The 288,358-nt window shown below is 48.4% G+C and overlaps 1 protein-coding gene across 1 annotated transcript; it reads right to left on the bottom strand.

Moving 5' to 3' along the window:
* Positions 1-77,447: 77,447 nt before the first annotated feature.
* LOC148146519 (putative G protein-coupled receptor 139) lies at positions 77,448-191,180 on the bottom strand. Its single transcript, XM_087998670.1, has 2 exons — positions 191,048-191,180; positions 77,448-78,358 (listed from the first exon to the last, which is right to left on the bottom strand). Exons 1-2 carry the CDS (start codon positions 191,178-191,180, stop codon positions 77,448-77,450), a joined length of 1,044 nt encoding a protein of 347 aa, XP_087854796.1.
* Positions 191,181-288,358: the final 97,178 nt, after the last annotated feature.

The following is a 288,358-nucleotide window of genomic DNA, read 5'->3' as shown; positions in this document are numbered from 1 at the left end:
CTCTGTCCCACTCTCTCTGTCCCACACTCTCTGCCCACCCGACCGCTCTCTCTGTCCCCTCTCTCTCTGTTCCCCTCTCTCTATCCCACTTTCTCTGTCCCCTCTCTCTCTCCCCTGCTCTTTGACCCCCCTCTGTCTCCCTCTCTCTCTCTGTCCCCCCCTCTCTGTCCCCCTCTCTCTGTCCCCTCTCTCTGTCCCCCTCTCTCTATCCCCATCTCACTGTCCCCTCTCTCTCTCCCGCTCTCTGACCCCCTCTCTGTCATCCTCTCTTTCTGCCCCCTCTCTCTGCCCCCTCTCTCTCTGCCCCCCCTCTCTCTCTGCCCCCCTCTCTCTGACCCCCGTCCCCCTCTCTTTGTGTCCTCTCTCTCTCCCCGCTCTCTGACCCCCTCTCTGTCGCCCGCTCTCTCTATCCCCCTCTCTCTCTGTTGTCCCCCTCTCTGTTGTCCCCCCTCTCTGTTGTCCCCCTCTCTGTTGTCCCCCTCTCTGTTGTCCCCCTCTCTCTCTGTGTCCTCTCTCTCTCTGTGTCCTCTCTCTCTCTCTGTCCTCTCTCTCTCTCTGTCCCCCTCTCTCTCTGTCCCCCTCTCTCTCTGTGTCCTCTCTCTCTGTGTCCTCTCTCTCTGTGTCCTCTCTCTCTGTGTCCTCTCTCTCTCCCCGCTCTCTGACCCCCTCTATGTCGCCCGCTCTCTCTGTCCCCCCTCTCTCTCTCTCTGTCCCCCACTCTTTCAGTCCCGCTCTCTCTGTTCCCCCATCTCTGTCTCCCCCTCTCTCTGTCTCCCCCTCTCTCTGTCTCCCCCTCTCTATGTCTCCCCCTCTCTATGTCTCCCCCTCTCTCTGTCTCCCCCTCTCTCTGTCTCCCCTCTCTCTCTGTCTCCCCTCTCTCTCTGTCCCCCTCTCTCTCTGTCCCCCTCTCTCTCTGTCCCCCTCTCTCTCTGTCCCCCTCTCTCTCTGTTCCCCTCTCTCTCTGTTCCCCTCTCTCTCTGTCCCCCTCTCTCTCTGTCCTCTCTCTCTGTGTCCTCTCTCTCTCCCCGCTCTCTGACCCCCTCTCTGTCGCCCGCTCTCTCTGTCCCCCCTCTCTCTCTCTCTGTCCCCCACTCTCTCAGTCCCGCTCTCTCTGTTCCCCCATCTCTGTCTCCCTCTCTCTCTGTCTCCCTCTCTCTCTGTCTCCCCCCTCTCTCTGTCTCCCCCCTCTCTCTGTCTCCCCCCTCTCTCTGTCTCCCCCCTCTCTCTGTCTCCCCCCTCTCTCTGTCTCCCCCCTCTCTCTGTCTCCCCTCTCTCTCTGTCTCCCCTCTCTCTCTATCCCCCTTCTCTCTGTCCCACATTTCTCTGTTCTCCCTCTCTTTGTCCCGCCCTCTCTCTGCCCCCCTCTCTCTCTGTCCCCCTCTCTCTGTTGCCTCTTTCAGACCCCTCTCTCTCTTTCCCCCCTCTCTCTCTGACCCCCTCTATCTCCGCCGCTCTCTGTCACCCTCTCTCTGTTCCCCTCTCTCCCTGTCGCCCCTCTCTCTGTCCCACTCTCTCTGTCCCACACTCTCTGCCCACCCGGCCGCTCTCTCTGTCCCCTCTCTCTCTGTTCCCCTCTCTCTATCCCCCTTTCTCTGTCCCCTCTCTCTCTCCCCTGCTCTTTGACACCCCTCTGTCTCCCTCTCTCTCACTGTCCCCTCTCTCTCTCTCCCGCTCTCTGACCCCCTCTCTGTCATCCTCTCTTTCTGCCCCCTCTCTCTGCCCCCTCTCTCTCTGCACCCCCCCTCTCTCTGCCCCCCTCTCTCTGACCCCCGTCCCCCTCTCTTTCTGTCCTCTCTCTCTCCCCGCTCTCTGACCCCCTCTCTCTCGCCCGCTCTCTCTATCCCCCTCTCTCTCTATACCCCCCTCTCTGTTGTCCCCCTCTCTGTTGTCCCCCTCTCTGTTGTCCCCCTCTCTGTTGTCCCACTCTCTGTTGTCCCCCTCTCTGTTGTCCCCCTCTCTCTCTGTCCCCCTCTCTCTCTGTCCCCCTCTCTCTCTGTCCCCTCTCTCTGTCCCCCTCTCTCTATCCCCATCTCACTGTCCCCTCTCTCTCTCCCGCTCGCTGACCCCCTCTCTGTCATCCTCTCTTTCTGCCCCCTCTCTCTGCCCCCTGTCTCTCTGCCCCCCCTCTCTCTCTGCCACCCTCTCTCTGACCCCCGTCCCCCTCTCTTTGTGTCCTCTCTCTCTCCCCGCTCTCTGACCCCCTCTCTGTCGCCCGCTCTCTCTATCCCCCTCTCTCTCTGTTGTCCCCCTCTCTGTTGTCCCCCTCTCTGTTGTCCCCCTCTCTGTTGTCCCCCTCTCTCTGTCCCCCTCTCTCTGTCCCCCTCTCTCTGACCCCCTCTCTCTCTGTCCCCCTCTCTCTCTGTCCCCCTCTCTCTCTGTCCCCCTCTCTCTCTGTCCCCCTCTCTCTCTGTGTCCTCTCTCTCTGTCCCCCTCTCTCTCTGTGTCCTCTCTCTCTCTGTCCTCTCTCTCTGTGTCCTCACTCTCTGTGTGCTCTCCTTCTCCCCGCTCTCTGACCCCCTCTATGTCGCCCGCTCTCTCTGTCCCCCCTCTCTCTCTCTCTGTCCCCCACTCTTTCAGTCCCGCTCTCTCTGTTCCCCCATCTCTGTCTCCCCCTCTCTCTGTCTCCCCCTCTCTCTGTCTCCCCCTCTCTCTGTCTCCCCCTCTCTCTGTCTCCCCTCTCTCTCTGTCCCCCTCTCTCTCTGTCCCCCTCTCTCTCTCTGTCCCCCTCTCTCTCTGTTCCCCTCTCTCTCTGTTCCCCTCTCTCTCTGTCCCCCTCTCTCTCTGTCCTCTCTCTCTGTGTCCTCTCTCTCTCCCCGCTCTCTGACCCCCTCTCTGTCGCCCGCTCTCTCTGTCCCCCCTCTCTCTCTCTGTCCCCCACTCTCTCAGTCCCGCTCTCTCTGTTCCCCCATCTCTGTCTCCCTCTCTCTCTGTCTCCCCCCTCTCTCTGTCTCCCCCCTCTCTCTGTCTCCCCCTCTCTCTGTCTCCCCCCTCTCTCTGTCTCCCCCCTCTCTCTGTCTCCCCCCTCTCTCTGTCTCCCCCCTCTCTCTGTCTCCCCCCTCTCTCTGTCTCCCCTCTCTCTCTGTCTCCCCTCTCTCTCTATCCCCCTTCTCTCTGTCCCACATTTCTCTGTTCTCCCTCTCTTTGTCCCGCCCTCTCTCAGCCCCCCTCTCTCTCTGTCCCCCTCTCTCTGTTGCCTCTTTCAGACCCCTCTCTGTCTTTCCCCCCTCTCTCTCTGACCCCCTCTATCTCCGCCGCTCTCTGTCACCCTCTCTCTGTTCCCCTCTCTCCCTGTCGCCCCTCTCTCTGTCCCACTCTCTCTGTCCCACACTCTCTGCCCACCCGGCCGCTCTCTCTGTCCCCTCTCTCTCTGTTCCCCTCTCTCTATCCCCCTTTCTCTGTCCCCTCTCTCTCTCCCCTGCTCTTTGACACCCCTCTGTCTCCCTCTCTCTCACTGTCCCCTCTCTCTCTCTCCCGCTCTCTGACCCCCTCTCTGTCATCCTCTCTTTCTGCCCCTCTCTCTGCCCCCTCTCTCTCTGCACCCCCCCTCTCTCTGCCCCCCTCTCTCTGACCCCCGTCCCCCTCTCTTTCTGTCCTCTCTCTCTCCCCGCTCTCTGACCCCCTCTCTCTCGCCCGCTCTCTCTATCCCCCTCTCTCTCTATACCCCCCTCTCTGTTGTCCCCCTCTCTGTTGTCCCCCTCTCTGTTGTCCCCCTCTCTGTTGTCCCCCTCTCTCTCTGTCCCCCTCTCTCTCTGTCCCCTCTCTCTGTCCCCCTCTCTCTATCCCCATCTCACTGTCCCCTCTCTCTCTCCCGCTCGCTGACCCCCTCTCTGTCATCCTCTCTTTCTGCCCCCTCTCTCTGCCCCCTCTCTCTCTGCCCCCCCTCTCTCTCTGCCACCCTCTCTCTGACCCCCGTCCCCCTCTCTTTGTGTCCTCTCTCTCTCCCCGCTCTCTGACCCCCTCTCTGTCGCCCGCTCTCTCTATCCCCCTCTCTCTCTGTTGTCCCCCTCTCTGTTGTCCCCCTCTCTGTTGTCCCCCTCTCTGTTGTCCCGCTCTCTCTGTCCCCCTCTCTCTGTCCCCCTCTCTCTGACCCCCTCTCTCTGTCCCCCTCTCTCTCTGTCCCCCTCTCTCTCTGTCCCCCTCTCTCTCTGTCCCCCTCTCTCTCTGTGTCCTCTCTCTCTGTCCCCCTCTCTCTATCCCCCCTCTCTCTGTGCCCCCCTCTCTCTGTCCCCCCCTCTCTCTGTCCCCCCCTCCCACTGTCCCCCTCTCTCTCTGTCCCCCTCTCTCTCTGTCCCCCTCTCTCTTTGTCCCCCTCTCTCTTTGTCCCCCTCTCTCTCTGTCCCCCTCTCTCTCTGTCCCCCTCTCTCTCTGTGTCCTCTCTCTCTGTGTCCTCTCTCTCTCCCCGCTCTCTGACCCCCTCTATGTCGCCCGCTCTCTCTGTCCCCCCTCTCTCTCTCTCTGTCCCCCACTCTTTCAGTCCCGCTCTCTCTGTTCACCCATCTCTGTCTCCCTCTCTCTCTGTCTCCCTCTCTCTCTGTCTCCCCCTCTCTCTGTCTCCCCCTCTCTCTGTCTCCCCCTCTCTCTGTCTCCCCCCTCTCTCTGTCCCCCTCTCTCTGTCCCCCTCTCTCTCTGTCCCCCTCTCTCTCTGTCCCCCTCTCTCTCTGTCCCCCTCTCTCTCTGTCCCCCTCTCTCTGTCCCCCTCTCTCTCTGTCCCCCTCTCTCTCTGTCCCCCTCTCTCTCTGTCCTCTCTCTCTCTGTCCTCTCTCTCTGTGTCCTCTCTCTCTGTGTCCTCTCTCTCTCCCCGCTCTCTGACCCCCTCTCTGTCGCCCGCTCTCTCTGTCCCCCCTCTCTCTCTCTCTGTCCACCACTCTCTCAGTCCCGCTCTCTCTGTTCCCCCATCTCTGTCTCCCTCTCTCTCTGTCTCCCCCCCTCTCTGTCTCCCCCCTCTCTCTGTCTCCCCCCTCTCTCTGTCTCCCCCCTCTCTCTGTCTCCCCCCTCTCTCTGTCTCCCCCCCCTCTCTGTCTCCCCCCTCTCTCTGTCTCCCCCCTCTCTCTGTCTCCCCCCTCTCTCTGTCTCCCCCCTCTCTCTGTCTCCCCTCTCTCTCTATCCCCCTTCTCTCTGTCCTACATTTCTCTGTTCTCCCTCTCTTTGTCCCGCCCTCTCTCTGCCCCCCTCTCTCTCTGTCCCCCTCTCTCTGTTGCCTCTTTCAGACCCCTCTCTCTCTTTCCCCCCTCTCTCTCTGACCCCCTCTATCTCCGCCACTCTCTGTCACCCTCTCTCTGTTCCCCTCTCTCCCTGTCGCCCCTCTCTCTGTCCCACACTCTCTGCCCACCCGGCCGCTCTCTCTGTCCCCTCTCTCTCTGTTCCCCTCTCTCTATCCCCCTTTCTCTGTCCCCTCTCTCTCTCCCCTGCTCTTTGACACCCCTCTGTCTCCCTCTCTCTCACTGTCCCCTCTCTCTCTCTCCCGCTCTCTGACCCCCTCTCTGTCATCCTCTCTTTCTGCCCCCTCTCTCTGCCCCCTCTCTCTCTGCCCCCCCCTCTCTGCCCCCCTCACTCTGACCCCCGTCCCCCTCTCTTTGTGTCCTCTCTCTCTCCCCGCTCTCTGACCCCCTCTCTGTCGCCCGCTCTCTCTATCCCCCTCTCTCTCTGTACCCCCCTCTCTGTTGTCCCCCTCTCTGTTGTCCCCCTCTCTCTGTCCCCCTCTCTCTGTCCCCCTCTCTCTCTGTCCCCCTCTCTCTCTGTCCCCCTCTCTCTCTGTCCCCCCTCTCTGTGTCCCCCCTCTCTGTGTCCCCCCTCTCTGTGTCCCCCCTCTCTGTGTCCCCTCTTTCTGTGTCCCCCCTCTCTCTCTGTGTCCCCTCTCTCTCTGTGTCCCCTCTCTCTCTGTGTCCCCTCTCTCTCTGTGTCATCTCTCTCTCTGTGTCCTCTCTCTCTCTCTGTCCCCCTCTCGCTGTCCCCCTCTCGCTGTCCCCCTCTCGCTGTCCCCCTCTCTCTGTCCCCCTCTCTCTCTGTCCCCCTCTCTCTCTGTCCCCCTCTCTCTCTGTCCCCCTCTCTCTGTGTCCTCTCTCTCTGTGTTCTCTCTATCTGTGTCCTCTCTATCTGTGTCCTCTCTCTCTCCCCGCTCTCTGACCCCCTCTCTCTCTGTCCCCTCTCTCTCACTCTCTGTCCCCCACTCTCTCAGTCCCGCTCTCTCTGTTCCCCCATCTCTGTCCCCCCCTCTCTCTGTCCCACCCTCTCTCTGTCCCCCCCTCTCTATGTCTCCCCCTCTCTCTGTCTCCCCCTCTCTCTGTCTCCCCCCCTCTCTCTGTCTCCCCCCTCACTCTGTCTCCCCCCCTCTCTCTGTCTCCCCCCCTCTCTCTGTCTCCCCCCTCTCTCTGTCTCCCCCCTCTCTCTGTCTCCCCCCTCTCTCTGTCTCCCCCTCTCTCTGTCTCCCCCTCTCTCTGTCTCCCCTCTCTCTCTGTCTCCCCACTCTCTCTGTCTCCCCACTCTCTCTGTCTCCCTCTCTCTCTTTCTCCCTCTCTCTCTGTCTCCCCTCTCTCTCTGTCTCCCCTCTCTCTCTGTCTCCCCTCTCTCTCTGTCCCCCTCTCTCTGCCCCCCCTCACTCTCTCCCATTCTGTGCCCCTCTCTCTGTCCCCCTCTCTCTGTCCCCCTCTCTCTGTCCCCCTCTCTCTGTCCCCCTCTCTGTCCCCCTCTCTCTCTGTCCCCCTCTCTCTCTGTCCCCCTCTCTCTCTGTCCCCCGCTCTCTCTGTCCCCCGCTCTCTCTGTCCCCCTCTCTCTCTGTCCCCCTCTCTCTCTGTCCCCCCCTCTCTCTGTCCCCCCTCTCTCTGTCCCCCCCTCTCTCTGTCCTCCTCTCTCTGTCCCTCTCTCTCTGCCCCCCTCACTCTGTCCCCCTCTATCTGCGCCCCTCTGTCTACCCCCATCGCTCTCTACCCCTCTCTCTCTATCTCCCCCACTCTCTGTTCCCCTCTCTCTCTGCCCCCCTGTCTCTGTCGCCTCTTTCTGCCCCCTCTCTTTCTGTCCCCCTTCTCTCTGACCCCCCTCTCTCTATCCCCCCTCTCTCTGTCCCCCTCTCTCTGTCCCCCTCTCTCTGCCCCCTCTCTCTGTCCCCCTCTCTCTGTCTCCTCTATCTCTCCCTCTCTCGCTCTGCCCCCTCTCTGTTCCCCTCTCTCTCTGTCCCCCACTCTCTCCATCCACCCACTCTCTGTCCCCCTCTCTCTGACACCCCGTCTCTCACCCCCCTGTCTCCCTCACTTTGTACCCCTCTCTATGTTCTCATTCTCTGACCAACTCTCTGTCCCCCTCTCTCTGTCCCCCTCTCTCTGTCCCCCTCTCTCTGTCCCCCTCTCTCTGTCCCCCTCTCCCTGCCCCCTCACTCTGTCCACCTCTGTCTGCCCCTATCCCTCTCTGCCCCTCTCTCTCTGTCCCCCTCTCTCTGTCCCCCTCTCTCTGTCCCCCTCTCTCTGTCCCCCTCTCTCTGTCCCCCTCTCTCTGTCCCCCTCTCTCGGTCCCCCTCTCTCTGTCCCTCTCTCCCTGCCCCCTCACTCTGTCCACCTCTGTCTGCCCCTATCCCTCTCTGTCCCCCTCTCTCTGTCCCCCTCTCTCTGTCCCCCTCTCTCTGTCCCCCTCTCTCTGTCCCCCTCTCTCTCTAATCCCTCTCTCTCTAATCCCTCTCTCTCTCTGCCCCCCTTTCTCTCTGTCCCCCTTTCTGTCTGTCCCCCTTTCTCTCTGTCCTCCTTTCTCTCTGTCCCCCTTTCTCTCTGTCCCCCTCTCTCTCTGTCCCCCTCTCTCTCTCTGTCCCCCTCTCTCTCTGTCCCCCCCCCTCTCTCTGTCCCCCTCTCTCTCTGTCCCCCCCCTCTCTCTGACCCCCTCTCTCTCTGACCCCCTCTCTCTCTGACCCCCTCTCTCTCTGTCCCCCTCTCTCTCTGTCCCCCTCTCTCTCTGTCCCCTCTCTCTCCCACCCTCTCTGACCCCCTCTCTCCCCCGCTCTCTGACCCCCTCTCTGTTGCCCTCTCTCTGCCCCCGCGTTCTCTGCCCCCCCGACTCCTCTCTCTGTCTCCCTCTCTCTGTCCCCCTCTCTCTGTCCCCCTCTCTCTGTCCCCGCTCTCTCTGTCCCCGCTCTCTCTGTCCCCGCTCTCTCTGTCCCCGCTCTCTGACCCCCTCTCTGTCGCCCGCGCTCTCTGTCCCCCCCCTCTCTCTGACCCCCTCTCTGTTGCCCTCTCTCTGCCCCCGCGTTCTCTGCCCCCCCGACTCCTCTCTCTGTCCCCGCTCTCTCTGTCCCCGCTCTCTCTGTCCCCGCTCTCTCTGTCCCCGCTCTCTGACCCCCTCTCTGTCGCCCGCGCTCTCTGTCCCCCCCCTCTCTCTCTGTCCCCCCCTCTCTCTGTCCCCCCCTCTCTCTCTGTCCCCCCCTCTCTCTCTGTCCCCCTCTCTCTCTGCCCCCTGTCTCTGTCGCCTCTGTCTGCCCCCTCTCTCTCTGTCCCCCCTCTCTCTGACCCCCTGTCTCTGTCCCCCTCTCTCTGTCTCCTCTATCTCTCCCTCTCTCGCTCTGCCCCCTCTCTGTACCCCCCTCTCTGTCCCCCTCTCTCTGTCCCCCTCTCTCTGTCCCCCTCTCTCTGTCCCCCTCTCTCTGTCCCCCTCTCTCTGTCCCTCTCTCCCTGCCCCCTCACTCTGTCCACCTCTGTCTGCTCCTATCCCTCTCTGCCCCTCTCTCTCTGCCCCTCTCTCTCTGTCCCCCTCTCTCTGTCCCCCTCTCTCTGTCCCCCTCTCTCTGTCCTCCTCTCTCTGTCCCCCTCTCTCGGTCCCCCTCTCTCTGTCCCTCTCTCCCTGCCCCCTCACTCTGTCCACCTCTGTCTGCCCCTATCCCTCTCTGCCCCCCTCTCTCTGTCCCCCTCTCTCTGTCCCCCTCTCTCTGTCCCCCTCTCTCTCTAATCCCTCTCTCTCTAATCCCTCTCTCTCTAATCCCTCTCTCTCTCTGTCCCCCTTTCTCTCTGTCCCCCTCTCTCTCTGTCCCCCTCTCTCTCTGTCCCCCTCTCTCTCTGTCCCCCTCTCTCTCTGTCCCCCTCTCTCTGTGACCCCTCTCTCTCTGTCCCCCTCTCTCTCTGTCTCCCTCTCTCTCTAATCCCTCTCTCTCTAATCCCTCTCTCTCTAATCCCTCTCTCTCTCTGTCCCCCTTTCTCTCTGTCCCCCTCTCTCTCTGTCCCCCTTTCTCTCTGTCCCCCTCTCTCTCTGTCCCCCTCTCTCTCTGTCCCCCTCTCTCTCTGTCCCCCTCTCTCTCTGTCCCCCTCTCTCTCTGACCCCTCTCTCTCTGACCCCTCTCTCTCTGTCCCCCTCTCTCTCTGTCCCCCTCTCTCTCTGTCCCCCTCTCTCCCTGACCCCTCTCTCTCTGACCCCTCTCTCTCTGACCCCTCTCTCTCTGACCCCTCTCTCTCTGTCCCCCTCTCTCTCTGTCCCCCTCTCTCTTTGTCCCCCTCTCTCTCTGTCCCCTCTCTCTCCCACCCTCTCTGACCCCCTCTCTCCCCCGCTCTCTGACCCCCTCTCTGTTGCCCTCTCTCTGCCCTCGCGTTTTCTGCCCCCCCGACTCCTCTCTCTGTCCCCCTCTCTCTGTCCCCCTCTCTCTGTCCCCGCTCTCTCTGTCCCCGCTCTCTCTGTCCCCGCTCTCTCTGTCCCCGCTCTCTGACCCCCTCTCTGTCGCCCGCGCTCTCTGTCCCCCCCCCTCTCTCTGTCCCCCCCTCTCTCTCTGTCCCCCCCCTCTCTGTCCCCCCCTCTCTCGCTGTCCCCCCTCTCTCTCTGTCCCCCTCTCTCTCTCTGTCCCCCTCTCTCTCTCTCTGTCCCCCTCTCTCTCTCTGTCCCCTGTATCTCTCTGTCCCCTGTATCTCTCCCTGTCTCTCTGCCCTCTCTCTGTCCCCCACTCTCTCCATCCCCCCACTCTCTGTACCCCTCTCTCTGTTCCCACTCTCTGACCACCTCTATCTCCCCAAATCCCTGTCACCCTCTCTCTGTCCCTCTCTGTTTTCCCTCTCTCTCTGCCCCTCTCTCTGTCCTCCTCTCTCTGTCCCTCTCTCTCTGCCCCCCTCACTCTGTCCCCCTCTTTCTGCGCCCCTCTGTCTACCCCCATCGCTCTCTGCCCTCTCTCTCTATCTCCCCCACTCTCTGTTCCCCCCCTCTCTCTGCCCCTCTCTCTCTGCCCCCCTGTCTCTGTCGCCTCTGTCTGCCCCCTCTCTCTCTGTCCCCCCTCTCTCTGACCCCCCCTCTCTCTATCCCCCTCTCTCTCTGTCCCACTCTCTCTGCCGTCTCTCTCTGTCCCCCTCTCTCTGTCTCCTCTATCTCTCCCTCTCTCGCTCTGCCCCCTCTCTGTACCCCTCTCTCTCTGTCCCCCACTCTCTCCATCCACTCACTCTCTGTCCCCCTCTCTCTGACGCCCCGTCTCTGATCCCCCCCCCGTCTCCCTCTCTCTGTACCCCTCTCTCTGTTCTCACTCTCTGACCAACTCTATCTCCCCAACTCTCTGTCACCCTCTCTCTGCCCCTCTCTCTTTCCCCTCTCTATCTGCCCCCCTCTCTCTGTCCCCCTTTCTCTGTCCCCCTCTCTCTGTGTCCCCCTCTCTCTGTGTCCCCCTCTCTCTGTGTCCCCCTCTCTCTGTGTCCCTCTCTCTCTGTGTCCCTCTCTCTCTGTCCCCCCTCTCTCTGTCCCCCTCTCTCTGCCCCCTTCTCTCTCTGTCCCCGTCTCTTTCACTGAACCCCTCTCTCTCTGAACCCCCTGTCCCCCTTTCTCTGTTGCCGTCTCTCTGCTCCCCTCTCTCTGTTTCCCTCTCTCTCTGTCCCCCTCTCTCTCTGTCCCCCTCTCTCTGTCCCCCTCTCTCTCTGTCCCCCTCTCTCTCTGTCCCCCTCTCTCTCTGTCCCCCTCTCTCTCTGCCCCCCTCTCTCTCTGTCCCCCCTCTCTCTGTCCCCCTCTCTCTGTGACCCCTCTCTCTCTGTCCCCCTCTCTCTCTGTCTCCCTCTCTCTCTAATCCCTCTCTCTCTAATCCCTCTCTCTCTAATCCCTCTCTCTCTCTGTCCCCCTTTCTCTCTGTCCCCCTCTCTCTCTGTCCCCCTTTCTCTCTGTCCCCCTCTCTCTCTGTCCCCCTCTCTCTCTGTCCCCCTCTCTCTCTGACCCCTCTCTCTCTGACCCCTCTCTCTCTGTCCCCCTCTCTCTCTGTCCCCCTCTCTCTCTGTCCCCCTCTCTCCCTGACCCCTCTCTCTCTGACCCCTCTCTCTCTGACCCCTCTCTCTCTGACCCCTCTCTCTCTGTCCCCCTCTCTCTCTGTCCCCCTCTCTCTTTGTCCCCCTCTCTCTCTGTCCCCTCTCTCTCCCACCCTCTCTGACCCCCTCTCTCCCCCGCTCTCTGACCCCCTCTCTGTTGCCCTCTCTCTGCCCTCGCGTTTTCTGCCCCCCCGACTCCTCTCTCTGTCCCCCTCTCTCTGTCCCCCTCTCTCTGTCCCCGCTCTCTCTGTCCCCGCTCTCTCTGTCCCCGCTCTCTCTGTCCCCGCTCTCTGACCCCCTCTCTGTCGCCCGCGCTCTCTGTCCCCCCCCCTCTCTCTGTCCCCCCCTCTCTCTCTGTCCCCCCCCCCTCTGTCCCCCCCTCTCTCGCTGTCCCCCCTCTCTCTCTGTCCCCCTCTCTCTCTCTGTCCCCCTCTCTCTCTCTCTGTCCCCCTCTCTCTCTCTGTCCCCTGTATCTCTCTGTCCCCTGTATCTCTCCCTGTCTCTCTGCCCTCTCTCTGTCCCCCACTCTCTCCATCCCCCCACTCTCTGTACCCCTCTCTCTGTTCCCACTCTCTGACCACCTCTATCTCCCCAAATCCCTGTCACCCTCTCTCTGTCCCTCTCTGTTTTCCCTCTCTCTCTGCCCCTCTCTCTGTCCTCCTCTCTCTGTCCCTCTCTCTCTGCCCCCCTCACTCTGTCCCCCTCTATCTGCGCCCCTCTGTCTACCCCCATCGCTCTCTGCCCTCTCTCTCTATCTCCCCCACTCTCTGTTCCCCCCCTCTCTCTGCCCCTCTCTCTCTGCCCCCCTGTCTCTGTCGCCTCTGTCTGCCCCCTCTCTCTCTGTCCCCCCTCTCTCTGACCCCCCCTCTCTCTATCCCCCTCTCTCTCTGTCCCACTCTCTCTGCCGTCTCTCTCTGTCCCCCTCTCTCTGTCTCCTCTATCTCTCCCTCTCTCGCTCTGCCCCCTCTCTGTACCCCTCTCTCTCTGTCCCCCACTCTCTCCATCCACTCACTCTCTGTCCCCCTCTCTCTGACGCCCCGTCTCTGATCCCCCCCCCCCCCCGTCTCCCTCTCTCTGTACCCCTCTCTCTGTTCTCACTCTCTGACCAACTCTATCTCCCCAACTCTCTGTCACCCTCTCTCTGCCCCTCTCTCTTTCCCCTCTCTATCTGCCCCCCTCTCTCTGTCCCCCTTTCTCTGTCCCCCTCTCTCTGTGTCCCCCTCTCTCTGTGTCCCCCTCTCTCTGTGTCCCCCTCTCTCTGTGTCCCTCTCTCTCTGTGTCCCTCTCTCTCTGTCCCCCCTCTCTCTGTCCCCCTCTCTCTGCCCCCTTCTCTTTCTGTCCCCGTCTCTTTCACTGAACCCCTCTCTCTCTGAACCCCCTGTCCCCCTTTCTCTGTTGCCGTCTCTCTGCTCCCCTCTCTCTGTTTCCCTCTCTCTCTGTCCCCCTCTCTCTCTGTCCCCCTCTCTCTGTCCCCCTCTCTCTCTGTCCCCCTCTCTCTCTGTCCCCCTCTCTCTCTGTCCCCCTCTCTCTCTGCCCCCCTCTCTCTCTGTCCCCCCTCTCTCTGTCCCCACTCTCTATCCCCCTCTCTCTCTATCCCCCTCTCTCTCTGTCCCCCTCTCTCTCTGTCCCCCGCTCTCTCTGTCCCCCTCTCTCTCTGTCCCCCTCTCTCTCTGTCCCCCTCTCTCTCTGTCCCCCCCTCTCTCTGTCCCCCCCTCTCTCTGTCCCCCCCTCTCTCTGTCCCCCTCTCTCTCTGTCCCGTCTATCTCTCCCTGTCTCTCTGCCCTCTCTCTGTCCCCCACTCTCTCCATCCCCCCACTCTCTCCATCCCCCCACTCTCTGTACCCCTCTCTCTGTTCCCACTCTCTGACCACCTCTACCTCCCCAAATCCCTGTCACCCTCTCTCTGTCCCTCTCTGTTTCCCCTCTCTCTCTGCCCCTCTCTCTGTCCTCCTCTCTCTGTCCCTCACTCTCTGCCCCCCTCACTCTGTCCCCCTCTATCTGCGCCCTTCTGTCTCCCCCCATCGCTCTCTGCCCTCTCTCTCTATCTCCCCCACTCTCTGTTCCCCCCCTCTCTGCCCCTCTCTCTCTGCCCCCCTGTCTCTGTCGCCTCTCTCTGTCCCCCCTCTCTCTGTCCCCCCTCTCTCTGTCCCCCCTCTCTCTGCCCCCCCTCTCTCTGTCCCCCCTCTCTCTGTCCCCCCTCTCTCTGTCCCCTCTCTCTCTATCCCCCTCTCTCTCTGTCCCCCTCTCTCTGCCCCCTCTCTCTGTACCCCTCTCTCTGCCCCCTCTCTCTGTCCCCCTCTCTCAGTCTCCTCTATCTCTCCCTCTCTCGCTCTGCCCCCTCTCTGTACCCCTCTCTCTCTGTCCCCCACTCTCTCCATCCACCCTCTCTCTGTCCCCCTCTCTCTCTGTCCCCCTCTCTCTCTGTCCCCCCTCTCTCTGACCCCTCTTTCTCTGACCCCTCTCTCTCTGACCCCTCTCTCTCTGACCCCCTCTCTCTCTGACCCCCTCTCTCTCTGTCCCCCTCTCTCTCTGTCCCCCTCTCTCTCTGTCCCCCTCTCTCTCTGTCCCCCTCTCTCTGTCCCCCTCTCTCTGTGTCCTCACTCTTTCCCCGCTCTCTGACCCGCTCTCTGTCGCCCGCACTCTCTGTCCCCCCTCTCTCTCTCTCTGACCCCCACTCTCTCAGTCCCGCTCTCTCTGTTCCCCCATCTCTGTCTCCCTCTCTCTCTGTCCCCCCCTCTCTCTCTGTCCCCCTCTCTCTCTCTGTCCCCCTCTCTCTCTCTCTGTCCCCCTCTCTCTCTCTGTCCCCTGTATCTCTCTGTCCCCTGTATCTCTCCCTGTCTCTCTGCCCTCTCTCTGTCCCCCACTCTCTCCATCCCCCCACTCTCTGTACCCCTCTTTCTGTTCCCACTCTCTGACCACCTCTATCTCCCCAAATCCCTGTCACTCTCTCTCTGTCCCTCTCTGTTTTCCCTCTCTCTCTGCCCCTCTCTCTGTCCTCCTCTCTCTGTCCCTCTCTCTCTGCCCCCCTCACTCTGTCCCCCTCTATCTGCGCCCCTCTGTCTACCCCCATCGCTCTCTGCCCTCTCTCTCTATCTCCCCCACTCTCTGTTCCCCCCCTCTCTCTGCCCCTCTCTCTCTGCCCCCCTGTCTCTGTCGCCTCTGTCTGCCCCCTCTCTCTCTCCCCCCTCACTCTGACCCCCCCTCTCTCTATCCCCCTCTCTCTCTGTCCCACTCTCTCTGCCGTCTCTCTCTGTCCCCCTCTCTCCGTCTCCTCTATCTCTCCCTCTCTCGCTCTGCCCCCTCTCTGTACCCCTCTCTCTCTGTCCCCCACTCTCTCCATCCACTCACTCTCACTCACTCTCTGTCCCCCTCTCTCTGACGCCCCGTCTCTGACCCCCCCCCCCGTCTCCCGCTCTCTGTACCCCTCTCTCTGTTCTCACTCTCTGACCAACTCTATCTCCCCAACTCTCTGTCACCCTCTCTCTGCCCCTCTCTCTTTCCCCTCTCTATCTGCCCCCCTCTCTCTGTCCCCCTTTCTCTGTCCCCCTCTCTCTGTGTCCCCCTCTCTCTGTGTCCCCCTCTCTCTGTGTCCCCCTCTCTCTGTGTCCCCCACTCTCTGTGTCCCTCTCTCTCTGTGTCCCTCTCTCTCTGTCCCCCCTCTCTCTGTCCCCCTCTCTCTGCCCCCTTCTCTCTCTGTCCCCGTCTCTTTCACTGAACCCCTCTCTCTCTGAACCCCCTGTCCCCCTTTCTCTGTTGCCGTCTCTCTGCTCCCCTCTCTCTGTTTCCCTCTCTCTCTGTCCCCCTCTCTCTCTGTCCCCCTCTCTCTGTCCCCCTCTCTCTCTGTCCCCCTCTCTCTGTGTCCCCCTCTCTCTCTGCCCCCCTCTCTCTCTGTCCCCCCTCTCTCTGTCCCCACTCTCTATCCCCCTCTCTCTCTATCCCCCTCTCTCTCTGTCCCCCTCTCTCTCTGTCCCCCGCTCTCTCTGTCCCCCTCTCTCTCTGTCCCCCTCTCTCTCTGTCCCCCTCTCTCTCTGTCCCCCCCTCTCTCTGTCCCCCCCTCTCTCTGTCCCCCCCCTCTCTCTGTCCCCCTCTCTCTCTGTCCCGTCTATCTCTCCCTGTCTCTCTGCCCTCTCTCTGTCCCCCACTCTCTCCATCCCCCCACTCTCTCCATCCCCCCACTCTCTGTACCCCTCTCTCTGTTCCCACTCTCTGACCACCTCTACCTCCCCAAATCCCTGTCACCCTCTCTCTGTCCCTCTCTGTTTCCCCTCTCTCTCTGCCCCTCTCTCTGTCCTCCTCTCTCTGTCCCTCACTCTCTGCCCCCCTCACTCTGTCCCCCTCTATCTGCGCCCTTCTGTCTCCCCCCATCGCTCTCTGCCCTCTCTCTCTATCTCCGCCACTCTCTGTTCCCCCCCTCTCTGCCCCTCTCTCTCTCTGCCCCCCTGTCTCTGTCGCCTCTCTCTGTCCCCCCTCTCTCTGTCCCCCTCTCTCTGTCCCCCCTCTCTCTGTCCCCCCTCTCTCTGTCCCCCCTCTCTCTGTCCCCCCTCTCTCTGTCCCCCCTCTCTCTGTCCCCTCTCTCTCTATCCCCCTCTCTCTCTGTCCCCCTCTCTCTGTCCCCCTCTCTCTGCCCCCTCTCTCTGTCCCCCTCTCTCTGCCCCCTCTCTCTGTCCCCCTCTCTCAGTCTCCTCTATCTCTCCCTCTCTCGCTCTGCCCCCTCTCTGTACCCCTCACTCTCTGTCCCCCACTCTCTCCATCCACCCTCTCTCTGTCCCCCTCTCTCTCTGTCCCCCTCTCTCTCTGTCCCCCCTCTCTCTGACCCCTCTTTCTCTGACCCCTCTCTCTCTGACCCCTCTCTCTCTGACCCCCTCTCTCTCTGACCCCCTCTCTCTCTGTCCCCCTCTCTCTCTGTCCCCTCTCTCTCTGTCCCCCTCTCTCTGTCCCCCTCTCTCTGTGTCCTCACTCTTTCCCCGCTCTCTGACCCGCTCTCTGTCGCCCGCACTCTCTGTCCCCCCTCTCTCTCTCTCTGACCCCCACTCTCTCAGTCCCGCTCTCTCTGTTCCCCCATCTCTGTCTCCCTCTCTCTCTGTCCCCCCCTCTCTGTCCCCCCCTCTGTCCCCCCCACTCTCTGTACACACCCTCTCTGTCCCCCCCCTCTCTGTGCCCCCCCTCTGTGCCCCCCCTCTCTGTCCCCCCCCTCTCTGCCCCCCCCCTCTCTGTCCCCCCCTCTCTGTCCCCCACTCTCTGTCCCCCACTCTCTGTCCCCCTCTCTCTGTCCCCCCCTCTCTGTCCCCCCCTCTCTGTCCCCCCCTCTCTCTGTCCCCCCCCTCTCTGTCCCCCCCCTCTCTGTCCCCCCCTCTCTCTGTCCCCCCCTCTCTCTGTCCCCCTCTCTCTCTGTCCCCCCCTCTCTCTGTCCCCCTCTCTCTCTGTCCCCCCTATCTCTCCCTGTCTCTCTGCCCTCTCTCTGTCCCCCAATCTCTCCATCCCCCCACTCTCTGTACCCCTCTCTCTGTTCCCACTCTCTAACCACCTCTATCTCCCCAAATCCCTGTCACCCTATCTCTGTCCCTCTCTGTTTCCCCTCTCTCTCTGCCCCTCTCTCTGTCCTCCTCTCTCTGTCCCTCTCTCTCTGCCCCCCTCACTCTGTCCCCCTCTATCTGCGCCCCTCTGTCTACCCCCATCGCTCTCTGCCCTCTCTCTCTATCTCCCGCACTCTCTGTTCCCCCCCTCTCTCTGCCCCTCTCTCTCTGCCCCCCTGTCTCTGTCGCCTCTTTCTGCCCCTCTCTCTCTGTCACCCTCTCTCTGTCTCCTCTATCTCTCCCTCTCTCGCTCTGCCCCCTCTCTGTACCCCTCTCTCTCTGTCCCCCACTCTCTCCATCCACCCTCTCTCTGTCCCCCTCTCTCTCTCTGACCGCTCTCTGTCTGTCCCCCTCTCTCTGACCCCTTCTCTCTCTGTCCTCCTCTCTCTCTGTCCCCCCCCCCGTCCCCCTCCTCTCTCTGTCCCCCCTCTGTCCCCCTCCTCTTTCTGCCCCCTTCTCTCTCTGTCCCCCTCTCTCTCACTGACCCCCTCTCTCTCTGACCCCCTCTATCTCCCCCACTCTCTGTCCCCCTCTCTCTCTCGCCGTCTCTCTCTCCCCCTCTCTCTCTGTCCACTCTCTCACTGTCCCCCTCTATCTGTCCCCTCTCTCTCCCACCCTCTCTGACCACCTCTCTCCCCCTCTCTCTGACCCCCTCTCTGTTGCCCTCTCTCTGCCCCCGCTCTCTCTGCCCCCCCCGACCCCTCTCTCTGTCCCCCTCTCTCTGTCCCCCTCTCTCTGTTTCCCTCTCTCTGTTCCCCTCTCTCTAACCCCTCTCTCTGTTCCCCTCTCTCTCTGTTCCCCTCTCTCTGACCCCTCTCTCTTTTCCCCTCACTCCTGTCCCCCTCACTCTGTCCCCTCTCTCTCCCCGCTCTTTGACCCCATCTCTGTCGCCCTCTCTCTCTGCCCCTCTCTCTCTGCCCCCCTCTCTCTGTCCCCCTCTCTCTATTCCCCTCTCACTGCCCCCTCTCTCTCTATCCTGCTCACTGACCCCCTCTCTGTCTCCCTTTCTCTCTGCCCCCTCTCTTTCTGCTCCCACTCTCTCTGCCCCCCTCTCTGTCCCCTCCACTCTCTGACCCCCTCTCTCTCCCCCACTCTGTACCCCTCTCTCTGTCTCCCTCTCTCTGCCCCCCCTCTCTGTCACCGTCTTTCTATCCCCCTTCTCTCTGTTCCCCCTCTCTCTGTCCCCCCTCTCTGTCCCCCCCCTCTCTGTCCCCCCTCTCTCTGTCCCCCCTCTCTCTGTCCCCCCTCTCTCTGTCCCCCATCTCTCTGTCCCCCATCTCTCTGTCCCCCATCTCTCTGTCCCCCATCTCTCTGTCCCCCCTCTCTCTGTCCCCCCTCTCTCTCTGACCCCCTCTCTCTCCCCCCCTCTCTCTCCCCCTCTCTCTCTCCCCCCTCTCTCTGTCCCCCCTCTCTCTGTCCCCCCTCTCTCTGTCCCCCCTCTCTCTGTCCCCCCTCTCTCTGTCCCCCCTCTCTCTGTCCCCCATCTCTCTGTCCCCCCTCTCTCTGTCCCCCCTCTCTCTCTGACCCCCTCTATCTCCCCCACTCTCTGTCCCCTGCTCTCCGTCGCCCTCTCTCTGACCCCCACTCTCACTGTCCCTCCTCTCTCTCTGACCACCTATCTCTTTGACCCCCTCTATCTCCCCCGCTCTCTTTCCATCTCTCGCTGTCGCCCTCTCTCGCTGTCGCCCTCTCTCGCTGTCGCCCTCTCTCTGTCGCCCTCTCTCTGTCGCCCTCTCTCTGACCCCCTCTCTCTTTGTCCCCCTCTCTCTGTACCCTCTATCTCTCCCTTTCTCTCTGCCCTCTCTCTGTCCCCCACTCTCTCCATCTCCCCACTCACTGTACGCCTCTCTCTGTTCCCACTCTCTGACCACCTCTAACTCCCCAAATCCCTGTCACCCTCTCTCTGCCCCTCTCTCTTTCCCCTCTCTCTCTGCCCCTCTCTCTGTCCTCCTCTCTCTGTCCCTCTCTCTCTGCACCCCTCACTCTGTCCCCCTCTGTCTGCGCCCCTCTTTCAACCCCCATCGCTCTGTGCCCTCTCTCTCTATCTCCCCCACTCTCTGTTGCCCCCTCTCTCTGCCCCTCTCTCTCTGCCCCCCTGTCTCTGTCGCCTCTTTCTGCCCCCTCTCTCTCTGTCCCCCCTCTCTCTGACCCCCTCTATCTGTCCCCTCTCTCTCCCACCCTCTCTGACCACCTCTCTCCCCCTCGCACTGACCCCCTCTCTGTTGCCCTCTCTCTGCCCCCGCTCTCTCTGCCCCCCCGACACCTCTCTCTGTCCCCCTCTCTCTGTCCCCCTCTCTCTGTCCCCCTCTCTCTGTCCCCCACACTCTGTCCCCCTCTCTCTGTCCCCCTCTCTCTGTCCCCCTCTCTCTGTCCCCCTCTCTCTGTCCCCCACACTCTGTCCCCTTCTCTCTGACCCCCTCTCTCTCCCCCTCTCTCTGACCCCCTCTCTCTCCCCCACTCTGTACCCCTCTCTCTGTCTCCCTCTCTCTGCCCCCCCTCTCTGTCACCGTCTTTCTATCCCCCCTTCTCTCTGTTCCCCCTCTCTCTGTCCCCCTTCTCTCTGTCCCCCTTCTCTCTGTCCCCCTTCTCTCTGTCCCCCCTCTCTCTGTCCCCCCTCTCTCTCTGACCCCCTCTATCTCCCCCACTCTCTGTCCCCTGCTCTCCGTCGCCCTCTCTCTGACCCCCACTCTCTCTGTCCCCCCTCTCTCTCTGACCACCTCTCTCTTTGACCCCCTCTATCTCCCCCGCTCTCTGTCCCCACCTCTCTGTTGCCCTCTCTCGCTGTCGCCCTCTCTCTGTCACCCTCTCTCTGACCCCCTCTCTCTTTGTCCCCCTCTCTCTGTACCCTCTATCTCTCCCTGTCTCTCTGCCCTCTCTCTGTCCCCCCCTCTCTGTTGCCCTCTCTCGCTGTCGCCCTCTCTCTGTCACCCTCTCTCTGACCCCCTCTCTCTTTGTCCCCCTCTCTCTGTACCCTCTATCTCTCCCTGTCTCTCTGCCCTCTCTCTGTCCCGCACTCTCTCCATCACCCCACTCACTGTACACCTCTCTCTGTTCCCACTCTCTGACCACCTCTAACTCCCCAAATCTCTGTCAGCCTCTCTCTGCCTCTCTCTCTTTCCCCTCTCTCTCGGCCCCTCTCTCTGTCCTCCTCTCTCTGTCCCTCTCTCTCTGCCCCCCTCACTCTGTCCCCCTGTGTCTGCGCCCCTCTGTCAACCCCATCGCTCTCTGCCCTCTCTCTCTATCTCCCCCACTCTCTGTTCCCCCCTCTCTCTGCCCCTCTCTCTCTGCCCCCCGATCTCTGTCGCCTCTTTCTGCCCCCTCTCTCTCTGTCCCCCCTCTCTCTGACCCCCTCTCTCTGTCCCCCTCTCTCTGTCTCCTCTATCTCTCCCTCTCTCGCTCTGCCCCCTCTCTGAACCCCTCTCTCTCTGTCCCCCACTCTCTCCATCCACCCACTCTCTGTCCCCCTCTCTCTGACGCCCCGTCTCTGACCCCCGCTGTCTCCCTCACTCTGTACCCCTCTCTCTGTTCTCACTCTCTGACCAACTCTATCTCCCCAACTCTCTGTCACCCTCTCTCTGCCCCTCTCTCTTTCCCCTCTCTATCTGCCCCCCTCTCTATGTCCCCATCTCCCTCTCCCTCTCTCTCCCTGTCCCTCTCTCTCCCTGTCCCCCTCTCTCCCTGTCCCCCTCTCTCCCTGTCCCATTCTCTCCCTGTCCCCCTCTCTCTCTGTCCCCCTCTCTCTCTGTCCCCCTCTCTCTCTGTCCCCCTCTCTCTGCACCCCTCTCTCTGTCCCCCTCCTCTCTCTGTCCCCCTCCTCTCTCTGTCCCCCCCTCTCTCTGTCCCCTTCTCTCTCTGTCCCCCTCTCTCTCACTGACCCCCTCTCTCTCTCTGACGCCCTCTATCTCCCTCACTCTCTGTCCCCCTCTCTCTGTCGCCGTCTCTCTGTCCCCCTCTCTCTCTGTCCCCTCTCTCTCCGTCCCACTCTATCTGTCCCTTCTCTCTCCCACCCTCTCTGACCCCCTCTGTCGCCCGCTCTCTGACGCCCTCTCTGTTCTCACTCTCTGCCCCCGCTCTCTCTGCACCCCCGACCCCTCTCTCTGTCCCCCTCTCTCTGTCCCCGTCTCTCTGTCCCCCTCTCTCTGTCCCCCTCTCTCTGTCCCCCTCTCTCTGTTCCCCTCTCTCTGTTCCCCTCTCTCTGTTTCCATCTCTCTGTTCCCCTCTCTCTGTCCCCCTCTCTCTGTCCCCCTCTCTCTCTGTCCCCCTCTCTCTGTCCCCCTCTCTCTGTGTCCTCACTCTTTCCCCGCTCTCTGACCCGCTCTCTGTCGCCCGCACTCTCTATCCCCCCTCTCTCTCTCTCTGACCCCCACTCTCTCAGTCCCGCTCTCTCTGTTCCCCCATCTCTGTCTCCCTCTCTCTCTGTCCCCCCCTCTCTCTCTGTCCCCCTCTCTCTCTCTGTCCCCCTCTCTCTCTCTCTGTCCCCCCCTCTCTCTCTGTCCCCTGTATCTCTCTGTCCCCTGTATCTCTCCCTGTCTCTCTGCCCTCTCTCTGTCCCCCACTCTCTCCATCCCCCCACTCTCTGTACCCCTCTCTCTGTTCCCACTCTCTGACCACCTCTATCTCCCCAAATCCCTGTCACCCTCTCTCTGTCCCTCTCTGTTTTCCCTCTCTCTCTGCCCCTCTCTCTGTCCTCCTCTCTCTGTCCCTCTCTCTCTGCCCCCCTCACTCTGTCCCCCTCTATCTGCGCCCCTCTGTCTACCCCCATCGCTCTCTGCCCTCTCTCTCTATCTCCCCCACTCTCTGTTCCCCCCCTCTCTCTGCCCCTCTCTCTCTGCCCCCCTGTCTCTGTCGCCTCTGTCTGCCCCCTCTCTCTCTGTCCCCCCTCTCTCTGACCCCCCCTCTCTCTATCCCCCTCTCTCTCTGTCCCACTCTCTCTGCCGTATCTCTCTGTCCCCCTCTCTCCGTCTCCTCTATCTCTCTGACCCCCTCTATCTCCCCCACTCTCTGTCCCCTGCTCTCCGTCGCCCTCTCTCTGACCCCCACTCTCTCTGTCCCCCCTCTCTCTCTGACCACCTCTCTCTTTGACCCCCTCTATCTCCCCCGCTCTCTGTCCCCACCTGTCTGTTGCCCTCTCTCGCTGTCGCCCTCTCTCGCTGTCGCCCTCTCTCTGTCACCCTCTCTCTGACCCCCTCTCTCTTTGTCCCCCTCTCTCTGTACCCTCTATCTCTCCCTGTCTCTCTGCCCTCTCTCTGTCCCCCCCTCTCTGTTGCCCTCTCTCGCTGTCGCCCTCTCTCTGTCACCCTCTCTCTGACCCCCTCTCTCTTTGTCCCCCTCTCTCTGTACCCTCTATCTCTCCCTGTCTCTCTGCCCTCTCTCTGTCCCGCACTCTCTCCATCACCCCACTCACTGTACACCTCTCTCTGTTCCCACTCTCTGACCACCTCTAACTCCCCAAATCTCTGTCAGCCTCTCTCTGCCTCTCTCTCTTTCCCCTCTCTCTCGGCCCCTCTCTCTGTCCTCCTCTCTCTGTCCCTCTCTCTCTGCCCCCCTCACTCTGTCCCCCTGTGTCTGCGCCCCTCTGTCAACCCCATCGCTCTCTGCCCTCTCTCTCTATCTCCCTCACTCTCTGTTCCCCCCTCTCTCTGCCCCCCGATCTCTGTCGCCTCTTTCTGCCCCCTCTCTCTCTGTCCCCCCTCTCTCTGACCCCCTCTCTCTGTCCCCCTCTCTCTGTCTCCTCTATCTCTCCCTCTCTCGCTCTGCCCCCTCTCTGTACCCCTCTCTCTCTGTCCCCCACTCTCTCCATCCACTCACTCTCTGTCCCCCTCTCTCTGACGCCCCGTCTCTGACCCCCCCCGTCTCCCTCTCTCTGTACCCCTCTCTCTGTTCTCACTCTCTGACCAACTCTATCTCCCCAACTCTCTGTCACCCTCTCTCTGCCCCTCTCTCTTTCCCCTCTCTATCTGCCCCCCTCTCTCTGTCCCCCTTTCTCTGTCCCCCTCTCTCTGTGTCCCCCTCTCTCTGTGTCCCCCTCTCTCTGTGTCCCCCTCTCTCTGTGTCCCTCTCTCTCTGTGTCCCTCTCTCTCTGTCCCCCCTCTCTCTGTCCCCCTCTCTCTGCCCCCTTCTCTCTCTGTCCCCGTCTCTTTCACTGAACCCCTCTCTCTCTGAACCCCCTGTCCCCCTTTCTCTGTTGCCGTCTCTCTGCTCCCCTCTCTCTGTTTCCCTCTCTCTCTGTCCCCCTCTCTCTCTGTCCCCCTCTCTCTGTCCCCCTCTCTCTCTGTCCCTCTCTCTCTCTGTCCCCCTCTCTCTCTGTCCCTCTCTCTCTCTGTCCCCCACTCTCTCCATCCACCCACTCTCTGTCCCCCTCTCTCTGACGCCCCGTCTCTGACCCCCGCTGTCTCCCTCACTCTGTACCCCTCTCTCTGTTCTCACTCTCTGACCAACTCTATCTCCCCAACTCTCTGTCACCCTCTCTCTGCCCCTCTCTCTTTCCCCTCTCTATCTGCCCCCCTCTCTATGTCCCCATCTCCCTGTCGCTCTCTCTCCCTGTCCCCCTCTCTCCCTGTCCCCCTCTCTCCCTGTCCCATTCTCTCCCTGTCCCCCTCTCTCTCTCTGTCCCCCTCTCTCTCTGTCCCCCTCTCTCTCTGTCCCCCTCTCTCTCTGTCCCCCTCTCTCTGCACCCCTCTCTCTGTCCCCCTCCTCTCTCTGTCCCCCTCCTCTCTCTGTCCCCCCCCTCTCTCTGCCCCCTTCTCTCTCTGTCCCCCTCTCTCTCACTGACCCCCTCTCTCTCTCTGACGCCCTCTATCTCCCTCACTCTCTGTCCCCCTCTCTCTGTCGCCGTCTCTCTGTCCCCCTCTCTCTCTGTCCCCTCTCTCTCCGTCCCCCTCTATCTGTCCCTTCTCTCTCCCACCCTCTCTGACCCCCTCTGTCGCCCGCTCTCTGACGCCCTCTCTGTTCTCACTCTCTGCCCCCGCTCTCTCTGCACCACCGACCCCTCTCTCTGTCCCCCTCTCTCTGTCCCCCTCTCTCTGTCCCCCTCTCTCTGTCCCCCTCTCTCTGTCCCCCTCTCTCTGTTCCCCTCTCTCTGTTCCCCTCTCTCTGTTTCCCTCTCTCTGTTCCCCTCTCTCTTTTCCCCTCACTCCTGTCCCCCTCATTCTGTCCACACTCTCTCCCCCGCTCTTTGACCCACTCTCTGTCGCCCTCTCTCTCTGCCCCCCTCTCTCTGCCCCCCTCTCTCTGTCCCCCTCTCTCTATCCCCCTCTCTCTGACCCCCTCTCTCTCCCCCACTCTGTACCCCTCTCTCTCTGCCACCTCTCTCTGCCCGCCCTCTCTGTCACCGTCTTTCTATCCCCCCTTCTCTCTGTTCCCCCTCTCTCTGTCCCCCTCTCTCTGTCCCCCCCTCTCTCTGTCCCCCCCTCTCTCTGTCCCCCCTCTCTCTGTCCCCCTCTCTCTGTCCCCCTCTCTCTGTCCCCCTCTCTCTGTCCCCCTCTCTCTGTTCCCCTCTCTCTGTTTCCCTCTCTCTTTTCCCCTCACTCCTGTCCCCCTCATTCTGCCCACACTCTCTCCCCCGCTCTTTGACCCCCTCTCTGTCGCATCTCTCTCTGCCCCTCTCTCTCTCTGCCCCCGTCTCTCTGTCCCCCTCTCTCTATCCCCCTCTCACTGCCCCCTCTCTCTCTCTCCCCCTCTCTGTCCCCCTCTCTCTCACCCTTTCTCTCTGCCCCCTCTCTCTCTGCTCGCACTCTCTCTGCCCCCCTCTCTGTCCCCCCCTCTCTCTGTCCCCCTCTCTCTGACCCCCTCTCTCTCCCCCACTCTGTACCCCTCTCTCTCTGCCACCTCTCTCTGCCCGCCCTCTCTGTCACCGTCTTTCTATCCCCCCTTCTCTCTGTTCCCCCTCTCTCAGTCCCCCTCTCTCTGTCCCCCCCCCTCTCTGTCCCCCCCTCTCTCTGTCCCCCCTCTCTCTGTCCCCCTCTCTCTGTCCCCCTCTCTCTGTCCCCCTCTCTCTGTCCCCCCTCTCTGTCCCCCTCTCTCTGTTCCCCTCTCTCTGTTTCCCTCTCTCTGTTCCCCTCTCTCTTTTCCCCTCACTCCTGTCCCCCTCATTCTGTCCACACTCTCTCCCCCGCTCTTTGACCCCCTCTCTGTCGCCCTCTCTCTCTGCCCCTCTCTCTCTCTGCCCCCGTCTCTCTGTCCCCCTCTCTCTATCCCCCTCTCACTGCCCCCTCTCTCTCTCTCCCGCTCTCTGTCCCCCTCTCTCTCACCCTTTCTCTCTGCCCCCTCTCTCTCTGCTCGCACTCTCTCTGCCCCCCTCTCTGTCCCCCCCTCTCTCTGTCCCCCTCTCTCTGACCCCCTCTCTCTCCCCCACTCTGTACCCCTCTCTCTCTGCCACCTCTCTCTGCCCGCCCTCTCTGTCACCGTCTTTCTATCCCCCCTTCTCTCTGTTCTCCCTCTCTCTGTCCCCCTCTCTCTGTCCCCCCCTCTCTCTGTCCCCCCTCTCTCTGTCCCCCCCTCTCTCTGTCCCCCCCTCTCTCTGTCCCCCTCTCTCTCCCCCACTCTCTGTCCCCTGCTCAACGTCGCCCTCTCTCTGACCCCCACTCTCTCTGTCCCCCCTCTCTCTCTGACCCCCTCTCTCTCTGACCCCCTCTCTCTCTGACCCCCTCTCTCTCCCCCACTCTGTACCCCTCTCTCTGTCTCCCTCTCTCTGCCCCCCCTCTGTCACCGTCTTTCTACCCCCCTCTCTCTGTTCCCCCTCTCTCTGTCCCCCTCTCTCTGTCCCCCTCTCTCTGTCCCCCTCTCTCTGTCCCCCCTCTCTCTGTCCCCCCTCTCTCTCTGACCCCCTCTATCTCCCCCACTCTCTGTCCCCTGCTCTCCGTCGCCCTCTCTCGCTGTCGCCCTCTCTCTGTCGCCCTCTCTCTGTCGCCCTCTCTCTGTCGCCCTCTCTCTGACCCCCTCTCTCTGACCCCCTCTCTCTTTGTCCCCCTCTCTCTGTACCCTCTATCTCTCCCTGTCTCTCTGCCCTTTCTCTGTCCCCCACTCTCTCCATCCTCCCCACTCACTGTACCCCTCTCTCTGTTCCCACTCTCTGACCACCTCTAACTCCCCAAATCCCTGTCACCCTCTCTCTGCCTCTCTCTCTTTCCCCTATCTCTCTGCCCCTCTCTCTGTCCTCCTCTCTCTGTCCCTCTCTCTCTGCCCCCTCACTCTGTCCCCCTCTGTCTGCGCCCCTCTGTCAACCACCATCGCTCTCTGCCCTCTCTCTCTATCTCCCCCACTCTCTGATCCCCCCCTCTCTCTGCCCCTCTCTCTCTGCCCCCCTGTCTCTGTCGCCTCTTTCTGCCCCCTCTCTGTCTGTCCCCCCTCTCTCTGACCCCCTCTCTCTCTATCCCCCTCTCTCTCTGTCCCCCTCTCTCTCTGTCCCCCTCTCTCTGCCCCCTCTCTCTGTCCCCCTCTCTCTGTCTCCTCTATCTCTCCCTCTCTCTCTCTGCCCCCTCTCTGTACCCCTCTCTCTCTATCCCCCTCTCTCTCTGTCCCCCTCTCTCTCTGTCCCCCGCTCTCTCTGTCCCCCTCTCTCTCTGTCCCCCTCTCTCTCTGTCCCCCTCTCTCTCTGTCCCCCCCTCTCTCTGTCCCCCCCTCTCTCTGTCCCCCCCCTCTCTCTGTCCCCCTCTCTCTCTGTCCCGTCTATCTCTCCCTGTCTCTCTGCCCTCTCTCTGTCCCCCACTCTCTCCATCCCCCCACTCTCTCCATCCCCCCACTCTCTGTACCCCTCTCTCTGTTCCCACTCTCTGACCACCTCTACCTCCCCAAATCCCTGTCATCCTCTCTCTGTCCCTCTCTGTTTCCCCTCTCTCTCTGCCCCTCTCTCTGTCCTCCTCTCTCTGTCCCTCACTCTCTGCCCCCCTCACTCTGTCCCCCTCTATCTGCGCCCTTCTGTCTCCCCCCATCGCTCTCTGCCCTCTCTCTCTATCTCCCCCACTCTCTGTTCCCCCCCCTCTCTGTCCCCCCTCTCTCTGTCCCCCCTCTCTCTGTCCCCCCTCTCTCTGTCCCCTCTCTCTCTATCCCCCTCTCTCTCTGTCCCCCTCTCTCTGCCCTCTCTCTCTGTCCCCCTCTCTCTGCCCCCTCTCTCTGTCCCCCTCTCTCAGTCTCCTCTATCTCTCCCTCTCTCGCTCTGCCCCCTCTCTGTACCCCTCTCTCTCTGTCCCCCACTCTCTCCATCCACCCTCTCTCTGTCCCCCTCTCTCTCTGTCCCCCCTCTCTCTCTGTCCCCCCTCTCTCTGACCCCTCTTTCTCTGACCCCTCTCTCTCTGACCCCTCTCTCTCTGACCCCCTCTCTCTCTGACCCCCTCTCTCTCTGTCCCCCTCTCTCTCTGTCCCCCTCTCTCTCTGTCCCCCTCTCTCTCTGTCCCCCTCTCTCTGTCCCCCTCTCTCTGTGTCCTCACTCTTTCCCCGCTCTCTGACCCGCTCTCTGTCGCCCGCACTCTCTGTCCCCCCTCTCTCTCTCTCTGACCCCCACTCTCTCAGTCCCGCTCTCTCTGTTCCCCCATCTCTGTCTCCCTCTCTCTCTGCCCCCTCCTCTCTGTCCCCCCCCCTCTGTCCCCCCCACTCTCTGTACCCCCCCTCTCTGTCCCCCCCCTCTGTCCCCCCCCTCTCTGTGCCCCCCCTCTCTGTCCCCCCCCTCTCTGTCCCCCCCCTCTCTGTCCCCCTCTCTCTGTCCCCCACCCCCTTCCCCCTCTCTCTGTCCCCCCCTCTCTGTCCCCCCCTCTCTGTCCCCCCCTCTCTCTGTCCCCCCCCTCTCTGTCCCCCCCTCTCTCTGTCCCCCCCTCTCTCTGTCCCCCCCTCTCTCTGTCCCCCCCTCTCTCTGTCCCCCTCTCTCTCTGTCCCCCCTATCTCTCCCTGTCTCTCTGCCCTCTCTCTGTCCCCCAATCTCTCCATCCCCCCACTCTCTGTACCCCTCTCTCTGTTCCCACTCTCTAACCATCTCTATCTACCCAAATCCCTGTCACCCTCTCTCTGTCCCTCTCTGTTTCCCCTCTCTCTCTGCCCCTCTCTCTGTCCTCCTCTCTCTGTCCCTCTCTCTCTGCCCCCCTCACTCTGTCCCCCTCTATCTGCGCCCCTCTGTCTACCCCCATCGCTCTCTGCCCTCTCTCTCTATCTCCCGCACTCTCTGTTCCCCCCCTCTCTCTGCCCCTCTCTCTCTATCCCCCTCTCTCTGTCCCCCTCTCTCTGCCCCCTCTCTCTGTCCCCCTCTCTCTGTCTCCTCTATCTCTCCCTCTCTCGCTCTGCCCCCTCTCTGTACCCCTCTCTCTCTGTCCCCCACTCTCTCCATCCACCCTCTCTCTGTCCCCCTCTCTCTCTCTGACCGCTCTCTCTCTGTCCCCCTCTCTCTGACCCCTTCTCTCTCTGTCCTCCTCTCTCTCTGTCCCCCCCCCGTCCCCCTCCTCTCTCTGTCCCCCCTCTGTCCCCCTCCTCTTTCTGCCCCCTTCTCTCTCTGTCCCCCTCTCTCTCACTGACCCCCTCTCTCTCTGACCCCCTCTATCTCCCCCACTCTCTGTCCCCCTCTCTCTCTCGCCGTCTCTCTCTCCCCCTCTCTCTCTGTCCACTCTCTCACTGTCCCCCTCTATCTGTCCCCTCTCTCTCCCACCCTCTCTGACCACCTCTCTCCCCCTCTCTCTGTTGCCCTCTCTCTGTCCCCGCTCTCTCTGCCCCCCCCCCGACCCCTCTCTCTGTCCCCCTCTCTCTGTCCCCCTCTCTCTGTCCCCCTCTCTCTGTCCCCCTCTCTCTGTTTCCCTCTCTCTGTTCCCCTCTCTCTGTTCCCCTCTCTCTAACCCCTCTCTCTGTTCCCTTCTCTCTCTGTTCCCCTCTCTCTGACCCCTCTCTCTTTTCCCCTCACTCCTGTCCCCCTCACTCTGTCCCCTCTCTCTCCCCGCTCTTTGACCCCCTCTCTGTCGCCCTCTCTCTCTGCCCCTCTCTCTCTGCCCCCCTCTCTCTGTCCCCCTCTCTCTATTCCCCTCTCACTGCCCCCTCTCTCTCTATCCTGCTCACTGACCCCCTCTCTGTCTCCCTTTCTCTCTGCCCCCTCTCTTTCTGCTCCCACTCTCTCTGCCCCCCTCTCTGTCCCCCCCACTCTCTGACCCCCTCTCTCTGACCCCCTCTCTCTCCCCCACTCTGTCCCCCTCTCTCTGTCTCCCTCTCTCTGCCCCCCCTCTCTGTCACCGTCTCTCTGTTCCCCTTCTCTCTGTTCCCCCTCTCTCTGTTCCCCCGCTCTCTGTCCCCCCTCTCTCTGTCCCCCCTCTCTCTGTCCCCCATCTCTCTGTCCCCCATCTCTCTGTCCACCATCTCTCTGTCCCCCCTCTCTCTGTCCCCCCTCTCTCTCTGACCCCCTCTCTCTCCGCCTCTCTCTGTCCCCCCTCTCTCTGTCCCCCCTCTCTCTGTCCCCCCTCTCTCTGTCCCCCATCTCTCTGTCCCCCATCTCTCTGTCCCCCCTCTCTCTGTCCCCCCTCTCTCTCTGACCCCCTCTCTCTCCGCCTCTCTCTGTCCCCCCTCTCTCTGTCCCCCCTCTCTCTGTCCCCCCTCTCTCTGTCCCCCCTCTCTCTGTCCCCCATCTCTCTGTCCCCCATCTCTCTGTCCCCCCTCTCTCTGTCCCCCCTCTCTCTCTGACCCCCTCTATCTCCCCCACTCTCTGTCCCCTGCTCTCCGTCGCCCTCTCTCTGAACCCCACTCTCTCTGTCCCTCCTCTCTCTCTGACCACCTATCTCTTTGACCCCCTCTATCTCCCCCGCTCTCTTTCCCTCTCTCGCTGTCGCCCTCTCTCGCTGTCGCCCTCTCTCTCTGTCGCCCTCTCTCTGACCCCCTCTCTCTTTGTCCCCGTCTCTCTGTACCCTCTATCTCTCCCTGTCTCTCTGCCCTCTCTCTGTCCCCCACTCTCTCCATCTCCCCACTCACTGTACCCCTCTCTCTGTTCCCACTCTCTGACCACCTCTAACTCCCCAAATCCCTGTCACCCTCTCTCTGCCTCTCTCTCTTTCCCCTCTCTCTCTGCCCCTCTCTCTGTCCTCCTCTCTCTGTCCCTCTCTCTCTGCCCCCCTCACTCTGTCCCCCTCTGTCTGCGCCCCTCTGTCAACCCCCATCGCTCTCTGCCCTCTCTCTCTATCTCCCCCACTCTCTGTTCCCCCCCCTCTCTGCCCCTCTCTCTCTGCCCCCCTGTCTCTGTCGCCTCTTTCTGCCCCCTCTCTCTCTGTCCCCCCTCTCTCTGACCCCCTCTATCTGTCCCCTCTCTCTCCCACCCTCTCTGACCACCTCTCTCCCCCTCGCACTGAGCCCCTCTCTGTTGCCCTCCCTCTGCCCCCGCTCTCTCTGCCCCCCCGACACCTCTCTCTGTCCCCCTCTCTCTGTCCCCCTCTCTCTGTCCCCCTCTCTCTGTCCCCCACACTCTGTCCCCCTCTCTCTGTCCCCCTCTCTCTGTCCCCCTCTCTCTGTCCCCCTCTCTCTGTCCCCCACACTCTGTCCCCCTCTCTCTGACCCCCTCTCTCTCCCCCTCTCTCTGACCCCCTCTCTCTCCCCCACTCTGTACCCCTCTCTCTGTCTCCCTCTCTCTGCCCCCCCTCTCTGTCACCGTCTTTCTATCCCCCCTTCTCTCTGTTCCCCCTCTCTCTGTCCCCCTCTCTCTGTCCCCCTCTCTCTGTCCCCCTCTCTCTGTCCCCCCTCTCTCTGTCCCCCCTCTCTCTGTCCCCCTTCTCTCTGTCCCCCTTCTCTCTGTCCCCCTTCTCTCTGTCCCCCCTCTCTCTGTCCCCCCTCTCTCTCTGACCCCCTCTATATCCCCCACTCTCTGTCCCCTGCTCTCCGTCGCCCTCTCTCTGACCCCCACTCTCTCTGTCCCCCCTCTCTCTCTGACCACCTCTCTCTTTGACCCCCTCTATCTCCCCCGCTCTCTGTCCCCACCTCTCTGTTGCCCTCTCTCGCTGTCGCCCACTCTCTGTCACCCTCTCTCTGACCCCCTCTCTCTTTGTCCCCCTCTCTCTGTACCCTCTATCTCTCCCTGTCTCTCTGCCCTCTCTCTGTCCCCCCCTCTCTGTCGCCCTCTCTCTGTCGCCCTCTCTCTGTCGCCCTCTCTCTGACCCCCTCTCTCTTTGTCCCCCTCTCTCTGTACCCTCTATCTCTCCCTGTCTCTCTGCCCTCTCTCTGTCCCCCACTCTCTCCATCACCCCACTCACTGTACACCTCTCTCTGTTCCCACTCTCTGACCACCTCTAACTCCCCAAATCTCTGTCAGCCTCTCTCTGCCTCTCTCTCTTTCCCCTCTCTCTCTGCCCCTCTCTCTGTCCTCCTCTCTCTGTCCCTCTCTCTCTGCCCCCCTCACTCTGTCCCCCTGTGTCTGCGCCCCTCTGTCAACCCCCATCGCTCTGTGCCCTCTCTCTCTATCTCCCCCAATCTCTGTTCCCCCCTCTCTCTGCCCCTCTCTCTGCCCCCCGATCTCTGTCGCCTCTCTCTGTCCCCTCTCTCTCTGTCCCCCCTCTCTCTGACCCCCTCTCTCTGTCCCCCTCTCTCTGTCTCCTCTATCTCTCCCTCTCTCGCTCTGCCCCCTCTCTGAACCCCTCTCTCTGTCCCCCACTCTCTCCATCCACCCACTCTCTGTCCCCCTCTCTCTGACGCCCCGTCTCTGACCCCCGCTGTCTCCCTCACTCTGTACCCCTCTCTCTGTTCTCACTCTCTGACCAACTCTATCTCCCCAACTCTCTGTCACCCTCTCTCTGCCCCTCTCTCTTTCCCCTCTCTATCTGCCCCCCTCTCTATGTCCCCATCTCCCTGTCCCTCTCTCTCCCTGTTCCCCTCTCTCCCTGTCCCCCTCTCTCCCTGTCCCCCTCTCTCCCTGTCCCCCTCTCTCTCTGTCCCCCTCTCTCTCTGTCCCCCTCTCTCTCTGTCCCCCTCTCTCTCTGTCCCCCTCCTCTCTCTGCACCCCTCTCTCTGCCCCCCTCTTCTCTCTGTCCCCCTCCTCTCTCTGTCCCCCCCCTCTCTCTGTCCCCCTCTCCCTGCCCCCTTCTCTCTCTGTCCCCCTCTCTCTCACTGACCCCCTCTCTCTCTCTGACGCCCTCTATCTCCCTCACTCTCTGTCCCCCTCTCTCTGTCGCAGTCTCTCTGTCCCCCTCTCTCTCTGTCCCCTCTCTCTCCGTCCCCCTCTATCTGTCCCTTCTCTCTCCCACCCTCTCTGACCCCCTCTGTCGCCCGCTCTCTGACGCCCTCTCTGTTCTCACTCTCTGCCCCCGCTCTCTCTGCACCCCCGACCCCTCTCTCTGTCCCCCTCTCTCTGTCCCCCTCTCTCTGTCCCCCTCTCTCTGTCCCCCACTCTCTGTCCCCCTCTCTCTGTTCCCCTCTCTCTGTTCCCCTCTCTCTGTTTCCCTCTCTCTGTTCCCCTCTCTCTTTTCCCCTCACTCCTGTCCCCCTCATTCTGTCCACACTCTCTCCCCCGCTCTTTGACCCCCTCTCTGTCGCCCTCTCTCTCTGCCCCCCTCTCTCTGCCCCCCTCTCTCTGTCCCCCTCTCTCTATCCCCCTCTCACTGCCCCCTCTCTCTCTCTCCCGCTCTCTGTCCCCCTCTCTCTCACCCTTTCTCTCTGCCCCCTCTCTCTCTGCTCGCACTCTCTCTGCCCCCCTCTCTGTCCCCCCCTCTCTCTGTCCCCCTCTCTCTGACCCCCTCTCTCTCCCCCACTCTGTACCCCTCTCTCTCTGCCACCTCTCTCTGCCCGCCCTCTCTGTCACCGTCTTTCTATCCCCCCTTCTCTCTGTTCCCCCTCTCTCTGTCCCCCTCTCTCTGTCCCCCCCCTCTCTCTGTCCCCCCCTCTCTCTGTCCCCCCTCTCTCTGTCCCCCTCTCTCTGTCCCCCTCTCTCTGTCCCCCTCTCTCTGTCCCCCTCTCTCTGTCCCCCTCTCTCTGTTCCCCTCTCTCTGTTCCCCTCTCTCTTTTCCCCTCACTCCTGTCCCCCTCATTCTGTCCACACTCTCTCCCCCGCTCTTTGACCCCCTCTCTGTCGCCCTCTCTCTCTGCCCCTCTCTCTCTCTGCCCCCGTCTCTCTGTCCCCCTCTCTCTATCCCCCTCTCACTGCCCCCTCTCTCTCTCTCCCGCTCTCTGTCCCCCTCTCTCTCACCCTTTCTCTCTGCCCCCTCTCTCTCTGCTCGCACTCTCTCTGCCCCCTCTCTGTCCCCCCCTCTCTCTGTCCCCCTCTCTCTGACCCCCTCTCTCTCCCCCACTCTGTACCCCTCTCTCTCTGCCACCTCTCTCTGCCCGCCCTCTCTGTCACCGTCTTTCTATCCCCCCTTCTCTCTGTTCTCCCTCTCTCTGTCCCCCTCTCTCTGTCCCCCCCTCTCTCTGTCCCCCCTCTCTCTGTCCCCCCCTCTCTCTGTCCCCCCCTCTCTCTGTCCCCCTCTCTCTCCCCCACTCTCTGTCCCCTGCTCAACGTCGCCCTCTCTCTGACCCCCACTCTCTCTGTCCCACCTCTCTCTCTGACCCCCTCTCTCTCTGACCCCCTCTCTCTCTGACCCCCTCTCTCTCCCCCACTCTGTACCCCTCTCTCTGTCTCCCTCTCTCTGCCCCCCTCTGTCACCGTCTTTCTATCCCCCTCTCTCTGTTCCCCCTCTCTCTGTCCCCCTCTCTCTGTCCCCCTCTCTCTGTCCCCCTCTCTCTGTCCCCCTCTCTCTGTCCTCCATCTCTCTGTCCCCCCTCTCTCTGTCCCCCCTCTCTCTCTGACCCCCTCTATCTCCCCCACTCTCTCTCCCCTGCTCTCCGTCGCCCTCTCTCGCTGTCGCCCTCTCTCTGTCGCCCTCTCTCTGTCGCCCTCTCTCTGTCGCCCTCTCTCTGACCCCCTCTCTCTGACCCCCTCTCTCTTTGTCCCCCTCTCTCTGTACCCTCTATCTCTCCCTGTCTCTCTGCCCTCTCTCTGTCCCCCACTCTCTCCATCCTCCCCACTCACTGTACCCCTCTCTCTGTTCCCACTCTCTGACCACCTCTAACTCCCCAAATCCCTGTCACCCTCTCTCTGCCTCTCTCTCTTTCCCCTATCTCTCTGCCCCTCTCTCTGTCCTCCTCTCTCTGTCCCTCTCTCTCTGCCCCCTCACTCTGTCCCCCTCTGTCTGCGCCCCTCTGTCAACCACCATCGCTCTCTGCCCTCTCTCTCTATCTCCCCCACTCTCTGATCCCCCCCTCTCTCTGCCCCTCTCTCTCTGCCCCCCTGTCTCTGTCGCCTCTTTCTGCCCCCTCTCTGTCTGTCCCCCCTCTCTCTGACCCCCTCTCTCTCTATCCCCCTCTCTCTCTGTCCCCCTCTCTCTCTGTCCCCCTCTCTCTGCCCCCTCTCTCTGTCCCCCTCTCTCTGTCTCCTCTATCTCTCCCTCTCTCGCTCTGCCCCCTCTCTGTACCCCTCTCTCTCTGTCCCCCACTCTCTCCATCCACCCTCTCGCTGTCCCCCTCTCTCTCTGACCGCTCTCTCTCTGTCCCCCTCTCTCTGTCCCCCTCTCTCTGTCCCCCTCTCTCTGTCTCCCTCTCTCTGTCCCCCTCTCTCTGTTCCCCCCTCTCTGTCCCCCTCTCTCTGTCCCCTTCTCTCTCTGTCCTCCTCTCTCTCTGTCCCCCCCCTCTGTCCCCCTCCTCACTCTGTCCCCCCTCTCTCTGTTTCTCTCTGTCTGCCCCCTTCTCTCTCTGTCCCCCTCTCTCTCACTGACCCCCTATCTCTCTGACCCCCTCTATCTCCCCCACTCTCTGTCCCCCTCTCTCTCTCTCGCCGTCTCTCTCTCCCCCTCTCTCTCTGTCCACTCTCTCACTGTCCCCCTCTATCTGTCCCCTCTCTCTCCCACCCTCTCTGACCACCTCTCTCTCCCTCGCTCTGACCCCCTCTCTGTTGCCCTCTCTCTGCCCCCCGACACCTCTCTCTGTCCCCCTCTCTCTGTCCCCCTCTCTCTGTCCCCCTCTCTCTGTCCCCCACACTCTGTCCCCCTCTCTCTGACCCCCTCTCTCTCCCCCACACTACCCCTCTCTCTGTCTCCCTCTCTCTGCCCCCCCCTCTCTGTCACCGTCTTTCTATCCCCCCTTCTCTCTGTTCCCCCTCTCTCTGTCCCCCTCTCTCTGTCCCCCTCTCTCTGTCCCCCTCTCTCTGTCCCCCCTCTCTCTGTCCCCCTCTCTCTGTCCCCCCTCTCTCTGTCCCCCCTCTCTCTGTCCCCCCTCTCTCTCTGACCCCCTCTATCTCCCCCACTCTCTGTCCCCTGCTCTCCGTCGCCCTCTCTCTGACCCCCACTCTCTCTGTCCCCCCTCTCTCTCTGACCACCTCTCTCTTTGACCCCCTCTATCTCCCCCGCTCTCTGTCCCCCCCTCTCTGTTGCCCTCTCTCGCTGTCGCCCTCTCTTTGTCCCCCTCTCTCTGTACCCTCTATCTCTCCCTGTCTCTCTGCCCTCTCTCTGTCCCCCACTCTCTCCATCTCCCCACTCACTGTACACCTCTCTCTGTTCCCACTCTCTGACCACCTCTAACTCCCCAAATCCCTGTCACCCTCTCTCTGCCTCTCTCTCTTTCCCCTCTCTCTCTGCCCCTGTCTCTGTCCTCCTCTCTCTGTCCCTCTCTCTCTGCCCCCCTCACTCTGTCCCCCTGTGTCTGCGCCCCTCTGTCAACCCCCATCGCTCTGTGCCCTCTCTCTCTATCTCCCCCAATCTCTGTTCCCCCCTCTCTCTGCCCCTCTCTCTGCCCCCCGATCTCTGTCGCCTCTCTCTGTCCCCTCTCTCTCTGTCCCCCCTCTCTCTGACCCCCTCTCTCTGTCCCCCTCTCTCTGTCTCCTCTATCTCTCCCTCTCTCGCTCTGCCCCCTCTCTGAACCCCTCTCTCTCTGTCCCCCACTCTCTCCATCCACCCACTCTCTGTCCCCCTCTCTCTGACGCCCCGTCTCTGACCCCTCCTGTCTCCCTCACTCTGTACCCCTCTCTCTGTTCTCACTCTCTGACCAACTCTATCTCCCCAACTCTCTGTCACCCTCTCTCTGCCCCTCTCTCTGTCCCCCACTCTCTGTCCCCCTCTCTCTGTCCCTCTCTCTGTCCCCCCCTCTCTCTGTCCCCCTCTCTCTCTCTGTCCCCCTCTCTCTCTGTCCCCCTCTCTCTCTGTCCCCCTCTCTCTGTGTCCCCCTCTCTCTCTGTCCCCCACTCTCTGCACCCCTCTCTCTATCCCCCTCCTCTCTCTGTCCCCCCCTCACTGTCCCCCTCTCTCTGCCCCCTTCTCTCTCTGTCCCCCTCTCTCTCACTTAACCCCCCTCTCTCTCTGACGCCCTCTATCTCCCCCACTCTCTGTCCCCCTCTCTCTGTCGCCGTCTCTCTGTCCCCCTCTCTCTCTGTCCCCTCTCTCTCTGTCCCTTCTCTCTCCCACCTTCTCTGACCCCTTCTGTCGCCCGCTGTCTGAGCCCCTCACTGTTGCCCTCTCTCTGCCCTCGCTCTCTCTGCACCCCCGACCCCTCTCTCTGTCCCCCTCTCTCTGTCCCCCTCTCTCTGTCCCCCTCTCTCTGTCCCCCTCTCTCTGTACCCCTCTCTCTTTTCCCCTCTCTCTTTTCCCCTCACTCCTGTCGCCCTCATTCTGTCCACACTCTCTCTCCCGCTCTTTGACCCCCTCTCTGTCGCCCTCTCTCTCTGCCACTCTCTCTCTGCCCCCTCTCTCTGTCCCCCTCTCTCTATCCCCCTCTCACTGCCCCCCTCTCTCTCTCCCGCTCTCTGTCCCCCTCTCTCTCACCCTTTCTCTCTGCCCCCTCTCTCTCTGCTCGCACTCTCTCTGCCCCCCTCTCTGTCCCCCCCTCTCTCTGTCCCCCTCTCTCTGACCCCCTCTCTCTCCCCCACTCTGTACCCCTCTCTCTCTGCCACCTCTCTCTGCCCGCCCTCTCTGTCACCGTCTTTCTATCCCCCCTTCTCTCTGTTCCCCCTCTCTCTGTCCCCCCCTCTCTCTGTCCCCCCCTCTCTCTGTCCCCCCTCTCTCTGTCCCCACCTCTCTCTGTCCCCCCCTCTCTCTGTCCCCCCCTCTCTCTGTCCCCCCCTCTCTCTGCCCCCCTTCTCTCTGTCCCCCCTCTCTCTCCCCCACTCTCTGTCCCCTGCTCTCCGTCGCCCTCTCTCTGACCCCCACTCTCTCTGTCCCCCTCTCTCTCTGACCCCCTCTCTCTCTGACCCCCTCTCTCTCTGACCCCCTCTATCTCCCCCTCTCTCTGTCCCCCCTCTCTCTGTCCCCGCTCTCTCTGTTGCCCTCTCTCGCTGTCGCCCTCTCTCTGTCGCCCTCTCTCTGTCGCCCTCTCTCTGACCCCCTCTCTCACGCCCGCCTCTCCCTTTACCACCTCACTGTCCCCCTCTCTCGCTGTCGCCCTCTCTCTGTCCCACTCTCTCTTCCCCCCCGACACCTCTCTCTGTCCCCTCTCTCTCTGCCCCGCTCTTTGACCCCCTCTCTGTCATCCTCTTTCCCTGCCCCCTCTCTCTCTGTCCCGCTCTCTCTGCCCCATTCTCTCTCTGTCCCCTCTCTCTCACTGACCCCCCCTCTCTCTCTGACGCCCTCTATCTCCCCCACTCTCTGTCCCCCTCTCTCTGTCGCCGTCTCTCTGTCCCCCTCTCTCTCTGTCCCCCCCTCTCTCTGTCCCCCTCTCTCTCTGTCCCCCTCTCTCTGTGTCCCCCTCTCTCTCTGTCCCCCTCTCTCTCTGTCTCCCACTCTCTGCACCCCTCTCTCTATCCCCCTCCTCTCTCTGTCCCCCCCTCACTGTCCCCCTCTCTCTGCCCCCTTCTCTCTCTGTCCCCCTCTCTCTCACTTAACCCCCTCTCTCTCTCTGACGCCCTCTATCTCCCCCACTCTCTGTCCCCCTCTCTCTGTCGCCGTCTCTCTGTCCCCCTCTCTCTCTGTCCCCTCTCTCTCTGTCCCTTCTCTCTCCCACCTTCTCTGACCCCTTCTGTCGCCCGCTCTCTGACCCCCTCACTGTTGCCCTCTCTCTGCCCTCGCTCTCTCTGCACCCCCGACCCCTCTCTCTGTCCCCCTCTCTCTGTCCCCCTCTCTCTGTCCCCCTCTCTCTGTCCCCCTCTCTCTGTCCCCCTCTCTCTGTACCCCTCTCTCTTTTCCCCTCTCTCTTTTCCCCTCACTCCTGTCCCCCTCATTCTGTCCACACTCTCTCCCCCGCTCTTTGACCCCCTCTCTGTCGCCCTCTCTCTCTGCCCCTCTCTCTCTGCCCCCTCTCTCTGTCCCCCTCTCTCTATCCCCCTCTCACTGCCCCCCTCTCTCTCTCCCTCTCTCTGTCCCCCTCTCTCTCACCCTTTCTCTCTGCCCCCTCTCTCTCTGCTCGCACTCTCTCTGCCCCCCTCTCTGTCCCCCCCTCTCTCTGTCCCCCTCTCTCTGACCCCCTCTCTCTCCCCCACTCTGTACCCCTCTCTCTCTGCCACCTCTCTCTGCCCGCCCTCTCTGTCACCGTCTTTCTATCCCCCCTTCTCTCTGTTCCCCCTCTCTCTGTCCCCCTCTCTCTGTCCCCCCATCTCTCTGTCCCCCCTCTCTCTGTCCCCACCTCTCTCTGTCCCCCCTCTCTCTGTCCCCCCCTCTCTCTGTCCCCCCCTCTCTCTGCCCCCCTTCTCTCTGTCCCCCCTCTCTCTCCCCCACTCTCTGTCCCCTGCTCTCCGTCGCCCTCTCTCTGACCCCCACTCTCTCTGTCCCCCCTCTCTCTCTGACCCCCTGTCTCTCTGACCCCCTCTCTCTCTGACCCCCTCTATCTCCCCCTCTCTCTGTCCCCCCTCTCTCTGTACCCGCTCTCTCTGTTGCCCTCTCTCGCTGTCGCCCTCTCTCTGTCGCCCTCTCTCTGACCCCCTCTCTCACGCCCGCCTCTCCCTGTACCACCTCACTGTCCCCCTCTCTCGCTGTCGCCCTCTCTCTGTCCCACTCTCTCTTCCCCCCCGACCCCTCTCTCTGTCCCCTCTCTCTCTGCCCCGCTCTTTGACCCCCTCTCTGTCATCCTCTTTCCCTGCCCCCTCTCTCTCTGTCCCCCTCTCTCTGCCCCATTCTCTCTCTGTCCCCCTCTCTCTCACTGACCCCCCCTCTCTCTCTGACGCCCTCTATCTCCCCCACTCTCTGTCCCCCTCTCTCTGTCGCCGTCTCTCTGTCCCCCTCTCTCTCTGTCCCCTCTCTCTCTGTCCCCCTCTATCTGTCCCTTCTCTCTCCCACCCTCTCTGACCCCCTCTGTCGCCCGCTCTCTGACCCCCTCTCTGTTGCCCTCTCTCTGCCCCCGCTCTCTCTGCACCCCCGGCCCCTCTCTCTGTCCCCCTCTCTCTGTCCCCCTCTCTCTGTCCCCCTCTCTCTGTCCCCCTCTCTCTGTCCCCCTCTCTCTCTTTCCCTCTCTCTGTTTCCCTCTCTCTGTTCCCCTCTCTCTGTCCCCTCTCTCTTTTCCCCTCACTCCTGTCCCCCTCATTCTGTCCACACTCTCTCCCCCGCTCTTTGACCCCCTCTCTGTCGCCCTCTCTCTCTGCCCCTCTCTCTCTGCCCCCCTCTCTCTGTCCCCCTCTCTCTATCCCCCTCTCACTGCCCCCTCTCTCTCTCTCCCGCTCTCTGTCCCCCTCTCTCTCACCCTTTCTCTCTGCCCCCTCTCTCTCTGCTCGCACTCTCTCTGCCCCCCTCTCTGTCCCCCCCTCTCTCTGTCCCCCTCTCTGTCCCCCCCTCTCTCTGTCCCCCTCTCTCTGACCCCCTCTCTCTCCCCCACTCTGTACCACTCTCTCTCTGCCCCCTCTCTCTGCCCGCCCTCTCTGTCACCGTCTTTCTATCCCCCCTTCCCTGTGTTCCCCCTCTCTCTGTCCCCCTCTCTCTGTCCCCCCCTCTCTCTGTCCCCCCCTCTCTCTGTCCCCACCTCTCTCCCCACCTCTCTCTCTGCACCCCTCTGTCTGAACCCCGTCCCCGTCTCTGTCCCCCTCTCTCTCTGTCCCCCTCTCTCTGTCCCCCTCTCTCTGTTCCCCTCTCTCTGACCCCTCTCTCTCTCCCATGCTCTTTGACCCCCCTCTGTATCCCTCTCTGTCTGTCACCTCTCTCTGTCCCCCCCCTCTCTGTCCCCCCCTCTCTCTGCCCCCCTTCTCTCTGCTCCCCTTCTCTCTGCCCCCCTTCTCTCTGCCCCCCTTCTCTCTGCCCCCCTTCTCTCTGTCCCCCCTCTCTCTGTCCCCCCTCTCTCTGTCCCCCCTCTCTCTCCCCCACTCTCTGTCCCCTGCTCTCCGTCGCCCTCTCTCTGACCCCCACTCTCTCTGTCCCCCCTCTCTCTCTGACCCCCTCTCTCTCTGACCCCCTCTCTCTCTGACCCCCTCTATCTCCCCCGCTCTCTGTCCCCCCGCTCTCTGTCCCCCCGCTCTCTGTCCCGCCGCTCTCTGTCCCCCCGCTCTCTGTCCCCCCTCTCTCTGTCGCCCTCTCTCTGTCGCCCTCTCTCTGTCGCCCTCTCTCTGACCCCCTCTCTCACACCCGCCTCTCCCTGTACCACCTCACTGTCCCCCTCTCTCGCTTTCGCCCCTCTCTCTATCCCACTCTCTCTTCCCCCCGACCCCTCTCTCTGTCCCCTCTCTCTCTGCCCCGCTCTTTGACCCCCTCTCTGTCACCCTCTTTCCCTGCCCCCTCTCTCGCTGTCCCCCTCTCTCTGTCCCCATCTCACTGCCCCCTCTCTCTCTGCCCCCTCTCTCTCTGCACCCCTCTGTCTGAACCCCGTCCCCGTCTCTGTCCCCCTCTCTCTCTGTCCCCCTCTCTCTGTCCCCCTCTCTCTGTTCCCCTCTCTCTGACCCCTCTCTCTCTCCCATGCTCTTTGACCCCCCTCTGTATCCCTCTCTGTCTGTCACCTCTCTCTGTCCCCCTCTCTCTATCCCGATCTCACTGTGCCCTCTCTCTCTCTCCCGCTCTCTGACCCCCTCTCTGTCATCCTCTCTTTCTGCCCCCTCTCTCTGCCCCCTCTCTCTCTGCCCCCTCTCTCTCTGCCCCCCTCTCTCTGACCCCCGTCCCCCTCTCTCTGTCCCCCTCTCTCTGTCCCCCCTCTCTCTGTCCCCCCTCTCTCTGTCCCCCCTCTCTCTGCCCCCCCTCTCTCTGTCCCCCCTCTCTCTGTCCCCCCTCTCTCTGTCCGCCCTCTCTCTGTGTCCTCTCTCTCTCCCCGCTCTCTGACCCCCTCTCTGTCGCCCGCTCTCTCTGTCCCCCCCTCTCTCTCTCTGTCCCCCACTCTCTCCATCTCCCCACTCTCTGTCCCCCTCTGTCCCCTCTCTCTCCCACCCGCATCTCTCTATCCCTCCTTTTTGTTCCCCCCTCTCTATCCCCCACTCTCTCAGTCCCGCTCTCTCTGTCCCCCGCTCTCTCTGTCCCCCTCTCTCTCTGTCCCCCTCTCTCTCTTTCCCCCTCTCTCTCTCTCTGTCCCCCTCTCTGTACCCCTCTCTCTGTTCCCACTCTCTGACCCCCTCTATCTCCCCAACTCCCTGTCACCCTCTCTCTGCCCCTCTCTCTTTCCCCTCTTTCTCTGAACCCCTCTCTCTGTCCTCCTCTCTCTGTCCCTCTCTCTCTGCCCCCCTCACTCTGTCCCCCTCTGTCTGCGCCCCACTGTCTACCCCATCGCTCTCTACCCCTCTCTCTCTATCTCCCCCACTCTCTGTTCCCCCCCTCTCTCTGCCCCTCTCTCTCTGCCCCCTGTTTCTGTCGCCTCTTTCTGCCCTCTCTCTCTCTGTCCCCCTCTCTCTGACCCCCACTCTCTCTGTCCCCCTCTCTCTGTCCCCCTCTCTCTGTCTCCTCTATCTCTCCCTCTCTCGCTCTGCCCCTTCTCTGTCCCCCTCTCTCTCTGTCCCCCACTCTCTCCATCCACCCACTCTCTGTCCCCCTCTCTCTGACACCCCGTCTCTGACCCCCCTCTGTCTCCCTCACTCTGTACCCCTCTCTCTGTTCTCACTCTCTGACCAACTCTATCTCCCCAACTCTCTGTCACCCTCTCTCTGCCCCTCTCTCTGTCCCCCTCTCTGTCCCCCACTCTCTCTCTGTCCCCTTCTCTCTCTGTCCCCCTCTCTCTCTGCCCCTCTCTCTATTTCCCCCCTCTCTCTGTCCCCAGCTGTCTGTCTCCCCCACTCTCTGTCCCCTCTCTGTCTCTCTTTCCCGCCCTCTCTCTGTCCACCCTCTCTTTCTACCTCTCTCTCTGTCCCGCTCTCTCTCTGATCCCCTCTCTCTGTCCCCCTCGCTCTCTGTCCCCCTCTCTCTGTCCCATCTCTCTCTGTCCCCCTCTCTCTCTGCCCCTTCTCTCTGCACCGGTCTCTGTCACCCTCTCTCTGTTGCCCTCTCTCTGTCCACTCTCTGTCCTCCTCTCTCTGCCCCCCCATCACTCTCTCCCACTCTGTGCCCCTCTCTCTGTCCCCCACTCTCTGTCGCCCTCTCTCTGTACCCCTCTCTCTCTGTACCCCCTCTCTCTGTCCCCCCTCTCTCTGTCCCCCCTCTCTCTGTCCCCCATCTCTCTGTCCCCATCTCGCTCTGTCCCCCTCTCTCTGTCCCCCTCTCTCTGTCCCCCTCTCTCTGTCCCCCTCTCTCTGTCCTCCTCTCTCTGTCCCCCTCTCTCTCTGTCCCCAGTCTCTCTGCACCCCCCTCTTCCCCCCCTCTCTCTGTCCCCTCTCTCTCTCTCCCCCCTCTCTCTGTCCCCCCTCTCTCTGTCCCCCCTCTCTCTGTCCCCCCGCTCTCTGCCCCCTCTCTCTGTTCCCCTCTCACTCTGTTCCCCTCTCTCTCTGTCCCTCTGTCCCTCCTCTCTCTGTCCCTCCTCTCTCTGTCCCCCTCTTTCTGTCCCCCTCTCTCTGTTCCCCCATCTCTGTCCCCCTCTCTCAGTCCCTCCTCTCTCTGACCCCCTCTCTCTGTCCCCTATCTCTCTGTCCCCTATCTCTCTGTCCCCTCTCTCTGTCCCCCCCTCTCTCTGTCCCCCCCTCTCTCTGTCCCCCTCTCTCTCTGTCCCCCTCTCTCTGTCCCCCCTCTCTCCCTGTCCCCCCTCTCTCTCTGTCCCCCCTCTCTCTCTGTCCCCCCTCTCTCTCTGTCCCCCCTCTCTCTCTGTTCTCCCTCTCTCTGTCCCTCCTCTCTCTGCCCCCACTCTGTCACCATCTCCCTGTCCCCTCTCTCTCTGTCCCCCTCTCTCTGTCCCCTTCGCTCTCTGTCCCCCATGTCTGTCCCCCCTCTCTCTCTCTGTCCCCCTCTCTCTATCCCCCTCTCTCTTTGCCCCCTCTCTCTATTTCCCCCCTCTCTCTGTCCCCCAGCAGTCTGTCTCCCCCGCTCTCTGTCCCCTCTCTCTCTTTCCCGCCCTCTCTCTGTCCCCCCTCACTTTCCCCCTCTCTCTCTGTCCCCCTCTCTCTGTTGCCCTCTCTTTGCCCACTCTCTGTCCCCCTCTCTCTGCCCCCCCTCACTCTCTCCCATTCTGTGCCCCTCTCTCTGTCCCCCTCTCTCTATCCCCCTCTCTCTGTCCCTCTCTCTCTGTCCCCCTCTCTGTCCCCCTCTCTCTCTGTACCCCCTCTCTCTGTCCGCCTCTCTCTCTGTCGCCCTCTCTCTGTCCGCCTCTCTCTCTGTCGCCCTCTCTCTGTCCCCCTCTCTCTCTGTCCCCCTCTCTCTCTGTCCCCCTCTCTCTCTGTCCCCCTCTCTCTCTGTTCCCCTCTCTCTCTGTCCCACTCTCTCTCTGTCCCCCTCTCTCTCTGTCCCCTCTCTCTGTCCCCCCCTCTTTCTGTCCCCCTCTCTCTCTGTCCTCCCTCTCTCTGTCCCCCACTCTCTCTGTCCCCCACTCTCTCTGTCCCCCACTCTCTCTGTCCCCCTCTCTCTCTGTCCCCCTCTCTCTCTGTCCCCCTCTCTCTCTGTCCCCTCTCTCTGTCCCCCCCTCTCTCTGTCCCCCTCTCTCTCTGTCCACCTCTCTCTCTGTCCCCCTCTCTCTCTGTCGCCCTCTCTCTGTCCCCCTCTCTCTCTGTCCCCCTCTCTCTCTGTCCCCCTCTCTCTCTGTTCTCCCTCTCTCTGTCCCTCCTCTCTCTGTCCCTCCTCTCTCTGTCCCCTCTCTCTCTCCCCCTCTCTCTCTCCCCCTCTCTCTCTCCCCCTCTCTCTCTCCCCCTCTCTCTGTCCCCCTCTCTCTGTCCCCCTCTCTCTGTCCCCCTCTCTCTGTCCGCCTCTCTCTCTGTCGCCCTCTCTCTGTCCCTCCTCTCTCTGTCCCCCTCTCTCTCTGCCCCCTCTCTCTGTCCCCCTCTCTCTGTCCCCCTCTCTCCCTGTTCTCCCTCTCTCTGTCCCTCCTCTCTCTGTCCCCCTCTCTCTGTCCCCCTCTCTCTGTTCCCCCATCTCTGTCCCCCTCTCTCAGTCCCACCTCTCTCTGTCCCCCTCTCTCTGTCCCCTATCTCTCTGTCCGCCTCTCTCTCTGTCCCCCACTCTCTCTGTCCCCCTCTCTCTCTGTCCCCCTCTCTCTCTGTCCCCCCTCTCTCTGTCCCCCCTCTCTCCCTGTCCCCCCTCTCTCTCTGTCCCCCCTCTCTCTCTGTCCCCCCTCTCTCTCTGTCCCCCCTCTCTCTCTGTTCTCCCTCTCTCTGTCCCTCCTCTCTCTGCCCCCACTCTGTCACCATCTCCCTGTCCCCTCTCTCTCTGTCCCCCTCTCTCTGTCCCCTTCGCTCTCTGTCCCCCATGTCTGTCCCCCCTCTCTCTCTCTGTCCCCCTCTCTCTATCCCCCTCTCTCTCTGCCCCCTCTCTCTATTTCCCCCCTCTCTCTGTCCCCCAGCAGTCTGTCTACCCCGCTCTCTGTCCCCTCTCTCTCTTTCCCGCCCTCTCTCTGTCCCCCCTCACTTTCCCCCTCTCTCTCTGTCCCCCTCTCTCTCTGTCCCCCTCTCTCTCTGTCCCCCTCTCTCTCTGTTCCCCTCTCTCTCTGTCCCCCTCTCTCTCTCTGTCCCCCTCTCTCTCTGTTCCCCTCTCTCTCTGTCCCCCTCTCTCTCTGTCCACTCTCTCTGTCCCCCCCTCTCTCTGTCCCCCTCTCTCTCTGTCCTCCCTCTCTCTGTCCCCCACTCTCTCTGTCCCCCACTCTCTCTGTCCCCCACTCTCTCTGTCCCCCTCTCTCTCTGTCCCCCTCTCTCTCTGTCCCCTTCTCTCTCTGTCGCCCTCTCTCTGTCCCCCTCTCTCTCTGTCCCCCTCTCTCTCTGTCCCCTCTCTCTCTGTTCTCCCTCTCTCTGTCCCTCCTCTCTCTGTCCCTCCTCTCTCTGTCCCCTCTCTCTCTCCCCCTCTCTCTCTCCCCCTCTCTCTCTCCCCCTCTCTCTGTCCCCCTCTCTCTGTCCCCCTCTCTCTCTGTTCTCCCTCTCTCTGTCCCTCCTCTCTCTGCCCCCACTCTGTTACCATCTCCCTGTCCCCTCTCTCTCTGTCCCCCTCTCTCTGTCCCCTTCGCTCTCTGTCCCCCATGTCTGTTCCCCCTCTCTCTCTCTCTCTGTCCCCCTCTCTCTATCCCCCTCTCTCTCTGCCCCCTCTCTCTATTTCCCCCCTCTCTCTGTCCCCCAGCAGTCTGTCTCCCCCGCTCTCTGTCCCCTCTCTCTCTTTCCCGCCCTCTCTCTGTCCCCCCTCTCTTTCCCCCTCTCTCTCTGTCCCCCTCTCTCTGTTGCCCTCTCTTTGCCCACTCTCTGTCCCCCTCTCTCTGCCCCCCCTCACTCTCTCCCATTCTGTGCCCCTCTCTCTGTCCCCCTCTCTCTGTCCCCATCTCTCTGTCCCCCTCTCTCTGTCCCCCTCTCTCTGTCCCCCCCTCTCTCTGTCCCCCCCTCTCTCTGTCCCCCCCTCTCTCTGTCCCCCCCTCTCTCTGTCCGCCCCTCTCTCTGTCCCCCTCTCTCTCTGTCCCCCTCTCTCTCTGTCCCCCCCTCTCTCTGTCCCCAGTCTCTCTGCCCCCCTCTCTCTGCCCCCCTCTCTCTGACCCCCTCTCTCTGCCCCCTCTCTCTGTCCCCCTCTCTCTCTGTCCCCCTCTCTGTCCCTCTTCTCTCTGTCCCCCCCTCTCTCTGTCCCCCTTTCTCTGTCCCCCTCTCTCTGTCCCCCCCTCTCTCTGTCCCCCCTCTCTCTGTCCCCCTCTCTCTCTGTCCCCAGTCTCTCTGTCCCCAGTCTCTCTGTCCCCAGTCTCTCTGACCCCCCCCCCCTCTCTGCCCCCCCCCTCTGCCCACCCTCTCTGCCCCCCCCTCTCTGCCCCCCTCTCTCTGCCCCCCTCTCTCTGCCCCCCTCTCTCTGCCCCCCCTCTCTGTCCCCCTGTCGCTCTGTCCCCCTCTCTCTCTGTCCCCCTCTCTCTCTGTCCCCCTCTCTCTCTGTCCCCCTCTCTGTCCCTCTTCTCTCTGTCCCTCTTCTCTCTGTCCCCCCCTCTCTCTGTCCCCCTCTCTCTGTCCCCCTCTCTCTGTCCCCCTCTCTCTGTTCCCCTCTCTCTGTCCCCCTCTCCCTGCCCCCCCTGTCCCCCTCTCTCTGACCCCCTCTCTCTCTGTCCCCCTCTCTCTGTGTCCCCCTCTCTATGTCCCTTCTCTCGTCCCCTCTCTCTCTGTCCCCTCTCTCTCTGTACCCCCTCTCTCTGTACCCCCTCTCTCTTTCCCCCTCTCTCTGTCCCCCTCTCTCTGTCCCCCTCTCTCTGTCCCCCTCTCTCTGTCCCCCTCTCTCTGTCCCTCCTCTCTCTGTCCCTCCTCTCTCTGTCCCCTCCTCTCTGTCCCCCCCCTCTGTCCCCCCACCTCTCTGCCCCCCCCTCTCTGTCCCCCTCTCTCTGTCCCCCTCTCTCTGTCCCCCTCTCTCTGTCCCCCTCTCTCTGTCCCCCTCTCTCTGTCCGCCTCTATCTCTGTCGCCCTCTCTCTGTCCCTCCTCTCTCTGTCCCCCTCTCTCTCTGCCCCCCTCTCTCTGTCCCCCTCTCTCTGTCCCCCCTCTCTCCCTGTTCTCCCTCTCTCTGTCCCTCCTCTCTCTGTCCCCCTCTCTCTGTCCCCCTCTCTCTGTTCCCCCATCTCTGTCCCCCTCTCTCAGTCCCTCCTCTCTCTGTCCCCCTCTCTCTGTCCCCTATCTCTCTGTCCGCCTCTCTCTCTCTGTCCCCCACTCTCTCTGTCCCCCTCTCTCTCTGTCCCCCACTCTCTCTGTCCCCCACTCTCTCTGTCCCCCTCTCTCTGTCCCCCCTCTCTCTCTGTCCCCCCTCTCTCTCTGTCCCCACTCTCTCTCTGTTCCCCCTCTCTCTCTGTCCCCCCTCTCTCTCTGTTCTCCCTCTCTCTGTCCCTCCTCTCTCTGCCCCCACTCTGTCACCATCTCCCTGTCCCCTCTCTCTCTGTCCCCCTCTCTCTGTCCCCTTCGCTCTCTGTCCCCCATGTCTGTCCCCCCTCTCTCTCTCTGTCCCCCTCTCTCTCTGCCCCTTCTCTCTGCACCGGTCTCTGTCACCCTGTCTCTGTTGCCCTCTCTCTGTCCACTCTCTGTCCTCCTCTCTCTGCCCCCCCATCACTCTCTCCCACTCTGTGCCCCTCTCTCTGTCCCCCACTCTCTGTCCCCCTCTCTCTCTGTACCCCTCTCTCTCTGTACCCCCTCTCTCTGTCCCCCCTCTCTCTGTCCCCCCTCTCTCTGTCCCCCATCTCTCTGTCCCCATCTCGCTCTGTCCCCCTCTCTCTGTCCCCCTCTCTCTGTCCCCCTCTCTCTGTCCCCCTCTCTCTGTCCCCCTCTCTCTGTCCTCCTCTCTCTGTCCCCCTCTCTCTCTGTCCCCAGTCTCTCTGCACCCCCCTCTTCCCCCCCTCTCTCTGTCCCCTCTCTCTCTGTCCCCCCTCTCTCTGTCCCCCCTCTCTCTGTCCCCCCTCTCTCTGTCCCCCCGCTCTCTGCCCCCTCTCTCTGTTCCCCTCTCACTCTGTTCCCCTCTCTCTCTGTCCCTCTGTCCCTCCTCTCTCTGTCCCTCCTCTCTCTGTCCCCCTCTCTCTGTCCCCCCGCTCTCTGCCCCCTCTCTCTGTTCCCCTCTCTCTCTGTCCCACTCTCTCTCTGTCCCCCTCTCTCTCTGTCCCCTCTCTCTGTCCCCCCCTCTTTCTGTCCCCCTCTCTCTCTGTCCTCCCTCTCTCTGTCCCCCACTCTCTCTGTCCCCCACTCTCTCTGTCCCCCACTCTCTCTGTCCCCCTCTCTCTCTGTCCCCCTCTCTCTCTGTCCCCCTCTCTCTCTGTCCCCTCTCTCTGTCCCCCCCTCTCTCTGTCCCCCTCTCTCTCTGTCCACCTCTCTCTCTGTCCCCCTCTCTCTCTGTCGCCCTCTCTCTGTCCCCCTCTCTCTCTGTCCCCCTCTCTCTCTGTCCCCCTCTCTCTCTGTTCTCCCTCTCTCTGTCCCTCCTCTCTCTGTCCCTCCTCTCTCTGTCCCCTCTCTCTCTCCCCCTCTCTCTCTCCCCCTCTCTCTCTCCCCCTCTCTCTCTCCCCCTCTCTCTGTCCCCCTCTCTCTGTCCCCCTCTCTCTGTCCCCCTCTCTCTGTCCGCCTCTCTCTCTGTCGCCCTCTCTCTGTCCCTCCTCTCTCTGTCCCCCTCTCTCTCTGCCCCCTCTCTCTGTCCCCCTCTCTCTGTCCCCCTCTCTCCCTGTTCTCCCTCTCTCTGTCCCTCCTCTCTCTGTCCCCCTCTCTCTGTCCCCCTCTCTCTGTTCCCCCATCTCTGTCCCCCTCTCTCAGTCCCACCTCTCTCTGTCCCCCTCTCTCTGTCCCCTATCTCTCTGTCCGCCTCTCTCTCTGTCCCCCACTCTCTCTGTCCCCCTCTCTCTCTGTCCCCCTCTCTCTCTGTCCCCCCTCTCTCTGTCCCCCCTCTCTCCCTGTCCCCCCTCTCTCTCTGTCCCCCCTCTCTCTCTGTCCCCCCTCTCTCTCTGTCCCCCCTCTCTCTCTGTTCTCCCTCTCTCTGTCCCTCCTCTCTCTGCCCCCACTCTGTCACCATCTCCCTGTCCCCTCTCTCTCTGTCCCCCTCTCTCTGTCCCCTTCGCTCTCTGTCCCCCATGTCTGTCCCCCCTCTCTCTCTCTGTCCCCCTCTCTCTATCCCCCTCTCTCTCTGCCCCCTCTCTCTATTTCCCCCCTCTCTCTGTCCCCCAGCAGTCCGTCTACCCCGCTCTCTGTCCCCTCTCTCTCTTTCCCGCCCTCTCTCTGTCCCCCCTCACTTTCCCCCTCTCTCTCTGTCCCCCTCTCTCTCTGTCCCCCTCTCTCTCTGTCCCCCTCTCTCTCTGTTCCCCTCTCTCTCTGTCCCCCTCTCTCTCTCTGTCCCCCTCTCTCTCTGTTCCCCTCTCTCTCTGTCCCCCTCTCTCTCTGTCCACTCTCTCTGTCCCCCCCTCTCTCTGTCCCCCTCTCTCTCTGTCCTCCCTCTCTCTGTCCCCCACTCTCTCTGTCCCCCACTCTCTCTGTCCCCCACTCTCTCTGTCCCCCTCTCTCTCTGTCCCCCTCTCTCTCTGTCCCCTTCTCTCTCTGTCGCCCTCTCTCTGTCCCCCTCTCTCTCTGTCCCCCTCTCTCTCTGTCCCCCTCTTTCTCTGTTCTCCCTCTCTCTGTCCCTCCTCTCTCTGTCCCTCCTCTCTCTGTCCCCTCTCTCTCTCCCCCTCTCTCTCTCCCCCTCTCTCTCTCCCCCTCTCTCTGTCCCCCTCTCTCTGTCCCCCTCTCTCTCTGTTCTCCCTCTCTCTGTCCCTCCTCTCTCTGCCCCCACTCTGTTACCATCTCCCTGTCCCCTCTCTCTCTGTCCCCCTCTCTCTGTCCCCTTCGCTCTCTGTCCCCCATGTCTGTTCCCCCTCTCTCTCTCTCTCTGTCCCCCTCTCTCTATCCCCCTCTCTCTCTGCCCCCTCTCTCTATTTCCCCCCTCTCTCTGTCCCCCAGCAGTCTGTCTCCCCCGCTCTCTGTCCCCTCTCTCTCTTTCCCGCCCTCTCTCTGTCCCCCCTCTCTTTCCCCCTCTCTCTCTGTCCCCCTCTCTCTGTTGCCCTCTCTTTGCCCACTCTCTGTCCCCCTCTCTCTGCCCCCCCTCACTCTCTCCCATTCTGTGCCCCTCTCTCTGTCCCCCTCTCTCTGTCCCCATCTCTCTGTCCCCCTCTCTCTGTCCCCCTCTCTCTGTCCCCCCCTCTCTCTGTCCCCCCCTCTCTCTGTCCCCCCCTCTCTCTGTCCCCCCCTCTCTCTGTCCGCCCCTCTCTCTGTCCCCCTCTCTCTCTGTCCCCCTCTCTCTCTGTCCCCCTCTCTCTCTGTCCCCAGTCTCTCTGCCCCCCTCTCTCTGCCCCCCTCTCTCTGACCCCCTCTCTCTGCCCCCTCTCTCTGTCCCCCTCTCTCTCTGTCCCCCTCTCTGTCCCTCTTCTCTCTGTCCCCCCCTCTCTCTGTCCCCCTTTCTCTGTCCCCCTCTCTCTGTCCCCCCCTCTCTCTGTCCCCCCTCTCTCTGTCCCCCTCTCTCTCTGTCCCCAGTCTCTCTGTCCCCAGTCTCTCTGTCCCCAGTCTCTCTGACCCCCCCCCCCTCTCTGCCCCCCCCTCTGCCCACCCTCTCTGCCCCCCCCTCTCTGCCCCCCTCTCTCTGCCCCCCTCTCTCTGCCCCCCTCTCTCTGCCCCCCCTCTCTGTCCCCCTGTCGCTCTGTCCCCCTCTCTCTCTGTCCCCCTCTCTCTCTGTCCCCCTCTCTCTCTGTCCCCCTCTCTGTCCCTCTTCTCTCTGTCCCTCTTCTCTCTGTCCCCCCCTCTCTCTGTCCCCCTCTCTCTGTCCCCCTCTCTCTGTCCCCCTCTCTCTGTTCCCCTCTCTCTGTCCCCCTCTCCCTGCCCCCCCTGTCCCCCTCTCTCTGACCCCCTCTCTCTCTGTCCCCCTCTCTCTGTGTCCCCCTCTCTATGTCCCTTCTCTCGTCCCCTCTCTCTCTGTCCCCTCTCTCTCTGTACCCCCTCTCTCTGTACCCCCTCTCTCTGTACCCCCTCTCTCTTTCCCCCTCTCTCTGTCCCCCTCTCTCTGTCCCCCTCTCTCTGTCCCCCTCTCTCTGTCCCCCTCTCTCTGTCCCTCCTCTCTCTGTCCCTCCTCTCTCTGTCCCCTCCTCTCTGTCCCCCCCCTCTGTCCCCCCACCTCTCTGCCCCCCCCTCTCTGTCCCCCTCTCTCTGTCCCCCTCTCTCTGTCCCCCTCTCTCTGTCCCCCTCTCTCTGTCCGCCTCTATCTCTGTCGCCCTCTCTCTGTCCCTCCTCTCTCTGTCCCCCTCTCTCTCTGCCCCCCTCTCTCTGTCCCCCTCTCTCTGTCCCCCCTCTCTCCCTGTTCTCCCTCTCTCTGTCCCTCCTCTCTCTGTCCCCCTCTCTCTGTCCCCCTCTCTCTGTTCCCCCATCTCTGTCCCCCTCTCTCAGTCCCTCCTCTCTCTGTCCCCCTCTCTCTGTCCCCTATCTCTCTGTCCGCCTCTCTCTCTCTGTCCCCCACTCTCTCTGTCCCCCTCTCTCTCTGTCCCCCACTCTCTCTGTCCCCCACTCTCTCTGTCCCCCTCTCTCTGTCCCCCCTCTCTCTCTGTCCCCCCTCTCTCTCTGTCCCCACTCTCTCTCTGTTCCCCCTCTCTCTCTGTCCCCCCTCTCTCTCTGTTCTCCCTCTCTCTGTCCCTCCTCTCTCTGCCCCCACTCTGTCACCATCTCCCTGTCCCCTCTCTCTCTGTCCCCCTCTCTCTGTCCCCTTCGCTCTCTGTCCCCCATGTCTGTCCCCCCTCTCTCTCTCTGTCCCCCTCTCTCTCTGCCCCTTCTCTCTGCACCGGTCTCTGTCACCCTGTCTCTGTTGCCCTCTCTCTGTCCACTCTCTGTCCTCCTCTCTCTGCCCCCCCATCACTCTCTCCCACTCTGTGCCCCTCTCTCTGTCCCCCACTCTCTGTCCCCCTCTCTCTCTGTACCCCTCTCTCTCTGTACCCCCTCTCTCTGTCCCCCCTCTCTCTGTCCCCCCTCTCTCTGTCCCCCATCTCTCTGTCCCCATCTCGCTCTGTCCCCCTCTCTCTGTCCCCCTCTCTCTGTCCCCCTCTCTCTGTCCCCCTCTCTCTGTCCCCCTCTCTCTGTCCTCCTCTCTCTGTCCCCCTCTCTCTCTGTCCCCAGTCTCTCTGCACCCCCCTCTTCCCCCCCTCTCTCTGTCCCCTCTCTCTCTGTCCCCCCTCTCTCTGTCCCCCCTCTCTCTGTCCCCCCTCTCTCTGTCCCCCCGCTCTCTGCCCCCTCTCTCTGTTCCCCTCTCACTCTGTTCCCCTCTCTCTCTGTCCCTCTGTCCCTCCTCTCTCTGTCCCTCCTCTCTCTGTCCCCCTCTCTCTGTCCCCCTCTCTCTGTTCCCCCATCTCTGTCCCCCTCTCTCAGTCCCTCCTCTCTCTGACCCCCTCTCTCAGTCCCCTATCTCTCTGTCCCCTATCTCTCTGTCCCCTCTCTCTGTCCCCCCCTCTCTCTGTCCCCCCCTCTCTCTGTCCCCCTCTCTCTCTGTCCCCCTCTCTCTGTCCCACCTCTCTCCCTGTCCCCCCTCTCTCTCTGTCCCCCCTCTCTCTCTGTCCCCCTCTCTCTGTCCGCCTCTATCTCTGTCGCCCTCTCTCTGTCCCTCCTCTCTCTGTCCCCCTCTCTCTCTGCCCCCCTCTCTCTGTCCCCCTCTCTCTGTCCCCCCTCTCTCCCTGTTCTCCCTCTCTCTGTCCCTCCTCTCTCTGTCCCCCTCTCTCTGTCCCCCTCTCTCTGTTCCCCCATCTCTGTCCCCCTCTCTCAGTCCCTCCTCTCTCTGTCCCCCTCTCTCTGTCCCCTATCTCTCTGTCCGCCTCTCTCTCTCTGTCCCCCACTCTCTCTGTCCCCCTCTCTCTCTGTCCCCCACTCTCTCTGTCCCCCACTCTCTCTGTCCCCCTCTCTCTGTCCCCCCTCTCTCTCTGTCCCCCCTCTCTCTCTGTCCCCACTCTCTCTCTGTCCCCCCTCTCTCTCTGTCCCCCCTCTCTCTCTGTTCTCCCTCTCTCTGTCCCTCCTCTCTCTGCCCCCACCCTGTCACCATCTCCCTGTCCCCTCTCTCTCTGTCCCCCTCTCTCTGTCCCCTTCGCTCTCTGTCCCCCATGTCTGTCCCCCCTCTCTCTCTCTGTCCCCCTCTCTCTCTGCCCCTTCTCTCTGCACCGGTCTCTGTCACCCTGTCTCTGTTGCCCTCTCTCTGTCCACTCTCTGTCCTCCTCTCTCTGCCCCCCCATCACTCTCTCCCACTCTGTGCCCCTCTCTCTGTCCCCCACTCTCTGTCCCCCTCTCTCTCTGTACCCCTCTCTCTCTGTACCCCCTCTCTCTGTCCCCCCTCTCTCTGTCCCCCCTCTCTCTGTCCCCCATCTCTCTGTCCCCATCTCGCTCTGTCCCCCTCTCTCTGTCCCCCTCTCTCTGTCCCCCTCTCTCTGTCCCCCTCTCTCTGTCCCCCTCTCTCTGTCCTCCTCTCTCTGTCCCCCTCTCTCTCTGTCCCCAGTCTCTCTGCACCCCCCTCTTCCCCCCCTCTCTCTGTCCCCTCTCTCTCTGTCCCCCCTCTCTCTGTCCCCCCTCTCTCTGTCCCCCCTCTCTCTGTCCCCCCGCTCTCTGCCCCCTCTCTCTGTTCCCCTCTCACTCTGTTCCCCTCTCTCTCTGTCCCTCTGTCCCTCCTCTCTCTGTCCCTCCTCTCTCTGTCCCCCTCTCTCTGTCCCCCTCTCTCTGTTCCCCCATCTCTGTCCCCCTCTCTCAGTCCCTCCTCTCTCTGACCCCCTCTCTCTGTCCCCTATCTCTCTGTCCCCTATCTCTCTGTCCCCTCTCTCTGTCCCCCCCTCTCTCTGTCCCCCCCTCTCTCTGTCCCCCTCTCTCTCTGTCCCCCTCTCTCTGTCCCACCTCTCTCCCTGTCCCCCCTCTCTCTCTGTCCCCCCTCTCTCTCTGTCCCCCCTCTCTCTCTGTCCCCCCTCTCTCTCTGTTCTCCCTCTCTCTGTCCCTCCTCTCTCTGCCCCCACTCTGTCACCATCTCCCTGTCCCCTCTCTCTCTGTCCCCCTCTCTCTGTCCCCTTCGCTATCTGTCCCCCATGTCTGTCCCCCCTCTCTCTCTCTGTCCCCCTCTCTCTATCCCCCTCTCTCTTTGCCCCCTCTCTCTATTTCCCCCCTCTCTCTGTCCCCCAGCAGTCTGTCTCCCCCGCTCTCTGTCCCCTCTCTCTCTTTCCCGCCCTCTCTCTGTCCCCCCTCACTTTCCCCCTCTCTCTCTGTCCCCCTCTCTCTGTTGCCCTCTCTTTGCCCACTCTCTGTCCCCCTCTCTCTGCCACCCCTCACTCTCTCCAATTCTGTGCCCCTCTCTCTGTCCCCCTCTCTCTATCCCCCTCTCTCTGTCCCTCTCTCTCTGTCCCCCTCTCTGTCCCCCTCTCTGTCCCCCTCTCTCTCTGTACCCCCTCTCTCTGTCCGCCTCTCTCTCTGTCGCCCTCTCTCTGTCCGCCTCTCTCTCTGTCGCCCTCTCTCTGTCCCCCTCTCTCTCTGTCCCCCTCTCTCTCTGTCCCCCTCTCTCTCTGTCCCCCTCTCTCTCTGTTCCCCTCTCTCTCTGTTCCCCTCTCTCTCTGTCCCACTCTCTCTCTGTCCCCCTCTCTCTCTGTACCCTCTCTCTGTCCCCCCCTCTTTCTGTCCCCCTCTCTCTCTGTCCTCCCTCTCTCTGTCCCCCACTCTCTCTGTCCCCCACTCTCTCTGTCCCCCACTCTCTCTGTCCCCCTCTCTCTCTGTCCCCCTCTCTCTCTGTCCCCTCTCTCTGTCCCCCCCTCTCTCTGTCCCCCTCTCTCTCTGTCCACCTCTCTCTCTGTCCCCCTCTCTCACTGTCCCCCTCTCTCTCTGTTCTCCCTCTCTCTGTCCCTCCTCTCTCTGTCCCTCCTCTCTCTGTCCCCTCTCTCTCTCCCCCTCTCTCTCTCCCCCTCTCTCTCTCCCCCTCTCTCTCTCCCCCTCTCTCTGTCCCCCTCTCTCTGTCCGCCTCTCTCTCTGTCGCCCTCTCTCTGTCCCTCCTCTCTCTGTCCCCCTCTCTCTCTGCCCCCCTCTCTCTGTCCCCCTCTCTCTGTCCCCCTCTCTCCCTGTTCTCCCTCTCTCTGTCCCTCCTCTCTCTGTCCCCCTCTCTCTGTCCCCCTCTCTCTGTTCCCCCATCTCTGTCCCCCTCTCTCAGTCCCTCCTCTCTCTGTCCCCCTCTCTCTGTCCCCTATCTCTCTGTCCGCCTCTCTCTCTGTCCCCCACTCTCTCTGTCCCCCTCTCTCTCTGTCCCCCTCTCTCTCTGTCCCCCCTCTCTCTGTCCCCCCTCTCTCCCTGTCCCCCCTCTCTCTCTGTCCCCCCTCTCTCTCTGTCCCCCCTCTCTCTCTGTCCCCCCTCTCTCTCTGTTCTCCCTCTCTCTGTCCCTCCTCTCTCTGCCCCCACTCTGTCACCATCTCCCTGTCCCCTCTCTCTCTGTCCCCCTCTCTCTGTCGCCTTCGCTCTCTGTCCCCCATGTCTGTCCCCCCTCTCTCTCTCTGTCCCCCTCTCTCTATCCCCCTCTCTCTCTGCCCCCTCTCTCTATTTCCCCCCTCTCTCTGTCCCCCAGCAGTCTGTCTACCCCGCTCTCTGTCCCCTCTCTCTCTTTCCCGCCCTCTCTCTGTCCCCCCTCACTTTCCCCCTCTCTCTCTGTCCCCCTCTCTCTCTGTCCCCCTCTCTCTCTGTCCCCCTCTCTCTCTGTTCCCCTCTCTCTCTGTCCCCCTCTCTCTCTGTCCCCCTCTCTCTCTGTCCCCCTCTCTCTCTGTTCCCCTCTCTCTCTGTCCCCCTCTCTCTCTGTCCCCTCTCTCTGTCCCCCCCTCTCTCTGTCCCCCTCTCTCTCTGTCCTCCCTCTCTCTGTCCCCCACTCTCTCTGTCCCCCACTCTCTCTGTCCCCCACTCTCTCTGTCCCCCTCTCTCTCTGTCCCCCTCTCTCTCTGTCCCCCTCTCTCTCTGTCGCCCTCTCTCTGTCCCCCTCTCTCTCTGTCCCCCTCTCTCTCTGTCCCCCTCTCTCTCTGTTCTCCCTCTCTCTGTCCCTCCTCTCTCTGTCCCTCCTCTCTCTGTCCCCTCTCTCTCTCCCCCTCTCTCTCTCCCCCTCTCTCTCTCCCCCTCTCTCTCTCCCCCTCTCTCTGTCCCCCTCTCTCTGTCCCCCTCTCTCTCTGTTCTCCCTCTCTCTGTCCCCCCCCTCTCTGCCCCCCCCCTCTCTGTCCCCCTCTCTCTGTCCCCCTCTCTCTGTCCCCCTCTCTCTGTCCCCCTCTCTCTGTCCCCCTCTCTCTGTCCGCCTCTATCTCTGTCGCCCTCTCTCTGTCCCTCCTCTCTCTGTCCCCCTCTCTCTCTGCCCCCCTCTCTCTGTCCCCCTCTCTCTGTCCCCCCTCTCTCCCTGTTCTCCCTCTCTCTGTCCCTCCTCTCTCTGTCCCCCTCTCTCTGTCCCCCTCTCTCTGTTCCCCCATCTCTGTCCCCCTCTCTCAGTCCCTCCTCTCTCTGTCCCCCTCTCTCTGTCCCCTATCTCTCTGTCCGCCTCTCTCTCTCTGTCCCCCACTCTCTCTGTCCCCCTCTCTCTCTGTCCCCCACTCTCTCTGTCCCCCACTCTCTCTGTCCCCCTCTCTCTCTGTCCCCCTCTCTCTGTCCCCCCTCTCTCTCTGTCCCCCCTCTCTCTCTGTCCCCACTCTCTCTCTGTCCCCCCTCTCTCTCTGTCCCCCCTCTCTCTCTGTTCTCCCTCTCTCTGTCCCTCCTCTCTCTGCCCCCACTCTGTCACCATCTCCCTGTCCCCTCTCTCTCTGTCCCCCTCTCTCTGTCCCCTTCGCTCTCTGTCCCCCATGTCTGTCCCCCCTCTCTCTCTCTGTCCCCCTCTCTCTCTGCCCCTTCTCTCTGCACCGGTCTCTGTCACCCTGTCTCTGTTGCCCTCTCTCTGTCCACTCTCTGTCCTCCTCTCTCTGCCCCCCCATCACTCTCTCCCACTCTGTGCCCCTCTCTCTGTCCCCCACTCTCTGTCGCCCTCTCTCTGTACCCCTCTCTCTCTGTACCCCCTCTCTCTGTCCCCCTCTCTCTGTCCCCCCTCTCTCTGTCCCCCCTCTCTCTGTCCCCCATCTCTCTGTCCCCATCTCGCTCTGTCCCCCTCTCTCTGTCCCCCTCTCTCTGTCCCCCTCTCTCTGTCCCCCTCTCTCTGTCCCCCTCTCTCTGTCCTCCTCTCTCTGTCCCCCTCTCTCTCTGTCCCCAGTCTCTCTGCACCCCCCTCTTCCCCCCCTCTCTCTGTCCCCTCTCTCTCTGTCCCCCCTCTCTCTGTCCCCCCTCTCTCTGTCCCCCCTCTCTCTGTCCCCCCGCTCTCTGCCCCCTCTCTCTGTTCCCCTCTCACTCTGTTCCCCTCTCTCTCTGTCCCTCTGTCCCTCCTCTCTCTGTCCCTCCTCTCTCTGTCCCCCTTTCTCTGTCCCCCTCTCTCTGTTCCCCCATCTCTGTCCCCCTCTCTCAGTCCCTCCTCTCTCTGACCCCCTCTCTCTGTCCCCTATCTCTCTGTCCCCTATCTCTCTGTCCCCTCTCTCTGTCCCCCCCTCTCTCTGTCCCCCCCTCTCTCTGTCCCCCTCTCTCTCTGTCCCCCTCTCTCTGTCCCCCCTCTCTCCCTGTCCCCCCTCTCTCTCTGTCCCCCCTCTCTCTCTGTCCCCCCTCTCTCTCTGTCCCCCCTCTCTCTCTGTTCTCCCTCTCTCTGTCCCTCCTCTCTCTGCCCCCACTCTGTCACCATCTTCCTGTCCCCTCTCTCTCTGTCCCCCTCTCTCTGTCCCCTTCGCTCTCTGTCCCCCATGTCTGTCCCCCCTCTCTCTCTCTGTCCCCCTCTCTCTATCCCCCTCTCTCTTTGCCCCCTCTCTCTATTTCCCCCCTCTCTCTGTCCCCCAGCAGTCTGTCTCCCCCGCTCTCTGTCCCCTCTCTCTCTTTCCCGCCCTCTCTCTGTCCCCCTCACTTTCCCCCTCTCTCTCTGTCCCCCTCTCTCTGTTGCCCTCTCTTTGCCCACTCTCTGTCCCCCTCTCTCTGCCCCCCCTCACTCTCTCCCATTCTGTGCCCCTCTCTCTGTCCCCCTCTCTCTATCCCCCTCTCTCTGTCCCTCTCTCTCTGTCCCCCTCTCTGTCCCCCTCTCTCTCTGTACCCCCTCTCTCTGTCCGCCTCTCTCTCTGTCGCCCTCTCTCTGTCCGCCTCTCTCTCTGTCGCCCTCTCTCTGTCCCCCTCTCTCTCTGTCCCCCTCTCTCTCTGTCCCCCTCTCTCTCTGTCCCCCTCTCTCTCTGTTCCCCTCTCTCTCTGTTCCCCTCTCTCTCTGTCCCACTCTCTCTCTGTCCCCCTCTCTCTCTGTCCCCTCTCTCTGTCCCCCCCTCTTTCTGTCCCCCTCTCTCTCTGTCCTCCCTCTCTCTGTCCCCCACTCTCTCTGTCCCCCACTCTCTCTGTCCCCCACTCTCTCTGTCCCCCTCTCTCTCTGTCCCCCTCTCTCTCTGTCCCCCTCTCTCTCTGTCCCCTCTCTCTGTCCCCCCCTCTCTCTGTCCCCCTCTCTCTCTGTCCACCTCTCTCTCTGTCCCCCTCTCTCTCTGTCGCCCTCCCTCTGTCCCCCTCTCTCTCTGTCCCCCTCTCTCTCTGTCCCCCTCTCTCTCTGTTCTCCCTCTCTCTGTCCCTCCTCTCTCTGTCCCTCCTCTCTCTGTCCCCTCTCTCTCTCCCCCTCTCTCTCTCCCCCTCTCTCTCTCCCCCTCTCTCTCTCCCCCTCTCTCTGTCCCCCTCTCTCTGTCCCCCTCTCTCTGTCCGCCTCTCTCTCTGTCGCCCTCTCTCTGTCCCTCCTCTCTCTGTCCTCCTCTCTCTCTGCCCCCCTCTCTCTGTCCCCCTCTCTCTGTCCCCCTCTCTCCCTGTTCTCCCTCTCTCTGTCCCTCCTCTCTCTGTCCCCCTCTCTCTGTCCCCCTCTCTCTGTTCCCCCATCTCTGTCCCCCTCTCTCAGTCCCTCCTCTCTCTGTCCCCCTCTCTCTGTCCCCTATCTCTCTGTCCGCCTCTCTCTCTGTCCCCCACTCTCTCTGTCCCCCTCTCTCTCTGTCCCCCTCTCTCTCTGTCCCCCCTCTCTCTGTCCCCCCTCTCTCCCTGTCCCCCCTCTCTCTCTCTGTCCCCCCTCTCTCTCTGTCCCCCCTCTCTCTCTGTCCCCCCTCTCTCTCTGTTCTCCCTCTCTCTGTCCCTCCTCTCTCTGCCCCCACTCTGTCACCATCTCCCTGTCCCCTCTCTCTCTGTCCCCCTCTCTCTGTCCCCTTCGCTCTCTGTCCCCCATGTCTGTCCCCCCTCTCTCTCTCTGTCCCCCTCTCTCTATCCCCCTCTCTCTCTGCCCCCTCTCTCTATTTCTCCCCTCTCTCTGTCCCCCAGCAGTCTGTCTACCCCGCTCTCTGTCCCCTCTCTCTCTTTCCCGCCCTCTCTCTGTCCCCCCTCACTTTCCCCCTCTCTCTCTGTCCCCCTCTCTCTCTGTCCCGCTCTCTCTCTGTCCCCCTCTCTCTCTGTTCCCCTCTCTCTCTGTCCCCCTCTCTCTCTGTCCCCCTCTCTCTCTGTTCCCCTCTCTCTCTGTCCCCCTCTCTCTCTGTCCCCTCTCTCTGTCCCCCCCTCTCTCTGTCCCCCTCTCTCTCTGTCCTCCCTCTCTCTGTCCCCCACTCTCTCTGTCCCCCACTCTCTCTGTCCCCCACTCTCTCTGTCCCCCTCTCTCTCTGTCCCCCTCTCTCTCTGTCCCCCTCTCTCTCTGTCGCCCTCTCTCTGTCCACCCCTCTCTCTCTGTCCCCCTCTCTCTCTGTCCCCCTCTCTCTCTGTTCTCCCTCTCTCTGTCCCTCCTCTCTCTGTCCCTCCTCTCTCTGTCCCCCTCTCTCTGTCCCCCTCTCTCTCTGTTCTCCCTCTCTCTGTCCCTCCTCTCTCTGCCCCCACTCTGTTACCATCTCCCTGTCCCCTCTCTCTCTCCCCCTCTCTCTCTCCCCCTCTCTCTCTCCCCCTCTCTCTGTCCCCCTCTCTCTGTCCCCCTCTCTCTCTGTTCTCCCTCTCTCTGTCCCTCCTCTCTCTGCCCCCACTCTGTTACCATCTCCCTGTCCCCTCTCTCTCTGTCCCCCTCTCTCTGTCCCCTTCGCTCTCTGTCCCCCATGTCTGTCCCCCCTCTCTCTCTCTGTCCCCCTCTCTCTATCCCCCTCTCTCTCTGCCCCCTCTCTCTATTTCCCCCCTCTCTCTGTCCCCCAGCAGTCTGTCTCCCCCGCTCTCTGTCCCCTCTCTCTCTTTCCCGCCCTCTCTCTGTCCCCCCTCTCTTTCCACCTCTTTCTCTGTCCCCCTCTCTCTGTTGCCCTCTCTTTGCCCACTCTCTGTCCCCCTCTCTCTGCCCCCCCTCACTCTCTCCCATTCTGTGCCCCTCTCTCTGTCCCCATCTCTCTGTCCCCCTCTCTCTGTCCCCCTCTCTCTGTCCCCCCCTCTCTCTGTCCACCCCTCTCTCTGTCCGCTCCTCTCTCTGTCCGCCCCTCTCTCTGTCCGCCCCTCTCTCTGTCCCCCTCTCTCTCTGTCCCCCTCTCTCTCTGTCCCCCTCTCTCTCTGTCCCCCTCTCTCTCTGCCCCCCTCTCTCTGCCCCCCTCTCTCTGCCCCCTCTCTCTGTCCCCCTGTCGCTCTGTCCCCCTCTCTCTCTGTCCCCCTCTCTGTCCCTCTTCTCTCTGTCCCCCCTCTCTCTGCCCCCCTCTCTCTGCCCCCCTCTCTCTGCCCCCTCTCTCTGTCCCCCTGTCGCTCTGTCCCCCTCTCTCTCTGTCCCCCCTCTCTCTGTCCCCCCCTCTCTCTGTCCCCCCCTCTCTCTGTCCCCCCCTCTCTCTGTCCCCCCTCTCTCTGTCCCCCTCTCTCTCTGTCCCCAGTCTCTCTGTCCCCAGTCTCTCTGTCCCCAGTCTCTCTGCCCCCCCCCCCTCTCTGCCCCCCCCTCTGCCCCCCCTCTCTGCCCCCCCCTCTCTGCCCCCCTCTCTCTGCCCCCTTCTCTCTGCCCCCCTCTCTCTGCCCCCCCTCTCTGTCCCCCTGTCGCTCTGTCCCCCTCTCTCTCTGTCCCCCTCTCTCTCTGTCCCCCTCTCTCTCTGTCCCCCTCTCTGTCCCTCTTCTCTCTGTCCCTCTTCTCTCTGTCCCCCCCTCTCTCTGTCCCCCTCTCTCTGTCCCCCTCTCTCTGTCCCCCTCTCTCTGTTCCCCTCTCTCTGTCCCCCTCTCCCTGCCCCCCCTCCTGTCCCCCTCTCTCTGACCCCCTCTCTCTCTGTCCCCCTCTCTCTGTGTCCCCCTCTCTATGTCCCTTCTCTCGTCCCCTCTCTCTCTGTCCCCTCTCTCTCTGTACCCCCTCTCTCTATACCCCCTCTCTCTGTACCCCCTCTCTCTTTCCCCCTCTCTCTGTCCCCCTCTCTCTGTCCCCCTCTCTCTGTCCCCCTCTCTCTGTCCCTCCTCTCTCTGTCCCTCCTCTCTCTGTCCCCTCCTCTCTGTCCCCCCCCTCTGTCCCCCCCTCTCTGCCCCCCCCCTCTCTGTCCCCCCCTCTCTGTCCCCCTCTCTCTGTCCCCCTCTCTCTGTCCCCCTCTCTCTGTCCCCCTCTCTCTGTCCGCCTCTATCTCTGTCGCCCTCTCTCTGTCCCTCCTCTCTCTGTCCCCCTCTCTCTCTGCCCCCCTCTCTCTGTCCCCCTCTCTCTGTCCCCCCTCTCTCCCTGTTCTCCCTCTCTCTGTCCCTCCTCTCTCTGTCCCCCTCTCTCTGTCCCCCTCTCTCTGTTCCCCCATCTCTGTCCCCCTCTCTCAGTCCCTCCTCTCTCTGTCCCCCTCTCTCTGTCCCCTATCTCTCTGTCCGCCTCTCTCTCTCTGTCCCCCACTCTCTCTGTCCCCCTCTCTCTCTGTCCCCCACTCTCTCTGTCCCCCACTCTCTCTGTCCCCCTCTCTCTCTGTCCCCCTCTCTCTGTCCCCCCTCTCTCTCTGTCCCCCCTCTCTCTCTGTCCCCACTCTCTCTCTGTCCCCCCTCTCTCTCTGTCCCCCCTCTCTCTCTGTTCTCCCTCTCTCTGTCCCTCCTCTCTCTGCCCCCACTCTGTCACCATCTCCCTGTCCCCTCTCTCTCTGTCCCCCTCTCTCTGTCCCCTTCGCTCTCTGTCCCCCATGTCTATCCCCCCTCTCTCTCTCTGTCCCACTCTCTCTATCCCCCTCTCTCTCTGCCCCCTCTCTCTATTTCCCCCCTCTCTCTGTCCCCCAGCAGTCTGTCTCCCCCGCTCTCTGTCCCCTCTCTCTCTTTCCCGCCATCTCTCTGTCCCCCCTCACTTTCCCCCTCTCTCTCTGTCCCCCTCTCTCTGTTGCCCTCTCTTTGCCCACTCTCTGTCCCCCTCTCTCTGCCCCCCCTCACTCTCTCCCATTCTGTGCCCCTCTCTCTGTCCCCCTCTCTCTGTCCCCCTCTCTCTGTCCCCCTCTCTCTGTCCCCCTCTCTGTCCCCCTCTCTCTCTGTACCCCCTCTCTCTGTCCGCCTCTCTCTCTGTCGCCCGCTCTCTCTGTCCCCCTCTCTCTCTGTTCCCCTCTCTCTCTGTCCCCCTCTCTCTCTGTCCCCCTCTCTCTCTGTCCCCCTCTCTCTCTGTCCCCCTCTCTCTGTCCCCCTCTCTCTGTCCCCTCTCTCTCTGTCCCCCCTCTCTCTGTCCCCCCTCTCTCTCTGTCCCCCTCTCTCTCTGTCCCCCTCTCTCTCTGTCCCCCCCTCTCTCTGTCCCCTCTCTCTCTGTCCCCCCTCTCTCTCTGTCACCCCTCTCTCTCTGTCCCCCTCTCTCTCTGTCCCCCTCTCTCTCTGTCCCCCTCTCTCTCTGTCCCCCTCTCTCTCTGTCCCCCTCTCTCTGTCCACCTCTCTCTGTCCCCTCTCTCTCTGTCCCCCCTCTCTCTGTCCCCCCTCTCTCTCTGTCCCCCCTCTCTCTCTGTCCCCCCTCTCTCTCTGTTCTCCCTCTCTCTGTCCCCCCTCTCTCTCTGTCTCCCCTCTCTCTCTGTCCTCCCTCTCTCTCTGTTCTCCCTCTCTCTCTGTCCCCCCTCTCTCTCTGTTCTCCCTCTCTCTGTTCTCCCTCTCTCTGTCCCTCCTCTCTCTGTCCCCTCTCTCTCTCCCCCTCTCTCTCTCCCCCTCTCTCTCTCCCCCTCTCTCTCTCCCCCTCTCTCTGTCCCCCTCTCTCTGTCCCCCTCTCTCTCTGTTCTCCCTCTCTCTGTCCCTCCTCTCTCTGCCCCCACTCTGTCACCATCTCCCTGTCCCCTCTCTCTCTGTCCCCCTCTCTCTGTCCCCTTCGCTCTCTGTCCCCCACGTCTGTTCCCCCTCTCTCTCTCTGTCCCCCTCTCTCTATCCCCCTCTCTCTGTCCCCCAGCAGTCTGTCTCCCCCGCTCTCTGTCCCCTCTCTCTCTTTCCCGCCCTCTCTCTGTCCCCCCTCTCTTTCCCCCTCTCTCTCTGTCCCCCTCTCTCTGTTGCCCTCTCTTTGCCCACTCTCTGTCCCCCTCTCTCTGTCCCCCTCACTCTCTCCCATTCTGTGCCCCTCTCTCTGTCCCCCTCTCTCTGTCCCCCTCTCTCTGTCCCCCTCTCTCTGTCCCCCCTCTCTCTGTCCCCCCCTCTCTCTGTCCCACCTCTCTCTGTCCGCCCCTCTCTCTGTCCGCCCCTCTCTCTGTCCCCCTCTCTCTCTGCCCCCTCTCTCTGCCCCCCTCTCTCTGCCCCCTCTCTCTGTCCCCCTGTCGCTCTGTCCCCCTCTCTCTCTGTCCCCCTCTCTCTCTGTCCCCCTCTCTCTCTGTCCCCCTCTCTGTCCCTCTTCTCTCTGTCCCCCCCTCTCTCTGTCCCCCTTTCTCTGTCCCCCTCTCTCTGTCCCCCCCTCTCTCTGTCCCCCCTCTCTCTGTCCCCCTCTCTCTCTGTCCCCCTCTCTCTCTGTCCCCCTCTCTCTCTGTCCCCCTCTCTCTCTGTCCCCAGTCTCTCTGTCCCCAGTCTCTCTGCCCCCCCCTCTCTGCCCCCCCCCCTCTGCCCCCCCCTCTGCCCCCCCCTCTCTGCCCCCCTCTCTCTGCCCCCCTCTCTCTGCCCCCTCTCTCTGTCCCCCTGTCGCTCTGTCCCCCTCTCTCTCTGTCCCCCTCTCTCTCTGTCCCCCTCTCTGTCCCTCTTCTCTCTGTTTCCCCCTCTCTCTGTCCCCCTCTCTCTGTCCCCCTCTCTCTGTTCCCCCTCTCTCTGTCCCCCTCTCTCAGTCCGTCCTCTCTCTGTCCCCCTCTCTCTGTCCCCCTCTCTCTGCCCCCCCCGTCCCCCTCTCTCTGACCCCCTCTCTCTCTGTCCCCCTCTCTCTGTGTCCCCCTCTCTATGTCCCTTCTCTCTGTCCCCTCTCTCTCTGTCCCCTCTCTCTCTGTACCCCCTCTCTCTGTCCCCCTCTCTCTGTGTCCCCCTCTCTATGTCCCTTCTCTCTGTCCCCTCTCTCTCTGTCCCCCTCTCTCTGTCCCTCCTCTCTCTGTCCCTCCTCTCTCTCTCCCCCCTCTCTGTCCCCCCCCTCTGCCCCCCCCTCTCTGTCCCCCCCCTCTCTGTCCCCCCCCTCTCTGTCCCCCCCCTCTCTGTCCCCCCCTCTCTGTCCCCCTCTCTCTGTCCCCCTCTCTCTGTCCCCCTCTCTCTGTCCGCCTCTCTCTCTGTCGCCCTCTCTCTGTCCCTCTTCTCTCTGTCCCCCTCTCTCTCTGCCCCCCTCTCTCTGTCCCCCTCTCTCTGTCCCCCCTCTCTCCCTATTCTCCCTCTCTCTGTCCCTCCTCTCTCTGTCCCCCTCTCTCTGTCCCCCTCTCTCTGTCCCCCTCTCTCTCTGTCCCCCTCTCTCTCTGTCCCCCTCTCTCTCTGTCCCCCTCTCTCTCTGTCCCCCTCTCTCTGTCCCCCCTCTGTCCCCCTCTCTCTCTGTACCCCCTCTCTCTCTGTACCCCCTCTCTCTCTGTACCCCCTCTCTCTCTGTCCCTCCTCTCTCTGTCCCTCCTCTCTCTGTCCCTCCTCTATCTGTCCCTCCTCTCTCTGTCCCTCCTCTCTCTGTCCCTCCTCTCTCTGTCCCCCTCTCTCTCTGTTCCCCCTCTCTCTCTCCCTCCTCTCTCTGCCCTCACTCTGTGACCATCTCCCTGTTCCCTCTCCCTCTGTTCCCTCTCGCTCTGTCCCCCTCTCTCTGCACCCCCATTCTGGTCCCCCCCTCCCCCCTCTGTCCCCTCTCTCTCTGTCCCCTCTCTCTCTGTCCCCCTCTCTCTCTATCCCTCTCTCTCTCTGACCTCATCTCTCTGCCCCCTCGCTCTGTTCCCCACTCTCGTTCCCCCATCTCTATCGCCCTCTCTCTGATCCCCCCTCTGTCACCGTCTCTCTGTTCCCCCCCGTCCACCCCTCTCTGTCGCCCGCTCTCTGCCCCCTCTCTGTCACAGTTTCTTTGTCCCCCCTCTCTCTGACCCCCTCATCCCCCCCTCTGTCTGTCCCCCCATCAGTGTCCCCTCTCAGTCACCGTCTCTCTGTTCGCCCCCCCGTCCCCCCTCTCTCTGTCCCCCTCCTCACTGTCCCCTCTCTTTGTTGGCCTCTCTCTGCCCCGTCTCTGTCACCGTCTCTCTGCCCCTTCTCTCTCTGGCCCCTCTCTCTCTGTTTCCTCTGTGTTCCCCCCCCTGCCCCCCTCTCTGTTCCCCTCTCTCTCTGTACCCCCTCTCTATCTCTGACCCCTCTCTCTCTGACCCCCTCTCTCTCTGACCCCCTCTCTCTCTGTACCCCCTCTCTCTGACCCCCTCCCCCTCTTTCCCCCCCGTCCCCCCCCTCTCTCTGACCCCTTCTCTCTCTGTCCTCCTCTCTCTCTGTCCCCCTCTCTCTGTCTCCTCTTTCTGCCCCCTTCTCTCTCTGTCCCCCTCTCTCTCACTACCCCCTCTCTCTCTCACCCCCTCTATCTCCCCCAATCTCTGTCCCCCTCTCTCTGTCGCCGTCTCTCTGTCCCCCCTCTCTGTCCCCTCTCTCTCTGTCCCCCTTTATCTGTCCCCCCTCTCTCCCACGCTCTCTGACCCCCTCTCTGTTGCCGTCTCTCTGTCCCCCCCTCTCTGCCCCCTCTCACTCTCTGCCCCCTCTCACTCTCTGCCCCCTCTCTCTCTGCCCCCTCTCTCTCTGCCCCCTCTCTCTCTGCCCCCCATCACTCTGCCCCCTCTCTCTCTGTCGCCCTCTCTCTGTCCCAATCTCTCTGTCCCCTCTCTCTCCCCCGCTCTCTGATTCCCTCTCTGTCGCCCTCTCTCTGACTTCTCTCTGCCCCCTCTCTCTCTGCCCCCTCTCTCTCTGCCCCCCTCTCTGTCCCCCCCTCTCTGTCCCCCCTCTCTGTCCCCCCCTCTCTGTCCCCCCTCTCTGTCCCCCTCTCTCTGTCGTCGTCTCTCTGCCCCCTCTCTCTCTGCCCCCTCTCTCTCTGCCCCCTCTCTCTCTGCCCCCTCTCTCTCTGTCCCCCTCACTCTGACACCCCCTCTCTCCCCCACACTGTACCCCTCTCTCTCTCTCCCTCTGCCCCCTCTCTCTGTCACCGTCTCTCTATTCCCCCTTCTCTCTGTCCCACCTTTCTCTGTTCCCCCTTTCTTTCCCCCCCTCTCTCTGTCCTCCTCTCTCTCTGTCCCCCTCTCTCTGTCTCCTCTTTCTGCCCCCTTCTCTCTCTGTCCCCCTCTCTCTCACTGACCCCCCCTCTCTGCCCCCCTCTATCTCCCCCACTCTCTGTCCCCCACTCTCTGTCCCCCACTCTCTGTCCCCCTCTCTCTGTCGCCGTCTCTCTGTCCCCCCTCTCTCTGCCCCCTCTCTCTCTGTCCCCCTCTATCTGCCCCCTCTCTCCCACGCTCTCTGACCCCCTCTCTCGCCCGCTCTCTGACCCCCTCTCTGTTGCCCTCTCTCTGCCCCCGCTCTCTCTGCCCCCGGACCCCTCTCTCTGTTCCCCTCTCTCTGTTTCCCTCTTTCTGTTTCCCTCTCTCTGTTTCCCTCTCTCTGTTCTCCTCTCTCTGTCCCCCCACTCTGTCCCCCCCTCTCTGCACCCCCTCTCTGCCCCCCTCCCTGTCCCCTTTTCTCTGTACTCCTCTCTCTGTCCCCCTCTCTATGCCCCCTCCCAGTCACCATCCCTCTGTCCCCCTCCCTCTGTCCCCCTCCCTCTGTTCCCCTCCCTCTGTCCCCCTTTCTCTCTGTCCCCCCCTCTCTGTCCCCCCCTCTCTGTCCCCCCCTCTCTGTCCCCCCCCCTCTCTGTCCCCCCTCTCTGCCCCCCCCTCTCAGTCCCCCCCTCACCGTCCCCCTTTCTCTCTGTCCCCCTTTCTCTCTGTCCCCCCTCTCTCTGTCCCCCCCTCTCTCTGTCCCCCCCTCTCTCTGTCCCCCCCTCTCTCTGTCCCCCCTCTCTCTGTCCCCCCCTCTCTGTCCCCCCCTCTCTGTCCCCCCCTCTCTGTCCCCCTCTCTCTCTGTCCCCCCCCTCCCCCTCTCTATGTCCCTCCTCTCTATGTCCCTCCTCTCTATGTCCCTCCTCTCTCTGTCCCCCTTTCTCTCTGTCCCCCTTTCTCTCTGTCCCACTCTCTCTGTACCCCTCTCTCTCCCCCCCTCTCTGTAGCCCTCTCTCTGCCCCCTCTCTGTCACAGTCTCTCTTCCCCCCCTCTCTCTGTCCCCCTCTCTCTGTCCCCCTCTCCATGTCCCCCTCTCTCTGTCCCCCTCTCTCTGTCCCCCCCTCTCTCTGTCCCCCCCTCTCTCTGTCCCCACTCTCTGTAGCCCTCTCTCTGCCCCCTCTCAGTCACCATCTCTTTGTTCCCCCCAGTCCATCCCTCTCTGTCCTCCCTCCGTCTGTCCACCTCCCTCTGACCCCCTCTCTCTATCCTCCCTCGGTCTGTCCCCCTCCCTCTGTCCCCCTCCCTCTGTCCCCCTCCCTCTGTCCCCCTCCCTCTGTCCCCCTCTCTCTGTCCCCCTCTCTCTGTCCCCCTCTCTCTGTCCCCCTCTCTCTGTTTCCCTCTCTCTGTTCTCCTCTCTCTGTTCCCCTCTCTCTGTCCCTCTCTTTCTTTTCCCCTCACTCCTGTCCCACTCACTCTGTCCCCTTTCTCTCCCCCGCTCTTTGACCCCCGCTCTGTCGCCCTCTCTCTCTGCCCCCTCTCTCTCTGCCCCCCTCTCTCTGCCCCCCTCTCTCTGCCCCCCTCTCTCTGCCCCCTTCTCTCTGTCCCCCTCTCTCTCTCTCCCCTCTCTGTCTCCCTCTCTCTGCCCCCTCCCAGTCACCATCTCACTGTCCCCCCCCCGTCCCCCCCTCTTTTTGCCCCCATCTCTGTTCCCCCCTCTCTCTGTAGCCCCTCTCTCTGCCCCCCCTCTCTGTCCCCCACTCTCTCTGTTCCCCCTCTCTCTGTCCCCATCTCTCTCTGCCCCTCTCTCTATCTCCCCCACTCTCTGTTCCCCCTCTCTCTCTGCCCCCCCCCCTGTCTCTGGCCTCCTCTCTCTCTGGCCCCCACTCTCTGCCCCCCTCTCTCTGTCCTCCTATCTGCCCCCCTCTCTCTGTCGCCTCTTTCTGCCCACCTCTCTCTCTGTCCCCCCCTCTCTCTGACCCCCTCTCTCTCCCCCACTCTCTGTCCCCTCTCTCTGTCGCCCTCTCTCTGATCCCCACTCTCTCACACCCGCCTCTCCCTGTACCACCTCACTGCCCCCCCTCTCTCTGCCGCCCCTCTCTCTGTCACCGTCTCTCTGCCCCCCCTCTCTCTGCCCCCTCTCTCTCTGCCCCTCTCTCTCTTTGCCCCCTCTCTCTCTGCCCCCTCTCTCCCTGTCGTCCTCTGTCTGTCCCCATCTCTCTGTCCACTCTCTCTCCCCCGCTCTTTGACCCCCTCTCTGTCTCCCTCTCTCTGTCCCCCTCTCTCTCTGTCCCCTCCCTCTCTGTCCCCCTCTATCTGTCCCCTCTCTCTCCCACTCTCTCTGACCCCCCTCCCCCCCGCTCTCTGACTCCCTCTCTGTTTCCCTCTCTCTGCCCCCGCGCTCTCTGCCCCGCCGACCCCTCTCTCTGTCCCCCTCTCTCTGTCCCCCTCTCTCTGTCCCCCTCTCTCTCTGTCCCCCTCTCTCTCTGTCCCCCTCTCTCTCTCTGTCCCCCTCTCTCTCTGACCCCTCTCTCTCTGACCCCTCTCTCTCTGTCCCCCTCTCTCTCTGTCCCCCTCTCTCTCTGTCCCCCTCTCTCTCTGACCCCTCTCTCTCTGACCCCTCTCTCTCTGACCCCTCTCTCTCTGTCCCCCTCTCTCTCTGACCCCTCTCTCTCTTTGTCACCCTCTCTCTCTGTCCCCTCTCTCTCCCACCCTCTCTGACCCCCTCTCTCCCCCGCTCTCTGACCCCCTCTCTGTTGCCCTCTCTCTGCCCTCGCGTTCTCTGCCCCCCCGACTCCTCTCTCTGTCCCCCTCTCTCTCTGACCCCCTCTCTCTCCCCCACTCTCTGTCCCCTCTCTCTGTCGCCCTCTCTCTGATCCCCACTCTCTCACACCCGCCTCTCCCTGTACCACCTCACTGCCCCCCCTCTCTCTGTCGCCCCTCTCTCTGTCACCGTCTCTCTGCCCCCCCTCTCTCTGCCCCCTCTCTCTCTGCCCCTCTCTCTCTTTGCCCCCTCTCTCTCTGCCCCCTCTCTACCTGTCGCCCTCTGTCTGTCCCCATCTCTCTGTCCACTCTCTCTCGCCCCCCACTCTGTCGACATCTCTCTGTCCCCTTCTCTCTGTCTCCCTCTCTCTATCCCCCTCTCTCTCTCCCCTCTCTTTCTCCCCCGCTCTTGGACCCCCTCTCTGTCGCCCTCTCTCTCCGCCCCCTCTCTCACTGCCCCCTCTCTCTCTGTCCCCCTCTCGCAGTCCTCTCTCTCTCCCGCTCTCTGACCACCTCTCTGTCACCCCTCTCTCTGTCCCCTCTCTCTCTGCCCCCCTCTCTCTGACCCCTCTCTCTGTCCCCTCTCTCTCCCCCGCTCTCTGACCCCCTCTCTGTCACCTCCTCTCTCTGTCACCTCCTCTCTCTGTCCCCTCTCTCTCTGCCCCCTCTCTCTGTCCCCCTTCTCACTGTCCCCTCTCTCTCTCCCGCTCTCTGTCCCCCTCTCTCTGTCATCCTCTCTCTGTACCCCCTCTCTCTGTCCCCATCTCTCTGTTCCCCCCCTCTCTGTTCCCCCTCTCTTTGCCCCTCCTCTCTGACCGACCCTCTCTCTGCCCCCCCTCTGTCCCCCTCTCTCTGTGTACTCTGTCTCTCCCCACTCTCTGTCCCTCTCTGTCTGTCGCCCGCTGTCTCTGTCGCCCTCTTTCTGTTGCCGTCTCTCTGTCCCCCTCTCTCTGCCCTCTCTCTCTCTCTGCCCCCTCTCTCTCTGCCCCCTCTCTCTCTGTCCCCATCTCTCTGTCCCCATCTCTCTGTCCCCTCTCTCTCCCCCGCTCTCTGACCCCCTCTCTGTCGCCCTCTCTCTGCCCCCTCTCTCTCTGCCCCCTTCTCTGTCCCCCTCTCTCTGTCCCCCTCTCTCTGTCCCCCTCTCTCTGTCCCCCACTCTCTCCAACCGCCCACTCTCTGTCCCCCTCTCTCACACCCCCCTCTCCCTGTACCACCTCACTGTCCCCCTCTCTCGCTGTCGACCCTCTCTCTGTCCCACTCTCTCTGTCCCACTCTCTCTGCCTCCCCGACCCCTCTCTCTGTCCCTTCTCTCTCTCTGTTCCCCTCTCTCTATCCCCCTCTCTCTGTCCCCTCTCTCTCTCCCCCGCTCTTTGACCCCCTCTCTGTCACCCTCTCTCCCTGCCCCCTGTCTCTCTGTCCCCCTCTCTCTATCCCCATCTCACTGCCCCCTCTCTCTATCTTCCGCTCTCTAACCCCTTCTCTGTCATCCTATCTTTCTGCCCCCTCTTTCTACCCCCTCTCTCTGCCCCCTCTCTCTGCCCCCTCTCTCTGCCCCCCTCTGTCTGAACCCCATCCCCGTCTCTGTTCCCCTCTCTCTGTTCCCCTCACTCTGCCCCCCTCACTCTGTCGACATCTCTCTGTCCCCTTCTCTCTGTCTCCCTCTCTCTATCCCCCTCTCTCTCTCCCCTCTCTTTCTCCCCCGCTCTTTGACCCCCTCTCTGTCGCCCTCTCTCTCTGCCCCCTCTCTCACTGCCCCCTCTCTCTCTGTCCCCCTCTCGCAGTCCTCTCTCTCTCCCGCTCTCTGACCACCTCTCTGTCACCCCCTCTCTCTGTCCCCTCTCTCTCTGCCCCCCTCTCTCTGACCCCTCTCTCTGTCCCCTCTCTCTCCCCCGCTCTCTGACCCCCTCTCTGTCACCTCCTCTCTCTGTCCCCTCTCTCTCTCTGCCCCCTCTCTCTGTCCCCCTTCTCACTGTCCCCTCTCTCTCTCCCGCTCTCTGTCCCCCTCTCTCTGTCATCCTCTCTCTGTCCCTCTCTCTGTCCCCATCTCTCTGTTCCCCCCCTCTCTGTTCCCCCTCTCTTTGCCCCTCCTCTCTGACCGACCCTCTCTCTGCCCCCCCCCTCTGTCCCCCTCTCTCTGTGTACTCTGTCTCTCCCCACTCTCTGTCCCTCTCTGTCTGTCGCCCGCTGTCTCTGTCGCCCTCTTTCTGTTGCCGTCTCTCTGTCCCCCTCTCTCTGCCCTCTCTCTCTCTGCCCCCTCTCTCTCTGCCCCCACTCTCTCTGCCCCACATCTCTCTGCCCCACATCTCTCTGCCCCCTCTCTCTGTCCCCATCTCTCTGTCCCCCTCTCTCTGCCCTCTCTCTCTCTCTGCCCCCTCTCTCTCTGCCCCCTCTCTCTCTGCCCCCACTCTCTCTGCCCCACATCTCTCTGCCCCCTCTCTCTGTCCCCATCTCTCTGTCCCCATCTCTCTGTCCCCTCTCTCTCTCCCCCGCTCTCTGACCCCCTCTCTGTCGCCCTCTCTCTGCCCCCTCTCTCTCTGCCCCCCTCTCTGTCCCCCTCTCTCTGTCCCCCTCTCTCTGTCCCCCACTCTCTCCAACCGCCCACTCTCTGTCCCCTCTCTCTGACCCCCCCTCTCTCCCGCACACTGTACCCCTCTCTCTCTCTCTCCCTCTGCCCCCTCTCTCTGTCACCGTCTCTCTATCCCCCCTTCTCTCTGTCCCACCTTTCTCTGTTCCTCCTCTCTTTTCCCCCCTCTCTCTGTCCCCCGCTCTCTCTGTCCCCCGCTCTCTGACCCATTCTCTCTCTGTCCTCCTCTCTCTCTGTCCCCCTCTCTGACTCCTCTTTCTGCCGCCTTCTCTCTCTGTCCCCCTCTCTCTCACTGACCGCGCTCTCTCTGACCCCCTCTATCTCCCCCACTCTCTGTCCCCCACTCTCTGTCCCCCACTCTCTGTCCCCCTCTCTCTGTCGCCTTCTCTCTGTCCCCCCTCTCTCTCTGTCCCCCCTCTCTCTCTGTCCCCCCTCTCTCTCTGTCCCCTCTCTCTCTGTCCCCTCTCTCTCTGTCCCCCTCTATCGGTCCCCTCTCTCTCCCACGCTCTCTGACCCCCTCTCTCCCCCGCTCTCTGACCCCCTCTCTGTTGCCCTCTCTCTGCCCCCACTCTCTCTGCCCCCCGACCCCTCTCTCTGTCCCCCTCTCTCTGTTCTCCTCTCTCTCTCCCACTCTTTCTTTCCCCCTTACTCCTGTCCCCCTCACTCTGTCCCCTCTCTCTGCCCCTCCCACTCTCTATCCCCCTCTCTCTGCCCCCTCTCTCTCTCTCCCGCTCTCTGACCCCCTCTCTGTCACCCTTTCTCTCTGCCCCCTCTCTCCCTGCCCCCACTTTCTCTGCCCCCTCTCTGCCCCCCACTCACTGTCCCCCTCTCTCTGACCCCCTCTCTCTCCCCCACTCTGTACCCCTCTCTCTGTCTCCCTCTCTCTGCCCCCCCCCCTCTGTCACCGTCTTTCTATCCCTCCTTCTCTCTGCCCTCCCTCTCTCTGTCCCCCCCTCTCTTTCCCCCCTCTCTCTCTGACCCCCTCTATCTCCCCCACTCTCTGTCCCCCGCTCTCTGTTGCCCTCTCTCTGATCCTCACTCTCCCTGTCCCCTCTCTCTCTCTGTCCCTCTCTCTCTGACCCCCTCCATCTCCCCCGCTCCCTGTCCCCCCTCTCTCTGTTACCCCCTCTCTCTGTCGCCCTCTCTCTGTCGCCCTCTCTCTGTCGCTCTCTCTCTGTCGCCCTCTCTCTGACCCCCTCTCTCACACCCGCCTCTCCCTGTACCACCTCACTGTCCCCCTCTCTCGCTGTCGTCCCTCTCTCTGTCGCCGTCTCTCTGTCCCCCCTCTCTCTGTCCCCCCCTCTCTCTGTCCCCCCCTCATTCTGTCCCCCCCTCTCTCTGTCCCCCCCTCTCTCTGTCCCCCTCTCTCTCTGTCCCCCTCTCTCTCTCCTCTCTCTCTCTGTCCCCCTCTCTCTGTCCCCCCTCTCTCTCTCCCCCGCTCTCTGACACCCTCTCTGTTGCCCTCTCTCTGCCCCCACTCTCTCTGCCCCCCGACCCCTCTCTCTGTCCCCCTCTCTCTCTCTGTCCCCATCTCTCTGTCTCCCTCTCTCTGCCCCCCTCTCTGTCACCGTCTCTCTATTCCCCCTTCTCTCTGTTCCCCCTTTCTCTGTTCCCCCTCTCTCTGTCCCCGTCTCTCTGTCCCCCCTCTGCCCCCTCTCTCTCTCTCTGCCCCTCTCTCTCTGACCCCCTCTGTCTCTGACCCCCTCTCTCTCTGCCCCTCGCTTTCTGTACCCTCTCTTTCTGTCCCCCTCTCTCTGTACCCTCTCTCTGTCCCCCTCTCTCTCTGTACCCTCTCTCTCTATCCATCTCTCTCTTTGTCCCGCTCTCTCTGTTCCACACCTCTCTGTCCCACGCTCTCTGTCCCCCTCTCTCTCTCTGTCTCCCCCCCTCTCTCTCTGTCCCCTCTCTCTCTGTCCCCCCTCCCTCTGTCTCCCCTCCCTCTGTCTCCCTCGCTCTCTGTCTCCCCCACTCTGTCCCCCTCTCTCTGTCATCCTCGTTCTGCCCCCTCTCTCTCTGTCCCACTCACTCTCTGTCCCACTCTCTCTATCCTCCTCTGACAGTCCCCTCTCTCTCCCGTTCCCTGACCACCTCTCTGTTGCCCTCTTTCTGCTCCCTCTCTCTCTGCCCCCTCTCTGTCCCCCTCTCTCTGTCCCCTCTCTCTCTCTCTGCCCCCCCTCTCTCTGTCCTCGTCTCTCTGTTCCCCCCTCTCTCTGTTGCCCCTCTCTCTGTCCCCCCTCTCTCTGTCCCCCCTCTATCTGCCCCCCCTCTCTGTTCCCTCTCTCTCTGCCCCCCCTCTCTCTGTCCCCCTTTCTCTGTGTACTCTCTCTCTCCCCGCTCTCTGACCCCCTCTCCGTCGCCCGCTCTCTCTGTCGCCCCTCTCTCTGTCGCCGTCTCTCTGTCCCCCTCTCTCTGCCCCCTTTCTCTCTCTGCTCCCTCTCTCTCTACCCCCTCTCTCTCTGTCCCCATCTCTCTGTCCCCATCTCTCTGTCCCCATCTCTCTGTCCCCATCTCTCTGTCCCCCTCTCTCTGTCGCCCTCTCTCTGTCCCCATCTCTCTGTCCCCTCTCTATCCCCACTCTCTGACCCCCTCTCTGTCGCCCTCTCTCTGCCCCCTCTCTCTCTGCCCCCCTCTCTGTCCCCCTCTCTCTCTGTCCCCCTCTCTCTCTCTATCCCCCACTCTCTCCATCCGCCCACTCTCTGTCCCCCTCTCTCTGACACCGTCTCTCTATCCCCCCTTCTCTCTGTCCCACCTTTCTCTGTTCCCCCTCTCTTTGCCCCCATCTCTCTGTCCCCCCTCTCTGTCCCCCCTCTCTCTGACCCCTTCTCACTCTGTCTCCCCTCTCTCTGTCTCCCTCGATCTCTGTCTCCCCCACTCTTCCCCCCCCCTCTCTGTCACCCTCTTTCTGCCCCCTCTCTCTCTGTCCCCCTCACTCTCTGTCCCCCTCTCTCTGCCCCCCTCTATCTATTCCACTCTCTGTCCCTCTCTGTCTGTCGCCCTCTCTCTGACCCCCTCTCTCTCCCATCCGCCTCTTCCTCTGCCCCGCTCTCTGCTCCCTCTCTCTGTCGCCCTCTCTCTGTCCCCCTCTGTCTCCTACCCGCCTCTCTCTATCCCCCCTCTTTTTCCCACTCTCTCTCTGTATCCCTCTCTCTGTTCCCTCTCTCTCTGTCCGCCTCTCTCTGATCCCCTCTCTCTCCCACCCGCCTCTCTCTCTGTCCCCCTCTTTCTCTTCGCCTCTCTCTCTGTACCCCTCTCTCTGTACCCCTCTCTCTGCACCCCTCTCTCTGTTCCCCTTTCTCTCTGGCCCCCTCTCTGTCACCCTCTCTCTGCCCCCCCTCTCTGCCCCCCTCTCTCTCTGTCCCCCTCTCTCTCTGTCCCCCTCTCTCTCTGTCCCCCTCTCTCTCTGTCCCCCACTCTCTCTGTCCCCCACTCTCTCCATCCCCCCACTTTCTGTCCCCCTCTCTCCCCCCACTCTGTACCCCTCTCTGTACCCCACTCTCTGTCCCCCTCTCTCTGCCCCCTCTATCTCCCCCTCTCTCTGTCCTCCTCTCTCTGTCCCCTATCTCTCTCCCCCGCTCTCTGACCCCCTCTCTGTTACCCTCTCTCTGCTCCCTTCTCTCTGTCCCCCTCTCTCTCTGTCCCCCTCTCTCTCTGTCCCCTTCTCTCTCTGTCCCCCACTCTTTCCATCCCCACACTCTCTGTCCCCCTCTCTCTGACCCCCTCTCTCCCCCCCACTCTGTACCCTCTCTGTCCCCCACTCTCTGTACCCCTCTCTCTGTCCCCTCTCTCTCTCCCCCCCGCTGTCTGACACCCACTCTGTCGCCCTCTCTCTGCCGCCTCTCTATGTCCCCCACTCTCTCCATCCCCCCACTCTCTGTCCCCCTCTCTCTGACCCCCTCTCTCTCTCCCACTCTATACCCCTCTCTCTGTCCCCTTCTCTCGTCACCATCTCTCTGTCACCATCTCTCTGTCCTCATCTCTGTCAATCCCCCTCTCTCTGTCACCGTCTCTCTGTCCCCTCCTCTCTCTGTCCCCCTCTCTCTGTCCCGTCGATCTCTCCCTCGCTCTCTGCCCCCCTCTGTGGCCCTCTCTCTGCTCCCTCTCTCTACCCCCCTCTCTCTGACCCCCTCTCTCTCTCCCACTCTGTACCCCTCTCTCTGTCCCCTTCTCTCGTCACCATCTCTCTGTCACCATCTCTCTGTCCCCCCTTCTCTGTGTCCTCATCTCTGTCAATCCCCCTCACTCTGTCCCCCTCTCTCTGTCCCCTCTCGCTCTATCCCCCACTCTCTCTGTCCCCCTCTCTCTGTCCCGTCGATCTCTCCCTCGCTTTCTGCCCCCCTCTGTCGCCCTCTCCCTGCTCCCTCTCTCTCTGCCCCCTCTCTATGTCCCCCTCTCTCTCTGTCCCCCACTCTCTCCATCCCCCACACTCTGTCCCTCTCTCTCTGACCCCCCTCTCTCCCCCCCACTCTGTACCCCTCTCTCTGACCCCCTCTCTCTGTCTCCCTCTATAATCCCCCTCTCTATGTGCCCCTCTCTCTGTCACCCTCTCTCTGCCCCTTCACATTCCCACCCGCCTCTCTCTTTCCCCCATCTCACTGTCCCCCTCTCTCTCTGTCCCTCTCTATCTTCCCCACACTCTGCCCCCCCCCCTCTGCCCTCCTCTGTCTCTGTCCCCCTTTCTCTCTGTCACCCTCTCTCTGTCGCCATCTCTCTGTCCCCCTCTCTCCCTGACCCCCCTCTATCTCCCCCACTCTCGGTGTCCCTCTCTCTGTCCCCCTCTCTCTGACACCCTCTATCTCCCCCACTCTCTGTGCCCCACTCTCTGTGCCCCACTCTCTGTGCCCCACTCTCTGTCCCCCTCTCTCTGTCCCCCTCTCTCTGTCCCCCTCTCTCTGACCCCTCTCTCATTGTCCTCCCCTATTTCTCTCTCTCCCTCCCTCACCTTATCTCTCCCTTTCCTCTCTCTCTCCCTCTGTCTCTCCCTGCTCCTTTGCTCTCTCCATCTTCTCCCACTCTCGATCCCCCTACCTTGGTCTCTCTCTCTCCCCACCTCCCTCCGTTTCTCTCTGACTCAATCTCTCTCCCTCCTATCCTGCCTTTCCTCTCTCTCTGACACACTCTGTCTCCCTAGTCCTTCCCTCTCCCTCTGACCCAGAGACTGGGGGTTGGTGGTGAGGTTGCGTGTGGGGGGGTGGGGGTGAGATGATCGAGAGATGTCGGAAGTGGGAGGTGGGGAAAATGGGGTAGAGACGACATTGCGGGAGGGAGAGAGAGACGGCAGGAGAGAGAGAGAGTGAGGGTGAGGGGGAGAGAGAAGAATGGAGGCAGGTGGAGAAACTCATGTTGGGGTGTGAGAGAGAGAGGGGGAGAGTGCGGCAGAAAGAATAGTGGAAGCAGGTGGAGAATCCGGGGTTGGGGGCGGTGTCTGAGAGGGGACCAGAGAGAGTGAAAGGGAGAGGTGGTGAGAAAGACTGAGTGTGCAGAAAGAGAAAGAGAGGGAGAGAATTGAGGAGGAAGAGTGGGGGAGAGGAAATGGGGAGGCCAGGTTGGAGTGGCGGGGGGTACAGAGGGAGTTAAACCCAGCTCCTGAGCTCAGGGCCCAGTGCCCTCCACTTCCATGAGGACCAGGACTTGGGGCTGAGTCTGTCTCTCTCCAGCTCAGCTTCTCCAACACAAAGACACACAACAACATCGGTCACTCTGCTGCTCGGCACGCTTTAATCAACATTTTTATTGTTTACAAATGGAAGTGATGGATACAGTCAGTGGGATGGTGCCTTTTCTCACTGGCCCCTGAGTTGTGAGAAACATTGAAATGTTTCCCTGTAACCCCGCTGTGGGATAAGGATGGACAACCCAGCGCTACCCTCAGTCTGTTACCATAGCGACAGTCTGCTCCATCGCTGAAACGCTGAACTGAAATGAGAAAATCCCGGATGGATTGATTAATGAGGGAATTTGAGTGATGGATGGATCTGGGTGAAGGGATATTTCAGCACATTCTTCAGCTGCTGCCTGAACTTAGTCTGGGTCACGGCATAAATCGCGGTGTTTGTGCAGCAACTGAGGAGCTGCAGCATGAAGCCCAATTCCTGCACAAACCAATCGAGATGCACAGAGGTATCCACAATCTGACACATCCGGTACCATATAGAATACAGCATGAACGTTGACCATAACAAGATGAAATTGGCCGAGATCACACACAGTAAAATGATGGATTTTTTTCGGTTTCTCATTTCAGTGTCAGACTGAGCGTCCCCATTGGTGTGAGCGCGGAGTCTCCTGCGGGCTCTGCTGGTCACTACAATATGTCTGACGGTGAGAACATTGAGCAGCAGAATCAGGAGAAATGGGACACCCGGGGTTAGAATGTAATGGAGGAACTCAATTGTGACCCAGACACTGGAGTAATAAACAGCGAGTGTTACCTGACAAACCCAGGGGCGGTTCCCCAGGAAATACTGAGCCGAGAGCATAAAATACCAGAAAATGTTCTTTAAACAGCTCAGCACAGTCACTGCTCCCAGAACCACAGCCGCCGTCTTCTCACTGCAATATTTACTTTTCAGCTTCTGGCAACAAATGGCCACAAACCGATCAAAGGTGAAAGTGACGGTGAACCAGACAGAGCAGTCAGTGGCTGCATAAAGCAGGACGGCGTGGATATTACACACGGGGACGGAGACCCTCAGGAAATCAAACTGTTCCCGATAAACAACGGGAATGTGTCTCAGGATCAGGTCAAGGATAATGACCAGGAGATCCGCCGCTGCCATGGCCCCCAGGTAACGTCTGACACATGGAGACAATCCACAATCTTTATAAAGCAGGACGTAGATGGTCACTACGTTAACTGTGAGGAAGGAAAACAAATCCATTATCCATCAGCCTGGAGGCAAAGGGACCCATTTGATCGGGGACCCAGTGAGATTTTCAAATGTGTCCCGGTATTCAGGGACTTATTAAAATAATTGAAGCTGGAATAACAAATGGTAAGATCGGAATAATTGACGAAAATGTGACATAAACCACAAGAAACCCTCCCTCCCCAAACACACAGAGACATCCATAAGGACAGATGGTTTCTAGAACATTCCCACGCACTCGCTCACTCGAGAGCAGACACAGGTCACTCCTTCCCAGTTCCGAATACGCAGGGTGACACGTTGCTGTCCTGAAGGATTCTCTCCCAGTTTCCTTTAGACAAATGGAGTTTGGGAATTCCTGTATTTTGGTCTAAATTGTGGTCGATCCTGTGACGTGGAGAAATGTAAATGCAGGGAAAACGTATTCACCCCTTTAACTGCCTGAGGGGCCTTCGGAACAGTGTCTCCTTCTCCCTGGAACGGGATCTCTTCCCTCGGGATCTTACCGTTTTTTCAATTCACTGACGTCCGGCCGTTCACAAACAATGTCAGGGACAGAACGTTCCGGGGAATGTCAGTTATAGAATGTCAGGGACAGAACGTTCCGGGGAATGTCAGTTATAGAATGTCAGGGACAGAACGTTCCCGGGAATGTCAGTTATAGAATGTCAGGGACAGAACGTTCCGGGGAATGTCAGTTATGGAATGTCAGGGACAAAACGTTCCGGGGAATGTCGGTATAGAATGTTGGGGACAGAACGTTCCGGGGAATGTCAGTTATGGAATGTCAGGGACAGAACGTTCCGGGGAATGTCAGTTATAGAATGTCAGGGACAGAATGTTCCGGGGAATGGCAGTTATAGAATGTCAGGGACAGAATGTTCCGGGGAATGGCAGTTATAGAATGTCAGGGACAGAATGTTCCGGGGAATGGCAGTTATAGAATGTCGGGGACAGAATGTTCCGGGGAATGGCAGTTATAGAATGTCGGGGACAGAACGTTCCGGGGAATGGCAGTTATAGAATGTCGGGGACAGAACGTTCCGGGGAATGGCAGTTATAGAATGTTGGGGACAGAATGTTCCGGGGAATGGCAGTTATAGAATGTCGGGGACAGAACGTTCCGGGGAATGGCAGTTATAGAATGTCGGGGACAGAACGTTCCGGGAAATGTCAGTTATAGAATGTTGGAGACAGAACATTCCGGGGAATGTCAGTTATAGAATGTCGGGGACAGAACGTTCCGGGGAATGGCAGTTATAGAATGTCGGGGACAGAACGTTCCGGGGAATGGCAGTTATAGAATGTCGGGGACAGAATGTTCCGGGGAATGGCAGTTATAGAATGTCGAAAACAGAACGTTCCGGGGAATGGCAGTTATAGAATGTCGGGGACAGAACGTTCCGGGAAATGTCAGTTATAGAATGTTGGAGACAGAACGTTCCGGGGAATGTCAGTTATAGAATGTCAGGGACAGAACGTTCTGGGGAATGTCAGTTATAGAATATCAGGGACAGAATGTTCCGGGGAACTCCTTGACCTGTCCATCACCTTTCCCCCCTACCCACCCCACCAACATGATGTCCTGTGCCTGGACACACTGTAACATTAATGGGGTGAGAGACGGAGGGTCCAATCACAGGAATGGGAACTAAAGGCATTGCCAGATTAGCTGAAATGGTTAGATATACCACATTATCAATCCACCGCACAGAACCAGCCGAGACACCATACACCCAGAGGAGATATCTGTTCACCGTGGACCACAGTGTAGACCAGGCCAGTGTACTGCTCAGTACAACCCAGCAATCTGACCAGATTCATCCATTCCACTGGTCAATGCAATCCAGCGATCTGTCCAGAGTGGAGTACTGTGCAGACTACAGCAGTGCATTGATCTATTAACACAGACCATATATCTGTCCAGCACTGGGAGCTGTGCAGACCACATCAGTGCATTGATCTATAATCCCGGACTAGATATCTGGTCAGCACTGTGAGCTGTGCAGAACACATAAGTGCATTGATCTATAAACCCGACCTCGATATCTGTCCAGCACTGGGAGGTGTGCAGACCACAGCAGGGCACTAATGTGTGAACCTGAAACAAATATCCATCCAGCATGGGGAGCTGCACAGACCACATCATTGCAGTATCTATAAACCTCAACCAGAATGACTGACCAGCACAGCGATCTGAGCAGTGATCACCCGTGAATTAATCTGCAAACCTGGAGCAGTTACCCTCCAAGTGAGTAGGACTGTATATACCACCCCAGTGCACTGATCTGTAAACCAGGAGCTGTTACCCTCCCAACATGTAGGACTGTGTACACCAAACCAGGGCATTGATCTGTAACCCAGGAGCAGTTACCCTCCCAGCATGTAGGACTGTGTACACCAAACCAGGGCATTCATCTGTAAACCAGGAACAGTTACCCTCCCAGCATGTAGGGCTGTGTACACCAAACCAGGGCATTCATCTGTAACCCAGGAGCAGTTACCCTCCCAGCATGTAGGACTGTGTACACCAAACCAGGGCATTCATCTGTAACCCAGGAGCAGTTACCCTTCCAGCATGTAGGGCTGTGTACACCAAACCAGGGCATTGATGTGTAACCCAGGAGCAGTTACCCTCCCAGCTTGTAGGACTGTGTACACCCACCCCAGTGCATTGATGTGTAACCCAGGAGCAGTTACCCTCCCAGCATGTAGGGCTGTGTACACCAAACCAGGGTATTCATCTTTAACCCAGGAGCAGTTACCCTCCCAGTATGTAGGACTGTATACAGCACCCCAGTGCATTGATCTGTAACCCAGGAGCAGCTACCCTCCCAACATGTAGGACTGTGTAAACCACCCCAGTGCATTGATGTGTAACCCAGGAGCAGTTACCCTCCCAGCATGTAGGACTGTGTACCCCACCCCAGTGCATTGATCTGTAAACCAGGAGCTGTTACCCTCCCAGCATGTAGGACTGTGTACACCAAACCAGGGCATTGATCTGTAACCCAGGAGCAGTTACCCTCCCAGCATGTAGGGCTGTGTACACCACCCCAGTGCATTGATCTGTAACCCAGGAGCAGTTACGCTCCCAGCATGTAGGGCTGTGTGCACCACCCCAGTGCATTGATCTGTAACCCAGGAGCAGTTACCCTCCCAGCATGTAGGACTGTGTACACCAAACCAGGGCATTGATGTGTAACCCAGGAGCAGTTACCCTCCCAGCATGTAGGGCTGTGTACACCAAACCAGGGTATTCATCTTTAACCCAGGAGCAGTTACCCTCCCAGCATGTAGGACTGTATACAGCACCCCAGTGCATTGATCTGTAACCCAGGAGCAGCTACCCTCCCAGCATGTAGGACTGTGTAAACCACCCCAGTGCATTGATGTGTAACCCAGGAGCAGTTACCCTCCCAGCTTGTAGGACTGTGTACCCCACCCCAGTGCATTGATGTGTAACCCAGGAGCAGTTACCCTCCCAGCTTGTAGGACTGTGTACCCCACCCCAGTGCATTGATCTGTAAACCAGGAGCTGTTACCCTCCCAGCATGTAGGACTGTGTACACCAAACCAGGGCATTGATGTGTAACCCAGGAGCAGTTACCCTCCCAGCTTGTAGGACTGTGTACACCCACCCCAGTGCATTGATGTGTAACCCAGGAGCAGTTACCCTCCCAGCATGAAGGGCTGTGTACACCAAACCAGGGTATTCATCTTTAACCCAGGAGCAGTTACCCTCCCAGCATGTAGGACTGTATACAGCACCCCAGTGCATTGATCTGTAACCCAGGAGCAGCTACCCTCCCAGCATGTAGGACTGTGTAAACCACCCCAGTGCATTGATGTGTAACCCAGGAGCAGTTACCCTCCCAGCATGTAGGACTGTGTACCCCACCCCAGTGCATTGATCTGTAAACCAGGAGCTGTTACCCTCCCAGCATGTAGGACTGTGTACACCAAACCAGGGCATTGATCTGTAACCCAGGAGCAGTTACCCTCCAAGTGAGTAGGACTGTGTCCACCACCACAGTGCACTGATCTGTAAACCAGGAGCAGTTACCCTCCCAGCATGTAGGACTGTGTACACCAAACCAGGGCATTGATCTGTAACCCAGGAGCAGTTACCCTCCCAGCATGTAGGGCTGTGTACACCACCCCAGTGCATTGATCTGTAACCCAGGAGCAGTTACGCTCCCAGCATGTAGGGCTGTGTGCACCACCCCAGTGCATTGATCTGTAACCCAGGAGCAGTTACCCTCCCAGCATGTAGGACTGTGTACACCAAACCAGGGCATTGATGTGTAACCCAGGAGCAGTTACCCTCCCAGCTTGTAGGACTGTGTACACCCACCCCAGTGCATTGATGTGTAACCCAGGAGCAGTTACCCTCCCAGCATGTAGGGCTGTGTACACCAAACCAGGGTATTCATCTTTAACCCAGGAGCAGTTACCCTCCCAGCATGTAGGACTGTATACAGCACCCCAGTGCATTGATCTGTAACCCAGGAGCAGCTACCCTCCCAGCATGTAGGACTGTGTAAACCACCCCAGTGCATTGATGTGTAACCCAGGAGCAGTTACCCTCCCAGCTTGTAGGACTGTGTACCCCACCCCAGTGCATTGATGTGTAACCCAGGAGCAGTTACCCTCCCAGCTTGTAGGACTGTGTACCCCACCCCAGTGCATTGATCTGTAAACCAGGAGCTGTTACCCTCCCAGCATGTAGGACTGTGTACACCAAACCAGGGCATTGATGTGTAACCCAGGAGCAGTTAGCCTCCCAGCTTGTAGGACTGTGTACACCCACCCCAGTGCATTGATGTGTAACCCAGGAGCAGTTACCCTCCCAGCATGTAGGGCTGTGTACACCAAACCAGGGTATTCATCTTTAACCCAGGAGCAGTTACCCTCCCAGCATGTAGGACTGTATACAGCACCCCAGTGCATTGATCTGTAACCCAGGAGCAGCTACCCTCCCAGCATGTAGGACTGTGTAAACCACCCCAGTGCATTGATGTGTAACCCAGGAGCAGTTACCCTCCCAGCTTGTAGGACTGTGTACCCCACCCCAGTGCATTGATGTGTAACCCAGGAGCAGTTACCCTCCCAGCATGTAGGACTGTGTACCCCACCCCAGTGCATTGATCTGTAAACCAGGAGCTGTTACCCTCCCAGCATGTAGGGCTGTGTACCCCAAAACAGTGCATTGATCTGTAACCCAGGAGCAGTTACCCTCCCAGCATGTAGGGCTGTGTACACCCACCCCAGTGCATTGATCTGTAAACCAGGAGCAGTTACCCTCCCAACATGTAAGGCTGTGTACACCCACCCCAGTGCATTGATCTGTAACCCAGGAGCAGTTACCCTCCCAGCATGTAGGGCTGTGTACACCAACCCAGGGCATTGATCTGTAACCCAGGAGCAGTTACCCTCCCAGCATGTGGGACTGTGTGCACCAACCCAGGGCATTGATCTGTAACCCAGGAGCAGTTACCCTCCCAGCATGTAGGGCTGTGTACACCCACCCCAGTGCATTGATCTGTAAACCAGGAGCAGTTACCCTCCCAACATGTAAGGCTGTGTACACCCACCCCAGTGCATTGATCTGTAACCCAGGAGCAGTTACCCTCCCAGCATGTAGGGCTGTGTACACCAACCCAGGGCATTGATCTGTAACCCAGGAGCAGTTACCCTCCCAGCATGTGGGACTGTGTGCACCAACCCAGGGCATTGATCTGTAACCCAGGAGCAGTTACCCTCCCAGCATGTAGGGCTGTATACACCAAACCAGTGCATTGATCTGTAACCCAGGAGCAGTTACCCTCCCAGCATGTAGGACTGTGTACACCACCCCAGTGCATTCATCTGTAACCCAGGAGCAGTTACCCTTCCAGCATGTAGGACTGTGTACCCCACCACAGGGCATTGATCTGTAACCCAGGAGCAGTTACCCTCCCAGCATGTAGGGCTGTGTATCCCAAACCAGGGCATTGATCTGTAACCCAGGAGCAGTTACCCTCCCAGCATGTAGGGCTGTTTACACCAAACCAGTGCATTGCTCAGAAACACTATGTTAGATCACTGCCCAGCGTGGGGAAACTTGCAGCCCGGGCTGGAAGTGACAGGATGTGCAGTTCGCATCCATTTACAGCTCCATCTCTCCATTGTTGCCCTGACAAGGGGGTGCTGTGGATGTGAACATCACTGCCAGAGAGAGATGGCGGGGGAATCAGTTTAAATATCACCACGTGGGAGGGGTTTGGGAAATAGACAGAGACCGGGAGACTGAGAGACAGTGTCCTGGAAGGATGTGTTCCCAGGTTTCAGAATGCTGAAAAGTAGACACTTCGATAGCATCCTGTAACATGAGCAAGTCTTCCCAGGAAAGATGGGAAAAAGTGATATTGGTGTGAGGTCAGATGATGGAGAGATTTGGATGAGCATTTGTTCTACAACTTTGTAAATGGAATCCTTCATGGCTGTAGGTACACACCATCACCCAGATACCCCTGGATATTCCGTGATCCCTGACACTGATGTCATCTTTAAAAGCCCAATGGGCACACGATTGAGCTTTCTCAGCTTGGAGATGCCCTGCACAGTTTACCCCGAGCATGGCAGATAAGGGACAATTACACCACGGTTTGTCAACAGGGGCACGGAGGTCGTGGTGGATGGGCGAGTACAGAGGGGGACCATTCTCTTCCCAGAGGGGGCGACACCACCAGACCCACCGAGCATGGTCTGAGCTCACCACCCAGCTCAGTGCAGTATCTCAGTCTGAAGAAATGTCCAGCAATACAGGACAAGCTTCAATAACCTTCCCCGCTCTGTGAGGATAAGGGTCACTGTATTCTCTCTGCTCCCTCTCAGTCACTGTATATCTGTTCCAGCACCAACCCCCGAACAAGGCTCATGGTCCACCACTCTCACTGCCGCATGCTGCACCTTCTCTCTCTGTCTCTGTCTCTGTCTCTCTCTCTCTCTGTCTCTCCCTCTCTCTGCCCCCTCCCTCCACTTCACCCCCACACTAATAACACTGCATGGATACAACACTGTGGACTGACTCCCTCCGAACACCTCACCATGACCCCCTCCCCACCTACACTAACACTAACAGCAGGACCACCCACTCCCACCATCATTCCCTCCCCCCACTTCTCCCATTTCAGGAGAAACAGCCTGGAATAGGACAGGAAGGGCCTATCCGGGTAGTGGGGTGCCCGATATCCATTACCTCCCCCCCCTCCCCCCGCCATGTGGGGAGGACCCTGGTACGAGCCGGAGACGACCAGGACGCCTCGTGTGGAGATTCTGAAACATCCACGTCCCACCGACCGAGTAAGGAGCAATGTTCAGTGAAGGGCAATTCTCACTTTAAACCCACTGGCAACTCCGTTTCCCTCCGGCACAACTTAGAAGCCGTGTCCCTGATGCCATCTCCCTTTTGTGTCGAGCTGGTACAAATGGAATCCCCACGGTCTCGGTGGGCAGGAGGGTGGGCTCACAACATATCATCAGCACCACCTCCCAGGTAGGGAGCATGGAGACTCCCTCCTACACCTCCCCCTGTAAACAGCTCAGATACTGAAACTAATCTGTGATAGTAACTGCTCTCCCCACTTGTCCTGATATCTTCAACAATCTGTGCTCATATACACGCAGCGCTCTCTGCTCCTGCAGCCCCTTTATAATGTCACAGCCTGCTTTAAACTGCCGTTCATTGTCGTTCCTACCAAAGTGTATCATCTCACACTGCTCTGCACTGATCCCCATCTGCCTTACCCCTGAACACTACACCAACATGTCACTGTCCTGTTAGAGTTCCACACTGTCCTCCATAGACTTTACAATTCTTCCAGGTTCAGTGCCATCTACAAACATTCAGATTGTTATAGCGTCACAGTCCCCATGTAACAACTGAAATTCTGCCCCACACACACGAGTGTGAGCACGTGAAATACTGATATATTCCTGTGGACAAAGTCGAATAATGATCAATGGAGCAACAAAAGTCCTGACACACACCAGACGGAGTAAATGAAATATTGACAAACCACAGAGCAAAAGAAATCCGGATAGGATCCACTTATCGATATTCATCAGGGTATAATGTGATGAAGTTGAAAGTGTGTACTCTACCTTCAAGAGAGAGGGAACGCTGTTCTGAACTCAGAGCTGACAAGTATCTGTGCATATGAGAGGATGGCAGACCCAGACACAGTATATTGCTATAGAGCTGGAGTCAGGAAATAAGCAATTAAGAGAAAGAGGGTCTCAGTGTTGTGAATAGTTGATGTAAAATGTTCACTTTCAGAGTGAAAAAAATAAATTGATGTTTTTATTTAGCAGATCTGTCCCTCATATTTTTACAGTTTACGAGGCAAATTAAGCATTTCTTTATTTTACATTTAAGTTACCAGATGAGCTTCATGCCGTGCCCTCACCATCCTCCTGTGTGTATCTGTGTGTCTCTGTGTGGGGCAGGTCTGGCAGGCGCTGTGGTGCTTAAGGTGATGCAATGCCACCCTCTGCTGGCCTCCACACGCCACTGCACAGGCATTGGCAGAGGGTGAAAACCAACAGGGATTCATTCCGAGAGGGGGAGAGGGCAGCTGCTCTCAGCACCATCCAAACTGATGTCTAATCCATGTACTGATCTAAATGTCCTTTAAACTTTGTAACTGTCCCTGCTTTCACCACTTCCTCTGGAAGTTCATTCCAAACACAAGCCAGCTTCTATCTAACATAAGTACCTCTCATGACTTTCGTAAATCTTTTTTCCTCGCACCTTCAAAATCCCTCAGTTTTGAATCCCCAACTCTAGAGAAAAGACATCAGCCCTTCAGCTTCTCTGTAACCCTCATTATTTTATAAACCTCTGTAAAGTTACTGCTTAATCTCATATTCTTCAGTGGAAAAAGTCCCAGCCTATCCAGCCTCTCCTTGTAGCTCACTCCCTCCTTTCCCAGCAACATCCACTTTCATCTCTTCTGAACCCTCTCCAGCTTAATAATATCAACGTCAGTAATATCAAAGTGAATAGTCAAGTTATTTTCTAAGGGTACGGGGAGTCCAAAACGAGAGGACATAGGCTTAAGGTGAGAGGGGAAGCATTTAAAAGTGACCTAAGGGGCAGCTTTTTCACCCAGAGGGTGGTGTGCCTCTGGAATGAGCAGGCAGGGTGACCAGACTGGATACAGTATTCCAGAAGAGGTCGCACCAATGTCCTGTACAACCACAACATGACGTCCCAATTCTGATACTCAAAGGTCTGTCCTATGAAGACATGTGTGTCAAACAACTTCTTAACCACACTATCTATATGAGATGCAAATTTTAAAGAATCATACCTGACGGCCTAGGTTTCTGTACTACAACACTGCCAAAGGCTCTACTTTCAATTGTATAGGTCCTGCTGTTGTTTGATTTACCAAACCCAATACCTCGCATTAATCCAAACTAAGCTCCAACTGCCACCCCTCAGCCCAGTGTGTGTTATTACTGCCTCCTCACTCTCCCCCTTTAAAATATCCTCCCCATCTCCAGGATGCCTGCACACTTTGGCCTTGATTTTCACAAAGATCCTAAGCTTGGGTTGCCTTGTATGGTTAGGGGGAGGAGGAGGGACAGATTGCAGACACAGTCAGCGACCTCGTGTCATTTCATTGTTTTAGGAAAAGGGGAGTCGCACATGAGAGTTGGGTAAGAGTGATAGCTGTTTTGGGGTCAGAAATTAAGGTCTTCCTTCGTCTCTGGTGTTCAGCAATAAATATCTATTTGAGACCCTTCATTGGGCAGAGTGTGTCTGCAGGATTTCTTTCCTTAATATTGCAGACTACAGATACTAGCAATTAAAGATGTTTATAGTTAATTTCGATAGCACAGCACGTACACTCAATATCCTACAGTTGAGACCAATATCTTGCATTTGTTTAATAATACAAAGTGTTGTTTGTAATTCAGTAATGGTAACCTGATTATAATAAATCAACACCAAGCTGAAAATTGGCACTAAAATATGACCCAAAATCTGGGAATGGTCCTGTGGTGGGTAGTGTCCCTGTCTCTGAGCCAGAGCTCTGGATTTGATTCCAATTCCTGAACTTGTGTGGTAGTGTTCCTCGCTCTGGGCTAGAAGTACTGGATTCAAGTCCTGCCTGTTGCAGAGGTATATTCCAGCATGTCAGAACAGGCTGATGAACAAACACACAGGAGAATACTGTTACAGCTTTATGGGTATTGCAGAGTGATGCTAGTGTCGCTACCTCCGGGCACAAAGGTCCAGGGGCAAATCCCACAGAAGTGTCTCAGTATACATCTGAACAAACTGATTAAAATGGATTTAGAATTGTGATTTGATGGAGAAGGAAGAGGTGTCAGTATTGCATTTCAGAATTTAGGCCCGGATGACTGAAAGTACAGCCATTCGTGTTGATTGGGGTCACATTTTGCAGCAGTAAAGGTTTATAAAATCAACATGGCCATGGATAAGGTGAGTAGTCAGGGGTTTTTCCCCAGGTTAGGGGCGTCCAAAACTAGAGGGCATTGTTTGAAAGTGAGAGGGGCACGGTTTTGAGGAGGTCTAAAGGGCACCATTTCACACAGAGGGTGGTATGCGTATGGAATGAGCTGCCAGAGGAAGTGGTGGAGGCTGGTACACCTACAGCATCTCGGTACTGAGAGACCTGGCGAGCTTTTCCAGCAATTTCTGTATTTGTTTAAAAAATGCATTCAGTTTAAGACAGGTATTTTGAATAAATTAAACATTTTTTTTTTAATGACGCAGGGACATATAAACATATTTCAAATTGAACGAGACCATTTTCTGCGAAGGGTATGGCTCTGTGTATGACAGCAGCAATGATGCACCTACATGGAACAGGGAATGTGATGGATACATCGTTTGGACAATGTACAAGGAGACCTCACATGGTCCAGTTTGGGAGAGGATGACATTACTGTGTGATTCAACTCAGAGAGGGAGAAAATGTAATCTGCCCGAGAAGGAATGGCCTATTGCACTCTCTCTCCTTCATTGTTCCTCGTCACAGCAATGCGTGCAAGCTAAAAAAAAAAATCTCTACAGTCATTGTTACCATTCTTATTTTTATGGAATCCGTGCAGTATAGAAACATGCCCATCGACCCAACAAGTCCATACCAATCTTCCCAACCCATTTCCCTATATTTACCCCTGACTATTGCAAATAACCTAGAAATCCCTGAACACTATGGACAATTTAGCATGACCAATCCACCGAACCTACACAGTTTGTGGTAGGAAACTGGATCACCCATTAGAAGCTCACACAGACAAGGGGAGAATGTGCAAACTCCACACAGACAGTAACACAAGGCTGGAATCGACCCCAAGTCCCTGGTGCTGTGAGGCAGCAGTGCTAACCACCGTGCTACCCTTTGGATGATCCCTAACCAGAATTCACTGGAATCTACTCAATGCCGAAAGCAAAGGGAATTCAGCCAAATCCAAACTCTCCCAGGATGAAATCCAAATGCTAGCAGCTTGTGTGAGTACAATATCTTCAGAAGCAGAATAACGTTTTGGACAATCTCACAATTTTTCCTTTGTCATGAGATCCAATAATATCTGGACGAAGATCTTTCAAGTTAAAATTGCAGTGTGTGTGTGTGTGTGTGTGTGTGTGTGTGTGTGTGTGTGTGTGTGTGTGTGTGTGTGTGTGTGTGTGTGTGTGTGTGTGTGTGTGTGTGTGTGTGTGTGTGTGTGTGTGTGTGTGTGTGTGTGTGTGTGTGTGTGTGTGTGTGTGTGTATAGAAAGGGAAATATTGACTATATATTTGCAATATCCAAACAGTTTGCCATTCATCGTTCCATCATAGTTTGAGTAACATTGCTCTGGATCATAAACGTGTTGTTTCAGCAGATTAAAGAAACTAGCCTGACTTGTTCCTAAAACTGACCCTGTCCCAGTCTGAGACCGATACCATCGGCCATCTCAGCAACCTGGTTACATTTAACATTTGTTGTGAGCAGTGGAGGAGTGAGACTAGAAAAGGAAACAGTGACCCAAAAAGCTGGGGAACTATAGACCGGTGAGCCTGATGTCAGTGGTGGGTAAGTTGTTGGAGGGGATTCTGAGGAATAGCATTTACAGGCATTTGGGAAGGCAAAGGCTGATCGGAGTAGACAACGTAGATTTCTGCATGGGAAATCATGTCTCATTAATTTGGTTGAGTTTTATGAAGAGGTGACAAAGAAGATCGATGAAGGCAGTTTGGGTGACATTGTCTATATGGACTTTAGATGGAAATGTGTTGCTGGAAAAGCGCAGCAGGTCAGGCAGCATCTAGGGAACAGGAGAATCGACGTTTCAGGCATTAGCCCTTCTTCAGGAATGGACTTTAGCAAGGTGTTCATTTAAAGAACAAAGAGCAAAGAAAATTTCCAGCCCAGGAACAGTCCCTTCGCCCTCCAAGCCTGAGCCGATCCAAATGTACTGTCTAAACCTGTCGGTCAATTCCTAAACATCTGTATCCCTCTGGTCCCCACCTACTCATGCATCTGTCCAGACTCTTCTTAAATGAATCTACCGTGCCTGCCTCCACCACATCTGCTGGAAAAGTGTTCCAAACGCCCACCACCCTCTACGTGAAATACTTACCGCGGGTATCCCCCTTAAACCTTCCACCTCTCACTTTGAAAGCACAACCTTCCGTTATTGAATCCTTCACCCTGGGAACAAGCTTGTCTCTATCCACCCTGTCTATACACTTCGTGATTTTGCAAACCTCAACCTGGACCCCCTAAATCTCCTTTTTTCTCGGGAAAATAAACCTAACCTCCTCAGCCTCTCTTCATAGCTGGTATTTAATTCCGATTGGTAGACAGATTAGTAAGTTTCAGTCACGTGGGATACAGAGGAAACTAGTCACATTTGGCCTGAAGGAAAAGGGGTATTTTTCAGACTGGAGGCTTGTGAGCAGACAGTGTGCTGCAAGAATCAGTACTGAGTTCACTGCATTTCATCATTTATGTAAAGGATTTAGATGTGAGTTTTGGGGCCATAGTTAGGAAGTTCACAGATGACATCAGAAAGGTGGTGTAGTTGATTATCTCAGAGTACAACAAGACCACAATTAGATGGGACAAAGGGGCAAGGAGTGACAGATGAATTCAGATAAATACGAGGTTTTGTATTGTGTGAAGGCAAATCAAGGCAGAAATTATACACTTAATGGCAAGGTCCTGGGGCGTGTTGTGAAACAAAGGGACCGAGCAATGCAGGTACATTGTTCCTTGAAAGTGGAGTCGCAGGTAGACAGTGTGGTGCAGAACACATTTGGCACATTTGCCTTAATCAGTCAGCGCATTGAGTATAGGAGTTGTGGTGGTATGTTGCATCTGTACAGGAAGTTGTTAAGGCCACTTTAAGCATACTGCGTGCAACTCGGTTGTCTGTAGAAAAGATTTACATAGATGTTCCGGGACTGGAGGTTTTAGCTTTAGGGAGAGGGTGATTAGGTTGAGGTGTTTCTACCTGGAGTGTCAAAGGCTGAGGGGTGATATTATAGAGGTTTATAAAATCATCAGTGGCATGGATATTCTGAACAGCCACGTTCTTCTCCCCAGGATAGGGGTGGTCCAGAACAAGAGGGCATAGGTTGAAGGCAAGCGGGAGAATGATTTAGAAGGGACATGAAGGTAAATGTTTCACACAGAGAGTGGTGCGTGCATAGAAAGTTCTGTCAAAGGAAGTAGTGAAGGCGGTTACAGTCGTACATTTAAAAGTAGCTGAGAGGAGGGATATTGGCCAAATGCTGGCAAATGGGACTAGATCAGATTTGATATCTGATCGGAGTGAACAGATTGGACTAACGGGTCTGTTTCCGTTCTGCACGACTCTCTGATTCTACAAGAGGGATGACAAAAAATTCTGAAAGGACCTTTCAAGTCGGTATTCTCTTCACTGGAAGTTTATTGTGCCTCTATGCTCATATTGATTGAAAGCTGCGTTAGGTAAATATTTGACAGAGAAGTGAGTCGTGCATAATGGGACACAGACAGGAAAGTGAGGCTGAGACCTCAACCTGATCAGCCACAATCTTAGTGCCTGGTGAGAAGGCTCAAAGTGTCTAATGACCCATTCCTGCTCCTCAGTCCCACGTTCCTGTGTTCCATTCAGCCACTCAAACATGCTAGACAGGAGCAGTTGGAGGCTACTTATTCCTATAACCTGGTGCACATAAACAGAGGAGACCATTCAGCCCTTCAGGACTGTCCCACACGGTTTGAGGTGATTTGGGAAATGTAATTGGAAAATCCAGGCTGGATATGAAAGAGGCCCCTCATCTCTCTTTGCAGAGCTCCCCCTCTCTGCAACTTGTGCTTCATTTGTTGGTCATTTTGTAGACCCAGATCCACTGTGAATACAGCCTACATACCTCTCCAAGCAATGACTCACAAAATCCTCTGGTCTCCCTGACTGCAACATTCAATAAAAGAACTTTCATGAAAATAACACCCACTAAATTTCAAATAACAGAATAGGAGAACATCAGAATCAGGGACAGGTCGTTCACTCCCCAAGCCTGCCTTGCCCTTCACTAAGATCATGACTGATCTGCTCTTGGTCTCAAATCCTTTTGCATACCCAATTATTCATAGCTCTCACCTCTCTGACAGATCAATATCTATCTGCCTCCTCTTCAAATACTTTCAGTCATCTTGCTCCCCAACACTCTTGAGAAGAGAAATCCTGACATTCAATCCCACCTGTTTGAAGAAAACACTTACTGATCCTATGTCATGTCTTATTGATATGAACAAAAGAGGTTGACTCAAGGGTTCAGGTAAAAATGACTGGCCCTAATGTCAAGGCAATGGTTGGCTTCTGTTGACACCAAGGAGCTGGACTTAATGAGAATCAGAGTAAACTCTCCAGTGTTTGGAGTCAAACATGGCACAAAGGAAGATGTTCATCATCTCAGTTCTGGGTCACCTCAGTGGGAGTTCCTTAGTGTAGCTTCTTCTTCACAAACATCTTGAGTTGCTTCATCAATGTCTCCCCGACTCACCCTCCCCACGATAAGATCAGAAGTGGGGATGGTCGCTGAGGATTCCACAATGTTTGGAACATTTTGTCCCCCCTCAGCTCCTGAACAGGTCTGTGTCCATTTGCAGCAAGACCCAGACTCCATTGAGACTTGTGCTGATAAAGTGTCAGTAACATTCATGTAACAGCACATTGCCACAGTAAAACAAGAGTTCATTCAGCACCTAACGCTGGTTTCACAGGACTATGAGGAAGCCAATCAGCCAATTGACCCTATTGGAGATGAACAGGGACAGCCCATTCAGTGTCTCCAGCCTATTACTCAGGAAGGGAAGGAGTCTAGTGTGATGGACCACATCGGAGCCCCTCGAAAATATTTGAAGGCAGTAGCCACGATTCTAATGTTTTCTTTTTTTAATGGAAATGTAAAGTTTCTGTTCCAGATGCAATGTGACTGGTCAAACTACTCGGCGGTAAGCAAATCACCATTTACTTAAACACGAAAGATGAAACAAAACCAAAGAAAGAGGAGTTTAGAATAATGTAATTATATTGGACAGCTTAACAGAATAATAGATCTAGGAGCTATTACTAATGAACTATTCCAACATAGGAAACTCCCATAAATACGTCCCTTGGCAAAAAGAAATATTCAGACACAGAATGTCACAAACATCTCTCCAATCCAGGTATTAAAAACAGCAGCAAGAGAAAATTCAGAGAGAGTAGCAACCAGGAGACATCCACTGAAGCTTCCAACTCTGTGGAGACCCCAATAGTTTCTGATGTTGCCGAGAAACCAAAACCCAGTGATCCTAACCTGTGAGAGCTGGCCACACCCAAGGCCTCCCTCGCTGTTTACTCGAGTGGTCTTAACTAGCCAACTTGGTAACAATCGTTGAATCTCTCTCTTAAAATAAACCAGGACAAAATAACCTCTTAAAGCTGCAGCATTGTCACACTTGTCAGCACATCGAGCTGTTAAACAGGAACCCAGCCAGGCACTTGGCTCTGTCCAATCGGACGAGGAAGTAGCTAGTCAGTCTCTTGAGCCACTTACACAGGAACAGTAGGAGGCCATTCCCACCATAATGCACTTACACGGGGGCAGAATTAGGTAATTTATGCTGATTCCTGATGAATGTCTTATGCCCGAAACGTCGATTCTCCTGGTTCTCTGACGCTGCCTGACCTGCTGTGTTTTTCCAGCAATCCACTCTCTACTCTGATCTCCAGCATCGGCAGTCCTCAGTGTCTCCTAATTGATGCTCTAACATGATGAACAAGTGGAGCAGAGGCTGCACAGACAGACTGCTCATCTTTGTCCCTCTTGGCTCCATTGCTTATAGGACTTTAACATGGGTTCTCTAGCGGTGAACAGAGAAACCATATGTCTTGTGTGAAGTCTCAAGAAGGCATCTTTCATCTCCGAGAAGACAGCCTGGTGTTCTCTATGTAGGGCGGAAGTGGGTGGGAATGGCTACCTGTTTTAGATGGAAGGTATTGTGGCTGCTGTTGTGGATTCTGAGCAACGTAACGTTCAGTATGGGTTCACACGCTGACTGGACAATAACGTGGGGAGAGTTAATTAAGGCATATAAACTATTAGGAAAGTCACGTTAGACTGATGAATGGACTCTCTAAGTTCAAATAATGCTCATCTTGTTCATGTTGACCTTGTCTAGTGCACGTCCTGTTCTGTATAACCTGTATGCCTTACTCTGTCCACGTATATTTCCACCCTTTGATCTGTCTGGCCATGCTGACTATGATCTGCCTCCACTGCTCATAAATAAAGTGTTTCCCTGTACTGCTCATAAATAAAGTGTTTCCCGGCTCTACTTGGGGTCTCCTTTACCTGGTTCACTAATGCCACTGGCTTAAACTCTTTTACCACATCTTTTCCCAAAATGCCTTCCTTCAATGCCCAGCACTGTGTGTCCCAGCTTACTGCAGTGAAAACACCTTTTCCCAGTGCCCTTCTTAAACCATAAGTACTGTAATTTTATGTGTTCTGCTCCGTTATAGTGAGTACACCTGAGGCCTTTCACCACCTTTCAACCCCCTTGGGCTTCTTTTCCACCGGTGGTAAACTATTGCCAGTGTGCTTTTCTCTATGTTTTGTAGCGTAGGATCTCCCCTTCTCCCAATTTCTATCCCTCACAGGATGAAAATCCTCACAGAAGCTAAATTTCATCTCATGTACCAATGCATATTTACCTGCCATTTCTGCCACGCTTCTCACTTCTTGAACTTCCTGCTCATTCACATGAATTCTTACCATCTCTGGCAGTGAGTCTCTGGCAGAATAATCTCCATTCAGGCCTCACAGGTCTTATCCATTTTAAGGCCTGCACCCATCTATCAAAATGACTGTGTTTAATTCTTTCAAACTCAATATAAGTCTGACCTGGTTCCGTCTCTTTATTTCTGAACCACTGTCTATATTGTTCTAGTACCAATTCATAAGCACTTAACATAGCCTGTTTGACATCTGCATAATCTCTTGCTCCCTCATGTGATAGCACTGCACATACCTCTCAAGCTGTCCCCACCAGCTTAGTCCTAACTAGGATTACCCACAGGTTCACTGGACATGCCATCTGCCGAGCCAATTTCGCAAATGAAATAAAAACGGTTTTGCCATTTTTGCACCGAAATATGGCAATACATTCCTACATTCTCCCTTCATCGTCATCCTGCTAATTTAACTTTCTTATCTAATTCCAAACTTTTGAATTTCAAATTCTGCCTCTTTTCCTGTTACTCTCTTTCTCTTTCTCTTTCTCTATCTTCTCTCTCTTTCAGTCTCTCTCTTTATCTTCTAACTCCAGTTGCCCCACTTGCAATGTAAGTTTTGTTTGAACTCGACTGCAGTTTCCTGCTTCTCTGATACACCAAAGTGCTTGACCAACTCCATTATGGTGACAGCTTTCCTTTTGTCTCTGGTGAAACCCAATTCTAATCTACATGTTAATTCTAAAAGTATGGCCTTCCTTGGTCTTTCTACACTTTCTTGGCAAATTTGGTACCATCTTCAAACCTCAGATCCATTTTAGTAATATTAAAAGCCATTTCTTTTAAATTAATCAACCACAAGGAAACACAATTAAATGAATTTTCTCACCTGTTTTATTTGAAGATCTAGGTCACTAACTGCCAAGTGCTGGAATCTGCTGGGACCTTTTGTACCCCAAATCTGTTCAAATCCCATACGACAAGCCCTCAAACCGTTATGATGTCGATGTCGAACCCCTCTGTTAATTAAAATCACACACCCAGAAAAGCTCACCTCACCTCGTAATCTGTTAAAAGATGAATGACAGAGAAGTCCCAAATTCCACTATTAAGAGAAGGATAGCCATTTACAAGTATGTAAGTGAGCTCGCTGAGCTTGAACGTTTGTTTTCAGATGTTTCATCACCATGACTAGGTAACATCATCAGGGAGAGTCTCTGGTGACACACTGTTGGTATGTCCTGTCTTTCTATTTATAGGTCTTGGTTTCTTAAGGCGCATGATGTTATTTCCAGTTTTTTTGTTCAAGGGAAGGTAGTTAGGATCTAAATTGATGTGTGTATTGATGTACTTCTGGCTAGAATGTCATGCTTATGAGAACTTTCGTGCGTGGCTTTGTCCTTGGAAGTGTGTGTTGTCACAGTCAACGTGGTGTCCTTCTTTTTCTGTATGTATGGAAACTAGTGAGAGTGGGTCATGTCTTTTGGTAGCCAGTTGGTGTTCATATATCCTGCTAGCATGACAACAGGACAGTCTGAAATGGAGGAAAAGTATTTTTTTTATATACTGTTTAATCAGTGTGTGTTCAGATAAGGAAGATTGTTCATATGTGTACAACACATTCTGAATGAACAACTGAGACACAGTTAACGAAAAATGATGCACACAATGTATAAAATTTATAAAGCATTAAAACATTATTTGATCCTCATCTGAAGTGATACCTTCCCTTTCTCTCAACGTTCCCCCTTTTCTGGGATTCCCAACTCTAGTCTCGCATTCTTATCAGGATGTGTGTTATAAATTCTTGCTTCTGGTTTCCCAACTTATTTCAGTTAATCCTCTTTCTACCAGGAATTAAATATACTGGCCTGCTCGGTTCTTTCCATAGCTAGTCTCTGACATATTGTTGGAGAGAAAAGTTATGGCATCAGACCCAGCTTTGAACATATTGCTCTGTTGTACGTGCACTGTGAAAAGGACCACAGCACACATGAATTGCCAAAATGTTGAGGGAAGTATATCTACTTCTTTCGGTAATATAGTTTTCTCATTTTCCACATCTCCATATCTATACCCTCTCTCTCTCATTCTCCTTTTGTATCTAGTTAAGAAATCCAACAGTAAAATTCTTCGTGGCCCATTTCTTGAAACTCCTTCTTTCAGTTTATACGCAATGCTTTCTTCAAGATGTAATGTGGTTATAATTAAGCAATGTAATTACAAAGACATGTGGGAGGAGCTGGCCAGAGTTAATTGGAAGGGGAACTGAGTAGGAAAGACCATGCAGCAGCAATAGCAGAAGTTTCTGGGGATAATTCGGAAGATAATACCAGAAATGCAACCCCAAGCAGATGAAACATACTTATGGGAGGACAAGGCAGCCATGAGTTACAAGGCATCAAACCAAAAGAGAAAACATACAATGGGGTGAAGATGATTGGAAATTCAGAGAATTCATTGGCTCTGAAACTACATAAGGCTGGCATCACTGACACAACAGAGCTCTTAGTCATGGTCAGGGAGAGAAACAGAAGAAACACGTTCACTTTAAACATAGTAGATGGTATTTCTCAAGGAAAAAGATTCAGGTGAATTAAACAATTGAATTAAGATCAGTTAAATGCTTTTGCGGAATGTGTCAGATTGGAAGCAAGACCCGGGGAGACAGACCCTCAGCAGAATGAGAGTTTGAAAATAGAAGCATTTCCACATCAGAAACCAGGTCACTGAGTGCAGGGCTGATGGGTGAATGAGTCTCAGTGAGACTTGGGGAACAGACAGCAGAATTGCATTGCAGATAATGCAGCTCGAAACTGCGTATTCATGTAGTGCTGTGGACCACAGCAGTAGGAGAAGCAGAACAGCATTCAACCACAACCTGTAACTTTTTGCCAGGATGACACCTTCGTCTGTCATTACCATCAACACAATCTATGGCTCAGTGATGAGTGTGGGTGAACATGGCAGAGTCAGAATCACATGAACCTTAACCTGATGCTAACTCATTAAAGCTACCGGACTTGACCAACAGATCTGAACGAAGCTCTGCAGGCCTGTCATATTCAGTCATAAATGGTGATGGACGATTAAACAAATGACTGAAGGAGAGGGCTCCACAAACATCCACATCCTAAATAATGGAACAGACCTGCACATCAGTGTAAAAGAGAAGGATGTTTTCTCTGCACCATCCTCTGCCAGAAGTGTTGAGTCGATGATACACCTCACCCTCATCATGATGCCCACAAAATCACAGATGATTGTCTTCAACTAATTCGATTTGCTGCATGTGAGAGGAAGAAAAAGCTGAACACAATAGATACGACAAAGGCAATGGGTCCTGACCCCATTCCTGCAACAGGACTGAAGCCTTGTGCTGCACAACAAGCTGTGTCCCTGGGGAAGCTGTTTCAGTCTAACTCCAACTCTAACGTCTCCCTGGCAATGTGGATAATTACTCAGCTATGTCCAGTCCCCTAAGAGAGGAATAATTACAATCTAACCCATTATCACTCCTCGTGGGAGTTATTTTTGACAGAGATATCAAGCAGCACAGAAACAACCTGCTCAGTGTGGTTTCCGACAGGTCCCCATGTGGAGATAGTGTTGTGGAAATGTCACTGGATTACTAATCTCGACCAAGCTAATGCTCTGGCAGCGGGTTCAAGTTAAAAACATTTAATAAAATATCGAGATCTAATATCTGGGATCAGTAACAGTGACCTTGAAGCCAATATGGATTGCAAACAGAATTTCCTTCTCCAATGTACTTTTCGGAAGTGAATCTCCCATGATATCCTGGGCTGGGCTAAAAGTGACTCCAAAGACCCTGACATGTGATAAACATTTCAATGGTCTCTGAAACGGCCAAGCAAAGCATTCATTTGTATCTAACTACTCAGAGGTCTGAAAGGATGAAACCGGACAGAACACCTGGCCTCAGCATCATTATCGGAAAAGGGAATGGGAACACAGTCCTGTCGACCCTGCAGAGACCTCCTTCCTTACATCTTAGAGCTTTTGACAACATTTACAGAGCTTTCACACAGCCTGCACAGAAACAGCGGGAAAGCAGTAGGTCATACAACACATTGAGCCTCCCCCATTCTAGTTCATGAAAAAAAATCTCCTCAGTGCACTTACCCCACACGATATGCATATCCGTTAATGTGGGTAACCTTGGGAAGCTATAAAATAGGCGGTGCAGTAGTATGTTTGGTCCATCGAGTTAGCTCACCATTTCAATGTAATGATGGTTGGCCGTCATTTCCACACAGTTCTCCTGCTCTCCCACCATCCCTTTACTGTCTCTAAATCCTTATTTATAATCAGTGTCTTGGTTTCCAGGTGCGAGCGAAATCCCCAGGTTCACAGTCAGTGAGTGCAGACATTTATTCTCAATGCAGAGTGAGCTGCTTGTACCTAATACTGTGGCCCTTTGTTTTAGGGGAATTATCATCTCTGCTTTCAATCTGTCTCACCCTGTCAGAGTTTGGTATATTCCACGGAGACCTCCACCCATTTTCCTAAACCCCATGGAATACTGGCCCAGTCTCCGAAACTCTGCTCCCAAAACAAGTCTGACATCCCAGAGACCAGTCTGGTCATCCTTCACTGCTCTCCCTCAATGTCAGGTTTGTCCTTTATTAGGTAAGGAGACCAAATCTGCACACAATACTGCACAATGCTCGAGATAGGATCTCTCCAAGGGTCTGTACAGCTGCAGTAAGACACCGTTTCTCCTGGACTCACAACCCTCTGAAATGAAGGTCAACACACCATTTACCTTCCTCACTGCTTTCTGTTTCTGCAATATTGCTTTCAGTGACGGGTGTACAAGGATATCCAGATCTTTTTCAATGTTACAGCTACCCAATTGGCGGGTCCACGTAAACTGGGCAGCGTGCCAATGCCATGCCCAGTATTGACTTCTGGTTACAGAACTCACTGCGCTGCAGGAACCTCAGAGGTTTATGCAGAAGGAAAAAACAAAAAGGAGCATACGTCCCTTTGTAGATCAACATGTTTCAACCAATCCTTTTCAAATGGTAGGGGGGCAATTTATCGTTTCCATCAAAGGGCACACCATCACCTCTATCCACATTGTTCTCCATCTGTCACGTATATACCCATTCACTCCACTTGTCTTAGTCTTCTCAGTGATTTTTTACATCCTCCTTGCCCACTCACAATCCCACATCCGTTAGTGCTGTCAGCAGGCTGGGATATATTGTATCTGATTCTAGCAACCAAATGTTTAAAGGGCATTGGGAACAGCTGGGCCCCAAGCACCGATACCTGCGGCACCTCAGCAACCTTCCTCTGTGAATTTCTATTTATTTATTTCGTGAATCTGGGTGTCACTGGCTGGGCCAGCAGTTATTACCTGACCCTAGTTGCCCTTGAGAAGGTGGTGGCCAGCTGCCTTGTTGAACGGTGCAGTCCGCCTTCTGCTGTTGACCTCCAATGCCATTATGGAAGGAATCCCAGGATTCTGACCCAGTGACTGTGAAGGAGCGGTGATATATTTCCAAATCAGGATGGTGACTGGCTTGGAGGGGAACTTGAAGATGATGGTATTCCCATACATCTGTAGCCCTTGTCCTTCTAGATAGACGTAGTCGTGATTGGGAAGATGGTCTCTGAGGATCTTTGGTGAATCATTTCACTGCAGCATGTAGATAGTAAAACACTGCTGCTGCTGAGTGTTGTTGGTGAAGCATTGTGGATGAAGGGACAATCAAACTGGCTGCTTTGTCCTGGATGGTATAAAGCTTCTTGAGTGTTGTTGGGGCTGCACTCATCCAGGCAAATTGGGAGTCTTCTATCACACTTCTGATTTATGCATAGTAGATGATGGACAGACGTTTGGAAGTCAGGATGTGAGTTACTCGCCGCAGTATTCCTAGCTTCTGACCTGCTCTTATAGTTACTGTGTTTATGTGGCGAGACCAGTGGGTTTATGAGCAATGATTACCCACCAGGACTTTGATATTGGGGGATTCAGTGATAGTAACACCATTGAATGCCAAGGGGCAGGTAAGATTGTATTTTATTGGTGATGGTCACGGTCTGGCATTTGTGTGGCCTGAATATTACTTGCCACTTGTTTGCCTGGATACTGTCCAGATCTTGTTGCATTTGAACATGGACTGTTTCGGTATCTGAGGAGCAACAATTGTTGCAGAATATTGTACAATCATGAGCAAATATCCCCATTTCTGACCTTAAAATGGAGGGAAGGTCATTGATGAAGCAGCCCTGAAGAAGTTTACGGTCACTGCTCGAGGGACTCCTACAGACTTGGAGCTGAGTTGACTGACCTTCATCAACCATGACCATCTTCCTACGTGTCAGGTATGATTCTAACCAGTGGGGAGGTGGCCCCTGATACCCATTGATTGCAGTTTTGCTAAGGCCCCTCAATGCCACACTTGGTCGAAGGCAGCCTTGTTTTAAAACGCTGTCACTCTCACCCCACCTCTGTAATTCAGCTCTTCTGTACATATTTGAACCACAGTAATGAGGTCAGGAGCTGAGTGGCCCTGATGGAGCCCTAACTGGGCGTCATTGACCAGGGTATTGCTGAGCATGTGCTGCGTAAAATCACTGAGATCTTCCACCACTTTACTGATGATCGAGAGTAAACTGACAGAGTGGGAATACCATCATCTTTAGGTTCCCCTCCAAGCCATTCACCATCCTGACTTGGAAATATATTTGCTTTTTATATACAGGAGATATTTGGGGTAATCTTCCACATAATCGGGGAAAGACATTGTTGTAACTGTATTGAAACAGTTTGGCTTGGGGAGTGGCAAGTTATGGAGCACAAGTTTTCAGTACTAATGCCAGAATATTGTCAGAGTATGGACTCTTTGGAGTATCCAGTATCTCCAACCGTTTCTGGATATCGCGTGGACTGAATCAAATTGGTTGATGACTGGTAACTGAATTGCTGACGACCACAGGAGGAGGCTGAAATGGATCATCCACTCAGCACTTCTGACTGAAGGTTGTTGCGAATGGACCAGCCTTATCTTATACACTGAAGTGCTGGGCTCTTCCATCATGGAGGAAGGGGTTATTTGTGGAATCTCTTCCTCCAGTGAATTGTTTAATTGTTCCCAACGTTTCTCGACTAGATGTGGAAGGACTGCAGTGCTTAGATCTGAACCGTTGCTTGTGGGATCACTTAGCTCTGACTATCACTTACTGCTTATGCTGTTTGGTGCATACGTTGTCCTGTTTGGTGGCTTCACCAGGCTGACACCTCATTGTCAGTTATTCCTGGTGCTGCTCCTGCCATCCTGCACACTCCACTGAACCAATGTTGATCCTCTGGATTGATAGTAATTGTTGTGAGGGGGATATGCCAGGCCATGAGGTTATGTGGTGTACAATTCTGCTCCTATAGATGGACCACAACACCTTATGGACACCCAGACTTGAGCTGCTAGATCTGTTCTAATCTGTCCTATTTAGCACCGTGATAGTACCACCCAAAATGATGGAGGTTATTCTCAATGTGAAGGTGTGACTTTGTCTCCACAATAACTATGCGGTGGCCACTCTTACCGATACTATCATGGACAGCTACTTCTGCAACTGGCAGATTAGTAAGGCTGTGGTCAGTATGTATTTTCCTTTTTTTGGTTCCTTCACCACTTGCCAGTCTGGCAGTTATATCCTTTCGGACCCGGCCAGCTCGATCAGTATTGCTGTAGCTCAGATACTCTTGGAGGTGGACATTGAAATCCGCTACCCAGAGTACATCTTGCGTCCGTGCTACCCTCAGTGCTTCCTCCAAGTGTTGGTCAGCATGGAGGAGTACTGATTTATCAGTTGAAAGAGGCTGGCACATGGTAATCAGCAGGACGTTTCATTTCCCATGTGTAAACTAATGCCATTAGACTTCATGGGATACGGAGTCACTGTTGAGGACTCCAAGAGCAATTCCATTTCAACTGTATCCCAATGTGCCGCCACGTCTGCTATATCCGTCCTGCTGATGAGACAGGAGGTATCCAGGGAAGGTGATGGTGAGTCTGGGACATAGTCTGAAATAGATCATCCAATCAGTACTTCTGACTGAAGATTGTTGCGAATAAATCAGCCTTATCTTATACACTAAAGTGCTGGGCTTTTCCATCATAGAGGAAGGGGTTATTTGTGGAATCTCTTCCTCCAGAGAATTGTTTAATTGTCCCCAACGTTTCTTGACTAGATGTGGAAGGACTTTACCTTACAGAATCTTACCTTACAGACAATGTCAGGCCGTTGCTTAACGAGTCTGTTTATTTCTATTCACTGTTTCCTACCAGCTGTCCCATTCTAGAAACATGCCCATACATTAGCCTCAATCCTCTGAGATTTGATTTTGCAAGCTGGGCTTGGAGCTTTACCAAATTTTTTCTAAAAATCAAAATGTTTTACATCCGTTGCTTCTCTTCCATTTGTCTCCCACTCTGTTTCTCAAACATAATTCCCATTTCAAAAATTATGTTAGTGTTGTCTATGACCATTACTTTCAGACCCAATAATTTCTCCTAAACCATTTCCGAACTATGTTCTATGTTCCATGTACTCTATCATTTTCCCACACCAGACTTGGTTTTCCTTGTATTGTTAGAAAGTTCTGTGAAGACAGAACTGAAGTAGTAGCTTCATAGCTCTGCCATTTCCGTGTTCCCCATTCTCCATTCTCTGGTATCAAACTGTAAGGAAACTGCACTTGTTTTCTCATATTTCTCACATTGACATGATTTAACAAGTTATTACAGTTTACTCTTATAACCTTTGTGAATATACTCTTCAGAAACTCATCAATTCCTGCCTTAAACTGCTTAATAATTGACCTTCCACACCATACACTCACAGGAGCATAGACTCTGTGCCTAGAGAAGTACAGCACGATCTACATTAGTCCCACTTCCCTACAGCAGGCCCATAGCCTAAAATGTCATTGCACTTCCAAGTGCTTGTCCAAGTACTTTTTAATGATTGTGAGGTTACCCGTGATAATTCCCCTCTCAGTAAGTAATCCCAGAACACAATACCCTCTAGGTGAAAAAAAGTTTAAATCCCCTCTGAACCTCAACGTTTTCTCTTTAAAATTGTGCTCGCTTGTTCTTGACCCCCTGACTAAAAGGAACATCTGCTGTCTATCCACCCTGTCAATGTCGCTCAGAATCTTATCCTTCTGAATCACGGGCCCCTCAGCTTTCTCTGCTCCAAAGTAAACAACCCGAGCTTATCCAGCCTCTCTCCATAGCTGATGTACTCCATCCCAGGGAACATCCTGGTGAATCACTTCTGCACCCTCTCCAGTACAATCACATCCTTCCTGGAATGTGGCTCCCAGCACGACATACAGTACTCCATTTTGGACGAACCAAAGCCCTGTATTGATCTTATAATCTAGGCCCTGATTAGGAAACACAACACCCAAGGTCCAATTCTTAACTAGTCAATTAACCTTCCAGTCACATTCAGTGATGTATGGAGACACACTGCTATGTTTCTAGGTTTCACTGCAATCACCTCTCATGCTTTGAAACTCGAGATCACAGGCTGAGTTTCCACTTCAGACAATCTTGCCATTTTAGGGATTAATCTGGATAATACCTTTTCCAGTTCCTCTGTAGTCAGTACATTCTTTCTTAGATTGGGACTCCGAACGGTACACAATACTTTAAGTGTAGTCTCATGAACACTCGATGCAACTGGTGCTCTACATCCTCTATCTTCCAATTACATTCACATGAACGTAAACCTAATTTTTACTTATCCATTTGCATATGTTCTTCCCAATACCCCTCACTTTAACTTTTCTTATGAGCTTACTGTGTGAGTTCTTTAAAAAAAGGTCATGAATATCCAACTATACGTTATCCAATGGTTCATCATTACCTCTGTCCACAAGAATCATCTTCTTACCATTTGAAAACAATGTTTGCCACTTCTGGTTTTCCTTTCATCGATACATTATCATACTCCCCAATTATGTTATTACCTTCTAAATATCTAGTAGCATGTTCTTTGTAATCGAGTCCAACAGATACACGACTGCTGATGACGAGTTCACCACTCTCCACCTTCATCCTTTCTTAAACTGTTGGATAATATTTATAACCTTTGCCTTATCCAGATTGGCAAAATGCCTTTCGGGAATGTGTCGGAAAATAAAGTGAAAATCCGCGATGCAATCAACATGTCTATTGCTGCTTCCTCTGAAATTTTTGTATGAAGTACATCTAGTCTGTCAGATGTATAAATACTCAACCCAGCTTTCTTTTCAAAGATAACCCCAACACTGATAAGACTGATGTTAGACTTTACTTACACAAGTCCCATGGTCACTTGGTATTTCTGTAAGAATTTCTGGACATTCTTCCATGAAGATAGACGCAAAGAAACTGTTTCTTTTCCCTGCGATTTCTATTCCCTGTTCTCTGCAATAAATTATCCTGAACGCGCACCAACTGTTCCACATTTGACCTTGTTTTTATTTTTTTTTCATACATTGATAGACGCTTTTTAGCAGTCTTTATGTTTTTCTTTCGTTTGCACGCTTTTTCTCTTTTTGATTTTCTTCTCAGTTTCTTGGTCATCCTTTGCTGGGTCCTACATTTCTCTGAATCCACTGGCTTACTGCAACACTTGGCATTTTTCTAAGCTGCCTCCTTTCATCTAATAGGTAGATGAAGGTGGAGTTGAAAGTGATAGTTGGAGAGGAGGGTGGACCAGATTGATAGGAAGGAAGGTGGGCACATAGGAACGTTCAAAAGGGCGGTGCTGACTTGGAAGGTTGGAGTGGGATAAGGTGGGATTAGGGGAAATGGTGGAATCCACTATCACCCCCTGTGGTTGGAGGGTCCCAAGGCAGAAGATGAGGCTTTCTTCCTCCAGGTTTCTGGTGGCTCGGGTTTGGCGATGGGGCAGGCCCAGGACCCTCATGTCCTTGTCAGAGTGGGAAGGGGAGTTGAAGTGCTCAGCTATAAGGCGATGAAGTTGTTAAATGTGACTGTCCCAGAGATATTCTCTGAAATGATCCACAAGTTGACCTCCTGCCTCGCCAATATAGAGAAGACCACAATGGGTTTAATGGATGCAGTAGATGAGGCGTTTTGTCTCCCCTTATCACCTATCACTTTCAACCCCACCTTCATCTACCTACCGCAATCCCAGCTACCTCCCCCCTGCCGCATCCCCTTCTCATTTATCTCTCAGCCCCCTTGGCCCAGAAGCTTCATTCTTGATGATGGGCTTATGCACGAATCATCGATTTATCTGCACTCAGTATGCTACCTGACTGTGCTTTTCCAGCACCACACTCTTCGACTCTGATCTCCAGCATCTGTAATCCCCACTTTCGCCTAACACCTTCAGGGCTTGCATGACTCAGATTTTTCACGATTATTTCAAATTAAACAAAAACTGCCGTGTACTCAAACAGCATAAAAGAAAACCAATACATTGTGGTCACTGTTCCCAAAAAGGTCCTTTCCAGCAAAAGTTTCAATTAGTTCTTCTGATCACTCAACACCAATTCCTAAATAACCTGATCTCGAGCTCAGTGCTCGACATAATGTTCATGTAAACCATCTCACACGTGATCATGAAATCCATTTTTCCCAGCATTAGCATTCAATTGGGTCAACACAGTTTAGATACAATGTAAACAGTACATTATTACTGCAGTACCCACAAATGCGCTCCAACTAACTGGATTCTGTGGAATCTGAGCGACGTGGGCTCTGGGGAGATTAATGGTAGAGATCATCTCGCCACATCATTTATGATCTTCTCAAACTTTAATTTCTCCAGATCTCCCGTTATGCTGGTGAAGTAGAGAAGGGCAATGATCGTTCAGTAATGCTCTGTATTCCCCCAGAGAGCTGAGACAGCTCTAACCTGGGTGGGAACTTTACAACAGGCTGGTAAAGTGTAGCTACTGCTGTACAGGGTCTTAGTGAGATCACATCTGGAGTAGTGTGTAAAGATTTAATCTCTTCAATGAAGAAAGGATGTTGTTATATTGGAAGCAGCTCAGAGATGGTTCCCTCAACTGATTCCTGCAATGAAGGTGCTAACTTATAACGAAAGAATGATCAGGTTGACCCAGTAGCCATTGGAGTTTATATAAATTAAGGATGAACTTATTTCAACATAGATGACAGGAGGAGTCAACAAGTGAAGCGAATTACACAGATAGTGGAGGAATCCATTCCGTTCTCCAGCCTGTTCCACAGGAACAACAGGAGGATATTCAGGCCTTCGAACCTGTTACATCAAAACAGGACGAGGCTATTCAGCTCCTGGAGCCTGTTATACATTTACAGAAGGAGGCCAACCAGCCACTAGAAACTATAACAGTAGGCCATGCTGCACCAGTATCCTCCTAAACAGCAACAGGTCCAGTCCATTCAGCCTCCTCAAGTCTGGAACATAGGAACTAAAAAAGGTCACACTGGAGATTGTTGCACTGAGATAACAGGAGGCCATTCAGACCCACCGAGCCTATTGCAAGGGAATTACATAAAGATAAAAACTATCTGAGACTTCTTTCATGAGAAAGGAATAGATAATTTAGGCACGAGTCTGTTATATGGGAACAAGAGAAGTCTAATCAATCCCTCGGTCCCATCTCCGGGATACATGAGGAGACCATTCAATATATCCACCTGTTATGGAGAAGTATGAGAAGACCCTACAGCTCCTCAAAATGTTACACAGCAACAGGAAGATTCCATAATCTCCCAATCCTCGAAAGCATCAACAGGAGGTGGTCATTCTGGCCTTGGAGATGACAACGTGGGAACACCAGAAAGACATCAGCTCATCGATTTTGGACATCAGCAGGATGATGAGTCCATTCAGTGACACATGGCTCTTACACAGCAATTGGAGCAGATCTCTTAAAGTCTTGTGCCCATTAAACAGGAATTCAAAGAAAATGTAAAGGTTTTCGAAAGGGAAGAACTTATAATAATGGTATACATTGGGGAGTAAAGTGTAACAATAAACTATTGTAATGTAAGGAAAATTGTTAGAGTCCATTGTTCAGGACATTTGCAAACTTAAACTACAATCCGTCAGAGGCAACATGGTTTTACGAAGGCTAAATCGTATTTGGATTGTTTGCTTGAGTTGTTTGAAGATGTCACAAACGAGGTGGATCGTGGGAATCTTGGAGATGGAACATATCTGGTCTTCCTGAAGGCATTGGATATGTCACTTCTCCAAAAAGAAAGGGGTAAGATCAGACAACATGGGTTTAGGAGTAATTTATTAGCTTGGATGGAGGATTGGTTAACCAACAAAATGTAGTCAGATGGAATAAATGTGTCATTTTCTTTTGGCAAATGCAATTTGTGGGGTGCCATTGATTTCAGTACTCATGCCTCAACCATTTGCGATCGATGGTATTACAGTACTCCGTTGATGGGATAGAAAATACGATGCCACATTTTCAGATGCCACTAATATCGGTGGGACATTACTTCGGAATGATGATGCAAGAGTTATTAAAACGATATGGATAACTTGGGTGAATGGGCCAACATTTGGCAAGGAAAATTAAAATGAATAAATATGGGGCTATTCAAGTTGGCCAGTATAAAATAAAGACAAATTATTATCTAAATGGAGGGAAAGTTCAAAGTGCTTAGGAGCAGAGGGATCTGGGTGTCTGCTTGCATATCACAGAAAACCTGCATGTGGGTACTGCAAGTAATGAGAAATGCAAGCATAATTTCAGTGTTTATTTATAAAAGGATAGAGTAGAAAGGTAGGGAGTGTTGGTGTAGCTATGCAAGGCATGAGTGAGGCTGCAACTGGAGGACAGTTTGGGTGTCCTGCAGAATGAGGTATTTATATTGTAGGCAATTCAGAAGAGCTTCATTAGATTGATTCCATTTTTGTTATGCTTGTCTTATGAAGAGAAATTGAGCAGTTTAGGCCTATACTCTCGAGTTTATAAAATGAAAGGAGATCTCGTTGAAGTCCGTAAAATGCTAAAAATAATTTAAAGTGTAGATGTGGAGTGGATTTTTTTTTCATGTGGCGCAATCTACAACAAGAGACTAGGGTTTTAGGATGGAGAGATAGCAGGAAAGTGGAACCGAGGCCGCGTTGACATCAGCCTCATCGAGGAGTTGGATACCTCACAGATGCTCCTTGTTCTTATTCAACTCTTCGACTGTGTTGCACAGGAATGGGGGAGGACTGGGTATCATACAGGAAGCAGGCACTCAGGATAAATCAGTCTCAATCAGTTAGACAGAACGTAACCAGTAGGGTCACACATTGACCAGCGCTGGGTTCTCAACTATTTACAATCTATATTAATGATCAGGAGGATAGAACATATTATACAGATGCTGAGTTTGGTGATGTCGCTTTGGTAAGCAAGAGATTAAATTATCAAGAGAGGGTGGAGAGTCTGCAAATAGATTCAGAGACGTAAAGGCAGTAGACAATTGTTTGGCAGGTGGAATTTAACACGATCTAACCTGTCATTTCATTTACAGGAATAATGGAAGGCAGTATTTTGCTGAAATGGAGAGGGATTACAGGACTCAATGATACTGTGTACTGGGGGGTTCACTCAGACCCGTTCAGACATGTGAGGTTTTGCTCCTTCACTGATCGTTTGCTCCCAGACACTGCTAGCGACCCTATTGCTCTCCGTACACATGGAATACTTTGATGTGGTTGATTGGTGGTGGGGATGGTGTTTTGAAACGTGCATCAAGGGGACGGCCTTTATCCAAGTTATACGATGGGAATGGCTGACTGCTTCTGAACGAAGAGGCCGTGACTGCTGCCAGGACAGTGGGTATTCACCAACATGATATACTGTGCATGGACACACTGTAACAATAATATGGAGAGAGAGCTCCTTCAGTTCCTCTACCTCTCCCCATTGACAGGGTACTCCGCAGACGCCATGTACACCACCGGGAATCTCACTATACTCGATACACCCGGCAGCTCCCTGCTGTTGTAGAAACAATGTAATACCTCATCCGCCATATACATCCTCCATCACCGACTGGTGACATTGATGTTGAGATACTGGGAAATGATGGATATGTCACCTAGTCCTGCCTGGAATGTTCTGGATCATAGAAGCTGAATGAAACAGTGACCCTAACAGCCACTGGCAGCAGCATCCTCCCCCTGGTGTGAAGCTGCAGGTCGTATTGAAGGAGGTTACACCGCTCTGTGACCAGCTCCTTGTTCAATCAGTGTCCCTCACACTCTGCTCCTGGGTTAAGTAAATCTTGGGAAGCTGTTCCTGGAAAACCTGAGGTGGATACAGCAGATCCCTTTCCCCCCACACACTCACTGTGTGGTTTCAAGCTTCCCCTCTCTGCAGCCTCTGCTCCATTTGTTGTTCATGTTACAGACCCAGATGCTGTAACTACAGTCTCCATGCTCCATTCAGAGTACGGTCACCAAATCCTCAGCTCTCCCTGAATGTCTGAGGCAGCTCACAGCACATCCTCCAGCAAATCATCCCCAGCCCCTGCCTTAAATTTTCAATTACAGGAGTCAGTCACACCCCTCGGCTACAAGCGTTGTGGACCAGTCCATATCCCCCCAAAATGTTTTAAAAAGGACGTTTATAGAGCAAACATTTCCTTATTTTGAATACAGATGGGAAGTGTACGTTCCAGATATGTTGTGACTCGTCAAACCATTCGACATTAAGCAAAATATAATCTATTAAAATGCTTTAGTTAAAATACAATCAAAGAAAAGAACATCTTGGGATAGCTTATATTTTGGAACACTTACACAAACAATAGATACCCGTACCTTCTTGGTTTACACCGCTTGGCACAAAGATATATTCAAATACAGATTCTTACAGCAGTTTTCCAATCCAGGAGAAATCAACATCAACAGAGATCTCAGACAGAAAAGCAGCTAGGGATCATGTATTGAAACTTCCAACCATTCTGGGATGCCCAACAGCTTCTGGATGCTGCAACAAATAACAAAACGAGTAAACCTGGTCTGGGAGAGCTGGCCACTGCCCTTCCATTGTTACCACCGTTTTAATGAAACCTAAAGGCTTTCTCAGTTATTTACTTAAACTGTTTTCAGACAGCAGTTCTGCACCTCTGCCTTTAAAACCTCTCTTCAAAAAAAACCCAAGTGAAAATAACCTTTTTGCAGTATTAGTGTCCTCACAACTCCACCTGTAATAAAATAATCCATCAATGTACAACGGTAGATTCATTTTAGACCTCCTAGTCTTCCTCTGTTAGTAGTTTGCAAAACATATATAAATATATATATATATATAACATTGACTCTGAGCATGCAATTGTTCACAACTAGTTTCGATTTCAGTTATTTTACTCCTGCCGCAGAATGCCTTTGTCTTTCTTCATCTAAGTCTCCACAACGTGTCAAAACGTAGGTTTTCTCGCCCTGTCACCTGTATGATTTCAAACTGAATGGCAGAAATAATAAGCTCAATCAAAACAGACTGGTATTTCTCTCTCTAAACTTCTCCAAAAACTTTAAGGGGTCACAATCAGTTAAAAAGATTTGGTTCATGTATGTTATTCGCAATTTAAATGCTGAAATGTTGTAACGCCAACACCAAGCTCAAGGCCTCCTTCCCCATTGTGGAATAAATCTGTTGATGTTTCCACTGGACACTCCAACCACACATTACATAACGGAGCACTTCTCATCTCTCCAATAGTCCTTCTGAAAGACATAGCTCCTCATGTCTCAGCATAAAAGAATTACATCCTTCTGTACCTCTTAATGTTTTAACCTCTTTATCTGCTACTCCTGGCCTATGCCAATAAACCTTACTCTCACAGGGATATGTTTTAAGACCATATCACGCATTCTCCTCAATCTATCACAGAAACTAAACTTTGATTTCTGAACCCAATCATCATCATCAGCCATTTCAGTTTCTAATCTTGCCATTGTAACTCTCTGCTCTTTCACATGAGTTCTCACGACAGCAGGAAGTGAATTGTTAAACTTCTCCAAAATAAGAATCTCTCTAACAGTGTCATAGTTTTGCTCTGTTTTTAATACCCTTACCAATCTTTCAAAATTACTTTGTTTGATCCTTTCAAACTCAATGTGCATTTAACCAGGGACCCTTTTTTAGATTCCTGAAACACTGTCTGTCGGCTTCTGGCACAACCTCATATACACTTCAGATGGTTTCTTCACCCCATACTGGCCAGATACCTCCTCCGATAGGAATGCAAATACCTACCAGCCTTTTTTGGATCAACTAAATCCACATGGTCACTGAGCACTGCATTGGTTTAGCCACTTTCTCAAATTAAATTCAAAAGGCTTCAACATCCTTCTCATCAAATTTAGAAAATGCCTCGGTGTATTTAAATAGAACCCCATTAGGCCATTGGTTACAATAGGGTTGTTCAATCTCACTATCCTCCTCATCCAGCCTACCATCTACCTTGATCTCCGCCTTCTATGTCAACTTTCCTCTCTAATTGCTAACATTTGAAGTTGAAACTCTCTGTTTTTCTTCTCTCCTTTTTTCTCTTTCTTCTTCGTTTCCTTTTCTTTTATTTCTGCTTTTCATCATAATTCAAACTGTTTCAATTCCTTCTCATGTTCACGGTGCCTCATTTGAAATTGAATTCTCGCCATTTCCAAAGACTCTGATGGCTGTTCAACAAAACGTAATTGCCGAACTATAGCTGTAATTATCTCTCATTTTCTCACAGACAAAAGCAAACCCAACTCCAGCTTGTCTGTCAATTCCTACAGCTTTGCCTTCACTACCTTTTGTAAAACCCCCAACTTCACTTCTTCCACACCCAGATAACTCTTAGTGACTGAAAGAATCTTTATACACAAAACACTGTTTAAACCAACCGAATTCAACATCCGGAACAAAAGACACTAACAACTACCATACGGGACCTTTGAACCCAACAGTCTCTCGATGCATACTTTTCAGTGTCTGCATGAGCTTATTCTGGATTCTCTGGTTTCCTCACACAATCCAAAGGTGTGCATGTCAGGTGAATTGGCCATGCTAAATTGTTCATAGTTTTCAGGGATGTGTGGGTTAGAATCATTTGTCGGGGTAAATGTGTAATATTAGGGTAGAGGAATGAGTCTGGGTAGGTTAATCCTCGGAGGGTTGGTGTGGACTTGTTGGGTCGAATGGCCTGTTTGCACACTGCAGGGATGTAATTCTAAATCCAATTTGGTATTATACATTTAGAACCAGACAAGCGTCCCCAATTTGCTATAGACCAACTCGACTGCCTCAAATTATTTTAAGAGGATAACTTGGATGCCACCCTTTTCTTATTTTAAAGGTAGATGTGAATTGGGTGTTCCAGATGTAATGCTACTAGTCAAACCCACCCACCATTAAGCAAAACACAATATATTTAAACACTCTAATGAAATTCCAGACACAATGAAGAGGAATTCAGAATAATTTAACTATAGGAAACCTTAACCGAATAATGGATATAATACCTTCTACAAATAAACTGTTCCAATATACTAACATTCCATAAACACACCCCTTGGCAAAAAGGAACATTCAGACATATATACTTCATACAGTTCTCCAATCCAGGAGGAAACAGCATCAAGTCAGTTTTCAGAGAGAGTAGCAGCTGGGGATAAGTTATGAGGCCATTGTTACTGCTATTTATTATAAACCCTAAGAGCGTCGTAAGTTATTTACTTGAGCCGTTTTCAGTAGGCAGTTTGGCCTTTAAGATCTCTTATTTTAAAAAGGAGAAAATCATCTTTTTTTAAAAAAAAGTGACAGCATTGTCACACAATTTAGATGCCGGGTACTTTACTTAAGGGACTTCCTCGTGTTACTGATCGCAAGGTCACCGGAGAGGGACAAATTCAGCGACAGACCAAGTTACAAGGATGTGTCTCATAACTTCTAAAACACCCCTGTCCATGGACCATCACATGGGACATACCGTGAAGTGAACAACAGCCTGAAACACACCATTTCACTCTTTCTGAACTACGCAATGCCAGCACTTGATACACTAGGGAGCCAAAAGCTAAACCCAGGGAAAGACACAGAGGGACAGAAAGATTCACAAAAAAGACAGAAACAGACAGTTAATTAATGGAAAAGATATTGTGAAAATATGGGCAATCAGACAGGGCAGTGGGACGAACTGGAGAAGTGAGATCTTCGAGAGTAAAATGACAAGAATGAGAACATTGAATAAAGGCATTGTCAGATCAGCTGGAATGGTTTGTTACATCAATTTCTGAATCTGCTTCACAGAACACCACAAACAACATAAACTAGGACAAGATGACAGCCCAGCATGGAGAGCTGTGCAACCATGCTAGTGTGTTGCTCAGTGAACTGCACTATCTGCTCAGCATAGAGAGTATTGCAAACTTTACTATCATATGCTAACCATACTCGCATCAGGTTACCCCCTACAATGGGAAGGTTTGCTGCGTGTGTGTGTGTGTGCTCATCAGAAACTGAGAGAGAGTGTGTGTGTGCGCGTGCGCGATTGGCATGGTTGAATGCGAAATTCATTGTTTGAGAAGGAACGCACATGGAGGAAACTATTTTAAATACGAACAACAGGCCGGGTTTTTGTTAATCAACAGAGAGGGAACGAGAGAAGTTTCATGGACAGATGATGTAAAGTGTTTGAGAATGTTAAAATAAAGGCATTGTCAGTCACAATAGCAATATACATCGGCGTGCACATGAATGACAGATAGATGGGAGTTTGGTGTGAGGTCGAATCAGGTTTGTTTCGGCAGGTTTGAAGCCGGAAGCGTCAGAAGCCTGTACTTCATAGCTCAAGGTTCAAACAGCAGATGGAATAAACCAGTGAGATATATTCTGGAGTGGTGAGTATTTCAAGTTTGAAATGTTCAGGGCATGATGTCAAGAATCAGCTCATAGTCAAAGGGATGTCCCATAGTTGTGACTTGTCTACTTCAGCTGCAGATGTTGGCCAGGGATGGGATGGAAACAGTGGAAGGAAGTGGAGTTTGTAACCAGAACAGTAGAGAGTGACCTCCATGCTGTTAATATTTAAATAACAAAGGCCATGATACAATAAATTGTAGTTCTACGCTGGAGCTGAGTAGGTCAACATAGAGATCCGTGAGTAACACTGCCAGAGCAGAGAGGGAGACAGTAATTGAACACGTTCATTGATGTAGTTAGTAGTGGTCTGTAGAGTGAATATCTGGATTGAGAGTTTCAGCAGGAACAATAATAGCGACAAGAAGTGTAGACTATATAAAAGAACAATAATACACTCATAACTAGTTTATAGAGAAAAAAAAAACTTGACAGTGACACTTACCAGGAACACCAAACATAGCTAGGAAAGGATAATAAAAATATTGAATAATGAGAAGAGCGTAATAGATCCGCAATGATAATGACAACCAATAAAATGCAGAAAGATACCAAACATAATTGGATAAACTCCTGTCTATTGTTGGAACATGCCAGTCCAATGATTCATCCATTGATTCATTCATCTGATCCATTGTTGGAATATTCCAGTCTAATGTTCTCAGATTCTGATCTCTCCTCCCCCTGTCTCTGGATCTGCTGATCCCTATCGTGCTGTCGGTGATGCTCCCGCTCATGTTATGGGATAACACATTGAACGGCGCCCATTTATCATTAAAACCCTCCACTTGGATAATTAGAATCCATGGAGATTGGCATTAATCACAGTCACTGAACAAACACTGGGAAACCGAGCAAAGGCTATGACAACGGATGAATGGGCACCGCACAACAATCAACAGACAGGAGTGTTCCCTCCCAGTTGGGGAACACTTCAGTGGTCCAGGAACTTCGACCTCGGACCTTCTGGTGACCATCCTCCAAGGCGGACTTCAGGACAGGCAGCAGCGAAAAGTGGCCGAGCAGAGGCTGACAGCTAATTTCGGTACCCCTAGGGAGGGCCTCAACTGGGATCTTGTGTTCATGTCACATTACAGGTGACCACCATTGCACTATACACACACAGACACAGACACCACTACACGGACACATACACAGGCTCTCCTATGCACACGCATGCACACGGGCACACATGTACACAGACACGCACACAGACACTCCCACATACCCTGACAGACACCCACACTGACACAGGCATCCGCTCAGAGACTTAGACCACTCTACACTCATGCACACACATATATGCATTCTCTTACAGACACTCACAGCCCCCACCCAGACACGCACACAGACTGACACATTCACATACGCACCCCCTCACAGACTTAAGACATTCTACATCACTACACATACATATACACTCCCTCTCACACTCACAACCCAGACAAACACACATACATAAACACACAAAGAGACGACCTTCATGCACATGTATGTTTTGTAGGGTGTATTTGTACTTGCAGAGTTACATTGTACTTTGCTCAAAAACTGCATGAATTCATGTAAAACTCTGTATTCTCACTTTTCAGATTAAAATCAATCTAAACATCATGGCATAGACAAGAGAACACAGGGGGGCTAACACCTTCAACATATTGTCTAGCTAACAGTCAATGTTACAGTTAACCTGAGAATGCAACTTTTTTTTTTAAAAAAGGGTTTGATGATTTACACAAGAAATACGTGAAACTATTAAGGTATTCGAACAGATGAAAAACTGAACAGATAATCAAGGTATTTTTCAATGTATAATTTCAGTTACATCACACTGTAAATTTTTGGTCTAAATTCTGAGCCTTAGAATTGTGCCCTCCACTATTATTTGATGAAGGAGCGGCGATCCAAAAGCTTGTGTGCTTCCAATTAAACCTGTTGGACTATAACCTGGCGTTGTGTGATTTTTAACTTTGTACACCCCCAGTCCAACACCGGCATCTCCAAATCATGACTGAATAAACAGCTCAGTTAACCAGTTCCACACATCACTTTTCATATCAGTATAAAAGGGAACATTTACTGGGTTTGGATGGAATGGGTGAGGGTTGCTGAGGGGTAGACCATAAATCTTTATAATCTTTTTGTAACTTGTATATGAAAGTATTAACAGAACACTGCAGTTGTCTATATATGTTCCACCGTGTTTATGAAAGGAGGCAGTTATAAAATAACAGATCGGCTGCATAAAAAAAAGTCGAGTGGGCAAGTTTCTAGATACCTCAACACAAAGTATGATATTATTGACCAGTGTGAGGCTACTCCTGGTTTTAAGTGCCCTGTTATCAAATCCTTTCATAACCTTGAGACAAAGCATTGAGACTGCTGCTCATCAACAGGCCGAAGCAATTCTGTCCCTATGGGCCTCTTACAGAGGGATAAGAGAAGGCAATTTAGCCCATATTAGCCTGTTGCTACTTGAAAAGGTGGAAAGCTAGAATATTGGTACATGTTGCCAACAGAATCATTCAAACCAAAGAGATGTGTCGCTGCAGCTGTATGAAGTGTTACTGAGAGGGCACCTGGAGTACATTGCGTTGTTTGTGTTTCTGTAACTGAGAAGGGATGGACCTCCATCGATACAGTTTAACGGCTGCTCGTAATCCACGGGTTGCTATGGCTTTTAATGTCTCGTGTCTGTAACACAGGAATAGGAGGAGGCCATTCAGCCTTTCCAGTCTATTACAGAGGGCCACGAGGCGCCCATTCAGCCTCTCGAGCCTGTTAGGGAGGGGCAGGAAGTGTTTATTTAACTTTCAAGTCTGTTACACAAAATATTAGTTTTAAATTAGTTTTGGAATAGGAAAGACCTGATGTAAACATTGAAGTTCTAACTTTGAAATTGGTCAATTTTGAAAGTGTTAGGCGAGCTCTGTGAAAGGCTGATTGGCATACTCTATTCGTAGGTAAAGGGATGGTTGGAAAATGCAAGGCTATCTAAACTTGGTTTCAGAGAGTCCAGCCAACGTGTTTCTAATAGTGAGATGGGCAAGGCTGGTGGGTGCAAGGAGTGCTGGGTGGCTAGATATATTGATGCTCTGGTCAAGGTAAGGAAGGAGGCATATGTCAGGTTAACAGAGCTGAGATCAAGTGAATCCCGAGAGGAGTATAAGGGCAGTACGTGTATAGTCAATGGGGAAATCAAGCCAGAAAAATGTAGACGCAAGATGGCTTTAGAAATAGGGTTAACGAGGCATTGAAGAAATGTTACAAATCCTTTAATGGCAAATGATTAACTGGGGAGAGAATAGGCACCCTTAAAGAACAGTAAGGCGACCTATGTGTGGAACCACAGGAGATGGGAGGGTTACGAAACAAATATTTATTCTCAGTATTTAATGTCGAGGAGGTTACATGAGCGAGAGAAGGAAAAAAATATATAATGATATCTTGAAAAGTGTTTATATTACAAGGGGGTGTTGGACATTTTAAAACACATAAAGGTGAACAAATCTCCGGAACCTGATCAGTTGTATCCCAGACGTTTGTGGGAAGCTAGGAAAGAGACTGCTCAGCATTTTGCTTATATACTTGTAAAATTTACTTCCACGGGTGAGGTGTCAAAAGACTGGAGCACTGCTGATGTAGTGTCATTATTTAAGGAAGTAAGGAATTAGCAGGTAACTATAGATCGCTGAGTCTGACGTCAATGGTGACTAAATTGTTGGAGGGGATTTTGAGGGAAAGGATGTATATGCATTTGGAAAGATAAGGACTGAAGAGGGCTTTGTACATTGGAGATCACGTCTCACTGACTCGGTAGAATCGTTTGAGGAAGTGATGAAGATGATTGATGAAGGCAGGACAGTGGATGTTGTCTTTATGGAATTCAGTAAGAAAACCAATATGTTCTACATGGTAGACTGGTTAGCAAGGTTAGACTGCCTGGGATCCAGGGAGAGCTCGCCATTTAGGTCCAAACTTTTCTTGAATATTGGAGACAGGCCTGACAGTGGACATTTGTTCATTAAACTTGGAGACCTGTCACCAGTGGCATGCCGCAAAGATCAATAGTGGGTCCACTGCCTTTTTTCACTTATACAAAGCAATTGCATTTCAGTTATGAATAATGGTCAGTAAGTTTGATAATAATTCCAAATTTGTTGGTGTAGTCGACAGTGAAGAATGATCTCTCAGACTATAATGGGACTTTGCTTCGGTGAACCAAGGAGTGGCAGATGGAGTTTATTTTAGTTAAATATGAGGTGTTGCATTTTGCCAAGACAAATCAAGGCAAGACATGTAGTTAGGGTCCTGTCGAAAGCAGCCAGTCAAGGAGAACTCCATAGAAATGATCGAATCCCTACAGTGAGGAAACAGCCTATTCGGCCCATCGAGTCCACACCGATCCTCTAAAGAGCATCCCATTGGACAAACCCCTACTCTATCCCTCTGAGTCTGCATCTCCCATAGCTAATCCACCTCGCCTGCACATTCCTGGGTACTATGTGCAATTTAGCATGGCCAATCTACCCTTACCTGCATATCTTTATACTGTCAGAGGAAAACATAACATCTGGAGGAAACTCATGCAGACACGGGGAGAATGTGCAAACTCCACACAGGCTGTCATTCAAGGATGGAATTAAACCCAGATCGCTGCGCTCTGAAGCAGCAGTGCTAGTCACGGAGCTACTGTGTCACCTTGTGGTGCAGGTTCTCCGTTCCTTGAAAGTGCCGTCACAGGTAGACAGCGCAGTGAAGAAGGCACTTGGTGATCTTCCCTTTTTGGTACGTGCTTTGTCTCTAAACATTTTCACGACATGTTGCATCTGTACAGGACATTGGTTTGGCCACTTATGTAATATTGCCTTTAATTCTGGTCACCTTGCTGTCGAAAAGATGTAGTCAAACTTGAAAGGGTACAGAAGAGATTTAAAAGAATGTTGTCGGTGTTGGAGGGTTAGAGTTACAGGGAGAGTTTGATTAGGCTGGGACTATTTTCAAGGTTTGAGGCTGAGGGGTGACCTTTAAGAGGTTTATAAAATCAGGAGGGGCATAGATAAGGCAAACAGTCAACGTCTTTTCCCAGGATAGGCAAGTCCAAAATTAGAAGACAAAGGTTTAAGGTGAGAGGGGAAAGATTTAAAAATGGACATGAGGGAAGCATTTTCACACAGAGACTGCTATGTGTATGTATTAAACAGCCAAAAGAGGTGGTGGAGGCAGGTACAGTTACACCATTTAAAATGCAGTTGAACGGATACATGCATGGGAAGTGTTTAGAGGGAGATGATCCAAGTGCTGTCAAGGAGGACGAGATTTATTTAGGATATTTGGTCGGTATGGGCGATCAGACCGAAAGGTATTTTTCTGTGCTGTACATGTCCGAGACTCTATTGCCTCTTGAGTGTATAACACAGGAACAGGAGGAGGCTATTCAGCTTCTGAATTCTGTCAGTCAGCTTGTTTGCTCAATTACTGAGAGTAAAATACAAAAATGCATCATTCAGATTTTAATGGTGTTTTACAGAAACAGAAGAAAGGCTGTTAGTCAAGAGAAGCCATTCAGGCCCTCAGTTCCATTCCTCAGGAGCAGCACGTGAGCACAGAGCTATTGGAACCTGTCAGTCAGTAATAGGAGGAGGATGTCTACTTTCGCAAACCTTGGATCAGGAGGCAGTCACTCAGCTGCCCAAGATTGGGACACAGGAACAGGACGCAGTCATTCAACTGCTTGAGACTGGGGCACAGGGAAAGGAGAGACACAAAGAGCTCGAAACTGGGACACTGGAATAGGAGGCAGTTACTCAATTGCTTGAGACTGTGACATAGGAGCAGGAAGCAGTCATTCAACTGCTTGAAACTGGGACACAGGAACAGGAGGGAGTCACTCATAGCTCGAAACTGGGGCACAGGGAAATCTGGTGGTTAGTGAGGCCCCAGCATCCTGTTATGTAAGGACAGCAGGATGTGACTCACTCCCGACCAGTATGGGACACTGGGAGAGAAGGGGGTTTGCTTGGAACAAACAGAAATATATGAATAAGTTGCATTAGTTGTCCATTCAATCCTGCCCCAACATTCACAAAGACCACGTTTGATATGATTGTGATTCCATCATTCCATTTTACCGATACTCCCCTCTCTTCAGCCTCTGCTCCATTTGTTGGTCATGTTGCAGACTCGGGTGCTGTAACAAAACTCACCATGACTCATCCAGAAGGATGGGTCTAACAGGATAATATTTGAAGGTCCAATCACAAGAATGAAAACACAAAATCAAGGTATTGTCAGATGTTTAGTACTCTCACATTCGCAATCCAACTCACATAACCAGCCCATCTATTACATATTTAGGATGGAGCACTGTGTAGATCCGGCTACTGTACTGCTATATGTAACGCAGCAATGTCCAGAGTGAAACTCTGTGCAGCCCACATCAATGCTGGATCTATAATCCTGGAATAAATGTCGAGTGTGGCGAGCTGTGAAGTCCGCACTGGTTCATTCTGAAATCAACCAAGGCTGTTGCATTGTTCGGTAACACTGTGTTAGATCACTGCCCAGTGTGGAGAAACATGTAACCAATGCTGGAAGTGACAGGATGTGCAGTTCCCATCCATTTACAGCTCCATATCTGCACTGTGCCTTGACAAGGGATGCTGTTAATGTGAAAGTTTCTGCAAGGAAGAGATGTAAATGGAAACAATTTAAATACCAATAGTTCTGATTAAGGCGAGTATCACTCTAGTATTTAAAGATGAACTAACTGAGATAATATCCAATAAGGTTTTGTGAACGTTGCAAAGAAGTAAGTGGGGGATGGTGATGTTATAGTGATTGCACTAAAAGCCTCCAAATAATCAATGGGAATTAGAGGAAAAATATGCAGAGAGACTGGCGAGACTTGCAGGAGCAATTGGGTTGTCATTATAGGTGATTTTAATTTTCTTAACATAGACTGGGATTTCCAGATGATTATGACCTTAGATGGAAAGTAATTTGTTAAGTGTGTTCAGGAAAGTTTCCACAAGCAATATATCGAGGGTCCTACTGGGGAAGGGACAAACTCGACTTACTTTTGGGAAGTAGGGTAGGATAGGTGATGGAGGTAAAGTGGGGGACCATTTTGGGAAAAGTGACTAGAGCTATATTAATTTTAAAATAGTTATGGTAGGTCCACGGATTCAAGTTCTAAGTTGGGGCAAGGCGTATTTTGTTGGAATTAGACAGGGGATTGCAGGGGATGATTGGAATAGTTTGTTTCCAGGTAAAAGGATCCCGGGCAAGTGGGAGAGCTTCAAAAGTGAGATAGCTCGAGTTCAAGGTCTACATGTTCCTGTGAGGGTGAAGGGAAAGTGAGGCTAGAAGAGAGAACCCTGGATGACGAGAATATTGAGGCTCTGACCAGAAAAAAATAGACGCGTGGCTCAGGTACAGGCAGCTGGGACCAAGGGAATCCCTGGAGGTACACAGGGGATACAGGACTTTACTGAAGATGGAAATCAACAGGGCTAAAGTGGGGTATGAGATAGCCTTGGCTGAGCAGATTAATGTGAATCCAAATTCAGTATAGGAAAGAAAAAGAACAACCAGAGAGAGAATAGGACGTCTTAAAATCCAAAATGGGTATGTATGTGTAAAACCTCAAGAGATGGTTGAGTTCCTCAATTCCCCCTCTGTGTTTGCCATGAGGAAAGACTTGATGACCTGTGACCTTTGGGAGGTTAGTTGTCATATCTTGGTACAGTCCATATCACTAGTAGAGGTGCTGATGGACATATTAGAAATCATAAAGTCAGATAAATCTCTTGGTCCTGGCCAGATATATCCAAGAGCACTGCAAGAGGCGAGATAAAACAGTTAAGGGGCCAAGGACCCGGAAGACTGGGCGGTAACTAATGTGCCCTTATTCAAGAAGGGCTGCAAATAAATGCCTGGGAAAGGTAGACCAGTAAGCTTCACATCTGTTTTCAGTAAACCGCTTGAGAAGGTTCTGAGGTATAAGATATGCATGCATTTGGAAAGACAGAGTTTGATTTGGAGCAGTCAGCATAGCTTTGTGCGTGGCAGATCACGCCTTACAAATTTTGTTAGAGTTTTTGAGGAAGTGACCAGGAAGGTTGACAAGGGTAGGGTGGTGGACATGGTCTATATGGATTTCAGAAAGGCCTTTGATAATGTTCCACATGGTAGGCCGCTCTGGAAGGTTAGATCGCATGGACCCTAATGTAAACTGGCAAATTTGCGACACAATTGGTTTGACGATATGAATCAAATGGCTATGGTGGATGTATGCTTGTCGGACTGGAGGCCTGTGACTAGTGGAGTGCCTCAGGGGTCGGTACTCGGCCCATTGCTGTTTGTTACCTATATCAATGATTTGGACCAGAGTGCACACGCAAGGTTAGTAAGTTTGCAGATGATTCTAAATTAGGAGGCATAATTAACAGTGAGGAACATTATCAGAAATTGCTGCAGTACCTTGGTCAGCTCAGGAAGTGGGCTGAGAAATAGCAACTGGCGTTTACTATAGGTAAGTGTGATGTCTTGCATTTTGGAAAGTCAATTCCAGGTAGGAGTTTAATAATGAATGAGAGGGTCTTAAGGTGTGTAGTGGAACAAAAGGACGTTGGAGATCAGGTGCACGGTTGTCTGGAATTTGAGTCACAGATACACAGGACAGTGAAGAAGGTTGTTGGCACACTGGCCTACATCAGGGAATTGAGTATGGAAGTTGGGACGTTATGTTGCAGTTGTACAGGATGTTGTTATGGCTGCAGTTGGAGTATTGTATTCAGTTTTGTTCACCTTGCTCTGGAAAGGATATTATTGAATGAGAAAGAATGTAGAAGAAATTTCCAAAGATGTTTACTGGGCTAAAGACTCTAAGTTATAGGCAGAGGTTGGACAGGTTAGAACTTTTTTTTTATAGCGTAGGAAACTGAGAGGGTTCTTATAGAAGTGTAGCTCTTATAAAATCATGAGAGGCGTGCATGGGGTGAATACTTCAAACTTTTTCCCAAGGTTGTGGAATCGAGGACTAGAGGACATCCATTAATGTTTGGAAAGGAAAAAAAAAATCTAAAAAAGGAACCTGAGGGGCAACTGTTTTACACAGAGTGTGATACGCATATGGACTGAGCTGCCAGTGGAAGTGATTGAGGTGGGTACAATAACAACATTGAAAAGGCATTTGGACAAAGACACAGATAGGAAAGGATTAGAGGGATACAGAGCAAGGGCAGGGGAATGGAGTGAGTGTGGATAGACATTTTGGTTGGCATGGACCAGCTGGGCCAAATGGTCAGGCACACTGGCAGTCTCGTGCAGTATGACTGTAAATGAATGTGTTTAGGAGTGGAGGCAGAGTGGGGGAAACTGAGAACAAATGCCATGGAAAAATATGTTCACAGGTTTCAGAATGCTGAAATGAAGATTTTACGATAGTATCATGCAACACGGGTCAATATTACGAAGAATTATGAGTGAAAGGGATATTGCTGTACGTTCAGGTGATGGAGGGTTTTGGATGAGCATTTGTTCTGTAGTTTTGTAACTGGGAGTGAGGACAGCAGAGTCTTCGCCTCACTGGGCTGAATCTAACAAAAAAACTGTCGCAGTGACATTTTCATTGAGTGTGACAGAGGGGTTGTCTGCACGAGACAGAGCTAGTTTCATGGTGCTATCTTACCAAACTCATCTCATTAACTACCCACCCCACTCTATGGTGTTCCTCTCATACAATGCCAGACCTATTCTCCCAACCATCACGACTGGAGGTACTCACCATCGCCTGGATGCCCCTGGATATTTCTTGATCCCTGACACTGGGGTCATCTTTAAAACGCCAATGGGCACACGGTTGAGCTTTCTCAGTTTGGAACTGCCCTGCACAGTTTGCCATGAGCATGCCAGATAAGGGGCAATTACACCACGGTTTCTTTTCAGGGGCACGGAGGTCCTGGTGGATGGGCTAGTACAGAGGGGAACCAATCTCTTCCCAGAGGGATCACACCACCAGACCCATGGAGCCTGGTCTGAGCTCACCACCCACCTGAGTGCAGTATCTGTGGTCTGAAGAAATGTCCAGCAAAACAGGACAAGCATCAATTACCTTCCCCACTCTGTCAGGATAAGGGTCACCGTATTCTCTCTGCTCCCTCACACTCACTTTATATCTGTTATAGCACGGACCCCCGAACAAGGCTCATGGTCCACCAATCTCACTACTGCATGCAGCACCTTCCCTCTGTTTCTCTCTTGCATTTCTAATGCCCCCCACACAGTTATAGAATATTCTGGAGAATGCCAATTATGGAATGTTTCAGATAATGTTCCAACTTATTCCCAGTTTCAGTAAAGCGGCAGTGCCCCAGTGTGTAACACCTAAGAGGATGGAGTAGAGATGTACGTTTTCCCAATCACACACAGTTAAAATCTATGATGAGGCCATTCGGTACTTTAAACATGCTCCAACATTCAAGACGTTTGGGGGTGATGTGATGGTTTTCTCAGCTCCATGTTACAAGAACTTTCAGTCATTCAACCCCCAGCTTCCTGTTAGCAAGCAGATGATTCTCAGAAGCTTTTTACCCCGTGTTTCTTCTAGCTTGTGTTCCGAAGGCATTTCCCAAGGGGACGGACTCTCCTAACAATATAGTTCATCTGCTTTATAAATTCTTACAATAGTCAGGATGCTTTCCACAGACCAATCAAAACCATGCACTTATTTTATGGTTATCGATATCCAATCACAATTAGTCATTATGGTTATTTCACTTGTCTCACCTTATTGTCTTCAGCCAAAGACAGCTTCCAAACACTTTTCTCATAGTAAAATACAATTTCTAGCAGAGAACGTTTTTATCCTCAGCCGTTATCATGACCATTATCTCAAATATACCTTTTTTCTTGTCATGAATGTTTCTCTTGCCCTTTGTCTGTGACTGATTCTGTGTGTAACAGTTACACAGTCTCCCACTCAGTTGGCTGGATGGTTGGTTTGTGATGCAGACGGAGGCCACCAGCGCAGGTTCAATTCCCCGCACTGACTGAGGTTACCATGAAGGGGATGCTCTCTCAACCTCAACCCATCACCTGAGGTGTGGTGACATTCAGCGTAAACCACCATGAGTGGTCTATCTAATGAGAGTTCTTTGGGACTCTATTCTATCAAAGTTACCATTTTAATTTTTTAAAATTTTGTTTTACTGAAAAACAGATCCTTATTATTAAATTAAACCAATAACAAAACAACTCAAATAACTGAACAAAATTACACCCATGTGCATGTACATACAAAACAAGTTAAAGTCTCTTAACGGACAGAAGAAAAAACAAAAACAAACAATAAATAGTAAATAAATAATACGGCTCAGAATAACCAAACGATAGCTCTTGTTCTTCGAGAGCATTAACTGATACACATTCACATGTTCACAATTCTTCATATTAGATTCACTAGACAATATCGTCATGGCTATATAAAAGCCCCTTTTCGATTGGCAGATCAGACTGTATCGCGATATTCCAAAAAGGGTTGCCATATCTTATATAAATCTCCCCTTTTTGGTGCACCATACTGGTGAGAAAGTCCAAAGGGATATTCTCCATGACGAGCTTACGACGACCCAACAGACCCGGGCGGGGGTTTCAGAAATCCAACACAACAGAATATTTTTCCTGGCATAGGAAGTATAGGGGAGATACAAAAGGAGTATTTTGCATCAGTATTTTCTGGAGAAAAGGATATGGAAGAAATAACATGTCGGGAAACAGATGGTGACACCTTGCAAAATGTCCATATTACAGAGGAGGAAGTGCTGGATGTCTTAAAACTTGTAAAGATGGATAAATCCCCAGTACCTGATCAGGTGTACCCTCGAACTCTGTGGGAAGCTAGAGAAGTGATTGCTGGGCCTCATACTGAGATATCTGTAATATGGATAGTCACTGGTGAGGTGCTGGAAGTCTGGAGGTTGGCTAACGTAGTGCCACTGTTATCAAGGGTGGTAAGGACAAGCCATGGAACTATAGACCAGTGACTTTGGTGGTGGGCAAGTTGTTGGAGGGAATCCTGAGGGACAGGATGTGCATGCATTTGGAAAGGCAAGGACTGATTAGGGATAGTCAACATGGCTTTGTGCGTGGGAAATCATGTCTCACAAACTTAATTGAGTTTTTTGAGGAAGTAACAAAGAGGATTGATGAGGGCAGAGGGGTGGATGTGATCTATATGGACTTCAGTAAAGGTTTCGACAAGGTTCCGAATGGGAGACTGATTAGCAAGGTTAGATCTCATGTAATACAGGAAGAACTAGCCATTTGGATACAGAACTGGCTCAAAAGTAGAAGACAGAGGGTGATGGTGGAGGGTTGTTTTTCAGACTGGAATCCGGTGACCTGTGGAATGCCACAAGGATCGGTGCTGGATTCACTACTTTTTGTCATTGACATGAATGATTTGGATGTGACCATAAGAGGTACAGTTAGTAAGTTTGCAGATGACACCAAGATTGGAGGTACAGTGGACAGTGAAATGGGTTACCTCAGATTGCAACAGGATCTGGACCAGATGGGCCAATGGCCTGAGAAGTGGCAGATGGAGTTTAAGTGAGATAAATGCGAGGTGCTGCATTTTGGGAAAGCAAATCTTAGCAGGACTTATACACTTAATGGTCAGGTCCCAGAGAGTGTTGCTGAACAAAGAGACCTTGGAGTGCAGGTTCATAGCTCCTTGAAAGTGGAGTCGCAGGTAGATGGATAGTGAAGAAGGCGTTTGGTATGCTTTCCTTTATTGGCCAGAGTATTGAGTGCAGGAGTTGAAAGATCATGTTGCAGCTGTACATAACATTGGTTAGGCCACAATTGGAATATTGCGTGCAATTCTGCTCTCCTTCCTATCGGAAAGATGTTGTGAAACTTGAAAGGGTTCAGAAAAGACTTATAAGGAGGTTGCCAGGGTTAGAGGATTTGAGCTATAGAGAGAGGCTGAATAGGCTGGGGCTGTTTTCGCTGGAACATCTGATGCTGAGGGGTGACATTATCGAGGTTTTCAAAATTATAAGGGCCATGGATAGGGTAAATAGGTAAAGTCTTTTTCCTGGGGTCAGGGAGTCCAGAAGTGGAGGGTATAGTTTTAGGGTGAGAGGGGAAAGATACAAAAGATACCTACGGGGCAACTATTTCACACAGAGGATGGTACATGTATGGAATGAGCTGCCAGGTGAAGTGGTGGAGGCTGGTACAAGTAGAACACTTAAGAGGCATTTGGATGAGTATATGAAGAGGAAGGGTTTGGAGTGTTATTGGCCGGGTGCTGGAAGGTGGGACTAGATTGGTTTGGGATATGTAGTCAGCATGGATGGGTTGGATCGAAGGGTGTGTTTCCATGCTGTACATCTCTATGACTCTATTACTTGTATTAATCTCTGTTTTTGTGCACCATACTGGTGAGAAGGTCCAAAGGGATATTCTCCATGATGAGCTTACAAAGACCCAACAGGCCCTCGGAGTATCAGACATCCAACACAACAGAATATTTTTTCCTAGCACAGAAAGTAAGGATATAATTTTTTTCCCATGTGCATCTGCGTAAGCTACTCTGGGCAGGCCCAGGAAAAGAGAAACCGTGTCCATCTCCAATTCGGTCTCCAAGACTCACTCCACCACACCTAACACAGTGATCCAATATATACGAAGCCTTCAGCAGGACCACATGCAATGAGTAAGAGTGCCTCTAGTCATTCTGCATTTAGAACATGCTGAAGATAATCCCACACTGATTTTTGTGAGAAAATCCGGTGACAGAAGAATTTTCAACTGCATGGAATGGGTCCTATTACATATCAAAATCCTTCGAGCATTTTCACAAACATCTTCCAATGTCTCCAAAGAGATCTATACCCCCCAACTCTCTTGCACAGACGTCACGAAGCAGTACAGTCTTGTCTGAGGGGACACTCTGCAACAAATGATAAAGGGCACTAACAAAGAATGTATCCTTAGCAATATGCACCCACTTCTCTGTATTGGATCTGGAAGAGTCTGTTAAAAGTGTGTGTTTTTAAAATCAAATCTCTAATCTGGAAAAAAAACAGAAGAAGTCCCTACCAGGTAGTCCATATTTACGAGTTATTTGATCAAATGGTATCATTGTTTCTCCCTCACGTTACACGTGGTGGCTCAGTGGTTTCCACTGCTGACTCACCGCACCAGGATCACGGATTTGGATCCAGTCTTGGGTGACTGGCTGTGTGGAGTTACTATGTTCTCAACTGTGTCTGCATACGTTTCCTCGCACAGTCACAAAGATGTGCAGGTTAGATGAATCGGCAATTGATAAATCGCTCATAGTGTTCCAGGATCTGTAAGTTCAGACTTCAGTCAGGATAAATATAGGATGGTAGGGGAATGGGTTTGGTGGGTTACTCTTCAGAGATCCAAGGGCTTGTATCCACACTGTAGGGATTCTACCAATTCTAAATCACCCAAGCAAGGTACCCCCTCGCTGTCCACAGTTTAAACCTGGAATCTATTTTCCCCGGTTGAAAACCTGGTATACCAATTTAAGGGGTAAGAAACATGGTTTTGGCTGTATTGCCCTCGATCTGACGCATTGTCCTTAAAGTTTTAACAGTATTGATAATCATTATTTTTTAACAATCCTCCATAAACGTTGTCATTTTATCTAAGAACAACAGATTAATAAGGGTTCACTTTGTCTGAGAGGGCTCAATGTCTATCCGTATTGACGCCGAGTCCTCAGCGACCCAGGCACTAACATAGGATGATAAAAGAGGTTAATTGATAGCTTTTAATTGGGGAGATCAACTCCCCACAATCTGTGGAGCAGTTGCAATTTTGTTAGCTCGATAAAGAATCGCTTATGGTGCCAAATAAAAAAGCTAAAAGAGCCATTATGTTTCTAAAATATCTATCTGGGAAACATCAAAGAAAGCATTCACACGGGTGGTAGGAAATGAGGAAGGACATTCATTTTAATAACAGCTGTCCGACCTCGACAGTAGATTGGAAATGCCTCCCATCTTTGTTTAATTTTGTCAAATAAATGGTCACAGTTTATGTTAAAAAAAAGATCAAAGACAGATATAATGAAGATACTGAAACAGGGAAACCACCCCAGTGACCATTTAAAAGGAAATCAAGATTTGTCCTCAGTATCAGTTATTTCCCTAAGAACATCCATAGGCATGGCCTCCAACTTTGTAAAATTAATCTTATCGCCCAGAAAGGCAACAAGTGAATTAACGCATTGCATCACATGATCTACCAAAATTACGGGATTTGACAAAAACATAAGACGATCATCTGCATACAATGTAATTGTGAGAAACAAAGCTCACTCAGTTCAATAATTTCAGTCCGAGACAAGATCTGATTCAGTAGTGTCATTTATTTTACCCTTGCAAGAGGGTGCGATGTCCAGTGTCTACAAGTCAGTGACACACACACTGAATTCAATGAATACACGATATTTATGTAATTTGGTTCCTTTTTTATCCCATTGCTCCTCCCCGTTTACATCTTCCACTTCTCTAAGACCGGCACCCATTACTCCTGTTTATCTCTTGCCTTATCGGGCCTTGTCTGTACCAAAGTGCTTATTTCTGGCCCCACAAGGCCGTTTGACCACATCCCGCTGTGGCCCATTGTTAGGTATATCCTTTCTTCACCATTATCTACTCCCTCCATCTGTGCTTTCCCCAACCATACTGATCCTTATGACCTCTTAATTGGGGTTTGTTCCTATGTTTCTGTAAAAGTGGGAAACAGAAGCTTATAACTACTGCTTGTGCAAGTAGTTAACCCAGATCCTCACAGCACCTTATCTATTTGTCTGTAACATCTACCATTGTTTTGCAGTCACGTTTCATTCTTGCATACAATTTTAGCTAATACAAAAACAATTATGCATTTCCTCCACATAGTTTGCATTCTAGTTGACTCAGCTCTTGACTGAAACAATTACACACTGGTTTGAGTTCATTTACTTTGCATAAGTAATTATAATTGCAGAAATAACACTACTTTACCTATATCCCCACAGTAATCTTACATGACTTCTGTCCTACTTCTGGCGCAGATATGTTGACATCCTTACGGATGGCGGCGAGTGGCTCAATCACCAACGTAAACTTCAATGATGAAAGATGTCAACCTTGTCGGCTGCCTGGAGAAATATTAATATTACTGGTTGGCACACCATTAGTGAGAACTGCAGCCAGAGAATCGCGGTAAAGGACCCTCACTCACTTGATAAAAACTTTGCGTAGACCAAACCGTTCTAATGTATAGAAGAGATCCAGCCACTCAACCCAATCAAATGTCTTCCATCATCTCAAGTGATCAATAATCCCTGGGCAGATTGTTTTTGAGACTCTTGGATCATATTGATTAAATTCTTAACATTGTAGGAAGATCTGCGGCCCTTTATAAAGCCTGTTGGTCCTCTTTGGCAACGGAAGGCAGCAAAGTTTCCAGCCTTAATGCTCGGGTCTCAGAATGGATTTTGAAACCAACATTTAAAAGTGAGATTGGCGTGTAAGAAGCACAATCCTCCAGGGTCTTACTTTCTTCATCATCAGAGAGATATGAGCCTCTCCCAAGGATCGAGGGAGGGATTCCTGACTGTATGAGTGACAGAACATCAGCCCTGACAATAGGTTTATAAATTATTTTAAAAATTCACTCGGAAATCCGTCAGGACCGTGTGCCTTTACATTCTAAAGCTGCTTCACACCCTCCTGCGCTGACAATGGTGCATTAAGGCACAACACCTATTCAGGGGTTGCTCCTGGAAGACCCAGGTTCTTGAAAAATGACTCCATCTTAATCCATCTATCCTCAAAATGTTCAGTCTGAAATAATTTGGAGAAAAATCTCGGACAGGATGCATTAATCTTTTTGGAATCAAAGGTAAGGATCCCAGTACCTTCCCTAAGTCAGGTAATGGCTTGAGAGGGGCGCTCGTTTTCCTGGCAAGATAGGCTAAATATGGCTTATCACCATGTTCAAACAGCCTTTGTTTTGCAAAAGTATGTTCCTTCTTGGCTGTCTGTGTGAGCGTGGAATTCACAGTAGACCGAAGCACTGTGATCCTCTGCAGCTTAGCCACTGAGGGTATATCACAGTACGCCCTCTCGGCTGCCCTCTGCTGTGCCTCAAACCAGCGTTCCTGCTCCCCCTTCTGCTGCATCCTAAGGAATAATTATTCCTTTGGCATAAGCCTTAGCAATTTCCCATAGAATGGATGGCTACTGGTTGAATCTGAATTAATGGCTAAGAAAGATCTGAATACATTGCAGAAATACTCAATGAACTAACTAGCCTTAAGAATAAAGGGATACATTTGCTAGTGTCTCGAATCTGTTATATTGCCCTTAATCTTAATCAATAAGTATACTGCTTCATGGTCAGAAATAGTAATATTCCCAATTGTGCAGGATGCCACCAAATCCAAGATTGCTGCAGGGATGGGGAAGATATCAACCCTCGTGTGACATTTCTGCAGGTTAAAGAAGAAAATAAAATCCCTACTTGTGAGGTAGATCTGCCTCCAGACATCCACCAGCTCGAGTTCTGCACACAAATCCACCAATTGGTTACATTATAACGAGGGTATTGGGGGACCTTTGGACATTCTGTCCACTGTTGGGTACGTAAGGCAGTTGAAAGCGTCTATAATAATGTGGCACGAGGCATGATAACTTAATTTGGAAAATGCATCTACCACGGTTTTAAGAGGGCGCGCCGGGAGGCAGTAAACATTCAAAATACTGTATTTTTTTCCCATTGTTCAAGGATTTCGGGATTATGATTCTCCTGTGAGTGTCAAATATAATTTAGTAATTTAACTGGAAGATTCTTCCAATCCAGTATGGCTCTCCCCTACTCCTACTATTAAAAAACGAGAAATAAACCCAACCAAACCCGCCCTGCTGTAATGTCAAATGTTCCTTCTCATCAAGGTGCATCTCCTGCAATAGGACAACATCCACCCTCTCCTTTATAAGACTAGAAAGTACATTTTTCCTCTTGACTGGACGATGGATCCGCTTATTGTTCCAGGTACACCATTTAAGCACATCATTATCCATCACACACTGTAGCAACATTTGAGCTCTAGAGAGGAAGAACTCGAATTAAACATCACTGATCATGAATGAAAAAAGACTCGTAGAGCTTAGAAACAACACAAACTAAGACTACTTCAACTAACAAGCGCTCAAAACTTTCCAAAACTAAACTCATAAAAAAAAACAAAAGAAGAAACAAAATCCAAAGTGCCAATGACATTCGATAGGGAATTTACTCCACACCCGCCCAGTGGGCACGGTTCCATATCACAAAACATTATCTTCTGCCTGCTACCAATATGACATCCAGGGCACTTAACAACAAAAATCGAGCTTCAACTGCCCTTTGGCCGGTATTTAATCATCACAAGTACCTTTGTAACCCGCTCCAGCTTGAGCCGCACCCCAGACACAAACAAGGAAAGAGAAAAAGAGTAGTAATACTAATGAGGAAGTTAAAAGTGAATACTCTACCCATCCCCGACTACAATTTAACACTGGTTAATACCAGAAAATTCCTAGAAAATTTCTTTAAGAGAGAAACATGATTATCTAAACATCCATCTTACTTTAAAAAGTCACAAAGTTTTCACTTTCTCTGGAGTGTCAGACGAGTGTATGGATCCATTGAAAGCAATACGGAGCACCGCTGGGTACCGTAAGGAATACTGAATCCCGAGTTCCCTTACTCTTCTCTTGATGTCATCAAAAGATTTTCTTTCCTGAGTCACCACCGTTGAAAAGTCCTGAATGAACATAATACTGGAGCCCTCGTGAATAAAAGCAATCGGATCTGTCCCCTGGGTTCCGGAAATTCCATCAGTCTTTGTTTATGCCCATGACTATGTAACCACACAAGGACAGGGCAAAGGCGCTGGTCTGAGTCTGACCTCCGCACCATAACACGATGAACTGTCTCAGTCTTCACCTGTCCCTTTTCAGTTTTGAAGGGAAGGAATCACAGCAGCCAGTTCTCAATAAGCTCACCCCCTGACCACCTTCTGTCCGGTCCAGCAAACCGACGATGTGAACATTCTTCATCCTACCCCTGTTCTCGAGGTCGTCGTCATGCTCAGTTAAGGTATGGAACAGGTTTTCAAAGGAATCAAATGAGAGGAATTGATCGCGGTCTCTGCCACTGCAGCTCGGCGCTTGACATCGTCTGTTCTGTTTCCAAGGCTGTCAAGTTGCTGCTCATGTTTTTGGAGCTCTGCTGAGAGCGGCTCTAGCGACGGCTGAATCCTTCTTCAATCATGGCTTCAATCATTTCACATGACTTGGTGAACTCAGTGACCGAGGCCTGGTGAGTAACTGGGTCTATGGAACGAGCAGAGTGGGTTGCAGCTACAGCCTCAGGCAGGCTCGATGCTTCTGACGGGTTCACCATGTATTGGGACTTACTCGATCCTTTCCCGTGTTTTGTAATTTCCACTTGACAAAACGGGATCAGTAAAGATTCTATCGCTCTTTTAGTGTTGACATTTACATAAATGGCTAGGATGGGATGGGTTAGAGAACCACTTTGCCCGTGCTGTGATGCAGAGCCCAGCAAAACAGACCTTCCGGATCGCTGGCATGTTGGAGTCCCCGTTAATATTGTATCGATATTATCGTTTCATTTTTCATTATATTCCTGGATGTTCTGGAACCGTGTAATTTGATACAACTGTCTACATTTTCCCCACACTGCAAATTGCTGCCCATTCCTCGATAATCCTTGACTCTGTTGTTATTCATGAACCTTCTGTCGGTGCCTCAAAAATATTCAATATTTCTGCCTCCAATGGTCTGTAGGGAAGAGTGTTCCAAAGACTCACAGCATTTTGAGTAAACAAATATAGTGAGTGAGCAAACCTTCAGCAGAACTAACATAAAGTAATCTATTTTGGAATGAAGGAAGAAACAATGGTAATCAATTTAAATGGAGAGAAATTGCAGAATTCTGTGTCACAGGCGGTTTCCATGTTCTTGGTCCATGAATCATATGCAGATGCAGCAAGTGATTTGGGAGGTAAATGGAATGATGCTGTTTTTGGCAAAAGGTATCAGGTTCAATCGCAGGAATGTTTAACTGCATCTGTACAGGGCATTGCAGAGACCACACCTGATGCATTGTGTGCAGTTTTGATCTCCTGAAACAAAATGAAACGATATAATTCTTTTCGAAGATTTACCTGGAATGCCGGTCTTTTGTTATGGGTGATTATTAGTTTCGATCTTAGCTGAGAAATAGTATTGAACCATCCATGACTTTCTGAAAAGTGTATCAATTGGATGCGCATTCTCTCTTGAATAAATTTTAAGAAAAAGGTGTATTGATATTAACACACATACTATGACGACACCTACCGATATTTGCAACTTACACAGACGCATGACTTTAAATTAAAAAATGCGAACAATTTTTGCGTTTGAAAGGAATGACGCACTTGCATATAATCTATAATCAAGTTTTCCAGAGAATGTTCCAGGAGAGCACACATGGCCCAGTTTGGTGTTCAGTTGACATTATTGTATGTTCCAACACAGAGAGGGAGAAAACTGTTCCCTGGCTGAGATGCAGCAGCCTATTGATCTCTCTCTCTTACTTTGTTCCGCCCGATAGCAAAGTGTGAGACCAGAAAATCCGTGAGTTATCTTTACCACTTATGAAGGATTCCTGGTGAGGATTCATTGGAATCTCTCCACTGCTGAAACAAAGGGAATTCAGCTAGGTCCAACTGTTCTCGGAAGAAATCCCACGACCAGAACATTGTGTGAGCAGAATAACTTCAAGGCAGAATAACATTTGGGACAATCCATCATTTTGACATTTGTTATGAGTTCAGCTTTCTGGGTCTCACATTTCTCTTGAAAATGACCTACGCTGAGACCTATATCATTGGCCACTTCACTAAACTGGTTACATTTAAGGTTGGTGTAACCAGTGGAGGAGTGGGACTGAAAAAGGAGACAGTGACGCTCCAACTTTGGTTGGAACACAAATGAAAAATTCTCAAAGGACTGTTCAAGTGCAATTCCCTTCCCCAGACGTTTGTGGTGCCTGGATGTTTACATTTAATTAAAGTTGTATTTGGTGACATTTGACAGGCAAGTGAATTTAGGAACATGGTATACAGACAGAGAAGTGCTGCTGAGACGAAAATCACATCACCCATGATCTTTGTGCGTTTTAGAAAGTGTCTAATGGTCCACTCCTGCTGCTCAGCCCTATGTTCCTATGTTCCATTCAACCCCTCACCATTCCGGCAAGGAGCAAATCGAGGCTACTTCCTCCAAATACCTGGTCTACAGGAACACAGGATATCATTCATTCCCTCCAGACTATCACACACGGTTTAGTGTGGGTTGGAAAATGTAATTGGGAAATAGAGGCTGGGTTCGAAAGGCGCCTCTGGTCTCTTTACAGAGTGTCTCCTCTCTGCAACTCGTGCTTTATTTGTTGGTCATATTATAGACCCAGGTTCCCTGTGAATACAGCCCCCATAACTCACCCAGAGATGACTCACAAAATACTTTACTCTCTCTAATTGCAACATGCAATAACAGAACTTTCAGGAAAATTTCAACCATTAACTTTATAATTACAGAATATGAGGACATAAAGAACAAGATCGGTAATTCGAACGATCAAGCCATTGTATACAATTATTGTTGATCTACTGTTGACTTTAACTCCTCTTTAATGCCAATTCATCACACCCCTTAGCTCTCTGACAGGTCAAAAATCCATCTGCATCCTCCTTAGATGCTTTCAGTGATGTAGCTCCAATAACTCTCTAGCCCAGATAATTTCTGACAGTGATTACCCTCTGTGAGAGGAAAACACTTCCTACACATACACCGTCACCTATTGATGTGAAAAAGAGGTGAACACAGGGGCTCAGAAAAGAGTGAATGGCTTTGATATCAAGGCAGTATTTGACTGAGGATGGCATCGGGACCGCCTACTTACTTGAGCTGAATGGGAATCAGGTGTAACCTCCCACTTGTCTGGGTCTTTCAGAGCCCAAAGAAAGATGCTTGTGGTCAGTGGCCAATAGTCCTCTCAGTTCCGGGACATCTCTGCAGGAGATCCTCAGGTTAACCTCCTCAGCACAAGCATCTTCAGCTGCTCCATCAATGTATTTCACCATCATAAGATCTGAAGTAGGGATGATGACTGAAGATCACACAATGCTCAGAACATTATCTTGGCTCCACTATTTGTAGAACGTGTGCTACTTTAACACGACTTGCTGGCAGTGAGGAGGGAAGCCAACTGTTTTGTGTCAAGTCTCAAGGAGGCATCTCCCATCTTCGAGAAGACACACCCATGTTCTCCATGGAGGTCAGATGTTGCTGGGAAGAGTTAACTCTTTTATAATGAAGGTATTGTGGCTGCTGTCGGGATTATGGATAACATGACATTCATTGCAGGATCACACACCAATTGAACTGTATTAATATTTGGAGAGTTTATTCGAAAGCCTGAACCTCTCTCTCTCTTTCTCTCTCTCTGTCTCAATCAAAATAGGAGTGCGTGCGGTTGGGTGGAACGTTCGCAGAGGCTCTTAAACTATCGAGAATCATGTAACCCGAGTGACATGAATGCCATGAAATTCACCTCTGTATCAGTGCCTGTTTAGAACATGATGAGTGATTGCCCATCTCCCTTAAGGTTGAAAGCAATCACCTCTTATTCTCTCACTGAGCTTCACTCACTGCTCATGGTGCCATTATCTCAGGGATTAGTCCAGTGAAACGTCAGGGAAAGTCTATCCACAGTATCCTAAATACTGCCTCAAAAACACTGTCAGGGATGATCGCAATAATCCTTTTCTCTCACTTAGACATCGCCGTTTCTTTCCTGTGCCACAAAAGCCATTTCTTCTCTGTGCACTACGTTTGACATGGAATTCATAAGTTCCTTACATCCGTACGTCAGCATCAATAAAGCTAGCACCAGCGATGTTTATGGATATATGCAACACTCTCGGGGAGAACTTAAATGAGATTGAATACACCCAAAATAGGGGATGATCACTCACCTGAATAAAAATGAGCTGTAGGAATATGGGAAAGAGGCAGAGGAAGGGAGCTATCTTTACTTTTCAGCTTCTCTCACAGAATGTATGTAGCCCTGGTGAGGCCAGCATGTTATGCTGATCTTGAACTGAGTGGCTGGTTCAACTGTTCCACAGGACAGTAAAGAGTAAAACACATTGCTGTGGGTTTGTAGTGTTACAACGCAGGAGCAATTCTCCTGCTTAATTAAAACCAGCAACAGAGAAAAGATTTATCCCATGCAGTAATATGATTAAAAGTAAAAATTAGCAACTTTATTTCTTAAAGTATAAAAGAGAATAATAAACGAACGACTGTTTAAAACTTCTTCCTCTAACCTACTTTTTACCTTCCCCCTCCACAATATTAGTCCGATAAGATGGCGAATGAAGATTTACAAAGCAAAACTTCTAACCTCAAAACCAGGAGGCTTTTGGCTCTTCTCCATATTCCTGTTTTCTTTTCGTCATGGGAATTCTGCTTCACCACTTGCTAATCAATAAAAGTACCCTTAAAAGACCTATTTTTCAGGCAGTATTTGCATGCTAGTAGCTTGGTAGTTCTCCTCTCAACTGTTCAATTTTCCACCCTCAAACTATTGGATTATGTCATTGGCCTTTACGATTATCAATTTCCGCAATTCAAACTTGATTAGAGGTCGGTATTTTGGAGTATAATTTAAAGTGTTCTGCTGAATTTATTTTTGGCTCGAGACAATGAGCTAATCGAGTTCTTCAACCAAAGGTTATATTAGATCTATTTTTCAGAGCACTTGGTGCTGTCAGGTAGTTACTGCTGGCTTTTAATTCTCTTAAAGGTACAGTACACCCACATGTTCATCACAGAAGTTACACGGAAACCTGATGAGGGAAGCATGAGGCAAGCAGATGAGTTTTTATAACAAATGATAATGGTTGCTTTTAAATTCCACCAATTTCCTTCATGAGATATTCTGGTGTTTCTAAATTATGAGTCAATAGCTTGACAATCATAAACTGTCTTCCCCTCTGTGCATACAACAAGTTAAACATCCTCAAGAGTAATTATTTAGTGATGGACATGTGGTTAGACGGAACTTAAAACTGTTGCATCCGGATTGTACAAAGTCACAAGTCATGGTTTATTCAGAAGTTGCACTGAGACTGGGGACCATATCATGATGGTGGTATTGGACACGATTGGTGGGGGCGGGCGGGGAGGACAGGGAGATGTATATCTGTGAAGGACAAAATGAATTATGGAGTTTCAGAACAGTCTGGTTCCATCTCGCATATCAGTGAGTAATTTATAAATAGTACTTTGTTAGTTATAATTTATAAAGAAATGAACTTTTGTTTGGAACTGAAGACATTGACTTCCACTTTCCAAAATTTACATATCATGAGCAGAAATTCAGATCAACCCGGTTTAGTAGACAAATATAATGACTTACCAGGAACACCAACTATGGCCAGGATGGGATAGTAACCACCTTGAATAATCCAAAGGATATCCAGGATCCGCAATGTTAATGATATCCAAGGCTGGGAAAGCCAGTAAAGACCCGAGTATAAACTCCTGTCCATTGTTGGAACATTGCAGTCTAATGTTCTCAGCTCCTGATACATTGTTGTACCATTCCAGTCTAATGTTCTCTGATTCTGATCCATTGTGGAACAATCCAATCTTAGGTCTTTAGATTTTGAACCATTATTGTAACGTTCCAGTCTAATGTTCGCACATTCTGATCTCTTCACCCCCTCTCTCTCGAGCTGCTGATCCCTGTTAGTGCTGTCAGTGATACTCCTACTCATACTATGGGATAACACATTTACAGAGCCCATTTATCATTCAATGATGGAAACTCTCCACTGGGATAATTAGGATCCACAGAGATTGACATTAATCACAGTCACTGAACAAATAGCTCCAGTTAACCTCTTTCATTTCAATATTGATTTTATTAAAAATCAAAACAACGTTTAAAATTTACACATTTGGGATGAGATATATGGGGGTGACTAAAGGAAGGAGTATTGGAGATGGAAGCTTGATTGTATGTAATCATTCAATCTCCCTTGGATATGGGAGTAATGTCAAAGGATTATCAGAATATAAACACGTTTCTCCGTTTAAAAATGGAAACGTAAAGTCTGTAACTACTGATCAGTGATTATATTGCAAGTAAAATATGGAGGGAACTTTTCTAGTCCATAATTAGACAGGAAAATGTGCGTACAACAACATGAGTTATAGCAGACAAATGGCATGGATATGTTAACAGAGAATATGATGTGTCACACAATTCAGATGGTTATTCGAGGATCAGAGAGGGCCAGCGAGGGTCTTGCTGTTAATGTTGTCGATGTCAATCAACTGTGATTAAGTACCATTCGCTGGATTTCAATTGCAGTGTGATTATGATACTGTGGACATTGCTGCTGAGACTGGAGGAATGGAACATGATATTTCCCAGTCATCTGTATTGGAATGTTACTCTTTATAAACCATATGAAGATCAAATTCCAGGGTATATCTCCAATGAGGAATGAGGCGAGCCAATATTAACTAAGCAACCAGAAGACATTGGAGCAGAAATTTGGCCATTCAGCGCATTGAGCCTGCTCCACCATACAATGATGAACTTTTCATCGCCATTCTCCCACTTTCTATCTGTAACCCTTGATTCACTTTGCATTCAAGGACCTATCTGTCTCACTCTTAAATATACTCCATGACCTTGCCTCGACAGTCTTCTGTAGCAGTGAATTCCATAGACTCACGACTCTCTGGCTGAAGAGTTTCCTCCTTACCTTTGTTCTAAAAGGTCTCCTCTTTACGATGTCGCCTCGGGACCTAGTCTCTCCTACCATTGAAAATTAATTTCCAATATCAACTCTGTACAGGTCATTCAGTATTCTGTAAATTTCAATTCGATTTCCCAGTATCTTTCTGAATTATATTAAATATAGACCCAGAGCCCTCAGATGTTCTTCATATGTTAAGCTTTTCATTCCTGGGACTATTCTCTTGAATCTCCTTGAAAAAGTACCAGTTCCAGTACATCCTTCCTGAGATATGGGACCCAAAATTGTGCACAATCATCTAGACGTGTCCTGACCAAAGCCTTATAGCGCTTCAGAAGTACAACCCTGCATTTATATTCAAGCCCTCTTGAAATAAATCCCATAATTGTATTTGTCTCATAACTACTGACAACATGCAAGTTTACCTTTCGAGACTCCTGGACTAGAACTCCCTCGTTTTTTTGCACTTCAAGACTTCTGAACTTGCTCGCTATTTGGTAAATAGTCAATGCCTGTATTCTTCCTGGCAAAGTGCATGGCATCACACTTTCCCACGTTATACTCCACCTGCCACTTCTTTGCGCACTCCCCCAACCTGTGAAAATCCTTCATCAGGAGAAAGTGAAGACCGCAGATGCTGGAGATCAGAGGCAAAACGTGTGGTGCTACAAATGCACAGCCAGTCAGGTAGCATCCGAGCAGCAGGAGATTCGATGTTTCAGGCATAAAGTCTTCATCAGGAATGAGTGGGGTGGGTGAAATGGGGCTGAGAGATAAATGAGAGGGGCTGAGGCTGGGGGGACGTTAGCTTGGAAGACGATACCTAGATGAAGGTGGGTGGTGATAGTGATAGGTCACAGTGGAAAGTGGAGTGGATAGATGGGAAGTAAGATGGACAGGTAGTTCAGTTAAACAGGGTGGTGCTGAGTTGTAGGGTTAGTTCTGGGATAAGGTGGTGGGAAGGGAAATGAGGAAACTGGTGAAATTGCCCTTGATACCGTATTTTTAGAGGTTTCTAAGGCGGAAGATGATGATTTTTTCCTCCAGACGACTGTTGGCTAGAATTTGGCAGTGGAGGAGGCCAACAACTTGCATGTCCTTGGTGGAGTGGGAGGATAGTTGAAGTATTCAAGCACAGGGAAGTGGGGTTGTTGGGTATGTGCGTCTGAGAGTGTTCCCTGAACCGTTCTGCAAGTTGATGTCCTGTCTCTCCAACGGAGAGGAGACCAGAAACAATGGACAGAGTAGGTGAAGTGTTTGGATGCATAGGATGTTCTTTGCCTGATGTAGAAATATCATTTGGGGCCTTGGATGGAGGTGAAGAGGGAGGTGTTGACACAGGTTTAATACCTCTTGTAATGACAAAGAAGGTGTCAGGAGTGGAAGGTGGCTTGGTGGGGGTGGGGGTGTCATAACCTCACGAGGGAGTTGTGAAGGGAATGGTCTCTATAGACTGCTGATAGGGGTCGGGAGGGAAGTAAATCTCAGGTGGTGAAGTCTGACTCTGAGTGGCGGAAATGTCGGAGTATGATGCGTTGTATCCTGAGGTTGATGGAAGGCGAGCAACAGAGGAGTTCTATCCTTGCTGTAGTTGGAAGGGTGGAGTGCAAGGGCGGAGGTATGGGAAGTTGAGGAGATGCGCTAGAGCACCCTCCTGCAGCCGAACCACCTCTTCAATGCTACCTGTCCCTCTATCTAGTTTTGCACTGTTTGAAAACTTAGCTAGAATCCCCCCAGTTTCTTTATGTAAATCATTAATGCACAAAATGAATAGTTGTGGTCCCAACACTGAGTCTTGTGGAACACCACTTGTCCCTGCCTGCCATCCTGAGAAGGACCCTTTTATCCCTGTTCTCTGCTTTCTGTCAGACAGCCATTCTTCTATCCATGCTAGCAGCTTGTCTCTAACACCATGGGACCTTATCTTTCTCAGTAGCCTTCTGTGTGGCACGTAGTCAAAGGATTCTTGAGGAACAAGTGGATAACATCTATTGGTTCTCCTTGGTCTAATCTGCTCGCTATTCCCTCAATGTATTCTAGCAGGTTTGTCAGGCCAGATCTCCCCTTGAAGAAACCATGCTGACGCTGTCCTACTTTACCAAAGACCTCCAAGTATTCAGAAGTCCCATCCTTCAGATGGATTTCAGGACGTTACCCACAACTAAGGTTAGGCTAATCAGTCTGTAATTGTCCATCTTCTGCCTAACTCCCTTATTAAACGGAGTGTCATGTTATTTTCCAGCCATTTGACCCTTTCCTGATTTTAGTCATTCCTGAAAGTTTACTAGTTATGCTTGCACTACCTCTTCAGCTATCTCTCTTACAATGCTGGGGTGTAGTCCACCTGGTCCAGATTATTTATCCACATTCAGGCCATTCAGTTTTCTAACATGTTCATCTTGATGATGGCCACCATACTCAGCTCTGCCCTCTCACTCTGTTCATTTTTTGGGAAATTACTCATGTCTTCCACCATGTCGACTGATGCGAAGTTCCTCATTCGTTTCTTTGTTTCCCACTACTGTCTCTCCAACATCATTTTCCAGTGGCCCATATTCACTTTTACGTCTCTTTTGCACTTTATCTATCTAATGAACCTCTTACAGTCTCCTTTATATTACTGGTTAGCTTACCACTACATTTAATATTCTCACTCCTTTTTTTTCTTACCTTCTGTTGATCGTTGTAAGTTTCCCAATTCTCTAGTTTCCCACTGCCCTTCACCACATTATATGCTTGTCCTTTTGCTTCGATACAATCCCTGACTTCCCTTGTCAGCCCTAGTTGCCTCATCCTCCCTGCACCATGCCTCTATTCCTCAGCATGAATCTCTGCAGTGTCTCCTGAATTAATCTTGGAATCTCCTGCCATTGCTGCACTCCTGCCTTTCTTGCTGGACCCCTCTCCCAGTCAATCCTATACAGCTTCTCCCTTATGCCTCTGTAGTGGCCATTATTCAGCTGAAATACTCTTACCTCTAATTATATCTTCTCTCTCTCAAATTGCAGAATACATTCAACCATGTTCTGATCACTGCTTCCGAAGTTTCCCTTCACTTTAAGCTCCCTTATCTAGCCTGCGTCATTAGATCCAGTATCATCTGTCCCGAGTGGGCTCTACCACAAGCTTCTGCAAAAAAAAGACATCACATCGACATTCCTGTAATTTCTTTTCTTGCGATCCACTACCAACCTGATTTTCCCAGTCTGCCTGCATATCGAAATCACCCACGATCACTGTACTTTGCCTTTCCTACACATCTTTTCTATCGCCTGGTGTATCTTCTGCCCCAGCTCCTGACTATGTTTTGGAGCCCTGTACAAGACTCCAACTGTGGTTGTCTTACCTTTGTGGTTCCTCAGTTCCACCCACGCAGATTCTGGACTATCTGACCTTCCTTCCTTTCTTACTATTGATTTAATTTCAGTTCTTACTAATAATGCATATTCACTCCCTCTGCCCTCTTGCCTCTCTTTTCAATAGGAATAATGTCCTTAAATATCCTGATCCCCTTGCAGCCACTTCTCCGTGATGCCCATCAACTCATACCTGCCGATTTCAATCTGTGCCACAAGCTGATTTACCTTATTCTTTGTACAACATGCATTAAGATATAATATGGTCAGTCCTGTATTAACTGTACCTCCTGTCATGCCATTCATTTGACCAGTTTGATTGAAGTTTGATTGTTAAACATTTCCAGATGCTCTATCCTATTTGTGTCTGTGCTGGAGATTTTAATAACCTCACCTGAGTTCTGTACTCTTACCTCCTCTTTTAATTCGGCTTTTCTAATTAAACCCTGTAACTGAAGCCCCTCCCCCGCACACACACACTCCTAATCAGTTGAAATATATGTTCTACAGTCCTAGTTAGGATTCACTCGGACTCTGGTCCCAGCACGGTTCAGATGATGACTGTCCCATCGGAACAGGTCTTTTCTTCCTCCGTAATAAAATTGATTTATTCAACACAAAACACAGGGGCAAAATAAACTTTTGTGTACATACCAAAATATGCAAACTACAAAGAGACAAGGTGGTTAAAATACACTTACTATGTGGTGCTATGTAAATTTAAATGTTAATTACAAAACCATGAAAGTGATGTGCAAACTTTGTCAATCATTATTTGACCCGCAGCTGAGATCCTGGTTTCCCGTCTGTCAGTAATCCCCATCACTGAGATTCTCTCACCCTGTCTCTCACACACTGTCGAGAGGGGTTACAAGTTGATGTTCGCCCAGAATATTTAAATTAATCCACCTTCTCTCTGGAGCCAATCTATTGGTCTAATGGATACTGATTAGCTATCAGCAACTCAGCTCCGTGATGTCATTGGCGGTAAATGATCTGGGATGACAGCCAGTATCACAGGGTATGGCACCAGACAAAGCGCTTGCAGTCTCTCGGAGTTTCGAAATGAAATTTCTGTGTATTTCTCCTCATGCTGCCTCCTGATAACTTCACACTCGTCTGACATCCGTTGCTCTCACTCATTCTGTTGTTCCATTTTCTCGCCACTCTGTTTATCTCACTTCACTTTCTTTCTCTCTGATTATTCCTCTCTCTCCCTCTCAGCCTATCACCGATCATTCTCTTTATTTTCAAGTGGTCAAGTTGGAGAGCTAGTGGACGCATGGTGGGCTGATTGGCCTCCTCTGTGCTGTATTAATTCTGAATTTCACTGACCCAAAATACACACTTTAGCTGCCTGGAGAGACAAGCTGATCCATTGAAGGACACATCGCACAATTCACCGTTATCTCTTCCTGTTTTCTGACATGCAGGAATCTCGAAATATCTGTCCAAACAAACAGAGTCCTCACATTAACATCAGCACACTTCAGACTGCCAGGTCCACTGTGTTCAGTACCTCTGCTTGCAGTTGGTCTTAGCTGTACTGATATTAATCTACAACTCCTCCTCAGTCACTGTTCCTGTGGACCTACTGCTGTCGTTCCCCACACCCCTTCCCCCGCCCCCCACCCCCCACCCCCACCCACCGCCTCCACGCACTAGTTTAAGGGACAATGACAAACCTGCCTGCCAGGAGATTGCTGCCAGTTCAGGTCTGTCCTGTCCTTCTTGAGTCGGTCCTACCTGTCCGCGAATCCCAATGATTCACATATTGGAGATTGCTGCCAGATCAGGTTCAACCCGTCCTGCTTGTGTGTAGGTCCTACCGTCCCGGGAATCCCAATGATCCACAATTCGGAGATTGCTGCCAGTTCAGGATCATCCCGTCCTTCTTGTTTATATCATATCGACCCAGGAATCCCAATGATCCACATATCAGAAGTGCTGCCTCCCCTACCAGCTCTTTGGCAGTGTAGTTAATTGTGCTATCTTCCAATTCTAATCTCACTCACACGTGACATATTCTAATGTCTCCAAAATTCAAATATCCTTTCAGCACAACTCCATCAAGGCATTTTCTTTAAAGTGGATAGACTTGATAATAAAAAAAAGTGTGACGTTAGGAAAGTGAGACCACTGAATCAGTCCAATGACCAGAGGTTCTGATATCTATCCCCGCCACCAAGCGTATTTGACAAGGCATATATATTGACCAGGTAAAAACAATGACTGCAGATGCTGGAAACCAGATTCTGGATCAGTGGTGCTGGAAGAGCACAGCAATTCAGGCAGCATCCGAGGACAGCAAAATCGACGTTTCAGGCAAAAGCCCCTCATCAGGAATAAAGACAGAGAGCCCGAAGCATGGAGAGATAAGCTAGAGGAGGGTGGGGGTGGGGATAGAGTAGCATAGAGTACAATAGGTCAGTGGGGGAGGAGATGAAGGTGATAGGTCAGGGAGGAGAGGGTGGAGTGGATAGGTGGAAAAGGAGCTGGGCAGGTCGGACAAGTCCGGACAAGTCAAGGGGATCGTGTTGCTGGAGGTTAGAAACTAGGATGAGGTGGGGGAAGGGGAAATGAGGAAGCTGTTGAAATCCACATTGATGCCCTGGGGTTGAAGTGTTCCGAGGCGGAAGATGAGGCGTTCTTCTTCCATGCGTCTGGTGGTGAGGGAGCGGCGGTGGAGGAGGCCCAGCACCTCCATATCCTCGGCAGAGTGGGAGGGGGAGTTGAAATGTTGAGCCACGGGGCGGTTTGGTTAATTGGTGCGGGTGTCTCGGAGATGTTCCCTAAAGCGCTCTGCTAGGAGGCGTCCAGTCTCCCCAATGTAGAGGAGACTGCATCGGGAGCAACGGATACAATAAATGATATGATTGGATGTGCAGGTAAAACTTTGATGGATGTGAAGGCTCCTTTAGGGCCTTGGATGGAGGTGAGGGAGGAGGTGTGGACACAGGTTTTACAGTTCCTGCGGTGGCAGGGGAAAGTGCCAGGATGGGACGGTGGGTCGTAGGGGGGCGTGGAGCTGACCAGGTAGTCACGGAGGGAACGGTCTTTGCGGAAGGCGGAGAGGGGTGGGGAGGGAAATATATCCCTGGTGGTGGGGTCTGTTTGGAGGTGGTGGAAATGTCGGCGGATGATTTGGTTTATGCGAAGCTTGGTAGGGTGGAAGGTGAGCACCAGGGGCGTTCTGTCATTGTTGCGGTTGGAGGGGTTGGGTCTGAGGGCGGAGATGCGGGATGTGGACGAGATGCATTGGAGGGCATCTTAACCACGTGGGAAGGGAAATTGCGGTCTCTAAAGAAGGAAGCCATCTGGTGTGTTCTGTGGTGGAACTGCTCCTCCTGGGAGCAGATACGGTGGAGGCAGAGGGATTGGGAATACCGGATGACATTTTTGCAAGAGGTAGGGTGGGAAGAGGTGTAATCCAGGTAGCTGTGGGAGTCGGTGGGTTTGTAGAAAATGTCAGTGTCAAGTCGGTCGTCACTGATGGAGATGGAGAGGTCCAGGAAGGGGAGGGAGGTGTCAGAGATGGTCCAGGTAAATGTAAGGTCAGGGTGGAATGTGTTGGTGAAGTTGATGAATTGCTCAACCTCCTCGCGGGAGCATGAGGTGGCGCCAATGCAGTCATCAATGTAACGGAGGAAGAGGTGGGGAGTGGTGCCGGTGTAATTACGGAAGATCAGCTGCTCTACGTAGCCAACAAAGAGACAGGCAGAGCTGGGGCCCATACGTGTGCCCATGGCTACCCCTTTGGTCTGGAGGAAGTGGGAGGATTCAAAGGAGAAAGTGTTAAGGGTGAGGACCAGTTCGGCCAAACGAATGAGAGTGTCGGTGGAGGGGTGCTGTTGGGAACGTCTGGCGTTCGAGACACCACCCACGCCCTCCACCTCCTCCAAGACTTCCGTTTCCTCAGCCCCCAACGCCTCATCTTCACCATGGATATACAATCCCTCTACACCTCCATCCGCCATGACCAGGGCCTCCAAGCTCTCCGTTTTTTCCTCTCCAGACGTTCCCAACAGCACCCCTCTGGAGGGGTTACAAGTTGAAGTTGGCCCTGAATATTTAAATTAATCCACCTTCTCTCTGGGGCCAATCTATTGGTCTATTGGATTCTGATTAGCTGTCAGTAACTCAGCTCTGTCATGTCATTGGCGATAAATGATCTGGGATGATAGCCAGTATCACAGGGTATGGCACCAGACAAAGCGCTTGCAGTCTCTGGGAGCTTATAAATGAAATTTCTGTGCATTTATCCTCATGCTGCCTCCTGATAACTTCACACTCGTCTGACATCCGTTGCTCTCACTCATTCTGTTGTTCCGTTTTCTCGCCACTCTGTTTATCTCACTTCACTTTCTTTCTCTCTGATTATTCCTCTCTCTCCCTCTCAGCCTATCTCCGATCATTCTCTTTATTTTCAAGTGGTCAAGTTGGAGAGCTGGTGGGCGCATGGTGGGCTGATTGGCCTCCTCTGTGCTGTATTAATTCTGAATTTCACTGACCCAAAATACACACTTTAGGTGCCTGGAGAGACAAGTTGATCCACTGAAGGACACATCGCACAATGAACCATTATCTCTTCCTGTGTTCTGACATGCAGCGACCTCGAAATACCTGCTCAAACAAACAGACTCCTCACATTAAAATTAGCACTCTTCAGACTGCCAGGTCCACTGTGTTCAGTACCCTCTGCCTGCTTGCAGTTGGTCTTCGCTGTACTGGTATTAACCTACAACTCCTCCTCAGTCACTGTAAATGTGGAGCTACTGCTGTGGTTCACCACACGCCTCCCCCCGCCCCCAGCCCCCCACCCACATCCACCGCCGCCACACACTAGTTTAAACCATCCTAAAGGACAATGACAATCCTGCCTGCCAAGAGATTGCTGCCAGTTCGGATCTGTCCTTTCCCTCTTGTTTAGGTCCTCCCGATCCGAGAATCACAATGATCCACATATTGGAGATTGCTGACTGGTCCATCTCGTCCTTCTTGTGCATATCCTATCGACCCGGGAATCCTAATGATCCACATATCAGAAGTGCTGCCTCCTCTATCAGCTCTTAGGCAGTGTAGTTAATTGTGCTATCTTCCTATTTCTAATCTCACTCACACGTGACATATTCTAATGTAGAACATAGAGAACATAGAACAATACAGCACAGAACAGGCCCTTCGGCCCACGATGTTGTGCCGAACATTTGTCCTAGCTTAAGCACCCATCCATGTACCTATCCAATTGCCACTTAAAGGTCGCCAATGATTCTGACTCTGCCACTCCCACAGGCAGTGCGTTCCATGCACCACTCTCTGGGTAAAGAGCCTACCTCTGACATCCCCCCTATACCTTACACCCTTCACCTTAAATTTATGTCACCTTGTCTCCAAATGTCTCCAAAATTCAAATATCCTTTCAACACAACTCCAACAAGGCATTTTCTTTAAAGTGGAAAGGCTTCATAATAAAAAACGTAAGTGTGACGTCAGGAACGTGAGACCACTGAATCAGTCCAATGACCACTGGATCTGATATCTATCCCCGCCACCAAACCTGTTTGACAAGGCATACATATTGACCATCTGTTTGCAGAAGAACGAGGATAAACAGAAGATTAGAAAATGTCAGAGCAGATGGATGTCATTCAACCTGTTTACTCAGCTTTGCTATTCAATTGGATTCGAGTTATTCTGTTCCTTTCAATCGCAGGGTTTTTGCCCAGCATCCACAGCGGGTCAGAAAGTGCCCAGTGTTGTTGTGTGCACAGTCCTGTGAAGGGAGTGTCCAGTGCCCGGCAATCCAGTGTGGGGAGTCCCAGGGGTGGCACAAGGAAAGACTGCATGTAGTGACGATGGACTGAGGGACTGAAAGAGATGGAGTGGATATCCAGGAGCACTGCACTCGTAAAGGTGGCCGGGCAAGATTCCTAAACACCCAGAGAAACCCGCGAACCACGGCTGCTTTTGCAAAAACCTGTCGCATTTGCTGCATTGCTCCATCGAACAAAAGCAAAAATACTGTAGTTGTTAGAAATCCGAAGCAAACACAGAGACATACTGTGGATAAAAAAAAGAGTTAATTTTCCCAATGTAGACACAGGAAGAATGTGCAAAGACCACACAGAGAACGCCCAAAGATTGGAATTGAACCGAGTCCCCAGCACTGTGAGGCAGCTTTGCTGTGTCACCATGCAGCCCAATGATGGATAATTGGGGATAGGATAGTTAGAGGCATGGATACTGTTCTCCGTGATCGGGATGGAAAGCTCTGAAGCTTGGGTTGCCTATCTGTTGCTCGGGTTTGGGATATCTCATCTGGGTTGCAGAACTTGGAGCAGGAGGGGAATGATCCAGTGGTCAGGCTCCGCGTAGGTACCAACGACTGGACAAACAAAAATGACAATGAGAAGAGCGACCGGTAATACAGGACTGAACTTTTATATCGTAATGCATGCAGTATAAGGAATAAGGGAAACACGCTTGTGACTCATGTACAAATTGGCAGGTACGACATAGTGGGCTTTACAGTGATATCGCTGCAAGAGGATCAGGATTGGGAGTTGAATATTCAAGGATATTCATCCTGCCGAAAATATATGCAGGTGTGTAGAGAGATAGAGTTGTCTAATTATTAAGAATGGAATTGAATCAATGATTAATAATAAGAAATGAAGTAAGGTTAGTTGGTGTAGAAACGGTGTCGGTGCAATTGAGGAATCAAAAAGGTGAAAAATGCAGTTGGAGTTATGTACAGGGAGCTGGGGTGCAAGATACACCAGGAAATGGAAAGATCTGCAGGAAAGATAAAATTACAGTGATCACGTGGGATTTTATTATGCAGGTGGACTGGGATTTCAGGGTGGTAGTGGTTCGCAATAAAAGGAATTTGTGGAATTTGTATGAGATGGCTTTTTGGAGCAGCTTGTGGTGGCAGAGGAGATCAGGGGAGCTTAAGGTGAAGGAAATCATAGGAGGCAATGATCATAATATGATTGAATTTACACTGCAATTTCAGATGGAGAAGTTAGAACCAGAAGCAACGGTATGACAGCTGAATAAAAACAATTACAGAGACATGAGGGAGGAGCTGGGTATGATTGACTGGGAGACGGGGCGAGCAGGAAAGGCAGTTCAACAGCAATGACAGGAGATTTTTGAGTAATTCAGGATACAGCAGAGATTTATCCTGAGGAAAAAGAGGAGCTGAGTATAGGGAGGATGCGGCAACCGTAGCTGACTAGGGAAGTCAGGTATAGCATGAAAACAAAATATAAAAGCAAAGTAACTTTTTACTCGTTACGTTAACAATCTTGATAAGGGAATTGAGGGCACTCTGGCTAAGTTTGCAGATGATGAAAAAATAGGCAAATGGACAGGTCATATTGAGGAGGTGGAGAGGCTGAAGAAAGATTTTGACATGCAAAGAGAGTGGCAAATGCATTCCAATGTTGGAAAGTATGAAGTCGTGAACTTTGGCACGAACAATAGAGGCAGGGTCTATTTGCTAAATGGGGAGAAAGTTCAGCAATCTGAAGTGCAAAGGGACTTGGGAGTTCTCGTGCAGGGTTCCGTCAAGGTAAGCTTGCAGATTGAGGCAGTAGTTAGGAGGGCAAATGCATTTATTATTGATGACATTTATTACGAGATGAATTGTATATAAAACAGGTTGTTTACATCTCTGGTCATACCACATTTGGAGTATTGTGCGTAATTTTGAGCCCCATTTCTCAGGAAGGATGTACTGAGTCTGGATTGTGTTCACAAGATCTTCACGAGAATGGTCGTAGAAATGAAAAGCTTATCGTATGAGGCATGTTTGAGGAGTCTGGGTCTATACTCAGTAAAGTTTAGAAGGATGAGAGGGATTGTAACGGAAGCATGCAAAATACTGAATGACCTGGATAGAGTGGATAATGATAAGATGTTTCCATTGGACGAGGACCCAAGAACACAGCCTTAGATGAAAGGGAACACCTTTTAGAACAGTGATAAGGAGAAATGTCTTTAACCAGAGAATGGCGAATCTTTGAAATTTATTGCCACATATTGCCAGGTCACTGGTAATATTTGCTTATCCAGGGGATCAAGAGCTACAAGGAGAAGGTCGGAGAGTGGGTCAGAGAAAACTGTCAGCGATGATTGAATAGCGGAGCAGACTCGATGGGCTAACTGGCCTAATGTCTGCTTCTTTGTCTTATCGACTTATGGTTTAATCCTCAAGGAGGCAACTTGCATCTCTGAGAAGATGGATTCATGTTCTTCATGAATGTCAGTAGCTGGTGGGAATAGTTAACTGTTTTAGAATGAAGGTATTATGGCTGCTGTCAGGGTGGTGGATAATATGATATTCAGTGCATGATCACACACCCACTGCCCTGTATTAACCTGGGGAGGGTTTATTCCAAACCTGGGCGTCTCTGTCTCTGTCAATCACCGTGGAAAGTGCGGGTTGGGGTGGAAGGGCGCAACATCGTCCCAAGCACTTAAACTATCCAGCATCATGCAACCTGAGTGAAACAATATTCATGGAATCTACGACCTTCTCATTGTCTGTTTAGAATATAAGGAGTGATTGTCCATCCCACTCAATCACTCCCAAAGGTTAATCTGGTGGAACCCCTGTTCATTCTCCTGTGGTAAGGAGCTCACACCTTATGAAGGAGAGAAAATCTGCTCACAATGACCCAAATACTGCCTCAACAACACTCTCAGGTTTCTTCGCAATAATTCCTTTCCCTCACTTAGCTGGGTCCGTTTCTTTTCCGTGAAATAGAAAACTATTCAGTTACGATGCACTGTCACTGATTAAAAATTTAAAACATCCTTACATCTGTAGGTCAGTATCAATAAAGCGACCACAGGAGGGGCCTATCGAGATGGACATCACTCTCGGCGAGAGACTCAATCACAAAGAATCCATCTAAAACAGTGAATGGCCACCTACCTGAATGGGAATCAGCTGCAGGAATTTAGGATAGAGGCAGAGGAAGGGAGGTATCTTTCCTTTTGATCTGCCATCACGGGATGTGTGCAGACCTGATCAGGCCAGCATCTTATGTCTATCTTGAACTGAATTGTTAGTTCAGGTGTTCCACATCACAGTAAATAGTAAAACACAGTGCTGTGGGTTTGCAGTCGCATAGAGACCTGACCAGGGAAGGATGACCCACTGCTTTCTCTAATGAGCATGAGGCAAGCCGATATCAACAGATTATTATTCTGTGGCTCTAGATTACTAGCAATGGTGTGCCACCATACACTGTCTTCCCATCTTTCAGATTTTGTACCGAGAACAAGTTAAACATCTCAAGTGCAATTATTTTGCAATGGACTTGGAGTAAGAAGAGCCTTGAAACAGCTGTATCCGGAATTAACAACTGCACAAAGTATGGTTTATTTAGGAGTTGCACTGAGACTGAGGAGTAGATTGGACGTCATAATGGTGGTACTGGAAATGACTGGTGAGTGCGGAGGGTATGGAGATGTAAACTGTGCAGGGGAAAATTAATCAAGGAAATTGAGAACAGTCTGTTTCTTCCTCACATATTGGTGAGAAATTTGTATTGAGTAATTTGCTAGTTATAATTTCTAAGAATTGAATCTTTTATTGGAAATGAAAACGTTGACTAGCACCTTTCCAAAATTTACATATCATGAACATCAATTCAGTTCAGACCGTTTCACTAGACCGCTCGAGTGACTTACCAGAAACACCAACTATAGCAAGGATAGGATAGTAACTAGCTTGAATAACGATCAGTACATCTTCAATCCACGATGCTAAAGATATCCAAGGCTGAGAAAGCCAGAAAAGACCATCGGATAAACCTCTGTCCATTGTTGGAAATTTTCAGTCTAATGTTCACAGATTCTGATCCAGTGTTGGAACATTCTAGTCTGATGCTATCAGTTTCTGATCTCTCTCAGAAGCAGCAGTTCCCTGTTACTGGTGTAGGTGATCCTCACGCTCATACGATGGGATAAAACACTGAAAGCATTCCTTATTCCCAGAAGAGAGAAACTCTCTCGGGACACAAAGGATCCATGGAGACTGACATAATCACAAACGCTGAATAAACAGCTCAGTTCATCCCTTTCAATTCAATACTATCATTAAAATTCAAAATAACTTTGAACATTCGTGCATTCTGGGTGTGATATGTGAGTGTGACTGAAGGAAGGAATGTTGAAGATGGAAGATTGATTGTGTGTAATCATTTAGTCTGCCTTGGATATGGAAATGATGCCAGAGGTTTAACAGAACATAAACATGCTTCTCTGCTCATAAATGGAGAAACAAATCCTGTAACTGCAGATCAGTCATTGCAATATTCAGATTGTTATTCCCGAATGGGAGAGGGTTGGTGTGGGTCATGTTGTTGATGTTATCGATGTAAAGAAACTGTGACGATGTATCACTTACTGAACTTCATTTATATTGTGGGGAAAAGAGAGAAGATGGAGAGGATTCGGGGACATGGCTGTTCAGTCCTGGCAGAGGAACAATGATGTTCCCCAATCAATAGCATTCGAACGTTACTGTTTATAACTCATATGAAGAACAGATTCAAGAATACATCTACAATGAAGTATTAACAGTGACAATATTAATGAAATGCATTTATGCGAGACAAAATTCAGAGACAAAATTATTTTCTGTACAGGCCGAAATATGCAAACTACAAAGGGATAGGTTGTTAAAATGCACTCCTGATATGGAGCTATATAAATTGAAATGTGGATAACATAACTATGGAAGTGGTGTGCAATATTTATCAATCATTATTTGATCCACAGCTTAGATCCTGATTTCCCCTCTGTCAGTGTAATGGAAAATTAACAAAATTAACATTTTCTGTGAAACCTGAAAGAGAATGCTATGAAAAATTTGAAACTTTTCTGAGCTTTGCTAATAGTTTGCTGAATTCTGTAGTCGAGGAGACAGCTTGTCTTTGCTGAACATTTTAAACATTCAACCTGGTCTGGCGAGCAGTCGAATTCAGCAAAAAAGAAAAAAAAAACATAACGACAGTTATTTCCACGGCAAAGGAATGAGAAAATAAGAACTCGAATATTTCACAGCCCTTGTCCTTGAGCGTGTGATAAGAATAGTATAACAGGAATATATGAATTTTGGTCAGGTCCGAACCCAAGGCGTTTTTTTTACCAAGTGTATTGGTTCCCTGCAGTGGTTAAAAATAAAGCTTTTTATTTGCTCTTGCTAGCATCTGAGTCCGGTCAGTTCAATTTCATGACAGTAAACATGGGGGCTCATCCAGGATCCCGCGTTTAGGTAAGATTGTGAAGATTCCCAGGAGGCGCAGGCGGCAGCGCCTTCAAGGTCCTTCACACCATCTCGAGCACTGAAGTGGCCCCTTTGCGTGAGAGGACTGCAAATCTGTGGATTGCGCCATAGCTGGGGATTCGAATCGAATAGGGTCGGGGTAAGAGTCGTCGCTTTAGTAATCCTAGGTAGAGACTCATTCTAAGAGAATAAATGATTCAGGAAGAGGTTTCAGTAAACTCTCGCACGGTATTCGAGCAAACCCAAGGGAAAGGATTGCCGTCTCTAGAGTGGTTAAGAGACAGCAGGTTTAAGGTGGTTTTAGACTTGGAACCAACACTGGCTGAGTTTGACTCGCCAAAGACATACCGGGTACGTGATTTCTTGGTTTACAAAAAAAGGGATTGTGGCGGACACGCCTAATGCGAGAGGAGACCGCCAGAGGTAAAAGCAAGTCAAATGTTAAAAAATAACGGCAACGTGAAGAGCTGAACACTTTTCTAATAACGCTGAAAATAGGCTTCAGCAAGACCAAACAAAAAGAGGGTTAACAGAGGACTTGGAATGGCCAACCAATAATGCAAGTATATGTTAAATAATTACGGCCCAGAGTTTGTAAAGTAGTTAGAATTGTGGATCAAGGAATGTGGGTTTAGTAAAAGGCAGTTGGAAGTACTGAGGTCACGGTTGGAGGAGAGAGAGTAGGAGAAACGGAAGGGGAAAATAGAACCTGTAAATTGGAGCGTTTATAAAATGTGGAAGGCTGAGGCCGATATCAGAGGAAGGAAATCTCAAGTAAATATCATAACAAATACGCATACAGACGCTACTGCACATGCAGGCATGTGCAGTAAACAACCGAATGAAGCTGAACAGTGCCTTAATCTGTTTCAGATCCTGACATTGACGGCTACCCTCCCAGACCAAAAGCCCCCCGTCGAGCTCTGCCTGGTGAAGATCCCAATTTAGCGACAGCCGCTTCAGAATCTGCTGAATCACTGATTGCATACCATACCCCCCAACCAACTGAAGCAAGAAGCGATCACCCCATGACGAATGATGAGTCAGGCAGTGAGAGTATTGGCGTATGATCATCTTACCAGGTAGTTCTGCACGCACCAATGGTTGAAGTTCCAGGTCCAGAAGCGTGCCCAGTGTTGGTCCACCGACCATGGACCATGAAAGATTTCGGAAATGCCTCTGGGCATTTGCCTGACCCACGCGAAATTGGAGGTGATAAGTTCACCAAAGAAGTGACGAAGTTCTGTACCGAGTTCCATCCCACATTGCATGCGATGAGACCTGTCTTGGGATGAAAGCTGGGTGCTGATGTCACCAAAAGCAAGTATAACTGGCCAGCCATAAACGTCCATGGCAGATCAACTGACCGGCAAGTGGAAGAAAACGGATACATTAATGCTTGTGTTGCAGCGCTGGCAACCGCCTGTAGGGAGGCATTCTCAGTGCAAATGGACATGACCAAAATTGCAATGTGTCAACAATGAGAAGGTGATACAGTGTCCCAGTAACTTACGCACCTCGCTGAAGTCCATAACACCAATAGTAGACTGAGACCACACACCGTATGAAGCACACCTGTGGAACAACTTCATCAATGGAATGAAGGACGAAATAGTGATAAAGGTAAAAGACACATGTATTACCTGGGACACTGGAAAGCTGAATTTGATAGAACAACATGTGATACATGCTGAAAAATTGCTTACCCAGGAGAAGGATAGTTGGAAACTAAAGAAGGAACAGCAAGCACATAAAGCACAGCTTCCTATGATGCACATGGTCACCCAGCTGTTGGAGGGAGATACTGCAGGAAAAGAGAGAGACAGAGAGGAAGGCTGCGGAAGAGGAAGAGAAAGGGGTCGCGGGAGAGGCGCCTGCATAGGTAGATCTGGTGGGTGCTTTATTTGCGTATCAGTGAACCACTGGGTGTGACAGTGCCCGCACAGGCAGCCTCAATCGTCCCAGGAGGCTGGACAGCAGGGTGACTAAGAGGGGAAGGCTCAGGTGGAGGTGGGCAGCCCACGAGGTACAGGTAAGCCTCCTTCCTTTATGCTTGGCAATGAAGACTCGATTATGCTAATCACTTCGACTAACCTTATTGGCACTGAGACATGTCCCACCTCGATATTGAGCTCTGAGATTGTGAAATGTGGACAATATGTTCATTCTAACAATGATGCCTATAAGTCGATGCCTACCTCTATGTTATATGTGGAAGATACACCAGTTACTTTTTCTGGTAGACACAGGGTCAGCATTTTCAGTCATTAAATCAAGCCAGTTCAGAGAGTCAACGCCATTAAAGTTGAATGGAAGGTTTCTGAACTCTATGGGTGCATCAGCAGTTGTGCTACGACAGAGATTTATGGCACCGCTCCAGAACAGAATACCAGTTAAAACCTGAGGCTTTAGCAGGAATCACTCCAGTCTTTGAATCCCCCTTTTCAAGCAATAACTCTGTTGCACCTCAAATGTTCCTAACCCCTGTACTATATTAGATCAAATTCCACCGGACAGTAAATGGTTCTTTGCTGTGGATTTAGCAAATGCCTTCTTTATTGTATCAGTACACCCAGATAGTTAATTCTGGTTTGCTTTTTTATTCAAAGAGAAATCATATACCTTCACATGACTTTGTCAAGTTTACTGTGAGTCCCCCACCATATACAATGAGGCTCTATGCAGGAGTCTGGAGACTTTTGTTTTAACCCTTGAGTCAGCGCTTCTGCAGTGTGTAGACGATTGCTTGATAGCAGCATAAACTACACCTACATTGGGGATTCCAAATCCAAACAAGCCTTTTGTACAAACGATAGATGAGAAGCGTGGCTGCATGACATCTGCGCTTTTGCAGGATTATAGGGGAACGATTGAGGCCAGTAGCTCATTTTTCAGCTAAACTAGACCCCGTAGCGGCAGGATTGCCTCAATGCCTGCGAGCCGTGGCCGCAGCTGAAAAGGCTGTTGTAGCGTCCAGGGACATATTCGGCTCTGGTGAATTAATCCTACTGGTCCCACATGCAGTATCCTTACTGCTTTCCGAGCAAAAGACAGCACACATGTCGGCAGCTCTTTAGCTCAGATACATTACTGTATTATTGGAGACGCCGGACATTACAATAAATAGATGTAACGTCCTTTACCCTGCTCGACGTTTACCCACAGAAGTAGACTTAGACGCACATGATTGTGTTGCTGTAACAAATGAAATTTGCAGCCCTAGACAAGAGTGCAGGATTCTCCACGTCAGAATCCGAATATGGAGGTTTTTGTGGAAGGGTCAACATTCAGGAGCAAGGAGGCAGGCCAGAAATGTGTTGGATATGCTGTAATGCCTACCCACGAGGTAGTCAAAGTGGGATCATTCCTTTCTCATTATTTGCCTTGACTGAGGCATGCAAATTGGCTGAGAGAAGGACAGTGAATATTTGCACTGACAGCAGATATGCATTCGGGGTTATACATGATTTTGGAACCCTTTAGAAACACAGGGACTTCTTGACCTCCACCGGAAAGCCCATCACACACCGTGACCTGATTTCTGACCTCCTGGAAGTGGTCCTATTGCCCAAATCAATTTCTGTATGTAAATTTAAACCTGACACACAAAAAAAACTATTCTACTTCTTAAGGCAATGCGACGGCAGACACAGCAGCCGCGAAGTGATCAGTTTGACATGTGTATGACAATTATTTGCACCCCAACAGCAGACGAACGGGAGTTACAGTCACAGGCAACGCTCGAGGAGAACCGTGAGTGGACAAGGCCAGTGTGCAGAAAGGGGAGGGGTGTGTTTTGGCCCTAATGATAAAGCCTGTCTACAACAATCATTATTTCCATTCTATGCCAAACTGACACACAGTACGGACCATGTGTTAAAAAGGGGGATGCACGATAGTATTTCGGCACACTGATACACTCAGGGATTTACTCATTAATCCCAGAAATATTATGAACGATGTGTTATCTGTGCTACTAATAATGTGGGGAGGGGATTACAGATTAGACAAGCAGCAAGCCCTCAATCCTAAAGACACTTTGAGCATTTACAGATGGATTTCTTTGAACTAACTCCAAGCGGCGGGAACGTATATTGTCTAATTATCGTTGATATGTTTTCCAAACGGTTGGAAGCGTTATCCATGTCAAAACAGGATACCAGTGCCTAGGTTTTTCTAACTGAAATAATTCCATGATGGGGCATCCCTGAAAGCCTTTGTAGTGACAAATGGACACCATTTATCAGTAATGCCTTGCAGCAGACCAGTAATTATTTGGGAATAAACATGCGACAACACTGTGCCTACCACCCAGCTTTTTAAACATTCAACCTGGCCTGGCGAGCGATCGAATTCAGCAGAAAAAGCTGAGAAAACATAAAGACAGTTAGGTCCATGGCAAGGGGATGAGAAAATAAGAAGTCGAATGTTTCCCAGCCCTTGTCCTTGAGCGTGTGATTGGAAAAGCATAAAAGGAATACGTAAATTATGTTCAGGGCCCATACACAAGGCGTTTTTGCCAAGTGTATTGGCCCCATGCAGTGGGTAAAAATAAAGCTTTTTCTTTGCTCTTGTTAGCATCTAAGTCCAGTCAGTTTAATTTCCACGACAGTCAGTGATCCACCTGACTGAGATTCTCTGGACCAGTCTCTCACACAGTAGGGGGTGTTATCATTTCCTGCTGTTCTTGGCATAGTCAATTTTTCTTCTCCATGTATCTTCTCCATGATACTAATCTATTGGCCGAATGGATTTTGTTTAGCTGTCAGTAACCTAGCTCTGTGAAATTATTGGGAATAAGTGATCTGGGATGATAGCCAGTATCAGCACACTGCTCACAGTGTATGACACCCAGACAAAGGGCTTGCAATCCAGAGGAATTTCTAAATAAGATTTCTAACTTCTGTCTGTCCATATCTATCCCCCCTTCATGCTGCCTTCTGATCTATCTAACTTCACCCTCATTTAACCCCTTTTCATCTCCCACTCAATTTGTCGCTCCCCTTTCTATTCTCTCTCTATTTATCTCTCTTCACTTTCTTTCTCACACAATGTATCTCCACACACTCTCTCTAGCTCCAATTGGGCCGTTGGAAAGCTTGTGATCCCACGATGGGCTGACTGACTCCCATTTGTGCTATGATAATTTCGCGGTTCTCTGACCCACAATAAGTATTTTCGGTGTCTGGACAGACACGCTGGTCCAGTGACAGGTACAGTGCACAATTACCATTATCTCTTCATGTTGTTCTCTGATGTGCAGCTGCCTTGACATGTCTATTCAAACAAAACAGACAGAATCAAATTCGAGCAGTCGGGATGACTTTCATCACCGTGTATTTCAATCAGGATTTAATGAAAGATGAGGTTCCCGAATAACATAACAATGATAGAAAAACAGAAAAACACAATGAATAGCAGTTGAGTACAACATGTGGTTCCAAGTAGGCCCCATGGTATTACCGCGAGATTATCAATCCAGAAAATCAGCTCCGGTTCTGTGGACCCAGGTCCGAATCCCACCACTGCAGATGGTGGAAATTCAATTCAATAATTTAAAAATATCCCTGGAATTAAGAATCTACCTATGAGAATGAAATCGTTGCCGATTGTCAGAAAAATCCATGTGGTTCACTGATATCCTTCAATGAAGGAATCCTCCATTCTTCACCTGGACTGGCGACCGTTGACTCCAGACCCAAAGCAATGTGATTGACTCTCAATCGCCCCTGAAATGGTTTAGCGAGTCATTCAGATGTGCTACAAAATCTCAAAGAAATTAAACCGGATGTATTGACCTGGACAACGGAAAATTGAACGTTAGAAACATCATTGTCGAACCTGCAAAGTCCTCCTTACTAACAAATGATTACTCGTGCCAAAAATCGGAAAACTCTTTAACAGACAAGTCAAATAACAGTCTGACTCACTGAATTTTACCTTACAGATATAACCCACACAGCACCATCACCATCCCTGGATATGTCCTGTCCCAAAGGCAGGTACGATCCAGCACAGGAGGCAGCTCAGTGCGATACAGTGGGGCGGTAGATGCTCTGGGAGTCCCTGTAACTTGTAAACTCATATACCCAGCATATCACCCACTCAACCATTACCATCAACCAATAGGATTAACCCTGGTTCAAAAGGGAGTGCAGGAGTGCAAGCCAGGGGCAGAACCAGGCATACATAAAAATAAAATGTTAATTTGCTGAAGCTTCCAAAGAGAACCTTTTGCATGCCAAGTAGCATAAAAAGCAAGGAGCAGACAGAGCTAAGCGATCCCAGAACCAATGCATCTAATTTAAGCTCTGTGGTTCTGCCAATCTGATCATGAATGGTGGTAGACAATGAAAGAACTCACCGGATTAGGAGGCTCCACAAATATCCCCAGCCACAGTGAAGGAAGGGCGCAGCATATCAGTGCAAAATATAAGGCCAAAGCTTTCACAGAATTCTTCAGTCAGAAGTTTCGAGTGGATGATCCATTTCGGTCTCCTCCCGTGGTCCCCATCAATACAGATAGCGGTATTCAGCAAATTCGATTGACTGGTCTCAAGAAACGGTTGAAGGCACTGGATACTGCAAAGGCTATGGGCCCTGACGACATGCTGACAATAGTCCTGAAGACTTGTGCTCCAGAACTTCCCGCTCCCCTAGCCTAGCTGTTCCAGTATGGTTACAAACCAACCATGGGGAAAAAAAAAACTGCTCAAGTGTGTTCTGTACAGAAAAAGCAGGACAAAGTCAACCCAGCCAAATAACACCTCATCAGTCTACTCCCCATTATCTGTAAAGTGATGGAAGGGGACATCAACAATGCTATCAAGCAGCACCTGCTCAGCAATAACCTGCTCAGTGACACACAGTTTGGGTTCCACCAGTGACACTCAGCTGCTGACCTCATTACAGCCTTGGTTCAAACATAGAAAAAGGAGCTGAATTCCAGCCCTTGACATCAAGGCTACATTCTTTCAAACGTTGCTTCACGAAACCCGAGCAAAAAGGGTATTGGCGGCCAATACTCCACTATTGGAGTCATACCTGACAGATAGGAAGTTGGTCATTGTTGTTGGAAGTCAGTCATTTGAGCTCCAGAACATTTCTGCAGTAGTCCCTCAGGATAAAGTGGATGTAGGTTTGCTCGCTGAGCTGCAAGTTTCATTATCAGACATTTCATCACCAGAGAAGACAACACCTTCAGTGACTCTCCGGATGAGACCTAAATCCAAGCATCTTCAGTTGTTTCATCAATGTCCTTCACGCCATCGTAAGGTCAGACGTGTGCATATTCGACAATGACTGTACAATGTGCAGCACCATTCGCAAATGCTCAGATATGGAAGTAGTCCATGCCAAAATGCTACAAGATCTGGACCCTCTCCAGGCTTGGACCGACAAGTGGCAAGTAACATTTGCACCACACAGATGCCAGACAATGACCATCACCAATAATTAACAGTATAACAACTTGGTATTTTGCAGCATTACAATCACTAAATTCTCCACTATCAATATCCTGGGGGTTATCATTGATCAGAAACTCAACTGGACTCACCACATAAATATAAGAGCAAATCAGAGGCTAGGAATACTGCGCGAGTAACTCACCTCCTGACTTCCTAAAGCCTGTCGATCATCTAAAAGGCACAAGTCAGGAATGAGATGGAATTCTCCCACTTGCCTGAATGAGTGCAGACCCAACAACATTAAAGGAGCTTGACACCATCCAGGACAAAACAGTCCATTTCATAGGCATCACATCCACAATCATTCACTCCCTCCACCACCGTCGCCCAGTAGCAGAAGTGTGTGCTATCTACAAGACACAATGCAGATTTTCCCCAAAGATCCTCAGACAGCATCTTCCAATTCCATGGAATGACAAGGCCAGCATATTTATGGGAATGCCACCACCTATACATTCACTTCCGAACCAATCAACATCCTAATGTGGAAATATGTTGCCGTTCCTTCACTGTTACAGGTAGAAACCCTGGAATTCCCTCCTTCATTGCATTGTGGGTCAACACACAGCAGGTGGACTGCAGCGGTTCAAGAAGGCAGCTCAGCACCAGTTTCTCAAGGAGGCAACGAGGGACAGACAAGAAATGGTGGGCCCATCCAGCGATGCCCGCAGCCAAAAAAAAATTAAAAATAGTTCCAAGTTGAGCATCTCGATGGAGCAGGTTATCTGACTTGAACACGAACAGGAAAACAGTGTTTCTTATACAGAACATTATAGACGTTTCTGTTATTAGATGGGTGTTCAGTGTTCGATGACATATTGTTGCCATGTGCTGTGAAAAATTGCATTTGTTTGGTCAAATTCAACAACACTGGCATAACAGGATCGATCCTTCGAAAATACCAGACTGAAAATGACTGTCATCGGAGAGACAATGTACTCCCGCCAGATGAGACTCACAGATAGCTGTGTATATTCAATGTTTAATGGACTACCGGCCAACACTGAATCCTCCCATCGACCATCTCACAGGGGTTACCATTGAACAGAACTTGAAGTCAAATCAACATACAAATACAAGGGTTACAAGAGCTGCTCAGAGACTTACAATTCTGCACTGAATAATCGACCACATGACCATAAGAGCATGAAATATTGATATAGATTGAGGCCATTCAGCCCATACGTTCACTGTGAAACTGTACCATTTTGTCATAGTCTCTATAACTACTAGACATATCTTCTACACACTGACTGTCTCAATCTTTGCAGTAATCAATCAGTTTATATCAGATGCCTCGCCTCCCATTCTTCTAAATTCCATCGAGTACACACACTGCCGCTCATGACAAGCCACCATCCCCAGGATGGATCACCTCCAACACCAACTGATCTTTCCCCAGAGATAGCGCCCAAAATAGCTCCCAATATTCCAAATGCCGACTGACCATTGCCCATTACATTCTCATCGGTATGCCTCCTCTCTTGTATTCAAGGTTCCATGAAATGAATGCTAACATTGCAATTACTTTCTTAACTGCCTAAAAAAACCTGCACAATAACCATAACAGAGGGTGAGTGCCCCGTACAGTACTCCCTGCATACCCATGGCTCTGTCCTCAGCCCCCTACTGTACTCCCTGTTTACATGCAGCTACGCCCTCAGGCCCATACCAACTCCCTGTACACGCACGGTTGGCTCTCAGCCTCCTACTGTACTGCCTGTATACCCATGGTTGGGCCCTCAGCCCCCTACTGTACTCCATGTGCACACACAGATGTGCCCTCAGCCCCCTACTGTACTCCCTGTACAACCACGGCTGTTTCCTCAATTCCCTACTATACTCCCTGTACTCCCATGGTTGTGACCTCAGCCCACTACTCTACTCCCATGGCTGTGTCCTCACCCCCCTACTGTACTCCCTGTACACCCACGGCTGTTTCCTCAGTTCCCTACTGTACTCCCTGTACACCCACGGCTGTGTCCTCAGCCCCCTACTGTACTTCCCGTACACCTACAGCTGATCCCTCAGCTCCCTACTGTACACCCCATTCACCAACGGCTGTACCCTCAGCTTTGTACCGTACTCCCCGTACACCCATGTCTGTGTCCACAGCCCCCACTGTACTCCCTGTACACCCACAGCTGTGTCATCAGCCCTCTACCGTACTCCATGTACATCCACATCTGGGCCCTCAGCCCCCTATTGTACTCCCTGTACATCCAGGGCTATGCCCTAAGTCCCCTACTGTACCCCCTATACTCCCATGGTTGTGTCCTCAGTCCCCTACTGTACTCCCTGTACTCCCATGGCTGTGTCCTCAGCCCCCTCCAGAACTCTCTGTACACACATGGCTGTGTTGTCAAATTCCAGCCACAAGTTCGCTGATGACATCACAAAATCAGGACGGTTATCAAACTACAATCAGTCAGAATACTAAAAGGAGATTGAGAACTTGGTGGCATGGTGTAATGGTAATAACTCTCTCAAATTCGGCAATAGTAAGGAACTGATAATTGACTTCAGAAAGAAAGGAGAGGAACACGCCGTCATCTACATCAATGGTTGAGGAAGTGCAGAGCATCAGCTCCCTCGGAGTGACAATAACTGACAACCTACCCTGGTCTTCTTGCATAGGTGTGACCGTAAAGAAGATTCAACAACGCCTCTCCTTCCTCAGGTGGCTCAGGAAATTCAGCATGTACTACTTCTACAGATGCACCATTGTGAGTGTACTGTCCGGGTGCGTAACGGCTTCACACATCAATGCTCAGCCAGGACCATAGGAAACTTCAGAAGGTTGTGTTCACAGCCCAGACTATGACGGACTCCAATCTCGCAACATTGACTGTATTTACACGGCTTGTTGCCGCAGAAAGACTGCCAAAATCTATCCCAGGTTACTGAGGGAAGGGAGAGAGGAAATAGCTGGGACCTTAACAGATATCTTTGTAGCATCCGTGAACACAACTGAGGTCCCAGAGGACTGGAACGTTGCTAATCCCCTTGTTTGAAAAGGGTAGCATGAATAATCCAATTAATTATAGACCAGTGAGCCTGTCATCAGGGGTACGGAAGCTGCGAGGGAAGATACTGAGGGATAGAATCTATTCTCATTTGGATGGAAATGGTCTTATCAGTGAGAGGCAACATGGTTTTGTGCAGGGAAATCCATGTCTTACCAACTTAATAGAAGTCTTTGAGGAAGTGACAAAGTTGATTGATGAGGGTGGGGCTGTACATGTCATGTACATGGACTTCAGGTAGGCATTTGATAAGTTTTTCCATGGTCGGGTTATGGAGAACGTGAACTCACATAGTGTTCAGGGTGTGCTGGCTACAAGGATACAGAACTGGCTGGGAAATAGGGGACAAAGCGTAGTAGAGGAAGGGAGTTTCTCAAAATAGAGAACTGTGACCAGTGGTGCTCCATTTAAGATGTTTCTGGAAAGATACATGAATAGGCCGGGAGCAAAGGGATACAGACCTTCGAAAATAGACAACGGAATTAGATAGATGATCTGGATCGACGCAGGTTTGGACCGCCGAATGGTCTGTTCCTGTCCTGGAATTTTCTCAGTTCTAACATTATCAAAGACCCATCATATGCCTGTAAAGATCTCCCACAACCTCTTCCATCAGGCTAAAAGATACAGCAGCTTGAAAACATAGATCAGCTGGTTCAGTAACAGCTTCTTCCTGGCTGTTATTAGATTGATGAATGGACTCGCTAATATCAGATAATGCTGATCTTGTACATGTTGATCTCGCCCAGCGCACACCATGTGCACCGCAACCTATTTGCCTCTCAGATATGTTTTACAGCCATCGTTCTGTACATCCTTGCTCAGTATGAACTGCCTGAACACCTTGGTACAGATCAAAGTAAATCCTGACCTCCCTCCTTCCAGCTCCCACCAGTTCTCACTCCCAGGTCTCTCCGGTCCTCATCCACAGTTTCTCCCATTCCCCCCAGCTCCCCGTGACTCTATCCCCAGCTCCCCGTATACTTTGTCTTTCACTGTTTCTCTCACACTGTCTCTTTCCTTGTGTTTTCCTTTTCCCTGTCTTCTGTTTCTTCCCATGACATTATCTCCCTTGCTCCCAGCCCGTGTGACTCTTTGTTACCTTGTTTTTTTCCGATCTCTCTTTGCCAGATTGTCCATCAGTTTCCCTCGCTGTGTTCTCTCTCTCCTTCCCTTCGTGTCTGTCTCTTTCTCCAGCATTGTGATGTTGATGGCTTCTCTATTGGTTTGACGCAGGTGATAGCTCATTGGTTCAATGTTGGCAGTACAATTAACTCAACTGAGTTTTGGAATCGTGGACATAATGTAAGTTTATCGGTTACATTTAAATTGTTGTCAAAACAGCAACCAGAACGTGGGTATCCATTTAACAGTCAATTGTTCCATCTAACTATTTTGGAACCACCCGTCTGCCAGTGCTCAGTATACGGGCAACTCAAAGCTTTCTATTCACGTGCATAATGGACTTACATGGTAACTACTCTGCCCAAGACCATAAGAAACTACAGACGGTTGTGTGAACAGCCCAGACCATCACGGAAGACAACCGTCCATCCATTTGTACGTGTCATTGTCGCAGAAAGGCTGGCAACATCAAAGTTCTGTCCCAAACCGGTAATGATCTCCTACAACCTCTTCCAACAGGGAGGAGACACAGAGGCTTGGAAACATGAACCAGGATACTCAGGAGAACTTCCTTCCCAACCATTATTCGACTGACGAATTGACATCTCTAACTTTTCATAGAATATTAATCTTGCTAAATTAGATCTTGCTTTGCCCACTTCCTGTGAAGCTGTAACCTTGTATGCCTCATTCTGTCTAAGTACCCTATGATCTCTGTTTCCTTGTTTACCACCATGTGCCTGCTCTCTTCGCAAAACAATCCTTTCCATTGTACATTTGACTACATTAAATCCAATCAAATCAGATCAAACACGTGGACTACAGTGGCTCAACGGCTTATTAAGGGCTACTGGTAAAGTGAACTAACGCTGGCTTAGTCGGTGATACCAATATTCCATTAATGAATATAAGAAGATGACCACACTCTGGGAAGACAGGGGTATCAAATCGATTTAAACGTTATCTTAGATTAATACAAGTTTTCCCCCTATCTGTAAGTAGAGTGTTCCTATGATACGGTGTAAAGAGCAGTAGCACTAATTTGTATGCGAAAAAATCTTACATATTATTTCTAGCCCAGCTGATCATCATTCTCTTTGTTTGCTCTTTTTTCTTCTGTATCTCTTTCTGTATTGATTTTTTCTCCCCTTCAAAGCAGACTTCCCTGTCAAAGGTATTAATCACATTCCTTTCCAGCTGCCTTTCAGTTCAGAAAAGTTCCCCAGCAATTTCTGTTCGTGTCTTTGCCTTTCTTTCCATTATTTCAGATTTTCAGCACTTTCCTTTATTTGATTTCACCTTCAATTTTGTTATTTCGTGGGATGCTGGCATCTCTGCCAAGGGCAGCATTTGGTTACCACCAATAATTGCCCTGATTCTGAGGCCAGCCGCCAAGCCAATATAATGTCAAGCACATTATCATGGGTCTGAAGTTTCACTTAACCCATACCGGGTAATAACATTATATTTCTTTACCGAAGGTGATCAATGAAACAGGACGGTTTTCAGACAAAAGGTTGTTTTTGTGGTTGTTTTTCGTGAAATTCACTTTCATTCCAATTCTTATCATTTTTATTTAAGTTCTGTCATCAGCTGTGGTTGGACTTGAAACAAATCACTTGAAACAATATTGTTTGTTTAATAAGCTTTGCTTCTGAAATTCATCCAGCGACATTCCTACATTCATACAGTGTCCTAATCATGAAGTAAGATCCGAGACAAGAATAATTTTTTGATTGAAATATTTGTAATGGAGTAGTGGTCAGCAGAGAACTTTAAACATTAAGTCTTAATTTTGCCAACGTGCATCCAATGGTTTGTTCAGCAACAACACTGACACAGAGATGAAAATTGGGGATATTAGGAGCTGGTAGTGGACAGGTTTGGTGACAGAGAGAACACGAGACATAAATCAGTTCAGGGTAAAAAGCGATCTCGAGGTTGTGAACAGTTTTGTTTGCAGATGGTTGTGAGGTAGTGGTCAGCAATTCATGGATAATGAATGGAGACTGCAATTGAAATGGAAGATAACAGCTTCTTTCTCTGACAAATATAGATAACAGAAATTGCAACGAAGTTATAATTTGTTTGTGGGATTAATGAATGGACAGAGGTAGAGAACACCAACAATAGCGAGAATAGATTAGTAGCACACCCTCCACCACGCCCAGAATAATCATCAGCACTGCTGATATCCGATATTATAGAAATTCCTAATAGGGCGAAATCTTGAAAACACTTAAGGAAAATCGCCTCTCCATTGTTGTAATGTTCCAATCCGCAATTCTCACATTCAGATCTGTCCTCTCTCTGACTGCACAGCTGTTGATCTCTGTTACTGTTGGAGCTGATGCATCTGCAACTACAGTGGGATAGCACACTGAATTAAGCCCCTCACCAATAGGAGAGGGAAACCTTCCAGTGACACAGTTACATTGCATGGAGACTGACATTAATCACAATCACTGAGCAAACAGTCCCAGCTTTCTATACAGGACATTCAGTTCACAATATAACTGGAGTGAACTACATGTTGACATTGTTTGCTATTGGTCAAATCTCCCATCACCAATTGCTCTAGTGAAGTCAGTTGTGAGGGAGAATGATGGATGCTTTTCTGGTAGGCGAGCTGATTCTGTCTGTTGTCTGTTTACTGTGCTGTAACCATCTCTCCGCAAATCCATCCATCCCGCAAAAGAATCACAATCAGGATGATTTTACTGTTCTGATCTCTCCTCCACGGGACCAAACGCTAGCGAACAGAGTGTCACTGGGCACAGTTGCCCTGAACATAGACAGGAAGTGTGGACTTCTCTGAATGTTCCTCTTTGGAACTTCCATAGAGAATATACTTCAGCAATTAATTTATACAAATTGACAAGCTTCTAAGTGGAGTTTTATTTGCTGTAAAACAGTATTTATTTTGCACATTTTGGCCTCAGTCCAAAACCAAAGGTGATAATTACAATGAACTTATACATTAAGACTTATGAATTAATGAGTCAGGTTCGAATGAACATGACATTGGCTGCGAGATAAGGCGGAATGGGGGCAGTGGCTGCGGAGACTGCATGGGGAGTACAATGATATTCCCCAGTCACCATCACTCTTTCTGACAGACAGAATTAAATCTAATGCAAAACAGGGAAATAGCCAACATTAGGGAGATGTAATGCTGTATGACAATGAGATCTGAACAGGATAATTTTAAATGTAATACAATGAGAAATATTTAATATACACACCATTTAATCTTTGGGTATACAGATTGAGTAGAGTCACTGGACATGAAACATTAACTTTGATTTATCTTCACAGGTACTGCCAGACCTGCTGAGCTTGACCTCTAAGATCTGTTTTTTTTTGTTTGACATTGATCTTATTGTTCATATCTGGCAGGATACTTACAATTAAAAGCAGACACGAATAACAAAATGTGAAGAGCTATGGGTACAATACAGAAGACTAACAGTGGAGATATAGTCATTCCAAGCTGGAAGAGACAATGGGTGAGTTTCCCCCACTTGTGCTGTAAATAATTCTGTGATATGTAATCAAAGCCTTTGTAAAGGGGTAGACAAGCTAGTTCAATGAAGGATACAGAGTGATCCATCATCAATTATCTATTCCTAATATCTCATGAAATTTCAGCTGGCTCTGAAATGTCTTTTCAAACAAAGTGGAGTTCATGAGATTTACAGGATATTCAGAAAAATATTCTTTTTTTCCTTTGAATCTTAAAGAAGAGACAGATTTCGGCCCTAACACAGGTGTCACAGACACACCAATTATAAAAGGAACAGAAAAGGACGACATTGTCCATAAATAATTAAATTCAGCATGTAACCCTGTCAAGAAAAGTGAAATATAGTGATACGGAAACATGAAATACAAACAGAAAAAGGTGGAGAAGCGCAACAGATGAGTAAGTATCTACAGAGAGAAACAGTTTAATATATCGAAAATGATGTGACACTGTTCTGAAAAAGTCATATTGGAATCAAAGGTTAATTCTGTGTATCTCTGCTGAGTTTCCACCTATCAATTACTTTTTCTTTCTGAACTGTGACAAATCGACTGATCTGAACGATATTAGTAAAGCTGCTATATCTGTTGAATCTCGAGTAATTTGTTATGAACTTTAAATGAGAACTTACAAAGTTCCTATGTTTCACAGGGCTCTAAATATCGATGACGTATTGCATTGTGAGACCAAACCATTTTGAGACAGTGTCTTTTGCACAGGTACTTCTTGGATATTCTGTGAAGTGGTCACCCAGTCTACCTTTAGTTTCCCCAATGTAGGGCTGACCACAATGTGAGCAGCGAATGTAGTAGACCGGATTGTGGGAAATGTTTGTAGGATTCTGCTTCACTTGGGAGGTATATTTGGCTCATTGGATAGTGAGGAGGGAGGAGGTATATGGGAAATGTAACACCTCCGGCAGGGGAAAGTGAAGTGGACCTGTGGTGGGGAGTGGGGGAGGTGGGAGAGGTGTTGGGAGTGAATGAAGAGTGGACCAGTGTGTCCTGGAGGAAATGGCCCTTCAGAAGGTAGAAAAGAGAGAGGACGCAAATATGTGTCTGGTGGTGGCATCTCGCTGGAGGTGGGGGAAATGCGGACTGATGATCCTCTGCATGTGAATGCCGGTGGGATGGTAGGTAAGAACAAGGGGAACTCTAACGCTGTTGCAGGAGGGAAGAAAGAGGCTGAGGGTAGAAGTGTAGGAGATGGGTTGGAACTGGTTGAGGGCTATGTCGAGAACAGTGCTGGGAATTCTCGGGTGAGGAATAAGGTGGACATTTCAGAGGCCATATATTTGTAGACGACATCATCAGAAGCAATGCGGTGGAGATGGGGGAACTGGGAGAATGAAATGAAGTCTTTGCAGGAAACAGAGTGTGAGGATGTCTCCTCCAGGTAGCTGTGGGACTACCTGGGTTAATACTGAATATCAGTGACCGGTCTATCCCCAGAAATAGAAGCATAGATGTCGAGGAAAGGAAGGGAGGAGTCAGAGGTAGACCAGGTGAAAGTGAGGGAGGGTTGAAAATTGGAAACGATAAACTTTTCCAATTCTGGACAAGAGAGAGTAGCAGCAGCGATGATAAAATCTACGTATCGGATAAAGAGTTGTGGATGGGGGATGGAATAGAACTGGAACAAGGAATGGTCTACGTACCCCATGAAGGAACAGGTATAACTTGGGCCCAGGTGTGCATGGCAGGAGCAGGCTGAAGCAATGGGTCTGCCCAGGCAGTTCTGTTTGTGGATTTTCAGGAGGAGATAAAAGCGAACTCTGCTATCAAGGACCATCAGCTGTGGGACTGTTAGGTGGGAGTGAGTGTGTGTGTGCTTGCCGGGGTGGGGGTGGGGGCAAGTGCGTGGGAACCTCCAGATGAAATGTGGTCAGATTTAGTTAATAAAATAATCTGATGTGCCATTTTAGGGTTATGGACAAGCAGTTGATATGCGGAGGTATCAGAAAGCTGGCACTCAGCCTCTGAAATGTAGAGGTCAGTCCACCAGACTCCAGCAGCACCACCCTTATCGGCACAGGCTGAGGAACATAGTCAGGGCTGGATCGAAGCATACAGCGTACAGTCTGTTCAGAGGGTGATAGGTTGGATAGGTGAGGGGGATACAGAGAATTTAAGACAACCAAACTCACATGCAGCATTCTCAATGAACAGATTGAGTTCAAGTAAACGCCAGAGTAATGGGTCCATGTGAAGGGAGAGTGTTGGTGCTGGGCGAAGGGTCTATGGGATGGGGAGTGCACTCTTGCACAAAGAAATGGACACCGAGGAGAAGACGGTGGAAGAGGAGTTCAACATTATGTCATGCCTGGAATTCATTAAAGTGGGGGCACAGAGGGATAAAGATGAGACCTTTTCTGAGTACAGAACATTCAGCATTAGAGCGTGAACAGTTAGGAGGGATAGTGAATACACGACAGGAGGTGGGCTTGTGGGAGGGGATGGACTCAGATTGCAGGGCATGGGTGGGGTGGCAGGTTCCAGAGGCTCATAGGCATCACTAAGTGATTCCATCTTTTCGGCATCTTTTATCTGGTGAGCATGGCGAATGAGCTGGAGAATTAAGTAGAATTGGGGAATAGTGCAGACTTGAGCCAATGTGATGTGATGCTGTTGAACAGAGAAAATGTTGATCTCAGTGACAACGACACCGCACGACCAGACCTCAGAAAGTAAATGATTGAAAATAATCGGAATCATTATCTTATTGTAATGCTCTGATTTCATTGGGGTGACACTCATCCAGCAAGGTCTTACGTTTCTGAGATGGTAGACCAAACTGTGAAAATAGAATGTATCTTGATGTTATTAATAAGACGAATCCATCCATGGTTTTGGAAGGCACTAGCAAAGGCAGAGTTCCCAATAGCTCTAGGGAAGGTTTCATTATTCATTCAGGAAATTACAAGCACAGAATTTCCTCTGATTCCCGTTGAGCGCAGTTGCCTGAGGGTCAATATGATACGTGAGTCAAATACTACTTTAATGGCAAGGGAAGTTACTCTGATTTCACCTCAACTGACATTGGAAAATCAGTTAAAATTCTAAAGAGAAAAAGGGTAGAACACGGCATATTTGAACAATGTGGCCACTGTCCTCGCAACGTTTAAGGACAAACAGCTGCTTGGATTTCTGATTCTGAGGAGAGGTTTGTCCTATTTGGGATGAGGTTGTTTGGTTAAGCGCTGTGACAGAGAGACAGAAAAATGTTCCACGCTCTATGGGGAAAAAACACCCTATTCACGGTGCATTGGACAATGACAGACATACACTATTGTCTGTTCCTATTGGTCATTGATCATCCCAATATCATAATTCACTGATGACCAATAGCAGCACAGAAGCCAGCAGCTCCCAGCACCCCAGTGGAAAGCAAAAAGGGTAAGGGATGACCAGTGGAAGTGGGAGTAACTAAGGAACTGGTGTAACTTACAGTGGGAGTGGCAGTAGAAGGGTGTGAAGAGATATCATCAGTGGAAGTGTATGTGGCAGCAGAAGGGGTAATGCAAGGGAAGTAGGAGTGTAAAGAGAGAGCAGGGAAGGGAGGAAGAATGGCTAATGAAGTTTTAGTGACTGGGAAAAGATTGTTTTTGGAAAGGTGAGGTTGGGTGAAAACCACCACTGTTCAGGAAAATTGGAAATGATTCGATTGAAAATTAAGATTTGATGCCCTTCTTTTTCTATCATTTTATTCTTTATCAGATTGTACATTCACTCTGTAGTTTTGTATCTCCATAAACGCATGTGACTTTTTTTTTTCTCCCCGGTGTTGTGTCTCAACATTTCTGAATTTATTAACAGTATGTATTTGCTCCCAATTCAAGGTAGACATGAGAATATGATTTAATATCCTGTAGTCCATAACATAGAATTTAATTGAATATTTATCCTCATGACATGAGCTGATTCAAGCAATGAGTCTGTGTCCATCCTGCAGATTAAAAATGTCTTCAGTTCTGACTACTGTTACAAAGCACAGTGCCACACAAAAGGCTAATGTTCCAATGCAAGTTGTCAAACCGTAGTTCATCCTAAATTAGTTACAAGCTTTATGAATATGACATGCTGAGGGACAGAGTGTAAAAGGTGAATTTAACTTTGTGTCGAAAATGGTATTTGCAGCACACTCATAATAGGTGTTAACTACATCAATCTGTAAATTCCCCAAAATAAGAACAACAAGAGACTGGAATTCTTAATTATGCTTATGTGAATAACATGTGGAGAACAGGAAGGAAATCAAGGTGTGTTTGTGATATTCATAAATAATGATGGTGAGAATGTGGAAGATGGATGGCAGTGGAATGGTAACTAATGTTGGGGATGACACAAAGATTAGCTGGGTGCTTCACAGTGAGGAGGAGAGGGTTAGGCTACAGGACGATATAAACAAATGTTTTCTATATCCAGATTAATGGCCGATGAAGTTTAACACTGATAAATGTGAGATGATTCATATCAGAATTAACAAGAAAAGTGAGTACTCAAATTTTGAAGGGCGAGGGTTAAACTTGCTCCTTTTTTCTTTGCAGCAGGGAAGGTTGAGGAGGGAACCTGGTACAGGTGTACAAGAGCATAAGGGGTATGGAGAGGATGAACAGACAGCAGCTGTTTCCTTTACTCGAAGGGTCAAAAACAAAGGGCAACATACTTAAAGTGAAAGGCAGGGGATTGAGAGAGGATTTGTGGAGTCTGTATTGAACTGAGCGGGTGGCACAAACATAGAATATAAAATATATAATATGTGTGGAAACAGGCCCTTCGGCCCAACAAATCCACACTGACCCTCCAAAGAGTAACCAACCAAACACGTCTCTGCTATATTTACCCCTGACTAATGCACCTAACCTACACATCCCTGAACACATTCGGCAATTTAGCATGGCCAATTCACTTAACCTGCACATCTTTGGATTGTGGGTGGAAACCGGAGTACCTGGACGAAACCCACGCGGACACGGGGAGAATGTGCAAAATCCATACAGGCAGTCACCCGAGGCTGGAATCAAACTTGGGTCCCCAGCGCGCTAAGGCAAAAGTGCTAACCACTAAGCTGCCGTTCTGCCCGTGGTGACATGTGTCTGGAATGCATTTCATAGACGGGTGATTGATCAGGTAATCTCACAAACATTTTAAAAAAGCCTTTGATATGCACTTGTTGGTGCAGGCTCGTAATTTCATTCATTTGTTCTATGTGGTGGCAGCCACGAACACGCAGATATATTCTGAAGCAATAGCTAATGGCAGTTCCTAGTTTGTCCCATTGGCTGTACACAGTCAGTGAGCCTCCAGTGAAGTGCTGGTGTTATCTCCCACTTTGTATTTAAATGTTTCAGTTTCCTTGAGTAGTTAATGTAACTTCCTTTGTCGATGATGTCATTTCTGGCCCTTTTTCTCAGAGGATGGTAGATGGAGTCAAAATTGATATGTTTGTTGATGGAGTTCCGGTTGGGATGCCATGTGTCTAGGAATTCATGTGCTTGTCTCTGATTGGCCTGTCCTAGAATGGATATGCAGACCTAGTCAAAGTGGCGTACTTACTCATCAGTACGTAAGAAATTAGTGTTGGATCATGTATTTTGAAGTTAGTTGATGTTCATATATCCTGGCGACTAGTTTTCTGCTTGAGTAGAAAAAGAATACTGTATTACAGCATCAAGGAATTCTAATTTCAAGGTTGTCAGCAAAAGAGCCAGGAGTGAAATAAGGAAAAACGTCTTTATTTACGAATTGGAATTGACTGGCTGGGAAAATTGTGGATGAAGATTCAAAAGAGAACTATATATATATTTGGAAATTAGGAATTTAACGGGCAACAGAGAGAGGGCTGGCAAATGGGGGTGCTTTAGAGACATTTTTGGAGCTGATTCATACATAATGGCCAATGGCCTCCTCGTGTACTTTAAAGTTTTGTACTCTATCATGTGCCAGCTGTGAATAAAAGTCAGTATCCAATTATTTCACTGTGTAAATGCTCAAAAATATCTGATTATTTGGTGTAGCATAAGCATTTAAAATGCAAGTATTGCAAGGTCAGCATCATTATGAAGTCTAATTATTACTCAGAACATGAATATTTTACATGTTGTATTCCAATTACTAAAACAAATATATCATTGCTTTGTCACAAAACTCTTTGGAAAGCTCTGACTTTTCACTGACACGATATTATGTTCGTTGCTTTGTTTCAGTCTCCACATTTCATATTAAACATCATTCATTCTAAAAATTGGAAGTTTTTAAATTATTATTCACTAAAATTTGATAACACAAATAATTTATTTAGTTTAATATTAACAGTCCATGTTGAATTATTGCCATTTTTAAATTGCTGGCAATTAGCTGAAGATCGTACATTTCAGTGAGAAATTAAACTGGTTGTTTATATATAAATGTATACGAACACTAATTTTATTTCTATGTTCAATCGTTTGCTCACTCAGAACATGTGATCATTCAGAAGCCAACCACTTTAAAAATATTGGAGTGGCAAAACATTGTTTTGAATCCTGACATTGAATATCTAATTCTGATCACCACAAGAGTTATGTTCTTTCTTGGATAAAATAAAATATACGTGTTTTATTGCTGTGTTAGAAAATCTTGACATGAGTTAATAATTTAGTTCATTAAATATAGAATCAACATAATTGATTTAAGAGATTATAGTTCAGTTGAATAATTATCGTTCACGTCTTTTTTTTTGCCCAATTCATGAAATATAGTAATCATCCGATTATTGTTCGGGTCAGTAAACTCAACACCTTGCAATGAGCTACGCTGAAAATTGCTTCCAATAGATCTGAAATCATTTACAGTGTTATTGGACCTCACAGCTGCCTGTGATACAGAGAGACACAGTGGCCTGTTCCACAATCTGTGCATTGAGCTTCTAACCTGGTTCAGGGCAGTCAGTCAAACATTACTTCAAAACAAACAATTTGGAATTCACCTTTGGCAGGGGGAGAACCCGCCAACAGACTATCACTGGTCTCAGTGTAGGTACAAATGTTGTCCAGGTTAAATACTAATGGCTGACCAGCAACCAAGTTTCAAAATTCATCTTCAGTCAGAGCCTGGCCTAGAGAGCACACGTGTTGACATGGAGAGCCAGAATCACACCATACAAGTTATGTATGGTGATGGAATCTGATCTGCCTCCCAGACTCCATACATCTGCACCCCGGATCAGTCACGGGTGAAGACGTTAACAAGTTGACAATCTATTGCAGTGCCTTGTGTCTCACAAACAAACCTTTAAATCCATATCCAATAAATGTTACCTTCACATTCTTCAATATCAAAATAAAATTGTACATCTCTGTGAATGGTCAGAGATTACTACATGGGTCACACAGTAGAATTTATGTGAAGTAACCATCAGCAAACGGCAATCCAAAAATCACATTAATAACTGAACTTGGCGAATTCTGTCTGTTAAGTAACCACACATATTATACTGGCTTTCAGGTGACTGTAACAATGCACACCATAACTGGAGGTTTTGGCCTTACACCCTCCAAAGCTTCCTGATCTCACACACATCATTGCCTCACACATTCAACAATTGATGAGAATCCACAAGCTGGGTGAAACTGGAAACATAGAACAGTGCAGTTCAGTGCAGCATTGTGCAGGCCCTTCGGCCTTTGACTTTCTGTCGACTTTTTACCCTATTCTAAGATCAGACTAACCTACATACCTTTCATTATACTATCATTCATGTGCCTTTCCAATTAAATATCCCTAGTATAGCTGACTTTACTACAACTGCGAGCTCTTCATTGCACACACACACACCACTCTCTGTGTAAATAACCTACCGCTAACATCTTCCTTAAACATTCCTCCAACTGCCTTAAAATCATACTCTCTCGAGACCAATTTTCACCCTGGCAGAGAGTCTCTGGCTATCCACTCTATCTATGCCTCTCATCATCTTGAACACCCCTGTCAAGTCACTTTACATTCTTCTTCGTTCCAATGAGGAAAACACTCTAGCTCCCTCAAATTTTCTTTGTAAGACATGCCCTCCAGTCCAGGCAGCATCTTGATAATTCTCCTCAGCACCCTCACCAAAGCTTCCATATCTTTCCTATAACGAGGTAACCAGAAATGATCACAATATTCTAAGTGTGGTCTCACCACGGCTCCATAGAGTTTCAGCATAACCTCGCAGCTCTTAAACTCAATCCCTCGGCTAAGGAACACATCAAACACCTTCTTAACAACCTTATAAACCTGGGTAGCAACTTTGTGGGAGCTATGCCATGGATCATATGATCCCCCGTTCCTCCACAATGTAAGAATCCTGCCTTTAACCTTGTTTTCTGCATTCAAATTCGACCTTCCAAAATGAATCGTATCCCACTTTTCCATATTGGACATCATCTGCCACTTAGCAGCTGAGTCCTGCATCCTGTCAATGTCCTGTTGCAAACTACAACAGCCCTCCACACTATCCACAGTTCCACCAAACTGTGTTACATCATCAATCTTACGAACCTAACCTTCCACTTCTTCATCCTATTCATTTAGGATATTCATTTATCAAAATCACAAACAGCAGAGGTCCCATACGGAACACCACTGCTCACCTAGTTCCACACTGAATACTTCTCATTTACCACAACCCTCTGTCTTCTATGTGCTAGCCAATTCTGTATCCAGACAAATAGGTGTCCCTGTATGCCATGCCTCCTTACTTTCTGAATGAAACTGCCAGGGGGAAGCTAATCAAGCACCTTGTTAAAATCCATGCACTCAGCATTCACTGGTCTACCTTCTTCGGTGTGCTTAATCCTATCCTCAAAGAATCCAATCAGAGTTTTGAGGTATGACCAGCCCCTCACAAAGCCATGCTGACTATTCCTAATCAAACTGTGATTTTTCAGAATCCCCTCCAATAATTCGCCCAATACTGAAGTAAGACTGACTGGTCTGTCATTCTCAGGAAAATCCCTGTTTCCTTGCCTGAACAAGGGACTAACATTTGCCACCCTCCAATCATCCGACGCTACTCAAATGGAGACTGAAGACGCAAAGACCATCGCCAAAGACACAGAAATCTATTCACTCTCTTCCTATCGTAACCTAAGGTGTTTCCCTTCTTGCCGAGGAATTTATCTATCTTTATGTTTGTACTTCAATCAGTCTGTATTTCACCTCAACTTGTTTACTCACTGTCCAAACAACTGATTGACTGCTTTCCTTTACAGGGCTCTGTACAGTGCTGCCTTCCTGAGCAAGTATGGTTCCCAATATCGTGTATATTATGGAATGGAAAACATGGGAAGCTTTGACTCAGCTGTTCCTCAGATGCAGCCTGACTGGCTGTGCTTTTCCAGCGCCACAATTTTCGACTGTGATCACCAGGATCTGCAGTCCTCACTTTCTCCATTAGTGAGGGCTGTCCCCTCTGCACACTGAGCAGGGAACTAATCAGCAGAAACTCGTTGTATCTGGAGCTGAAAGTTCAGTTCTGGAAAGTTGCATTTGATGAACACATTTATGAAAAACGAAATTCAAATTTAACAAATATTCATTCAGTCCCAGAGTTACAGTTTTGGTTCATGAATTGGACAGGTTGATAACGAGCAATGAATGACTGAAGAACTCCGAGATACAGAGAATTCCGGTGATATATTCCAGGTTGGATGTGCTTTACCTTAATGCTGGTAATATTATCAGACAGACAGATATGATAAGGAAACGAGGTGACATGTGGAAGTGTGACATTTTTTGCCATTACAGAGATGTGTTTGAGGGAGGTCGGGGCTGACAACTCAATATTCTGTGGTACCAGAGCTATAGACAGGATAGCAGAGAGGGTAAAAGAGGATATAGTGTTGCCTTATTAATTACGGAGTCAGTTACTGGCGTAAGAAGGGACGATATCTTAAAAGGATCTTCTAATGAGTTTTGGTGGTTAGAGCTCAGGATCAAAACCATGGCAGAAACACTGCTAGAGATATATTATATACCCCCTGATAAAGGAAACTACGCGAGCAGGTATATAATCAAGTTATTGAAGTGTGTAAAAACAATAATGGGATCTTTATATTCAGGCATTTCAATTCCAAACATTCATTAGGGCAGTGATAACGTTTTAAGAGAGGGCAGGTGTTTTGAAATTTATTCCAGAGAGCTTCTTATATCAACTTAGAGCAGATACAACAATGGGCAGTGTAGTGCTGGGCCTCACTGTGGGGAACGAAGCCAGTTCAGAAAATATCACACATTTTGACTTTGCTCAGAAAAAGACCCCAAAAATGTTCGAAAAATAAGAGCTTTTTGCATTGGGGAGACAGATTTTATGTAATCAAATGACCGGATGTGGGCAAAGTGCAATTGCTTCTGGGTGAAACTGTAGCAGAACAAGTTGGGGCGGGGTTTGGGGATCATTTGATTAAAATTGAATTGATGACAGTGTCAGCCCAGCATGTTACACCGAAGATAAAGTTTAGGAACACACACCCAGACAACCTCAGATGTCGACACGAATTCCGAACAGGATGAGAAAGGAAAGAGAAGCTTAAAGCAGGTACCAATTGAGCAGGTCAATGAAGGTCCTAGTTGAAACTTTATTGCTGGAACAGCACAGCAGGTCAGGCAGCATCCAGGGAACAGGAGATTCGACGTTTCGGGCACAGGCCCTTCTTCAGGAATAAAGTTTCAACTTTGATCTCCAGCATCTGCAGACCTCACTTTCTCAATGAAGGTCCTAAAAAATATAGAAAGCGTAGGGCTAAACTGAAAAAATAAGTGGAAGAGCAGAAGGAGGGGTGATAAAACTTTAGCGGGTAAGACTAGCAAGAATCCAAAGTCATTTTTGTTGGTTTATTAAGGGGAAGAGGATAACGCGGGAAAGAATGGGAGTATGAGGGACGAAAGGGACAGCCTGTTCACAGAGACAGAGAATATGTTAAACACATCCTACGAATCGGTCTTCAGTTTGGAGAAGCAGTTCCTGGATTCAGGGAGAGTTGCCGTTTGACCCTTAAGCAAATTGGTACAGGAGCTGAGGAAGAATTGGAATTTTGTGCAAGATCGAGTGGGCAAATCACCAGATTAAAGACCAAGTCTCACATCAGTGAAAGGTAAATAATTGTAGAAAATCCAGAGGGCTGTTGAGGCTGGATCATTAAATATCTTCAAGGCTGAGACAGACAGATTTTTATACAAGTGTTATAGGAAATCACAGGAAAGTGGAATAGGGGATTAACAAAATAAATATAACCTAATTGAAGGAAAAGAAGACTCAGTGAGCGGATAGACATATTGTTGTCCCTATGTCTAATGGTGTTCTTTTCCAATAGCCCTGTATTCACAAGAACATCAAACTCTCACTATGGAGTGAGACAGTGTTTGGAATGCAATCGAGGGATTCAAGGAATTCATAAACGCGATACTAATATACAGAAAGTACAAGAGGACTGCGATAACACGGATTGCCTGTCGGGGTGAGGATTTGCATCGACACAGTCACCACTACCAGAAGGAAGACCTCAGCAAGACACCCTCCAAGGTCAAGCAGCGACCTGCACTGAGAAGCAGGTAGTCAGGGGCCAGGTGTAAAGGAGTGCTGAAGCCCTAAACACTACATCACTGTCGTGTCTCGTTCCTTCCCTGACCAAACTTAAATGTGGAGGGGTAGAGAGACATGCCGTTGGTAGATGAGTAAGCAGGAAGTCTTTGACACGAGAGGTTTGGACAGCTCCAGCTCAGCAAAATGTACAGGTAAACTCAAATAAAGTCATTTTACCTTTATTGTTACAGCAGTCGAGATGGCATTTAGGGGCAGTCGCACGCTCCTCTTCTGAGATGTGGTAGCTCTGGGAGAATTCCACCGGCCCTGATGGCTCCACGTGTGGGCACTGCACAGTGCTTCAGCTCCTGGGAGACCGTGTTAGGGAGAGATGCTTGGCGGCACGGTGGCTCATGGGTTAGCACTGCTACCTCAGAGCACCAGCGACCAGGGTTCAAATCCTGCCTCAGGCAACTGTCTGTGTGGAGTTTGCACATTCTCCCCGTGTCTGCATGGGTTTTCTCCGGATGCTCCGGTTTCCTCCCACAGTCCAAAGATGTGCAGGTCAGGTGAATTGGTCATGCTAAATGACCAGTAGTTTTGCGTGTACGGGGGTGGGTCTGGGTGGGCTGCTCTTCTGTGGGTCGGTGCGGACTGTTGGACCGAAGGGTAATCTAATCTCGGATGCGCTCAGGGTCATCCAAGATACTGGCAAATTCATAGACATGCCCCTAGTTATGTTTTTTTAATGACTGTAATATTCCAGTCCAAAGTTTATCGTCCTGAGTTCATTAGCCTTACATTTCAGTTCTGTTTTATTTAAATAAACACAATTTAATCCAACAGGCGTTACTTGCTTCCTGTCATGTTACAGGCAGAGAGTAGATGGGTGACCACCAGGAATAGCAAAGGGAGTAGGCAGGTAGTTCAGGAATCCCCTGTGGCCATTCCCCTCGAAAGAAAGTAGACCATTTTGGATTGTTGGGGACGATGTCCGTTCAGGGGAAAGCAGCAGTAGCCAGGTTTGTGGTACTATCACTGGCTCTGGGGCACAGCGGGAAAGGGAAAGGTAAACAGGACGTTAAAGATAGGAGGGCCGATTGTTAGTGGAACTGATCGGAGATTCTGTGGTCGCAAACGGGAATCTAGGATGGTGCGTTACCTCCCAGGTGCTAGGGTCCAGGATGTCTCCAAGTGGCTGCAGAACATTCTCAATGGGGAGGGTGAGCAGCCAGAAATCATTATGCACGTTGGCACAAATAATATCCGTAGAAATTGGGACGATGTCTTGCAGCGTGATTACAGAGAGCTAGGAGAAACATTTTAAAAACAAACCTTGACAGTGATAATCTCCTGAGAGGGAGATTATAGTCCGAAACATGCACTGGAGGGGAAATCAATATCTTGGCGGCCAGTTTTGCTTGGGTTACAAGGGAGGGTTTAAACTAGAATGGCAGATGGTCGTATCCTCAAGAGCAGGGAGGCAAGTGGAAGGAGATACAGTAATCAGAAATAGTAAGGTTAGGCTGGAAAACGACAGAGAGAAAGCAATGCATTTTGGATTAAATGGCATCTGTTTCAATGCAAGAGGGCTGACAGGTAAGGCCGATGAACTCAGGGCGTGGATATGTAGGTGGGACTGGGATATTATATCCATTACAGAAACATGGCTAAGTGATGGATAGGACTGACAGCTTAATGTGCTAGGGAACAAGTGCTTTAGGTGAGACAGAGATGGTGGAAGGAGGGGAGGGGGAGTTGCATTTCTGATTAAGGGGAGTACCACAGCAGTAATTAGAGATAAAATAACTCACGGACCATCCAGTGAGGATTTGAAGGTGGAGTTAAGAAATAGGAATGGAATGGTGAGGTGATTGAGGTTGTAATATAGGCCCCCAACGAGTCAACAGGCATGAGAGTAACAAACATGCAGGGAGACAGGGGAGACCTGCGGGAGCAATAGGGTTATCATAATAGGGGATTTTAATTTTTCTAATACAGACTGAAACGGCCAGAGCATAAAGAGGTTTGATGACATGGGATCTCTTAAATGCGTCAGGAAAGTTTCCTCAATCAGTATATAGAGTGTCCTACTCGGGAAGGGGCAAAACTCGAAATTTTCTTAGTAAATAGGGCATGACAGATGTCTGAGTTGATAGTAGGGGAGCACTTTGGGGCCAGTAACCACAGTTCTATTAATTTTCAAATAGTTATGGGGAAGGACAAAACTGGTCCTCAGATTCATGTTCGAACTTGGGGCGTGGCTCAGGTCCAGGCAGCTGGGATCAAGGGAATCCCTGGAGATATATAAGAGATACAGGAGTTTACTGAAGAAGGAAATCAGTAGGGTGAAAAGGGGGCAAGAAAGAGCCTTGGCGGAGAAGATTAGGATGAATCCAAAAAGGTACTTTAAATATTTTAAAAGAAAAAGCAATAATTGGAGAGAAAATAGGACCCCTCGAAAACCAATGTGGATAAGTATGTGTGGAACAATAAGAGATGGGTGAAGTCCTCAACGAATATTTCTACTCTATGTTTACCGAGGAGAAAGAAATAGACTCATTGAGATGTACAGCATGGAAACAGACCCTTCGGTCCAACCTTTCCATGCCGACCAGATATCCCAACCCAATCTAGTCCCACCTGCCAGCACCCGGCCCATTCATATACCCATCCAAATGCCTCTTAAATGTTGCAATTGTACCAGCCTCCACCACTTCCTCTGGCAGCATATTCTATATACATACCACCCTCTGCGTGAAAACGTTGCCCCTTAGGTATCTTCTATATCTTGCCCCTCTCACCCTAAACCTATGCCCTCTAGTTCTGGACTCCCCGACCCCAGGGTAAAGACTTTGCCTATTTATCCGATCCATTCCTCTCATAACTTTGTAATTTGCGGGGACCCTGGCCTATAATGTTGATCATCATTGACCACAGCTGACGTCCCGGAAGACTGGAGGATAGCAAATGTTGTACCCTTATTCAAGGAGAAATGCACAAAAAAGCCCTGGAACTTCAGATCAGTAGGTTTAACATCTGTAGTAGGTAAGTTAATTGAGAAGGTTCTGAGGGATAAGATGCACATGCATTTAGAAAGACAGGCTTTGATTTGGGAATAGTAACTGTGGCTTTGTGAGAGGAAGTTTGTGCTTGACAATTTTCTTAAAGTAATTGGATGATGTGACCAGGAAGATTGACCTCGGTGGAGCAGTAGACGTCAAAACATGTGGTGTTGGAAAAGCACAGTAGGACAGGCAGCATTCGAGGGGCAGGAGATCTTCACCAGGAACGCCCAAAACATCGAATCTCCTGTTCCTCTGATGCTGCCTGACCTGTTGTGTATTTCCATTGCCAAACGTTTCGACACTGATCTCTAGCATCTGCCGTGCTCACTTTCTCCAAGGGCAGTTGATTTAGTCAATATGGATTTCAGTTGCACCAGAACAGAATGAAGCTTTTCAGCTCCTGGAGCCTGATATACAATTATAGGATGAAGCCAATAAGCCCCTAGGGCCTATATAACTGTAACCAGATCATGCAGCACTAGTATCCAGTTACACAGCAACAGGATCAGTCTATTCAGTTACTTGAAGTCAGTAACACAGGAAATGGAAGAGGCCACAAAGTGACTGGACTATGGGGTATACTGGAATAAAACCAGGCTACATAGCCCCTCAGACCTGCCCTTCCATTCAGTAAGTCAGGGCTGATCTGCACTCGGCCGCAATTTCTCTTTTATGCACAATTCTTTGTAGCCCTCGACTCTCTGACGGGACAAAATCCACTGACACCCACTCGCGCCCCCCAAACATTTCATTGATTTGGCCTCCCCACTGTCTGGTCCCAACCATCACTACTTCCTGAGAGAAGGAAACACTCCCCACACATATACTTTGGCCTATTGACATGGATAGAAGATACGAACACAGCGTAAAGTGACTGGCCCTGATATCATGGCAGTATTTGATTGAGCAAGATGTCAAGGAGACTGAACAAAATTTAACTTGATGGTAATCAGTTGTTAACTCCCTACTGGTTGAATCATTCAGAACACAATGGGGCTGGTGGACATCAATCCTCCCAGTCCCTGGATATCCCTTTGGACAATCCTCAGGGTAGCTCCTTCGGCACAAACATCTTCAGCTGCTTCATCAATGTCTTTCCCTCTGTCATACGATCAGTGGTGGGGATGTTCTGTGAAGATTATACAATGTTCAGAACAAAGAGTCACCTCCTAAGCTACTCAAGAGTCAAATCTGGACAACATTCAAGCTGGTGTTGTTAATGTACAAGTAACATGAATCAAAAGCACTGCTGGACACTAAATATTTCCACGGTTAAAAGAAAGAGGAACTCCTTCAACAACTCTAGCTGGTTTCACAGTAATATAAGAAAGCCATTCAGCCCATCTGATCTGTTGGATAACAAGAGGCACAATGCGTTCACTCATTCCTGCGTATTACACAAGGAGACAATTTTTAAAAAGTAGGTGTTTGAATCCAAAAGACACACGCAGGAAACTGGAGGAACAGAATAAGCAAGGCAGCATCAAGATGTTGAGAAGTGAACGCCTTGGATATAACCCTTTGTCAGGACTGTGGGTGGGAGAAAGGGGGTCTATAGATAAAGGGGTGGGTGAGGGATGAGGAGGCAGAGTGGCGAGTTGAGGGATAAGTGAACACAGGTAAAAGGTATCAGCGGTTTGGTGATGGGAGGGCTGAATCCAGTTGGTAGCTGGACAAAAGTATGCTCAGAGGAATGGAAGGGAGGAGAGGGCCTGGAAATGGAGGTGATTTGAAATTAGAGAAATCAATATTGATTCCCAGGAGGTTAGGCTGCACAGGTGACAGATGAGATCTTGTTTCTCGAAATTATGGTTTGGTTCATTGTGGCAATGGAGGAGGCCAAGGTTGGCCATGTCGGAAAGTGATTGCGAAAGAGAATTGAAATAGGAAGTGACTGGGAGGTCTTCCATTCCACCTAACGACCCTACCTTCCAGCTCCCAACCAGATTCATCCCTCCCAACGCCCAACCAGGTTTCATGCACCACTTGTGTCCACATATCCATAACTTACCATCCCCCGATCTCCCCAATCCAACCACTCCCTTCCCTCTTTATCTGCAGCTCCCCTTACCCCCCAACCCAGTTCTGAAGGATATTTACTCCTGAAATGTTGACTTTCCCAGTTCATGATGCTGCCTGGCTTGCAGTGTTCTTTCAGCCTTCCGTTTGTCTCCTATAACTCAGGAAGATCGAGCCTAGTCAGCACAACGGGCTGGTAGGCAGGAACCACGGTTTTCCCACTGAAGTCCTTGAATGCCTTCCCTCTGGCCAGGAGGAAGACTTTCAGTCCCTCGAGAAACTGACACATGAACAGAAGAGGCCATTCAGACCCTCCAAACTGTTATACTGAAACAGGAGTATGTCATTGTTGCTGCAACACTACAAACCAATGAGGCATGGACTGCACTGACAGACTGCTCCATGTTGCTCCTCCTGGCTCCATTGCTAATTATACTCACGTGTTATGTTAACGTGGTTTGCTGACCATGAGGAGGGAAAGTGATTGGTTTGTACCAATTCCCAAGGAGGGATCGTCCATCTCCGAGATGTTATGGACTCGGCTAGACTACTTAAAACATTTTTAAGCAGGTAGCCCAGCGCATGGCTTTGCAATTTGTTTCGGTAAGTGTACAATGAAAATTACCCGGAGTAATTTAGTTAGGTTGACTATTAGATTTTAAAACAGACAAAGACTTTATTCATAAAATTACACACTGAAACACAAAGAACAGAATAAATAATTATGACAGAATTCAACCTATTCATTTGTAATGAACGCTCCTACTCATTTATTCTGCTGATTACTTGCTAAGCCATAGAGTCATAGAGATGCACAGCATGGAAACAGGTCCTTCGGTCCGACCCGTCCATGCCGACCAGATATCCCATCCCAATCTAGTCCCACCTGCCAGTACCCGACTGCTCTGTATGAATTCTGTTAGTGCCCCATGATCAAGGACATCCAGCTCCTTTTCACCAAGAGGACTTCCCATCATCTCGCCTTCTCATAAATATAAAATGCGAAGGATGGCATTTTTTGCCAATCAATTATTTGCCTTATGAAGCAAAGTCACACCAACCACAACATCACTGTTGCCATTGGAGTTGATGAGAGATACTGAGGAGGCGATGATCTAGCTGTATTGTCTCCGAATATTAATCCAGGGAATCAGGTAATGACCCAGACATTGGATCCGAATCCCACAAAGGCAAATGTTGGGAATTGAATTCAATAAAATATCAGGAATTAAGAATCAAATGGAACAATGAAACCATTGTTGATTGTTCTACCTGGCACCCGCATGCCCTTCAGGAAAGGAAATCTACAATCTTCAGCTGATCGGGCTTACATGTAACTCCAGACACACAGAAATGTGGTTAACTCTCAATTGCAATTTGAAATAGCCAAGCCAGCCACTCAGTTATATCAGAAATTCAAAGCCTCAAAGAAATTAAACCGCATGGACCTCAGCACTGAATACTTACAGCCCATGGACTGCAGTGGGTCAGGAAGGCAGCTCACCAAAACTTTCTCAAGGACAATGAGGAAAGGGAATTAAATGTTGGCCCAGCATCCCATTCATGAATAAAGGAAGATGATCCCACTCAGGGAAGAGAGAAAAACAGACATAAATAACTTTAAACAGGAACTTTGACATATACCTTACATGTTCATATTTATCAGTAATATGGGAACAGGAGAAACATAAGTAAGGTTTAATTTCATTTTTTATTTCCATCCCAGCTGATCATCAACAATCCCTTTGTTTGCTTCTTTCTCTCTATCTCTGTCTTTCTCCATCTATTCAACTCAGTCCTTCTCCCCTTCATAACAGATGTCGGTGTCACCAACATCAATCACGCTATTTCCCAACTGTGTTCACTTCTGATGTACGGTCATTAGAATCGAATTGCCAATTCTATTTTTCTCTCGACTCGATGTGGCAGATGGGCTGCCACACCTGCTCAGTTTGTCTGGCACTTTCTCGTTCGTTATTGTTTCTGATCTGTTGCATCATTCTTTGCTTTCTTTAACCTTTAATTTTTTTATTACTTGGAATGTCTGCATCGGGGACAGGGGCAGAATTTTCTGGATTAGTGATGCTCGAAGAGCACAGCAGTTCAGGCAGCATCCGAGGACAGGCAAAATCGACGTTTCAGGCAAAAGCCCTTCATCAGGAATAAAGGCAGAGAGCCTGAAGCGTGGAGAGATAAACTAGAGGAAGGTGGGGCTGGTGAGAGAGGAGCATCGAGTACAATAGGTCAGTGGGGGAGGAGATGAAGGTGATAGGTCATGGAGGAGAGGGTGGAGTGGATAGGTGGAAAGGAGCTGGGCAGGTCGGGAAAGTCCGGACAAGTCAAGGAGGCAGTATTTGTTGACCTAATCAAATGTCATTTTCTGCGAGGTCATTCTTTCAGGCAGTACAGAACCAAGCACATTGCTGTGGGTCTCACATCAATCTTAAGCCAGACCAGATAATAACACAAGATCTATTTACCAAAGGACATCAGTGAAATAGATAAACATATAGACAAAATGCTGGAAGTGTTATGGTTGTTATTTCCAATTCCTGTCTTTTGTATTTACTTTCTGACATCGTTTGTGGTAGGACGTGGAACAGTGTCTTTCTGTGTAATAACCTGTGCATCTGAATTACATTTCTTCCGACATTATTGCTCTGAGAGACTGTTCGTGTCATTAAGTTATTTTAGAGACAAGAACAAAGTTGTGATCGAAATATTTGCAACTGAAAGAGTGCTTAGAGGAGAAGTGGAACCATAAACGTCTGAATTTTATCAAAGCATAGATAATGGTTTATTAAGCGTCAGTTTGAAGCCAAGATATAAACTCGGCATATAATCGAGCTGGTAGTGGATAGGTTTTGTGATGGATCGAATAACGAGACATAAATGAATTTCATTTATTTAAATTCGGTATTGTAGACAGTCTCGTTCTCCGATGTTCGTGAGGGTGGGGGTGTGGGCGGTTCTGAAATTTGTGGGTAATTAATGGAAGTTGCATTTGAAACTGAAGACAATAGTTTTCGTCTTTGTCAAATATAGATAACAGAAATAGCAACGAAGTTCGCCATGTTTGAAGAGATTAATAAATGGATAGAGATGAAGACACTTACCAGGAATACCAACAATAGCGAGGATAGGATAGTAACCCGCCTGGATAATCAGCAGTGCACCATTTATCCGATCTGATAATGTTGACCAAGACCAGGAAAAATAGAAAAGACCATCGGATAAACTCCTGTCCATTGTTGCAGCATTCCAGTCTAATGTTCTCAGATTCTGATCCATTAATGGCTCATTCCAGACTGTTCTCAGATGTTTAAATCTCCTTTTTCTGTCTCTGCAGCTGTGTCCCTTTGAGCGTCGGAGTTGATGCATCTGCTGCTACAATGGCATAAACCATTGCAAGAGGTCCCTTACTAATAGGAGACGGAAAACATCCAGTGACACAACTAGGATCCATGGAGACTGGCATCACTCACAGTCACTGAACAAACAGCTCCATTCAACCCCTTTCAGTATGGTTCCTTCAGTTCACAAAAACTACTGGACTGGGTTGAATGTTTGCACCGTTGGCTATTGGTCGCATCTCCCATCACCCATTGCTCTCGTGAAGTTAGTATTGAGGGAGAATGATGCATGTTTTCTTATCGCAGGCTAGATGATTCTGCTGCGTTGTCCGTTTGCAATACTGTAACCTGCTGAACCTCCCACCACCACCACCCTCAAAAACCACAATCTACATGCTGTTACCGTGCAGATCTCTCCTCGACTAGATCAGGCACCAGCCAATATATTTACAGTGGATGTATTTGCAGTCCAATGCATAGGAAATGTGAATTTGCCTGGGCATTCCTTTAATTGGTCTCATAAAGCAATTTTGTACATTCAACATTCAATGTGGTTCATCACTTTTTAAAATATAAACTCACAAACACCTTAACACACTTTATTAAGCAGAAGTTTCTTCACATTGTCCTCATGGTAGCATCATGCCAGGGTTTAGTCTGGTGAAACCTCTTTGCTGATTAAACCTGTACACAATACATCTAACAGTCTCTCAACAAAACACTACCATTGGGAAAGATACATTTACTCTGGTACTTTAATCATTTTGCATGAACAGCCACATATCATTTACTTCCTGCTGCGTAAAAATTCTGTTTGTGACTTATGGCCAAGCACATTCAGGTCTGTTTCAACAACAGCACTTCCCAACCTCTCACTATTTAATGAACATAAATGTGAATGATGATATTTGGTGTTCATTTCCGAAATATTTTAGATCTTGCGAAGAGCTATTGCCCAAACACTGATCCTTCTGATACCCCAAAGCCTTCACTCCAGATAATTATAATACTCTCTTCATTCTCTCGATTATCCAACTTTTAATATATTCGGTGGATTCCACATCTACCTAACATTCTCTATTCACCTGTATTCAACCATGACAAACGTCTGCTGAAAATTAAAATACTTAATTTCCACTGGTTCTCAATTGTCGATGTCACAACGGACAACCTCCACAATATCCAGCAGGTTTATCAAAGATCAAGATCATTTCCCCTTCCTGAGTCTAGATTGACTCGACTGCATCATGTCATTATTTTCCAAGTGTCGAGTTGTCACATTCCTTACAAAGGTTAAAATGTTTTTCTCACAGCTTACATCAAGCTAACCACTGTTTAGTTTGCTGTTTGCTCTCTCCGTCCTGTTTTAAACATTTAGGTTTACAATCGCTGCTTTCCAGTCCGGAGGATCCTTTCCAGAATCTAACCAGCTTTGAAGAATAATCAGTAATTCTTTCAGTAGCTTTGCTGCCACTCCTCAATACTCTGGGATGGAGCTCATCAGTTGCAGCAATATACCAACCTTAAATTCAATGAGGTTTTGAAAGACGTTCCTTTTATTAATTCTAATTTCCTGCTGTTTCCCATTTTCACCAGTCACTCTGTTCCCTTGTATTTCTGGAAGTGTCTTTCTGTACCTTCCTCAGGGAGATGGACACAATATATTGCTCTCAGGGGACAGATGGGTTCTGTCAGCCAGTGAATATATCGGAGGAGTGCATTCCGGTGATGATGGATATGTTACTCACTCCTGCCTGGAAAGTTCCAGAATGAATCCAGTTTAATTCATGGTGAGCATCAGCACAGTCCTGTCACTGGTATGTGAGGCTGCACAGTATACTGAAGGAGGGGACACAGCTCAGTGACCACCTCAATTTTGAAACAAACTGGCTTCATACCTGACACCTGGTCCAGCTTAGACAAATGTCCCGGGAAATCCCAGGAGAGATAATGCACTGTCCTGCACCTCCCTATTTATAGAGCTTCCCTTCTGTGGAGCCTCATCTCCATTTGTTTACCAAGGACCCAGACACTATGTAAATGCAGTGTATAGAGTGGGGTCACCAGACCCCGCAGCTGACAATACAAACCCGAGATAAGCATCGACAGAAACTCCACTAATTTTCCAATGACAGGATCAAATCAATTTCCCACACGGAACGTGCACGCGCTCAGTGTTGAAAATCATTTCCAATCCTGAGTTTCTCTTCCTGGATGAGAAAGCCGTTGCATCTCTGCACAGTCCAACAGTAAGAGTTCCTCTCTCCAAAGAAGCAGTTGACAATGTAACATTACCTTTCTCTATATCTCAGCAACTATAAGGGCAGCACCAGCATTGCTAATGGATTTGATCATCACACTCAGAGAAGAGAGATACAGGGAACCTAACTCACTTTAAACAGGGACAAATCTAAATGGACGCGACAATCAGGAATATGGGAAAACGGGGAAACGTGAGAATAACTTGCCATTCTGCTTTCCTTTCAGTTCATCATCAGCACTCCCTTTGTTCACTTTTCATTTCATTTTCTCTCTCTTTTACTGGCCATTTCTCCATCCATTCAATTTAAACATGGCCCCACCTCTCTCTCCAACCCAACCATCCATGATACAAGGATAAATAATATTATGTCCCAGTTTGCTTTCAGTTGTGAGGCAGGGTCTCTGGACTCAAACCGTTATCTGTATTTCTCCTGACAGAGGCTGCCATACCTTCGAGACTCTCCAACACTTGCAGACGCTGGAGAATTTTATTTTCGATCTCTAGCACTCATCGTTCCTTGTTTTAATTCACCTTTCATGCTGTTGTTTCTCCGAATGCCAGCATCACGGGCAAGGGCAGCATTTGTTGTCCATCACTAATTGTCTGTGACTACACGGCCATTAGTCAAGACAAAATGGAGCCAACAATGTTTTTGTGGGTCTGAAGTCACACTGAGTTCAGACTGGGTAATAATATTCAGCTTCTTTAGCAAAGATGATCAGTGAAATAATAAAAATAAATATTCACGGTTTCTGAGTGAAATTGCCTAGTCCGTATTCCCTAGTTCCTGCCAAAGAGAGATGGTGGGTAAATCAGTTTAACTACAAACAATCAAAAGGACTTTGGGGACAAAATCGAAAGGGAGATTGAGCGACAATTTCCAGTAAGATCACAGGATTCAGAATGCTGAAATGAAGACATTTCGACAGCATCCTGCAACATGAACCAGTATTCCTAGGAATGATAGGTGAAGGGGATATTGGCGTCAATAAAGATGAGCAAGAGTTTTAGATGAACATTTCTTCTGCAACTTTGTAACTGGGTGTGAGGTCAGCAGAGTTTTCGACTCATTGGGCTGAATCTAACAATAGTTTGTCTCAGTGACATTTTTATTGAGTGTGACAGAGGGATTGTCTGTACGAGACTGAACTAGTTTCATGGTGCTATCTTATCGAACTCACCTCATTAACTACCCACTCAATCTCATAGTGTTAGTCGCATTCAATGCCACCCCGATTCTCCAACCCAACATGGCTGGAGGGACTCACCATCGCACTGATGTCCCTGGCTATTCTATGATCACTGACACTGATGACACCTTTCAAAGGCCAATAGGCACACTGTTGTATTTCCTCAGTTTGGAGCCACCCTGCACAGTTGACCCCGAGTATGGCAGGTAAGGGGAACAAACGGTACAGTTTTAAAACAGTGGTAGAGAGGTCCTAGTGGATGGGCTAGAACGGGGGATCCATTCTTTTCCCAGAGGAGGCCTGAGCATGGTCTGAGCTCACCACCCAGATCAGTACAGTATCTGCGGTCTCTCTCTCTTTCTCTCTCTCTCTCTCTCTCTCTCTCTCTCTCTCTCTCTGTCTCTCTCTCTCTCTCTCACACACACACACACACACACTCTTTGAATATGGAACATTCCAGATAGTGTTCCAAAGAATTCCCATTTTCAGGTGCAGGGACTTGCAGTCATTCAACCCCCTGGGTTCCTGCATAAAAATGCACTTATTTTATATGCAATCACAATTAGTAATTCTGGCTATTTCACTTTGTCTCACTTTGTTGTATTCAGCCAAACACTGTTTCGAAACACTTGTCCCGTTATGAAACACAATTTTGAGCAGAGAACGTTTTATCCTCAGCTATTATCTTGACCGTTATCAGAATTGTACCATTTTCTTTGTTATGAAAGTTTCTCTTGCCCGTTGCCTGTGCTTGTTTCTATCTGTAACAGTTACACTGTCTCCCACGCAGTTGGCTGGACGGCTGGTTTGTGATGTAGAGGAGGCTAGCAGCGCAGGTTCAATTCCCCCATACTGACAGAGGTTACCATGAAGGGGCCATTGTCTCAACAATGAGCAATCGAGCATGGCCAATCCACTCTAAGTTGCACATCTTTGTACTCTGGGAGGAAGCTGGAGCATTGGGAGGGAACCCACAGAGATACGCGAAGAATGTTGAAACTCACCTGAGGTTGGAACCCAGCTACTTGGGTGATGTGCGGCCTCAGTGCGAACCACATATCCATCATACTCCTCAGTTAGTTCTGTTAATTACATGTAGCTGAATGAAGAAATCCAACTGGCTTGTTCTGATAACTGAACCTGACCCAGTCTTAGACCTTTATCATTGGCCATATCGTCAACCTGTTTACATTTAAAATTTGTTGTGAGCAGTGGAGGAGTGGGACTAGAAATGGAAACAGTGACACCCTTCAACCTCAGTCAGAACCGCAGTAAGGAGAAATTCACAAAGTGGGAACTCATTCAAGTAGCAATTCTCTCACCCAGAAGATTGGGAGGGCTGAATCTTCATTTTATATCGAGGCTGACTTTGTCTGATTTTCCAGAGACAGGTGAATCAGGGATCATTGTGAAATCAGAGAAAAGTGCAGCTGGGAACACAATGAGATGAGCCATGACCTTATTGACTGGTGGAATAGTGTCAAAGTGCCGAATGGCCCAGTCGTGTCCGTCAGCCCTATGTTGGTGTAGTTTGGCAAATGTATTAGAAAGTCCAGGCTGTGTCAGGCAGTGACCCTCTCCCCCAATCCCTCTTTTCAGGCTTCTCCTCTCTGTAACTTCTGCTCCTTATGTAGGTCATGTTACAGGCCCAGATTCGCATTGAATACAGCCCCCATGTCCCACACAAGGTCAACTCACACAAATCCTGTGCTGTCTCTGAATGCAACATTTTTCATCATGATTTCCAGGAAAATAATCAATTATTTTCCAAAAACATAAATAAGAACGTAAGAAATAGGAACCTGCGTTGTCATTCAATAAGAACATGGCTGATCTACTCCATGGCTCAACTCCATTTTCCTGCTAACCCCTTGCGTCCTCAACTCTCTGAAATGTCACAAATGAATCCACCCCTCTGTAAATACAATCAGTGACCCAGCCTCCCCAACTCTCGGGGTTAGGAAATTCCAGCCATTCACTACCTTCTGAAAGAAGACATTTCTTTACATCTCAGTTTGAAATCGATATTCCTTATTCTGTATCTACATCCCTGACTTCGAGACTCTGTTCTGGTGTGGAATCACATTCTCAACACCGACCTTGTCATGCCCCGTCTGTATCTTATCCGTTTCAGTAATGACACTCTCATTCATTTAAACCACAATGCGTAATCGCCTCAGCATTTTTGATGTATTCAATAATTCAATCCTTTCATCCCAAGAACCAGTCTATGAACCAACATTTCTGTGTCAACATGCTGACGTTACTTTTCATATACAGGAACAGTCTAATCCGTTGTACTACTCCTATTTTGGGAGTCCTCTCCATTTCATAACAGCCTGCCTTTTGGTTGTCAGTGTCATCCTCAAATTCGAATGTATATTGCACTCAGCTCCCGCCGTCAGGAGCTGAGTGCAGCTCTTGTAAGCAGCTCTTGCCATCGGACTGATATTTGTGGTACTCCAGTAGGTACATTTTTTTTCATAAAGATCGATGAATCATGACTCTCCGATTTGTAAGTGTTTACCAAGTGTCATCCCATGCTATTGCATTATCCGTCAGACTATGAGCTTCTGTCTTGTGTAAGAACCTTTATTTTGTGATACCTTGTGGAAAATCTCTGGAAAGCCTCATGTCTACCAGTCCCCCTTTATCAAGGCCACTTGTCACACTCTCATGGATTTCCAGAAAAGTTTTGCATGATTTTACAGGCAAAATGTAGTTCGCCTTTAACAAGACCATGCTGACTCTGTGTGAAGCTTTTCTAAATGCTCTGCAGTCCCTTCCTTAATAACAGACTTTCACAGATTCCCAGCAATAATGGTTAGGCTAAGTGTTTCATGCTTTGAAGACAGGCGCCACATTGGAGGGTCTCCAGTTTCACTGGATCATTCCTTTAATCCAGAGAGCTGTGGAATATTTCACACAGTGCCACCAGTCACTCTGTGACCACTTCTTTTAAAACCAGCTCTGAATTGTTGATGATCTGCTTAGCCTTGGTCTAATCTGTTTGAGAATTGCCTTGTTCCTTCTGTTAGAGACAGCTCAAGATTTTCCCTGCTGTTACCATTTTGCTTATACCATTGAAATATTTACAGCACGTTTACCTGTGAGGAACGATGTAAAATACAGGTGTAAATTATCTGTCTGTTCCCTGTATCCAGTTCCCCAGTCACACCCTTCAAATATCCTCAATATACTTCCCTGACTTCCTTTTTATCAAAGATCACGCACACACACACACCTCTTTAACTCTTCTTACATACCTGGAAAAGCTCGTACTGCTTGTTTTTATATTTCTTGCCAATTTACTTACATCACATCTTTTCTTCCCTTTTCTTCGCTTTCTATATTCATACAGTCATATCGCATACAAGCACAATCTTTGTTCCAATTTGTCCATGCCGGCCAGGTTTTCCAAACTAAACTAGTCCCATCTCATTCCATAAACACGTCACCGACTGTGCATAAAACAGTTCCCTCTTCCTCGCTTTTAAGTCTTACCTCTTCCACCATAAGCCTATAGCTCTCTGATTTGATTTTCCTAGCCTGTGGAAAAGACCTCGGCTTTTCACCCTGCCCAAACCTCCCTTTATTTTGTAAATTACTATAATGTCACCCCTCAACCTCCTACAAACCATCTGATTCTAACTTCAATAACAAGCACTTAAAGATCAGCACTGTAAATTTGAAACAATGTTAAAAGTGACAGGTAAACAATGCTCAGCCCAAACTTCATTCTCTTATTTGTTTCCTTCTTTATGTTACAATACTAAGGCAGCATGAATATCTTACTAGTGCCAATAAGCCGTCAAGCACCTGAATTCCTTTGCCTGACGGCAGTGATGTCGACAGTAAAAATGTATCTCTGGCCAGATCTATATAATACAACATGTTCTACAGGGAAATGGAATTAACATGGATGAACACTTTGGTGGCATGGACCACTTTGGTCCAAAGGGCCTGTATCCAAGCTGCAGGACTCCATGATTCTAATATTCTAACAACCATTTCGTGTCTACCACTCCGTGTTCAAACATTCGATATTGTATGCAGGCGCCGTGTATAATGCAGTATATTAACGTCTCTAGTCCTCAGAGCAAAGTTATTAATGAGTTCTTCTGACCACACAACAACAAATCCAAAATAACCTGCTCCCTTGTTTGAGTCACAACATACTCTTCAACCAACCTGTTATACGCTTAAGGAATTTATTTTTCACAACATTAGTAGCTACTTAGTTAACGCAGTTTAGATGCAATTTGAGATCATGTAATAATACTGCAGCACCCATAATATTTGCATCTCTAATTTACAGAGCATATAATGCAAAGAATTTGCACAAGAGCAAATAATACACTAATACACTAATGCTTGCTTCTTCTTCCTATTTGTAAGATCCACCCAAACTGATTCTGTGGAATCTGATGGATAGGGTCAGGGGTGTTATTAGTGATAGACGTGAACAAGACATTCGGAGAGGGTCACCTCGACACTGATATAGTCTGAAGAAATGATCAGCATCACAGGACAAGCATCAATATCCTCCCCACTCTGTCAGGTTAACTTTCAACGTACTCTCACTGCGCCCTCACACTCACTACCTGTTATAGCCCCTACAACCTAACAAGGCTCATACCCTATCTCCAAATAAGCCTCAGGCACTACCACTCTCACTATTGAATTCAGCACCTACCACCCCACCCCCCCACTCCGCGCGTTCTCTCTCCCTCCACTATATTCCCAACACTAATAAGACTGCATGGATACAACACTGTGGACTGACTCCCTCCGGATACCTCACCATTCCCCCTCCCCCTCCACCTAATCCAGCATTAACAGCAGGGACACACACTCCCACCACTACTCCCTCACCCCCCTTTCTGTCATTCCAGGAGAAACGGACTGTAATAGGAGAGAAAGGGCCAGCCAGATGGTGAAGCACCCGATATCTGTTCCCGCCTCCACACCCCCTCCCCAACCATGTGGGGAGGATCCTGGTATGAGCCAGAGAGGACCGGGAGGTGTCGTATGGAGATTCCTCCACATCCATGTCCCTCGAACTGAGTAAAAAAAACAATGTTCAGTGAATGGCAATTCGCACTTTAACCATTCTGTCTGTTCTCACAATTTTCTCCCTCCCAAAACAACAAATATCTCATTGCAGAGAGATACAGACACTAAAATATTCAGAGACATATGTAACCACGCCAATATACTGACACTCACAGTACATATATGGAGGTGGACCCGCACACGAGTAGTGGCATACGGAGACATAGACAGTCGCCCCCAAATAGACACAAGCACAAGTAAAACGCACAGGCTAATACACAGATGAACAGATGTCAACACATAAATACACAACACACAGACACATGAACAAACACACACAAGTGCACATATGGACGCACAGAGACACAGACACTAGTGCTTATGAAACAGAGATAGATAGGTTTTTGATGAATAAGCATGTCAAGAGTTACAGAGAGTAGTCAGGAGAATGGAGTTGAGAAATCTCTAAGCCACTATTTAATGGCATTCAGAGTCGATGGGCCTAATGTCCTAATTCTGCGTTTTTAATGCCCGTGTGGTCTCATGCTATCAGTTATTATCTTCCTGGGACACGAGCAGAGAATGAGGTTAATACATATTTGATTGAAAAAAGTCAGTGGTCCTATTGGACAGGTTTAGAGGGCTGAATGGTTTATGTCTATGCCTAATTATTCTGTCCTTCTGTTTCAAAAGAGGTGGAGATTTCATGTTAGGTTAACACAGTTTAAAATAACAGGTCCCACACTGAAATAAGGTCGCCCCTTTCACTTTAGTGTTGTACTATCTGTAGGGTCCTCATCCCCAGGGAGCAGTGAAGACTCAGTTTTTGAAGATATTCAAGGCTGAGCTCGAGTGATTTTTGCTGGACAGGAGAGTCAATGTTTATTGGGAACAGGCAGGAGACGGATGGTCAAACACAATCGGTTCAGTCATGAGCATTCTGACTGATGTCGCCGAATGGCCAACTGCTGTCCCTACCCCATGTGTTGTTCCCTCAATCCACCCTCGAGGCTGTTACAGAGAAATGCTGCTATCCCGACGTCCTGTCTTGTTCTCGTAATCCACGCTCGATGCTGATACAGAGATATACTGCTGCCCCACCCCATGTGTCGTTACCTCAAGCCACCCTTCAATGTGGTTACAGAAATATACTGCTGGCCCTACCCAATGTGTTGTTCCCTCAGTCCACCCTCGATTCTGTTACATTGATATACTGCTGCCATTATCCCATGCATTGTGCCCTCCATCCACCCCTCGAAGCTGTTTACAGAGATAGGGGACTAGTCATTATCGTTACCATGAGACTGGAGGAGACCATTCTGCCTATTTAATGAGTTATAGAGGAAAATAGAACGAATCCTTTTAGCTCATTGAGTACATTTTACTGCACAGGACGTCATGTGGACATCTGAGCTGCTACACAGGAAGCTGTTGCTAACAGGAAATAGAGAGTAGAGATAAATGTTTATTTTCACATTACAAAGCTGTAACTGGTGGAGTGCCTCAGAGATCACTATGGGATCATCAACCATCAATATCTGCATCAAAGATCTGGAGGAAGGGACTGAATATATCAAAGCCCAATTAGCTTAAACACCAAGCTGGTCATCCAGTATGTCATCAAAAGGAGGTCGTGTGTCATCAATGTGATATAGGCAAATGGAGATTCGTGAGCAAACCTTCACCAGATATAGCATAATGTGAGTTGTCCATTTTGGATGGAAGGATAAAACAATGGTAAACAATTTAAGTGGAGAGAGATAGCAGAACTCTGTGATATAGACAGCATTCATGATCCTGGTACACGCATCATATGCAGTTACTCTGCACTTACTGTTTGTGATTTGGAAGCTAAGTGGAATGATTGCGTTTCTGGCAAAAGGTACCAGGTTTCATCAGGAATGTTTTACTGCATCTGTACTGGTAAAAGTGAGGAGTGCAGTTGCTGAAGATCAGAGTCGAACAGTGTGAGGCTGGAAAAGCACAGCCAATCAGGCAGCATCCGAGGAGCAGGAGAATTGGCGTCACGGGTATAAGTCCTTCATCAGGACTGTGCCCAAAACATCGAGTTTCCTGTTCGTAGGGTGCTGCCTGACCTGTTGTGCTTTTCCAGCATCACATTTTCCGAGTCTACTTCTGTACAGGGCGTAGCTAAGACCACATCTGACACATTATGTGCAGTTTTGATCCCTTAACGTAAAAAAAAAAGTTTTAGAAGCTTATCAACAATGTTTTGGTCACACCTTCCTGGAATAAAGGCCTTTTGTTCTGAAACATTATCAGTTTTGGACTTGGATGAGAAATCATTTTGAAGCATACACGATTTTGAGAAAAATCAGCTGGATGCATATTTTCTCTTCTCAGGGAGACAAAAACTGTGGAATAAATTTTAAGAATAAAATGTATTGATTTTAGCACAGATATTATAAAGATATCAAACGATTTTTTAAAAATTAAGCATATGCGTACCAACATATCATCAAATTATAAAACAGGAATTTTCTCCTTTGCTAATGAAAGGCACTGTGTATAAGAACAGCAATGATGCACTTGCATATCGTCCATTCTGATCCATTCCAGAGAATGTTCACGACGAGCGGACGCGGTCCAGTTTGGTGTTCAGTTGACATGATTGCATGTTTCAACACAGAGAGGCAGAACAATGTTCCCTGCCTGAGAAGCAGCAGCCGATTGATCCCTCTATCTTCTTTTGTTCCACCCGACAACAGTAAATTTCTGACTCACCTCTACCTGATGAGTCGTGGAGAATCCCTGATGAGAGATTCATTGGAATCTCCCTAACGTCTGAAGCAAAGGGCATTCAGTTAACTGCAACTATTCTGGCAGAAATCACATCACAAGTAGCTTGTCTCTGCAAAATGGGTGGCATGGCAGCTCAGTGGTTAGCACTGCTACCTCACAGCACCAGGGTCCCAGGTTTGATTCCAGCCTCGGGCGACTGTCTCTGTGGAGTTTGCATATTCTCCCCGTGTCTGCGTGGGTTTACTCCGGTTTCCTCCCACAGGTCCAAAAATATGCAGATCAGGTGATTTAGCCATGCTGAAATGCCCATAGTGTTTGGTGCATTGGCCAGAGGGAAATGGCACTTGGTGGGTTACTTTTCGGTGGGTCGGTGTCGACTTGTTGGGCCGAAGGGCCTGTTTCCACACTGTAGGGAATCTAATCTAATAACTTCAGTGGACGGAATAGCATTTGGGACAGTCTTTCATCTATCCACTTGTTATGAGTTCAACTATTATGAAACTCTGGAAAGCTTTCATGTTTCTGTTTTGTCTTAAGTTGTGTGTGTGTATTTCACATTTTTCTAGAAAATGAGCCAGGCTGACATTTATATCATTAGCCATATCACTAAACTTTGAAATTTGTTGTAAACAGTGGAGCAGTGTGACTGCAAAAGGAAACACTGACCCTGCAACATTGATTGGACCACGAATGACAAATTCTAAAAGGGCTGTTCAAGTGAGAAGTGAACTTCCCCAGACGTTTGTGGTGCCTGGATGTTTACATTTATTCAAAGTTATGCCTGTTAAATATTTGATAGACAATTGAATGTCGGACAATAGTACACGTACAGAAGAAGTACTGCTGTGACCACAATCAGATCAGATATGATCTTAGTGCGTGGCAGAGCAAAGACAAAGTGCCGAATGGCCCACTCCTACTCCTCAGTCCGATGTTCCTATATTCCATTCAGCCCCTCACAGCTCCTGCACAGGATTGGATGGAGGCCACTTGCTGGAAATACCTGGTTAACAGTAATACAGGATCTCCTTCTGTCCCTTATAATTGTCACACACAGTTTGGCGTGGGTTCATAAATGTTAATTCAAAACCAAGGCTGGGCTCAAAAGACTCCTCTGGTCTATTTATAGAGTGTCTCCTCTCTGCAACTTGTGCTTCATTTGTTGGTTATGGTGCAGACCCAGATTCACTGTGAATACAGTCACCATTCCTCACCCAGAGATGACTCATAAAATGCTTTGCTCTCTCTAACTGTAACGTCTAAAAACGGAATGTTCGGTAAAATTACCACCATTAACTTTTTAATTACAGAATATCAGAACATAAGGAACAGAATCGGATGTTAATTTGGAATGTCAGGCCTGCCGTGCCATTGTATAAGATTATCGATGATCCATTGTTATCAATTCTGCTTTATTTCCCAATACTTCACATCCCTCAATTCTATGTCAGGTGAAAAACCCACCGATCTCTTCTGTAAATACTTTCAGTGACCTAGCTCCCCGAACTCTCTCGACCAGATAATTCCTGACATTCACTATCCTCTGTGAGAAGGTTACAGTCCCCAACCATGCACTATAATCTATTTGTATGTTCTAAAGAGGTGAACACAGCAGCTCATGTAAGAGTGACAGACCCTGATATCAAGGCCGCAGTTGACTCAAGCTGGTATAAAGAATCGTTGACTAAATTAAATTTAATAGGAATCAGCCTCAATCTCTCCACTGGGGGGTCAGAGGAAGATGTTCATGTTTGGGGGACATCAATCCTTTCAGTGCCGGGACATCCCTACAGGAGATCCTCAGGGTAGCTTCCTCGACACAATCATCTTCAGCTGCATCAGCAATGTCCTTCCCCATCATTACAATCGAAATGGGGATGATCACTGAAGATCACACAATATTCAGAACATTTTCCCCCCTTAGCTCCTGAAGCAGTCTGTGTCCATGTGCAGCAAGACCCGGACAGCTATCCAGTTTGTGCCATTAAAGTATCGGTAACATTCCCGGAACAGCACGGCCAGACACTACACATTTCCACAATTAAAAGACGAGCATCTCAAGTGGGTTACACACGAATATGAGCTAGCATTCAGCCCATCGAAACTACTGAACGGGAAGAGTCGCAGTACATTCAATACTCAAGCCTGTTACAATACTCAGCACATCGAACTGTTGAAGCAGGAACAGGTGGAGCCCAAACAGTCTCTCGAAACTGTTAGACGTGACCAGGAAGAGGCCATTCAGTCTTGCAAAGGCTTATACAGGAACAGGAGGATATCACTGATGGTCCAATATGGAAAATCACAGGAGCAGATCATGATGTTCATCGTGGTTCCATTGTCTGTGGAACATGTGCTACTTTAACGTGGTTTGCTGGCAGTGAAGAGGGAAGCGAGCTGTTTTCTGTCAAGTCTCAAGGAGACATCTTGCATCTCCGAAAAGGCAGACCCACAATCTCCGTGAGGGTCAGAAGCTGGTGGGAATAGTTAACTGTTTTAGATTGAAGGTATTGTGGCTGAGGTTGGGATTGTGGATAATATGATGTTCAGTGCAGGATCACACACCAAATGCACTGCATTAATATGTGGAGTTTTTATTCGAATTCTGGATTTCCTGCTCTCTCATTGATATGGGGAGTGTGGGTGGTTGGGGAGGGGGGGGGAGTAATGTTCTCAGAGCTACTAAAAGTATCTAGAATTTCATAAACTTAGTAAATAAAGAAGCCTTGGGATGTATCACCGTATCAGTGTCTGTTTCGAACATCATGTGAGATTATCCATCCCCCTGAAGGTCTAATTCAATCCCATCTTATTCTCTCACAGTGCGACTCACTCCTCATGGTACCATCATCCCAGAGATTAGTTTGGTGGAACTCCTTTGCACTCTCTCTTTGGTAAGGAGATCATTCCTTATAAAGGAGAGAAAATCTGTGGACAATATCCCAAATACTGTCTCAACAACACTCTCAGGGATGATCATAATAATTACTTTCCCTCACTTCACTGTCTCCATTTCTAGCTTATGGCGTAAAATGCATCATTCTCTATATATTGCCACTGATGCGAAATTTACAACTTTCTTACATCTGTATGGTAGTGTCAATAAAACCAGCACCAGAGGTGCCGATCGAGATGGACATCACTCCCGGGGACAGACGCAATGAGATGGAATACACCTAAAATAAGGAATTGTCGCCTACTTGATGGAAATGAGCAGTAGGATTATGGGAAACAGGAAGCAGAAGGGAGTTATCTTTAATTTTGTTCTTTTTCACGAGGCATATGAAGCCCTGGTCAGACCAGCATGTTATCCCTATCTTGAACTGAGTGGCTGGTCCAGCTGTTCCAGTGGACATTAAAGAGTAAACCACATTGCTGTGGGTTTGCAGTTACAAGGAGACCTGACCAAGGAAGGATAACCCATTTTCTTCTCTAAAGGCCATAGTGCAAGCAGATGGGCTTCTGTTTATTACAAATAATGATGGTTTCTTGTAAATTCCATCAATTTGCTTCATGAGACATCAACAGATTATTATTCTGTGCCTCTACATGAAGAGTCAATGAATTGGGTACCACGCACTATCTTCCTGTCTGACAGATTCTGTGGAGAGAACAAGTTAAACATCTCAAGTACAATTCTTTTCGCATGGACATGTGGTTAGAAGGTACTTGAAACAGATGAATCCAGATTTCATAGCGGCACGAATAAAGAGGTTTATTCAGAAGTTGCACTGAGGCTGACGATTAGACCGGGACATCACAATGGTGGTGCTGGGCAGGATTGGTGAGTGGGGAAGATATAGAAATGTAGATCTGCGCAGGGCTAGAAGGATAATGGAGTTTGAGAACAGTCTGGTTCCTTCTCGTATATCAATGAGCTATTTATAAATAGTAATTTGCTTGATAGAATTTATCACGAAAGGAATTTTTGACTGGAAGTGAAGACACTGACTTCCCCTTTTCCAAAATTTACCTAACATGAGCAGAAACACAGTTCAGCCCGGTTTAATAGACAAAGAGAATGACTCACTAGGAACACCAACTAAAGCGAGGATGGGATAGTAACCACCTTGAGTAATCCATAGGATATCTTCGATCCATGTTGCTAATGGTATCCAAGGCTGAGAAAGGTAGTAAAGGCCTTCGGATAAACTCCTGTTCATTGTTGGAACGTTCCAGTCAAATGTTCTCAGATTCTGATCTCTCCTTCCCCTCTCTCTGGATCTGCTGATCCCTGTTAATGCTGTCGGTGATGCTCCTGCTCATACTATGGGATATCACATCGAACCAGTCCTTAGGTGAAGAAGAGGCTAATCCTTCAGTGACACACTTAGGATCCACAGCGACTGACATTAATCACAGTCGCTGAACAAATAGCTCTAGTTGACCCATTTCAATTCAATAGAGTTATTATTAAATTTCAAAATAACGTATAAAAGTTACACATTCGGAGGGGGAGATGTAAGGGTGACTGAGGGAAGGAATGTTGGAGATGGTAAATTGATTGCGTGTTATCATTCAATCTGAATTGGATGTGGGAGTAATGACAGAGGATTGTCAGAACATAAATGCGTTTCTCTATTTATAATTGGAAACATACAGTCTGCAACTAGCGTTCAGTCATTACAATATAAATAAAACATTAAGACAATTTTTATAGTCGATAATCTGACAGGAAAATGTGCCTAAGACAACATGGGGTTATAATAGACAAACGGCATGGATATGTTAACAGTGAATTATCCCTGACAAATGCAATTCAGATTGTTACTCCAAGTTCAGAGAGGGCAGGTGAGGGTCATGCTGTTGATTTATTAATGCCAATCAACTGTGATGAAGTGCCACTTACAGGGCTTCAGTTACAATGTGGTTATAGCATTGGGGTGAAGATAGAAAACATTCAGAATTGGGGGACATGGCAGCTGAGACGAGAGTGAGGGAACATGATATTGCTAATTCATCCGTATTAGAACGCTCCTCTTTATAAATCATTTGAAGATCAGATGCAAGTGTAAGTCTACAATGAGGACTGAGGAGAGCAAATATAACGAAAGACCGTATGACTAGAAGACATAGGAGTAGAAACTTAGTCATTCAGCCCATCCAGTCTGCTCAAACATCAATCAAAGCTGATAAATTTCTCAAACCCATTCTCCCCATAACCCTTGATCCTCTTTACAATTGAGAACCTATCCTACGCAGGCTTAAATATATTCAATGACCTGGCCTCCACTGCCTTCTGTGGCAGTGAATGCAATAGACTCACAATGCTCTGGCTGAAGAAGTTACTCGTTAACTCTGTTCTAAAAGGTCTTCGTGGTGGTCTATGTCTGCCTCGAATCCTAGTCTTTCCCACCAATAGACACAAGTTTCAAAACTCCACTCTGTCCAGGTCATCCAGTATTCTGTACGTTTGAATTAGATTCCCCCTCATCCTTCTAAACACCATCGTGTATCGACCGAGGCCCTCAAACGTTCTTCATATGTTAAGTTTTTCATTCCTGGGACCATTCCAGTGAACCTCCTCTAAACACGCTCCAGGACCAGTACATATCTGCTGAGACATAAAATCCAAAATTGCATACAATAATCGAAATGTGACCTGACCAGAGATTTTAGTGCCTTGTCAGTACATCCCCGCTTTTGACTTCAATTCCTCTCGAAATAAATCCCTTCATTGTTTTTGCCTTCCTAACTACTGACTAAACTTGCAAGTTTACCTTGAGTGACGCCTGTACTAGGATTCCCAAGTCTCTTTGCATTTCAGAATTCTGAATTTTCTCCCCATTTAGAAAATAGTCCATGCTTCTATTCTTAGTACCAAAGTGCATGACCTCAGACTAGTGCATGTTTTACTCCATTCCCACTGCTTTGCCCATCTCCTCACCAGTCCAAATCCTTGTGCAGCTTCTCTGCCTCCTCAGTGCTACCTGTCGCTCTACATATCTTTGAATATCCATTCCTCTGTTTGTCCTCCGTTCCATCATCTATATCATTAATGTACAATGTAAAAGGTTGTCCGAACACTGAGTCTTGCAGAACACATTATATCACCAGCTGCCATCCTAAGAAGTACCATTTTATCCCACTACCTGCTTTTTGCCAAGCAGCCAAACTTCTATCCATGCTAGCACTTTGCCTCTGTCACCATGGGCCCTTACCTTACTCAATAGTCTTCAGTGTGGAACTCGTCAAAAGCCTTCGTGAGGCCCGGGCAATAACATCCATTGGCGCTCCTGGGTCTAAGCTGCTCGTTACTTTCTCAAAATGTTCGAGCAGAGGTGTCAGGTATGACCTCCTCTTGATGATACCATGCTGACTTTGCCTTATATTACTATACACCTCCAAATATTCAGAAATCTTATCCTTCCCGATCGGTTCCAGGACCTTACCCACGACTGAGGTGAGGCTATTTGGTTTGTAATTTTCCGTCTTCTGCCTTACTCCCTTTTTACACAGGGATTTTACATTACCGCTATTCCAGTCCTCTGGGACATTCCCTGATTCTAATGGTTCCGGAAAGATCACCACTAACTCCTCCTCTACCTCTGAGCTTTCTCCATTAGAACTCTGTGGTGGAGTCCTTCTGATCCAGGTGATTTATCCATGATCAGCCATTTAGGTTTTCGACCCTGTTTGCCTTGGCGATGGGTGACAGACTGAGCGTTGCCCCTTCACATTCTTGAACTATTGGGAAATTATTCGTGTTCCCGGCTATTTCTTTGTTCCCCACTAATGTCTGTCCTGTGCCATTTTCCAGCAGTCCAATGTCTACTTTTGTCTTGCCTTTGCCCTTTTTATATCTAAAGAAAATCTTACAATTTTCCTTGATTTAACTGGCAAGCTTACCCTCATATTTAATCTCCTCCTTCCATACTTATTATTTTGTTGTCTCTGTTGGTCTTTGGGAGCTTCCAAATCGTCTGGTTTTTCTCTGTCCTTCGTCACATTATATGCTTGTTCTTTTGCTATTATTCTGTCCCTGACTTCCTACACAAACACCGGTTGAAGGAGCCGCACTCTGAAAGCTAGTGTGCTTCCAATTAAACCTGTTGGACTATAACCCGATGTTGTCTGTTTTTTAACCTAGTCAGCCATGGTTGCTTCATCCTCCCCTGTACCATTCTTCTTTTTTCGCGGGAATAATCTCCGTTGTGTCTCCTGAATTACTCCCAGATACTCCTGCCATTCCTGTTCGACTGTTTTTCCTGCTAGACCCCATCAGTCAATTCTACCCAGCTCCTCCCTCATGCCTCTGTAGTTGACTTTATACAGCTGAAATACCATTACCTCTGATTCTATCTTCTCCCTCTCAAATTGCAGAATAAATTCAATCATATTATGATTACTGCTTCCTTCGTGTTCCTTCACTTTAAGTTCTCTTAAATAATCTGCCTCATTGCAGTACACTAAACCCAGTATTGCCTGTTCCTGAGTGGGCTCCACCACAAGCTGCTCCAAAAGCCCTATCGAAGATACTCCACAAATTCTTTTTCTTGTGAACCACTACCAACCTGATTTTCCCAGTTCCCCCATATATTGAAATCTCCCATGACTACTGTACTTTGCCTTTTCTATGCATCTTTCCTATCTCCTGGTATATATTGTGCCGCAGCTCCTGACTACTTATTGGAATCCTGAACGTAACGCCATCTATGTTTCTTTAATCAACCTTTCGGGATACTCTATTCGACCCACACTGATTTTGCGCCATCTGACCCTACTTTGTGTCACTCAGTCAGAACGTTATACAGTCAGAGAGATGTACAGCATGGAAACAGATCCTTCTGTCCTACTCGTCCTTGCCGATCAGATTACCCAAACTAATCTAGTTCCATTTGCCAGCAATTGGCCTATAACCGTCGTACCCCTCCTATTTACATGCCCATCCAGATGCCTTTTAAATATTGGAATGGGACTAGTGTCCATTACTTCCTCCCACAGTTGTTTCCATACACACACCACACTGTGCATGAAAAAACTTGCTCTTTTGGTCCCTTTTAAATCTTTCCCTTCTCAACCAAGACCCATGCCGTCCAGTTCTTCCCCCTCCCCATCCAGGGAGCATACTTTGTCCATTTATCCCATGCATGCCCCTTGTGATTTTCTAAACCGCTATAAGGTCACTTCTCAGCCTCTGATGTTCCAGGGCAAACAGCCTTAGCCTATTCAACTTTTCCATGTACCTCAAATAGTCCAATCCTTGTGAATCTTTTCTGATTGCTTTCAAGTTTCACAACATTCTTCCAATAGTAAGGAGACCAGGATTCTTTTATTTTTTGATTTATTTTTATTTTTACTTCTCCCACCAACCAATCTTTTCGATAGGATGCATATTCTTGAATATTGTCAATCATGATCCCCTTTCAGCACGTCTTTACCAATTTCAATCTGAGCTACAAACTCATTTACTTCATTTCTTATACGGCGTGCATTCAGATATAACACTCTCAGTCCTGTATTAACCGTGCCTCCTCTCAATTTCATTTGTCTGTCCAGTATGCTTGAAGTTTAATTGTTTACATTTTCAATACACTCTGTCCTATCTGTGCCTGGGCTGGAGACTCTCCTGCATTCTGCACTCTTACCACCTCTTTGAATTCGAGTTTTCTAATTTCCCCTATAACTGAAACTCCACCCAAACCTAAAAATTTGTTGGAAGATCGGACCGCAGCCCTAGTTATGTGATATGTTAGGACTCTGGTCCCAGAATTGTTCAGATGAAGGCCGTACCATCAGAACAGGTCCTTTCTTCCCCAGTAATACAATATGCTTATGCAACAGAAAATACAGGAACAAAATGACTTGTTGTGCATTCCAAAATATGGAAAGTACAAACAGATAAGATTGTTAAAATACACTCATGAGCTTGAGCTGTATAAATTGAAATGTTAATTACAAAACCATGGAAGTGCTGCGCAAACGTTATCAATCATTATTTGGCCCACAGCTAAGATGTTGATTTCCCCTTTGTCAATGCTCCCCTTCACTGAGATTCTCTGGTCCAGTCCCACACACATTTTTTCGGGGCTTATCAGTTCCTGCTGCTGTTCGCCCAATCTATTGAAGTTAATCCACCTTCTCCCTGGAACCAATCAATTTGTCTATTGGATTCCGTTTAACTGTCAGCAACCTAGCTCTGTGATGTTTTTGGAGATAAATGATCTGGGAAGATAGCCAATATCAGCACAGTGCTCACAGGGTATGGCACCAGACAAAGGCCTTCAGTCCAGCGTAATATCGAAATAAAATTTCCATCTTCTGTCTATTTTCCTCATGGTGCCTCCTGATCTATCTAGCTTCACTCTCTTCTAACACCCGTTTCTCCCACTCAGTCAGTCGCTCCACTTTCTATCCACTCTGCTGATCTCCATTCACATTCCTTCTTTCTGTTTCATTCTCTCTCTCTCTCTCTCTCTCTCTCTCTCTCTCTCTCTCTCTCTCTGAGTATTTCCAATAATTCTCTCTGCTTTCGGATAGTGCAGTTGGAGAGCTTGTGGATGTAGGATGGGCTAAATAGTCTCCGTCTGTGCCATATAAAATCTGAAGGTCTCTGACCCACAATAAAGACTTTCAGTGCCTGGAGAAACAAGCTGGTCCTGCGAAGGACACAGTACACAATCATCCATTATCTCTTCCTGTTTTCTGTCATGGAGTGTCCTATAAATATCTGTTCAAACAAAATAGACTGACATTCGAGCAGTTGGGAGGACATTCACCAGACGATAGTGAAATCAGGATTTAATAAAAAGTTCCACCATGCAAAATGTGGATTTGCCTGATAGCAGCTCCTCCCAATTAACAGCCACTCGCTTCTGCCTGATGCGGATTTGCCTTCCACCAATTTATTGACTACCTCAAGGTCCTGTCTTATTTCATGATCGTAGCTCTCTCAAACCTGAGGGCATTGTGATCACTGTTTCCAAAATGATTTTCTAGTGAATGGTCAGTCAACTGGACAGACGAGGTCCAGTATGGCCCCTCCTGTAGTTGGACAAGCCCCATACCGCTGCAAATAATTTTCTTGGATGCACTTAAGAAATTCTACCCCGTCTAAGCCTCTTGATCTAAGGGACTCCCAGTCAATATTGAGGATGTTAAAGTCACTCACGTTGGCAACTCTGTTTTTAATACACGTTTCCATAATCGGCCGACATATTTGTTCCTCAATCTCTCGGTAGCTGTTGTAGGGACTCCAGTACAATCCTAATACATGCATCCATCATATCTTGAGCTCGCTTCATGTTACCTCAGTAGATGAGTCCTCCAATACGTCCTAAGTACAGATGTAACAACCTCCCTGATTAGTAATGCAACTCCTCCTCCTCTTTTAGCTTCCCCTCTACCTAATCTAAAACAACAAAACCCTGGAAAGTTGAGCAGCCAGTCCTGTCTCTTTCTCAACCAAGTCCCTTTCATGTTTGCAGCATGGCAGGGTCTTTACCCAGCATCCCCAGCGGGTGAGAAAGTGCCCATTGTCGTTGTGTGCACAGTCCTGCAAAGGGAGTATCCAGTGCCAGGCAATGGGGTGTGGGGAGCCCCAGGGGTGGCAAAGGAAAGGCTGCATGCAGTAACGATCGACGAGGGACTGAAAGAGATGGAATGAGAATCCAGGGACACTGCACTCAGACAAATGACCGGACAAGATTCCTAAACACCCAGGGGAATCCGCGAACCACGGCTGCTTTTACAAAAAAACTGTCACATTTACAGCATTTCTCCATCAAATAAAAGAAAAATTACGGTAGATTGTAAAAATCCGAAACAAATACAGAGACATACTGTGGAGAGAGAAAAGAGTTTATGCTCCCAGTGCAGACACGGGAAGAATGTATCAATTCCAAACAGATAGTTGCCAGAGATTGGAATTGAACACGAATCCCTATCACTGTGAGGCAGCATTGCTGTTTCACTGAGCTGTTCAATTATGGATAATTGCAGGTAGTCTAGTTAGAGGCATAGATAATATTCTCTGTTGTGGTTCTGTTCGCCGAACTGGGAATTTGTGTTGCAGACGTTTCATTCCCTGTCTAGGTGACATCCTCAGTGCTTGGGAGCCGCTTGTGAAGCGCTTCTGTGATCTTTCCTCCGGCATTTATAGTGGTTTGAATCTGCTGCTTCTGGTTGTCAGTTCCTGCTGTCCGCTGCAATGGCGGGTATATTGGATCCAGGTCGATATGCTTATTGCCTGGATTGAGAGTCCTGAAGGTTGTGCTGCCTATCTGGTGCTTCGGTTTGGTATATGTCATCTGGGGTGCAGAAGAACTTGGAGTGGTAGGAGAATGAGTTAGGGGCCAGGGTTCATGTAGGTACCAATGGCTGGACAAGCAAATGACAATGAGAAGAGGGACAGGAAATACAGAACTGAACTGTTATATCGGAATGCAATGAAGAAATAATGCAAATAAGCTTGTGACCCATACACAAATTAGCATGTAAGATGTGGTGGGCATCACAGTGACATCACTGCAAGATGATCAGGAGTGGGAGCTGAATATTGAAGGGTATTCATCCTGTCGAAAGGATAGGCATATGGGCAGAGAGACAGATTTGTCTCATTCGTAAGAAATGGAACTGAATCAATTAGAAGAAATGAAGTAATCTCAGATGGTGTAGAATCTGTGTCGGTAGAATTGGCAAATCAAAAAGCTGAAAAAATGCTGTTGCAGTTATGTACAGGCCGCCAAACAGTAGTCAGGAGCTGGGTTGTAAGATTCACAGGAGATAGAAAGATCTGTAGGAAAGGCAACGTTACAGTGATCATGTGGGGTTTCATTATGCAGGTGAACTGGGAATTCAGTTTGACAATGGTTTGCAGGAAAAGGAATTTGTGGAATGTCTATGATATGGCTTTTTGTAGCAGCTTGAGCAGGCAGACGAGATGAGGGGAGCTTTGGATGAAGGAAATCATAGGAGGCAGTGATCATAATATGATTGAACTTACTCTGCAATTTCAGATGGAGAAGTTAGAATCAGAGGTAATGGTATTACAGCTGAATAAAGGCAATAACAGAGGCATGAGAGAGGAGCTGGGTAGAATTAACTGGGATACAGGCCCAGAAGGAAAGACCGTGGACAAGTAATGACAGGAGATTTTTGGAGTAATTCGGGATGCACCAGAGATTTATTCTGAGGAAAAAGAGGCATGATAGAGGGAGGATGAGGCAACCATAGCTGACTAGGGAAATCAGTGACAGCATAGAAGCAAAAGAGAACGCATATAATGTGGCGAGTGGCTGTGGGAAACCAGAGAATTGGGAAGTTTGCAAAGACAAAACGGAGAGCAAACAGTATAAAATAAGGAGGGACATTATTAAATATGGGGGTAAGCTAGCCGCTAACATAAAGGAAGTCTGTAAGAGCTTCTTTCAATATATAAAGTACAACAGAAAGGCAAAAGTAAACATTGGACTGCTGGAAAATGATACTGGAGAGGTAGTAGTGGTGAACAAGAATAGGCCGAGGAACTGAAAACTTTGGTTACGGTGGAAGATACGAGTAATACTTTAACATTCAAGATAGTGAGGAGTCGGAGCTGAGTACGCTGGCCACCACCATGGAGAGCGTGCTAGAAAAAACTGAATGACCAGCAGGTGGTTAATTATCCTGGACCGGACGGACTACATCCCAGAGATATAAGGAAGATAGCTGAAGAAGGTGTGATGGGATAGTGGTGATCTTTCAGGAATCACTAGAGTAAGGAACGATCCCAGAGCACTGGACACCCACTAACGTGACACCCCATTGTAACAAGGGAGTGAGGAAAAAGACAAAAAATATCCACAATTAATGGCGTAACTTCAGTCGTGGGTATGCTCCCGGAATCCATTGTGAAGGATGAGATTTCTGAATACTCGGAAGTGTTTGGTAAAATAGGGCAAAATCACTTCATCAAGGGAAGGTCATGCGTGACAAATCTGTTGGAATTATTTGAAGAGGAAATGAGCAGGCTTGACCAAGCACAGCCACTGGATGTTATGCACCTGGATTTGAAGGAGGCCTTTGACAAGGTGTCACATAGGAGATGACTGGATATGATAAGGGCTGGTGGTGTTAGAGGTAAGGTAGCGGCATGAATGGAAGTTTGCCTGTCTGGCAGAAAGCAGACAGCGGGGATAAAATAGTCCTTCTCAGGATGGCAGTCGGTGACAATTGGTGTTCTACAAGACTCATGTTGGAATTGTAACTTTTTACTTGTTACGTTAATAATCTAGATGATAGAACTGAGTGTACTCTGGCTAAGTTTGCAGACGATACATTGATAGGTAGATGGACTGGTCGTATTGAGGAGGTGGAGAGGCTGAAGAAGGACATTGGCAGATGCATTCCAACGTTGAAAAGTGAGTGGTCATGCACTTTGGCATGAAGAATAGAGGCATGGTCTATTTTTTAAATGAGGAGAAAGTTCAGAAATCTGAAGTGCAAAGGGAATTGGGAGTTCTAGTGCAGGGTTCTCTCAAGGTAAGCTTGCAGGTTGAGGCAGTCGTCAGGACGGCAATTGTATTTATTATTGATGGCATTTATTACGAGAGAAATTGAATATAAAACAGGTTGTATAAGTATCTGGTCAGACCGCATTTGGAGTATTGTGAGAATTTTTGAGCCCCATATTTCAGGAAGGATGTTGTGGCCCTGGAGCATGTGCAGAATATTTTCACGAGAATGGTCATAGGAATGAAAAGGTTATCGTATGGGGAATAGACAATAGGTAATAGGTGCAGGAGTAGGCCATTCAGCCCTTAGAGCCTGCACCGCCATTCAATATGATCATGGCTGATCATTCCTAATCAGTATCCTCTTCCTGCCTTATCTCCATAACCCTTGATTCCACTATCTTTGCGAGCTCTATCCAACTCTTTCTTAAATGAATCCAGAGACTGGGTCTCCACTGCCCTCTGGGGCAGAGCATTCCACACAGTCACCACTCTCTGGGTGAAGAAGTTTCTCCTCATCTCTGTCCTAAATGGCCTACCCCGTATTTTTAAGTTGAGTCCTCTGGTTCGGCACTCACCCATCAGCGGAAGCATGTTTCCTGCTGCCAGAGTGTCCAATCCTTTCATAATCTTATATGTCTCAATCAGATCCCCTCACAGTCTCCTAAGCTCAAGGGTATACTACAAGCCCAATCGCTTCAGTCTTTCAGTGTCAGGTAATCCCGCCATTCCAGAATTGACCTCGTGAACCTACGCTGCACTCCCTCAATAGCCAGAATGTCTATCCTCAAATTTGGAGACCAGAACTGCACACAGTACTCCAGGTGTGGTCTCCCCAGGGCCCTGTACAGCGGCAGAAGCACCTCTTTGCTTCTATTCTCAATTCCTCTTGTTATGAAGGCCAGCATGCTATTAGCCTTCTTCACTACCTGCTGTACCTGCATGCTTGCCTTCATTGACTGGTGGACAAGAACACCCAGATCTCTCTGTACTGCCGCTTTACCTAACTTGATTCCATTGAGGTAGTAATTTGCCTTCCTGTTCTTGCCACCAAAGTGGATAACCATACATTTATCAACATTAAACTGCATCTGCCATGCATTTGCCTACTCACCCACCTTGTCCAGGTCACCCTGTAATCTCCTAACATCCTCATCACATTTCACCCTGCCACCCAGCTTTGGATCATCAGCAAATTTGCTAATTTTATTGCTGATACCATCTTCTATATCATTAACATATATTGTAAAAAGCTGTGGTCCCAGCACGGATCCCTGCTGTACCCCACTGGTCACTGCCTGCCATTCCGAAATGGAGCTGTTTATCACTACCCTTTGTTTCCTATCTGCCAACCAATTTTCAATACAATCTAGTACTTTGCCCCCAATACCATGCGCCCTAATTTTACTCACTAACCTCCTGTGTGGGACTTTATCAAAAGCTTTCTGAAAGTCCAGGTATACTACATCTACTGGATCTCCCTCGTCCATCTTCAGTGTTACATCCTCAAAAAATTCAAGAAGATTAGTCAGGCATGATTTCCCCTTCATAAATCCATGCTGACTCTGTCCTATCCTGTTACTACTATCCAAATGTGCCGTAATTTCATCCTTTATAATAGACTCCAGCATCTTTCCCACCACTGAGTCAGACTAACTGGTCTATAATTTCCTGGGCCAACAATGTTTGTGGTCTCTGGGTCTATCCTCGGTAAAATTTAGAAGAATGAGACGAATTTAATGGAAGCACGGAGTACTGAATTACCTGGACAGAGTTGATGTTGGTAAGATGTTTCCATTGAACGAGAGCTCGAGGGCAGAGACTTAGATGAAAGGGAACACCTTTTAGAAAAGTGATAAGGAGAAATGTATTTAACCAGATAATGTCGAATCTTTAAAATTTATTGCCACAGAAGGCAATGGGGGCCAGGTCATTAAGTCTATTTGAGACGGCTTTAGATAGGTTCTTGATTATCCAGGGGATGAAAAATTATGAGGAGAAGGCTGGAGAATGGATTTGAGAAACCTATCAGCGATGATTGAATGATGGGCAGACTCAACAGGCTAACTGGCCTAATTTCTGCTCCTGTGTCTTATAGACGTCTCTGAGTAGATGGATTCATGTACTTCATGAATGTCAGAAGCTGGTGGGAGTAGTTAACTGTTTTAGAATGAAGGTATTGTGGCTGCTGTCAGGATGGTGGATAATATGACATTCAGTGCAGGATCACACAACAATTGCACTATATTAATGTGGTGATGGTTTATTCAATACCTGGACCTCTCTGTCTCTCTCAGTCACCTTTGGGAGTGGAGGTTGGGGTGGTGGGCGTAACGTCCTCAGAGGCACTAAAATTATCCAGAATCATGCATTCTGAGTGAAACAGCAGACATGGAGTTTATCACCTTCTCATTATATGTTTAGAAAATAAGGAGTGATTGTCCTCCCCCCTCAGTGTTCAATGCAATCACCTCTTATTCTCTGAAAGCACCCCAGATCAAACTTTACTCATTCCTTATCCCAGAGATCAATCTGGTGGAACTCCTTTTCACACTCTCTGTGGTAAGGAGATCACTTCTTATAAAGGAGAGAAAATCTGACCATAATGCCCCAAATACTGCCTCAACTACACTCTCAGGTTTGATCGCAATAAATCCTTTAGTTGGCTCCATTTCCTTCATGCGACAAAGGAAACCATTCATTTACAATCCTTTGCCACTGATGTGGAATGTAAAACATCCTTACATCTGTAGATCAGCATCAATAAAGCCAGCACTAGAGGTGCCTATCGAGATGGATATCACTCTCGGGAGAGACTCAATGACAAAGAATGCACCGAAAACAGTGAATGGTCACCTACATGAATGGAAATCAGCTGTTGGATTATGGGAAATAGGCAAAGGAAGGGATTTGCCTTCACTTTTGTTCTTCTCTCACGGGATGTGTGCAGCCCTAGTCAGGTCAGCATGTTATAGTGAACTTGAACTGAGTGGCTGGTTCAGCTGTTCCACAGGACAGTAAATAGTAAAACAAACTGCTGTGAATTTGCAGTTAAACACAGGCCTGACCAAGGAAGTATGAAATCACTGCCTTCTTAAATGTGCATCAGGCTAGCCGATATCAACAGTTTATTATTCTTTGCATCTAGATTATGAGCCAATCACGTGACCACCATACACTATCTTCCCATATTTCAGATTCTGTACAGAGAACAAGTTAAACATCTCAAGTTAAATTACTTTGCAATGGACACATAGTAAGAAGGGACTTGAAACATGTATCCAGAATTAACAAAGGCGCAAACAATGGTTTATTCAGGAGTTGCACTGCGGCTGAGGAGAAGACTGGGACGTCTTAATGTTTGTTCTGGACAGGATTGGTATGTGGGGAGGATGTGGAGATGTAAAACTTTGCAGGAGAAAATGAATCAAGAAGGTTGAGAACAGTGTGTTCCATCTCCGCAAATTGGGGAGGTATTTGTCAATAATAAATTACTAGTTATTATTTCTAATGAATGGAATCTTTGATTGGAACTGAAAAAAATTGACTTGCACCTTTCCAAAATTTACATATCATCAGTATCAATGCAGTTCAATAGACAGACTGAGTGACTTACCAGGAACACCAACTATAGCAAGAATAGGATAGTAACCAGCTTGAATAACCAGCAGTACATCTTCAATCCGATATGCTAATGATATCCAAGGTTGGGAAAGCCAGTAAAGACCATAGGATAAACTCCTGCCCATTGTTGGAACATTGCAGTCTAATGTTCTCACAGACTGATCTCTCCTCCACCTCTCTCTGGAGCTGCTGATCCCTGTTACTGGTGTGGGTGATGCTCCCACTCATACTATGGGGAAAAAACCTGAAAGCATTCCCTTATTGATAGAAGAGAGAAACTCTCTCGGGACACTTAGGATCCATGGAGACTGACATAATCACAATCGCTGAACAAATTGCTCCAGTTAACCGATTTGAATCTGTTAACTGTTGAATCAATACTGTTTTATTAAAGTTCAAAATAACTTTGAACATTTGTGCATTCTGGATGTGATATGTGAGTGCGACTGAAGGAAGGAATGTTGAAGATGGCAGATTGATTGTGTGTCATCATTCAGTCTGCCTTGGATATGGAAGTAATGGAAGAAGTAGTGTTTCACAGGGGCGTTAACATGCTTCTCTGTTCATAAATAGAGAAATAAATCCTGTAACTACAGATCAGTCATTGCAATATCTGTAAAACATTGACAGAACATCTTTCATCCATGACCCGATGACAAAATGTGTCTAAGAAAACGTAGGTTATAACAAACAAATGGCAAGGATATGTTAACAGAGAATTGTACGTGACAAACATAATTAAGATAGTTATTCCAGAATCAGACAGGGCAGGTGTGGGTCATGTTGTTGATGGTATCCATGTTAATGAACTGTGATGAAGTGTCATTTAATGGCCTTCACTTACATTGTGATTATGACATTGGGGAAAGACTGAAGATGGAGAGGACTGGGTGACATGGTTGTTTAGAGTGGGTGGAGGAACAGGGATGTTCTCCAGTCACCAGTATTGGAACGTTACTCTTTATAACTCATATGAAAAACAGATTCCATGATACATTTACAATGAGGAACTGGCAGAGACAATATTAATGAAATGCATTCGTGCAATATAAAATCCAGAAGCAAAATGATTTTCTGCACATAGCAATATATGCAAAGTAAAAAGAGATAAGGTTGTTAAAATGCACTCCAGATACTTTGCTTTTAATGCAGTATAAAATCTAGAAGCAAAATGATTTTCTGCACATACCAATAAATGCAAAGTACAAAGAGATAAGGTTGTTAAAATGCACTTCTGTTACTGTGCATTTCATGCAATATAAAACCCAGAAACAAAATGATTTTCTGCACATACCAATATATCCAAAGTACAAAGAGATAATGTTGTTAAAATGCATTTCTGTTACTGTGCGTTTCATGCAATATAAAATCCAGAAATAAAATGATTTTCTGCACATACCAATATATGCGAAGTACAAAGAGATAAGGTTGTTAAAATGTACTCCTGATACTGTGCTATATAAATTGAAATGTGGATTTCAAAACTAGGTAAGTGTGTTCAAATTTCATCAATAATTATTTCACCCACAGCTGAGGTGCTGATTTCCCCTCTTTCAAGTGATCCTCCTCACTGTGATTCTCCGGCCTCTCAAACTGTGTGGTCTCTCACACAGTTTGGGAGGGGGGTCATCTCTTGGCACAGTCTATTTAAAAACTCTGCTTTCTGCATAGAACAAATCTATTGACCTAATGGGTTCTGTTTATCTGTCAGTAAATTCTGTGATATTATTGGAAATAAATACTCTGGGATGGCAGCCAGTATCAGCACAGTACTCACACGGTATGGCGTCCAGAGGAATATCTAAATAAAACATCTCATTACTGTCTGTGAATATTTATATACTCTAATGCGGTCTCCTGATCTATCTAACTTCACCATCATCGAACACCTTTTCCACTCAGCCAGTCACTCCCCTTTCTATCCTCTCTCAGTTTATCTCCTTTCACTTTCTTTCTCTTTGTTTATTTCTCTCACACATCATCTATCTCGACACAATCTCTCTATCTCCGTTTGTTCAGTTGGAGAGCTTGTGATTCCTCGATGGGCTGAATGGCCTCCATCTGTGCTCTAATAATTCGGAGGTTCTTTGACCCACGATAAATACTTTACGTGCCTGCACAGACACGCTGGTCTGGTGACACGTACAGTGCACAGTCAGCCATTCTTACTTCCTGGTATTTTCCGATGGGCAGCTACCTTGAAATGTCTGTTCAAACGAAACGGATTAAATGAAATTCAATCTGTCGAGAGGACGTTCATGAGTGTGTATTTCAATCAGGATTTAATGAAGGATGAGATTACAGAATAACATAAGTAATTAATGAAAAACAGGGCAACACAAGAAATGGCAGTTGAGAACATCATGTGCTTCCAAGTAGGCTTGATGGTCTTACCGATTAATTATCAATCCAGAAAATCAGCTCCTGTTCTTTGGACCCAAGTTCGAATCCCGCCACTGCAGATGGTGGAAATTCAGTTCAATATCCCTGGAATTATGAATCTACCTATAAGAATGAAATCATTGCCAATTTTCAGAAAAATCCATCTGGATCACTAATATCCTTCAATGAAGGAATCTTCTATCCTCACCTGGACTAGCTGACATGCAATTCCAGACCCACAGCAATGTCATTGACTCTCAATCGCCCCCTGAAATGGTCTAGTGAGTCATTCAGTTGTACCAATCGTTACAAAATTTCAAAGAAATGAACAGGCTGGACCATCTGGCATCAAACCCTGCACCGGAAAAATAAACATTAGAAACATCACTGGAGAACCTGCAAAGTCTTCCTTACTATCATCTAATGGGTAGTGCCAAAACTGGGACAACTGCCTTACAGACTATTCAAGCAACAGCCCGACATAGTCATACTCACGGAATCATACCTGACAGAAATAACTCAGACACCACCATCACCATCCCTGGATATGTTCTGTCTCAAAGGCAGGACCTATCCAGCAGAGGGGGCAGCTCAGTGAGGTACAGTTGATAGGTTGTTGCTTTGGGAGTCCCCAAAATTGACTCCAGAGCCAATAAATCCCATGGCTTCTGATTAAACATGGACAACGATGTCTCTTACTGATTACCACGTAACGTAGTTCCTCATATGAATCAGTACTCCTCTATGTTAAACAACACTTGGAGAAAGAACTGACTGTGGCAAGGGCACAAAGTGTATTCTGGCTGGGATATTTCAAAGTCGACCACCAAGAATGGTTCTGCAGCAGCAAGTACTGATCAGGCTGGTCGGGTCCAAAAAGGACATAGCTACTAGATTGGGTCTGCAGCAGATGGTGAGGGAAAGAACAAGAGGGAAAAAATCATATATGACCTCATCCTTACCAATCTACCAACTGCGGATATATCTGTCCATGACAGTATCGGTAAAAGTCTCACGGTGACATTCAAAATAAACTCTTTTGTGTTATGTGGCACTATCACCATGCTAAATGGTACAGACTTCGAAGAGATCTACAACTCAAGACTGAGCGTCCATAAGACACAGTGGACCATCAATAGAACCAGAACTGTACTCAAGCACTATCTGTAATGTCATGGCCCAAAATATCCCAAGTCAACCATTACCATCAAGCCAGGGGATCAACTCTGGTTCAATGGAGAGTGCAGGAGGGCATGCCAGGAGCAGAACCAGGAATATACAAAGATAAAATGTTAATCTGCTGAAGCTTCCAAACAGAAATACTTGCGTGCCAAATAACATAAACAGCAAGGGACAGACAGAACTGAGCTATCCCACAACGAATGCATCAGATTTAAGCTCTGCAGTCCTCCTAATCCGATCGTGGATGGTGTTGGACGATGAAACAACTCTGGAGTGTCCACAAATATTCCCATCCTCAATGATGGAAGAGCTGAGCACATCAGTGCAAAAGGTAAGGCTGAAGCTTTCGCAGAAATCTTCAGTTAGAAGTTTCGAGTGAATGGTCCATTTGGGCCTTCTCCCGTGGTCCCCATCATTACAGATAGCAGTCTTCAGCAAATTCGATTGACTGATGTCAAGAAACGATTGAAGGTACTGGATACTGCAAAGGCTATAACCCCTGATAACATGCCGGCAATAGTCCTGAAGACTTGCACTCCAGAACTTCCCGCTTCCCAAGGCAAGCTGTTCCAGTACAGTTACAAACCTACAATGGAAATAAAAACTGCTCAAGTATGTTCTGTACATAAAACGCAGGACAAATTCAACCCGGCCCATTACCGCCTCATCAATGTACTCTCCATCATCAGTAAAGTGATGGAATTGTCATCAATCGTGTTATCAAGCAGCACCTGCTCAGCAATAACCTGCTCAGTGACGCCCCTTTTGGGTTTTGCCAGACACTCAGCTCCTGACCTAATCATAGCCTTGGTTCAAACATAGAAAAAGGAACTGAATTCCAGCCCTTGACATCAAGGCTGCATTCTGCCAAATGTGGCATCAAGGATCCCCAGCAAAAAGAGTATCGCGGGCCAACACTTGTTATTGGAATCATAACTGACAGATGGGAAAACGGTCATTGTTGTTGGAGGTCAGTCATCTCAGTTCCAGAACATCTCTGCAGTAGTCCCTCAGGATAATGTTGATGCAGGATTGCTCCATGAACTGGAATGTTCATTTACAGACGTTTCATCACCATACTACGTAAAATCTTCAGTGGCCCTCCGGATGAAACCTAGGTCCAAACATCTTCAGTGGCTGCATCAATGACCTTCTCCCCATCATAAGGTCAGAATGGGGATAGTCGACGATGACTTCCCAATATTCAGCACCATTCGCAAATGCTCAGATACTGAAGCAGTCCATGCCTAAAGGCAACAATATCTGGAATATCTCCAGACTTGGGCTCACAAGTGGCAAGTATCATACGCATCACACAAATGCCAGACAATGACCATCACCAGTAAGAAACAATACAAACACTTGGTATTCAGCAGCATATTTGTCACTAAATTCCCTACCACCCCACCCCACCCTCATCATTACACTTGGGGTTACCACTGACCAGAAATTCAACTGGACTCGTCACATAAATATAAGAGCAGATCAGAGGCTAGGAATACTGCGTGAGTAACTCACCTCCTGACTTCCCAAAGCATGTTCACCATCTACAAGGCACAAGTCAGGATTGAGATGCAATAGTCCCCTGTTACATGAATGACTGCAGCCACAACGACACTAAAGAAGGTTGACACTATCCAGGACAAAACAGCCCATTTGATTGGCATCACATCCACAAGCATTCACTCCCTTCACTACCAACGATCAGTATAAGAAGATGCACTGCAGAAATTCTTCAGGGATCCTCAGACAGCACCTTCCAATCCTACGAGCACTTCCATCTAGAATGACAAAGGCAGCAGGCTTTTGCGAACACCACCAACTTCAAACTCCCCTGCAAAACCAGTAAACATCCTGAGTTGGAAATATATCACAATTCTTTCACTGTTGCTGTGTCAAAACCCAGTAATTCCCTCCCTCATAGCATTGTGGGTCAATGCCATGCAGGTGGACATGCAGCGGTACAAGAAGGCAGCTCAGCACCACCTTCTCAAGGGGGCAACTAGGGGGACAAGAAATGGTGGGCCCATCCAGCGATTCTCATATCCAAAAAAAATGTAACAAGTTCCAGTTGAGCACTTTGATGGGACAGATTGTCTGATTTGAACATAAACAGGAAAGCAGTGTTTCTGATGATGAACATTTTAGATCTTTCTGTTATTAGAAAGGTGTTCAGTGTTCCATGACGTATTGTTGCTGAACGCTGTGATAAATTGCATCTGTTTTATTAAATTCAACAATATTAGCGAAGCAGGATCGATCCTTCAAAGATACCAGACTGAAAATGACAATCATCGTAGAGACAATGTACTCCTACCTGGTGAGACTCACAGATAGCAGCTTATATTCAACATATTACTGCGCTACTGGCTGGCAGTGAATTCTCCCACCGTCCATATTGTTGGGGTTACCATTGACCAGAAGGTGAAGTCAAATCAACTTACAGATACAAGGGTTACAAGAACAGGTCTGAGACTTTCAACTCTGCACTGAATAATAGACTGTATGACCATAAGGGCATGAGATATAGCAATAGATTTAGGCCATTCCGCCTATCTCTTCACTCTGAAACGGTGCCACTTTGTCATAGTCTCAGCTGACTCCCTTTATCAAGGCTGTTTGTCACATTCTCAGGAGTTCCTGATGAAGGGCTCTTGCCAGAAACATTGACCTTCGTGCTCCTTGGATGCTGCCTGACCTGTTGTGCTTTTCCAGCATGACTCTAATCTTGCCATTCTCAGGATCTCCAGAAAAATAATGTATGATTTTACAGAACAAAAGTAGTTTCCCTTTTACAAAACCATGCCACTCTGGGTTTAGCTTTTCTAACTGCCATGCAATTCCTTCCTTACCAACAGGCTCTCGAAGATTCCCAGCAATAATGGTTAGGCAAAATGGTTCCTGCTTTCTGTCTCATTCGTTTCTTGAAGACAGTCGCCACATTGGAGGGTCTCCAGTTTCGCTGGAACACTCCTGTAATCCAGAGTGTTATGGAATATTTCACACAGTGCCGCTAGTCACTCTGTGACCACATCTTTTAAAATTATCTATGAATTAGTGCTGACCTGCTATCCTTATTCTCATCTGTTAGTTTAAAACCGTGTTACTTTTGTTGCAGACAGTTCAAGAAATTCCCTCCTATTACAATTTTGTTTATACCATTTAAATGCTTACAGTATTTTCCCCATGAGGAACGATTTAAAATACTGGTGTAAGTTATTTGCCTGTTCCCTGTGGCCAGTTCCCTAGTTACACTCTCCATATGGCCTCAATGTACTTTCCTGACTGCACTTCTGCCTCATCTCACAAACACATTTTTAAGCTTTTTTTTATACAGACGGAAAAGCTCGTGATGCTTGCTTTTATATTTCTTGAAAATGTATTACATCATATCTTTTCATACTTCTTCCTCGCTTTCTACATTAATACGGTCAAATTGTGCACATTTGGTCCAATTTGTCCATGCTGGCCAGATTTTCTAAACTAAACTAGTCTCATTTGCTTGCACCTGGCCCATATGCCTCTAAACGTTTCCCATTCATATGTTTGTCCAAATGTCTTTGAAATATTGTAGCTGTACTTGAATCTACGACTGTTCCTCCGGCAGCTCATTCCATACTTACATCACCCTCTGTGTAAATAAAGTTGCCCCTTTGTCCCTTTCAAGTTTTCCCTCTTTTACTTTAAAGCTATGCATCTATGTTTGAACTCCCCGATCCTGCAGAAAAGACCTTGGCTATTCACCCGATCCATGCCTCCCATGACATTATAAACTTCGAGCATGTCACCCCTCAACCTCCTACACTCCATCTGATACTAACTTCGAGATAAAACGTTTAACAATAAGCGCTTCAAATTTGAAAGAATTATAAAGATGACAGGTAAAGAAAACAGCCGAAACTTCATACTGCCAGTTTTGCTCTATGTTACAAAACTAAGGCAGCATGAAACCCTTACTGGTGCCAATAAGAGGTCAAACACCTGAATTCCTTAGTGTGAAGGAGGTGATGAACTATAGAGTGAAAACCTATCTCTTGATAGATCCATATAATACCACATGGTCAACATTCTCTCTCCTGTTGTCTCTGTGACCTTGTGTGGTTGTGTTTTCTTTACCTTACACTCAGTTGGAGAGAACCCCTTTCCCCCATTCACATCTCAATTTAAACCCATTTTGCATCATCTTCTCGTTCACAACTGCTAATAGCCCGTTTATCTTATGCCATGCCCTCTTTTCCAAGTCATACATCCCCCAACTCCGGCAAGGGATTAAAAAGCCCAGTTTCCAATCTTTTTCAGTTCTGAACAAGTCACACGGACTTGGAAGGCTAACTCTGTTTCTCTGTCTCTGCAGATGCTGCCAGACGTGCTGGGTTTCTCCAGAAACGAATAGGCACAGCAAAAACTTTCAATTAAAGAAATAGCGAAGGATACTGGAACTAAAATCACAATAATTGCTGGAGAAACTGAGAGCTTCGTAAAAGGGTCAATGGACCCAAAAGACTAACTCTACATTCACTACAAAAGACGCCCGCAGACCTGCTTTGTTTCTTCAGCAATTTTTGAACAAGTTCCAATTTGTGAAAGCTTCTCAAACGCCCTGTCCAACACGGAGCGCCGTACCCTGGGAACTGAACGATAATGCAAAGTGCACACATTCATTGGCTCTGAAACTGCATATGGCTGGCATCACTGACACCACAGAGCTCTTCATCGTGGTCAGGAAGAAAACCAGAGAGAAACGCATTCAATTCAACCGCAGAAGGTGACATTAAGATAAAGGAGAAGATTCAGATGAATATGTTAAAGGTTTTGAGTAATGTAACAAATTGGAAACATGACACCAAGGAGAGACCCTCAGTAGAATGAGAGTAGGAAAATGGAAGTATTACCGCATCAGACAACAGGTGAGGTCACTGAGTTCACGGCTGATGGTTGAATGGGTCTCGATGTGAACTGGGGGGCAGTCAGTAGAATTGAATTGCAGATATTGCAGCTCAAACTGGGCTATCACGTGATGCTGTTGACAACAGCAGCAAGAGAAGCAGGATTGTATTCAAACATAATCTGTATCATTTTCCCCAGGATATTCCATCAGTCTACAATTACCACCAAGCTGAGTGATGGTTCAGTGATGTGTGCAGGTGAACATGCCAAGGTCAGGACCATGTGTACCTAAAGCTGATGACAAACCATTAAAGCTACCGCACTTGAATGGTTTCATTCCAAACAGCAGAACTAACATCTGATAGAGAGAACGAAATGATCCCAAGACCAACAGATCAGATCTAAGCTCTGCAGTCCTGCCACATCCAGACATAAATGTCGGTGTACTACTAAACAACTTACTGGAGGGAAGGACTCAAGAAATATCCCCATTTTAAGTAATGGAACAGCCCTGCACATTAATGAAAAAGACAAGGATAGCGTATCTGCACCATCCTCAGCCAGAGGTGTTGAATCGATGATCCACGTCACCCTCGTCATGATGCCACAGAATCACAGATGCCAGTCTTCAACGAATTCAATTCGCTGCACTTGACATGAAGAAACAGTTGGACACGTAGATACGACAAAGGCAATAGGCCCTGAAACCATTCCCACAATGGTACTGAAGACTTGTGCTGCACAACAAGCCGTGTCCCCGGGGAAGCTTTTCCATTCCAGCTCCAACTCTGACAACTCCCTGGCAATGTGGAAAATTACTCACACTATGTCCCGTCCCCTAATAGATTAATAATTACATTCTGACCATTTAACACTCCCTCAGTGCCTTCACGATAATCACATTGGTGGGAGTTCATTTTGACAGAGCTGTCGAGCAGTACAGAAATAACCCGCTCAGTGTGGTTCCCGATATGTTCCTATGTGGCCATAGTGCTGTTGTGGAAATGTCACTGGATTACTAATCCAATACAGGATAATGCCCTGACAGCTGCTGGAAGTTAAAACAATTAATAAAATATCATGATCTAGAATCTGGTGATGGCAACAGTGACCTTGCATCCAATGTTGATTGTAAACATCGATCTCCTTCCCCAACGTACTTTCAGGAAGTGAATCTCCCGTGCTTTCCTGGTCTGGCCTAAAAATAACTCCAGACACAGAGCCGTGTGATAAAGTCTTTAATGGTCCCTGAGACGGCCAAGCAAGACACTCAATTGTATCACACTGCTCCAAAGTCTTAAAGGATAAAACCAGACAGAATACCCGGCACCAGCCTCGATATCAGAAAAGGGAAAGGGAATCACAGTCTTGTTGACCCTGCAGAGTCCTCCTTCCTAACATCTGAGAGCTTGTGACAACATTTACAGAGCATTCCCACAGGCTGCACGGAAACATCGGGAAAGGAGTAGGCCATTCGACACATTGAGCCTTCCCCATTCTAGTTCATTGAGAAAATCTCCTCAATGCAGTTTTCCCCACACAGTGTTCATATCCATTAACATGTTTAAACATTGTGAAATATAAAATAAGAACTGTTGTAGTCCCTTCAGCCCATCAATCTTGGTCCTCGATTCAATATACAAGCAGTTCTCTGATAACGCGGGTTTATTACACGTGAGTTCACTGAAGTGCGATTCGTGAATTGCGCATCTTTTTTCTATAAAGTGAGCTCCCGCTCACTGTGACGCGACTCCTTGCCAGGCACCAGCTGAACAACAAAACCCAAATGCAGGATCCTCTGTCTGCAAAATGCACCCTCTGAGTGTTCAGCTAAAACAGGAATGCAATCCGCTCTGCAAAGCCTTGAACCTGAGCCTGAAACAGGGAAGTGTTCTCTCCAATTAAAAGGAACTTTATTTCAAACCGGGGGAGAATCTTGAGGAGAAATGGAATTCCATGTTGGCATCACGTGGTCAGTCAGCTCTGCGCGCTTTCTGGTGAAGAGTTTGGTGAAAGGTGGCCAGTGACTGTATTGTGAAAGTGTTGCATTTACAGCACTATTTCATTACCATATATGATTTAAAGGTTTAATTAAACTGTCATAGTGTGTGTGTTAGACGAACTTAAATTTTGTTTTTTTACTGGTATTTTGCGGTTCGCCCGTTATTCACTTTTCCCCATAGACCACATCGTAAATATTGCATGATTTTCTGCAACACAGTGATGCACAGGAAAACAGCTGCCACGTTATTGGAGAGCAACCTGTAATGATATCTGATCCTCTATCTTCATACCATACCCTGCTCTCTCTCTATCCCTTTAGTTTCCAGAAATCCATTTTTATATTCAGTGACTTGGTTTCAACAGTCTGATCTGGGAGATAATTCCCCAGGTTCACCAGTCTCTGAGTCCAGACATTTATTCTCATCTCAATACAGAGTGGTCTGTCTGTACCTAATACTGTGGCCCCTTGTTTTGATGTCCCAGCCTTGGGAATTGTCACCCCGCTTCCAATCTGTCTTGTCCTGACAGAGCTTTATATATTTCACTGATATCTTCACTCATTTTCCTAAAGCCCATGGAATTAAGGCCCTGCCGCCCCAGATTCTGCTCCCACAACAGCGATCAGTCTGGTCATCTTCGCTGCTCTCCCTCAATGTCAGGTTTGTCCTTTAATAGGTAAGGAGACCAAAACTGTACATAATACTGCACAGTGTTCGAGATGAGGTCTCACCAACGCCCTGTACAGCTGCACTAAAACACCCTTACTCCTGTATTCAAATCCCCCTGAAATGAAGGTGAATACACGATTTATCTGCCTATCTGCTTTCTGCTCCTGCAATATTGCTTTCAGTGACTGGTGTACAGGGAGATCCAGATCCTTTTTCAATGTTACAGCTCCCCACTTGTTGGGTCTGTGTACACTGGTCAGCGTGCCAATGCCATTACCAGTATTGTCTTCATGATTCAGATCTCATGGCCCTACACTGACCTCAGAGGGATGCACAGAAGAAACAAAAATGCTGCTTAAGTTCCTTTATACATCAAGATTTTTCAACCAATCCCTTTTCAAATGATAGGCTCCAGTTCTGTTTTTCCCATCAAGAGGTCACAATATCACATATCCAACGCTTCCCCTCCCCATTGCTCCTCATGTGCCACGTATTTGCCCAGACACTCCACTTGTCTCAATCACCTTGGAGCATTTTGACATCCTGCTCACCCAGTCACAATCTGATATTGTTTAGTACCATCTGCAAACTTCAAAATATTGTATTTGATCCACTCAATCATATATATGATGTGTATTGGGAATAGCTGGGGCCCAAACCCCAACCCTTGCTATATCCTCTAAGCCTTCCATTCAAAAAAATACATTGTTTTATTTCTACTCACTGCTTCCTGACAGCTCTCCCATTCTAAAGCCATATTAGTCCCAGACCCATAGGATTTGAATTTCCATAATAGGATTTACCAAAAATCTTTCTTAAAATGCACATATTTCATTGATTGCTTCTCCATAATTATGCTAAAGGCACTTCCTTAAATATGATTCCCATTTGATCAATCTCTGTTGACTTTGTCTGTGTTCATTACTTTCAGTTCCAATACTTCCTCTAAAACTGTTTAGTTGCTAATTTCATTTTATTCCCTTTTTCTAAACAGACTAATGTTCACTAGTATTGTTGGGAAGTTTTCTTTTTTGTTTCGTTTTCTTATGTGAAGACATAACTGAAGTATTTGGTCCACAGTTCTGCCTTTTCCCTGTCCTCAATTCTCTGGTATCAGACTGTCAGAAAGCTGCACATTTTTTTCCCGTAATTTTGCCATTGACATACTTTCAGAAGATATTATAAGTTCAATCTTAAAACCCTTGTTAATATACTCTTCAGAAACCCATCAATTCCTACCTTAAGCTACTCAATGATTGATCTTCCACAGCCATACAAACACAGAAGCACAGACTTTGTCCCATCAACAATACAGCACGGTCTACATTAGCCCCACTTTCCGACACAAAACCGTAGCCGTGAATCTTATGGCATTTCAAGTTCACAACCATGTATTTTCTAATGGTTGTGAAGTTACCATGACAATTCTTCTCTCACGAAGTGCATTCCTGAACCCAGCACCCTCTGAGTGAACAACAATCCACAATTCCTCTCCACATCTCAAATCCTTCACATTAAAATGTGCTCCATTGTTCTTGGCCCTTTGACGAAAGGGAACAGCTGCTATCTGTCCATCCTGTCCATGCCCCTCGGAATCCTATCCTTCTGAATCTCGGCCCCCTCAGCCTTCTCTCCTCCAAACTAAACAGCCCGAGCTTATTCAGTCATCTCCATAGCTAATATGCTCCATCCCAGCGAACATCCTGGTGAATCTCCTCTGAGCCCACTCCACTACAATCACATTCTTCCTGTAACGTGGCTCCCAGAACTACAATCAGTATTCCATCTTGGCAAAAGCAAACTTCCGCATAGCTCGTATAATCTATGCCTTGATGAATAAAGGCTATGTCTACGGTACCCTATGCTTTCTCAAATTGTGCATTAACCAGTTTAGTCACATTCAGAGATTTGTGGAGAAGCACCCTCTGAGCTTCCTCGTGTGCTGCCATTCATTGAGTGCTCCCCTGTCCAGTTCCTTCTTCCAAAGTGCTTCATTTCATATTCATCAGGGTTACATTCCATCTACCATTGGTCCACCCATCTGACCATTCTATCTGTATCTTCCTGTAACATAAGTCCTTCCTCCTCACTGCCAACCACCCGGCCAATCTTTGTATCAAACACAAACTTAGTTGGCACACTCCCACCACCCCTGTCTATATTCACAGCTGCATCATTTATGAATACCACAAATAATCAGGTTAAAGATGACACAACACTAGGTTATAGTCCAAAAGGTTTATTCGGAGGCACTTGCTTCGAAGATCTGCTTCTTCATCCGGTGGTTGTGCGCTTTGAAATCTCGTGCCTCTGAATAAATCTGCTGGACTATCACCTGGTATTATGTGATTTTTAAGTTTGTCCACCCCAGTCCAACACCAACACCTCCGTATCACAAATAATAAGGGACACAATACTGATTCCTGCGATACACCATTGGACACCGGTCTCCAGACACACGAACAGCCTTCAACCACTATCCTCTGTCTCCGAACAGTAAGGGGATCTGGATGCAACTTGAAAAATCACAAATGACTCTGACCTGTTCCTTTGTTATTCTTTTCCGCTTGACACACTTGCAGAATATCTGGGGATTCTCCCTAATCTTGCCCTACCAGCAGGTTTCTATGCCCCTGTTTTAGGCAGTTCTCATCAAGTGAAGAATTTCCTCATTATTGCAGTCTTAAATGGTCTGTCCCTGAAACTGCAATTATTTGCCTTGAATGTGGAACTGACAGCCAGGGAAACGTCCTGTTTATTTCCAACTTGGCATATGTTTTGTGAAGTTTCCAGGTTTCATTGTGACCCTCCTCTCATTCTTTCAAACTCTAAAGAACACAGGCCGAGTTTCCTCATCAGGCAATCTCGCCATCTGAGGGATTAATCTGAGCAATGTCCATTGCACTTTTTTGTGGTCAGTATATTCTTTCTCAGATTGGGTCACCAACACTTTACACAATGGATGTAGGTTTGCTCGCTACATTTCCAGACGTTTCATTATCTTACTCGGTAACATCTTCAGTGGACCTCATGTGAACCAATGCTTAAAATTCCTGCTTTCCATTTATATGTTTGGATTTCTTGGTGTTGGTGATGCTATTTCCTGTGGCGAAGACACTTCCTGTTCCTGTTCTCACAGGGTGGTTGATCGGGTCTAAAAACTAATAGCACATCGAGTTAGACATCTGTAAGAAATACATATGGATTTTCTCCATTGTTGCTGTTAATTCCTAAATATCCAATATCACATGCTTTATAATAGATTCCAACAGTTTCCAACTTGCAGATGTCAAGTTAATTGTTTGGCAGTTCTCCAAACTATGTCCTCTTCCCTTTATAGATGCTTGGACTCCTTCCATTGATCAAAGTGCTTGGACAACGTTTGCTCACGTCCATTTATCCACAATGGCTTCCAGCCTCTGCAGAATGCACAGGAAAATGAAACACAGTCATCGACAGTGCAATTAATATTTCTATTACCAATTTATGTCAGATATTTTAATATGAAGTACATGAGGTTTGTCAGACTTAGCAATGCTCAATCCAGTTACATTCTCAAATACCACCTTGTTACTGATATAAGTTGACTTTGTGTCTTCAGTTCCACAAGCCCTACATGATCACTTGGTATTACTGGGTGATTTTGTGCATCTTCCTCCATGAAGACAGATGCATAGTAACTGGTTATTTTCTTGGCCATTTCCCTGTCCTTCACAATAAAATCTCTCCTCTCCCGATTATCAATTTCCATATTTGACCTTGCTTTTACTTTGTTTCCTTTGAAATACAGATTGTAGATTTGTGCAGTGTTTTTCTCTTGTTTGTTAGCATTCATGTTCTATTTTTGATTTCCTTATAAATTTCATGGCCCTTGTTTCTGGATCGTAAATTTCTGAGAATTCTCAGGTTTCCACAATGACTGAAATTCTTCCGAAGCCACTTCCTATGATTAACACATTTTCTAATTTGTTATGTGAAACAACATTGTGTCACTTTCCCTTTCTTTGGTGTTTATACCTAAAATAAATAGACGTATTATTCAGACTTGGCATTATTTCTATAAATCTCCTGGTCCTGCCCATATATATTCAGGAACACTGCAGGAGGACAGAGAAGGAATTGCGGGAGCCCTGACTGATATTGTTGAATCATCGCTGGCCAACAGGTGAGGTCCTGGAAGACTGGAGGGTTGCGAATGCTGTGCCCTTACTCAAGAAGGGCTACAAAGAAAAACTTGGGAACTATGGACCACTAAACCTAAAATCTGTAGTAGGTAACTTACTTGAAAAGGTTCTGAGAGATAAGATATACGTGCATGAGGAAAGAGAGGGTGTGATTCGGAGCAAGATTAGAGTGGTGCTAGAAAAGCACAGCAGAGCAAGCAGCATCCGAGGAACAGGAAAATCAACGTTTCGGGCAAAAGTCTATCATCAAAGTCATCACGGCTTTGTGCATCGGACACCATAGCTCACAAATTTGTTCGAATTCTTTGACGAAGTGACAAGCAACGTTGAGGAGGTCCGGGTGGTATGCGTAGTCTATATGGATTCAAGTAAGGCCTTTAAAAAGCTTCCACATGGTGCGCTGCTCTGGAAGGTTAGATCGCATGAAATTGAGGAGGACCTGCCAAATTGGATACAAAATTGGCTTGATGGTAGGAAGCAAAGAGTAATAGTGGAAGGATTCTTGTAAGATTGGAGGCCTGGGACTAATGGAATGCATCAGGGCGATGCTGGCACCACTATGTATTACATATATCTATAATTTAGATGAGAATGTACGTGCGTGATTTGTAAGTTTGAAGGTGACAATAAAATAGGTGGTTACATGGAGAATGACAAAGGTTATCAGAAATTTCAGAACTTACAGCAGTACCTCGATCAGCTGGGGAAGTGGGCTGAGAAATGGTAAATGGATTTTAATGCAGATCAGTGTAAGTTCTTGCATTTTAGAAACTCAAATCAATATCGGAATTTTATGGTGAATGGCTGGGTCTTAAGGAACGTAGTGGAACAGAGGGACCTTGGAATTCAGTTACATGGTTCTCTGAAAGTTGATTCAGAGGTAGACAGGGCATTGAAGAAGACTTTTGGCACACTGGCATTCATCAGTCAGGGCACAAAGTAGCGAATTTTGGGAGCTACGCTGCAGAATACGGGGCACAGATGAGGCCATACTTATAGCGTTATGTTCGGTTTTGTTAACTAAGCTATAGGAATGATGTTATTAAACGAGGATGAGTGCAGAAGAAATTTACAAGGATGTTGCCAAGGACTCAAGGCTCTGAGTTATAGGGAGAGGTTGGAAAAGCTAGGAATTTTTACTTTTGCGTGTATGAGACTGGGGAGAGGATCTTATTGAAGGGTATAAGATCATAACAGGCATGGATAGAGTGAATGCGCTCAGCCTTTACTTCCTAGATTGGACAATCACGGACTAGAGGGCATCAGTTTAAGGTCAGAGGGGAAGAATAAAAGGGAACCTCAGGAGCAACTTTTTTACACACAGGGTGATACGCATATGGAATGAGCTGCCAGCAGAAGTCGTAAAGGTGGGTACATTCACAACATTTAGAATGCATTTTGATAAATACAGGATAGGAAAGGATTAGAAGGATACGGGGCTGTGGCTGGGAAATGGGGTTAGTGTGAATTGACATTTTGGTCGGAATGGATCAGTTTGAGCCGAAGGGCCTATAGGACTCTATGACTCTAACAACCATTGCTTATCTCCCACTGAATGTTATTTTGTATTTTCCCAATTCACTGGAACAAACTTGACCCTCTCGGCTCCATGCTTCCATCATGTTTGACTAAAATGTATAAACATTCTATATTGTATGCAGACGCCGTGTAAAATACAACATATTAATGACACTACTCCTCCAAAGCTGCTTCAGAGCAAGGACATTGATCAGTCCTCCTGACCACACAACACCAAATCCGAAAACACTTGATCTCTAGTTTGGTTCAATACATACTCTTCAACCCACCTGATATACATTTAGGGAATTTATTTTTCACAGCATGAGCAGTCACTTAGTTAACGCAGTTGAGATGCAACTTGAGACCATCCAATAAGACTGCAGTATCCATGATATTTGCATGTCTAATTTTCAGAGCATATGATGCTCAGAATTTCTGCGACAGGTTTAGTTTCGATATATAATGCACCAATGTTTGCTTCTCCTTGTTATTTGTAAGCTCCCTTTCAACTGAATCTGAGGGACTTGGTCTGTGGCGTTATTGGTGATAGACTTGGACAAGACATTCCGGAAGGGTCACCTTGACGCTGTGAAACAGGACAAGCGTCAATAACCTTCTCCGCTCTGTCACGATAAGGGTCACCATATTCTATCTGCTCCTTTACACTCCCTGAGTCCCTGTTCTAGCACGGACCCCGAACAAGGCTCACACTCTATTACAGAATAAAGCTCAGGCATTTCGAAACTCACTATTGAATTCAGCAACTTTTTTCCTCACTTTCTCTGTCAACTACACACTACCCCCCACACTAATAATACTAAATTGATTTACAACTGTCGACTGACTCATTCCGAACACCTCACCATTCCCCCCAGCCCCACATCCACCAGCACTAACAGCAGGGTTACCCATTTCCACTCTCCCTCCCTCTCTCCCTTTCTCCTATTCCAGGAGAAACTGTCTGGAATGGGACAGAAAGTGGCAAGCCGGGTGGTGCTGTGCCTGATATCTGTTCCCTCACACCCCCTTCTCCCCCACCATGTGGGGAGGAGCCTGGCATGAGCCGGACAGAAACAAGATGGCTCATGTGGAGCTTTGGAAACATCCACTTCCCATCAACTGAGTAAAGAGTAACATTCAGTTCTCACTTTAAACCCACTGTCAGTTCCAACGTCAGTCCATTCATTCCCAAACAAAAACAGATCCCTCACTGCACAGAGATGCAGAGACTGAAATGCACAGACGTATTGGTAAACACCCAACATACGAACATGCACAACACACATAAGGAGATAGGCATACACACACATTGCAACACACAAAGACATATACAGTTGCACACAAATAGACACAAACACAGATAGAAACACAGAGGCTGATACATAGGTACACAGATGTAGACACACAAATACAGAAAACAAGCAGATGGACACACACATATGGACACACACACACACACACACACACACACACACACACACACACACACACACACACACACACACACACACACACACACACACACACACACACATATATATATATATATATAGATCCCTTTCTCTTACTTTGTTCCACCAGATAGCAAAGTGTCAGTCTATAAAATCCCTGAGTTATCTTTGCCACTTGTGATGGATTCCTGGTGAGGATTCATTGGAAACTCTCATATGCCCGAAACAAAGGGAATTCAGCCAAATCCAACTGTTCCAGAAAGAAATCCCACAACCAGTAGCTTATTTGAACAGAATAACCTCAAAGGCAGAGTAACATTTGGAGCACTCTGTCATTTTACCATTTGATATGAGTTCAACGTTCTGTGTCTTACTTTTTTTTTCTAGAAAATGACCTACTCTGAGACAGATATCATTGGCCACATCATTAAACTGGTTACATTTAAGATTGGTGTAACCAGTGGAGGAGTGGGACGGAAAAGGAACAGTGACCCTCCAACATTGGTTGGAACACAAATGAGAAATTTTCAAAGGGCTGTCCAAGTGGAAATTCCCTCCCCAGAAGTTTGTGGTGCCTGGATGTTTACACTTATTCAAAGTTGTATTTGTTGACATTTGACAGAAAAGAGAATGTAGAAAATGGTATACAGACAGAAAAGTGCTGGGAAGACCACAATAAAATGACCAATAATCTTTGTGCATGGTGGAGCGGTGACAAAGTGTCTAATGGTACACTCCTGCTGCTCAGTCTTATGTTCCTATGTTCCATCCAACCACTCACAGCTCCTGCAAGGAGCATTTGGAGGCCACTTGCTCCAAATACCTGATCCACAGTAACACAGCATCTCATTCAGTTCCTCAAGACTGTCACACACACACGGTTTAGTATGGGTTGGAAAATGCTATTTGGAAATACAGGCTGGGTTCGAAAGACGCCTCTGGTCTCTTTGCAGAGTGTCTCCTCTCTGCAACTTGTGCTTTATTTGTTGGTCATAATACAGTCCCAGATTCACTGTGAGTACAACCCTCATATCTCATCCAGAGATGACTCACAAAATACTTTGCTCTGTCTGATTGCAACATTCAATAACAGAACGTTCAGGAAAATTACAACCATTAACTTTGTAGTTACAGAATATGAGGACATAAGGAACCGGATCAGCTAAGTCGTACGATCAAGCCATTGTCTACCATCATGGCTGATCTATTATTGGCATTAACTCCTTTTTAATGCCCAATTCTTCACATCCCTTAGCTGTCTGACAGGCCAAAAATCCATCTACCTCCTCCTTAACTACTTTCAGTGATGTAGGTACCATAACTCGCTCGCCCAGATAATTCCTGACATTGATTACCCGCTGTGAGAGGAAAACATTCCCTACACATACATCGTCAACTAATTGATATGAACGAGAGGTGAACACAGGGGCTCAGCAAACAGTGAATGGCTTTGATATCAAGTGAATATTTGACTGAGGATGGGATCAGGATCACCCACTTATTTGAGCTGAATGGAAATCAGGTGTATCCTCCCACTTGTCTGGGTCTTTCCGAGCACAAAGAAAGATGCTTGTGGTCGGTGGCCAACAGCCCTAACAGTTGCGGGATATCTCAGCAGGATATCCTCAGCTTAGCCTCCTCAGCACAAACATCTTCAACTGCTATATCAATGTCTTTCCCCATCATAAGATCTGAAGTAAGGATGATGACTGATGATCACACAATATTCAGAGAGTTTGTGCCCGCTCAGCTCCTGAACCATCCTGTGTCCATGTGCAGCAAGACCTGGGCAGCATTCAGTTTGTGCTGTTAAAGTGTCGGTAACATTCATGTAACAGCGCTGCCACACACTGCACATTTCCACAGTTAATAGAGGAGCTCAATCAGCACCCCAGGCTGGTTGCACACTGATATGTGGAAACCATTGAGCCCGTGGAAACTACTGAACAAGAAGAGGGACATTCAATCCACCTGCCTATTCCACAGGAAGAGAAGGTCAGTACATCGAGCTGTTAAACAGGAACAGGCAGAGCCCAATCAGACCCTTAAACCTGTTCCATGAGACCAGGAGGAGGCTATTCAGCCCCACGAGATAGTTATACGAAACAGGAGGGCGTCATTGATACTCTAACATGACAAACCAATGAAACCGAGACTGCATTGATAGGGGGCTCCATGGTGTTAATCATGTTTCCATTATGTGTAGAACGTGTGCTACCTTAACATGGTTTGCTGGCAGTGATAAGGGAAACCAAATATTTTGTGTAAAGTCTCAAGGAGGCATCTTCTATCTCCGAGAAGACACTCCCATGTGCTCTATGTAGGTCAGAAGCTGCTGGGAAGAGTTAACTCTTTTATAATGAAGGTACTGTTGCTGCTGTCGGAATTATGGATAGCATGACGTTCATTGCAGGATCACGCACCAATTGAGCTGTATTAACGTTGGGAGAGTTTTTTTTTCAAAAGCCTGAACCTCTCTCTCTCTCTGAACCGAAATAGGGAGTGAGGGTGGTTGGGTGGAACGTTCTTAGATGCTCTTAAACTATTGAGAATCATGTAACCCGAGTGAAAAAAAAGCCATGGAATTTATCACCGTAACAGTGTCTGTTTAGAACATCATAAATGATTGTACATCCCCCTTAATATTCAATGCAATCACCTTATTCTCTCACTGAGCTTCACTCACTGTTCATGTTGCCATCATCCCAGGGATTAGTCTGGTGAGACTTGAGAGAAAGTATATCCACAGTACCCCAAATACTGCCTCAACACACTCAGGGATGATGACAATAATCCTATTCTCTCACTTAGACATCGCCGTTTCCTTCCTGTGTTATGAAACACCATTATTTATCTATGCACTACGACTGACATGGAATTTATAAGTTCCTTATATCTGTACGTCAGCATCAATAAAGTCAGCACCAGAGTTGCCTATGGAGATGTGCATCACACTCGGGGAGAATTTCAATGAGATCGAATACACCTAAAAGATGTAATGATCACCTACCTGAATAGAAATGAGCTGTATAAATACGGGAAACAGGTAGAGGAAGGGAGCTATCTTTACTTTTGTTCTTCTCTCACAGGATGTATGCAGCCCTGGTCAGGGCAGCATCTTACACTGAGTGGCTGGTTCAGTTGTTCCACAGGACAGTAAAGAGTAAAACACATTGCTGGGGATTTGTAGTCTTACAATTCAGGATAAATTCTCCTGCTTAATTAAAACGAGCAACACAGAAAAGATTTATCCAATGCAGTAATAAGGAAAGGATTTTTAGTTTGGAACTGAAGACATTGACTTGCACTTTCCAAAATTTGTATATCATGAGCAGAAATTGAGTTCAACCCGGTTTAGTAGACAAATACAATGACTTACCAGGAACACCAACTATCGCAAGGATGGGATAGTAACCACCTTGAATAATCCAAAGGATATCCTGGATCCGTGATGCTAATGATATCCAAGGCCGAGAAAGCCAGTAAAGACCCGAGGATAAACTTCTGTCCATTGTTGGAACATTCCAGTCTGATGTTCTCAGATTCTGATCCATTGTTGAATATTTCCAATCCATGGTCCTCAGATTATGAATCATTATTGTAACGTTCCAGTCTAATGTTCTCAGATTCTGATCTCTCCTCCCGCGCTCTCTCTCTCGAGCTGCTGATCCCTGTTAGTGCTGTCAGTGATGGTCCTACTCACACTATGTGATCGCAAATTGAACAAAGCCCATTTATATTTCAACCATGGAAACTCCTCACTGCCATAATTAGGATCCACTGAGATTGATATTAATCACAGTCACTGAACAAATAGCTCCAGTTAACCCCTTTGAATTCAATAATGATTTTATTAAAATTCAAAAGAACTTTTAAAGTTTACACATTTGGCGTGGGATATGTATGGGGGCTGAACAGGAAGAAATATTTGAGATGGTAGTTTGATTGAATGTAATCACTCAATCTGCCTTAGATATGGCAGTAATGTCAAAGGATTGTCAGAACTTAAACAAGTTTCCTGGCTTATAAATCGAAACATATAGTCTGTAACTACTGATCAGTGATTATAATGTCAGTAAAATATGTAGAGAACTTTTCTAGTCCATAATCTGACAGAAAGTTGCTTATGACAACATGAGTGATAACAGACAAATGGCATGGTATGTTAACAGAGAATATGATGTGACACACAATTCAGATGGTTATTCAAGGATCAGAGAGGGCAGGTAAGGGTCATGCTGTTAATGTTATCGATTTCAATCAACTGTATTGAAGTATATTTCACTGGATTTTAATTGCAGTGTGATGATGATATCGGGGCATGGCTGCTGAGAGTGGAGGGAGGAAACATGATATTTACCAGCCATCAGTATTGGAATTTTATTCTTCATAAATTATATGAAGATCAAATTCAAGGGTACATCTCCAATGAGGAATGAGGAGAGCCAATATTAACCACACAACCAGAAGACATTGGAACAGAAATTTGGCCATTAGACCCATTGAGCCTGCTCCACCATTCCATGATGGCTGTTAAGCTTCTCAACCCCATTCTCACACTTTCTACCTGTAACCCTTGATCCCCTTTACAGTCAAGAAACTATCTGTCTCACTCCTAAATACACACAATGGCCTGGACTCGACAGCCCTCTGTAGCAGTGAATTCCATAGATTCACCGCTGTCTGGCTGAAGAGGTTTCTCCTTATCTTTGTTCGAAAAGATCTTCTCTTTCCACTGTCCCCTCGCTCTCCTAAAATCTCCTAAAATCTCCTCTCTCCCAGGTCATTTAGTATTCTGTAAGTTTCAATTAGACCTCCTAACATCCTTCTGAATTCTACCAAATACAGACCCAGAGCCCTCAAATATTTTTTATATGTTAAGCTTTTATTTCCTGGCACCATTCTCGTGAATCTCTTTGGAAAACGCTCCAGGACCAGTGCATCCTTCCTGAGATATGGGATGCAAAACTGCGCACAATAATCCAAATGTTGCATGACCAAAGCCTTGTAGAGCCTTAGAAGTACATCCCTGCTTTTACTTTTAAGGCGTCTTGAAATAAATACCTTCATTATATTTGCCTGTCTAACTACTGACAAACTGCAAGTTTACCTTTCAAGACTCCTGGACTAAACTCCCTAACCTTTTTGCCCTTCAGACTTCTGAATTTGCTCGCTATTTCGAAAATAGTCCATGCCTCTATTCATCCTGGCAAAATGCTTTCCCACACTTTCCCACATTGTACTGCTACTTCTTTGCTCACTCTCCAAACCTGTGAAAGTCCTTCAGCAGGTAAAAGTGAGGACCGCAGAGGCTGGAGATCAGAGTCAAAAAGTGTGGTCACAGAAAAGCACAGCCGTTCAGGCAGCATCCGATGCAGGAAATTCGACGTTTCAGGCATAAAGCCTTGATCAGGAATGTGGGGTGGGCTGACGGGGGCAGAGAGATAAATGAGGGCGGGGGGGGGGAAGGTAGGCGCTGGGAGGAAGGTAGCTTGGAAGGCGACAACTAGATAAAGGTGTGTGATGATAGTGATAGGTCAGAGTGGAAGGTGGATTTGATACTGGGGAAGGTAGATGGACAGATAGGGCAATTCAAGAGGGCGGTGCTGAGTTGGAGGGTTAGATCTGGGATTAGGTGGAGGGAGGCGAGATAAGGAAACTGGTGAAATTGTCCTTTTTACCGTGTGTTTGGAGGGTCCCAATTCATAAGATGATGCGTTCTTCCTCCAGAAGTCAGGTGGCTAGAATTTGGCAGTGGAGGAGGCCAAAAGCTTGCAGGGCTTTGGCGGAGTGGGAGGGGGAGTTGAAGTATTCGGCCATAGGGAAGTGGGGTTGTTGGATTTATGTGTTCAAGAGTGTTCCCTGAACCGTTCTGTAAGTTGACATCCTGTCTCGCCAATGTATAGGAGACAGGAGCAATGGACTGACTAGAAGAGGTGTTTGGATGCACAGGATGTTCACTGCCTGATGTGGTAGGATCCTTTGGGACCTTGGGTGAAGGTGAGGAGGGAGGTGTTGGCACAGGTTTCACATCTCAAGGGATGGTGTTGGGAGTGGAAGGTGGCTTGGTGGGGGCGTGTGGACCTAACAAAGGAGTTGTGAGGGAATGGTCTCAGCAGTATGATGATAGGGGTGGGGAGCGAAGTATATCTCTGGTGTTGGGGTCTGACTTTTGATGGCAGAAATGGCGGAGGATGATGCGTTGTATCCTGAGGTTGGTGGGATGGAAGGCGAACACCAGAGAGCTTCTAATTTGTTGTCGTTGGAAGGGTGGAGTGCAAGGGCGGAGGTTTGGGAAGTTGAGGAGATGCGCTAGAGCACCCTCCTGCAGCCGAACCACCTCTTCAATGCTACCTGTCCCTCTATCTATCTTTGCACTGTTTGAAAGCTTAGTCAGAATGCCCTCAGTTCCTTCATTTCGATAATGAATGCACAAAGTGAAAAGGTGTGCTCACAACACTGAGTTTTGTGGAACACCACTTGTCACTGGTTGCCATCTTGAGAAAATCACTTTTATCTCCACTCTATGCTTTCTCTCAGGCAGCCAAACTTCTATCCATGCTAGCACCTTGCCTCTAATACCATGGGCCCATACCTTTCTTAATAGCCTCATGCTTGGTACTTTGTCAAAGGATTCTTGAGTGCAAAGGATAACATCTATTGGTTCTCCTTGATCTAATCTGCTCATTACTCCCTCACTGTTTTCTAGCCGGTTTGGCAGGACTTATCTCCCCTTGATTAAACCATGCTGACTCTGTCCTATTTTACCAAACACCTCCAAGTATCAGAAATCCCATCCTTCACGATGGATTCCAGGATGTTACCCACAACCAAGATTAGGCTAATCAGTCTGCAGTTTTCCATCTTCTACCTAACTCCCTTATTAAATGTGGTGTCATGTTAGCAATTATACAGCCACTTTGCCATTTCCTGATTTTAGTCATTCCTGAAAGATTACGACTTACGCTTGCACTAACTCTTCCGTTATCTCCCTTACAAGGCTGGGGTGTAGTCCAACTGGTCCAGGTGAGGTATCCACATTCAGGCCATTCCGTTTTCTAACATGCTCTTCTTGGCGATGACCACCATATTCAGGACTGCCCTCTCACTCTCTTCAATTCTTGAGAAATTACTCGTGTCTTACACTGTGAAGGCTGATGCAAAGTTCCTCAGCCATTTCTTTGTTTCCCACTACTGTCTCTCCAACATCATTTTCCAGTGGTCCATATTCACTTTTACCTTTCTTTTGCTCTTTATATATCTAAAGAATCTCTTAAAGTTTCCTTTATTTTACTGGTTAGCTTACACCCATATTTAATCTTCTCCCACCTTACTTATTTTTCCTTGCCTTTTGTTGGCCCCATTCTCCAGTTTCCCTTTGCCCTTCACATTGCTTGCGCTTTTACTTATATGAAATCCCTGACTTCCCTCGTCAGCCCTGGCTGCCTCATTCTCCCTGTACCATGCATTTATTGTGCAGCATGTATCTCTGCAGTGTCTCCTGAATTAATCTTGGAATTTCCTGTCATTACTGTTCCCCTGTCTTTCCTGCTAGACCCCTGTCCCGGTCAATTCTACCCAGCTTCTCCCTTATGCCTCTCCAGTTTCCTTTATTCAGCTGAAATACTGTTAACTCTGATTCTACTTTCTCTCTCTCAAATTGCAGAATAAATTCAACCATGTTCTACTCACTGCTTCTGAAGTTTTCTTTCACCTTAAGCTCCCTTATCTAGCCTGCGTCATTAAATCCAGTGTCATATGTTCCCGAGTGGGCTCCACCACATGATGCTCCAAAAAGCCAACCCAGAGACATTCCTCAAATTCCTTTTCTTGTGATCCACTCCTAAAATGGTTTCCCATTCCACTTGCATATTGAAATTCCCCTATGATCACTGTAACTTTGTCTTTCCTACAGATCTTTTCTATCTCCTGGTGTATCTTGTACCCCAGCTCCTGACTACTCTTTGGAGGCCTGTGCAAGTCTCCAACTGTGATTGTCTTATCTTTGTGATTCCTCAATTATACCCACGCAGATTCTACACCATCTGACTTTACTTCCTTTCTTACTATTGATTTAACTTCATTTATTAATAATGTAAACCCACTCCCTCTGCTAACTGTCTTTTCGATAGGATATATGTCCTTGAATATCCTGATCCCCTTGCAACCACTTCTCTGTGATGCCCATAACGTCATACCTACCAATTTCAATCTGTGCCACAAGTTCATTTACTCTATTCCTTATACTGCGTGCATTCAGATATTACCCCTTCAATCTTGTGTTAACGGTTCTTCTTCTCATTTTCATTTGTTTGTCCAGTGTGCTTGAAGTCTGATTGCTTACACTTTCCACACACTCTGTCTTATTTGCGTCTGTGCTGGAGATTTTAATAACCTCTCCTGAGCTTTGTATATTTACCTCCTCTTTTCTAATTAAACCTTATAACGGAGCCCCCACCCTGCCAATACACACACACTCCTAATCAGTTTCGACCTCTGTCTACAGCCTTAGTTAGGATTCAATCGGACTCTGGTCCCAACACAAAATAAAGGGACAAAAAACAAGCTTTTCTGTACCTACCAAAACATGAAAACTACAAAGATGCAAGTTTGTTAAAATACACCTACGATGTGGAGTTATATGAATTGAATTGTGAATCTAAAAACCACGGACCATGTTTTCAACCTTTATCAGTCATTATTTGACCCACAGCTGAGATGCTGATCTTCCCCCTGTCAGTGATCCCCCTCACTGAGAATCTCTCGCCCTGTCTCTCACACCGTGTCTAGAGGGACTACAAGTTCCTGTTGGCCCAGAACATTTAAATTAATTCACCTTCTCCCTGGAACTAATCTATTGTTCTTTTGGATCCTGTTCAGCGTCAGCAACCCGGTTCTGTGAAATTATTGGAGATAAGTGATCTGGGATGACAGCAGAGTGCTCACAGGGTACGACACCAGACAAAGGGCCTGCAGTCTGTGGGAGTTTCTAAATGAAATTTCTGTGTATTTCTCCTCATGCTGTCTTCTGATATAACTTCAGACTCGTCTGACACCTCTTGCTCTCACTCACTCTGCGGCTCAGTTTTCTCTCCATTCTTTTTATCTCTCTTCACTTCCTTTCTTCTCTGTTAATTTTTCTCTCTCTCACCCACACACGCACAGACACACACATTCGGTTCTCTCTGTTGACAAATTGTGCTGTTGGAGAGCTCGTCGGTGTACAATGAGCTAAATGGCCTCCTTCAGTGATCGATCAATTCTGAAGTTCTCTGACCCACATTAAAGACTTCAGGTGCCTGGAGAGAAAAGCTGATCCTGCGAAGGACACAGTGCAGAATCATCCTTTATCTCTTCCTGTTGTCTTATAAGCAGCATCAGTTTAAAAAAAAGATAGAAATTCGAGCAGTTGGGAGAACGTTCACCGGATGATTTTGCTGTCAGGATTTAACAAGCAGTTCCCACATACAAAATTGGATTTGCCTGATAGCAGCTCCTCCCAATTGACACGTCCTAGCTCTGCCTGATACTGACGTAATTTGTCTTCCGCCAATTCAGTAGATTCCCACAAGGTCCTGACATATCCGTGTTCATAGCTATCTTAAATCTGAAGGAACTGTGCCCACTGTTTCTAAAATTATGTCCCACTGAAAGGTCAGTCACCTGGCCAGGCTCATTAGCCAATAGGAGGTCCAGTATGGTTCTTCTTCTCGTTGGACTATCCATAAACTGCTGCAGTTAACAAATTCTGCCCCGTCTCAGCCCCTTGCTCTCATGGACTTCCAGTCACTATTGGGGATATTAAAGTCACTCACAATGACCACTCTTTTTTTTAATACACCTTTCCTTAATCGACATACATATCTGTTCCTCAATCCCTCCGTGGCTGTTGGAGAGATTATAGTAACGCAGTGCATGCATCCATCTTATTTTTGAGCTTGACCCATATTGCTGCACTGGATGGTCCCTCCTATATGTCCTGTTCACGTGCAGATGTAGCATTCTCCCTGATCAGTAAAATAGCTCGTCCACATCTTTTAGCTTCTTCTCTATCTCGCCTAAACCAATGAAAACCTGGATACTTTGAACGGCCAGTCCTTTCCCTCTCTCAACCAAGTCTCTGTAAAGCCGCAACATCATAGACCCATGTATGGATTCAGGCTCCCAGTTCATCGTCCTTACCCATATTCTTGCATTGAAATAAATACACTTTAGCCAAACTCCATCAGATCCTGATATTTGGTTTGAGTAACCCTGAGGTACATTCTCCTCGTCTATTCTCTGGTAACAGGAGATTACAAAGTACTGTCAGTAATGCGGAAAATAATGTAAACAGACAATTTCAGTTTCCTTCCTTGTCCCTTAAATCTGTACATTGCATCCCATTCTGTCCAATTCCAATAAACTGTTGGGTAATTATTTTGCTTCAAACAATCGTCTCCAGCCTCTCACTGCACATTCTTCAACTCGCTCTGGACCCATTGGATTGACAGTTTTCTGATCTCTCTCTCAACCAAATCTCTAATATTTGTATCATAATTATATATACTCATCTGCCTTGCCTGTCACACTGCTCACATTAAAATCAGCAGACTTCAGACTTCCAGTCCCATTGTGTTCACTCCCCTCTGCCAGTTGGTTGCTGGTCTTAGTTGTATGGGAATTAGTCTCCAACTGCTCCTCAGTCACTGTGAACTGGAAAATGGACAATTTAAAATCTCTGTGTAAGAAGGAAGAAAGGCAAAATACAGTAAATCATCGGGCAGTAGAGCCTGGCATCGGCCGTGATTAGGAATTTAGAGTGCACTGCTAGCAATGAGATTGCAGAGTACCTGGAGGTGCATGGTAAAATAGGGCCGAGTCAGCATGGCTTCATCAAGGAATGATCCTACTGACAAGTCTGTCAGAATTCTTTTAGAAGATAATGAGCAGATTTGACAAAGGGAGGATGTGATCTGATTTGCTAATAGGGAGTGTGTTAAATTTGAATCTGTGTTAAATTGAATCATGTTAATTTATTGGTTGTAACTTGCATAAGCAGATGTACAAAAACAACTAAAATTTGTAAAGGAACAATTCAATAGTAGTTAAATAAAGTAAGGATGGAGGGTCGGGTAATGTGTTGTTTCTACATGATGTGGGAGTGGTGGAGCCCACTGTGGTTCCCAGTGACCATGTCTGGAATAAATGTTGCATACTAGAAGAACTCTGTCTCAGAGTCGATGAACTGGAGTTTGAGCTTCAAACATTGCGAGGCATCAGGGAGAGGGAGAGTTCCCTGGATGCTGTAATTCAAGAGACAGTTACACTCTTTAGATCAACTGACTCAAAGTCAGCCAGTGGTTAGAAAGCGGAGGGTTTGGCTATGAGTGAGGCAGGTAGAGGGATCCAGGAGGTAGAGTTTCAGGAGCCTCAGCACCTGTCCATGTCTAACAGGTTCGAGAATCTTGTTCCCTGTGTGGATGAGAATGGAGACTGCAGAGGGGGTGAGCTGATTGGCCTCAGCACCGAATTGAGGGAAACTTTCAAACGGGACAAGAGAAGAGAAATATTATTGTAATTGGGGATAGTATAGTTAGACATTGTTCTCTGTGACCGGGATGGAGAGTCCTGAAAGATGCGTCACCTACTGGTGTTTGGGTAAGGGATACCTCATCTGGGCTGCAGAGGAACTTGGAGTGGGAAGGTAAAGATCCATTGGTCGTGGTCTGTGTAGGTACCAACGACAGAGATAAAACTAGGGCAGAGGGTCTGCTAAGGGATACGAAGATCTCAGAGCTAAATTAGAAAACAGAACCAGAAAGGAAATAATCTCTAGATTACGGCCTGAACCATGAGCTAATTAGCACAGGGTCAGCAGGAAAATGCGTGGCTCAAAGTTTGGTGCGGGAGAAATGGGTTTGTATCATGGGACATTGACACCAGTACTGGCAAAGGAGGGCACTGTGCTGATCGGACGGTCTTCATCTGAACCGTGTTGGGACCGGAGTCCTGGCAAATCACATAACTCGGGCTGCAGCCTGGACTTTCAGCTAAGTGAGTTGTGGGGTGGTGTCAGTTATAGAGAAAATTAGAAAATCCGAATTAAAGGAGGGGGTAAGACTGCAGAACTCAAGAAGACGGCGTTTGGTATGCTTTCCTTTATTGGTCAGAGTACAGAGTACAGGAGTTAGGAGGTCATGTTGCAGCTGTACAGGACTTTAGTTAGGCCACTGTCAGAATATTGCATGCAATTCTGGTCTCCTTCCTATTGGAAAGATGTTGCTAAACTTGAACGGTTCAGAAAAGAGTTACAAGGATGTTGCCAGAGTTGGAGAATTTGAGCTCCAGGGAAAGGCTGAACAGGCTGGGGCTGTTTTCCCTGGAGCGTTGGAGGCTGAGGGGTGACCTGAAAGATGTTTACTAAATTATGAGGGGCATGGATAGGGTAAATAGGCAAAGTCTTTTCCCTGGGGTCGGGGAGTCAAGAACTAGAGAGCACAGGTTTTGGGTGAGAGGGTAAATATATAAAAGAGACCTAAGGGACTACTTTTTCACGCAGAAGGTGGTACGTATATGGAGTGAGCTGCCAGAGGAAGTGGTGGAGGCTGGTACAATTAAAACATTTAAGAGGCATTTGGATGGGTATATGAATAAGAAGGGTTTGGAGGGAAATGGGCCGGGTGCTGGCAGGTGGGACTAGATTGGGTTGGGATAGCTGATCGGCATGGACGGGTTTTACCGAAGGTTCTGATTCCATGCTATACATCTCTATGATTCTATGACTCCAAGTTATTCAAATCTCCAGCACAGACGCAGCACCATACACAGGGAATATGGAAAGTGTGAGCAATCAAACTTCAAACACACAGGACAAACAAATGACAATGAGAAGAGGAATGGCTAATACAGGGTTGAACTGTTATATCGGAATGCATGCAGTATAACAAATAAAGTAAAAATGCTTGTGACTCATACACAAATTGGCAGGTTGCCATCACGGAGACGTCGCTGCAAGAGGATCAGAATTGGCAGCTGAATATTCAAGGATATGCATCTTATCAAAAGATAGGCAGTTGGATAGAAGGGATGGGGCTGTCTTATTAGAAAGAAATGAAATTAAATCAATAATAAGAAATGAAGTAAGGTCAACTGGTGTGGAATCTGTATCAGGAGACTTGAGGAATCAAAAAGGTTAAAAAAATGTAGTTGGAGCTTTGTTCAGGCCTCCAAACAGTAGTCAGGAGCTGAGGTGCAAGATATACCAGGAACTAGAAAGAAGTGTAGGAAAGACACAGTTACAGTGATCATGTGGGATTACATTACGGAGGTGGGCTGGGAATTCAGGTTGGTAGTGGTTTGCAGGAAAAGAAATTTGTGGAATGTCGATGAGTTGGTTTTTTGGAGCAGCTTGTGCAGGCATTTTAGATAAGGGAGCTTAAGGAGAAGGAAATCATAGGAGGCAATGATCATAATATGATTGAATTTACTCTGCAATTTCAGATGGCAAAGTTAGAATCAGAGGTAACGGTATTGGAGCTGAATAAAGGCAATTACAGAGGCATGAGAGGGGAGCTGGGTAGAATTGACTGGTACAAGGGCCCAGCAGGAAAGACAGTGGAGCAGCAATGGCAGGAGATTTTTGGAGTAATTCAGGATGCAACAGAGATTTACCCCTAGTAAAAAGAGGCATGATACATGGAGAATGAGGTAACCATGACTGACGAAGGAAGTCAGGTATAGCATTAAAGCAAAAGAGAAAGGACATAATGTGGCAAAGTGCAGTGGGAAACCAGAGGGTTGAGAAACTTACAAAGACAAAACAGAGGGCAAACAAAATAGAATAAGGAGGGAGATTATTAAATATCGGGGTAAGCCAGCCAGTAATATAAAGCAAGAAATGTAAGAGTTTCTTTCGATATATAAAGTACAAAAGAGAGTCAAAATATGGCATTGGATTGCTGGAAAATGACACTGGAGAAATAGTAGTGGGGACAAAGAAAATGGCCGAGGAATTGGATAATTACCGTGCATAAGTGTCATGGTGGAAGACACGAATAATATCTCAAACATTCAGGAGAGTGAGTGGCTAGAGCTGAGTATGGTGACCACCACAATGGAGAACATGATATGAAAAAGCTGAATGGCTTAAAGTTGGTTAAATAACCTGAACCAGAGGGATTAAATGCCTGTGTTATAAGGGAGATAGCTGAAGAGTTAGTTGAGGTGATGGTGGTGATTTTTCAGGAATCACTCGAGAAAGGAACGATCCTAGAGCATCTGTTTTTATCCAGGGAGTAAGGAAGAAAAGACAAAAACAAATGCTTAACCTTTGTCGTGGGTAAGATCCTGGGATCCCTTGTGAAGGATGAGGTTTCTGAATACTTGGAAGTATTTGGCAAAATAGGGCAAATTTAGCATGGTTCCATCAAGGGAAGGTCATGCCTGACAAATTTGTTGGAAATCTTTGAAGAAAAAATGAGCAGGCTCGATCAAGTACAGCCAATGGATGTTATCCACCTGGACGTCAAGAAGGCCTTCGGCAAGGTGTCACACAGGAGATTATTGATTATGATAAGGGTCCGTGGTGTTAGAGGCAAGGTAGAGGCGTGAATAGAAGCTTGCCTGTCTGACAGAAAGCAGAGAGTGGGGATAAAATGGTCCATCTCAGGATGGCAGTAGGTGACAAGTGGTGGTCAGCAAGGCACAGTATTGGTACCATAACGTTTTACCTTATACGTTAACAATCTAAATGATGGAACTGACGGCACTCTGGCTAAGTTTGCAGACGAACCTAAGATACGTAGAGGGTCAGGTCGGAGAGAGGAGGCAGAGAGGCTGAAGAGGGAATTGGCCAGGTAAAGGGGTTGGCAGATGCATTCCAATGTCTGAAAATGTCAGGTCATGCTCTTTGGCATGAAGAATAGAGGCATGGTCTATTTCCTAAATGGGGAGAAAATTCAGAAATCTGAAGTGCAAAGGGACTTGGGAGTTCTAGTGCAGGGTTCTCTTAAGATAAGTTTGCAGGCTGAGGTAGTAGTTAGGAGGGTAACTGCAGTCATTATTGATGGCACTTATTACGAGAGAAATTGAATATAAGAACAGGCTGTGTACAGCTTTGGTCAGACTACATTTGGAGTGTTGCGCATACTGTTGAGCTCCATATCTCAGGAAGGATGTACTGTCCCTGGAGCATGTTCAGAAGATTTTCACGGGAATAATCATAGGAGTGAAAAAATTTATTGTATGAGGAATGTTTGAGTCTTTTGGTCTATACTTGATAAAGTTTATAAGGAAGAGAGGAAATGTAATTGAAACATACAGAATACTGAATGACCTGAACCGAGTGGATGTTCATAAGATGTTTCCATTTGGTAGGAGAGACTAAGACGAAAGGACACAGCCTTAGCTTAAAGCGAACATCTTTTAGAACGTTGATAAGGAGACTTCTTTAACCAGCGAATGGTGAATCTTTGCAATTTATTGCCAGAGAAGGCTGTGGGGCCAGGTCATTGAATATATTTGAGACGGATAGTTTTTTTTGATTATCCAGGGGATGAAGGATTACGGGCAGAAGGTCGGAGAATGGGTTTGAGAAACTTATCAGTGATGAATGAATGGTGGAGTAGAGTCAATAGGCAAACTTGCCTAATTTCTGGTCCTATGTCTTATAGTCGTGTGGTCTATACCTTAAGGATGCACCTTACATCTCTGATGATATGGATTCATGCTCTTCATGAAGGTCAGAAGCTGGTGGAAATAGTTGACTGTTATAGAATGAAGGTATTGTGGCTGCTGCCGGGGTGGTGGATAATATGACATTCAGTGCAAGATCACACACCAACTGCACTGTATTAATGTGGGGAGAGTTTATTCAAAAGCTGGACCTCTCTATCTCTCTCAATCGCCGTAGGGAGTGGGGGCTTTTGTGGGTAGGCGTAACGTCCTCAGAGGCACTTAAACTATCCAGCATCATGCATCCTGAGTGAAATACAGTCATGGAACCTATCCCATTCTCATTGTATGTTTAGAATATAAGGAGTGATTGTCCATCCCCCTCAAGGTTCAACGCAATCATCTCTTATTATCTCACAGCGCTACAGATCAACCTTTATTCACTCCTCATGGTGCCATCATCCAGGGATTAATCCGGTGGAACTCCTGTTCATTGTCTCTGTGGTAAGGAGATCACTCTTTATAAAGGAGATAAAATCTGTCCACAATACCCCAAACACTGCCTCAACAACGCTCTCGGAGTTGATCACAATAATTCCTTCCCTCGCTTAGCTGACTCAATTTCCTTCATGTTGCACAGGAAACCATTCATTTGCAATGCACTGCCACTGATGTGGAATTTAAAACATCCTTACATCTGTAGGTTAGCAAAAATAAAGCCAGCACCAGAGGTGCCTATCGAGATAGACATCCCTCTTGGGGAGAGACTCAATCACAAAGAATACATCTAAAATAGTGAATGGCCACCTACCTGAAAGGAATTCAGCTGCAGGAATATGGGATACACGCAGAGGGAGGGAATTATCTTTCCTTTAGATCTGCCCTCACGGGATGTGTGCAGCCCTGGTCAGGCCAGCATGTTATGCCGACCTTGAACTTAGTGGCTGGTTCAGCTGTTCTACAGGACAGTAAAGAGTAAAACACAGTGCTGTAGGTTTGCAGTCACACGGAGAGTTGACCAGGGAAGAATGACCCATTGCCTTCTTTAATGGGCATGAGGCAAGCCGATATCAACAGATTATTATTTTGTGGCTTTTGATTATGATTACACTGTCTTCCCATCTTTCCCATCTTTCCATATCTGTGCAGAGAACGTAAACATCACAAGTGCAATTATTTTGCAATGGATACGTGATAAAAAGGTACTTGAAACAGCTGTATGGGGAGATGAACAAAGGCACAAACGATGGTTTATCCAGGAGTTGTACTGAGGCTGAGGCGGAGACTGGGATGTCACGATACTGGTACTGGACAGGATTGTTGAGTGGAGAGGATATGGAAATGTAAACTTGTACAGGAGTAAAATAAATCAAGGAGAACAGTCTTTTTAATCCTCGCATATTGGTGCATAATTTGTAAATAATCATTTGCTAGTTATAATTTGTAAGGAATGGAATCTTTGATTAGAACTGAAAACACTGACTTGCACCTTTCCAAAGTTTACATATTATGACCATCAATTCAGTTCAGACCGTTTCACTAACCAATCTACCAACTGCAGATGCATCTGTCCATGACAGCATCAATAAAACTGACCACCGCACTGTTGTTGAGGAAACAAAGTCTCACGGTCACATTGAGAATAAACTATATTGTGTTGTGTGGAACTATCACCATGCTAAATGGCACAGACTTCAAACAGATCTCGCAACTCAAGACTGAGCATCCATAAGACGCTGTGATCCATCAATATCAGAACAATACTCCAGCACAATCTGTAATGTCATGTCACAGCATATAAACTTCTCGATCATTACCATCAAGCCAGAGGATTAACCCGAGTGCAATAGAGAGTGAAACAATGGGAAAAAAACTGCTCAAGTATTTTCTGTACATAAAATGCAGAAGAAATTCAACCCAGCCAAATACCACCAAATCACTCTACTCCCCATCATCAATAAAGTGATGGAAGGGTTCATCAATAGTGCTATCAAGCAGCACCAGCTCAGCAATAACCTGCTCAATGACGCTCAGTTTGGGTTATACCAGGGCCACTCAGCTCCTGACCTCATCACAGCTTTTGTTCAAACATAGACAAATGAACTGAATTCCAGCACTTGAAAATCAAGGCTGCATTCTATCAACTGTGGCATCAAGGAACCCAAGCAAAAATATATTGTGAGTAATTACTTCATTATTGGAGTTATACCTGACAGATAGGAAAACGGTCATTGTTGTTGGAGGTCAGTCATCTCACTTTCAGAATATCTCTGCAGTAGCCCCTCAGGATAATGTGGACGTAGGTTTGCTCCATGAGCTGGAATTGTCATTTCCAGACGTTTCGTCACCATACTAGGTAACATCTTCAGTTGCCCTCTGGATGAAACCTAGATCCAAACAGCTTCTGTTGCTTCATCAATGGCCTTCTCTCCATCATAAGGTCAGAATGGGGATATTCGATGATGACTGCACAATATTCAGCACCATTCGCAAGTGCTCAGGTACGGAAACAGTCCATGCCAAAATGCAACAAGGTCTGGACAATATCCAGGCTTGGGCTAATAAGTGACAAGTAACACTCGCACCACACAAATTCCAGACAATGACAATCACCAATAAGAAATAATACAACCACTTGGTATTCAGCAGCATATTTGTCACTGAATTCTCCTCCCCACCACCCTATCAATACACTTGGGGGTACCATTGACCAGAAACTGAACTGGACTCGCCACAGAACTATAAGAGCAGATCAAAGGCTAGGAATACTGCGCGAGTAACTCACCTCCTGTCTTCCCAAAGCATGTTCACTATCTACAAGGCACAAGTCAGGAGTGAGATGGAATACTCCCCAATTGCTTGAATGAGTGCAGCCACAACGACACTAAAGATGCTTGACACCATCCAGGACAAAACAGCCCAATTGATTGGCACCACATCCACAAGCATTCACTCCATTGACCACCAACGTTCAGTAGCAGCAGTGCGTACTATCTACAAGACAGCACCTTCCAATCCTACGAACACTTCCGTCTTGAATGACAAGGGCAGCAGGCTTTTGCGAACACCACCACCTTCAAACTCCCCTCCAAACCAGACAATATCCTGAGTTGGAAATATATCACCATTCTTTCACTGTTGCTGGGTCAAAACCTTAGAATTCCCTCCCTCGTAGCATTGTGGATCAATGCACAGCAGGTGGACAGCAGCGGTATAAGAAGGCAGCTCAGCACCACCTTCTCAAGGGGGCAACTAGGGACGGACAAGAAATAGTGGGCCCATTCAGCGATTCCCATAACCAGGAAATAAGTTTAAAAAATTCCAAGTTGAACGCCTCGATGTGACAGGTTGTCTAATTTGAAATGAACAGGAAAGCAGTGCTTCTGATACTGGACATTTTAGACCTTTCTGTTATTAGATGTGTGTTCAGTGTTCCATGACATATTGTTGCTGAGTGTTGTGATAAATGGGCGGCACGGTGGGCGGCACGGTGGCACAGTGGTTAGCACTGCTGCCTCACAGCGCCAGAGACCCGTGTTCAATTCCCGCCTCAGGCGACTGACTGTCTGGAGTTTGCACATTCTCCCCGCGTCTGCGTGGGTTTCCTCCGGGTGCTCCGGTTTCCTCCCACAGTCCAAAAATGTGCAGGTCAGGTTAAATGGCCATGCTAAATTGCCCGTAGTGTTAGGTGCAGGGGTAAATGTAGGGGAATGGGTCTGGGTGGGTTGCGCTTCGGCGGGTCTGTGTGGACTTGTTGGGCTGAAGGGCCTGTTTCCACACTGTAAGTAATCTAATCTAATCTAATCTAAATTGCACCTGTTTTGTTAAATGAAACAACACAAGTGTAACAGGATCGATCCTTCAAAAATACCAAACTGAAAATGACAATCATTGTAGAGACAACATACTCCCCCCAGATGAGACTCACAGATAGCAGCTTATATTGAACATATCACTGCGCAACTGACTGGCATTGAATTCTCCCACCGTCCGTATTACAGGGGTTACCATTGACCAGAAGGTGAAGTCAAATCAACGTACAGATACAAGGGTTTCAAAAGCAGGTCTGAGACTTTCAACTCTGCACTGAATAATAGACTGTATGGCCATCAGGGCATGAGATATAGCAATAGATTTAGGCTATTCAGCCTATATCTTCAGTCTGAAACTGCGCCATTTTGTCTTAGTCTCTAAGACAAGTGGGAATATCTTCTATATACTAACTATCAATCTTTGCAGTAGTCGGTCAGCTTCAATCAGATGCGCCCCCCCCCCCCCCCCATTTCTTCTAAATTCCATTGAGTACAGACACAGAGTCCTCGATTGTCGCTCATATGACAAGCCATCATTCCCAGGATAAATCATGTCCAACACCCGTAGATCCTTCCCCAGAACAGCTCACAATAATCCAAATGCCATCTGACCATAGTCCATTACATTCTGATCAGTATGTCTACGCTTTTGTATTCTCACTCTATTGAAATGAATGCTAACATTGCATTTGCTTTCCTTACTGCCAACTGAACCTGTGCATTAACCGTAGGAGAGGGCGATGACTCCAAACTGCTTTTGTGCTTCAGATTTCATGAAGCCTTTTAGAACATAGTGCCTGCCTGTATTCCGCCTACTCTAGTGCATAATCTCACATGTTTCCATATTGTGTTCCATCAGCCATGTGTTTTCCCAGTGTCCTAAACTATCCAAGTCTTTCTGCAGCCTCTCCACTTCCTCAATATCACCTGCCCATCCAATCATCATTGTATCATCTGCAAACCTAGCAAAACTGCCATCAGGTCAGATGGTTCACGTAAATGGCACCTCCTGATTACCTAAGGACTGTCCACCATTGAAAAGGCACAACGCTCAAGATGCTTGACTCCATTTTGGTTTAAGCAGTGGCTTGACTGGAATTACACCTGCAAAGTCTTCACTCCTTACACCACTGCCACTGGCACCCTGCTCACCATTTTATTATGAATTTACCCCATTCTGGTGATGCAGAACTTGATGACGCATGATCCCAGTCTATTAATGGCAATCTGTCTCAATGCTGACTGTGTGGTGCTCACCAACCAATGTCATTGTGTGTTGAAGACGACAGAGGGAGGTGGGGGGTGGGGATGTCGATCATAAATGTCTGTGTGACTGTAACTAAGGGTTGACCCCTGCCGCGAAAGCCCCAGATGTACCTGTGTCTGTTGTCACCGCTGCAGGCATGGTCAGTCTTTCAGTGAGTCAAATCAAAGAAAGTGATGGGCCTGGAGAGTGTTCCTGGCTGAGCACTCAAATCCTGTTTGTACCAACTAGCAGATGTATTCACATACAACTTCAGACTCTCCCTCCAGGAGCCGAAGTCCCAATCTGATTCAAGAAGGCCATCATCATCCGCGTAAGTGAGAAAGCACATGGAACGTGTCCTTATAGACGATGAAGTGCGTCGAGAGGCTGGTTATCGCCTACACCAACTCCAGTCTCCCAGCCTGACCTGCTGCCCTATAATGTGCCGACTCATGTAACGGTTTCACAACAGATGCCATACCCGAGCCTGCACGCATCCCTGGAACATCTGGACAACCCGGACACCTACACCCGACTCTGCTCATTGACTAAAGCTCCACCTTCAAAATCATTATCCCTTACAGACTAATCACAAAACTCTGCGACCTTGGTCTCGGTTCTATCCTCTGCAACTGGCTCCTCAGGCTTTTGACACACAATCATGAAGATCGGTAAAATCACGTCCTCCACAATAACAATCACCACTAAAGCTGCTGAAGGATGTGTTCTCAACACCCAACAATACTCACTGTACACCCACGGCTGGACCCTCAGCCCACTACTGTCCTCCATGCACACCCACGTCTGTGCCCTCAGCCCCTTACTGTATTCCATGTATACCCATGTCTGTGCCCTCAGCCCCTTACCGTACTCCATCTACACCCACGGCTGTGACCTCAGCCCCTTAGTGTGTTCCCTGTTCATCCCACGGCTGTGCCTTCAGCCAACCACTGTGCTCCCTGTACACCCACGATTGTTTCTGCAGCCCCCTACTGTTCTCCCTGTACTCACATGGCTGTGTCCTCAGCCCCTTAATGTCCTCCCTGTACAACCACAGCTGTGTCCTCAGCCCCCTACATACACCCTGTACAGCCACGGCTGTGTTTCCAAATTCCAAAAAACGCCAGCTACAAGTTCGCTGATGACATCATTATAGTAGTACAGACATGAAACAATAACGCGTCAGAATCTAGAAAGACGATAGAGCGCTTGGTGGCATGATCTGTTGATAATGACCTCTCTCTCTAATCCGGCAAAGATAAAGGACTGATCACTGACTTTTAGAAGAAAGGAGGGGAACATACCCCATCTACATCAACCGTTTGAGTGAGTGCAGAGCATCAAGTGCATCAGAGTGATGATAACTCACAACCTGTCCAGAACTTCTCACATAGGTCCGACAGTCGGGAAGGTTCAACAATGCCTCTCCTTCCTGAGGTAATACAGGAAATTCAGCATGCGCTACTTCTACAGATGCACCATTGAGAGCGTACTGTCCCGGTGCATAACAGCCTGGAATGGCAACTGCTCTACTCAGGACCGTAAGAAACTATAGAAGGTTGGGTGCACAGCTCTGACCAACACGGACTCTAACATCCCAACCATCGATTCCATTTACATGGCTCGTTGTCGCAGAAAGGCTGCCAACATCTAGCCCAGATTACTGAGGGAAGGGAGACAGGAAATAGCTGGGGCATTAACAGATATGTTTGGAGCATCCTTGAACACAGCTGATGTCCCGGAAGACTGGACAATTGTCAATCCCCTTCTTTAAGAAAGGTACTGGGCTAATCCAGTCAATTATAGACGGTGAGACTGATGTCAGGGGTAGGGAACTTGATAGAGAAGATACTGAAGGATATGATCTACTCTCATTTGGATGAAAATAGTCTTATCAGTGATAGACAACATAGTTTTGTGCAGGGAAGGTCATGTCTTCGCAACTCAATAGAATTCTTTGAGGAGGTACAAAGTTGATTGATGAGGGAGAAACTGTAGATGTCATGTACATGGACTTCAGGAAGGCGTTTGGTATGTTTCCCCACGGTCGGGCTATGGAGAAATTGAAGTCACATGGTGCTAGCTACGTGGATAAAGAACTGGCTGGGCAACATCAGATAGAAAATAGTAGTGGGAGGGAGTTTCTCAAAATGGTTAACTGTGACCAGTGATTCCATTTAAGATGTTTCTGGAAAGATACATGAATGAGAAGGGAGCAAATGGATACAGATCCTTAGAAAATAGGCGACAGGTTTAGATAGAAGATTTGGATCGGCGCAGGCTTGGACCATCGAATGGCCTGTTTCTGTGCCAGAATGCTTTGTTCTAACATTATCAAAGACCCATCACACCCCAGTAATGGTCTCCCACAACCTCTCCATCAGGCTAAAAGATATGGAAGCTTGAAAACACAGAGTAGCTGGTTCATTAAAAGTTTCTTCCTGACTGTTATTAGGCTGATGAATGTACTCTCTAATCTCAGATAATGCCGATTTTGTTCATGTTGATCTCGCATCGCGCACGCCCTGTACGACGTAACCTGCATGCCTCTCAGACATGTTTTATAGCCATCGTTCTGCACATCCTTGCTTACTATGATCTGCCTGTAAACCTTGGTACAGGTCATAGTAAATCCTCATCTTCCTTCCCCCCGCTCAGTCCGAGCTCTCTCTGGTTCCCATCCCCAGCAACTTCCATTCCCATCCTCAGCTCACTGTGTGTTTTGTATCTAACTATTTCTCTCACACTGTCTGCTTTCTTGTATTTTCCTTTTCTCTGTCTTCTGTTTCTTTCCCTGAACTTACTATCTCCCCTTCTCCCTGTCCATGTGACTGTTTGTTTCTTGTTTTGTTTCCTTTCTCTGTTTTACTGACTGTCCTTCTGTTTCCCTCGCTGTTTTCTCTCTCTCCTTATACGTATCTGTCTATTTCTCCCTCGTTGTGATGGTGATGGCGTCTCTATTCTCTTGAAGCATGTGATGGCTCTTTGGTTCGATGTTGGCAATAAAATAAACTCAATTTTGGTATCTTGGACATAATTTAAATTTATTGTTTAAATTTCAATTGTTGTCAAAATAGCAAGCAGAACTTGAATATCCATTTAACAACCAATTCTTGCATCTAAATATTTCGGAACTGCCTCCACTCAGTGCTCTGCATACTGGCAACTGAAAGCATTCTATTCACGTGCATAATAGTGTGACGGTAACAGCTCTTCCCATGACCTTAAGAAACTACAGACGGTAGTGTGCACAGCCCAGACTATCATGGAAGACAATCTTCCATCCATTTAGACTTCTCATTGCCAGCCTTTCGCTGGCATCAAATATCTCTCCAAAACCGGTAATGGTCTCCTCCAACCTCTTCCAAAAGGGAGGAGATACAGAGGCTTTGAAACATGGACCAGTATGCTCAGGAACACCTTCTTCCCCACCGTAATTACACTGACGAATAGAAGTCTAGAACTATTCAAATAATATTAATCTTGCGAAAGTCGCTCTTGCTTTGCACACGTCCTGTGCAGCTGTCACCTTGTATGCCTCACTCTGTCTAAGTTGCATTGAGACTCAAGGTCAATCAAATAAGTGAACTAATGCTGGCCCAGCCAGCGATACCTATATCCCATTAATAAATATAAGAACATGACGACACTCACGGAAGACAGACAGTTGGGATCAAATCGCTTTAAACATGATTTAGATATATATAGTTTCCCTGAGTATCTGAAAGTAGAGTGTTCCTACAAAACCTTTCATAAGCTGATATGGCGTAAAGTGAAGTAGCATTAATTTATGTGGGAAAAAATCATCTTTCTTGGTAAAAGTGAAAATCCTCTTCGGATTTCTTTTAGTTAGCGGAAACAGGACGTAATGGAGGTTTTTCGGAAAGGGAAGTGGCAAAAAGCGATTTTTTGAAAAGCGGGGTATACATGTACTGGCATGGGCAAGACATTCAGGAAGATGGGAAAAGCCAAAAATAAATGAGGTGAATCTCACATTTTATTTCCATCCCAGCTGATCATCATTCCTGTTGTTTGCTCTTTTTCTTCTATCTGTCTCTTTCTCTATCGATTTAGCTCACTCCTTCTCCCTTTCAAAGCAGACTTCCGTTTCACCAGCATTATTCACACGATTTTCCAACTGTTTTCAGTCCAGGAAAGCTCCGAGCACTTTCTGTTCTTTGCTTTGCATTTTTAATGCAATTTCAGATCTCCAGCATCTTCTTTTATTTGGTTTAAACTTCAAATTTGTTATTCCATGGGAAGTCGGCATCTCTGCCAGGGAAGCATTTGTTACTCATCACTAATTGCCCCGACTGTGAGGCCATTCCACAAGCCAATATAAAATCAAGCACATTGATATGGGTCTGAAGTCACACTTAACCAAAACCGGGTAGTAACGTTAGAATTCTTTAAGGTAATCAGTGAAACAGCAAGATTTGCAGACAAAATCTGGGTGTTATGGTTGTTTTTCGTGAAATGCACTTTATTCGAATTCTTATCATTTTTATTGAAGTTCTGCCATCAGTTGTGGTAGTACTTGAAACAAGTCGCTTGAAACAATGTCTTTCGTTTAATAAGTTTTGATCCTGAATTATATTCAGCGACATTCCTACTCTGATACATTGTCCTAATCATGAAGTAACGTCCGAGACAAGAACAATTTTGAGATTGAAATACTTGCAACTGGAAAAGTGGCCAGAAGAGAGCTTGAAATATAAAGTCTGAATTTTACCAACGTGCAGATAATGGTTTGTTCAGACACAGCACTGACGAAGAGATGGAGATTGGGGATATCATGATCTGGTAGTAGACAGGGTTGGTGACAGAGAGAGCACGAGACATAAATCAATTCAGGGCCAAAAGGGATCTTGAGGTTGTCCACAGTTTTGTTCTCAGATGTTTGTAAGGGAGTGGTCTGCAATTCAGATGAATGGAGACTGCAATTTGAATTGAAGATAATAGTTTCTTTCTCTGACAAATATAGGTAAGAGAAATTGCAATGAAGTTCAAATTTTTTTATGGGATTAATGAATGGACAGAGGTAGAGAACACCAACAATAGCGAGAATAGGTTCGTAACACACCCTCCACCCCGCCCAGAATAATAATCAGTACTGCTGATATCCGATATGGTAGAAATTCCCAATAGAGGGAAATGTTGAAAAGGCCCAAGGAAAGCCTCCTCTCCACTGGTGTAATTATCCAGTCCATTATTCTCAGATTCAGATCTGTCCTCCCCACGTCTGTGTAGCTGCTGATCTTTGTTAATGTTCGAGCTGATACATCTGCTCAGACACTGGGATAGCGCACTGAGTAAAGCCCTTCACCAATAGGAGAGGAGAACGCTCCAGTGACACCGTTACAATGCATGGAGACTGATACCAATCACAGTCACTGAGCAAACAGTTCTAGCTTTCAATACAGCACTTTCAGTTCACAATATAACTGGACTGGACTGGATGCTGACATCACTGGCTATTGGTCACATCTCCCATCACTAATTGCTCTAGTGAAGTCAATTGTGAGGGTGAATGATGGATGCTTTCTTATCCCAGGCTAGATGACTCTGCTCTGTTGTACGTTTGCAATGCTGTAACCATCTTACCCCGAATTTCCACCCCTCCACAAAAAAAAAACACAATCAGGACTTGTTACTGCGCTGATCTCTTCTCCAGGGGAACAAACGCCAGCCAACACATTGTCACTGGGCACAGTTGCTCTGCACACAGACAGGAAGTGTGGACTTATTTGAATGTTCCTCCCCCTGCTCGAATAAAGAAACGTTGTACCTTCCATTCATAATATGCTTCAGTAATTAATTTATACAAATTGACAAACATCTTAATGTAGTGTTATTTGCTATAAAGCAATAATTTTTACACTTTTTCCCCTCAGTCCAAAACCAAAAGTGAGCTTATTCTTTAAGACTTGTGAATTAATGAGTCACGTTTGGCTGGGAGATAGGGCGGAATGGGGGCAGTGACTATGGAGACTGCATGGGAAGTACAATGATATTCCCCAGTCATCATCACTCTTAACGTCAGATAGAATTAAATATAGTTCACAACAAGGATATTTTATATTTTATGTGCACACCATTTAATCATTGGGAATACAGATTGAGTAGGGTCACCGCACCTGAAGCATAAACGTTGATTTCTCTTCACAGATACTGCCAGACCTGCTGAACTTTCCCTCCAAAGTCTTTTTTTGTTTGAGATTGATCATATTGTTCATATCTTGCAAGATGCTTACAATTAAAAACAGATACTAATAACAAAATGTGCAGGGCTATGGGGACAATACAGGAGAATAATAGTAGAGATATCGCTCATTCCAAACTGGAAGACACAATGGGCTAAGTTTTCACCACCTTTGCTGTAATAATTCTATGTTATGCATTCAAAGCTTTTTGGAGAGTGGGGAGACAAGTTTGTTCAATGAAGGACACAGATTGTTCCATCATCAAAAATCTATCCCGATTATTTCATGGAGTTCAGCTGCCTCTAAAATGCATAAAAAAAAAATAGATTTCCAGAGATTTACAAGATGTTCAGAATTTTGTTTTTCTTTCTATCTTAAAGAAGAAACAGATTTCGGCAGTAATTCAGGTGTCACAGACACACCAACTGTAATAGAAACAAGAAAGGACCACATTGTCCAAATTCTTCTGTTTGACAGGGCTCTAAATATCGATGATGTGTTGTATTGTGAGAACTTGCGATGAAAATGTTGAAACAAAACAAAAGTTGCTGTAAATGCTCAGCAGGTCTGGCAGCATCTGTGCAGAGAAATCAGAGTTAACGTTGCATGTCCAGTGCCCCTTCCTCAGAACTGATGGTAATACGGAAAATGTTGGTTTATATGCAGAAGGGACTGGATGGTGAGATTGGATGAGAAACCATCACTGTTCAAGAAAATCGGGATCTGGATTCCTTTCAAAATTAAGAAAAGATTTCTTATACTCTCTCTTCTATCGCTTGATACTTGTTCAGGTTGTACATGTACTATATATTTCTATATCTCCATCAAGTGCAGACATTTTTTTTTCTCCCCTACTGTGGTGTTTCAACATTTTTGATTATTTTCTAGCATGTATTTGCTTCCAATTCAAGGTGGATATGAGAATATGGTTTGATCTTCTGCATTTTGCCCCTAACATCGAATTTAATTGAATATTATTCCCCATCACACTCGCTGATTTAAACAAACAATGAATGAGTCCACGTCCATCCTGCAGATGAAAAATTTCTTCAGATCTGGCTATTGCAGGGAATGTTATAAAGAACAGTGCCACGCAAAATGCACTGGCTTATCCTAAATTATTACAAGGTTTATAAATAAAACATGTGGAGAGGCAGAGTGTAAAAGGTGAATTCAACAAAGGTGTCGAAAATGCTATTTGTGGTTCCCTCATAAAATGTGTTAATTACATCACTTATAAATTCACCAAAATAGGGAAAGCAAGAAATTGGAATTGTCAAATCATCCTCTGAATAACATCTGGAGAACAGGAAGGAAATCACGGGTTGTTTGTGATATTCAGAAATGACGATTGTGAGAATATGGAGGTGGGGATCAGTGGAATAATGATCCACGTTGTGGATGACACAAAGATGAGCTGGGTGGATCACAGTCCACCACAGAAAGTGTTAGGCTACAGGAGGATATAACCAAATTATCCAAATAGCCAGAACAATGGCCTGATGAAATTTAACACCGATAAATTTGAAAGATGCAAGTCAGAAGTAACGAGACAAGTGAGTACTCAAAAGTGAGTATGAAAGAGGACGGCTAAATTTGTTTATTTTTCTTTGCAGCAGAAAACGTTGAGGAGGGAATATGGTACAGGTGGACAAGAGCATAAGGGGTATGGAATGGATGGACATACAGCAGCTTTTTTCCTTAGCCAAAGGGTCAAAAATAAATGGACTCACTTTTAAAGAGAAAGCGAGGGGTTTGAGAGAGGATTTGTGGAATGTGTTTCGAACTGAGAGGGTAGTATGAATCTGGAATGCATTGTCTAGGAGGGTGGTTAATGCAGGTAACCTCTCAAACGTTTAAAAAGCCTTTGGATATGCACTTGCTGGTACAGATGTGATAGGCCTGTTTTTCATTGCATGATTCTTTGCAGTGGCAGCCATGAACACTCTGGTATATTCTGAAACAATAAGCAATGGCAGTTGCTGCTTTGTTCCTTTGACTGTACTCAGTCAGTCGCTATATTACAAAGCAGCAGCATCTCATGCAGCTTCAGCACTTACTCAACCAAAGTCAGCCCAGCCATCTCTGGAAATATCCAGGGTAATTCGCATGCTCTGTGCAAGCATTGTCCATGATAATATTCTAACTGATAATATTCTAACTGTTTGCCACCATTATTATAGTTACAGTCATAATTTGAACACACCTTTTCCTCCATTATAATACAGACCTCTAGCAATAAGGATGTTATTTCTCTGAAACATAATAAATTATTTCCCAAGTATTCCCTTTGACAAACAGCAAGTTTTCCTGTGTTTTTTTCTGCCAGTTTTTTTCTCACAGAATTCCCCACCCCAACCTCTTTCCACTTTATCATTTTCTTGTGCACTGTCTCCCTGATCTCACACACCTCACTCCCTCACATCTCCCACACTCTCCATCCTTATTTATTAATCCCTGATAAACATGCGCCTAATCTCGATAATTTATTACAACTCCCAACTCACATTTTGGACTGATTTGATTCCTTCTCTCGGCATGGTCATTAGACTGGTCGTGTCTGATGTCCTATTCACCTCGATCTTCTACTCAGTTCCTGATCTGCTGCTTTGGTTCTCATTCTCCTGGTTTATTCAAATCCATCTGACTTGCACTAACAAACCTCCCCACAAGGATGTTGGTGCTCGTCCAGTTAAGATACAACCTGTCTTTTTTGTGCAGATGCTCGCTTGCCTTGCAAGAGGTCCCATTGATCCAAAAATCTGAAACCCCCATCCTTGAACTAGCTTGTTAACAATATGTTAAGCTATACTGTCTTCCTCATCCTTCCCTCTTTTCCACATGGCACGGGGAGTAATCCAGAGATTACAGAGGATTGTTTTCTTTCCCTCTCTCTCCTTCCTCTTTCTCTCTCATCCTCTCTCTCTCTCGCACCAATCCATCCCCCCCCCCCCCCCCCCCACCAACACACACACATTCAGAAGACAGAAAGACAGACACCAAATTACTTTGCAGGAGAATACAAATAACCTTAAAATAATCGGAATGATAACTCGAATGAAGGATTTAGTTAAAGGCAGGATGAGAGAAATTGCGCTTCTTCTGGATGTCAGTTTGCTCGCTGAGCTGGAGAGTTCATTTTCAGATGGTTCATCACTAAACTAGGGAACATTATCAGCGAGCCTCTGGTGAAGTGCTGGTGTTATGTCATGGTTGCTATTTATGTGTTTAGGTTTCCTTGAGTCAGTGATGTAATTTCCAATATTGGTGATTTTATGTCCGGTTCTTTTTCTCAGAGAGTGTTAGTTGGAATCAAAATCGATGTGTTTGTTGATAGAGTTCAGGTTGGAATACTCTGCTTCTAGGAATTCTCGTGCGTGTTTCTGTTTGGCTTGTCCTAGATAGACCCAGTCGAAATGGTTTACTTCCTCATCTGTATGTAAGGATACTAGTGATAGTGGGTAATATCTTTTTTTCTAGATAACTGTTGTTCATGTATCCAGGTGGCAAGTTTTCTGCCTGTTTTTCCGATGTAGTGCTTGTTACAGTTCTTGCAAGGTTTATTCTTCCTGGAGAAGAACAGACAAATATGTGAACTTATTGCGGTGCTCAAAAGTATGAAAAAACGTTATAGAGTAAAACAGGAATACTCTGTTTCCGTTAGTTGGCATGACAGCATCATTGATTTCTAATTTCAATATTTTTAGCAAACAATCCTGGTTTGAGATAAGGAAAAACTTCTTTATTGAGAGAGTTGTTAGGATTTGGAATGGACTGCCTGGGAGAGTTGTGGATGAGGATTAAAAAGAGATCTGGATGTGTATTTGGAAATATGAATTTAACAGGCTGCAAAGATAAGGCTAGCAAATGGGAAGGGCTTTGGAGACATTCCTGGAGCCGATGCACGCACAGTGGCCAATGGCCTCCTCCTGTACTTTAAAGTTTTGCACTCTATCATGTGTCTGATGTGAATAAAAGTCAGTATCCGATTATTTACCATTGTAAATGCTCGCGCATATCTGATTATTCAGTGCAGCATAAGCATTTAAAATGCAAGTATATGCAAGACCATCTTCATTATATAGTCTAATTATTGCTCAGAACATGAATATTTTAAACGTTGTATTCCAAATACGAAAACGAATCTGTCATTGCTTTGGCACAAGTCTCTTTGACAAGGTGTGACTTTTCACTCACACAATAAAATGTTTATTGTTTTTGTTCACTGTCTGCATTTCAAATTAAATAACTTTTTTTTCTAAAATTAAACATTTTCAAATTATTGTTCACTGACATTTGATAACACAAATCATTTATTTAGTTTAATATTCACAGTGCATGTTGAATTATAGCCATTTCTAATTCGCTGGCAAATAGCTGAAGCTTGTACATTTCAGTGAGAAATTAAACTGATTGATTGTGTATAAATGTATAAGAAAGCTAACTCTATTTGATTGTTCAATCGTTTGCTCACCCTGAACATTTAATCATTCAGAAGCCAACCGCTTTCAAAATGTTGTAGTGACAATGCATTGTTTTGAATCCTGACATTGTGTATGTAATTCTGATCGCCAAAAAAGTTAGATCCATGTTCGTTGTTCGATAGAAAATAAAATGTACATTCTTTATTTCTGTGTCAGAAAATCTTGACAGGAGTTTATATTTTAGATCCATAAATATAGAATCAACCTAATGCTTTTCAGAGATTATAGTACAGTCGAATAATCATAGTTGACGTCTTATTTTTGCCCAATTCACGCAACTTAGCAAACATCTGATTAATAGATGGGTCACCCAACAGATTGCATCTGAAGAAAACAGCAGCAAATGACAAGTCAAGAATCACGTTAATAACTGAACTTGGCGGAGCCTACCTGGTGTAGGACACCACACATAGTGTAATGGCATTCAGGTGAATGGAACAATGAACAACATAACTGGAAGTTTTGGGCTAACGCCTCTCCCCAGCTTCCTGATCTCACACACATCACCCCCTCACACATTCAACAATTGATAAGAATACACAGGCTGGGTGAAATATAAAACACAGCACAGTACAGCACATTGCAGACTCTTCGATCCTTGACGTCCTGCCGATCATTTATCCTACTCGAAGATCAGACTAACTGACATACCCAGACATGCTGGTCCGGTGACACGAACAGTGCACAGTCAGCCATTCTTACTTCCTGTTCTTTTCTGATGTGCAGCTGCCTTGAAATGTCTGTTCAAACCAAACAGATTGAATGAAATTCAAGCAGTCGAGAGGACATTCATGACTGTGTATTTCAATCAGAAATTAATTAAGGATGAGATTCCAGAATAACATAAGCAATGAATGAAAAACAGGGTAAAACAAGAAATAGCAGGTGAGTACGACATGTGGTTCCAAGAAGGTCTCATGTTATTACCGATAGATTATCAATCCAGACAATCAGCTCCTGTTATTTGGACCCAGGTTCGAATCCCGCCACTGCAGATGGTGGAAATTCAATTCAATAATTTTAAAATATCCCTGGAATTAAGAATCTACCTATGAGAATAAAACCATTGCCGATTTTCAGAAAAATCCATCTGGATCACTAATATCATTCAATGAATGAATCTTCTATCCTCACCTGGTCTGGCTGACATGCAACTCCAGAGCCAAGGTAATGTCATTGACTCGCAATCGCCCCCTGAAATGGTCTCATAAGTCATTCAGTTGTACCAATCGTTACAAAGTTTCAATGAAATGAAACCGGCTGGACCACCTGGCATCAAACCGTGCACTGGAAAAGTTAACATTAGAAACATCACTGTAGAACCTCCAAAGTCTTCCTTACTATCATCTAAGGGGTAGTGCCAAAATTGGGACAACTGCCTTACAGACTAGTCAAGCAACAGCCCGACATAGTCATACTCACGGAATCATACCTTACAAAATCAACCCAGCCACCACCATCACCATCCCTGGATATGTCCTCCCCAAAAGGCAGGACCTATCCATCAGAGGGGGCAGCTCAGTGAGATAGAGTCGGGAGATAGTTGCTCTGGTAGTCTCCAGAATTGACTCCAGATCTAATGAAATCCCATGGCTTCATATTAAACATGAACAAAGAATTCTCTTACTGATTACCACGTAACGTCGTTCCTCAGCTGAAACAGTGCTCCTCTATGTTAAACAACACTTGGAGAAAGCAGTGACTGAGGCAAGGGCACAAAGCATATTCTGGGAGATATCAAAGTCGATCACCAAGAATAGTTTGGCAGCAGTACTACTGATCAGGCTGGTCGGGTCCTAAAGGACATAGATTCTAGATTGGGTCTGCAGCAGGTGGTGAGGGAAAGAACAAGAGGGGGGGAAATCATACATGACTCATCCTTACCAATCTATCAACTGCAAATGTATCTGTCCATGACAGTATCGGTAAAAGTCTCACGGTCACATTCAGAATAAACTCTATTGTGTTGTGTGGCACTATCACCATGCTAAATGGCACAGATTTCGAAGAGAGCTAGCAACTCAAGACTGAGCGTCCATAAGACACTCTGGATCATTAATAGCAGCAGAACTGTACTCAAGCACAAACTGTAATGTCACGGCCCATCATATCCCCCCCACTCAACCATTACCATCAAGGCAGAGGATCAACTCTGGTTCAATGGAGTATGCAGGAGGGCATGCCAGGAGCAGAACCAGGAATATACAAACATAAAATGTTAATCTGCTGAAGCTTCCGAACAGAAATACTTGCGTTCCAAATAACATAAACAGCAAGGGACAGACAGAACTGAGCTATTCCACAACGAATGCATCAGATTTAAGCTCTGCGGTCTTCCTAGCCTGATCATGGATGGTGGTGGACGATCAAACAACTCACTGGAGTAGGAGTCTCCACAAATATCCCCAACCTCAACGATGGAAAAGCCCAGAACATCAGTGCAAAAGATAAGGCTGAAGCTTTCGCAGAAATCTTCAGTCAGAAGTTTTGAGTGGATGATCCATTTTGGCCTCCTCTCCTGGTCCCCATCATTACAGATAGCAGTCATCAGTCAATTCGATTGACTGATATCAAGAAACGGTTGAAGGCACTGGATACTGCAAAGGCTATAACCATGATAACATGCCGGCGATAGTCCTAAAGACTTGTACTCCAGAACTTCCCGCTTCCCTCGACAAGCTGCTCCAGTACAGTTAAAAATCCAGACAATGACCATCACGAATAAGAAACAATATAACCACTTGTTATTCAGCAGTATTATCGTAACTAAATTTCCCCACTATCAAAATCTTGGGGGGTATCATTGACCATAAACTCAACTGGACTCACCACAGATAAGTGCAGATCAGAGGCTAGGAATACTGCGCGATTAACTGACCTCCTGACTTCCCAAAGCCTGTCCAACATTTACACGGCACAGGTCAGGAATGAGATGGAATAATCCTCACTTGCCTGAATGAGTACAGCCCCAACAACACTAAAGAAGCTTGACACCATCCAGGATAAAGCAGCCCATTTGATTTGCACCACATCCATAAGCATTCACTCCCTTTCACCACGGTCGCTCAGGAACAGCAGTGCGTACTATCTACTAGACACAATGCAGATATTCCACTAAGATCCTCAGAGAGCTCCTTCCAATTTCACGAACACTTCCATGTAGAATGACAAAGGCAGTAGACTTTTGAGAACACCACCAAATTAACATTCCCCTGCAAACCAGTCAACATTCTTATTTGGAAATATACCAACGTTCCTTCCCTGTTGCTGGTTCAAAACACGAGAATTCCCTCCTTAATCACAACGCACAGCACGTAGATTGCACCAGTTCGAGAAAGTAGCTCACCACCACCTTCTCAAGGGCAACTCGGGACGGGCAAGAAATGCTGGGCCCATCCAATGATGCCGACATCCAAAAACGATTTTTTAAAAAAAAAGTTCCAAGTTGAGCATCTCGATGGGACAGATTATCTGATTTGAACACGAACAGGAAAGCAGTGTTTCTAATATTGAACATTTTAGACTTTTTCTATTATTAGAAGGGTGTTCCGTATTCGATGATATATTGTTGATGAATGCTGTGATAAATTTAACTTTTTAGTTAAAATCAACAATTGAGCGTAACAGGCTCAATCCTTCGAAATGACAAGATTGCAAATGACAATCATCGTAGAAACAATGTACACCTGCCCGGTGAGACTCACAGATAGTAGCTTACATTCAACAGATTAATGGACGACTGGCTACACTGAATCCTCCCACTGTCTATTTCACAGGGGTTACCATTTACCAGGACGTGAAGTCAAATCAACTTACAAATACAAGAGCAGATCAGAGACTTACAATTATGCACTGTTCTGTTTTAGAACTGTCTCTCTGTCTTGTGGAAATATGTTCTACACACTGACTGTATCAACCTTTGCAGTAATCGATCAGTTTCAATCAGATGCCCCCCCACCCGCCATTCTTCTAAGTTCCATCGAGTACACACACTGCCGCTCACATGACAAGCCGTCATCCCTCAGCAGTTCACAATATGCCAAATGCTGTCTGACCAAAGCCCATTGCATTCTCAGCAGTATGTCTCCTCTCTCGTATTCTTGTTCTCTTGAAATGAATGCGAACATTGCATTTGCTTTCATAACTGCCAACTGAACCTGCACATTAACCATAAGTGAGGACGAGTGCTTCAAAATCCTTTTGTGCTTCAGATTGAATGGATCCTATTAGAACATACTGTCTGCCTCTATTCAGCCTATTAAAGTGCATAATCTCACATGATTCTATATTGTGTTCCATCAGCCACATGTTTTCCCACAGTCCGAAACTGTCCAAGTCTTTCAGCAGCCTCCCCATTTCCTAAATATCATCTGCGCACCAAACCATCACTGCATCATCTTCAAACTTAGCAAAACTGCCTTCAGGTCCTTTGTCCAGTTTGTCCATGTATAATACATTTACTGGCTCCCTAAAGACTGGCCACCATCTACAAGGCACAACACTCAAGGTGCTTGACTCCATTCATGTTGAAGCAATGACTTGAGTGGAATTACACCTGCAAAGTCTTCACTCCCTGCACCACTGACTCTCAGTAGAAGCACACCCTGCCCCGTTTTGTTGTGAGTTCACTTCATTATGGCGCACAATCCCAGTCTATTGATGGCATTCTGTCTGGCCACTAACTGTGTGGTGTTTACACCAAGCAATGTCACTGTGTGTTGATATCGATGGAGGGAGGTGAGGGAAGGAATGTCTATAATGTATAACTGTGTGACTGCCAGGCTGACACCTGCCCCGACAGCCTCGGATGTATCTGTGCCCGCTGTCACCGCTGCAGACATGATCGGTTCTCCTGAGAGTCAAGGCAAGGGAAGTGACGGTTCTGGACGATGTTCCCGGTTGTGTACTCAGATCCTGTGAGGACCAACTGATAGAGGTATTCACATACAACTTCAGCTTCTCCGTCTTACAAGCCGAAGTGCCAACCTGCATCGAGAAGATCACCATCATCCTCGTAAGTGAGAAAGCACATGTAACATGCCTTAATGACTACCGCCCAGTGGCTCGAACCTCAATAAACATGGAGTGATTTGAAAGGCTGGTTATGGCCCACATCATCTCCAGTCTCCCAGCCTGACCTGATCTCTTATAATTTGCCGACTGATGTAACAGGCCCAGAACGGATGAAATACCCCGATCTCTGCACACATCCCTGGGACATCTGGACAACAAGGACAACTACACCAGGCTCCTGCTCATTGGCGACAGCTCCACCTTAAACATCATTATCCCCTCCAGACTGATCTCAAAATTCTGTGACCTTAGTCGTGGCTCTACCCTCTGCAACTGGATCCCCCGGTTTCTGACCAACAGACCGCAATTAGTGAAGATAGGTATCTGCACCTGGACCACAATCACACTCAACACGGGTTACCCCAAGAATGCGTCCTCAGCCCCCTACTGTACTCCCTGTACACACACGGCTGTGTTGCCAAATTCCAAGCAACGCCAGCTGCAAGTTCGCTGATGACATGCCCAGGTAAATACAGGTATCCCCTGCTTTTCAAAAGTTCACTTTTCACCGCTTCCCTTTCCAAATGACTACATTAGGACCTGTTTTCGATAATCAAAATAAATCCAAAGAGGATTTTCACTTTTACGAAGAAAGCCGATTTTTGCCTCTTCACTTTACAAAAGGAACACTGTACGTTTAGTTAGTGCGGGAAATCGGTATATGTCTAAGACAAAGTTTAAAGCGATTTTATCTCCCTGTCTCTCTTCCCTGAGTGTGGTCATCTTCTTATATTCCTTAATGGGATATGGGTATCATTGGCTGGGCCAGCATTACTTCACTTTTCTAGCTGTTCCTGAGAAGACCATGAGCCATTGTAGTCCACGTGTTTTATTTGATTTGATTTGATTTATTTTTAGTCAAATGTACAATGGAAAGCTTTGTTTTGTGAGTAGTGCAGGAACATGATAGTAGACAAAAAACACAGCTCATGGGGTACTTCAACAGAGTGAGGCATATTAGGTTACAGCTGCACAGGAGATGTGCAAAGCAAGATCGCTATTAGCAAGACTAGTATTATTTGATGTTAAAGATGTCAATTCGTCAGTCTACTTACGGTAGGGAAGAAAATGTTCCTGAGTATGCTGGTCGATGTTTTCAAACCTCTCTATCTTCTTCCTGTTTGAAGAGGTTGTAGGAGATCATTAGCGGTTTGTGAGTGATTTTCTTTTTGCTACCAGCCTTTCGGCGACAATGAGACGGATAAATGGATGGAAGGTTGACTTCCGTGATGCTCTGTGCTGTGCACACAGCCGTCTGTAGTTTCTTATGGTTCTGGGCAGAGCAGTTACCATGTAACGTGAATAGAATGCTTTCAGTTGCCACTATACAGAATAACAGTAAGAGATACACGTCATTCTAAGCTGGAAGAGACAATGGGTTGAGTTTCCTCAACCTTTGCTGTATTAATTCTGTGATATGCATTGAAAGTTTATGGAGGGGGGATACAAGCTTGTTCAATGAAGGACACAGAGTATTCCATCATCAAAAATCGATTCTTATTATGTCATGAAGTTCAGTTGCCTCTAAAAGGTGTTTTAAAACAAAGTGGTTTTCTGAGATTTGCAGGATATTCAGAAACATTTTTTTTTCTCTTTGAATCTTATATAAGAAACAGATTTCGGCCTTAATACACGTGTCACAGACACACCAACTGTAATAGGACCACAGTGTCCAAATACAACCAAGGTCAACATATGGACCTGTCAAGAAACATGAGATATAATGATATGCAAACATGAGATAAAAACTGAAAATGGTGGAGAAGCGAAATAAAAAGACGAGGAAGTATCTGCAGAGAGCAACAGAGTTAACATATTGATTATGATGTGACACTTCTGAAAAGTCAAAGGTTAATTCTGTGTATCTCTACTCAGATTCTGCCAGATTTGTTGAGTTTTGCTCCAGCTCTTTCGATTTCTTTTTCTTTCTGAACTGTGACAAATTTTCTGATCTGAACGATAACAGCAAAGCCCCTGTCTCACTTGGATCTCGAATAATTTGTTATGGACATTAAATGAAAAATTACAAAGTTCCTATGTTTGACAAGGCTCTAAATATTGATGACGTATTGGATTGTGAGAACTTGCCATGAAAATGTTGAAACAAAAACGGAAGTTGCTTCTAAAGCTCAGTAGGTCTGGGAGCATATGTGCTGAGAAATCACAGTTAACGTTTCTCAGAACTGATGGTAGCTCGGAAAATGTTGGTTGATATGCAGAAGAGGCTGGACAGCTGTTAATGGAGATTGTTAGTAGCTAACATTAGAGAGTGTGTAATGGAAGGCGATGTGAGAACTAGGCCTGGTGTATCATTGGTCGGGGAAGAGGACATTGGGGAGTTCAGGGCCGAAAGCTATTGAACTTGATTTTGAGTCTGAAGGGCTGTAGGGTCCGCACACGGTAAATGAGGCGTTGTTCTTCCAGTTTGCATTGACTTTTCCTGGAACACTACAGCAAGCCTGACTCAGAGATATTGGCCAGGGAACAGGATGCGGTATTAAACTGACAGGCAACTGGAAGCTCAGGGTCATTTGTATAGGTACACTTTGGACGTTCAGTGAAGCTGAAAATGTGTTGCTGGTAAAGCACAGCAGGTCAGGCAGCATCCAAAGAACAGGAGAATCGACGTTTCGGGCATAAGCCCTTCATCAGGAATGAGGAAAGAACCATTCCTGATGAAGGGCTTATGCCCGAAACGTCGATTCTCCTGTTCCTTGGATGCTGCCTGACCTGCTGTGCTTTACCAGCAACACATTTTCAGCTCTGATCTCCAGCATCTGCAGACCTCACTTTCTCCACGTTCAGTGAAGCGGTCACCCAGTCCACCATTAGTTTCCCCAGTCTAGAGGAGACCACATTGTGAGCAGCGAATTTTTTAGACTACATTGTGGGAAACGTCGGTAAGGTGCTGCTTCATTGGTGCGGTGTGGTTGAGCCCTTAGATATTGAGAAAGGAGGACAGAAGTGCGAAAGTGTTACACCATCGGCAGGGGCAAGAGAAGTGCATCTGTGGTGTTGGGTGAGGGCGTAATATTGGGAGTGAATAAAGAGTGAACCAGGGTGTCCTGGCCCCTCCAGAAGGCGGACAAGAGAGATGAGGGAAATACATATCTGGTGATGATATCTTGCTGGAGGTGGGGGAAGTGGCGGCTGATGATCCTCTTCATGTGAACGCTGGTGGGATGGTAAGCCAGGACAAGAGGAATTCTCTCGATGTTGCAGGAGGGTAGAGAGAGGGTGAGGATAGAAGTGGAGGAGGTGGGTCAGACCTGGTTGAGGGCCCTGTCAAGAGCATTGCAAGGGAAATCCTCAGTTGAGGAAGAAGGTGGACATTTTGGAGCCCACATTTTTGAAAGTGACATCATCAGATGCAATGCGATGGAGACAGAATAACTGGTGGAATGGAATGGAGTCTTTGCAGCAAACAGGGTATGAGGGTGTATACTCCAGTTAGCTGTGGCCGTCTGTGGGTTCATACTGGATGTTAGTGGCCTGTCGATCCCCAGAAATGGAAACAGAGATACCGAGGAAAGGAAGGGATGAGTCAGAGAAAGACTAGGTGAAAGTGAGGGAGGGATGCAAATTGGAAGTGAAATCGATGTTTTTTTTTCCAAGTCAGGACAAGAGAGGGACGCAGAATCGATTATATTATTTATGTATTGGAGAAAGAGTTGTGGATAGAGCTGGAAAGGAACTGGAACAGGGAATGGTCTATGTACCCCATGAAGAAACAGGTTTGACTGGGGCCCACGTGTGTATCCATGCACCCCCCTCTGTATGGCAGGAGCAGGCTGAAGCAATGGGTCAGCTCGGGCAGTTCTGTTTGTGGATTTTCAGGAGGAGATTCAAATGAGCTCTGCTATCAGAGGACTATCAGCTTGGGGACTGTTATGTGGGGGCAAGTGGGGTGTAAATGACCAAATGAAATGTGGTCAGTTTATCATAGTTGATACAATGGCCTGATGTGCCATGGTAGGATCACGGTCCAGCAGGTGACATGAGGAGGTATCTGAGAGCTGGCGCTCAGTCTGTGCAATGTAGAGGTTAGTCCACCAGACTACAGCCGCACCACCCTTACCAGCACAGGCTGAATAACAAAGTCAGGGTTGGATCAAAGCACACGGCGTACAGCCTGTTCAGAGTCTAATTTGTGGATTGGGTGAGGGGATGCAGAGAAATTAAAACAACCAATGTCACATCGCGCATTCTCAATGAACAGATTGAGTTCAAGCAAACGCCAGAGCGAGAGGTCCAGGTGGAGGAAGAGTATCGGAGTTTGGCGAAGAGTATGTGGGATAGAGAGTGGAATATTTGCCCAAAGAAATGGGTACCAAGGAGAAGACGGTGGAAGAAGAGTTCAGCATCATGCCGTGCCCGAAATTCATTAAAGTGGGGACAGAGTGGGATAAAGTTGAGACCTTTTCGAAGGACAGAACATTCAACATCAGAGTGTGGAAGGTTTGGAGGGATGGTGCAGATACGACAGCAGACAGCAGGTGAATTTGGGGCAGGGGATGCAGTCAGTGTGCAGGGCACTGGTCGGGAGGCAGGTTTCGAGGCGTCATAGGCACCTCTGTATTATTGCATCTTGTGGGCCCCATATATCTGATGAGCATGGCGAATGAGCTGGAGAAAGAAAGAGAATTGGGGAGTGGTGCAGCCTTGAGCCAATGGGGTGTGATGCTTTTGGAAAGATAAAATGTTGATATCACTGGCACTGACATCACACGATCAGTCCTCAAAAAGTAACTGCTTGAAAATAATCTGAATCGTAATCTTATTGTAACGCCCTGATTTCATTGGGGTGACACTCAATCAGCAAGGTCTTATTTTTCTGAGATTTTAGACCAAACTGTAAAAACATAATATATGTTGATATTATTAACAGGACAAAGTCATCCATGGTTTTGGAAGGTACTGGAAGGGCATAGTGTACTTGTCATTCCCAAAAGCTCTGGGGAGGTGGCATTGCTCAGTGAGGAAATTACCAGCACAGAATTTCCTCCGATTCCCATTGACCACAGTTTCCTCAGGGTCCCTGATCTCACATGAGTCAAATACTACTTTGATTCAAGGGAAGTGACTCTGAGCTCACCTCAAATGGCATTGGAAAATCCTTAAAATAATAAAAAGCAAAAGGATAGAACATGGCTTATTTGAACAGTGTGTTCACTGTCCCCGCAAAATTTAAAGGAAAGCTGATACATGGACTTCTGATTCTGAGGAGAGATTCATCCTATTTGTGATGAGGATGTTTGGTTAAGCGCTGTGATACAGAGACAGAAAAACACTCCACTCTGTACCATGGGGAACAAAACCATCCTGTTCACGGTGCATCAGGCAGTGACAGAAACACACTCTTGTCTGTTCAGATTGGATATTGATCATCCCAATCTCATAATTTACTAATGATCAATAGCAGCACAGACGCCAGTAGCTCCCATCATCCCAGTTGGAAAGGAAATATTTAACGCGATGGTCAGATGAAGTGGGAGTAATTGGGGAATTTGTGTAACTTACAGTGGGAGTGGCAGAAGAAGGGTATAAGGGAGATCATCAGTGGAAGAGTATGTAGCAGCAGAAGGGGTAGTGCAAGGAAAGTAGGAGTGTAAGGAAGGAGTAGGACGGAGGACGAAGAATGGCAGATGAAGTTTTAGTGACAGGGAAAAATTTGTTTTTGAGGAAGCGGGATTGTGTGCAAAAATATTACTATTCAGGAAAATCAAGATCTGGTTTCCGTTCAAAATTAAGAAGAGAATTCATGTACTTTCGTTTCTATCACTTGATTCTTGTTCAGATTGTGCATGTACACTATATTTCTGTATCTGCATCAAGTGCAGACGACATGTTCTTTTTTCACATCTAGTGTGATGTTTTTGAATTTTTTACAGGATGTATTTGCTTCCAATTCAATGTAGACATGACAATATGATTTGATCTTGCGCAGTTTGTCCATAACATAGAATCTAATTGCATATTTATCCTTCACACTAGCTGATTTAAAGAAACGATGCATTAGTCTGTGTCCATCCTGCAGATGAAAAGTGTCTTCTTTTCTGGCTATTGCAGTGCATGTAACAAAGAACAGTGCCTCCAAAATACTAATGTTCCAGTGCAAGGTGCCAAAAACTAGTTCATCCGAAATTATTTACATGTTTTATGACTAAAACATGCAGAGGGGCAAAGTGTAAAAGGTGAATTCAACTGTGTGTTGAAAATGTTATTTGTGGCTTCCTCATAAAGGATTTTAGCCACATCACTCTGCAAATTGACCAAAATAAGAAAAGCCAGAGACTGGAATTCTCAAATCTTCCTCTGAATGAGATCTGGAGAACAGGAAGGAAATCACGGTTGATTTGTGATATTCATAAATGATGATGGTGAGAATGTGGAAGATGTGGGTGGCCGGTGGCAGTGGAATGATAAAAAAATGTTGTGGATGACACAAAGCTGAGCTGGGTGGCTCACAGTCAGGAGTTAAGCTACAGGAGGATCGAAACAGATTATTCAGATAACCAGATAAATGGCCGATGAAATTTAACACTGATAAATGTGGGATGGTGCATGTCAGAAGTAATAAGACAAGTGAGTACTCAATCTATGAATGGGGAGGGCTAAATTTACTCGGTTTTCCTTTGCAGCAGGGAAGGTTGAGGAGGGAAAATGGTTCAGGTGTACAAGTGCATAAGGAATATCGAGAGGCTGAACAGACAGAAGCTGTTTCCCTTAGTCAAAGGGGCAATAACAAAGGGACGCATTTTTGAAGTGAAAGGCAGGGAATTGAGAGAGGATTTGTGGAATGTGTTTCGCACTGAGACGGTGGTATGAATCTGGAATGCATTGTCTAGGTGGGTCGTTGAGGGAGGTAACCTCACAAACGTTTAAAAAGCCTTTGGATGTGCACTTTCTGGTGCAGATGTGATAGGCCTTTTCTTTGTTGCATGATTCTATGCGGTGGCAGCCATGAAAACTCTGATATATTCTGAGGTAATAAGGAATGGCAGTTGCTGGTTTGTTCCTTTGACTGGACTCAGTAAGTGGTGAGATTACAAACCAACATCATCTCATGCAAGTTCTCACAATGCACCTACTTAACCCAGGGCATCTCTGGGAACATCCAGGATAATTCACATGCTCTCAAGCATTGTCCAACAACAGAACGAGCACTTTGCCCACCATTATTATAGCTACAGTAATATCATGGACATAGCTTCTCCTTTAATATAATGCTTTTAGCTATAAGGGTTCTAAATCTCTGAAGCATAGTAAATTACTTCCCAGGGATTCACTTTGACAAAAAGCAAGCTTTCCTGTTTTTTTGGAGCCAGTTGTTTATCACAGAATTCCCCACCCCACTACACCCCGACCTCTTTCCCCTTTAATATTTTCTTATGCACAGTCTTCCTGATTTCACACGTCTCAATCCCTCACAGCCCCCACACTCTCAATCCTTATTTGTGAATCCCTGATAAACCTGCCCCTCTTCTCTATCATTTATCCCAACTTACATCTCACAATGTGAACTGATATGATTCCTTCCCTCAGCATGGTCATTAGACTGGCCGTGCCTGATGCCCTGTTCACTTCGACCTTCTACTCAGTTTCTGACCTGCTGCATTGGTTCCCACACTCCTGCTTAATTAGTTTAAATCCATTCGACTTGCACTAGCAAGCCTCCTCACAAGGACGTTGCTGCTTCTCCAGTTAAGATGCAACCTGTCTTTTTTGCACAGGTCCTTCCTGTCCTGAAAGAAATCCCAATGATCCAAAAATCTGAAACCATCAACCCTGAACTAGCTTTTTAACAACATGTTAAGCTATTCTGCCGTCCAAATCTTTGCCTCTTTTCCATATGCCACGGGGAGTAATTCAGAGATTGAAGAGGATTGTTCGGTCTCTCTCTCACACACACATTCACACAGACAGATGCCACATTGCTTTGCAGAAGAATACCAATAATCTTATAAATAATCAGAATGATAACTGGAATAGAGGATTTAGTTAAAGAAAGGATGAGAGAAATTGTGTTTCTTCTGTATGTCAGTTTGCTCGCTGAGTTGGAGAGTTCATTTTCAGACGGTTCATCACTATACTAGGGAACATTATCAGTGAGCCTCCGGTGAAGTGCTAGTGTTTTTTTCCGAATTTATATTTAAGTGTTTAGGTTTCCTTGAGTAAGTGATGTAACTTCCAGTATTGGTGATTTCATGTCCGGTTCTTGTTCTCAGAGAATGTTAGTTGGAATGCAAATCGATGTGTTACTTGATGGAGTTCCGATTGGAATGCCATACTTCTAGGAATTATCGTTCGTGTCTCTGTTTGACTTGTCCTCGATGGGTGTGCAGACCCAGTCAAAATGGTATACTTCCTCATCCATATGTAGGGATACTTGTAATAGTGGGTCATGTCTTTTTTCTGGCTAGTTGTTGTTCATGTATCCAGGTGGCTAGTTTTCTGCCTGTTTGTCCAATGTAGTGTTTGTTACAGATCTTGCAAGGCTTATTCTTCCTGGAGCAGGACAGACAACGATGTGAACTTATTGCGATGCTTAAAATTATGAAAAAAATATTGCAGAGTAAAACAGGAATACTCTGTTTCCGTTAGTTGGCATTACAGCATAATTAATTTCTGATTTCAAGATGTTTAGCAAAAGATCCAGGAGTGAGATAAGAAATAAACGTCTTTATTGAGAGAGTTGTTAGGATTCGGAATAGACTGCCTGGGAGAGTTATGGATGAAGATTAAAAAGAGAACTGGTTATGTATTTGGAAATATGAATTTAACAGGCTGCAGATAGGGCTGGCAAACGGGAGGCGCTTGGGAGACATTACTTATGCTGGTGCACACACAATGGCCAATGGCCTGCTCCCATACTTTAAAGTTTTGTATTCTGTCATGTGTCTGATGCGAATAAAAGTCAGTATCCCATTATTTCCCATTGTAAATGCTCGCAAATACCTGATTATTTGGTGCAGCATAAGCATTTAAAATGCAATTATTGCAAGGCCAGCTTCATTGTGAAGTCTAATTATTACTCAGAACATGAATATTTCAAAATTTGCATTCCAATTACTAAAACAAAATCTGTCATTTTTTTGGGAAAAAATAGCTGGGCGACCACCGGGAATGGCGAAGGGAGTAGGCATGGAGCGCAGAAATCTCCTGTGGCCATTACTCTCGAAAACAAGTATACCATTTTGGATTCTGATTTTGTGTGTGCATTGGCAGATGGGGGATGGGTGTCAGGAAATCAGCAGTAGCCAGGTTGGTTGCATTACGACTGGCTCTGGGGAGTAGCAGGAAAAGATAACGGTAAACAGGGTCTTAGGGATTGAAGAGTCGATTCTTAGGGGGACAGATCAGAGATTCTGTGGCCTCAAACGGGAATCCAGGATGGTGCGTTGCCTCTCAGGTGTCAGGGTCCAAAATGTTTTGAGTGGCTGCTGAATGTTCTCAAGGGGAAGGGGGAGCAACCAGAAGTCATTGTGCAGGTTGGCACAAATAACCCAGGTAGACAAAGAAATGTGGTTCTACAGAATGATTACCAGCATCTAGGAGAAAAGTTAAAAACCAGGACCTCGACAGTGGTAATCACCTGCTTACTTCCAGTGTCATGAGCTAGTGAAAGTAGGAATAGGATGATATGGCAGATAAAGATGTAACTAAAGAATTGGTGCAAGAGGAGGGACTCATAATTTTAGATAATTTGGAGCTTTTCTGTGACAGAGTTGACCTTTTCAAGAGGGACTGGTGGCACATGCACTGGAGGGGGGAACCAATATCTTCGAAGCCAGTTTAGCTAGTCTTACAAGGGAGTGTTTAAGCGAGATTGGCAGGAGGTGGTATCCTCAAGAGCAGGGAGGCAAATGTGAGGCTGGAAGGTGATACAGTATTCAGAATAGTACGTTGAAGAGATAGATCAGGTTGGAATACGATAGGGAGCAAGGAATGCCTATGGATTAAATTGCATTTATTTCAATGCAAAAGGACTAACAAGTAAGACCAATGTACTCAGGGTGTGGATACGTAATCGGCGCTGGATAGAGTAGCTATTACAGAAACATGGCTGAGGGATGGATAGGACTGACAGCTTAATGTACCAGGAAAAGTGTATGAGGAGGTACAGAGATAGTGGAAAGAGTGGACGGGAGTTTCATTTCTGATAAAGGGGAGTATCACAGCAGTGATCAGAGATAAAACAACTGATGAATCATCCAGTGAGGCTTTGTAGGCAGAACTAAGACAAAAGAAGGGGATGGTGACATTAATGAGGTTGTACTATAGGCCCCTAAATAGTTAACAGGAATAACAGGTTCAACAATATAGCAGAGATTGGGGAGACTTGCAGGAACATCCGGGTTGTCATAACAGCGGTTTTATTTTTGATAACACAGACTAGAACTGCCAGAGCATTAATAGATTTGATGGGATGGAATCAAGTAAGTGCGTCAGGAAACTTCCGTCAAGCAGTATGTCGAGGGTCCTAATCGGGAAGGGGCAAAATTTGACTTACTTTTAAGAACTAGGTCAGGACAGGTGAGTGAGGTGACAGTAGATGTGCACTTTGGGACCAGTGACCATAATTCTATTAATTTTAAAATAGTTATGGAGTGGGGAAAAATTGGTCCACAGATTCAAGTTCTAAATTGGGGAAAGGTTAATTTTGATGGACTTAGACAGGATTTTGCAGGGGTTGATTAGAGTAGTCTGCTTGCAAGCAAAAGGACCTCCAACAAATGGGAGTTTAAGATCGATATTTCCTGTGAGTGTGAAAGGAAAGTTGACAGGAATGAGGAATCCTGATTGACAAGAAATGTTTAGGCTTTGAACAAACAAAATGAGGAGGCGTGGCTCAGGTAGATGCAGTTGGAATGAAGGAAATCCCTGGAGGTACACAGGGGATATAGGAGTTTACTGAAGGAGGAAATCAGGAGGGCCAATAGGGGGTATGAGATAACCTTGACTGAGAAGATCTGGGTGAATCCAAAGTGGCGCTTTAAATATATTAAAGGAAAAGCATAAACTAGAGAGAGAATAGGACCTCTCAAAGACCAAAGTGGACATGTATGTGTTGTACCGTAAGAGATAGGCGATGCCCTCAACAAATATTTCTCCTCTATGTTTACAGTGGGGAAAGACATGAATACATGGGAATTTGAGGAAATTAGTGGTGATATCTTGGGGACAGTCCATATCACAGTAGAGGGTGTATTGGGTATACTAGAATGTTTGAAGTTGGAGAAATCTCATGCCTTACCAGATATATCCAAGAACACTGTAAGGGGCTAGAGAAGAATTTGCGGGGGGCCTGCCTGATAATTTTGATCATCAGTTACCACAGGTCACTGTGGGTGTCTTTTTGTATGTGTCTGTGTATGTGTATGTTTCTGTGTATACAAACTGCATCTCAGTATAGATTGAAATATAAATATTAATGTACATATTTGTCCACACTGCTTGCCACGTATCTTTCCATCATAGCTTGAGTAAGTTTGCTTTGGTAAATTACTTTGCCAAATTAAAGATATCTACCTGACTTGTGCCTAGCAAAGAACCTGACCAAGACCGAGAACTATATCATTGGCCATATCACCAACGGAGTTACATTTAAAATGTGTCATGACCAATGGAGGAGCTGGAGTAGAAAATGAAACAGAAACCTCTCCAAACCCAGTCTGAACAGGGATGACGAGAAATTCACAGCTGTTTGAGTGGGAATGCTCTTGCCCAGAAGTTTATGGTGCCTGTGTGTTTGCATTTATTCAAAGCCGTGCTACTTAGACATTGGATGATAAAGGACAATGAACTACAGACAGGAAAGTGAGGCTGAGACCATAACATGATCAGCCACAATCTTATTGCCTGGTGGAGAATTCACAAAGTGTCTAATGACCAACCCTTCTCCTCAGTCTCATGTTCCTATGTTCCACTGAACCTCTCAAACCTGATGGACAGGAACAGTCGGAGACCATTTATCCCAGTAACCTGGTGCACAGAAACAGCGGAGACCATTCAGCGGATGAAGACTGTCACACATAGTTTGACATGGCGTTGGAAAATATTCTTGGGAAAAGAAAGGGTAGGTGACGGTGTGAAACATCTCACTCCTCTGTCTTTACAGAACTGTCTTCATTTGTTGGTCATGTTGCCGATCCAGATTCATCGTAAATACAGCACCCATGCCTCACCCAGAGATAGCCCACAAAATCATCTGGTCTCCCTGACTGCAGCATCCAATAACAGAATTTCCAGGAAAATAACTTCCCAATAACAGAATGAGAGAACATCAGATACGCAAATACGTCATTCAGCCCTCCTGGCCTGTCTTTCGCTTCAATATGATCATAGCTGATCTACAAAAGCCACAACGCCTCTCTTATGCTCAATCCCTGCAGTCCTCAACATTCTGATACCTCATATATCCATTGTGCCCCCTTCCAAATATCTTAGTAATCTACCTCCCCTACCTCTCTGGAATACAGAACTCCCGACAGTCACTATCCTCTGTGAGAAGGGAACACTTCACAAACACACCGTGACCTATTCACATGAATAAAGATATGAACACGTGGTAAGAGTGACTGGCCCTGATATCAAGGCAGGATTTAACTGTGGATGGTATTAAGGAACCAGAATACAATGGAATGTAATGGGAATGAATTGTAAACTCCCCATTGGTTAGAGACATTCAGAGGAGAAGGGAAGATATTTGTGATTGGTCACAGGATATCTCTGCCTACATCCTCAAGTTAGCTCTCTTCAGCTGTTTCAACTTCTTTCCCACATCTTATGGACCGAAGTGGAGATGTTCTCTGCAGATCACACAATATTAAGAATAATTTGTCACGTGTCCACTGCTGAGGCAGTTCGTGTCCATGTGCAGCAGGGCCTGAAAAGCATCCAAACTGTGTTGTTAAAGTGAAGGTAACATTCATGTGACAGTCTTACTAGAAATTTCTCTTTCTAGTGTTCCACAGTTAAATAAGAGGAGCTCATTCAGCACCACAAGCTGGTTTCAACTGAATATATTCAACCCACTGAAATTATTGAATATGAACAGGGATAGCCCATTCAGTCCCTACTGCCTATTACACGAGGAGGGAAGGAATGTAGTCAGCACATCGAGATGTTAAACAGGAACCAGGAGTTGCCAAGTCAGGTCTTTGAGCCTCTTCCATGAGACCAGGAAGAGGCCATTCAACCTGTCAAGTCAATTATGCAGAAATAGGAAGATGTCATTGATGCCCCAACATGACATCAGCGAAGCAGAGACTACACAGATAAACTGCACTATGTTGTTCCTCCTGGGTCCATTGCCAGTGGTTCACGTGTTAATTTAACTTGGTTTACTGAAGGTGAAAAGGGAAAGTGGCGGTTTGTGCACGTCTCAAGGAAAAAGCTTCTGTCTCCGAGAAGACAGACTGGTAATTTGATCGAGGTTACAACCTGGTGGGACTGGCTAACTCTTTCAGGAATAAGATATTGTGGCTGCTGACATATTTGTGAACAGTTCAGGTTCACACCCCAACTGCAGTTTGAGACAGTTAGAGTTCGGTCAGAGCCTGGAGCTGCCTCTCAACCAACATGGGGGCTCCGGGCAGGTATGTGAACTATTGGGAATCAAATATAATGGAAAGAATGTAGTTTCTCACATGATCACTGTCTTTTTCTTGACAACATTTGTGTTAGTCTGTAATGTTCAAGTCTGAATGTAAAAGCCTGTTATTTTCTCTCAGCGCCATGTATTAAACATTCATTTTCCTCACACTTTCTTCATGATACCATCATCCCAGGAATAAGTTTGGTGCAAGTATATTGCACTATCTCAGTCACAATGTAATCATTCCTTATAAAGGAGAGAGAATCTGTAATCAGTGGCAGAAATACTGCCCAAGCAACACACTACAAGTGCAGGAAGATGAATTTACTTCAACAATTGAATCATTTTATAATGAAGGACAACGTACCATTTACTGTCCTGATTACTTGCTGGCT

Source organism: Chiloscyllium plagiosum, unplaced genomic scaffold (assembly GCF_037043375.1).
Source record: "Chiloscyllium plagiosum isolate Xiang-an unplaced genomic scaffold, Cpla_swu_hap1 HiC_scaffold_21, whole genome shotgun sequence".
Lineage (NCBI taxonomy): Eukaryota > Metazoa > Chordata > Chondrichthyes > Orectolobiformes > Hemiscylliidae > Chiloscyllium > Chiloscyllium plagiosum.
Note: the sequence above shows the minus strand (reverse complement) of the source record. Positions and strands in the feature narration are given on the sequence as shown.

What these genes read in the sequence shown, in the direction of transcription:
- LOC148146519 (XM_087998670.1), bottom strand. Translation starts at nt 191,180, where the DNA reads ATGGACAGGAGTTTATCCGATGGTCTTTTCTATTTTTCCTGGTCTTGG. An exon ending in CGCTATTGTTGGTATTCCTG is followed by an intron (nt 78,359 to 191,047) that starts GTAAGTGTCTTC and finishes CCTTCCTCACAG; the next exon opens with TTAACGTAGTGACCATCTAC.